The 288,358-nt window shown below is 42.5% G+C and overlaps 1 protein-coding gene and 2 non-coding genes across 3 annotated transcripts; all 3 read right to left on the bottom strand.

Moving 5' to 3' along the window:
* Positions 1 to 3,249: 3,249 nt before the first annotated feature.
* Positions 3,250 to 3,324, bottom strand: Trnas-cga (transfer RNA serine (anticodon CGA)). Its single transcript has one exon. It is a non-coding gene; the product is annotated as a tRNA-Ser (tRNA).
* Positions 3,325 to 121,641: 118,317 nt separating this feature from the next.
* Trnas-cga (transfer RNA serine (anticodon CGA)) lies at positions 121,642 to 121,716 on the bottom strand. The gene has a single exon. It is a non-coding gene; the product is annotated as a tRNA-Ser (tRNA).
* A 27,443-nt stretch (positions 121,717 to 149,159) lies between these two features.
* On the bottom strand, positions 149,160 to 282,378 carry LOC126482138 (synaptic vesicle glycoprotein 2A-like). Its single transcript, XM_050106115.1, has 10 exons — positions 282,363 to 282,378; positions 282,229 to 282,288; positions 277,944 to 278,105; positions 265,488 to 265,650; positions 251,752 to 251,873; positions 230,824 to 231,062; positions 199,546 to 199,727; positions 176,933 to 177,146; positions 163,736 to 163,850; positions 149,160 to 149,356 (listed from the first exon to the last, which is right to left on the bottom strand). The coding sequence occupies exons 1-10, from the start codon at positions 282,376 to 282,378 to the stop codon at positions 149,160 to 149,162; spliced, it is 1,470 nt and encodes a 489-aa protein (XP_049962072.1).
* Positions 282,379 to 288,358: the final 5,980 nt, after the last annotated feature.

Below are 288,358 nucleotides of genomic sequence, written 5' to 3'. Positions count from 1 at the left end.
ACGGCGTGACGTTTGAGATACGCGGTAGGCTATCGCTCGTTATAGTCGCGTGAAGAATTAATTGGTACTCCACATAATTTCTTGATATTAACTTGGTAATAATTATTAAAGAATTATTGGAGGTTATAGTATTCGCTCTTGGTGCTTACAGTAAATAGCAACCAATAAACAGATTGTAATGGAAATACCGGAACGATCATTTCAGTGATTGGTGACCACTACACAGACACACACACACACACACACACACACACACACACACACACCAGAAAACTAATTACTCTCATTGTGAATGACATTTGGAACGGATGAGTTTTGTTTCAGCTCCTTGGGATCAATAAACTTCATCCGAAGTTGGAACTTTATAAACTGTGTAGTGGTCCTTCAATTTAGTAGATCGATAAACATTATAGTATACACTACAATTTTCATCTTTTGAAAAAGAGAGCATTTACCTTTTTAGAGAAATGTTTCAGCTTTAGTCGTCAATCTTCCCAAAACGGAGACAAGGGTGACAATCGCACATAGCACTACGTCATAGTGTTCAACAACATATGCGCCCCCTTCTCTCTCCCTTTTGTCGGCAACCCTGAGATATAGCTACGGTCACAGACAAACTCTGTGCTACGGTACGACGAAGGAAGAAGGAAGAGGGTTTCGACAGCCGAGGAGAAAAGAAGAAAACGACGACGGCGGAGCAAGAGGGAGAAAGAAGGAAAGGGGAGGTGACACTCTCATCACGGACAAAGGAGCGCCCGACGGCCTCCACTTAATGACCGAGAGCAGTGGCGTTAGCGTAGAGTTTCAATGCTAACAGATAAGCAACACTGCGTGAAATAACCGAAGAAATCAATGCGGGACGTACAACGAACGTATCCGTTAGGATAGTGCGGTGAAATTTGACGTTAACAAGCAATGGCAGCAGACGACCGACGTGAGTGCCTTTTCTAACAGCACGACATCGCTTGGAGCGCTGCTTCTGGGCCGGTGATCATAGCGCTTGGACCCTAGACGGCTGGAAAACCGTGGCCTGGTCAGAAAAATCCCTTTTTAAGTCGGTATGAGCTGATGGTAAGGTTCGAGTATGACGCAGGCCCCGCGAAACAATTAACCCAAGTTTTCAACAAGGCTGAAGACACTGTGCAAGCTGGTGGTGCCCCAATAATGGTTTGGGCTCTAGTTACATGGAATGTACTGTGTCCTCTGGTCAAACTGAACCAATCATTGACTGGAAATGGTTATGTTCGGCTGGTCAGGGACAGTTTGCAGCCATTCATGGACTTTTTGTTCCCAGTCTACTATGGAATTTTTATGGGTGACAATGGGTCATGTCACCAGGAAAACAGTTGTTCACGACTGGTTTGAAGAACATTCTGGACAATTCCAGCGAATGATTTTCCCACCCCAGTCGCCCCGACGTGAATCCCATCGAACATTTATGGGACATAATCGAGAGGTCAGTCTGTGCACAAAATCTTGCATCAGCAACACTTTCGCAATTGTGGAAGGCTACAGAGTCAGTATGGCTCAGTGTTTCTGCAGAGGATTTCCAAGGACTTCTGAGTGCACGCCACGTCGAGCTGCTGCATTACGGTGGGCAAAAGTAGGTCCGACGTGATATTAGAAGGTAGACCATGGCTTTTGTCACTTCAGTGTATACTCGAAAGGCCAAATCCAAAGTTCCACTTTATAGCAACAGTGTAGGCACTGCCGATGTACCCAACAGCATTGTGTTTAGACGAGATTACTGGTACGGGTGATGTGCTATGACTATCTCTGAAAATTTTATGTTATCTCATACTGATTAACAGTAATCTTAACAGTAATGCCTGTAGAGCAACCATTGTACGATACTCCTCAGCCGTCATGGAGTCCTCCACGAGTTCCACTGGACCCATAGATGGTGCATCAATGTTCCGCAGAGCATAATGGAGCCACCGCCAACTTGTCTCCTTCCCTCAGTACAGGTGTCAAGGAGCTATTCCCTGGAAGACTACGGATTCGCGTCCTCGCATCGGCATGATGAAGGGAGTATCGGGATTCATCACACCATGCAACGCTCTGCCACTGCGCCAACGTTCAGCGTCGATGGTCACGTGCCCATTTCAATAGCAGTTGCCGATGTCGTGACACACTTGTACTCTGCCTAGCATTAAAGTTTGATGTTGGTTCCGCCACATCCACAGTACGCCGCCTGTCCTGTTTTAGTAGTCTGCCCTGTCTACGACGTCCGACATCTGTAATGAGGAGTGGCCGCTCAACCCCACGACGTCTGAATACGGTTTCACCTTGGTTTCGCCAAGTGTTAAAGACACTTACCACAGCACTCCTCGAACACTCGACAAGTCGTGCATTTTTCGAAATGCTCATGCCGAGCCTCCGGCCCATCGCAATTTACCCTCGGTCAGACTCAGATAGATCGCGCGCCTTCCCCCATTCTACACACGAACAGCACGCTTACTGATGCTACATGCACTGTCCATGTGTCTGACTAGTCAGGTGGCGCCGCTATCACCCGGGCGAGTCTATAGCGATAGTAGGCCTCTGGTCAAATGTTCTGGCTGATGAGTGAACTGTTATATGTTTTGTGTCGTTGGAACAGAAAGGATTCGATACACAGGTGTAAGCAGCACCTATTACCGCTAGGTTTTATTAACATAAGACTATTACGGAAATGTTTCGTGAATCGAAATGGGCATTCTTGGGCGGAAGACGACGTTCTTTTCATGAGGCATTATTGGCAAAATTAAGAGAATTGGGTTTTGCTGTTGTCTGCAGTATGATTTTACTGCTGCCAAAGCGCATTTTGCGAAGACAATGTAAGAGCAATTAGGGCTTATATGGAAACATACAGGCAGTCATTTTTCCCTCAGTCTGTTTGCGAGTGGAACAGGAAAGGCAACGACTAGTAGCTGTACAAGCCACCCTCCACCATGCACTACACGGCAGCTTGTAGAGTATATATGTAGAGGTAGTTGTGTTCTACAATTTAGGAGTCACAACCGGAATCGACGTTATGTTCACGTGGCCAATAAAGGCATAAAGTGGCCTAGTGTGCGGGCTATCATTACATACTTAACCAGTTCCTCTTATAAATTCTTCATATGTGTAAGGGTATTACTTAGGAATCCTTAGCTACTGAAGGGTTTCTCGAAATTAGTGTTCAATATCCCTGATGATTCTAGAATGAAATTTTCACTCTACAGCAGAGTGTGCCCTGATATGAAACTTCCTGGCAGATTAAAACTGTGTTCCGGACCGAGACTCGAACTCGGGACCTTTGCCTTTCGCGGGCAAGTGCTCTACCAACTGAGCTACCCAGGCACGACTCACGCCCCCTCCTCACAGCTTTACTTCTGCCAGTCCTTAATCTGGAAACATCCCCCAGGCAGTGGCTTAGCCACGTCTCCGCAATATCCTTTCTTGCAGGAGTGCTAGTTTTGCAAGGTTCGCAGGAGAGCTTCTGTGAAGTTTGGAAGGTAGGAGACGAGGTACTGGTGGAATTAAAGCTGTGAGGACGGGGCGTGAGTCGCGCTTGGGCAGCTCAGTTGGTAGAGCACTTGCCCGCAAAAAGCAAAGGTCCCGAGTTCGAGTCTCGGTCCGACACACAGTTTTAATCTGCCAGCAAGTTTAATCCCTGATGATTGTGCCTGATACTGACGTGGGAATAATTCTGTGGGCAATTGCGACTATAATGCTTTTCTTTGAACTCTCTGCGTCCATAGATCTCTGTGAGGTGTGAATCCTTTTTAATGAGGTCGCTATGACTGTCGAGAGTGCGCAAAACAACGTTATAGCTGCCCATCTCCAAAGCCCAGCAGCCCAAAACTCCACCAGGCGCGACCTACCGCAAAATAAAGTCCATGATGTGACCATCCTGCCCCCGACTAGTTATCCAAGTCCAGACAATCCCAGAGATCCCGGCCTGCCGCACAGCTCTGTGCCTAGGGGAGTACAGTTAGCGCCACCTCAGACTTCTACGACATCTTGGGGCTCTGTAAGTATTATGGTGACAAACGTTGACATCCAATTGCCATTTACTCCTGTTATTGTTGACTGTACGGGTTTACGGCTCTAATGTGATGACGAACAGCACCATTACTAATACTGCTACTGCTGAAATGTACGCTTAATGACGACTCCCCCAACCACATCTTTCATATTCCGACCGCCAGTCACGTTTTGCAATGGACCACAGAAAGGTGTAGTGCCTTTGAACCTGTCGCTATTAAAATACAGATTGATATTTTCGGTCTCGACACAGATTTTCAAACACTGTTACAAGACTTTAACAAGCTTCTGATTTGAGGGAAAAATGTTTCTCCTGCTAAAATATAGCTAATATATGTAACACCTGTGTCGTCTGTGTTAGCTATCTCCTCCAAGCGAATAGGTATTTGTTTAAAACTATAGATAGATTGAGAATTATCTCAGTACACATTGCAGAGGTGTAACATAGAATTCCATAACACACATATCTTTCTAAGCTTATGACTCCAGTCGTACGGTATTGCTCACCAACTAATATGAGTGTGCTTACTTCCTCGTAACCTGCTAGAATTTATGCGCAACACACCACGAAAACGCACTTTAAATTCTTGTGGCCGACTGCAGAATGAATCTGTTGGTGCCAACGCACGTATGCATAGACAGAACAGAAAGTATGACTATTACGGTAGCATGTAGTTAGCTGTATCTCACTGGGTCCATTTATGAGAGGAATGGGAAAAAGAATTACAAGCGGTAAATATTACGATAAATTATGAGGTAATATACCTTCACAATGCAGTAATGACTGTCAAACTCAAAACGGTAAGTGAAGTAGATGGGATGATTTTTTTTTTTTTTTAGATTTGACAGACAATTTATAACAAAAAAGAAGACGTGCATGTCAAAGACCAGCTGAAAAATTCTCCTGTGGGAGCACAAAAAAGGCGAATATGTTCCTGGTGAATACATTCTGACAGAAAAGTGGGAAACCACCTGCTTCAGACCTAATCCTAAATCCTTTCACCCATCTCCAACCTTCGTAGTATTGTCGTTCTCAGTTGCTTATAATATTACAGTATGCTGACAGTTATTACTTTGGGACCTTCTAATTACAAATGAATAAAATACAAATTTTGTGCCATACGCGTTTGGCCTTTATTCTTTGCAAGGCATCTTTAGAGTCGAGGAATATATACATATTTATGTTTCCACTGCTTAGTTTACATTTAGTGCCTTGTATATAAATGTTGTCACTACTTTATTTTACAAACACATACAGATATCACAATCATTTGTAAACACATTTCCTGTACTGGCGCATGCGTGCCATGAGAGAGTCCAGCCCTTAATTCTTATGTGTGATATTTTCCGGAGCGGGAACAGAAAGGGAGGAGTATGTAATGTAGCAGAATACGTCAATATTTAACGAAAGATACAATTCCGACTATAATGAATAATGCGGTACTACCTTGCTAAGTTACATAAACGCAGGAACTTTATTGTGTGTTGTTATGTCACTGTATTACAGTATCTATGAGAATAAATCAACTTAAAGTGAACTGTGAACAATTAAGATGAAATGCATCTAATTTATAAAGGTACTGAAATACAAACAAAACACGTGAAAAACATAATGTAAACAAAAGTCCAATTTAGCGTTCGTGAAATTTGTATGTCCAAAAGTGATAGTAATTACATCATAGCCAATGTAAAGACAAAGATTTGTATATGGAACTAAAACCGAACTGTATTTGTAAACCAATTAAAGAAAATAATTAAGATACTTTTCTGGATACACATTTCAGATTACTTTGATATGAGAATTGTAATATTTCGACATTCTGCTTCAGAAACATTACGATGAAATGTAAAGTCAAATTCCATAACTAGTTTTGTAAAAGTATTGAAAGCTCAATTGCAAATAAAAAAAATTTCATTAAAACAATGCGTAATGTATCTCCGCAGTTTTTGGAAGCTACATAGGGTGATTCAGGCTGACCATGCCTATGTGTTTTATGCAACTTGTAATGCGTTGAAAAACCATTTGAAGGATTTTCAAATTCACTTGCTAGCTACATGCAAACTATAAGTTTAAAATGAAAAATGAGCAGGAAATTTTGTAGAAAATTTAATGCAGTTAAATTTTGTATTCTATTTGTTTTCGTCAGCAGCCATAGTTTTTGAATTACTCAGGAGAAACCTACAAAAGTGACCTTCAAATGCTTTTTTCTTGAATAATTCGAAAACAGTTGCCTCCAGTGAAAACCTCCCAGTACAAAATTTTGCTACATTAAATTTCATACAAAAAGGTTCTATTTATTGTTTCTGTATGACTAATATTTGGCATGTAATGAATAAGAGAATATGGCAATGTCCTATGTGGTTTTTGAAGGAGATGTGTGTTGCATAAAACCTGTAGGTAGGGGCAACTGAATCACCTTACACAAGGAGCAATGGCAGTAGGCATAGCACACCAGTCTTCCAGTCCCACACCACGTTTTAGGCAGAAAACCAGTGTGAGTTTTGTTTGTATTGTGATGCACTAAAAATGTTTTAAAGGTATTTTGCTGTTTCAGCTACCTTATTTATTTGATTGACTCGACATAAATCGCCTGACACACGGAATTTGGTTATATATGATATTTCGCTTGCAGGAATCACAACAAATATGAGTTGCGCACCTCAGTCAAGATCGACAGTACTAACAAGTGAAATACACTACTGGTCATTAAAATTGCTACACCACGAAGATGACGTGCAACAGACGCGAAATTTATCCGACAGAAAGAAGATGCTGTGATATGCAAATGATTAGATTTTCAGAGCATTCACACAAGGTTGGCGCCGGTGGCGACACCTACAACGTCCTGACATGAGGAAAGTTTCCAACCGATTTCTCATACACAAACAGCAGTTGACCGGCGTTGCCTGGTGAAACGTTGTTATGATACCTCGTGTAAGAAGGAGAAATGCGTATCATCACGTTTCCGACATTGATAAAGGTCGGATTGTAGCCTATCGCGATTGCGGTTTATCGTATCGCCACATTGCTGCTTGCGTTGGTCGAGATCCAATGACTGTTAGCAGAATATGGAATCGGTAGGTTCAGGAGGGTAATACGGAACGCCGTGCTGGACCCCAAAGGCATCGTATCACTGGCGGTCGAGATGACAGGCATCTTATCCGCATGGCTGTAACGGATCGTGCAACCTCGTCTCGATCCCTGAGTCAACAGACGGGCACGTTTGCAAGACAACGGTTATCTGAACGAACAGTTCCACGACGTTTGCAGCAGCATGGACTATCAGCTCGGAGACCATGGCTGCGGTTACCCTTGACGCTGCATCACAGAAAGGAGCGCCTGCGATGGTGTACTCAATGACGAACCTGGGTGCACGAATGGCAAAACGTCATTTTTTCGGATGAAACCAGGTTAGGTTTACAGCATCATGATGGTCGCATCCGTGTTTGGCGACATCGCGGTGAATGCACATTGGAAGCATGTATTCGTCATCGCCATACTGGCGTATCACCCGGCGTGATGGTATGGGGTGCCATTGGTTATACGTCTCGGTCACCTCTTGTTCTCATTGACGGCACTTTGAACAGTGGACGTTACATTTCAGTTGTGTTACGACTTGTGGCTCTACCATTGATTCGATCCTTGCGAAACCCTACATTCCAGCAGGATAATGCACGACCGTATGTAGCAGGTCCAATATGGGCCTTTCTGGATACAGAAAATGTTTGACTGCTGCCCTGGCCAGCACATTCTCCAGATCTTTCACCAACTGAAAACGTCTGGTCAATGGTGGACGAACAACTTGCTCGTCACAATACGCCAGTCACTACTCTTGATGAACTGTGCTATCGTGTTGAAGCTGCATAGGAAGCTGTACCTGTACACGCCATCCAAGCTCTGTTTGACTCATTGCGCAGGCGTATCAAGGCTGATATTACGGCCAGAGGTGGTTGTTCTGGGTACTGATTGCTCAGGATCTATGCACGCAAATTGCGTGAAAATGTAATCACACGACAGTTCTAGTATAATATATTTGTCCAATGAATACCCGTTTATCATCTGCATTTCTTCTTGGTGTAGTAATTTTAATGGCCAGTAGTTGAACTGTAGCCGCGAAAGCTGCTTAGGTTTTAATCATAATAAAGAAGAATATAAGAAAACACACAGGTACAATCAGCACATATTCAGTGTATTAGACATACTGACACTAAATCCACAAGATTTAAAAACCAGTACGTTTTGTCATTATTATTATTAATCACAAATTTCAAGATGACGATCACCTGATAAAACATAGGATTTAAAGAGCTATGACTTGTGACGATTGCGTCGCAGGCAGCAGAAGTGGCCAGGAGCTGCAGTGGACTCAGATTCAGGTGAGTGCGCGACCCTTTGTGTACGGCAACGCGAAGCTCGCCATTCCTGCCGCTGGTAGCAGGAAGAAGCACATCATCATCACACTATGGAACACTTTCATATCTCCTCAAAGTTTAATTACATTGTGTGTCAGTACTTTACCTGTACATAATAGTACCAACTAAATTCCTGTTGCCGGCCGTGGTGGCCAAGCGGTTAAAGGCGCTACAGTCTGGAACCGCGCGGCCGCTACGGTCGCAGGTTCGAATCCTGCCTCGGGCATGGATGTGTGTGATGTCCTTAGGTTAGTTAGGTTTAAGTAGTTCTAAGTTCTAGGGGACTGATGACCTTAGAAGTTAAGTCCCATAGTGCTCAGAGCCATTTTTTTAAATTCCTGTCTGAGTAATAAAAATAAGGAATATCATAAAGTTTTCACATAGAATTGTAAAATATTTTGAATTAATTTGCAGTTACTGCTTTTTAAAACGAACAAAAACCAACGATTTAATTCTATTTCTGTGCGGTTCTGATAGTTTGGTCGTTTGGAGAATAATCATTTCGTAACTGTTAAAGTTTATCCCTTGTAATCGAAAGTATTAATTTTCGTCACTATTTCCCCTATTCGTATCTAAATTTTGTGGGAACTGTGTATATTATCTACTCTTATGGTTTAATAAGTCACAGCTGCAAAATACTAACGCGAATTCTTTACAGACAAATGGAAAAACTGGTAGAAGCGGACCTCGGGGAAGATCAGTTTGGATTCCGTAGAAATGTTGGAACACGTGAGGCAATACTAACCTTACGACTTATCTTAGAAGAAAGATTAAGAAAAGGCAAACCTACCTTTCTAGCATTTGTAGACTTAGAGAAAGCTTTTGACAATGTTGACTGGAATACTCTCTTTCACATTCTGAAGGTGGCAGGGGTAAAATACAGGGAGCGAAAGGCTATTTACAATTTGTACAGAAACCAGATGGCAATTATAAGAGTCGAGGGGCATGAAAGGGAAGCAGTGGTTGGGAAAGGAGTGAGACGGGGTTGTAGCCTCTCCCCGATGTTATTCAATCTGTATATTGAGCAAGCAGTAAAGGAAACAAAAGAAAAATTCGGAGTAGGTATTAAAATTCATGGAGAAGAAATAAAAACTTTGAGGTTCGCCGATGACATTGTAATTCTGTCAGAGACAGCAAAGGACTTGGAAGAGCAGTTGAACGGAATGGACAGTGTCTTGAAAGGAGGATATAAGATGAACATCAACAAAAGTGAAATGAGGATAATGGAATGTAGTCAAATTAAATCGGGTGATGCTGAGGGAATTAGATTAGGAAATGAGACACTTAAAGTAGTAAAGGAGTTTTGCTATTTAGGGAGTAAAATAACTGATGATGGTCGAAGTAGAGAGGATATAAAATGTAGACTGGCAATGGCAAGGAATTCGTTTCTGAAGAAGAGAAATTTGTTAACATCGAGTATAGATTTAAGTGTCAGGAAATCGTTTCTGAAAGTATTTGTATGGAGTGTAGCCATGTATGGAAGTGAAACATGGACGATAACTAGTATGGACAAGAAGAGAATAGAAGCTTTCGAAATGTGGTGCTACAGAAGAATGCTGAAGATAAGGTGGGTAGATCACGTAACTAATGAGGAGGTATTGAATAGGATTGGGGAGAAGAGAAGTTTGTGGCACAACTTGACTAGAAGAAGGGATCGTTTGGTAGGACATGTTTTGAGGCATCAAGGGATCACAAATGTAGCATTGGAGGGCAGCGTGGAGGGTAAAAATCGTAGAGGGAGACCAAGAGATGAATACACTAAGCAGATTCAGAAGGATGTAGGTTGCAGTAGGTACTGGGAGATGAAGAAGCTTGCACAGGATAGAGTAGCATGGAGAGCTGCATCAAACCAGTCTCAGGACTGAAGACCACAACAACAACAACATGGGTATCATGACAAGAATAACCTTAATACTAATACCGGTAACAATAAAATTATTGTTTAGAGGTTTCACTTCTTTTAAATGCGCGAATGTTGTCTTTCTTTCAGTCTCTCACATTTTATCTCAAATGTATCAGTACTAACGTAGCTAAATAGTATATTCTTGTAGTAAGAAATCCAAGATCAGCAGACAAATTATTAGCCACCCCTTCAAATAACACACTGGTTAATTTGCAGTAATGAAGCGTGTGTAGAACTGCTACCATGTCATTATGTGAGACTCCATCGGTGACTTAAGCAACGAAGGTGAAGTGGGTGCGTATATGCTAGTCCACCCAATGGAATCAATGCATGAAGATGGGTCGACATGCAGCCATGAGAGAATGGCAAAGTTTAACTGTTGTATTTGTAGGTGCCAACGACCACACTGTGAATGAAGTCGCCCATTCCTTGGTGTATAGACATGGGTTGTCCAATGTGTTCTACAAGTAATAGTGGAGGAGGAGGAGATTAGTGTTTAACGTCCCGTCGACAACGAGGTCATTAGAGACGGAGCGCAAGCTCGGATTAGGGAAGGATGGGGAAGGAAATCGGCCGTGCCCTTTCAAAGGAACCATCCCGGCATTTGCCTGAAGCGATTTAGGGAAATCACGGAAAACCTAAATCAGGATGGCCGGAGACGGGATTGAACCGTCGTCCTCCCGAATGCGAGTCCAGTGTGCTAACCACTGCGCCACCTCGCTCGGTACAAGTAATAGTGTATAGCTCAATGGCACTAACATGGCGCTAACAGTGGTCTGGAAGAACCTAACCGACAGGGCCGAAGATGAGCTGCAAGCTGTTAGCTGTTTCAAACTCGACAGGAATTTTGGGATGTCATTGAACACCGGTCCAGTTCAAACGGTTTGCAGAGTGCACTGAAGGGAGCTGCATGCGAAGCACATTTGGAGTCTGGTGTACAGCAAAAGTCTATTGCTCACGGCGGAACGTCTTCATCTGGCCAAAGAATACCAAACTTCAAAGTAGCTAAATGGAGGTGTGCAATATGGTGTCGCGTTTATGCCTCTATAATAGGGGAAGACGTCAAGTGAACTGATGGCAAAATGCCCACAGCATGTGAAGAGTATAGTTCTGGCAACAGGTGGCTCTGCATAGTTTTCGGTCTGTTTTTCGTACTATGACTTTGGCCTACTCATTCAGGTTCTGCAAATAGTAATCTTGGGACACACTCCACACCCTGTTCGTCCATGGGCTTCAGAGCGTGTAGGAGAAGATGGACAGTTTTATGCTGCTGTGACGGTGCGGATTGTTGAATATTAAGACAATGAAATGTTTTTGGTTTAAGTTATAGAGTTCCATTAGAGAATTTCCATTTCGCGTATTGTCTTCGTGTAATCAGCTTATGTAATGTGCATACTTTTGTGTGTTCCATGCGTGTCTTTCGTAAAGGAATAAAGTTCATAGTGCTAACACTGCTCGTATTTAATTGTGTGTCGTCGTTTCCACACTGTGTTCCTCGACTTCCAGAATGCCCTCGATACCGTTCCGCATTGTGGCTTAGTGAACAAAATACGAGCTTAATGGCTGATCAAATTTCGCGTCTGGTTCAGGTCGTCCTTGCAAGCTGAACTCAAGTCGTTCTTAACAGAAAAAATCCACAGATGTACGAGTCAACTTAATGTCGACATGACTGTAAGACACTGTAATAGGGCCGCTACAGTTTACAATTTATGTTAACGCTCTAATGGATAACGAGTAGTGCAGGAACTGCCAGTTGACTCTGAACGTAATGGACTAAGCGATCGACAGCTGTTCAATTGCACCATTGCTGACAAATCAATGTAAACTATAATTACCGTAAAAAAAACCTTGGAGTAACCATCTAGAGAAATGGCTCCCAACCTTTCGCAGATCTAATACGAGTAATATTACGTAGGCCCTTCAGCAGGCGAGTAGCCGTTACATAGTTATTGTTCTGCTGCGATGTCAGTTTGTTTGTTTATCAGTAGCGCCGGGAATAATGAAGCGATTCCTGGTCCATTGCAGGAACCACTACAAGTCGGAAAAGCATTTACACTACGTGATCAAAAGTATCTGGACACCTGGATGAAAATGACTTACAAGTTCGTGGCGCCCTTAACCGGTAATGGTGGGATTCAATATGGTGTTGGCCCACCCTTAGTCTTGAAGACAGCTTCCACTCTCGCAGGCATACGTTCTATCAGATGCTGGAAGAATTCCTGGGGAATGGCAGCCCATTCTTCACGGAGCATTGCATTGAAGAGAGATATCGATGTCGGTTGGTGAGGCCTGGCACGAAGTTGGCGTTCCAAAACATCCCAAAGGTGTTCTATAGGAATCAGGTCAGGACCTTGTGCAGGCCAGTCCATTACAGGGATTTTACTGTCGTGTAACCACTCAGAAGCAGGCCATGCACTATGAACAGGTGCTCGATCGTGTTGAAAGATGCAGTCGACATCCGCGAATTGCTCTTCAACAGTGAGAAGCAAGAAGGTGCTTAAAACATCAATGTAGGCTTGTGCTGTGATAGAGCCACGAAAAACAAAGGTTGCAAGCCCCCTCCATGAAAAACACACCATAACACCACCGCCTCCGAATTTTTCTGTTGACACTACACACGCTGACAGATGACGTTCACCGGGCATTCGCCATACCCACACCCTGCCATCGGATCGTCACATTGTGTACCGTGATTCGTCACTCCACACGACGTTTTCACACTGTTCGATCGTCCAGTGTTTACGCCCTTTACACCAAGCGAGGCGTCGTTTGGCATTTACCGGCGTGGTGTGTGGCTTATGAGCATCCGCTTGACCATGAAAGCTAAATTTTCTCACCTCCTGCCTAACTGTCATAGTACTTTCAGTGGATCCTGATGCAGTATGGAATACCTGTGTCATAGAGATGTCTGCCTATTACACATTACGTCCCTTTTCAACTGTCGGCGGTCTCTGTCGGTCAACAGATTGGGTCGGCCTGTAAGCTTTTGTGCTGTATGCGTCCCTTCACGTTTCCACTTCACTATCACATCGGAAACAATGCAGCTAGGGATGTTTAGGAGTGTGAAAATCTCGCGTATAGACGTATGACACAAGTGACCCCCAATCTCCAGACCACGTTCGAAGTCCGTGAGTTCCGCGGAGCGCCCCATTCTGCTCTCTCACGATGTGTAATGACTACTCAGGTCGCTGATATGGCGTACCTGGCAGCAGGTGGCAGCACAATGCACCTAAAATGAAAAACGTATGTTTTGGGGGTGTCCGGATACTTTTGCTCACATAGTGTGTGTCTCATTTTTACTGTCATACAATGTACAATGTACAAAGTACTCATCTAAAAGGTGGACTATGCGAAGAACAAGGCAGATGGTAGTCCTGAATTTCTCCCATCATATAAAATGTTTAAATAACTTACAGGAACGCAGTCAGGTGACGCCTTCAGCAGCCAACGATATTTCGACAGGTGCACACCTTGTCATTTCCAAGGTAACACTTTAGCAAGAAAGCACTGTGCAAGTGAATTTAAAACCTTGGTTTGCCGTCCAATTGCGGAAACGTAACAAACAAACACACACACACACGAAATAACCAACAGGTGGGAGTGATTTATCTCTCTCTCTTGTAAAAAACAGAGGAACATAGTTAATGAGTGCCGATCTGTTGGTTGTTAAATTTCACTCTCGGTAATTTCTAGCGTCGGTCAGCGTTGGTTCTGTGGTGGCGCTAGTGTTTGTAGTGTGTTTTATCTTTCCACAACGGCACTACAAACCGAGATTTTAAAATCACAAGGAACAGAGCTATCTTGCTAAAGTTTTGCCTTGAAAATGAAAAGGTCGAAATGTTGGCAGTTGTCACCCGGCTATATTACCGTAAATTACTTGAAGAAGAAAAATGGTGTCAAAACAATCTTTTCACACACTGTAATCTCGCCAACACTTCTAAAAAATGTAATTATTGGTAACTAATGTAGTAAGTATTACAGTCTCAAAATAATTTAATTTCGTTGCCGAAACACAATCTGACCTTTTCGTTTTTACCCTCCCCCCGCTCTCGCAAGTGGGTAATTCCCGCAGGTCGGTAGCACTGGTGTAGAGCGACCTAGAGTTGGATGATTACATAAAACAACTATTAGGAAAACCCGGCCTCAGATTCATAGAGAGAAGCTTAAGGAAATATACACTGAAGAGCCAAAGACACTGGTACACCTGCATAATATTGTGTACGGCCCACGCGAGCGCGCAGAAGTGCCGCAACATGACGTGCCATGGACTCGACTAATGCCTGAAGTACTGCTGGCGGGAACTGACACCATAAATCCGGCAGGGCCGTCCATAAATCCGTAAGAGTACGGCGGGTGGAAATCTCTACTGAACAGCACGTTGCAAACTATCGCAGATACGCTCAATAATCTTCATAATCTTTATGTCTGGGGAGTCTGGTGGCCAACGGAAGTGTTTAAGCCGGCTGGTGTGGCCAAGCGGTTAAAGGCGCTTCAGTCTGGAACCGCGCAACCGCTACGGTCGCAGGTTCGAATCCTGCCTCGGGCATGGATGTGTGTGATGTCCTTAGGTTAGTTAGGTTTAATTAGTTCTAAGTTCTAGGGGACTGATGACCTCAGATGTTAAGTCCCATAGTGCTCAGAGCCATTTTTTTTAAGTGTTTAATCTTAGAAGAGTACTCCTGGAATCACTCTGTAGAAATTCTGGATGTGTGGGGTGCCGCATTCTCCTGCTGGAATTGCCCAAGTCCGTCGGAATACACAATGGACATGCGTGGATGCAGGTGATCAGATAGGATGCTTATGTACAAGTCACCTGTCAGAGACGTATCTAGACATATCAGGGGTCCCACAGCACTGCAACTGCACACGCCCCACGCCGTTACAGAGCCTCCACCAGCTTGAATAGTCCCCTGCTGACATGCAGGGTCCATGAATTTATTGGATTTATGAGGCTCCCTCCGTACCCGTACACGTCAAGCCGCTCGATACAATTTGAAACGAGACTCGTCCGACCAGGCAACATGTTTCCGGTCATCAACAATCCAATGTCGGTGCAGAAGGGTCCAGCTAAGGCGTAAAGCTTTGTGTCGTGCAGTCCTCAAGGGTACACGAGTGAGCCTTTGGCTCCGAAAGTACATATCGAATAGTTCGCACGCTGACACTTGTTGATGGCCCAGCACTGAAATCTGCTCCAATTTGCGGAGGGGTTGAACTTCTGTTACGTTGAACGATTCTTTTCTATCGTCTTTGGCCCCTTTCCTGCAGGATATTTTTCCGGCCGCAGCGGATGTAAACGGATTCGTGATGTTAGCGAGACACTCGTGAAATATTCGTACTAGAAAATCCCCACTTCATAGCTACCTCGGAGATGCTATGTCCCATCGTTCGTGCGTCGACTGTAACACCACGTTCAAACTCACTTAAATCTTGATAACCTGCCATTGTAGGTTCGAACAACACGTAAGTGTTATGGAGAACCGGCATCTGAAGCTGACTGTCGAACGATTCTACTGCCGCCAACCTACGTTGTACGTAAGAACCACGAAGATAAAACACGAGAAATTACGGCTCATACGGAAGCACAAAGACAGTCGTTTTCCCCTCGCTCTATTTGAGAGTGGAACAGGAAAGGAAATGACAAATAGTGGTACAGGATATCCTCCTCCACGCACTGTGTGGCGGCTTGTGTAGTGTCTATGTAGATTTGGATGTAGATAAAATTACAATAAAAAAGTTTCAGTTGCATAATGTGTGAGACCAGTTTCCTTTCATTTGACGATTTCAGACAACGTTCAGACGTAAGTTCTCTCATCTGTGCTGCGTCAGGTTTTGCTTACAGCAGAGGCCATCTCTAGTGCTTCCGCCGGCCGGGATGGCCGAGCGGTTCTAGGCGCTAAAGTCTGGAACCAAGCGACCGCTACGGTCGCAGGTTAGAATCTTGCCTCGGGCATGAATGTTTGTGATGTCCTTAGGTTAGTTAGGTTTAAGTAGTTCTAAGTTCTAGGGGACTGATGACCTCAGATGTTAAGTCCCAATTGCTCAGAGCCATTTTTTTTTCTAGTGCTTCCTATCACCTGAACTTCGTATGAAGATATCCAAATGAACCAAAATTATGGTGAATTCCACACTATGGTCTTCCCTGACAGTAGCCGTGAGGAGCCTGGTCTTCTTGAGAGCGTATATTCTCGCGACCGCTGATGCCAGGAATCGTGTACAGTGACTACACTCCTGCCAAGTCTTTCTGCAGTGTCGCAGAAGGAACGTTGAGTTCCTCGTAGCCCTATTACACGATCCCATTAAAACGCAGTGAGGCTGTATTGAATCATATTATTTTCCTTCCTTTTCTTTTCTCATATATAAGCTTTTATGTAAACTGAATGAACCCAAAGACATCGCCAAAAGTAAATTCACGAGTTGTTTTGTGGCAAGAATAATATTTTGATACATCGTTAAATATCTGTATGAAACAAAGTAAGAAATACGCTCTTCAGTTTATTAATTCATGTAACTTCACACCTTTTGTTTCTGGAAGCGTAGCGTACAGACGTATGCTTGGATCCGTCTATCAGCATTGTTATGTGTATTTTAACCGTTCATTAAAACTATTATAAAAAGTTATTAAAAAAGGAATATTTATTCGCACAGTTATAAGTTCAACTCTTATCTGTTCATCATTTCACTCGCCGCCGAGATCCTGCGTCAAGAGGTTCGGTGCACACAAGAATAATTAACGCCATATCTGTAGGAACGTTCCTGCATCGACTTGTCACACTCAAGACTAAATACAAAGGAATTAATGTGAAGGTAATGACTCAGACTTGATAGGCACCTGTAGTACTTGGTTTAGTTATACTAAAAATATGTGCTTCGTGTGTTTAAGAACTTATAGACAGATCGACAATTTCAATGGTTGCGGTGATTATTTGGTGCCGCACACTACAGCAAAAAGCAGTACGTAAAGCAAATTATGTTTATTGACCTTGAATGTAATGATATTCAAGGTCTGTTGATACTGGCATTAGTTAAAGTTCACCTAAGATTGTGCACAGATTCATAAATTAACTTCAAAATTTTCTCAATTATTCTTCCCAATCAATTTTTACAATTATTTAAGCAATTATTAATCCGTTTCCATTTCCACATCTCTATTCAAGGTGTCGGTAATGGCGTCTTTATCGCCTTCAAGGCATTTTTGACTACTATCACCTCACCATGTCCAACGTTCACGGCCATTACAGCATCTATTTAAAGCAAATCTGATTTGCATCCTCACACTGGCGCTACTAGCGCCACTTTTAGGCAACTGGCGCGAAAACTGAACAGTCGTCGTCTTTTACACTACTGGCCATTAAAACTGCTACACCACGAAGATGCCATGCTACAGAAACGAAATTTAACCGACAGGAAGAAGATGCTGTGATATGCAAATGATTAGCTTTTCAGAGCATTCACACAAGGTTGGCACCGGTGACGACACCTACAACGTGTTGACATGAGGAAAGTTTCCAATCGATTTCTCATACACAAACAGCAGTTGACCGGCGTTGCCTGGTGGAACGTTGTTGTGATGCCTCTTGTAAGGAGGAGAAATGCGTACCATCACGTTTCCGACTTTGATAAAGGTCGGATTGTGCCCTATCGCGATTGCGGTTTATCGTATCTCGACATTGCTGCTCGCGTTGGTCGACATCCAACGACTGTTAGCAGAATATGGAATCGGTGGGTTTAGGATGGTAATACCGAACACCGTGCTGGATCCCAACGGCCTCGTATCACTAGCAGTCGAGATGACAGCCATGTTATCCACATGGCTGTAACGGATCGTGCAGCCACGTCTCGATCCCTGAGTCAACAGATGGTGACGTTTGCAAGACAACAACCATCTGCACGAACAGTTTGACATCGTTTGCAGCAGCATGGACTATTAGCTCGGAGACCATGGCTGCGGTTACCCTTGACGCTGCATCACACACAGTACGTCTGCGATGGTGTACTCAACGATGAACCTGGGTGCACGAATGGCATTTTTTCGGATGAATTCAGGTTCTGTTTACAGCATCATGATGGTCGCATCCGAGTTTGGCAACATTGCGGTGAACGCACATTGGAAGCATGTATTCGTCATCGCCATAGTAGTGTATCACACGACGTGATGGTATGGGGTGCCATTGGTTACACGTCTCAGTCACCTCTTGTTCGCATTGACGGCACTTTGAACAGTGGACGTTACAGTTCAGACGTGTTACGACTCGTGGCTCTGCCCTTCATTCGATTCCTGCGAAACCCTACATTTCAGCAGGATAATGCACGTCTGCATGTTGTAGGTCCTGTACGGGCCTTTATGGATACAGAAAATGTTCGACTGCTGCCCTGGCCAGCACATTCTCCAGATCTGTCACCAACTGAAAACGTCTGGTTAATGGTGGCCGAGCAACTGGCTCGTCACAATACGCCCGTCACTACTCTTGATGAACTCTTGTATCGTGTTGAAGCTGCATGGGCAGCTGTACCTGTATACGCCATGCAAGCTCTGTTTCACTCAATTCCCAGGCGTATCAAGGCCGTTATTACGGCCAGAGGTGGTTGTTCTGGGTACTGATTTCTCAGGATCTATGCACCCAAATTGCATGAAAATGTAATCACATGTCAGTTATAGTATAATATATTTGTCGAATGAATACCCGTTGATCAACTTCATTTCTTCTTGGTGTAGCAATTTTAATGGGCGGTAGTGTAGATGTATAAACACGTCTGGCAATTTTCGATTATGTCGCACAACTTCTACTTGGTGTTACGATTTTTTCCGTCGGTATATTTACAATGTTTACTAAAGCAGTATGATGCTTGAAACGGAGGCCCTGCTTCCAAAAAATCAAATTTTGTTGTTATTAGCTCAGAATTTTCATGATAAGTACGTGCCTTTTACACTGTGCACAACACAATAAGTCGAATATCTGCATTTTCTGTACTGTCAGTGCCCCTGAGCGAATATCCGTAGCGTTCTATAGCAGATCCGTAGTCCTTGGAAACGGTGTATTTTCGCTGGTATATATTTTATATCCCGTTATGATAATAGCTCTGACCAGTGGACTCGACAAAATAATGGAAAGTACCTTGTTAGGAGACATATAGAAACTGTGCATAGGTCATTTGATCGTCGCAGTAAATTTTGCGCTTCGGACCTTTGGTGAATTTTTGTGGGGATAAGGCACTAGTCTGCAGCCCATAAGACAAAATTCACGAACGATCCAAATACCGGTCGTGGAAGACACCACTGTATGAACAAAGTGCTTGGCGTTAGTTCGTAACAGCATCATCACCTACAGCTGTTCAAAATTATAGTGAGAACGCAAATTAGCTCCGAACATTTTTGATGCTACGCTCGTGTCGTGTGTATGGTGTGTGTGTGTGTGTGTATGTGTGTGTGTGTGTGTGTGTGTATTCTGAACATTGTTCTACATACATCTAAAAATCTCTGTTATTTTAAAAGTAAAAGTGAAGTACTAACCGAACAAGCTACTAGCGATCAAGTAGAAGGGCACCTCGCAACCCAGCTCCATCACAAGAGGAAACATGAGATTTCCTATGAGCGCTGAGATGTAACCACTCATCATCGTGATCGACACAGCTGTAGCTCTGAAAATGAAATGGTAACGAAAAATTTCATTAAAAATGTTTATTTCCTCACAGAAAGAATTTAATTTTAAATTTCAAAAATCGTATCATCATGCTCAGACAATATACTATAAATGAAAAAGCAGTCACTCCGCTTTTGTTATTCCTTTTATTGTTCCAGCATTGATTTCAATCTGTCTGCAGATTGAAATGCTTGTAAGGGGGCTCACATTAAATTTTTGGAACCATCCTCTGTTATACGGGCTACCTGCTGTGAAATGGTAATGTGGAGGAAAAGAGTCCCTCGGATAGTCTTACATGTTTTTCGGAGACAAGGTGAAAATGTTTCCGGTTCGCAGCTGCAGACGAATGCGGCTTGGCAAACACGAGTGCCATCCACGCTCGCGATGAAATCAAGTGTGCAGCGAAATTGGGAGCGGGTGAAGGTATCACACCATTTTTACGCCGAAGAGATATACAGGGTGGTCGCAAACAGTCTGAAAACTTGCAAAGGTATTGCAGGGTGGGTTGTGCTGCGAAACAATTGTTAGGAAAGAAATTCCATTCATTTCCGGCATTTTCCAGTTAATCAGCATTGAAGTTAGCCAACGAGGCCGTTGGCGCGCAAGTTCAAGCGGCCAGTTAGATATAATTAGGGCAACAATACACTGTTCCGCCAACCGCGGTTCTGGGATATCAGCGAGCTACAGCGCACTGACATGCCGGGAAGTCGCGGCCCGTGGAGTGGGTCTGTTCGTTTGTTCTGCGGGCCCCGTTGCAGTTCTTGCTCTCTCAGTCGTTTCGTTCGAAATGCTGTTATTGAATTGTATTACCTTCAAACAATGGGTTACAACTGACAGGGCAGAAATGATAACAGTGGTTAAACCTCATAAAGAATACTTGGAATCTTTAATTGATAACTTACAAAAACCAAGAAGTCAACACTACCTTTCTACAATCCAAAGTAAGTTTTTGAAGGATAAAAAAAGGAAAACTTCATGAAACTGAATGCATAGTGCTAGCTGATTTTCCAGAAAATTTTACGTTTGTGATTCATAGACAGTACAAGGGTACCACTGGGTCAATGACTAGGCAACAGTGCATCCATTAATTCCCTACTTTAAGAATGAGAAAGATGGAGTTGGCAGTTCTTCAACTTGCATTCCAAGCGACTACTTGGAGCACAACGTTTTAGCTGTACATGTGTTTCAAAAGTGTGTAATAAATTACGTAAAAGAAAATTTTCCCAGGATTGAGAAGCTGATATACTTTTCAGATGGAAGTGGTAGTCAGTATAAGAACAAAAACAATTTTTCAAATCTGTGGAACCACAAAGTAGACTTTTGGTTAGAGGCTGAATGGCACTTTTTTTGCATCTTGCCATCGTAAAAATACATGTGATGGAGTAGGAGGTACAACGAAACGTAAAGTAAGCAAAGCCAGCCTACAAAGGCCAACCACAGACCGAATCCTCACAGTACAGGACATGTATGTTTTTTTCCAAGGATATTATTAAAGGCATTACCTATTTTCTGATCAAGAAAGAAGTTGTTCTGCATATAAAAACGACATTTCAAACCAGATTTGAAAACTATATAGCAATAAAAGGAACAAGGAATTTTCACAAATTCCTTGGCATTGCAGAATACTTAGTTCGATGTTATGTAACGTCAGAAACTGAAATTTAAGAGGATCATTGTGTCAGTAAAATTACATCTCTGTCTTTAACGTTGAGAGACATTGTGGCATGTGTGTATGATGGACAGTGGTGGCTTGCAGAGGCTGAAAGTATAAGCTTGGAAAACAATGATGTTTTTGTGAATTTTTACCACCCTGCTGTCCCAAGAGCATCATTAAAGAAATCTCCTAGTGACAAAGTTTGGATACCAATGAAAAATGATTTAAGGAAACTTTCAGTGCTTGAACTTACCACAGCAACTGGGAGGTCTTATTCTATTTCACAGAAGCTGTCTTAAGAAATAAGTGTTCTTAACACTCACCACCAGGTTTAGGAACAGTCACTTCTCGAAGGATGTTAATTGAAAATATTTAGTTTCAGTATGTCAAAATAATATAAATGTTAATTTCAGTGATGTTTCCACTTTTTTTATATAACTCAGTACCTTAGTTCAATAATAATTGATTATATCCCGCTAATATCACACATGAATAGGCAACAGCTATAAGATCAGTTGTAGAATAATGTGAATGATCTCCTAATTTTCAAAAATTCACATCTTTGTTCACAGTCAGATATCAATGTTGAAATTTTTGCAGTACGTTGGTATCACATAGTTGTACAAATTGTGCAAAAATCATAATTTTTATATTCAGTTCCACCTGAGATAACTAATCCCAAACTAAACAAAAAATGAAAATTTTCAAATCTCAAAAATTCATAAAAAATTAAGGAAACGTTTGTAAGTGTTATTACTCTACATGTGGCCATCAGTGTATGATATCTAACTATAGGAAAAAAGTAGACTCTCGTAAACTAATCCTTGTGTCTTATTTTTGGGCCTAAAAAGTGGATTTTTTAAAATTTGGATACCAAACTTCGTTTGGAGGTCATTTTGACTGTTTTTTTTTTAATTTAGGGTATTTTGTGTAATCGACGATCTTGTAGAGGACACATTTCTAAAAACAATCATGTCATCTCCAATGTTGTAATTTAACCCAGTGCAGAGAAATTCACATTTTTCTTAATGTTAATGACAACTTGAACTGGAAGAAGCATATTACTGAGCTTCTCAAACAACTACGTTCAGCTTGTTTCGCTCTTCGTACAATCGCTAGTCTTGGTAATAAACAGATCAGCCTCCTAAGGTACTTTGCATATTTCCACGCAATAATGTCTTATGGAATAGTTTTCTGGGGTAACTCATCACTTAGACATAAAGTATTGATTGCACAAAAGAGAGCAGTGAGAATAATTAGTGGTGTTCACCCAAGGACATTATGTAGGCACCTTTTCAAGGAGTTAGGAATTTTAACTGCATCATCAGAGTACATATATTCGCTAATGAAATTCGTAACAAATAATACATCTCAATTCGCGAAGAACAGTGATGTTCATTCGTACAACACTAGAGGGAAAAATAACCTTTCCTATCCGTTATTGAAGCTGTCAGTTGCTTAAATAGCAGTAAATTATTCAGCAACAATAATCTTTGATCATTTTCCCAACAACAAAGTGTCTGACAGGTAGCAGATCAAGTTTTAAATCTAGCTTAAAATCATTTCTTTTGGTCACCTCCTTCTACTCCATGGACGAGTTTCTGTTTCAGAAATCACATCGATAAAATAATCGGGATAATGATCTACTGAACATGACATAACTAAAACTAAACTGAAACATCGTTGCGCGCTTACAAACGAAAATGGTCGCCATTCAGTAAAGGTGAAAGGCAAAATGTTTTTAAAAACTGTTTTGAACTTCTTAATTTTAATTTTTGTTGACCACTTCATTTGGAGTGACCAATTTAAATATTCTGTTCTATTCTATTCTATTTAAATATTTTAATATCATAAAATTTCATAAAATTAAGTACATAGATCAATAACACAAACAATTTCATTGAAACATTAACTTGTTAAACTGTTCGGGAGGATCACTTGCTTGTGAATGATACGACATGTCTAATAAAGGCATGTCAAAAAAAAAAAAAAAAAGGCGTCACGTCTGTTACGTTTTCATATATACATGTGTAGCTAGTTGATAGCTGGCCATTATTTATGGAATTGTTATTCCGTGGATAGTTCTGGGATGGCGGGTTCTGCAGACAAGAAGCATCTATAACGACATTAATAATACTGATTTTGGTTATTACCTTCAAATGCTGAGGTACTCGTTTAAAATCATTCGTCTTTGACAACAGAAAGTGTCTGTCAGAGTCGTCGTCGTTTCTTGCTATACTTCTCTCCAGTAACGCAAGTTGTACGTCTATGTTTTCAGTTTCCGTGTCATTAGCCTCTCTCGTTCTCGGTCTTGTTGCAGCGTCATGTGGTCCTTCAACAGGCTCAACCTTTGTCTCCTTCTGTCCTACTTCAGTTGAACTCAGACTGTCATCCGTTATTATTTCTTGCAACAACGTGTGCACGAAACAAACTAGTTGAAGTAGATGTACGTAGATTTCCGTGAAGCACCTGACTCACTTTACAAACTACTGACTTTCCGATATCTTTTCTCAAAACCACCTCTGAGCTTATTTCATTTGTTTTGAAGCTAAGGATCTAAAAAAAAAAAAAAAAACTTTGTGCTTTAGATACTTGGCTTCTGGGTGCTCTTTTGCTGACATTCACTACGCCTATCGCAGTGAAATAGTGCAACAAGTTTGTCAAGCGATGTGGATCAAGACGAAAGCAGACTGCCTACCCCAACCGACCACAGAATTTTGGTTGGGCATAGGTGAAAAATTTGAATCCAGAGCAAATTTTCGTCATGTTATAGGAGCTATCGATGTAATAAAACCAGGCAACACAGGATAACTTTATTACAGTTAGAAACATTTTCTTTCAGGAGGAGGGAGGAGGAAGAGATTAGTGTTTAACGTCCCGTCGACAACGAGGTCATCAGCGACGGAGCACAAGCTCGGGTTAGGGAAGGATGGAGAAGGAAATCGCCCGTGCCCTTTGTCAAAGCTGCCATCCCAGCATTTGTCTCGATTGATTTAGGGGTATCACAGAAAACTTAAATCAGGATGGCCGGACGCGGGTTTTGAACCGTAGTTCTCCCGAAAGCGAGTCCAGTGTGCTAGCCACTGTGGCACCTCGCTCGGTTTTTTCTCATTAGTTTTAGTAGCACTTTGTGACAGGAATTATAGATTAATATATGTCAATTTTGGGACATATGAAAAATATAGTGATGTGTCAGTTTTGAAAGATTCGTTCTAGTACAAACAACTGATGGATGGAAATTTAGGAATACCTAACGATGAGGAAATAGAAGGTATTCAAGGAAAAAATCCCTTATCTCATTGTTGGTGACGAGGCATTCAGCCTTTCAGAACATGGTTTATTTTCTTAAGCAAGAAATAATTTAACTAAAAACAAAAGAATATTTAAATTATTTAACTTTTGACATTTTAGCTAACGAATGCGGATATTACTTCAACCTCTTCATGTTAACATGAATGTGACAAAAAAACATTGCTAAGGCTTGTTTATACTTCGCTACTTTACACGTGAAAGACAAGGTGTTAATTTCGAGCAGACTTTACACGTGTGAAAAGAAGGTTTGGACGATACTGAAAAAGGAACAGCTCAGAGAGGATACCGATGAGTTATTCACAACAGAGATGTTTAAAACTCACGTAAAAATTGTAATGATATTATAAAAATAAAGATCGATCAACTTACCGAGCTTTCTCTTTTCATATCGTGACAATTCTTTTCTTCCATACACAGGGTGACAAATATTGAACTATATGAAATAAAATCGTCATAACTTCTGAACGGTTTGCATTAGGATGTTCAAACTGCACGGTTGGCCGCGAGACATGATGGGAATTACTATGCGCTGTATGTTTTGCTTTAGCGACGAAACCCACTTTTATTTGGACGGGTGCGTCAGTAAGCAAAATTGGCACATTTGAGAGACTGAGAATCCGCATTTCGCGATCGAGAAGTCTTTTCACCCTCAATGGGTGACTGTGTGGTGTGAAATGTCCAGTGCCGGCCGGAGTGGCCGAGCGGTTAAAGGCGCTACAGTCTGGAACCGCACAACCGCTGCGGTAGCAGGTTCGAATCCTGCATCGGGCATGAATGTGTGTGATGTCCTTAGGTTAGTTAGGTTTAAGTAGTTCTAAGTTCTAGGGGACTTATGACCACAGCAGTTGAGTCCCATAGTGCTCAGAGCCAATGTCCAGTCGCGGAATAATCGGTGCGATTTTCCTCGATGGGCACAGCAACTACCGAAGGTTTTGGAAAATGATTTCATCCTCATTATCTAAAGCGACTCTGATTTCGAAAAGATGTGGTTCATGCAAGACGGAGCTCGAACCCATCGATGCAGGAGAGTGTCTGATGTCCTGGAGGAGTAATGTGGGGACCGCATTGTGTGTCTGGGATACCCAGAGGCCATTGGTATGGACCTCGATTGCCCGCCATACGCTCCAGATCTGAACACATGCGACTCTTTTTTGTGAGGCAATATTAAAGACAAGGTGTGCAGCAATAATCCCAAAACCATTGCTGAGCTGAAAACAGCCATTCAGGAGGGCATAGACAGCACTGGTGTTCCGATGCTTGAGAGGTCAGTCAGAATTTCGCTATTCGTCTGCCACACATCATCGGACAAAATGGCTCTGAGCAGGGACTTAACTTCTAAGGTCATCGGTCCCCTAGAACTTAGAACTACTTAAACCTAACTAACCTAAGGACAGGACACACATCCATGCCCGAGGCAGGATTCGAACCTGCGACAGTAGCGGTCGTGCGGTTCCAGACCGTAGCGCCTAGAACCGCTCGGCCACCCCGGCCGGCGGTATATCGGACATGTCATAACCTAAATCCGAATGTCTGTAGTGACGTTTACATGAAGAATAAAGTGTGTGCACGCCGTAGTTTGTAACTAATTTACGTTTTTCTTCATATAGTTCAATAATTGTCACCCTGTATGTTTACCATCTCTTCCCATAATTTATACTTTAAAATTCTGTCACTGTCTTCGTTCGTCTTCATATTGCAGATGGCTGCAGGATTTTCCAGTTTGAAAATAAGTTTCTTCGTATCGAGATCCATCACAGCATGATCGTGGCAAAATTCAGGAGTAAAACACAGCAGCGTGTGTTGTCTCCTGAGCAATTTCGCCAAGGTTGACAACTGCGCCACCGCTTGATTGAGCGTTTGTCGAGTTTTCCGTGCGCGACAGAGTCGGCCGCTCGCCCAGCCCTTAAGCCGCAACCAGTGCGTTGGCTGTCATATTGCACTACAGAAACTGGCAGCCGCGTACCCGCCAAACGTCGTGGCGCGCGGCCAGTGCTTTGTTGATCATAGCCCACGAGACTGCTCAGCCTTTACCTCGGGTTCGATTCTTATCACCGTCTTATGTCCAGTTTTTTATCGCTCTCTTGTTCGATTTTGAAAAGCGAAACGCATACATTCTGCGACATCGTCTCTGTTGGGCTGCCCCAGTTTGTGCGCGCAATGGTCTGCCTGGATAACTTCAGTGCTAATTAACTCGGAAACGGCGCAATATATCAAATTTTCTTCATAAAAATTATTTCTCATCACAACCTACCCTTCAACACCCTTATAATCTTTTCAGACTGTTTCTGACCAACCTGTATACAAATGGCTGGGACTGGAATATCATACTGAATATATACGATTACACAGCACTCCCACCTCCCTCCCCGCCCCATTCAATCTACTTACTATATATGCAGCCCACTGTTTATCAATATACTGTTGACATCAGTTCTCACGTTGGCACTTGGTACATCCCAAAGACTTTTCCTGCATAATCGAAGGTATAGAAGGCAAAGTCCGAAGCAAAGAGTGGGTAAAGACAACAATTGCACTTGTGTACAACAAACTGTCACCAAAGGATTTAAGATTACAATAATAGAATTATATATATATATATATATATATATATATATATATATATATTTATCCACCAGCTTTTAAAGATTAAAATGGCATAAGCTATGTGTTTATAATTTCAAAACGTTTCGATACATGCTTCATTACGCTGCGGAAGGATGTGGGTCTGCTGCATTAATAATGTCGTGTTGTACACCAGGTTCTCTCTATTCCACAGCATGAACTACGTATGTTCGTTACATTTTGCAATAATGGAAACGTAGTGCACAGGATGAAGAAAAAATGCCGCACTTGGAGGTCGTCATGGTATTCCACATCCAGATTCAAGACAAAAGTTTATGTAGCAAAATCAGATCGGCCGCATTTTGAAAACATATGTATGAAAACGAGGAGATGGCAACACTGTCACAGTATCGAAATGTACAGAGGAACCTGTGTCACCCTGCACTACCGTACCAGCCGTCGCAGCTCGTTTAGTAGACTCCTGGGACATCAGACCCGCATCCACCATAGAGGTGTGTTTCGACTCATCGTCAGGCTTTTTTTCTATTTTTGGAGTCCGTTCCCTACTTCTCGTCGATCTGTCTGCATGTGTCTACTAACTGTGCAGCGCACAACTGTAACTGGTCCTATCAAGTTCATGTAGGGCGGTTTTTTGATGGAGTACAGGAACGGTGAATATGTCGAACTGCTTTTGGTGCTGGCTGCATCCAATAACTAAGCTGCTGCAGCAGCTGCTGCTGCGCGTGCTATGCTGCTAGGTACCCTCAAAGGTGTCGTCCCAATAAAAATGTTTTCGGTCGCCTAGATCAATGTCTTCGTCCACAGGTAATGGACAGCAGTCTTCCAAAGACTTGACGTAGTGCATAGATGACGTGATTCCTGAAACCAATCACCGTGGCCAACTACAAGTGATATTGCAAGGCAGTTCCAGATATTACAAAGACTTGTTGCTGATATGTTGCACGATGAAGAACTGCTTCTACATCGTTACACAACGAGGTGACAAAAATCATAGAATATTTCCTAATACCGTGTTGGACCTTCTTTTTCCCGTCGCAGTGCAGCAACTCGAAGTGCTATGATCTCAAAGTGTCGGTAGAAGTCCCCTGCAGAAATGTTGAACCTTGATGCCTTTATAGCCATCAGTAATTGCGAAAGTGTTGCCACTGGAGGATTTTGTGCACAAACAGACCTCTGGATTATGCCCCACAAACGTTCTGTGGTCTTGAAGTCAGACGAACTGGATGACCAAAAAATTCGCACGAATTGTCCAAAATGTTCCTCAAACCAGTCGTGAGCAATTGTGACCCTATGACAGGCGCCACAGCATCCGTAAAAATTCCATAGATGTTTGGGAAAACGACGCCCGTGAATGCTTGCCAATGATCTCCAAGTAGTTGAACAAACAGAGGACCCAGTATATTATATGAAAGCCGGCCGGTGTGGCCGAAGGGTTCTAGGCACTTCAATCTGGAACCGCACGAGCGCTACGGTCGCAGGTTCGAATCCTGTCTCGGGCATGGATGTGTGTGATGTCCTTAGGTTAGTTAGGTTTAAGTAGTTCTAAGTTCTAGGGGACTGACGACCTCAGAAGTTAAGTCCCATAGTGCTCAGAGCCATTTGAACCATTTCAACATTATATGAAAACACATCCCACACCGGTTTTGAGCGACTACCAGCTTGCACAGTGCCTTCTTGATAATGTGGGTCCATTGCTTGGTGGGGTCTGCGCCACACTTGACCCCCACCATCGGATTTTACCAACTGAGATTGGGACTCCTCTGACCAGGCCATCGTTTTCCAGTCGTCTAGGATCCAACCGATATGGTCGCGAACCCACGGGAGGCGGTGCAGGCGATGTCATGCTGTTAGCAAAAGCACTGGCATCGGTCGTCTGCTGCCATAGCTCTTTAACGCAAAATTTCGTCACGCTGTCCTAACTAACACGTTCGTCGTACCCCACACTGATTCCTTCGGTTATTTCACGCATTGTTGCTTGTCTGGTAGCATTGACAACTGCACGCAGCTCTTCGTCGTTAAGTGACGGACCTCGACCACTACGTTGTCAGTGGCGAGAGTAAATGCCTGAAATTTGGTATTCTTGACTCTGTGGATCGCAAAATACTGAATTTCCTAAGCATTTTGGAAACGGAATGTCCCATGCGTCTGACTCCAACCACCACTCCGCATTCAAAGTCTGTTAATTTCCATCGTGCGACAAGAATCACGTCGGAAACCTTTTCACATGGATCACCTAAGTACAAATGACAGCTTTGTTAGTGCACTGTCCTTTTATATCTTGAGTACGCAATACTACAGCTATCCCGTACATGTGCATATCGCTGTCCCACGAGTCATGTCGTCTCAGTGTACGTTAACCTAACACCACCCCCATTCGAGGATCACACTTTTGCGTACGGCTTTGCACGAACTGGAAGTTAACGAACATTTTATAAATAACGTGGTACTAACTGGTGAATCTAGCTTCACTCGTGAAGGTATTTTCAACCTCCACAACAGCCATTATTGGTCGGAACAGAACCCACGTATCACGCTTGAATGTGGTGTTCAGGCACCCTTTGATATAAACATGTTGGCTGGCATCACGGGAGAAGTACTGCTGGGACCTTACCTATTCCCGTAGAAGCTGAATGGGTTCCTGAATTGTACATTTCTTTGCAACAATTTGCCTGACGCATTAGAAAACATTGCACTTGCTGTTCGGCTACAGCTTTGATTTCAGCATGATGGTGCTCTGCCGCACTTTGGAGTGCATGTGCGTAACTACTTAAGAGAAGTGTTTCCAGCGAAATGGATTGGTCCTGAGGGTCAAAGTTCTGGCCGCTATGTTTCCCAGACCTTAATCGATTAGATTTTTGTTTGTGAGGAACAAGTTTATACTACTACTCTACCCATGGATGTACTCGACCAAACAGCTCGCGTGCATGCCGCTTCCACGACAGTGGTTGCACGAGTGTTGCGTAGGGTCCAGTAGAGTAATACCCAGCGAGTGGCAAAGCGTTTGTAGACGCAAGGTGGTCGCTTTGGACATCTTCTCTAAACCGAGTGTTGCTCGTACTTACACGTACCAGCTCTGTGAAGATATCCTGGATGTGAAACGTACCGAATGGAATTACTGTGTATTGCATGAAGTGCAGTCTAGTGTAGCCTATCTATCGGGATTTTTGTATCCACTATTATTTACTGTTGACTTTATTTGAGTCATGGACGAAAGAAAGAAGTCATTTACATCTGTTACAAGTTCATATTACGTCTTAATGTTTACATAAAGGTAACAGCAACAGAAACAAATACAAAATATACCACACTGCGGGGGTGTAAATTTGATACAATTCGATGCTTTAACAGAAAAAAATGTTTGGTGGGTACATGAGTTGAACACGGGCGAGTCTGCATACGCTGAGCTAATGGGACAGCTCGAGCTGAGTGTTCTGTTCATGCTACCCGTTCTCGTCCACGTTGTACGCAGTTATAAGGTCTACAACTTTGTTTCCGCCGTTTTGCAATAGACGGCAATGGTGGAAAGTAGTGGTGTAAGTCGTTCGTCGTAAGTGTCATACAGTAAGCTTAGGAATTTGAGAACATAATGCCAACAAAATATCAGTCGATTTTTGATTGCAGCATAAAGTTATTCCCGACTGAATACGGCTACTTATGAGCCCAGTTCTCGTCATCTGCAGGCGGTTTTAATTTTCTACTTTGATATGAAGAAATCTGCGGCTGAGGCTCATAAAAAGCTGGGTAAGGCCTATTATGACACGCCTGTTAGTGACAGAACTTCGCACAAAATGGTTTCCACGCTTCAAGAATGGTAATTTTGACGTTGAAGACCGGCATGGTTGTGAAAGAAAGACAGCTTTCGATGCTACTGTAACCGACGGAAACAATCTCAGGAGATCGTTATCGAAAGAGGTTGATGTGTTTGAGCCGATCACTGAAAGACAAACAGCCACACCACAGCGATAGACATGAAAAAACGATTTTGCAGCGTGACAGTGTACGACCCCATGTCGAAAAACCCGTCAAAACATGCTTGGAAACGTTGAAATGGGACGTTCTACCCCACCCTCTGTATTCTCCAGATATTTCTCCCTCTGACTGTCACTTTTCTCGATCTATGACGCACAAAATAGCTGACTAGCACTTGCGGTCACATGAACAGGAGTAGAAGTGCATCAATTCATGGTTCCCTTCAAAAGATTCCCAGTTTATACACTGCGGGATTCGTATGCTGCCCTAAAGCTAGAAGAAAGCAGTGGCCAACGATGACCAATACTTTGAATCGTAAATTTTTTGTAAGTTTTTCACATTAAAGTCTTGAGCTTCGAGTAAAAACGGCAGAAGCAAAGTTGTAGACCTTGTACAATACAGCTAGAGCCTCGCTTTTTTAAATTGCATTTCTGTTAAACCTATTAACAGGACCACGTTTGGTAGATACACTTTTATCTTGAATCTGGATGAGGAATCGCATGCCGACCGCCAAGTCCGTCATTTTTTCTTCTCCTTGCTGTAGCATTTTAAATTTACAGTCTGCCAGATGACAAAGTGTTCTGAACTAGTAGCAGACTTTTTAACAGTTTCACTGTGCTATAATCGAAAACATTACAACCGAAAAATATTTTATCAAGCATAATTTAAAAAATGTTGCTTTCAGAAATATTTTCAGTGCAAAATAGCTTCCCCTGCTCCTGGATCTACAGCGAAGAGCAGAACAGGCTGTCTGCGAATACTAATTCCTGCTTTCTAAATGGAAGTTAAGAAACTAGCAAGCAGGAACAAAGCCGACAAAGATTACGCAACATAGTTGAAACAAAGTATAGACTAATCTAAATAATCAAGATAAGTAAATGACTAAATTATACAATAGTCATGCATTTCACTTAAAAATAAGTTCTGGTTAATTCCGTATTTAACAATCTGTATTCGAGCAACCGTAAATCCTGTCCAAGATATATGAAGAAAATTACACTCCTGGAAATGGAAAAAAGAACACATTGACACCGGTGTGTCAGACCCACCATACTTGCTCCGGACACTGCGAGAGGGCTGTACAAGCAATGATCACACGCACGGCACAGCGGACACACCAGGAACCGCGGTGTTGGCCGTCGAATGGCGCTAGCTGCGCAGCATTTGTGCACCGCCGCCGTCAGTGTCAGCCAGTTTGCCGTGGCATACGGAGCTCCATCGCAGTCTTTAACACTGGTAGCATGCCGCGACAGCGTGGACGTGAACCGTATGTGCAGTTGACGGACTTTGAGCGAGGGCGTATAGTGGGCATGCGGGAGGCCGGGTGGACGTACCGCCGAATTGCTCAACACGTGGGGCGTGAGGTCTCCACAGTACATCGATGTTATCGCCAGTGGTCGGCGGAAGATGCACGTGCCCGTCGACCTGGGACCGGACCGCAGCGACGCACGGATGCACGCCAAGACCGTAGGATCCTACGCAGTGCCGTAGGGGACCGCACCGCCACTTCCCAGCAAATTAGGGACACTGTTGCTCCTGGGGTATCGGCGAGGACCATTCGCAACCGTCTCCATGAAGCTGGGCTACGGTCCCGCACACCGTTAGGCCGTCTTCCGCTCACACCCCAACATCGTGCAGCCCGCCTCCAGTGGTGTCGCGACAGGCGGGAGGGACGAATGGAGACGTGTCGTCTTCAGCGATGAGAGTCGCTTCTGCCTTGGTGCCAATGATGGTCGTATGCGTGTTTGGCGCCGTGCAGGTGAGCGCCACAATCAGGACTGCATACGACCGAGGCACACAGGGCCAACACCCGGCATCATGGTGTGGGGAGCGATCTCCTACACTGGCCGTACACCACTGGTGATCGTCGAGGGGACACTGAATAGTGCACGGTACATCCAAACCGTCATCGAACCCATCGTTCTACCATTCCTAGACCGGCAAGGGAACTTGCTGTTCCAACAGGACAATGCACGTCCGCATGTATCCCGTGCCACCCAACGTGCTCTAGAAGGTGTAAGTCAACTACCCTGGCCAGCAAGATCTCCGGATCTGTCCCCCATTGAGCATGTTTGGGACTGGATGAAGCGTCGTCTCACGCAGTCTGCACGTCCAGCACGAACGCTGGTCCAACTGAGGCGCCAGGTGGAAATGGCATGGCAAGCCGTTCCACAGGACTACATCCAGCATCTCTACGATCGTCTCCATGGGAGAATAGCAGCCTGCATTGCTGCGAAAGGTGGATATACACTGTACTAGTGCCGACATTGTGCATGCTCTGTTGCCTGTGTCTATGTGCCTGTGGTTCTGTCAGCGTGATCATGTGATGTATCTGACCCCAGGAATGTGTCAATAAAGTTTCCCCTTCCTGGGACAATGAATTCACGGTGTTCTTATTTCAATTTCCAGGAGTGTAAATGCACCAGAATTTTTACTTTTTTCGATGAGCACGAAAAATTGTGTGAAGCATAACATCATTCCCAGAATGAATTTTCATCCTGCAATCTCTTTGAAACTGCATGGAATATTAAAACATAGTGCCAGACCGAGATTCTAACTAGAACCTTGGCCTTTAGAGCACTTGCCAGCAAAAGGCCAAAGTTCCAGGTTCGAGTCTCGGTGCAGCAAATGTGTTTAATTTGCCATGAAGTTGCTTAACAGTCAAAATAGCTACTACTGGGTGATACGAACCTGAGCTTGGTGGGGAAGATGGTGGCGACGGCGCCGAGCACACAGGTGCAGACAATGTTGACGTTGGACAGGTAGGTGGTGAACAGCGCCACCGTCGTCACCCAGCCCGTGGACCACAACACCGACATGCAGAAGACGCTGCTCAGCAGGCAGCACAAGACTGCAACAAGGCAAGCGCCATGAGTCCGTGGCCGTCTGCAGAGGCGAGGCTCACTTAGGTAACTCTCCGATTTCTACACGTTCCTGCACAGTGGTGTCCTACCAATTTTCACAAAAATGCTCCTGCAGCACACAACTCGCTATGTGCAATGCAAGTGTAAAAACACATTCATAAAGGTAAAGAATGAAAACAGGGAATTCAACTTAACGATTGATAAATAAGATGTAGGATTCCAAGTTAAACCATGCTTTATGAGGCCGTAACAACAATGCACGCCTCTATGAAGTTTTGATAACTAGGCAAGTTAGTAAAATATTTCTTAATATTACTCCTTGACACTTGTTTCAAATATAAAACGAAACCATATATTGCATTATAAAATTTCTACACGAAACTTCAGTCATATGCATGTTCTGACAATAAGAAACTACACTATTACAAATATAAAAAACTGGGATAACTTGCATGTTGGCTTACATAATTCCTCCATTAATACAATCCCACTTAGTATTTATCATAAAAACACATTATTGCAAAATCCTTTCTAAATAATGCTGTATCCATTACACGGCAGATCAACTTCCATCTTTTTCAAACCAAGTGCACCACCAGATTGTCTACCACAACACTGACTGCTACTCTGACAAACTAAAACTAACATCTGTGGCCAACATCTGTAGTCTCAGGAATAGACTTAGCAAGAATATGATTACATCGATACTACTGATGTTGAGTACACTTGTCAGATTCGCAACTTCATTCACAATTGTGGGCAAAAATTCTTGAAAATCGATATGGCAAATAGAACAGTCCCCGTTCATCCTATTCTTAACCTTTTCACTCTCCTCCACGTACGATGTTGTAGTTTCCGCCCTTGTGTGATTTCCTCTTTGAGGTGCAGGTTTGGATTTTGGAGAGAGTGCAACCATAAGTATAGGTAGCGGGTTTCAGGTCAGCCGTCTGGTGGTACTGTCCGTTGTATAAAGGTCCTCCCTGACCTAAGACGAGTTAGATTGCTTGGTGGCCATACACCAAGTGTCGTGGGTTGGTTTGCTGCTTTTTCCTCTCTATTTCACTGGTTACTTGCGTCTGATATTTGGTCGTGCTGTGGCCACAAGTGGGTAAATCTTTTCGACAGATGTCGGCATCACATACTGATGCCTCATATTTTCGGCTGCAAAACAGAGTCCCATTGCTGATGATCGAAAGACTTCAGATTGCGCTCCCCATGTTGAACTAAGCACTTTACTTATAATATTGTTTCTTGCACACATTTTTCCTTTTAGATCCGAGAAGTGTTTCTTAAATGATGGTGTACGGTTTGGGCTAATTCCCAAGTATTTTGGTTTCGAGCAATGTTGTAGTCTAAACCCTTTCCATTCCGTTCCCAACTGTGTTGAGGCTTCTCTATTACGGAGCTGGAATGCGCTTACAACAGTTTTTTTCTGGATTAGGTCGAAGGTGATTTTCGTCATAGCATTAACTAATAGCACTGTAACATCTGAAAGCCTGAAACGTGTCATTCCCAGTAGATGCAAGACGTGGACGGATATTTCTGTCATGCCAACTTAAAGGGCTAGTACTATATTTTAAATTGCGAATTACAATAAAAAAACTCATATTTATTTTCTGTTCGAGCAATTTACTCAGATAAAATACCAAAGAGAACCAATCCTATATCTGCTGACATGAACTATCAATGAAATTTAGTACTGAAAATTAGATAGCTCATTAAAACTACAATAAGTTGCAAGAAATTTCGGAGGAGAAATGCGTTCAAAACTGAGTTTTTGTTCTTACAGTGGACTGGATGAAGTGCCACCTGGAAGTTTATGCCTCTCTCAACGTCAAGGGTGTTCAGTCAACTGTGTATTATATTTGGTTTGGTCTGAACGAAGTTTGTGGCATCAAAGTGTACATGGACCAGATTTAGTTTTGTTTTACATCCTCGTACAGAGCTTTACTATGCTGATGACTAGGGGAAGGGGACAGGATCCAACTGGACTCTCTTATGGATCAGCATGTGGTAGCATGTGGTGAATTTTCTTTGCGAAGAACACAATTTTGTCAGGGGACAGCGCGGAAAGAGAACGTTAATCGCCCTGCCTTGCCATCGCTGGATAAGCCCGTGACCGCATACCTCTCAAGCTGGCGGAAATACCTGGAAGAGTCCCAGGGGCTAAGACCAAAATGTTGGACATTGAAAACAGGGGCTGGTTTCGATATGAATGGTACAAGAAACGTGCGAATGACTTCAGCCACTATCTTATCGATTTTCAAACTCTTCTTTCTGTGCTACTTCCGTACAACTGGCTTGTTAATACGCACCACGTCATTGTCCTGAATTAAGTCAGCGGTGGAGGGTGACTGTGTGGCCTCCAGGTTCCAGTTCCACCCCATCCATAGCGCTCCAAAGTGAACAGTGTGATCATTTAAGGGGGTTCGCTACTATTCTGACCGATGAGCTTATAATTTTGAAAAGGATATGGGATTGTTGGTCCGTCTTGATGCAAACAGCTTATTGGTTATTTAATTTCCCAAACTAGTTTCGACTAAATACCGATATCTTCGGTAGGCTTCTTTGTTATAAAACATGGAAAATTATTCATCGATACATTACATTACCGAAAAACTGTTATTGTTACATATACACTACTGGCCATTAAAATTGCTACACCAAGAAGAAATTCAGATGACAAACGGTATTCATTGGACAAATATATTATACTAGAACTGACATGTGATTACATTTTCACGCAATTTCGGTGCATAGATCCTGAGAAATCAGTACCCATAACAACCAACTCTGGCCGTAATAACGGCCTTGATATGCTTGGGCATTGAGTCAAACAGAGCTTGGATGGTGTTTACAGGTACAGCTGCCCATGCAGCTTCAACACGACACTACAGTTCATCAAGAGCAGTGACTGGCATATTGTGACGAGCCAGTTGCTCGCTCACCATTGACCAGACGTTTTCAGTTGGTGAGAGATCTGGAAAATGTGCTGGCCAGGGCAGCAGTCCTACATTTTCTGTATCCAGAAAGGCCCGTACAGGACATGCAACGTGCGGTCGTGCATTATCCTGCTGAAATGTAGGGTTTCGCAGGGATCGAATGAAGGGTAGAGTCAAGGGTCGTAACACATCTGAAATGTAACGTCCACTGTTCAAAGTGCTGTCAGTGCGAACAAGAGGTGACCGAGACGTGTAACCAATGGCACCCCCATACCATCACGCTGGGTGATACGCCAGTATGGCGATGACGAATACACGCTCCCAATGTGAATTCACCGCGATGTCGTCAAACACAGATGCGACCATCATGATGCTGTAAACAGAACTTGGATTCATCCGAAAAAATGACGTTTCGCCATTCGTGCTCTCAGGTTCGTCGTTGAGTACACCATCGCAGGCGCTCCTGTCTGTGATGCAGCGTCAAGGGTAACCGCAGCCATGGTCTCCGAGCGGATAGTCCAAGCTGCTGCAAACGTCGTCGAACTGTTCGTGCAGATGGTTGTTGTCTTGCAAACTTCCCCATCTGTTGACTCAGGGATCGAGACGTGGCTGCACGATACGTTACAGCCATGGGGATAAGATGCCTGTCATCACGACTGCTAGTGATACGAGGCCGTTGGGATCCAGCACAGCGTTCCGTATTACCCTCCTGAGCCCACCGATTCCATATTCTGCTGACAGTCATTGGATCTCGACCAACGCGAGCAGCAATGTAAACCGCAATCGCGATAGGTTACAATCCGACCTTTATCAAAGTCGGAAACGTGATGGTACGCATTTCTCCTCCTTACACAAGGCATCACCAGGTAACGCCGGTCAACTGCTGTTTGTGTACGAGAAATCGGTTGGAAACTTTCCTTATGTCAGCACGTTGTAGGTGTCGCCACCGGCGCCACCTTGTGTGAATGCTCTTAAAAGCTAATCATTTGCATATCACAGCATCTTCTTCCTGTCGGTTAAATTTCGCGTCTGTAGCACGTCATCTTCGTGGTGTAGCAATTTTAATGGCCAGTAGTGTATACTGGTTGGTGACAAATGTGTGTGGTGTGTGTGTGTGTGTGTGTGTATAATTTTATAGCATCATAACGATGTATGATGAAGCAAGGAATTAAAATTGGCGCCATCATCGGGATTGAAACTGAGACCTCCCGCTTTAAGCAGATGGGCTAGCCACTACCCCTCACAGGCACTGCAGCTATCTAAGCTGCACGGACTACGCTGCTACGTCTCCCTGCCAAATACAGATATTCCAACTCACGCTTCAGCCCATTGCTAATCCCTTTCTGAACTTATACTGGAGAGTCAAAGAATCTGGTACACCTGCCTAATATCATGTAGGGCCACCGTGAGCACGCAGAAGTGCAGCAGCACGATCTGGTTTGGACTCGGCTAATGTCTGACGTAAAGCTGGAGGCAACTGACACCATGAATCCTGCAGGGCTATCCATACATCTGTAAGAGTACGAGGGGGTAGAGATTTTTCCTCAACAGCACATTGCAAGGCATCCCACATATGCTCAATAAATGTTCATATCTGGCGAGTTTGTTGGCAAATTCTGAAGAGTGTTCCTGGAGCCACTCTGTAGCAGTTCTTGACTTGTGGGGTGTCGCATTGTCCTGCTGGAATTGCCCAAGTCCTTCGAAATGCACAATGGACATGAATGGATGCAGGTAATCAGACAGGATGCTTACGCACGTGTCACCTGTCAGAGTTGTATCTATACGGATCAGAAGTGCTATATCGCTCCAACAGCACACGCCCCACACCATTACAGAGCCTCCACCAGCTTAAACAGTCCCTGCTGACATACGGGATCCATACCTGTACACGTCCATCCGCTCGATACAATTTGAAACGAGACACGTCCGATCAGGCAACATGTTTCTAGTCATCAACTGTCCAATGTTGGTGTTGACGGTCCCAGGCGAGGCGTAAAGCTTTGTATCGTGCGGTCATCAAGGGTACACGAGTGGGCTTTCGGCTCCGAAAGTCCATATGGATGATGTTTCGTTAAATGGTCCGCACGCTGAAACTTGTTGATGGCCTAGCATTGAAATGTGCAGCAATTCGCGGAAGGATTGCACTTCTGTCACGTTGAACGATTCTCTTCAGTCGTCGTTGATCCTGTTCAAGCACAATATTTTTCCGGCCTCAGCGATGTCTTAGATTTGATGTTTTACCGGATACCTGATATTCGTGGTACACTCGTTAAATGGTCATACGGGAAAATCCCCACTTCATCGCTATTTCGGAGATTCTGTGTCCCATCGCTCGAGCGCCGACTGTAACACCACTATCAAACCCACTTAAATCTTGATAACCTGCCATTGTAGCAACAGTAACCGATATAATAACTGCTCCAGACACTTGTCTAATGTAGGCGTTACCGACGGCAGCGCCGCGTTTTGCCTGTTTACATGTCTATATTTGAATAAGCGTGCCTACACCAGTTTCTTTGGCGCTTCAGTGTAGATCAGTATTGCTGTGGTTCTCCAATAATTGATTCGGCCTACATCACTATCGTAGGTAAAGGTGAGATTCAGTATGGCTCAGGAACATTAGCTGTATATGACATTTACAATGCCCTTTTTATTTCAATGACAATGCGTGAATACTAAGTTTTTTACCTTTTTTGCCAAACAGAGTCTAACTTATACCAGTCAACCCAATAGTATCGAATTCTCATGTGTAAAACAGCTTCATACTTCTGACTACTTTACGAATTTAAATATGTAAGACACGAAGTTTAGGGGTGGTTTGAAATTAAGCTTCAAGTTTGTTGGAAGTTCCTTGATATGTCTGCCTAAGCAGAAGAAACTAACGATGAAGTCCGAAAACAATTTATTGGACTGTTCAGTTAACCAAAACAAATTCTCCAAGTATAACACCAACACAAAACAGTGATCCGTCTTCGAACCACAACTACATACAAGAATAATATAGAAAACAACTGAAATAATTTCCTATTAGTCTCCGCCAGAGACTTCTCCGATATACCAAGCCTAATCCAGAGATCAGCGAGAAGATAAATCCGGGCTGCGGGGGCGGCAGCTCTCCATGTCTGCTGGCGGTCGATGAACTGCCGATATGTGGCCGAGCGCCGGCCTTTATAGCGCTTCGGCGGATGAGTACCTCGGAACTATTTTCCATCACGTGATTTGACGTGTGAAAATAGTTCCTGGATCTGCAGTGACCTCTTCCTTATGTTTATGTGGGTCGGTAGTGACCCCTGGTGGTCGCTGGTGTCTTTGCTGTGGTGTTGTTGTTGTGGTTGTTGTTGTGGCCGTTCATCAATATTGCCTGTCGGTTGTGTGCCTGCGATGCGGGCAACCGCGGCTGCAGGATGTCAGTTTGGTTGCTGATACTCTAGGCGCCGTGATGCCTGGTGGAGAAGGCCACAGCATTCCTAAGTGCTCTCATTATCAAACATTGCATGAATCTGGTCTGGGTAATTTGCTCCCCATCTGAAAAAAGACGGTAGTTTTTCAGGCATCCAAATGTACGCCCTCTGATCTCCTGAACTGTGTGTCGTACAATGATATAATTTTTCAGGTACTGTCAGTAAACTGTGTTGCGCAACCCGATCCCGGTGTTAAACTGCGTTGCGAAAAGAATTCGTAGTAAAGAGGCAATAAATTACAACATCCTGCCCAATGCTGCCGTTTTACTGCATGGTCAGTGAAAATTTAGTACGTGACAAACTTTTTTCCTTCCATCATTTTGTCCGAAGTGCCAGTAAGGAAAAGGTTAGAAAAGGTTTGAAATTATGAATGTAGTTTGTTGTGCCGGAGCAAGACTCAAATTCGGGATCTTTTCCTTTCATGGGCAAGTGCTCCTTTGGATAAGCTACCCAAGCACAACCGACGACCCGTCCTCATAGCTGAACTTCCATCAGTATCTCATCTCCTACTTTTCTAACTTCATACAAGTTCACCTGCGAAACCTGAAGGATTAGCGCTCCTGGAAGAAACGAGATGTCAGAGAAAGGGCTAAGCCACAGTCTGGGGGATGTTTCCAGAACGTTTCTTTCACCGTAAAGTGGAGTGCGTGCTGATATGAGCCTTCTTACCAGATTAAAAGCGTATGGCGGAGCGAGACTAGAGTTCAGAACCTGTGCCGCCCATTCTGAAAATGTTCCGCATGAAAGGTAATATTTTGAAAGAGAACATCAGTCTGAGCTAAAACTGGCCACTCATGAGCCCTCCCTCCATACGGGGGTGAGGTCAACTTTTTCTTTTCGAGTGTGTACGCCCCATTACCTTAGCCGACTCGGATTCTACACTAACAATATGCGGGATTTGCCCACGCTCATAGAGAAGGTATTATCTAAGAAACAACACGTATATTTGCCATTTTGTTCCAAATTCGGATTTGGTGGCTAGGACAGCCGTGTTCATAAAGTTATTGTTTTTGAAGAATTTGAATGGTCAAGATGGCGACAATATGCGTCAATTTTGAAACGTATTGTTGAAGGTCGTCCGGTTACCGTTAATGTGAAGAATAAACCTGGTATGGTTATTACACACCGTGGCCTGGTCATATTTGTGTCCCATGAATTTAGTAAATGCGACGAAGCATTGATTTCCAGATTGGAAGTTATACACGCTGACTGTCGTATTGTTCATTGTCGTTCCAAGAAGGATGAAGTGGACTCGTCGGACGCGTCGGATGTGGAGGCCTCGGAAGAGGCTGTCAATATATCGTCGGATGAGGATGTACCGCAGGTTTCGTGCTGCAGGCCTGCGGCGTTGGATACGCCGTCGGACGAATCTGACTAGGCCCATTTTTGGTTGAATGTGCAGGTGGCGTACTGAGTTCACTCAAACGGATGGTGTACGCTTTGAGTATGGTGAAATGGCCGCTATTGAGAAGCATGATGAGAAAGCAAAGAATTTTGGAACATTGCAAGATTACGTTATTACTGATGAATTTAAGTTTTTGGTAACAAATATGGTTCTGTAATCATTAATAAAATTGTAACATGTGTATAGGGTTAATGTAAGGATTGAAAGACTAACTCTTGATGGTAAAGCTAACAAGAAGATATTTAGAGATCAGGGTGCATTGGAGAAAGTGCGAATAGCGTGTAGTAATAAAATGGGTGCTTTTGATTTGAATCCCCAGAAAGCATCTGGTGTACCTTGGCGTAAATATACTAGAAGGAATAGGTTTAAGTTTGTAACGTATCCTAAGCCAGAACAAAGTGCAGATATAACGAAAGTTAAGTCTTGGACAGATCTTGAAAAAGAGTGTAAAGTTAAAAATAGGTTGTTTCAAGGGACAATTCCATTTTATATTGGTCTGCAGATTGCTGGTGATGAACCTGAAAAAAAAAATGATAATGTACAGAGTGAAGTTAAATATGTGACGTTTTTTGTAAGAAATAGAGTGTATATGAGATTTTGTAAGAGGAAAGGTAATGTAACGTTCTGAATAAAAGTATGTGTTTGCAGCTAATGTCTGCGTTGGAGTTTTTTTATGCCAACTGGGACCATATACGTAATTATCCGGACGACCTACGGCTCACCTTCCTCGTTCCTAATAATCAACAGACGATTGATGAACTTGCTATTACCTTTGATTGCAACAAGATTAATTATTCAGCAGCTGTTTTAGTGTTGGAAGAACTTTGGTATTATAAGCTTAATCTGGACGATTTGGTGCGTCAGTTTAGGGACGCTTATAGAGAATATGTATTTATGCCAAATGGTATAAGGTGTGCAAACAGGTATTTTGATTTTAGGCAAGGCCGTTATAGGCCGTTGTGGTACAATTATTAGAACCTCAATAAATTAACCTCATAAGTCATGCTTCAGACACACAGCCGAAGACCTTCCTAGAAAATGGCCTCACGGGTAGTGAGGTCTGTTGATCAGGGTAGAAAAAAATATAGGCTTCTACACAAGTTATCAAAAGAGAAACCGCATTGGCATTGTAAATGTTGTAATGAATGGATGGCAGGCACAGTAATCGAAAAAATTCAGTTTTTCGCTTTATGCAAATAAGACGGTCTCACTTGATTCTACACTTCATTTACTATGTAAACATTTTTGTTCTAAGCAGTTGACATTTTTGTAAAGAAATTAATTTCAGTTTTGCAATTTTGATTGTACAGTAACACTTTTATGATTCGGAATTTGGAAGTCTATCAAATCAGCTACTTTCAACGTAACGTTGTTCTTGTTCCCTTCGGTGTTAATTAAGGTACGTCGCCACGCCATCGGGATGTTTGATTACGATGAGTTAACTCATTTCTCGCGATCAGAATTACTTATTTGGCTGTGTTCTTCCGTCCAACCGTCGTAACTCTCGCACCAGCCACTACGCAGCTACTGGCAGAATGCAGTCTACAACCGCTGTAAGGAAAAATGTTGATAATAATAGCCGGCCGAAGTGGCCGCGCGGTTCTGGCGCTGCAGTCTAGAACCGCGAGACCGCTACGGTCGCAGGTTCGAATCCTGCCTCGGGCATGGATGTGTGTGATGTCCTTAGGTTAGTTAGGTTTAACTAGTTCTAAGTTCTAGGGGACTAATGACCTCAGCAGTTGAGTCCCATAGTGCTCAGAGCCATTTGATAATAATAGTGAATCAGCACCGGACCGCGTCGTACGACCCACCGACCCACCACAGCGCCTCAGAACACCAAATGACTCGGTACCACTACATTCCAGAGCCTTATTCTGGTATATTTGTAGTAACTGATTTTTACTTGTGGAGGAGAAAATCGAAATAATTCTAATTTATGGCGAGGGTGCAAGAAATTTAGAAGCTGCCGTTGCTCTTTATACCGACCGTTTCGCTGATAGGCCACGATCTTGTAATGCTGTTTATCGTTTTGTAAAAAAAATTACTACCGCAGGAAGCGCGAAACATAGAAAAAGAACTAGTAAAGTAACAGTTACAATGAATAGCAACACTGAATTTGCAGTATAACTGCTGCACAACAAAATTTGCAAAACTGAAATTTATAACAAAAAGGAGGACAAATTAGAACAAAAAAGTTTACATTTTTATCTCAAATGTATTGAAGAATCCAATGAACCGGATCCTCGTTGCAAACACAAGAAAAATCAAACTTTTTCGATTACTGCACCATTTACCTGGAACAGGAAAAAAAATGTTTCATGTAAATCCTTTTTTGGGTATAATGCGAATCTGCAACAATAATGGAGGATTCCCATTTGAAAATAAAATGTCGGCCTTTCCCCTCCATGCGGGAGGGAGAAGGGGGGCAAGGGCTAGGGTGTGGCCAATTTTAGCATAGATTGGTGGTCCCTGAGTAAATATACTACTTTCATCACGAGCATTTATTCGTGCAATTTGTATTTCTCTAGGGATTTAGTTGTTCCATGTGAAACTTTGTTAAAAAACATCTCGAAAAGTACTTGATTGATTTACACGAAAATTTTTGCACAATACTGAAGTTACCGAAGCTTTTAGTAAAAACTATACGTCTACAGAAAAAGTAACGACAAGTAGTGCGGAAGTGGTCTTGGAGCACTGCATTGACAGCCGTGAGCCGGTATCTGCCAATGTGGTAACATGTGGGTCACAATAACAAAAACACAAGTGGACTGCGAAGCCAGGAAAGCCGAGCCCAGGAGTAAACTGCACCGCACAGTGGTAGCTGTGTAGCCAGCGGGGGAATGTGACCGCACCAGGCCAAGTCTCTTATTGTGGGCGATATCAATAGATGCCGGGTTTTGGTAACAAATTGCACCAGAGGCACGTAAGTCAGTTTCGAGACAGGGAATCACTTCCCATCGCCAGAGACCAGTAGAAAATCTTTGAACTACAGAAAAACCTTAAGTGATCACCGGTAATCCGGATTTCTGCATCCATACAGCCACCAACGATAACCGTTTGTCAACGGAAGTGGCCTGTTATTGTATAGCGAACTGTCCAAGTAAATCATGTAAGACTGGTGGTAATGGCGGATGGGAAACACTGAAAGCTGCTTTAATTTCAGAGAGACATAGGAAGGCAATAAATGTGGACAAACACATCCAACTGCAACTGTTCCGCAAGACAAAATAGCCTCCGCAGCAACAGCATCAGTGCTTTATGCTATTTACGTATTGAGAGGTACTCGATGGCGTCACATGGTGAAATTTTTATTTACAGCTGTGTTTTGGGGCCTTGATGATGGCGTACAGCAGAGCCGGCACACTTGCTTCCACAGTATTAACTACACACACAGATTTTTTTGCAATACTGTACCTGCGGCATAGATCATTTTGAGATTTTCAAGTGTGCTTGATGACAAGGAAATAATCAAAATTAATTGTGTTTTATAGCAACTTTTCGGTGATAGATATCGATGTGTGTTCTCAAAGCTGTGGAGCGAAGCTCAAAGAACATTTTGTCATACAGGGCTACAGCTTTTCACATTCTGCAACGGATGCCACTACACGAAGATATCGGGGTACGCAGAACAGTTCATTTCTGTTGGTTTGTGGCCAAATTATTTGTCCCCATTCCCAAACAAGGTGTGGGTAATTAAGCTGCATTCCTTTTCCTCGCACAAACTCAGATTTGTCCTAAAGACAACTTACACAGTGACTGAAATTATTGAGTTTGCTGTAAATGATTTGAAGCAACGAAGAGAATCTCTTTCTGAACAGACGATCTCGTAAAGTCGTCACGATGATAGACAAACCCATTATTTATTTGGAAATAAAGTTTTCCTTTACTTGTGATGAAAACTGAGCAATATCAAACTAATCAAGTTCAAGAAACTGACTGCTATATAGACAACTGGGATCACAGAGAATGAACCTCCAGTTGAGAAATCAATGAATTTCGAAAACATATACGAATATCGAACACTGCGAACCGTTGAAATGCTGCAGCTGCGCTATGCCTGGTTGCAACTTCCTTTTAAAGTATGTTTGGAAACGGTTATTCATTCGTTTGCTATGCCAAGCGAGAGCAGAAAAAAAATGAAAAAAGTAAATCTATTGGTATCCTCTACGAGCCATGCGACTCAAATTTCTACGCAATGTTTGCTCTTTTTGATATGACAGCCGGCCGGAGTGACAGAGCGGTTCTAGGCGCTACAGTCTGGAACCGCGCGACCGCTACCATCACAGGTTCGAATCCTGCCTCAGGCATGGATGTGTGTGATGTTCTTAGGTTAGTTAGGTTTAAGTAGTTCTAAGTTCTAGGGGACTGATGACGTCAGCATTTAAGTCCCATAGTGCTCATAACCATTTGAACCATTTTTTTTTATATATGACAGATGAAATTTTCAGGAATACTAAAGATGAAATGGAAATAAGGCCCGTACATTTTGACAAAGATATTAGCAAAAAGGGGGCAACTGTAACTGGAAAAATTTAGCCTGTGTACAGTTTCACAAGTATTGGTAACACATTACCGTACTAGCATCAGCATGATTAATGGGCCAGAGTTAAGAGGGGTTCGGTTGTTTGAGGGAAGAGACCAAACTACGAGGTCATCGGTCTCATCGGATTAGGGAAGGACTGGGAAGGAAGTCGGCCGTGCCCTTTCAAAGTAACCATCCCGGCATTTGCCTGGAGCGATTTAGGGAAATCACGGAAAACCTAAATCAGGATGGCCGGACGCGGGATTGAACCGTCGTCCTCCCGAATGTGAGTCCAGTGTGCTAACCACTGCGCCACCTCGCTCGGTCAGAGTTAAGACCTGCATTTCGTAACGTGCTATAAAATTATCAGTTATCACTCCATTTCCTTCTTGTGTTTCTGGAATTTGATGTGTTACTTATCTCACTTGGAAAGATATTCGACGAATATACTCCAGTTTAGGACATATTGAGAATTCCAATGGATAACAATAACACACTGAAGAGTCAAAGAAACTCGAACACCTGCCTAATATCGTGTAGGGCGCCCGTGAGCACGCCGAAGTGCCGCAACATGACGTGGCACGGACTCGAGTAATGTCTGAAGTAGTGCTGGAGGGAACTGACACCATGAATCCTGCAGGGCTGTCCATAAATCCGTAAGTGTACGAAGGGGTGGAGATATCTTCTGAACAGCACGTCGCAAGGCATCCCAGATATACTCAATGAATTTCTGGCGAGTTTGGTGGCCAGCGCAAGTGTTTAAACTCAGAAGAGTGTTCCTGGAGCCATTCTGTTGCGTTTCTGGACGTGTGGGGTGTCGTATTGTCCTGCTGGAATTGCCAAAGTCCGTCGGAGTGCATACTGTACGTAAATGGATGCAGGTGATCAGACAGGATGCTTACGTACGTGTCACCTGTCAGAGTTATATCTACATGTATCAGGCGTCCCATATCACTCCAACTGCACACTCCCCACACTATTATAGAGCCTCCACCAGTTTGAACAGTCCTCTGCTGATATGCACGTCCATGGATTCATGGGGTTGTCTCCATACCTGTACACGTTCATCCGCTCGATACAATTTGAACGAGACTCGTCCGATCAGGCAACATGTTTCCAGTCATCAACAGTCCAATGTTTGTGTTGACTGACCCAGGCGAGGCGTAAAGCTTTATGTCGTGAAGTCATCAAGGGTACATGAGTGGGCCTTCGGCTCCGAAAGCTCATATCGATGATGTTTTGTTGAATGGTTCGCACGCTGACACTTGTTGATGGCCCAGCACTGAAATCTGCAGAAATTTGCTTAAGGGTTGCACGTCTGTCACGTTGAACGATTCTCTTCAGTCGTTGTTGATCCCGTTCTTGAAGAATCATTTCCGGCCGCTGCGATGTTGGAGATTTGATGTTTTACCGGATTCGGAATATTCACGGTACACTCGTGAAATGGTCGTAAGGGAAAATCCCCACTTCATTGCTGCCGACTATAACACCACGTTCAATCTCATTTAAATCTTTCTAACCTGCCATTGTAGAAGCAGTAACCGATTTTACAACTGCGCCAGACGCGTGTTGTTTTATATAGGCGTTGCCGACCGCAGCGCCGTGTTCTGCCTGTTAGCATACCTCTGTATGCCTATAATAATAATAAATTGGAAACAAAGCGACATTGGACTTATTTGATAGTTCTGAACGATATCCATCGTCAACGGCCTTTTTTTCATCTCTATTTATTTGTCAGTACATATTTAAAAAAAATATATATATATATATTCACTACCTCAATACAGCCGGCCGGTTTGGCCGAGCGGCTCTAGGCGCTTCAGTCTGGAACCGCGCGACCGCTAATGTCGCAGGTTCGAATCCTGCGTGGGGCATGGATGTGTGTGATGTCCTTAGGTTAGTTAGGTTTAAGTAGTTCTAAGTTCTAGGGGACTGATGACCTCAGATGTTAAGTCCCATAGTGCTCAGAGCAATTTGAGCCATTTGAACTCCCGCAATACAGAATATAACACACACAAATTTAATGTCACTCCTTTACAAGGTGTCATAGTTTCAAATTCCATTGTTCGCTAAAATTACTGTGTTTGTTTGCATTTAAAGGAATTTACTATATTAAGTATTACGTCTCTCAAACCAATACGCTTGCCACAACATAAAAGTAAGGAGTAAATACATGGCACCATCTTTTATACTCACTGACAACCCGCTTGTAGTCCAATAATCGCACCAGGATGCTACTCAAACCGACTACCACCGCCGGAATGCTGCATACGATCATTGAGTTGATGTAGACCCTCTCGTTTGTCAGATACTGCAAGAGAAAGAGGTTTGCGTGTAAGTTTGGCGACTCAGTGTTCGTATTTTTCAAATACCAACAATAAATTTAAACTAGTTAATGTTCTGAGAATCTGACTGTAATGCCTACACTAAGATGAAATACAGCACTTATAGTACAATCTGTACTGCACAGCGAGCCACACAGTTACCAAGATAGCGAGGGATGTACACATACTATCGAGACTTCACTACACCTAAATCCCGTGCGAACTCACTCTATGTTTGTTGTTCAGTTTTAACCAAACAGCCATCGAGAAAGTAACAGCCATAATATATCTGGATGCCATTGACACTTCGGCGTGATTTAGCAACAATAATTCGTCTTCCCAGGTTTGCACAGCATGGTAAATCGATCAAAAACACGAATTTAGTTTACCGTCATCTCGTGTTACTCACATAGCTGCATAACCTTTGTGGCGAGAAAGGGTCGTAGCAAATTGAGCAAAGAAGAAAAACAATGGAATGTTTGCCACTTCCATTTGACAGCCGTTATAGACCAATATTTATCTGTCACATAACAGGAGGCCCATTTTAAAAACAAACGAATGATGTTCTATGAAACACATTCAAGTTCAAAATGGTTCAAATGGCTCTAAGCACTATGGGACTTAACATCTGAGGTCATCAGTCCCCTAGACTTTACTTAAACCTAACTAACCTAAGGACATCACACACATCCATGCCCGACGCAGGATTTGAACCTGCGACAGTAGCAGCATCGCGGTTCCGAACTGAAGCACCTAGAACCGCTCGGCCACAACAGCCGGCGACATTCAAGTCATTACATCTACGTGTTCACTTTATGAGGTGGTGAAACACCTCTATGAATAGGTACAGAATCTGATAATGGACACCATAACTCACATCAGAATTGTAATGTGGATTTAACACTGGACGTAGCACCAAATATGACAGTTCTTTGTTAGCAGAATTTACCAAGAGTGACGTGTCCTTACAGAAAATAGACATGGCGAAGAACAGACAGTACTGAAAAATAAATGGCAATCATTTTATTAAACAAAGAAATGTTACGCGAAATGTCGTCAAAATAACTTCAGAATTTCAAGTGGCCCATCTTATAGGAAAAAGTAAAAAAATAGTAGATAAAAGAAAGGTACAGATACATGAGAGAAGAAGTCAAAAGTAGTTCATGTTGATCTATTTAGGAATATGGAGGCATACCAAATTAAAATAAACAATTTTGCATAGTTGCATGGTAGTGCACATAATTTAAGGAAGATATTAACCATACATAAGACACAAAAATGTTCATTATAAAATGTCTCCGGAAATGCTGGGTTTCAGAGTTGTGGTCTTCAAAGCAGTGATATTCACCAGAACATTTTTCTCCTCGCAGATATTTGCCGTGACAGAAAATATTGCTTGGACAATAAAAATCAAGGCAAATGGTACACTGTATAGCACTTTCGCCGGAGATGTGCCAAAGTCCTCTTTGTATGTGGCCTGAATGCCTAACATTACCCACGGCAATGCATTGGCCCATTTGCCTCCATGGCACATCAGTGAAGCTTTAGGCATTCGGTGCCAGCGTTCAACAAGCCCACTGCTCTGGGGGTGGTATGCTGTTGTCCTAAATCATTTCACCCTGCACAGTTCACAAAGCTGCTGGAATATGGCAGACTCAAACTGGTGACCCTGGTTGGAAGTGATAGAAGCTGGGCAGCTGAAGCGTGAGATCCACATTAATCATTAATAAAAGGGCTCGGGCCACTGTGTCAGCTGTGATAGCAGCAAGGGGAACTACCTCTACCCAGTAAGTAAACCTGTCAATGGCAGACAGTATGTAACAACAGGGGCCAAGGGGGGTAAGGGCCTGATGATATCGATGTGTGTGGGTGCTGAAATCTCCATTTTGCCACGTTGAACGTACCCATGGGTGGGGGGGAGGGGGGCTGTGCATGATATCCTAGTTTCAGGTACTGACAAGCCACACATGCTCGTGCCAAACTGTGACATTGTTTTATCACCCCAGGCCAAACAAAATGTTTGAATACCAGATGTGTGGTGGCACATATGCCAGGGTATGTCAAGTTGTGAATACTATTAAAAGTGTCCCAGCAGAGGAGTACTGGGATCACCGGACATATGCGCCCTGTTGAAATGTGGGTGGCGAGAACCTAGGAAGTGTCTGTAACAGAACTTTGAGTCCTGTTTTAGTATTGGACGGCAATGCGGCAAGTTCAGTATCGTCAGTTTGCAATCTAGGGAGTTCGCTGAGGTCCAGTTGTGAAGATAATACCGACACACAAGATAAAAAATCGGCAGAAACCACGTGTCCCAGAAAAGTGACACTAGCGCAATGGAGTTGTGACTTAGCATTGTTCACTGTGACATAGTTTGCTTATAATAGTTGTAACACTGTATTTAAGTGAAGTTCATGTTCCTCAAGTGAGGAAGAAAAAGTTAACAAATCGTCCATAGGCAAAGTCGTTTTCCAACTAATCTGCCAATGAACCATTGCTACATCTGTGCAGCGTTTTTTAAGGCCAAATGGCATAAACAGATACTTCAAAAATCTGAACAGGGTGATGATGGTGGGTTTTGCAACGTTCTTGGGTGTCGTTGGCAGTTGGTGCTACGCCTTGTGACAGTCAAGCACACTGAAAATTTGTGCCCTGTGCTGCTGGGAAGTAAAATCATGAATATTTGGCATGAGATAATTATCTAAAGTTGTTCTGGTGTTAAGCACCCAATAGTCACCCCAGAGGCAGAAAGTGTCATCTTTCTTAGGGACCAAATGAATGGGTGATGACCAACTACCAGAGGAAGGGCGAATAGTCTTACTGTCAAAAAGTTCATGAATAATCGCTTTAGCATGTTTAATTTTTTCCAGGTTTAAACACCTAGCCTTTGCGTGTACTGGTGGACCTTCTATGGTATTGATCCTACGGACATTACCATTGTTGATCGCAGACACCGACGGGGATGATGCACCTGTACCCTATGAAGTATGACTTAACTGTAATGCACACGCTTGTGTGTCCAAGGCCTGCAGATCAGCACCAGTGGCGGTGATCCACTGGTAGTCCATGTCATGGAGTTCGGTGGGGTACTTGGTGGTGTCACCATCACAGCTTCTGTCTGGCAGTAGAAAAGTCATGCAATGTCAGCAGTAGGTGCAAGGAGGTGGGGCAGGGGCTGGGGGTGTAGCCATGTGTTACAGCTGGGCGCCCTGCTTATGAGCATCCATGAGCTTGACTTGCACGGCAGCAATGAGTAAGCAGAGGGCTTAGTTGTTGGCCTGAAGCTCGTTGTGACAGCACTGTAAAAGTGGCTTCAGCTAGCTCACACAATAGAGTGGCACTCTTGGATGAAAGAGAAGAAATATCAGAACCAGTGGTATGGTCTACCGAGTTAAAGATTAGTGTACCTAATTGTCAGTTAGGTGAAAGAGTATGGGCTAAGGAAAATCTGCCCTAAGCACAGGTTCATCCACATCAGCGATAATGAAAGTCCACTGTAAGGGAGCATTAATGTCCAGCAGTTTAAGGTTTAAATTAGTTATGCCATGAGATTAGATCAAGGAATTATTGGAAACTCGAAGTGGGGGCAAGGCTGATGCTTGAATTTAATACCTGCCGACAAAGGTGTGACACTAACCTAGGCCCCCATGTTGACTAGAAACAAAAGACAAGACACTGCACCTTTCAGATACAAGTGTCCTGGCACATGAGGTGAAGAATTATTAATGGACAGGCATCTGTGCAATGCAACGTGGCCTGTAGCACCTGAGTGGGGTCATGCTATTAGTTTGAGAATGCGCATGAGGAACAACATTTCTTTGACACATCGCCAAAGCAGGAATGGAAATAATACCAAGCAGAAAGGCACATAGTGTCATCTGTTGACCTGGCTGAGGCCAAAACGGCAGTGGAAGGTGTCGTGTTTGAAGATTTCTCTGACTGCGGCACCGCAGTTGAGCTGGTAGGAGAGGAGTTACGACAGATGAGCCAACTCCTGAGGCCAGAGGCCCCCCCAGGGGGTGGGGCAGGAGGTTGATGGGGGGAGGGAATATGCGGGGGTGGAAGGATGTTGTAAACTTGGTCTGAGATCTTCAGTTTAGCTTCCAGTAGGGACAAAGTTGGATGGAGAAAATGAATTTGAATTTCTGGAGGGAGTCTGTGCAATCAGATGGTCCAAAGTGCAGCATCCGGCATATGATGTGTGTCAACCATAGCATTGAGGTGACACCAGAACTGTAATGGGGATCTGGAACCCAGCAACTGGATAGACATTTGAGGATTTTGCATCAGGTGAATGCATATTTGCCCATAGCTGGAGGCGAAGCCACAATATCGCATATCAGGTGGAGGTGACACAGTAAGCAAATGAATTTCGAGTTGTTGTCAGTGACACCGTGTATCTGCAGGATGAGGTCTACCAAAGCAAACCATATGCATTGGTGGTCCTTGTGAAGGGTTGATAGCTTAGGCTAACAAATGGGGGAGTCTTGGCGTAATGTTTTGTCGAAAACCATCACTCCCTGTACATAGCTCTGCAGCATAACTGGCTCAGGTGCAGTAGTGGTGTACCAGTTCGTGACACTGTCAGTGGCACATGGCACGGTAGGAGCAGCTGGCTTGACGTGGTCAAGAAATCAATGAATCGGGCATTCAACAGAGTAATGCCAATAGTTGTAGAGTGGACCAGCATGGAAGAGTCGACTATAGTCGACCTATGTGCGGAAAATGAGTACGATTACTGGACCCCTCTCCACCAGGTGCATTTAAGTTCCTGAAATCACCTAACATTTATGTAACACACGCGGCAGACATGGCATGAATGGCACGTGCCATAAGAAACACTCATAAAGCTGACACTGATAGTGGGTGTGTGTGTGTGTGTGTGGGTGGGTGGGGGGGGGGGGGGGGCTGGTGCAATATTTTGAGCTCCAGGATAAAGATGAAATTTCCTGTCCTGGGCCTCTGGCTCAATTTGTAATGCCACTGACCTGGAAGGAAAGTTCACACTGGCACTTAGGAAACTTGTAAACATAGTCACAGGTGTTTGCGCGCCTTATACAGGCCATTGTTGAGCACTTGGAAAATGTGGAAAGTTGTCATTCAACATAAAACGTTCGCATTTGAAGTTTTGTGCACAAAAAATGTTCTCTTGGTATGGAACACTGCCATATGATGGCTGATTCATGTACGATAATGGAAAGTTATTGTTCATACCTGATGCTGGCACACATGGCTGTGGGAATGTAGAAGCACTGTCCTGTTGAGTACAGCTAGTCAGTGTTTTCAGAAACTGTGTCAAACTATTGTCACCACAAGGTGGATAATTGGAAAACAGTGACAGAGCATCCACTGGAAAACCTAGTTGGCTTGTGTGTGGAGCAGTGGGCAGCAAGTGATCCATTGTGTTCTGTGCAATGGAAGGAGAGTTCATTGTAGCACTCACGAATAAATTCGGGATAACCAATATTGGTTTAGTGTTGTAGGATTGCCAGGTCCAATGATGTATGCTATACCACATGTAAAAGCACTATTTTATTGGTCCAAAGCACAAATATGCACATACACACATCTAGTGATTCTCGGTACACTTGTTTACCATTTCACACGTGTCCACAGACTGCTCACAAAGAGCTTGAAAAACAAAGATGTTGGTATTCAAATTGGTTCATAATCACCACAAGTATGTAATTAGTTGCGGGTTGTTCATTCTACCTCTCCATATTGATTGCTATAAGAGTGTTTTATAGTCATGATTTACACCCTTGTGTGGGAATATGATTCCAGAATTAATGCATGTGCAGTGATTGGACAAGGTTTTATTGTATTTTGAATTGTTGATGAGACATTTTTTGTGGTGCCACAGGCACAATAAAAGCAAGGGGTTTGCCCATCAGCACTTGTACCTGTGAAAGTGTTATATGCCTTATGCACTCTGGTTAAAAACGCCAGGTAGGGTGTTTTCATTTTGTCGCATAAAGTGTGAGCAGAAAACTGATTTTGTAAGTAGTTATAAAGCACAGGGTCCATAGATATTTTACACTGGTGGTCAGTGCTGTATTTAATTAAATTATAAGCACTGTTATAAGAATTTTCTTTGTGTCTCAGTAGGACTGGCCCATAACAATAAGTAGATGTGGTTCACCACAGTCCCTCAGCCTAGTACACTTATTATTTATCTAGCATAGGGATACCCATGAAAACATAAGAGCTACTAAACCAACCTACTGTAGAACGAATCTACTTTAAAGCATGCTAATCTATTTAAATGATGCTGTGTAAGTAATGGTTTGTTGGGGCTGCCAATGTCTTGGAATATAGAGTGTGTAGCATTTATGCTGCACAATTTGAGTGCATTGGGCACTAGTAGTTCTGTGTTTTGTGTCTGGTGGTGACTGAGGCACATGAATCATTAGTTGTTCTATGTGTTCTGTGTGTTATGGACGATGTAGTGAAAGAGTGACACTATGAAAAACTTCGTGTGTGCTCTCACTTCATTAAAGCTCAAACTTTTGAATAATGATAATGTGTAGTCTCTTTTCAATTTTTTTAACCTATGGATTGTAGGGAATCCTATTTTATTTCTTCAAGATTATAAAATTTTGTTAATATTGCATGATTTAGTATAAACTTTCAAGTATAAGTACATTTTAAGGCAGTTTTGAAAAACAGTTTAAATTAAAATCTGTGAAGTTTAGGAAATTTTTACAGCTATACAGATTTATTATTATTGCATTTATGAAACTTCAAACATAATATTTTTTCTGAATGTTCTTGATAAAAAATGGTCCTACCATTCCCTATTCATCTCACATACTGTGTTGCCTGCTGTATAGAAAAAGTTGGTGATTGTGCCATAGTTTTTGCATCAATCTCGGTTACATGTCTGGGGCCATTACTGTGGGACCAATGGTGCTTGCCATCACATTCCAGACTGGTTATCCCGCAGCCATGATAGGTTCTCCACAGTAGCCTGTAAAGTGATTCAATCTGTTACAGATAATTGATCAAATAAATGATACTGAGATGAACCACATCAGTTAATAAATACCCAGCCTTTCACTCCCAACCACTAAAATTTTGGTTTAACTTAACTGGTGATGCTACACAGCCCAGTCATACTGATGTGATCACCATCTATGTTTGATGTCAACATTCAATAACCACACATGGAAAGTAGTTCAATCGTTGTCATGAAGTAAAAGCAGAGTGATTTATTTAACATTCAAAAGGGCAGGCTCAATGCCTTTGGGCCAAGAGTGGAAGCATTTTGAAATTGCAAGTTTGTAAGCTTTTTGCATGTCACCATGGTTGTGTTCATCACAAAATGGCAAATCCATAACTGTCACCAAGGCAACTGTGGTGCACCCTGGGCTGTAGATGATGAAGTTGAATGACAGCTAAGGAGATGTGTATGTGGGGGAAAAAAATGTGCGAGCATTGAGGAACAAACCACCCAGATGAAGCAAGGGGCTGCCAACAGTGTCTTCTCAATGATCATTCAGGAAACATTGCTTTGTATGAGTCTCTACAGCAGGCACCTGGTTTGTGAATCCATTCTGACTGCTATTCATCAGTGATGAATGCTTTAATTTGCATGGCAGTACCACAAATGGACATTCACTGAGCTGACAGGTGGCTTTTCCAGATGAATCATATTTCATGATGCATGATGGCCATTGGTGTATTGTATGAAACATCTGAAAGCAAACATCATGCACCAATCTCAGAAGGGTCCAGGCTGGAGGGTATTCCCTGGGTGATCTCATCTTTATGGAAGACAAAATGGGTCAACACAAGTATGCATCTGTTTATGCCATATCCACCTCTACATGTAGATTATGTTTTCCCTGCACAGTGACATCTACCAGCACAACTTGCATGCAGCTTGCAGTGCAAGTGCATGGTCTGAAAAGCACCAGGATGAGTTTACCATACTCCCCTGGCACCAAATTCCTTGGATTTAAATCCAATTAAGAATCTGTGGAATCACCTGAAGCAGGCTGTTTGCACAGTACATTCTCAGCCAAAAAATGTACTGCCACTGGCCATATCATTGAGTTGGCATGGTTCCAAATCTCTGTCAGTTGCTACCAGAACCTCACTGACTCTCTCCTTGCATGCCTTGTAGTTGTCTACACTGCAACAGGTGGTCATGTTGGATTTTAACAGGTGGTCACATTAATGTGACTGGACAGTGTATATGGATACGTCTTTATATGTAGTCTTTGTTTTAGGTTTGTTTCCTCTTACAGGCAGTATGGTACTGATACAATAAAATTGATTTTAATTAATGTATCATAACAGTAGGTGCTAGATGTTGGGATATGTGGACGGTTCAGCTGGTAATGATGAGGTTAGATGGACCCAAGCACAGGATGCAGAATCTATTGTGATGGCCAGGATCCAGAGGATGAAATTGATCATCAGAACAGTAGGTGGGATGTTGCAGTGTAATTTTGATTGCATGTCAAGGCTGCATCAGTTAGCCCCTCATAAAAAGGTTACATACAACAGCTGCACAAAGAAATCAGTTTTATAAGTTATGCAGAAAAAAACATTGTTAACATATAAATAATATTTCATAAAAGTAAAATTGACAAGGAATAGCTCAAATACATGAAATGGACAGTGTTTAGCTTGATGGGATCTTTCGTATTTCATTTATAAAACATTTCTGTGTCTAGAATGGTGTGATTCAAATTCTCAACTCTTGTTTTGAATTAGCAGATGAGGCCAATACCAGCTCCTTAGTTAATGACCATGACATGCACTGTGATAGTGTCAGGCAGGTTTTCATTTATGTTTCTTGTATAGTTTAAATCAGCAATGACAGCGTGCACAGTGCTACACGATGACAGTCAAGATTTTCCAGAGGCAGTGGGACTGTCAGCCTTGTAATTCCCAAGCCCAGTGTTTGTGGCAGTTCTATCACAATCACTTAGTGAGTGCAAGTGTATATAACACTGTTTCATGACACTTAAAGAAAACCATAACCATTGACACAGCACCACATGTGGATAGCAGTTCACTGATCTTAACTCAAAATACTTCATACGCCTTCTGCCAGCATACATATTTTTATTGTCCATTTCAACTTGCAGTAACACTATACCAGTTTATCAGTGTCTTCTGTTTCACTGCACACCCATGAATGCAAGAATATTCTTAAAACTGAACCCACTAGATCATAGCCTCTCCATACTCATTGCTTACTGACATGTGCATTAACATCACACCCACAGATCTTAACATTTTAGTGAAGTACGGTAGGATATAGATAAGAAATTGACATGATAAGTGTGTAGATATTTCAGTGGGAGTCATATCCATAATTCATAACAGGAAGCCAATTCCAAACAAGGACATAGTTTTTTACAACTCTGCCCAAGCTAGTAAAACCTCAAAATTCTTTTGTGTTTCATCATTTATGTAGGCTAGGACAACATCATCTGTTCATTCACAACACAAGATTAGCCTTTCCATATTTGTATTAAGTCAGAACCATACACAAAATGAAACAAAACAAAAACAAAAGAAAGCAAGTTCCAAATTAGAGCAGAGTATTTACCGAGAGCTAACAAAGTGCCACACCAAATGTAATTATTCAGAGCCTGCCTATATTTAGCAATGTCATAATTTAGAATCACACACTTTAACTTGGCCCCTTCTGACCTTTGAAAGTCAGCTGACCTCATGCCATACCATTATGGGTACATTCACTGCTAACCTTAGCCATATAACAGTATTGTCTGCCTTACACATTAAAAGTCTGATCATTTTATAAGTCATTATCTGTCAGCCCTGGGAGTAGCAGACAGGGCTTGTTCCAACAGCCTGTGCGCTATGAACCAATTGCAAACATTCACTGTCAGAATCCTCATCATAGGAGCCAAGCTAAAGTGTATGATTATTAAATGGCATTTAACTCTATTAACACAGACACAAATCTTGATGTTTACACTATAGCAGCAAATTCCAATGTAACTTACCAAATGAAAGTGCTAGTACATTGATAGACACTCAAACAAACACAAACACACACACAAAATTCAAGCCCTTGCAACCCACGGTTGCTTCATCAAGAAAGAGGGAAGGAGAGGGAAACACGAAAGGATGTGGGATTTAAGGGAGAGGGTAAGGAGTCATTCCAATCCCGGGAGCGGAAAGACTTACCTTGGGGGCAAGAAGGAACAGGTATACACTCGCACACACACACACACACACACACACAAACACACACACACACACACACACGCACACACACACACACACACACACACACACACACACACACACACACACATATCCATCCGCACATAACAGACACAAGCAGACATATATGTCTGCTTGTGTCTGTATATGTGCGGATGGTTGTTTGGCTGGAGGGATGGAGGAAGTCTTCACAGGAGTATTCCTTCTGTCATTTCTGGCCTACCAGTTGTGTAGTTGGTGGCTTCGCCCCTTGAGGCGAGAGTTTGACAGCTTGTTGCACAGCTGGACGCGGGGGATGTTGATGCTACGTGAGCGATTACACAACCTCAGGTTGCATGTCTGCATGGGCATGTCCTTCATTGAGCAGGGCGTAACAAGAACAGAACTATAGGTACCAGATGGGAGAACGCAGGGTTTGCAACTAGCCAGTAACGTGTGAGCGACTGGGTAAGGCACCCTTTCCTTTATCCAGATCTCTTGAACAGCCCTCTCAAGACACACAGGACAATCCAGAGAAGAAGCGGCATGGCCACCATTGCACTCTATTCAGCGCAGGGAGAAGGAGGTGGACAATTGCCATTGTGCACACCCCTCCCAAAGGTGTCACATTTGGCTGGGTGTTGACAAGATTCTCCAGTGTGGTTGAAATGGTGACAATGGTAGCAGCGCATCTAGTTCGGAATGTACGGCTAGACTCTGATAATTTCATAGCCTGCTTTGAGCCTGGATGGAAGCACCACTCTACTGAAGGTGAGAAAGAGAGTGCAGGTGGGCACTAATTATGCCAACATTTTCATTACATTATGGATAGGAATGATACCTTGATCAGAGAGGTAAGATTGGATTTAGGTCTTGGTTAGACCATCGAGCAGCCTGGTGTAAATTACATCATGGTAAGAATTCAAAGTTCTATGGGTCTCGACACAAACGGAGTAACTGTGGAGAACCAAGGCAGCAAGCAACTGTTGTGCTTGATCATCAGAAGTGGTCTCCAAAAGCAAAGTGCCATTCTGTAAATGAGAGCAGGATTTCACAAGGCCAGCAATTGCATCAATACCTTTCTGATTAATAAACAGATTTACTGTGATGAAGGACTGACCATCTTCAGTATGTGAGACCATGAGAAACACATCGACTTGCTGCACTATGCTGGGCAAAAGGAAGCCTGACATGATATTAGGAGGTCTACCTTGATTTGTCACCTTAATGTACATCCCCTGCCCTACTGCATTGCTCTAGTCACTGTTCACACCCTAGGGAGTGCTGGTGTCTGAAGAGGAAATATTGCATCTGTGGCTGATGATGCCTGGTGGGGTGTCCCTGATTCGGTAAATTGGCTGTAGGCACTCCATTCACCACAGGTTGCCAGCTCATTGTGTTTTCTGAGTGTCTTGTCAATTAGATGCAGTACTAGTTCTGAAACCTTACTGAGTCTATAGCCACACTCCCAGTTGATATTGTCCTTGGTGTACATTTTGATGGCCCTGCTAATGTTGCTTTCCCTGAATTTCAGTGTTTGTGCTAAAATCCTGGTGCATTTGTACTTCATGTATGACTGTTGGACAAGGAGTACTCTGTAACTAATGACTTGTTGGGATCCAATAGTTGAGTTTGCCATTGGCATTCTCAGCATCGATCTTCAATGGTGCACAGAGTTTTGTCACATTGATCTGGAAACAGATATATCCCAGCCTTCTGTAAATGGGAGTCATCTTTACTCCTCCCTAACACCTGTACACTTGAAGGCAGCATTAGTTTACTGAAGTGCTGTAAATGAGAGCAAGAAATGGCCAACAGAAATACCTACATTCTGTTCTTGGTTCTTATTCATGGAAAGGGCTAAATGTTGAATAACTTTGTGGAGCAATTCAGAGCTTACGAAATGGAGGAGTCTGGCAGAAGCCCTCATGGGATGTTGAATCCATGTGCTTCCTGGGGCAGAGGTTGGCGTTTTGTTGTATGTTTCAGAACTTGGGGTGAGCTGACCCTTTCACGATCAATTGACTTGCTTCTTGTGGTATGTAAACTTGTGAGATCTAAAAGTGAATTTGTGAAGTGTGAATTTTAGGTAAAGGTAATTTGGTTTTTTAGGTGAGTGTGCCATCTGGGAAGTGTGTAGACGCCCAGTAGGCAGAGACTTCAAATTAGGTTGTTGAGCCAAGTAGCTAGTCAGATGGTGGTGTTTAGTAAATGAGACTGATTTGCTAAGGTTTTTATTGAAACTTATAAACTACATTCTTTTCTGTGGCAATTTTTGAATGATTTCTTTTGGTGACTCTTTCTGTATTCAGTTTAAACTGTATTGCTGTTTTGTTGCTATGGAGTTTATTGGCAGAAGCTGCTAGGAACCAGCTGGAGGCAGTATAAATACTGTCAGCAGTGTCAAGTCAGTGTCAAGTCAAGTGGTCAGATCTTGGTTTCTTTCTGAATAATTAAACAGCTGTGGGGCTTTTAATAATTGACTTCTGAGTCCTATGAAGTATGGCACTGTCTCACGGGTCAAAAACAAGTTGGTGACCCTTATTTACATGTGAAGCAATGTAAAGAATTAATCTGAGTTTACCAATAAATTTTTCCAATTAATTTTCAGAACAGTACACCATGTAATTTGTCTTGTGTGCAACACATCACTAGGAGTGCTTCTGGCCTTGGCCATGAGTGTGAGTTCATATTACACCACAGTAGCTCCCAAGTGCATGCATAAGGTACATTTTAAGTAAAAGAAAAAGTTTGGTATACTCTATCCAAAGAAATATTTCCTTGCCGACAGAGCTGCACATCTTGAATGTCTTTAAAGAAGAATTTTGTATAACCACAAGAAGGTTGTTGTAATTTCCAGATAGCTGGTTTTGGTCAAGTAAGCATCTTCAGGTCACAGATTAACACTGCATTAAGTTTAAAGAAGGTTCCCCTGTGTCAAACAGATAACTGCTTTTTAGTTACAGCATCAGCCATGTACAGGGCCATGATGAAAAGTAGTGCCTTTGAATTATTTATGTGAAAACTCTTAAAGCTTTGTAAGTAAAACAAAGGTTAATAACATTCTAATTCTTTATTCTTCATGTCTGCATATTTGGAGCTCTCTGCCACTAGAGGGCTCTGAATTGTAGCATGTAACATGGCGATGTGAAACACAATTATATTGATGTGTGAGAAACATCACTTTGTAACTGAGTTTCAAATTTGAAGAGACTGCATGCACATGGAGCACCCTGTCCTTCAGCATGATAATGCCAAATTACACATGAGTACTGTGACATCTGCAACAACCTGACACCTTGGGATCACTTGTCATCGATCATCCTCCACAAAGTCCTAATTTGTTCCCAATAAAAAATTTGTGCAAAACCTAAACAACACCATTGAGGACCTGACTTTTATAGTGACAAAGAGACGCAGGCAAGGGTGAAGTTGTGGCTCATTCAACAAAGTCAAACATTCTACAGTGACAGTATCAACAAACCTGTCACTTATTGGGAGAAATGAATTCACTGCCACTAAGTTGAGAAATAAATATGTAGACATGTTGAATAAAGATCTAGAATGTTAATAACATTTGTTTTATTTAAGAAGCTTTAACAACTTGCGAATAAAAAATTTTGAGGCATTACCTTTCTGCATGTCCATATATATGCTTGCATATTATCTCACAGTATTTCAAGCAGTCACCAAATGCAAAAGGTGACAATCTATTGTAGGACTAAGCAAGTAGTCTACCCAAAGCCATACCATAGTATGGCTTATGCCAGACAGTGTGGCTTATTGAGACATCCTGGTAGATGATAAATATGTGCCAGACTGGGACTTGCCATTTCCAGGCAGGAGTTCCACAGACTTTTTATGATATACTGGTAAAGGTGATGCTTGTGGTGCATAATGGAACTGGAATGATGAGAAAGGCTAGGGGGTCTTGTGGAACTGCAGATAGCAACTGCAGGTCAGTGAAGAAGAAGAAGGGGGAGGGAGAAAAGTTGAAGGATAGTGTGAGCTGAACTATCCAACCGTATCTCGTAGCACATCCTCTTCCTTCTGCCGTTACCATACCTCCTACCTTACAAACTTCACAGAAGTACTCTTGCATACCTTGTGGGACTAGACTCCTGGAAGAAAGAGTATAGCAAAGACGTGGCTTTACCACAAGCTAGGGAATTGTTTCCATAATGATTTTTGAATCTTCATCATAGTGTGCACTGATATGAAACTTTATGGTAAATTAAAACTGGGTGTTGAACCAAGACTCTAACCTGGGACAAATACCTGAACAGCAGACTTTGCCTTCAAGTTTAATTGGTTCCCTCAGTGTCACCTAACTTAATATGGCTAAACTCAATTAACTCTACTGATGTTTGACATATACAATAACTTCTTTTGTGACACTATTCTTTACATTCAGATGTTCATCCAAATGATTTGCTGCCTCTGATAGAATTACAGAACCATCAGCATGTCTTAATTGTTTATTTTTTATTTTCATCTCTGAATTTTTTTCATATTTCTTTTGGTTTTCTTTGCTGGTTCATCTATGTAAAGACTAAATAACATGAAGAAAACTACAATGATCTCTTACTCCTTCCTCTACAATCGTCTTCCACATTTCATTTAATTCTTGTAACTATTGCCTAGTTTTTGCCCTAGTTATACATAACCATTCACTCTGTATTTCACTCCATACAGTTGAAAATTTTCAAAGATTGTATTCCATTCAACAGAGCCAAAAGCATTTTCTAAACCTACAAAAACCACAAATTTGGGTCTGTGTTTTTATCAAACTATTGTCTGAGGTATGTCATATAATCAATATTCCTGTCCCAGCATTAATTTTATGAGTTATTCCATTCTCCAGTAAGTGATTTGTGTTAATACATTTCATAAATGACTTATACTAGATAAAGACACAGTAGTGTCACATGTCAAGGAGGAATTCAAAACATTAAGCTGTGCACAGGAGCATGTAGAGCAAATTTGGCACAACTTTAGAAGAACAATTAACCAACCTTTGGAAAATATATACCTAGGAGAGTAGGTCTTGACTAAAAGGACCATCATGGTGTACAAGTAGAAACTTTTGAAGAGACGGTGATTAGTGCACTATACATGTAAAACTAAATATAGGTGTATGGGTAGACAAATACTAAATGAAACACATTCAGCTGCCAAAAGAGCCATGCATCAAGCGTTCAATGACTGCTGAGGCAGAATTTTATTTAAAGATGTCTCACAAAACCCAAAGAAATTTTGGTTCTATGTTGAGGCTGTGGCGTAGAGCGCCATAAAAATTGATATTTGTTCTGTGCGTAAGTGTGCTATCTAGGAGGAGAGGGCTTTGGAGAGCATGTTGGACACTAACGGCAGTTAGCCTCCGGACTTGTATCTGTGTAGACGCTAAGTGTGAATAAATCTGTATATGAGAGAATTCTAGTTGCTTACCTACAACTATACCATATTCCCTCAAGGCTGTTAGTGGCACCATAGTTAGTGTCTAGGCAGTCATGGCTCAAACAGGAACTAAAAGTAAGGTTTCAAAGCAATATCTTAAATAATGAATTCCTTTGTCAAATTTTCCTTTACAAAGGAAGATCAAGAACTACTACCCCAATTTAATACTCACACCACTGCAAATATGAGTGACAGATATTAGTGGTAGTAGCACTGAAAAACAGCTAAAAAACTTAAAAGGAATGTAGCCCTGTTATCCTGTGGAGTGCCTGTCAGAACCTGTACAGAACTGCAGCAGAGTAAGTCCCTCTCTTAATCATAATATGCCATAGGTCCACCAATAAAGAAATTGTGCCCAGCTATTACAATAATGCACAAGCCACATTCATCTACAGCAAGAGTAGGTCTACAATAGCAGAAAGGCCCAACTAAAGTATCATCTTGCATCAGTGACATCTGGCCATGACAACCAGCATGGATTCTCAAAACTTTGATAATGTTATGCCTTAAATGTTTATTTTTATTTCTCTCTCTGATTTTTCCCCCTATATCTCATTGGTTTTCTTTACAGGTTGGTCTTTGTACAGAATTAATAGCAAGGAGATAACTACATCCATCTCCAAATGGCTTATACTTGACATCCCAAATGCCACAGAACAAAACAAACAGATGAGTCTTTCCATAAGGAACATGGATATCTGCCTTGAACACAATTTTTCAGGAGAGCCAATTTATTATTTCAAATATATGCTGTAAATATTTTTCAGAACCTTTTGAACCTAAATTAGCTTTACCCATGCACTATCATTTTTAAAAACCTTCACACTAAATGTTTGAGTTTTATTGTTAAAAATCAACATGTCCATGTTTGTTTAGGAATTTGTTGTTTGTCTGTTTTTGATTGGAAAATAGTAACTGAAGTCCATTATTTGAACAAACACGTATAGAGTGCTTTATTCAAAAATGACCATTATCATACAATTTGATCATTGCTGAAAATATTATGCTTCAAATGGAATGCACACTCTTAAGAATACAAATGAAGTATAGCTAGATTAGTTAATGTAGTTAATAGGCATAATTAATAATTCATAAAATGAAAGTTAGTTTCAACTGCAGAATAAAAATATTCATAAGGTGTCTCTGTGTCTCTATGAAATCAGTCCTGAAGAACATAGGTTTAATTTTTAATAATTAATTAACAATTAACTGCCATGGCCACAGTCTCCACTTGGTCAGCAAAACCTGGATCACTGAGGCACTCAACACTCATCACAATTTTCATCACTACAAGGGGTTTTCTTGTTCCTGTTATGTACTTCCATACACCACTTCAAATTTTCTGTGTCTTGCCAAATGATGTGAATTCACCTAGGAAAATAATGTGCACTTTTCTAGTTTTACCAAGAACAATTTTGCTGCACTGAGAGATCTTGAAGTATAATTGTGCAGCTGACTTGACTGACTATTGAGCTGCAAGTTTCCAGTTCAATGTTTCCAGCCCTACCCTACCACCTTCACTTTCCCATGTTTAGCATAAACAGTGTAGTATTCTCCAACATTTAAAATTGTTATCATCTTTTTCAACCATTTCTCAATTATTCTGAAAACACAGTAAGCAGGCAAGAAGGAATGACTGTGATGGGAAAACTAGATCTGTATGTGTGACACCAGTGGTTGCATGACCACTCAACCACTTGCTGCACATATGTTCTTGTTTTGGCCAGTGCACCCATCAACAACAATTCATACACTCTTACAGTATATCAGATAGAGGCAATTCATTTATTTAAAAACAGCTGGTACTAGTTCATTAGATGATTTCTTGCACTGATCTTCGGTCAAAGTGTATATTGTAACATCATTAAGGTTCAGGGTATCAACTTGACACACCTTTCATGACAGATGGATAGTAGCAATTTAAATGCCTACTTCTAGTACACAGATTGGTCACTAAGTTTCAGAAGTACAAGGTTCTTTTGACAGTCATAAGAAATTAAGAAACAATCGTCATTTTTGATTTTCACATGTTGATAAAAGCTGTTAAATTGTTTAATACGAATTATTATCTCAGTCTCCAGTTGTTTCTCTCTATCACTGTCTGTCTTAGCCTCCTCTATCTTGACATAAAGTTGCAAGCAATTGCTACATTCATCTACAGTGGTGTGAAAAATTTTATGTTGAATTTACTGCTAAAAGTTCTGCAAAAGAAAGACTTCTTAACCTGTAAGTCTGGTTGCCCTTCTGCACCTTTCTCTTCCTGGTAGGCTTTAAAAAGTTTTCTAATACTTAGTTAGATGAAAGGTATATCCTAGCACTCTTTTCCCTACTATAATGACATTTGGAGCCTTTCACACTCCTGATAAATGATTTTACAAGTTCTCACTTTCCTCCATACTTTTTCTCCTTGTCATGTGCTCCATGAATTTCAACAGGCCCTTACATGACCACTTATAATCTTGGAAACACACCTATTATTCTATGCTTGGTAATTTTAGGACTTTTAGGAAAGTATCTCAACAGACAGATGTGTAGTTACCAGCTTGGTTTCGAATGGTATATTCATATGTAAAGCCCTTGATTTCAGCATGTGTCCTGTATTCACCTTCCTAGGAAAGATAGCTGTCACAGACTTCAATGTGAATGCATCCTGCATCCCTTTATCAGGCACTGTATAAAAGGAACTGTAAAACTCTTTAATAAAAGATGGAACATTAGCTGGATGCCTGTAGAGAGAGAGAGAGAGAGAGAGAGAGAGAGAGAGAGAGAGAGAGAGAGAGAGAGAGAGAGAGAGGATAAAAAAGAAGTTTTTATTTATTACTAACACAAGCCTCTTTTACTAAACGATACTATTTAAGGTGATTGTGTGTCACCATGCACTGAAGTTGACAATACATAGCTGTACACTTGGTAAAGGCACTGGAAGCTGACTCCTTAAGAAATTAAACTACATTTATTTGATCTTTAGGAGTACAAACGAATGTTGGGTGGAAATATAATTAATCTTCAACTTCTTTCATCTTTTGTGATGTGATATATATTATAATCATGAAAGACAGATTAATGAATTACCTGAATAAATACAACCTTTTAAGTGAATCACAGTTTGGTTTCCGAAGTGGCAAAAATACAGATTCAGCCGTAGTAGAATTCACAGTATTGTACTTGACACTCTTGATAAAGATGAGTGTGTCACAGGCACATTTTTGGATCTTTCTAAGGCGTTTGATACAGTCGACCACAAGATTCTATTAAATAAATTAGAAGCATTAGAAATAAGAGGGTAGCTAATAGCTGGTTTTGATCATACCTAACAGATAGGGTACAAAGAGTAAAGTTAACACATACTTCAAATAGATCTAAACATTTAGTAAACACTTATCAGAACCAAAATACATTAATATAGGGGTTTCGCAAGGTAGCGTATTAGGACCAATACTGTCCCAGATATACATCAATGGCTTTCCCAGTTGTGTTATTCATGGTGAAAAAATTGTCTTCGCTGTTGACAGCAATATTATAGTCTAATCGAAAGGGCTCAAAGAAGTCCACCGAAAACAAACTGTCTTCTCCTTCGCCAACACGAAGATCCTCTTTGACACTGCCATCACGTGGTACCCTAGCCCAGCTGGCCTTTGTATCGCCGGTGCACACCACCATTCTTTAATCAGTGTTGGGCTCCACAGACCGGCGGCAAAAGCACCCCGAGGCTTCTGTGGACCCCATGGAGAAGGATCCTCCTGCTTCTGTACCCTGTAGTAGCGACTCTACACCACCTCTCACTCAGCAGCATGACTGTCCTCTAATGGAACGTTCGCGGCCCCTAGTCCCACAAAGAGGATTTACGGCTGCATTTGCATCGCAGCACCCCTAGTACTCAGCCTTCAGGAAGCGAAATTGCCCCCTTATGACCGCTTTGAGCTTTCACATTACTTACCGATTCGTTTTGACCTTCCCCCTGAGGTTGGCATTCCATCTCATGGGGGCGGCATACTGCTAATACGGGATGACGTCCATAGTCAACCCGTCTCCCTGACTAGATTAGATTAGTTTAGTACTTGTTCCATAGATCATGAATACGACACTTTATAATGATGTGGAATGTGTCTTCAAGCTGTTGCAGTTTGCTTTTTACTTCCCCGCGTGACTTTTTCCCTCTGTACTATTCGTGTCCCTCTGTCATTCGATGTCACCAGGCCAGACTTCCTTCAGCTTATTGGGCAGCTACCTCCTGCAGTTTTGCTACTCAGTGACTTTAATGCGCATCATCACCATTGGGGTTTTCTCAGGACCTGTCAGAGAGGTGCCCTCTTGGTTGACCTTCTCAACCAATTTAACCTCTTCTGTCTTAACTCTGGAGCACCCACCTTCCTTTACAACTCCTCACACACCTATTCCCATTTGGAGCTATCCTTTTGCACTGCCCAGCTTGCCCATCATCTTGAGTGGGCCGTTCTTTCTGAGACCTACTCAAGTGACCATTTTCTGTGTGCTCTCCGTTTACTGATTCGTACCCCATCCGCGTGCACGCCCAAATGGCAGCTTACTAAGGCTGACTGGCAGCTTTGCTCCTCCTTGGCGACCTTCGTAGAACAAGATTTCCCCAGTTGTAATGACCAGGTGGACTATCTCAACAACGTTATTCATACGGCTGCAGAACATTCCATTCCTCTCACTTGCTCTTTACCACGTCGTGTCCCTGTCGCTTGGTGGACTGAGGCATGGCGCAATGTAATTCGCGCACGGAGACATGTTCTCCCCATTTTTAACCGTCATCCTCCGGTGGCAAACTGCATTCAATATAAACAGATGGGTGCAAAGTGTCATCAATTTCTTCGGGACAGCAAACGAGCTAGCTGGATTTAATTCACTAGTTATTTTAACAGTTTCACCCCTTCCTCTGTCGTGTGGGCCAACCTCCGACGGCTCTGTGGGACCATGATCCATTCCCCCATTTCCGGCCCCACAGTGGCAGACGATGTTATCGTGGACCCTATTGCTATCTCAAACACCTTGGGCTACCATTTTGCGGAAGTTTCGAGCTCTTCCTACTATCACCCTGCCTTCCTCCATCGGAAACGAGCTGAGGAGGCTCGGGCGATGCCCTTCTCTTCTCCAAATAGTGAGTGCTACAATGCCGCCTTTACTATGAAGGAACTCGATCATGCTCTTAGTTCATCCAGATCCTCCGCCCCAGGGCCAGACGCCATCCACATTCAGATGTTGGGGCACCTTTCTCTTGGGGGCAAGCAATTTCTGCCAGACAAAAACCTTCCTTCTAGCTACCACCCCATCTCTCTTACCAGCTGCTTTTGCAAGGTGATGGAACGTATGATTCATCCCTGGCTGGTATGGTGGCTCGAGTCTCGTAATGTACTGACGAATGCGCAGGGTGGATTTCAATCTCGGAGTTCTGGTGTTGACCATCATCGTTACTTTGTCCACTCATGTCATGAATGGTTTTCTGCGGAAATCCCGGACTGTGGCCGTGTTTTTCGATTTGGAGAAGGCCTACGACACCTGCTGGAGAACTGGTATCCTCCATACTATTTACACGTGGGGCTTCTGTGGCCGCCTGCCCTGTTTCCTTCAGGCATTTTTAAAAAATCGAGTTTTCAGGGTGCGTTTGAGTTCTGCCTTGTCAGACACCTCTATCCAGGAAAACGATGTGCCTCAGGGTTCCGACCTGAGTGTCGTCCTCTTTGCTACCTGTCTCCCACCGGGCATCTCCGGATCCCTTTTTACTGATGATTTTGCCATGTATTGCAGTTCTCCACGGACCTCTCTCACTGAGCGGCGTCTTCAGTGATGTCTTGATCGTCTTTACTCCTGGAGCATCGACAATGTCTTTCGCTTTTCCACTGACAAAACCATTTGTATGAATTTCTGGCGACGCAAGTGGTTCCTCCCACCATCTTTACATCTTGGGCCTGTTACACTTCCGTTCGTTGAAACTTCGAAATTCCTGGGGCTCATACTTGATAGGAAACTCTCATGGTTCTCCTATGTCTCTTACTTGGCAGCCCACTGTACGCAGTTCCTTAATCTCCTACATGTCCTCAATAGTACTTCCCGGGGTGCCGATCGAACCACCCTCCTCCGTTTGTGCCAGTCCCTTGTCCGTTCGAAACTCGACTGTGGTTGCCTTGTTTAAGCGTCTGCACGCCCGTCCCAATTATGCTGCCTCAACACCATTCACCATCGTGGCATCCGTTTGCCACAGGCGCCTTTCACTCCAGCCCGGTTGAGAGTCTGTATGCTGAAGCTGCTGAACTACCACTGTCCTAAAGCAGTGACTTTCTCCTCAGCAAGTATCATGCCGTTTGTCTGCCATGCATGGACACCCATCCTATGCCTCCTTCTTTGATGATTCCTTTGATCGTCAGTATGGGACTCGTCCTTCTTCTTTGTTACCTCCTGGAGTCTGCTTTCGGCACTTGCTACAGCGGCTTAACTTCACGCTACCTGCACATTTCCTAGTGGGTGTGAACCTTTCACCACCTTGGTTTCGTCAAGCGGCCAATGTTAACCTTGGCCTTCATTCGCGTCCCAAGGACACTACCCCAGCCTTGGTCTATCGCTTTCAGTTTCACGACCTTCGCATGGAACTTCGTGATAGTACCTTTATATACACTGATGGCTCTCGCACTGACTGTGGGGTCGGGTGTGCCCTCGTCATTGGCACCCATATCTTTCGATATCGACTTCCGGCACACTCCTCAGTATTTACAGCCGAGCTCTTCGCCTTGTATCAGGCCATGGAGTACATCCGGCGACACAGCCTTTTCAATTGTGTCCTCTGCTCAGACTCACTCAGTACCATTCAAAGTCTATGTGCGCTTTACACCGCCCATCCCTTAGTGTAGCGGGTCCAGGAAAACTGTCAACTGCTCACTCTTGGTGGAGACAGTGTGATGTTTCTGCGGGTTCCTGGTCATGTCGGTCTGCCAGGAAACGAGGCTGCTGACGCTGCTGCCAAAGCTGCAGTCCTATAACCTCAGCCCGCGAGTACCTATATTCCCTCCGATGACCTCTGAATTGCCGTCTGTCAGGAGGTGGTGTCCCAACGCCAATGGTCCTTCCTTCACGGAAATAAGCTCGCCTTATGAAGCCTCTCGCAGCTGCTTGGACGACCTCCTCTCGGCCTTCCCGCCGGGAGGAGGTCATTTTAACTCGGCTCAGCCAATGAACAGAAAATGACGTTGCCAGTGCTCGACAGCAGTGCAGAGCATGGACGAGTGTCTTCAGCTTTACAAACATTCTGTCATAAATAAAGTAATTGAACAAGAACAATGTCTTGATAGCAGACTTTCTTTTATAGAATGTCTGGAAAAAGCATTCTTTATACCAACTGCTTCATAATTAAGTAAACCAAACAAGCAATAAGCCTCCTAATTCAGGCGATAGCAAGGAAAGGTGTCTGTATCATTCTCACAAACCGCTTTTCCGCAATAAAGAACAGTGGTAATTGTTTATTTCCTGTTGCACTTCGATGAAACGTGATTAATTCATAGTCATACCAACAGTTTTTGTCGGTATTTATTAGAGTCCTCCAGGAATCCTCTTGAATATTGGGCTGCGTTAGTGTAATGGTTAGGGTGTTGGGCTGCTAAGCGAAAGGTTCCGAGTTCGCCAGCGCGGTAGCTCAGCGTGTTCGGTCAGAGAGCCGATTGGCCTCTGTAATAAAAAAACTGAGTGGAAGGATCAACCACCGAACTTGAACAGGATGTCTTGCGACGTCCGCAACGACCAAACACAACGATCAATAACGAACAAAATGCAAAAGAAAAAGTTCGAACCTTGTTCGGCAGTCAACTTTTTCTTTATTTAAAAACAATATTGAAATGTCTTACTTCATGAATTTTATTCACTTGAAAGTAATTTTTTGAAATTTCTAGTGATTCGTCTCTTCATTATAATCTTAATAAGTTTTCGGTTTTTCTAATTTTGGGGCCAAATAGTTTTTGTGAAATCGAATGATACGTGTGTCAAAACAGTCGGAACACCATGTGTCTGCACAGGTGAGCGGTCCAGTGATGACAAAATTGCGCACAGCGCGGAATGCGGGGAGCACGTCTCTGTTGCAGCGAAAGGCTTAATGCGGCCGTTTTTGCTTTACTTCATAAACTGTGCGCTCCCCCCTAAACGTAAGTTTGCGAACTATACTATACTATGGCGTTGCTTCTCTTGGCGCGTGCGTCGTTTGCAACTGACAACGCAGCAATCTCCCGCGTCTGGACGGGCATGCGCGAGCCGCCAAGATAAAAGAATTGAACTATAGTATCGCGAGTAAGCAGGAGAACATCTGTAAGTTTGGAAAGTACGAGATGAGGACTAGCTGAAGTAAACCTGTGTGGGTGGGTCTTGTGTCGTGCTGGAATATCTCAGTCGATGGAGCAATTGTCCACGAAAAGCAAAGGTTCCGAGATCGAGTCCCAGTCTGGCATACGATTTAGTCAGCGCTGCAGAGTGAAAATCATTCTCACAGCAGCATGTTTTATTTATTTATCGTGTGAGAGTCAAACAACAATATGACGTTTTAATTCACGACTTCACCAAATATCTCTCCCTCTCTCAGTCTGAATAGGCCTCGGAAGGCCCAGTGGTACTGACCGACCGCCGTGTCATCCTCAGACGACAGACGTCACTGGATGCGGATATGGAGGGGCTTGTGGTCAGCACACTGCTCTCCCATCCATTAGCAGTTTTCGTGACCAGAGCCGCTACTTCTCAATCTGATAGCTCCTCAGTTGTCCTCACAATGGCTGAGTGCACCCCCTTTGCCGACAGCCAAGGCCGACACCGCTTAACTTCAGCTATCTGACGGGAACCGGTGTTACCACTGTGGAAAGGCCTTTGAACTAACGAAAAATAGACGTTACAAATACTAGAAGACTGCATATGAGAACTGGGGAACCACAGGTAGATAGATTATAGCTTTTACATTTTCCATGGCATGGGCATCACTGCAAAATTTGGTCAGAGATCTGCTTAGTCTCATATTCACAGAAAACGATTCCAGTCTGAAGATTAGTCTTGACCCTATCACAAAAAACTAGTTACTGTAGTTGCTGAACAACTGCGTCCAAATCTGTAAGATGCCAAATATATGGAGTATAAACTGCCTATTGGCTTCTGTCTCGGGTTCTTCGGCCGAGGTTCGTATAATGATTTTACTGACGTTTCGCCAGCACTAGTGGCTGGCATTGTCAAAGCTTCACCGTCCATTGCCGGTGGTGAACTGGAGCCGAGCAGCACGCACCTTTCTTCTAATGAGGAGGGCTCTTCTGTCTTCCTCGGTGTCGTACAGTGTGAGCTGTGAAGCTATTCCTGTGGACAAAGCTTCAGAAATGAGTTTAGGGTGTACACACATTTAAGAGTGGCTTCTTTGACAAACATTTATTGGTGCCATGGTTAACTCTTCACTGCTGATTAGCGTTTTTTTTTTTTTTTTTTACATAGGTAAATATATACACACATTCACTCGTCCATTCACTCTCACCATTAAAGGTGATCCGGTACGCATTCACTCGTCCATTCATACACAGGCCCACCACTGTTAGTGGTGTCATTCTTCTGGGGTTGTGTTTGTGTACATTTGAATGAGGGAACATTATTTACAATATTTACATTTGTGTTTTGGGTTAGTTGGATTCGGGAAGGGGTGTTGTCTTCTTTCTTCGACGATCTCCACAGTAGGTCCGGCAATCTCGTGTTCTCGTTGAGGTGTTCACGGTGACCAAGGGCGGCGATTAGGGGTTTTTCTGCTACTACTGTCTTCTCGTAAAAGTTCAGTGCTGCTTGTCGCTATCTCTCGCGGAGGCGGGGGACCACTTTTCAGCGCCCTGTTCTGGACTCACTGCAAGCTACCTATGTGTTGTCCTGCTGCATTACCCCACACTACTGCGGCATACTCTAGGAGTGGCCGCACCAGTGCTAGGTATTACTTGATGCCCAACTCCTGCGGGAGTGCGGAGTCGGTGTTGAGAATTGGGTAGAGCATCCTGAGTCTGCCAATTGCCTTGTTTTTAATGTTGATTACGTGGTCCTTCCATGTAAGGCGTCTGTCGAGGGTGACTCCTAGGCAGAGTGCAGTCCTGCTGCAGGACACCCCACACGTCCTGAATTGCTACCAAACTCCCCTGACATGAACATTATTGAGTATATCTGGGATGCCTTGCAACGTGCTGTGCTCCACCCCCTCGTAATCTTACGAATTTATGGACAGCCCTGCAGGATTCATGGTTTTACTTCGCTCCAGCACTACTTCAAACATTAGTCCATGCCAACTCGTATTGCAGCACTTCCGCGTGCTCACGGGGGCCCTACACGATATTAGGCAGGTGTAGCAGTTTCTTTGGTATTTCAGTGTACATTGCATTCATCATGCTTCAGAAGCATAATAGACGAACATTACTGCATGGAAACATAAAATGTAAGTTGTATTCACGTTTTAGTAACTAAATAAAAAATATTTGATTAAATCTTCTGTATCTACATATCTTCTGTATATACATATCTAAACTAAAGTATCCTGTCGTTTCATTTCGTATGTCTGGGCTGGTCTGAGGAACTAATGAAGAGATTTTCACACGGTCTTAGAGTTCCTGGAACCAAATATTGCCAGTACCTGTATCTATAACAGCCTAAATTGTTGCTATTCTCGATTCCCACGATGGATGAACTACATATATACAGTAATAAGTGAAATTATTATGACCACTGCCCTCTGCAACGTTGGGTCCCACCTGGTGGTGTTGCGGGAAGATATGGGCTGCAAATGAGGAAATACATTGAGATAAGCGATTTTGAGGAAGGGCAGATTATTATTGTGCACAGACTGTGAACGAATACCTCGAGAAGGGCATAGATGTTCACGTGCTACTGTCAAGGACATCTACGGAAAGAGGTAGGAAAACAGTGAAACTACCAGTAGGCGCTAAATGGTTGGACTCATCGACTCTTCACAGAACGTGGTTAGAAGGCTTGTCTGCTTTGGAAAGTAGGATAGATGGTGATCTTTGGCATCTCTACTGAAAGAGCACAATGCTGGAGCACGCACAAGTGTTTTGGAGCACATCGTTCATCGTATATTGTCGAACAGGAAGCTCCACAACAGACCACCACTAATTGTTCAAATGTTCACCCAACTACATCGTCAATTACGATTACAGTAAGCACAGGACCATCGGGATTCGACGGTCGATCGATGGAAACGTGTCGGCTCTTCGGATGAATCACTAGGTCGATGGTCGGTTCCACAAACGTCGTCGCCGAGGTGAATGGCGGCTCGAGACATGCAGCGCGCCATCGACGCAGGCTGGTCGGAACAGTGTTAAGCTAAAGAAGACAGTCTCCTTCGCTTGCATGGAACACGTGGTAGTAATCAAACACACGCTGACAGCTGCGAACCACCTACATCCCATCATACTTGATATCTTCCCGTGCAGCGATGTCATCCATCAACAGTAAAATTGTCCGTGTCTCAGAACCAGAACCATGCTACAGTGGTTTGACGATTATTATAGTGAACTCACGTTGATGCCTCGGCGCCAAAATTCGCCTGATGTAAATCCTGTGGAACCAATTTGGGTCGTTATCGGGCGTCATACCCAAATCAGCGGCCCGTTATTTACGCTGTGCATAGACAGCTAATGCCACATACCTCCACAAACATACCAACAAACTGTCCGATCTGTGATAATCAGAATCAGTGACGCATTTTGTTTCAAAAGCGTACAAACAAGCTATTAGGCAAGTGGTCATAATGTTTTGGCTCATCAGTGTATACATGATTAAGTTTGCACAGAACCCTCAGTGTGCGAGTCCCACACGCTATTAGACAATTTTATTTTTGTTTAACATCGACGCAAATTATCAACCTCTTCCTACAGGGACCCAAAGTGTCGATGTAAGCTGATGATCGTGTCCTCACTGCACGAACTAAGAAACTTGAAACAGCAGAGGGTAGCCTGTTGGTAGGGCTAGACACGCTCTGTATGTACCACGAAAGGAAACAACTCAAAACTGAGCCCATTGAGAAACGAGGGGAGACGAAAATGACTCTAAGCCTCTCCTGAGACAATATGCAGCTTCAAAACACGTAGGGGCTACACTGGGCCACACTTTGTTCTTTAAGTAACACTGTCTAAACACCAGGCTTGTAACATAGAAATAATGCTGAGCGCAAAACAACAGGAACAACGTGGGGAGCAGAACCAGAAACTGTGATGACTTCTGCACTGGTTTTGAACTAATCTGCTACCGAATATGAGTACCTCATACGTTACGGATCCCCCTACCAGAGCAGTGGCTGTGAACGAGACATATCGTATCATTACATGCTGTGTACCGCCTACTCCTCTGGAGAAGATATGTTGTCTCGGCCTCGATCGAGTCGATCCTTTTGACGGTCGATGAGAAGTAACAGGCAGGAAAGATATGACCAAAGCAACAGCATTAGCCGTTCATTTTTTTTTGTTTTTACATATCAGCAAGCAAATCCACGACTGAAATCAAGAAAGGGTTTCCCTAAGACAACTGAAGAACGAAATTACAAACGTGGCGTGCTAGGACGCAGAGTTTGATAGGATAGGTATTACATGAAGAAGGAATCCTTGAACGCATATAAGAATTGTCACAACGATATAAGTAAAAAATAGTTCATATGGCTCTAAGCACTATGGAACTTAACATCTGAGGTCATTAGTCCCCGCCGGCCCATTGGTGGCCGAGCGGTTCTAGGCGCTTCAGTCTGGAACCGCGCGACCGCTACGGTCGCAGGTTCGAATCCTGCCTCGGGCATGGATGTGTGTGATGTCCTTAGGTTAGTTAGGTTTAAGTAATTCTAAGTTCTAGGGGACTGATGACCTGTGTGTTGAGTCCCATAGTGCTCAGAGCCATTTGAACCATTAGTCCCCTAGACTTAGAACTACTTAAACCTAAGTAACCTAAAGACATCACACACATCCATGGCCTAGGCAGGATTCGAACCTGCGACCGTAGCAGCAGCCCGGTTTCGGACAGAAGCGACTAGAACCGCTCAGAACGACAGAAGCATTGTACAATAGTGAAAGTTATGTTTCCGATCGGTCGTAAGGCTGGCGCACAAATATACTGGCTGATCCTTCACAAGTGACTTGTACAAGAACTTGGAAGCTGATTATACGAGAACTTACGTCAACGTTAAAGCTCGTATTTCCTTCACTGACCGTTCCACTGGTTTCGCCGGTACCTTCACTACGGTACAGTATCGCGAGATTTGGTAGTCTGCCGTCTGTGTTACCTGTTCAGCGTACAATCGGACCCTGTGTAACAATTTATGCGTGAGGAACAATAGTAACTTTTTAAAAGAAATTAACATTATTTTGTACTTTCACTTCTGTTGGCAGTTTAACAGAACGGACTTTACCTTAAATTAACACCTGGATGCTGCATAATGCACGAATGGAAACCGTTCTGTTTAGAGAGTACTGGTTTTCGCAGTAAAAAGGATAGGCTACACACATTAAGGATGAATTATTACATAACGCTTATTTACTGCGAAAAAGAATTATCCGAACATTCAGCATTGTAAGTTTTTGATCAAAAAGTAAACCACCCAGAACGGGAGGAGAAAGAGAAATGCAACTCCACAAATTGAGAGAGTATGTGATCTCATTTCAGTGATTACAAAATAAAGTCAAATTTACAAAAAACTTGGCATCATGAGCCCACTCATCAGAATGATGTTGCATCCCCTCTGGTCTGGATGCAAGCACTGATTAGGTTGGGAAGGGTGTCGTAAAGCAGTAATATCTTTTCCTGAGGCAAGCTGACTCACCACAGCTGTTGTAACTGATCCTTCGTACACTTGATACTAGCGTTGAGGGTAAAGTTACATTCAGGCCGGTCACACACATGTTCTATTGAGAACAGATCTGTAGATCTCGGTGGCCGCAACAGTACAACATTACGCAGACAGTTCAGAGAGACATCTGCCATGTTTGGACGAATATTGTCCTGATGAAACATGGCACCACGCTACTATCGCATCAGAAGTAATACTCGAGGACCCAGGATGTCTTTGGCATACCGTCAGAGTTCCCACAGTCACTACCAGGCATGGCCCAACGTTATACCCGATGGCTCCCCACCCATGATGCACGGAGTAACACTGCTGCACTTCTCCAAAACATTGGAAGAGTGAAACCTCTCTCTTGATCGCCTCTATACTTGTCAGCAATGATTAGCAGACGCAGTGCACAAGAATAATTCAACGTTGAACACAATGCGATGCCATTCATCAAAGTTTCATGTTTCACGGTCACAGCATCTCTCCAGCTCCATCTCTTGACGAAGAGTATGCCTGCTCTCACTTTCCCATGCAGTCCAACATCGGAACACTGTTACATCTGAGTGCCCTACAAATCAAGATGTCGTATGTTTCGATCAGGCAGCCAAATGGAGACCCACAATGAGGTTCCTTTCACTCTCTTGCTGGTAACACTATTCCACAAGAGTACACAGCACCTACGTGTTTTCCCGTCCAACTCTCTCGCGGATTGTAAAATTGTTGCTCTTTGGTTTATTTATTCTCTTTGTAACAACACATTTACGAAAAGAGTTACGTGAAATACTTTTAGCAATGCTGTGCTTTGCTTTTCTTTATCATCATTACCTTTTAGCGGAATAAAATGTATATATGGAAGTCTTATTGTTCTGTATCTGGCCTACAATTTAAGGAACGATTTTTATAACTGCAACTCATGCTAAGAATCAATATATCTTCCCTACTTCATAGTGATTAAAAGTTGAAATTACTTTGTTATGAACACTGATGTTACAGTTCGTGTGATCGTTCAAAAACACAAGTTCGCAGTGGATTTTATTTCTCGTTAAAATGCTATTTCATACCACGACTAGCCCAAGAACATGAGACTCTCATTAAAAAATACATTGTCACTATAAAGTTTGCCAGATCAGAACGGAGCACAGCAAGATTCCTATCAGATTCTGAAGGTACATTAAATTATTTGCACTGTAAATTATATCCTATCAGCAGCCCGCGTCAATCTGCAACACATCATAAAATCTGCTGATCTTCACTGCCAGTCTGGGAGCTAAAAGAAATAATATTATTTTACTATTATTTTACCGCTTCCTTGCGGTATGCTCGACTATATTGTAAGTCGTTTAAATACGCCGCGGCAGCGGCTCTTCGTTCTCCACGCAGCTCAGCACCACAGATAATATTTATATAACTGAAAAATGTCTCAACAGGATGGGATAATATGCAAGCAAGCTTAACAATAAATAATACAAGTTTTCATTTAAACACCTCTATTAAAACCTTTAAATATCTCAGTGATTACAGACCTTTGTGAATTCACACGTAATGGCGTACATTGCTTAGTCTCGACAAAAGAATGCTACATTGGCGTTCTCTACGACAACAACAGGAGATCTTACTCGCACAACTCCCAAATTAAGACGACAAAGACATTCATATTCAACACGTATTATATACTAGTTCCTTTTTTAATCTCTGTTTAACATTTATCTTCTGTGTCGGTTTTATTACTTGCCGACGCAGACGTTTTCAGAAATAAATAATAAAAAAAAATACATAATTTTATACAATGACACAATATGCTACATCTAATTCTCTAATTACTACATAATATATTGTTTTTGTTTCTCTAGACGTTACAGTGTCCCTCATAGTAATCACTCAACATCTGACGATTTTCACGCCACTTAAATATCCTATCAGGCCTGATAAAAACACTAAACACGAATAACACTAATGCAGTCTGGTTGATATCCTAACTGTCACAGAGAATTGCAAATATAATCATTTACATACTCGTCGAAGGTGAGTAGGTGTACGAAATTACCTTAACTTTCGGCAATGTCTTCCAGGTACTTTACTTTTGTGTCAAGCAGTGTATTTCGTGTTGTGTAGTAGGAAAGACAGTGGGCATCCTAGCGCTAGCGGGATCCTCTCCTGGAAATGCAGAATTTGCAGCAGAAATAAGTTGATAGAGAAGCAGGAGCGTAAGATCTGTGCCCTTCAGGTGCAGTTACAAAAGGCAAAGGAGGAGGTAGATAGATTGAGAACGGTGAAGGGCGTTGGGGAATGGGAACTGGAAGTTGCTAAGAAGGCAGCTAGCAGGAGGAGATATTCAGACAGTTGCACTTAGCGTATAACCAATAGATTTGATCAACTGTCGGAGTTGAGTGGAGACGAGCCTCTGGTAGGTGTAGGTGTAGGAAACATGTACCAGTCCTCAGCAGTTAGGGAGACTAAGTCAGAAGCAAATTCTAACAGAAAGAATAAGACTCTGCTGCTAGGTAGTTCGCATCGCAGAGGTGTGGGCCAGCAGTTGCAGGAAGTGTTGGGGAGTGAGCACGAGGTCACCAGCATTGTGAAGCTCAGGTGACTGACAGCATAGAGGAATTATGTAGAAATTTTACGAAAGAGGATCAGCTAGTGATTGTGGGTGAAGCTGGGAATAGTCTTGATAGGGTCGGGGAGTATGATGTAGGTGGTGACCTGAGAAAGATAGCTACTCAAAGTGGTGGCACTAATGTGCATTTCGTGTAACTGTTTCAGCGAGGCATATTAACATGGGACTGGAGAAGACGCTGATGGCGGAGGGCATGGATCACATTGGAGTGATGCCAGCTGAGTCTATCAATAGATCGGGTTTCACTAGGCGTGGCTTGTACCTCAATTGGTATGGGAAGGGAGGCGGCAAAGCTTATAGGTGACAGTGTAGTGGGCGGTGGTGTGATCTCTTATGGGAAATTTCCTGTAGTAATTGGTGTTAGAGCTGCACCTTTTTATAGATTGAAGTCAGTTTATAGGTATCCATGCTTAAAGGAAGTCCCTCTAGCAAAGGAATCACCTTCATAGGAAGTCAGGTGTCCAAGTGGTGAAGGAATTAGCATATTTCATCAAAATATAAGAGGGATTAGAGTCAATGCTAGTGAACTGCTTATTGATGTTGACCCTGATATTGGTATGTCGGAGCACCACTTAAATAATTTGACAATTCAGAGGCTTCCTTTACCAGGACACAGATTAGCTGGCAGTTCTTTGCGGAGTTGGGGAGTGGGCATGTACGTAAAGAACAGTATTGCATTTAGGCATTGCATTGCACTGAACAGGTATTTGAATGTTGTAAAGGAGCAGTTGAATTTAGTGAAACTAAGCTTGTAATTGTTGTTATCTGTAGGTCCCAAACTTTGACTTCAGAACGTTTCTGCTCATGCTAGAGAGCGCTGTTGGTTCTCTTTATAATAAGTACCAAAAGTTAGCTATATGTGGTGACTTCAATATTAATTTCGTATGTGATTGTGCAAGAAAGATGTTGGAAGATCTCCTAAATTCATATGATCTAGTGCAGACTGTGTTTTGTTCCAACCAGGGTGCAGGGGAACAGTAGCACAGCAATAAACAATATTTTTATTGATTCTTCATTACTAGATGGGCATTCTGTTAGTAAAAGGCTGAACGGTCTTTCAGACTATGATGCACCAATTTTAACACTAAAAGGATTTTATACTCAAACAAATGTTATATATAATTACAAACTATGTAGAAAATCTAATCAGCGGCAACAGAGAGTATTTTAAACCTCGTTAAGTAACAAGAGTCAAGGAGCAGGATGTTTATAATGCCGATAACATGGGTGGCAAATATAACGCTTTCCTTTACACATTTATCATGTTCTTTGAAAGTTACTTTCCATTAGAACGTTCTAAACAGTGTACTAGCAGTAACAGGCATGCCGGGTGACTGATTTGTGGGATGGGGATATCATGTAGAGCAAAGCGGGAATTGTATCAAAATGTCAGAAGTAGTCACAATCAAGCTGCAGTAGCCCATTATAAATAGTATTGTAAGGTGCTTAAGAATGATATTAGAAAGGCAAAGAGTATGTAGTACGCAAATAAAGTAGCTAATTCACAGGATAAAATTAAAAGTATATGGTCAGTCACGAAGGAAGTGTATGGTCAGCAGCACAAGGTCGACGATATAAAGTCAGTTCGTAGTAAAAATATTTCTGTTGCTGATAAGTCAGATAGATACGCAGTATGTAACAATCACTTTCTGAGCAATGCTGGTGAATTAAATAAAAACTTAGTTTCTACAGGGAATCACGTAACTCTCTTGGAAAATGCTTTTCTGAGACTGATGTGTGAAATACTCCTCTGTGATATTGAAAAGGGGGAGACTGAGTCAGTAATTAGATCACTGAAAACTGAGGACTCTCTTGGGTATGATGGAGTACCTAGCGGAATATTGAAGTATTGTGCTGGGCATGTTAGCCCTGTACTTAAACCATATTTGAAATTTTTCCTTTAAGAATGGTCAATTTCCTGAACTAATAAAGTAGTCAGTATTAAAGACCCTTTATGAAATGGGAGAAAGGGATAGTGTAGACAATTTTAGACCTATTTCCATGCCATAAGAGTTTGCTAAATTTATTAAAAATGCCATGAATATAAGGATAATTGATCATTTTATTTCACAGAATTTGGTGTCAATTGTGCAGTTCGGTTTTATAAGTGGTTTAAAAACCGAAAACACTATACTCTCTTTTATCTGCGAGGTACTTCATTTGCTCCAGAAGTTGGACCATTATGGAATACGGGAAGTAGCTCACAACTGTTTCACCTCTTACTTCAACAACAGACAGCAAAAGATCATTGATCAGTGCTGGAATCTATCCTGTTCTTTATTTATACACTCCTGGAAATGGAAAAAAGAACACATTGACACCTGTGTGTCAGACCCACCATACTTGCTCAGGACACTGCGAGAGGGCTGTACAAGCAATGATCACACGCACGGCACAGCGGACACACCAGGAACCGCGGTGTTGGCCGTCGAATGGCGCTAGCTGCGCAGCATTTGTGCACCGCCGCCGTCAGTGTCAGCCAGTTTGCCGTGGCATACGGAGCTCCATCGCAGTCTTTAACACTGGTAGCATGCCGCGACAGCATGGACGTGAACCGTATGTGCAGTTGACGGACTTTGAGCGAGGGCGTATAGTGGGCATGCGGGAGGCCGGGTGGACGTACCGCCGAATTGCTCAACACGTGGGGCGTGAGGTCTCCACAGTACATCGATGTTGTCGTCAGTGGTCGGCGGAAGGTGCACGTGCCCGTCGACCTGGGACCGGACCGCAGCGACGCACGGATGCACGCCAAGACCGTAGGATCCTACGCAGTGCCATAGGGGACCGCACCGCCACTTCCCAGCAAATTAGGGACACTGTTGCTCCTGGGGTATCGGCGAGGACCATTCGCAACCGTCTCCATGAAGCTGGGCTACGGTCCCGCACACCGTTAGGCCGTCTTCCGCTCACGCCCCAACATCGTGCAGCCCGCCTCCAGTGGTGTCGCGACAGGCGTGAATGGAGGGACGAATGGAGACGTGTCGTCTTCAGCGATGAGAGTCGCTTCTGCCTTGGTGCCAATGATGGTCGTATGCGTGTTTGGCGCCGTGCAGGTGAGCGCCACAATCAGGACTGCATACGACCGAGGCACACAGGGCCAACACCCGGCATCATGGTGTGGGGAGCGATCTCCTACACTGGCCGTACACCACTGGTGATCGTCGAGGGGACACTGAATAGTGCACGGTACATCCAAACCGTCATCGAACCCATAGTTCTACCATTCCTAGACCGGCAAGGGAACTTGCTGTTCCAACAGGACAATGCACGTCCGCACGTATCCCGTGCCACCCAACGTGCTCTAGAAGGTGTAAGTCAACTACCCTGGCCAGCAAGATCTCGGGATCTGTCCCCCATTGAGCATGTTTGGGACTGGATGAAGCGTCGTCTCAGGCAGTCTGCACGTCCAGCACGAACGCTGGTCCAACTGAGGCGCCAGGTGGAAATGGCATGGCAAGCCGTTCCACAGGACTACATCCAGCATCTCTACGATCGTCTCCATGGGAGAGTAGCAGCCTGCATTGCTGCGAAAGGTGGATATACACTGTACTAGTGCCGACATTGTGCATGCTCTGTTGCCTGTGTCTATGTGCCTGTGGTTCTGTCAGTGTGATCATGTGATGTATCTGACCCCAGGAATGTATCAATAAAGTTTCCCCTTCCTGGGACAATGAATTCACGGTGTTCTTATTTCAATTTCCAGGAGTGTATAAATGATATGCCCTCTAGTATTACAGATGATTCTAAAGTATTTCTGTTTGCTGATGACACTAGCTTGGTAGTAAAGGACGTTGTGTGAAACGTTGGCTCGGTTTCAAATAATGCAGTTCATGACATAGGTTCATGGCTTGTAGAAAAATAGTAAGACTCAGTGTTTGCAGTTTCTAACACACAATTTAAAAAAAACTGACGTTTTAATTTCACAGAGTGGGGATGTGATTGGTTAAACTGAACACTTCAAATTTCTAGATGTTCAGGTAGATAGTGAACTGTCTTGGAACGCCCACGTACAGGATTTTATCCTAAGACTTAATGCTGACATTTTTACTATTCGAACGGTATCTGAAGTAAGTGACAGTTCGACGCAAAAAATAATCTACTTTGCTTATTTTCATTCGCTTATGACGTAGGGTATTATATTTTGGGGTACCTCTTCTCTTTCTCAACTAACATTTTTGGCTCAGAAACGGGCGTTTCGGGCAGTAAGTGGTGTAAGTTCGGGAACCTCTTGTCGACCCCTGTTCCTAAGTCCTGGTATTCTGACATTGGCCTCTCAATGTCTATATTCTTTACTGTTGTTTCTTGTTTAGAATATCAGCTTATTCCCAAGAATCAGCAGCTTTCACTCAGTTAATACTAGTCAGAAATTGAATCTGCATTTGGAGCACACTTCCTTGACTTGTGCAGAGAGGTGTGCGGTATATTGCCGCATCAATTTTCAGTAAGCTACCACAAGAATTCAAAAATCTTAGCAGTAATCCACGCGCTTTCAATTCTAAACTAAAGAGTATCTGTCGACGAGTTCCTCGGAAAATTAAGCTGATTCCTGTGTTATAGTGTTGATTGCGTCTACGTAAACTTACGGCTTGTCTTTTTCGCGTTCATAAACGTTTTATTTTATCTGTTATTGCTTTTGTGTTGTAATTTCATGTACTAATACATTCCATGACCTTGAAGATTTGACCCTCAATTTGGTCCTACGGAACTAGACGTATGAAATAAAAAAAGAATTTAAGAAAATCTTTCACGAACGGCTGTGTAGTACAGATACACAATGCGATATTGTATTCGACAATGGGTGAAGACATGACGTCGGAAAACATTTCTACGGAAACCAGGCTTAGCATTGTTGTATTTCTATATAAGGAAAGACGCTGGGACGTTTGGGCAGAGTTCCTGAGACAGATCACTGCAAGTAAACGCAATACTGCAGAAGACGAACGCATTTGGACGACGCCGCCGCCACGAAAAGGCTCTGCGAGTACAATAGCTGAGGGGGTGGTGGCGTCGGTGTTTGCGAACCATGTGAGGTAATCCGTGATGTCTGAGCACCTACAAATTCCCAGCGACTCGCAGGACACACTGAAGTACCCTTGTTATGTTTCGTTGCCTTACAGTTGTCTGAGTATGAGACGCCGCCGCACATGTGGAAGTCACCGGAAGCGCAGAAGCTGAGGGAGTGGTGGCGTGGAAGCTGTTTGCAAAACACTGGAAGGTACACCGTGGTGTCTGACATCTTATGCCGTTACAACACTTAAGACATGTGGGGACGGCGGAGGGACAGTCTGACCGAACTGTACATGATGAACCTAGAAGGTGTAATTAGAATATTAACGTACCTGTAATAAAATAAAGAAAAATAAAATAACACTTTGATTTTTTTCTAACTGCTATAGTGGTAGGCACTTTGATGATTTTTTTCTAACTGCTATAGTGGTAGACATAAGGAAGACACTGGTTTAAGGCTCATAATTTTTGCCAGAGAAGCGCAAATAATACCCTCAAGTTCATAAAAACTTACAGCCCGTACAGGAGAATGCATTTTTTATATACATCGATTACATCCTTGTCAATAATTAACATCTGGCAACGTATCACCCTGGAAGTTATCCTTAGTGTGTTTACAGAGCTACATCTTGGTCAGAAGCATGTGTTGGCAATGAACAAGCGCCTCACGTATAAAGCCTGTGTCATTCCCTGCAGCTCCTGAACGTGCTGGCGCCTCATCAACCTATTGTCCAACGAGACACCGAGGTAATGCAAAGCTCTGCTTCATCGCAGTGAACGATCGCTCACGGATTATACACGGAACTTAACATGAATACCGAACTATCGAACTTTTTATGCGAATGGGAACAGGCGTGCCGCCTCTACAGTTGTGGCTTAAGTAATTCGGCTTTGAGCGCAAGCGACGACGAAAAGACACACCACAATGGGCAGTTCCAACTTCACGAAGTCTTTTTTTTTCCTTTTTACATAGAATGGAGCTCCTTGTCTCACTCGTGGCCAGCGATCTGCTCACACAGAATCGTGCAGACAGTAACATCCAGCTAGTAGAACAGATTGCAGATCTACATCGCCATGACAAGAATGTTACCATAGTCTATATGAAATGTATCCGCACTTGCGAATATGTACAAACATCAGGGGTATAATGGATTGACGACAATGGAAATTTGTGCCGGACCGGGGTTAGAGCTCGAATTTCCCGCTTATCGTCGAGCGGTCGCCTTGCCCCTTGCCATGTTGATATCTGTGCAGGACTCGCTGCCAGACGCAAACTTCCATATGTCGTCAAGCATGTGTCTATAACCTGTACTCGTACATCCATTATGTATGTATCCGTACAAGCGAGACTTTACTTGAAAGTCTCCTGCTCGGTGTTTGCGGATAAATGTAATATTTCAGTGCCTGTGTTAACCCTAAAACGATGCAAAGTCCTTTCCAACTTGCATGCATGTCCAAAGGAACTTTGCACCGTACTTCGAAATAACATAGGCACTGAATATCGCAGAGAGCTACCACGTTATTGGTGCTGATGCACTGTGCTATCAGAGAAAATGAAAGCGATGTTGCCCCTAAGAGGACTATTCCCCGAGCGACAAAAACGTTTGACCATGCTCCGTGGACTGAACTTCTTCGGGAGGTGTGACGGTAAATCAGCCTCATGGATTAACATGTGGTGCCTATTATACCATCTTAGAAAAGACACTATGAAGAAATAGTGCAGAATATACATACACAACAATGGCACAACTATAGGATACATCAGACAAAATGCATCACAATTTTTCGTCCCCGCTCTAATCAAGGATCACTTCGTCATCATCTTTCGTGACTGACTGGACTGTGAAAAAAAAAATTGGACTGTGTAAAAATTGGGTATTTGTACGGGCGCTGATGACCGCGCAGTTGAGCGCCCCACAAACCAAAACATCATCATCATTATCGAATCAAGGAGCATTCATGCAGCACCCCTATCGTCTATAGTGGACAGAAAGACTACTATGTGACTGTGCTACTGAGCGGAACACCGAACAATTCATATTTAGCTGTCACTGCAGTAGCGTGCGATATCCATTTTACTGGAACAGTATATATATATATATATATATATATATATATATATATATATATATATACACGTATGTGCCTTGAGAGCACCTCAGAAGATTTAAGCCCAGCTCAGAAGGATTTGTTGCCGACATAAAGGCACTCAGAAGTCTTCACTACATCTGACTGACGTATTAGACTGAGAGTAACAGTGCACTGGCTGGCCATGTAGACCATGAGCCAGAAGAAATACAGGTGAAGGAAGCACTTGAGGGGAAACCAAACACCAGATGCTCCATAGGACGGCCAAGCCAACCCTAGATGGAGGACTTGCTGAAGGGCCTGGCAGCGGTGGGGACTGAAGGCACCTGGAGGAACCGTGAACAAAACAGAAAGGAATGGAGGCAGTTTGTGGAGGCAGCGCATGGTCTGCAGGGCCAGTGACCTCTGGATATGTACGTTTGTATGTCATATAGTGACATGTATCTTCGTATTAAACTGAGAGAGCTAGTATCTGCACACAACAAAATATACTTTTGACCTTCTCCACGCCTTAACAGACGTTTGAATCCGATAGTTACTGAAAACTCCATCTGAAAACCATGCAAATCGATAACCTGCACAAGTGAGCGAGTTGCTTAACCACAGGAAAATATGTCGTCTGCATTCCTCCTTCCCTCCCTTCCTTCTTCCCGCTGTGTGGTCTTAATTTGTGAAAAATCGTGCCTGTAGAACACCTATTTTCGAGAAATCGTGAAGTTTCCAAAATGCGGAAAAACTTGTTTATTTTGAATAGTAGCTTTGATCACAGATTGCTGAGTACGTGACTGTACTGGAGCAGTCGACACACAGAAACAGCAGAAGTATTCTCTAAGTGAAATCTATTATAAATGCATCACACATATTCCTGGACAAAATGGCAGACCAGTGTGAGTGTGAACAATTTTTATGTTCCTTAGTGCTACAGGAACTACTGCTAGACGTTAAGATTTTTCTGAAGTGGCCCTGCTGTTTTTATGTTCTTCATTTCTTCCGACAATGGACTGAATGTTGTTTTATGTTGACACATCGTAATTTCCTGATAGAAGACGTCTGTACGCATAGTATCTGATCAAAAGTATCCGGAAACCTGATGAATGGGGCGTGTCCGTTATGACGGCTTGAATTCCGCTGGGGACACTTCCAGTGGGACTTCTGAATGTCTGTAGACGAATGGCAGCCCATTCCTCGTAATGATCCGAAATCAAAGAAGGCAGTGATGTAGGAAGTTTGGATCTAGAGCGGAGTCCACATTGTAACTTATCCCAGGGGTGATCCATTGGACTCAGGTCGGGACTCTGGGAAGGTCAGTCCATTTGGGGGAATGTTATTGTCCATAAACCAATGCTTCGCACATGCTGCTTTATGATAGCGTGCATCGTCATCCTGATACAGTTATCGTCTGCGAACTGTCCCACTAATATACGCAGTACACAATGCTATAAAATGTGTCCACATCCTTTCACATTAAGCATTTTCTTAAGCTCAATAAGGAGCCTACATTCTAACTACGAAAAACACTCCCATTCCGTAATATCACCTCCTCCGTAATTCACGGTTGGCCTACCCGTAGTGGCAGGTAACGTTCTCGAGGCATTCGCTAAACCCAAAGCTTTACATCGGATTGCTACAGAATATTGCGTGATTCTTCACTTCAAATCATTTGATTCCAGTCATCTAGTACCCAGTTGTGTCGCTCTTTACACCACCTCAAGCGCCGCTTAGAAGCTATTACATACATGTGTACTTGTGAGGCGTTGCTAGACCATTGTACATTATTTTTAACTCTCTATCGCACAGTCATTGCGGTAGCTGGATTGCTGGTAGCACTATGGGACCGCTGATTTCATGTGATTTTTTACAACCACCTTCCGCAATGCTCGAGGGTCTCTTTTGTGAGTACGTGAAGTCGGTCTGGCCCAGGTTTAGCTTTGGTTGTTGCTTCGCATTTCCACTTGACAGTCACATCACTAACAGTCGACTTGGGCAGCTTTAGAGTGTTTGAATTGTGTCTGGCGGACTTGTAACTCAGGGAACATCCAGTGACTAGTCGACGTTAAAAGTCATGAGCTCTCCTGACCGACGACCTCTTCTGCTGTTACTGTTTCTGCACTGATAACACAATACTCCTCGCCTACTTTTACAGTGGCAGATCCGCCTCTCGTGACATCTGCTGATAAATTCCGCATTCAGTAGTGGTGTCCGGATATACTTTTCATCAGATAGTAGGCTAAACTATCAAACTCATTCCTAGTTTAGATTCATGGTCGCGAACTTCGCTTTTTATCTTGGAAGACTCAATTTCATATGTTTAAAAACTTTCCCACGCGATTCCCTATTGATAAATCATTTTTATTACCCTTATTGCTCGTTTCTGAGTTCTAAAAAAGTTGTATGTCTCTAGAAGAGCATGTCGTACAGCAAGAGCCTACGCATATTTGCGTAACAAGCACATAGCAGTGTTCATTCTTAAGAAATAATAGTATTTCTCCCACACTGAATAGTGCTCAGACCATGTTCTTAATTAATTTATCATATGTTTGTTCAGTGCTAAAGCCCCATAATTACGTCATTGTGTTTGTTCTTAATTTCGTTTTTATATTTATAAAGTTAATTCATTCAATATTTTTATCTCATTTACCATCATGCAATTTTTTCTAAATGTTGCTTCTGTTGCCACATGAACAATGTACAGTAACCCAGTTTCACTCCGCATCTCAATGATACGACATTTGTTTGTATACACATCTCTACATTTATTTCTGTACTCTGCAAACCAGTGTGAAATGTATGGCGTGGGGCACATCCCACAGTACGAATTAGTAGGGTTTCTTCGAGTTCCATTTGCTTATGCAACACAGGAAAAATAACTGTTCAAATGTGTGACAAATCTTATGGGACTTAACTGCTAAGGTCATCAGTCCCTAAGCTTACACACTACTTAACCTAAATTATTCTAAGAACAAACACACACACCCATGCCCGAGGGAGGACTCGAACCTCCGCCGGGACCAGCCACACAGTCCTTGACTGCAGCGCCTTAGACCGCTCGGCTAATCCCGCGCGGCCGGAAGAATAACTGTTTAAACGTCTGAGCTCCTGCTATAGTCAATCTAATCGTGTCTTCGCGATCTCTGCGGGAGCGATACGTCGAGAGTTGTAGTATTAGATTGGTGCATAAATAACTTTGTAGCCTTTTTCTTTTGCATGTTGGTATTCCGTTTGCTATGGGTTTATTTATCGATTCTCATTGTTTAATTCTAGCCGATGTTGCTATTTGAGTTTATATGATGTCATTTTGTCTTATGAGGACAGTCAGTGGAGCTATGGACGCTAGAAAATGGAGTCCCAAACGAAGAAATCGGAATATTCCCGACATGTTCTTCTGTTTGAGTTCTTTAGAGGGGTGACAGCAGCGGAGGCGACCAGAAACATTTGTGCCATGCATGAGGATAATCTCACTGGACAGAGAAAGGAAAAAAAAAGATTTTCTCATTTAGTTAGGATCGCTTTGACGTTAGTGAATATCCACGCTCGGGAACACCTTCGGGATTTGATGAAGATCGTTTAAACATACTAGTCTACAATGATCCACGCCAGTATAATCGACAACTGACAAATTTTGTGAACTGTGATCATTGCACTATCGTGCGACATTTGCATGCAATGGGGAAGGTTAAAGAATCGGTTTGTATGGGTACTGCATACTCCAAGCCAAAACCACAGAAATCAACGGTTGTCTATATGTGCATCTCTGTTTGCTTGTGGACAACACCCATCATTTCTATCCTGTATCGTTATTGGTGACGAGAAATGGTGTCTTTAAGCTAGGGTAAGGAAAAGAAAGGAATGGTTGAGACCAAACAAAATAGCTCCTCCCCGTGCAAAGAGCTGCTCACATTCCCAGAAGATAATGTTACGCATCTGATGAAACAGTGAATTTCTTCCCCGAGGTGTAACCATTACTGTTGACATTTATTGTCAACAACTGAAACGTCCTGCAGACGCAGTCCAAGAGCAACTACCAGGAAGACTGCGTGAAGTGATGCTACTCCACGACATCGCCCGCCCACATTCTGTTAGACTGACAAAAAACACTACACAGGAGTTGAGTTGGAAATTCTTTCCGCGTCATCTTATTTACCTGATCTTGCGCCCTCAGATTTTCACCTTTTCCGCTCTCTATCGAACAACCTAGAAGGAACTTCCTTTCCGGATGAAAATGGGCTCCCAAAATGGCTCGATGAGTTCTTCGTCTCAAAACCACGCGATTTCTACAATCGCGGTATCGAAAAGTTACCCCAGTGTTGGCAGACTGTCGTAAATAGCGCAGGAGAATATTTACTATAGATGATAAAATTAACTGTAAAGTGTATCTGTTGTGTTTATTAAACTTAAGGAAAAAAGTTACGAACTTACGCACCAATCCAATATATTCCTGAGTTGCTTACATAGAGCTTCTTCTTGGAAATTTGTAAGGTGTGCTTTCCTGGGAGACAATGCGCCTAGCTTCAAACTTCGAGAGTTCAATTTTTTCAGCATCTCCGTAACACTTTCCCATGGGATAATCAAACCTGTGCCCATTCGTACTGCCCTTCTTTGAATCCGTCCAATACCCCTGCTAGCCCTATTTGGTACAGGTCCCATACACTACAGCAATGTTCTAAGATGAGTTACACAAGTGTTTTGTAAGCAACCTCCTTTGTAGACTGATTGCATATTCCTAGTGTTCTACCAATGCATCGAAGTCTACCTTGCGTTTTACCCACATATGAGCCTAAATGATAATCCCATTTCACTTGACAAAAGATTATTACACCACGATATTTGTATGAGTTCACTAATTCTAGTTGTGAAAGGTTGATGTTGGAGTCAAAGGATAGCACATTTTTTTCGATTTGTGAAGTACACAATTTTACATTTGTAAACATTTAGAGCAATTGCCAACCTTTGCAAAGCCTTAAAATTTTATCGAGATCTAACTGAATATCTGAGCAGATTTTTGAGGCAATACTTCATTACACCCCCTCCCTTCTGAACCACGGATCTTGCCGTTGGTGGGGAGACATGCGTGCCTCAGCTATACAGACAGCCGTACCAAAGGTGCAACCACAACGGAGGAGTATCTGTAGAGAGGACAGACAAACGTGTGATTCCTGAAGAGGGGCCACAGCCTTTTCAGTAGTTGCAGGGACAATAGTCTAGACGGTACACTGGCCTGTAACATCATCTAAAACGGCCTTGCTGTGCTGGTACCGCGACCGGCTGAAAGCAAGGGGAAATTACAGCCATAACTTTTCCCGAGGGCAAGCAGCTCTACTGCAGTCTGGCAATGGCCAGGAAAACATTTCTGAAGAAGAGAAATTTGTTAACATCGAGTATAGATTTATGTGTCAGGAATCGTTTCTGAAAGTATTTGTATGCAGTGTAGCCGTGTCGGGAAGTGTAACATGAACGATTAACAGTTTAGAGAAGAAAACACTAGAGGCCTTTTAATTATGGTGCTACAGAAGAATGCTGAAGATTAAATGGGTAGATAACGCAAGTAATGAGGAGGTACTGAAGAGAATTGAGGAGAAGAGAAATTTGTAGTACGACCTGACTAAAAGAAGGGATAGGTTGGTAGGACACGTCCTGAGGCATCAAGGGATCACCAGTTTAGTACTGGAGGGAAGTGTAGGAGTTAAAAATCGTTGAGGGAGACCAAGAGTTGAATAAAGGAAACAAATTCAAAGGGATGTAGGCACAGTAGTTACTCAGAGATGAAGAGGCTTGCACAAGGTAGAGTAGCATATTGCCCTCAAGTACATCGCCTTTGTATAGACTCTCTATATACTCCTTCCACCTTTCTACTTTCCCTTCTTTGCTTAGAACTGGGTTTCCATCTGAGCTCTTGACATTCATACAAGTGGTTCTCTTTTCTCCAAAGGTCTCTTTAATTTTACTGTAGGCAGAATCTATCTTACCCCTAGTAGATAAGCTTCTACATCTTTACATTTGGTCTCTATCCATTCCTGCTTAGCCATTTTGCACTTCCTGTCGATCTCATTTTTGAGATGTTTGTATTCCGTTTTGCTTACTTCATTTACTGCATTTTTGTATTTTCTCCTTTCATCAATTAAATTGAATATTTCTTCTGTTACCCAATGATTTCTACTAGCCCTCGTCTTTTTACCTACTTGATCCTCTGCTGCCTTCACTACTTCATTCCTCAAAGCTACCCATTCTTCTTCTGCTGTATTTATTTCCCCCATTCCTGTCAATTGTTCCCTTATGCTCTCCCTGAAACTCTATACAACCTCTGGTTTAGTCAGTTTATCCAGGTCCCATCTCCTTAAATTCCCACCTTTTTGCAGTTTCTTCAGTTTTAATAGATTGTGATCAGAGTCCACGTCTGCGCCTGGAAATGTCTTACAATTTAAAATCTGGTTCCCAAATCTCTGTCTTACCACTATATCATATATCTGATACCTTTTAGTATCTCCAGGTATTCTTTCATGTATACAACCATCTTTCATGATTCTTGAGCCAAATTGATTAAATTATGCTCTGTCCAAAATTCTATCAGGCGGCTTCCTCTTTCATTTCTTAGCCCCAATCCATATTCACCTATTACGTTTCCTTCTCTCCCTTTTCCTACTATCGAATTCCAGTCACTCATGACTATTAAATTTTCGTCTCCCTTCGCTATCTGAATAATTTCTTTTATCTTATCATACATTTCATCAATTCCTCGTCATCTGTAGAGCTAGTTGGCATATAAAGTTGTACTACTGTAGTAGGTGTGGGTTTCGTGTTTATCTTGGCCACAATAATGCGTTTACTATGCTGTTTGTGGTAGCTTATCCGCATTCGTATTTTTCTATTCATTATTAAACCTACTCCTGCATTACCCCTATTTGATTTTGTATTTATAACCCTGTATTCACCTGAGCAGATGTCTTGTTCCTCCTGTCACCGAACTTCACTAATTAGCACTATATCTCACTTTAACCTACCCATTTCCCTTTTTAAATTTTCTAACCTACGTGCCCGATTAAGGGATCTGACATTCCACGTTCCGATCCGTAGAACGCCAGTTTTCTTTCACCTGATAACGACGTCCTCCTGAGTAGCCCCCGCCCGGAGATCCGAATGGGGGACTATTTTACCTCCGGAATATTTTACCCAAGAGGACGCCATCATCATTTAACCATACATTAAAGCTGCATGCCTTCGGGAAAAATTACGGCTGTAGTTTCCCCTTGCTTTCAGTCGTTCGCAGTACCAGCACAGCAAGGCAGTTTTGGTTAGTGTTACAAGGCCAGATCAGTCAATCATCCAGAGCCTGCAACTACTGAAAAGGCTGCTACCCCTCTTCAGCAACCACACGTTTGTCTGGCCTCTCAACAGATACCCCTCCGTTGTGGTTGCACCTTCGGTACGAGTATCTGTATCGCTGAGGCACGCAAGCCTCCCCACTTACAGCAAGGCCCACGGTTCATGGGGTGGGAGCGGTCATTATCGTGCTCAAATGTAAATCCAGGATGACTCGCCCGAAAGGAAACGGGGCGTAGAATATCGGCGACGTACCGCTGTGCTGGAAGCGTGCTGCAGATGACAACCAAAGAGGTTCTGCAATGGCATTACAGACCACCACTCCTGGTTATCGGACTGTAAGGCTAGCGCCATTCAGGTTGGTAACCCATCGCTGTTCAGGGCGTCTCTAGACACGTCTTCGGGCTGGAATCTCATTGACTGGAGCAGGACTGTCTTCAGTGGTGAACCCGATGACCAGGATGACATGTCTGGAAACGTCCCAGACAATGGTGGCGTACCAGACTGACTTTCGTCCGCCATTCGGTCCGACAAACAAGGGGTGAATAACCAGGATTCCATAACAAGACCCTTTGGTTCTTATTCGCCACACCCTTACAGCACAGCACAGCACGTCGGCGATATTCTGCGCCCAGTTTTGTTCATGGCAAGCCATCCTGGGCTTATATTTAAGCAGTACAATGCCCGCCCGCACACGACGACAGTTTATATCGTTTTTCTTCTCGCTTGCCAAACCGTACCGTGGCGGCCAAGGTCTCCGGATCTCTCCCCAATTGAGAACGTTTGGAGCATTATGGCCAGGGCCCTCCAACCAACTCGTAATTTTGACGATCTAACTCGTCAAATGGACAGAATTTGGCATTATATCCCTCAGGGGGATATCCAGCAACTCGATCAATGAATGCCAAGCTGAATAACTGCTTGCATATTGGGCAGAGGTGATGCTGACTTGCTCAATTTGTGAAACTCTTTCCCTTTAATAAATCATCCATTTTTTCTGAAAACGTAATCATTTGTTTATTTGCACATGTACATCACGTCTGTCAGTTTTCGTCCCATTTGGACGATTCCTTCGTGGTGCGCCTTTTTTTGTCTTAAAGTGTACTCTGAATTTTTTGCAGTGGGCACTTTTAATAGAGTCATTAATATTAAATGTGTTTTCTATAACGTATATATGTTGTGTTGGTCTGACTTTTTCTGCAACGTTAATTTACTTTTATTCGTTTGTGTCGTTCTGAGAACTAATACACTGTTACTGGCGCTACACCCTGTAGACAGAGTGGCAGAGTGGGAAGCTATATTGCATCTACCGTTAGCTGACCGAGCAGCTACTTATAATAGTAAGTTTCTATGTTCGGGACAGAGTTCTTGTCAAGCTGTGTTTAGGATGGGTACAGGGAAGGCAAAGGAAACGTGAGTGTCTTGATTATATAGTCGGTCAGCGGCTACAGGTCATATAGCCCTGGGGTGAAAGTGAATCCCCAGAGTTGGTCGGTCGTGCAGCGGTTTGTTACTCTGAAAGATAGAATCCGCTTTTCTGTGAGCACATGTACTGTATGGCATGCCCGCTCGGTTAGCCGTTCGGTCTAACGCACGGCTTTCCGGAGTGGGTAGGAGCGTCTGGTCCCCGGCTCGAATCCGCCCGGCGGACTTGTGTCGAGATCCGGTGAACGGGCCAGTCTGTGGATGGTTTTTCGGCGGTTTTCCATCTGCCTCGGCGAATGCAGGCTGGCTCCCCTTATTTCGCCTCAGCTACACTACGTCGGCGAATGCTGCACAAACAAGTTCTCCACATACGCGTACACCACCATTACTCTACCACGCAAACATAGGGGTTACACTCGTCTGGTGTGAGACGTTCCCTGGGGGGGATCCACCGGGGCCCGAACCGCACAGTAACCCTGAAAGAGTGGTTCGGTGTGTGACGGCAGAGGGGTGAAGTGCACTGAGGTAGTCATCGTGGGGATGTGGACCACTGCGCCTGCGGCGGGGACGGAGCCTCCCCTTCGTTTCTAGGCCCCCGGTTAACATACAATACAATACAATACTGTGTGGCGTAACTGAGTCATAGCCGCACCGGCGAACAGAGGCTACGGGAAGAACCAACAACGAAATGTAGAAATGCTTGTTGGATCAATACAGCGTGTGGCGATGCGCTCTTAGATCCCAGATCACGTAAGTGATCTGGGCTTAGATACAAGGAAACCGTAGTAACAGTAAACCGTAAATTCACAAATGTACTATAGGAAGGTAGTTTATTGAGTGAAGCCAGTAAAGCGTCGCATGCTCAAATGAATTACTTCTCAATAACTACAGACAAACCGAACCAATGCAACTGGATTGGCATAACTCCGTTCCTAGCAAGTCTAGCTACACCACTCCACCCAATAATATTTTGATCGTAACATATTTCTCAACTGTGTGTGAGTTCCTTTCATCCTGGAAACGAACACATTTTTACGATATTACAGTGCATGTGTTATGCATGTCCAAAAGAACAGGCACTGCGGCGACTACAGCCGTTATGAAATACATTAAATGTATTCGCAATTGCGAATAATGACAGCCATCAGCAGTGGAAGGGAATGAAGACAATGAAAATTAGTGCCGGACGAGACTCGAACCCAGGTTTCTCGCTACTGGCGAGCGGTCGCCTTACTATTTGGCTATGGGTGCACGACGCAGTACCAGACGCCTACCTTCCACATATCGTCAACCATGCGTCTACGACCTGGACTCGTTCATCCATTATGTATATTCCCGTACGCATCGTAATTAGAATAAACAGGCACTGCAATGTCTTATTTCCCTGCCGATACCGGAAGAGCGAATTTCAGCTACGTCTGACCTATACGGGAATATACATAATGAATGTTCGAGTCCAGGTTGTAGACCCATGGTTGACGGCATATGGAAGTTTGGGTCTAGCGTTGCGTCGGCACGGTAGCTCAGCGTGTTCGGTCAGAGAGCTGGCTGGTCTCTGTAATAAAAAATAAATAAATAAATAAATAAATAACGGTGAAGGGATCAGTAATGAACTTCAACGGATGTCATGTGACGTCCGCTACGACCAAATACAATGAAAAAATGAAAAGGCAAAAGAAAAGCTAAGGCGATCACTAGCGATTAGCGGGAAATCAGGGTTCGAGCTCCGATCTGGCACAAATTTTCACTGTCGTCATTCCATTCTACAAATGGCTCTGAGCACTATGCGACTTAACATCTGAGGTCATCAGTCGACTATTACATTCTAGAGCTGATGGTGGTTGTTATTCGCAATTGCGAATACATTTAATATGCAACTCATTTTTGTCTTAACTGTAAAAATAAAGAAACCAATGTTGTGTGGGCACTCTGAACCACCTCTTCATAAGTACATCTTTATGCATGCGCCGCAAGCCACCGTCCGGTGCTTGGCGGAGGGTAGCGTGTACCGTATTAGTCATTTCCCTTTCTCATCCACTCGGAAACAGAGCGAGGGAAAAACGACTAACTATATGCCTCCGTACTAACCCTAATTTATCTTACTTTCGTGGTCCATAAGCGAAATGTACTTTGGCTGCAGTAGAATAGTTCTGCAGTCAGATTCAACTACTGCTTCTCTAAATTTTCTCAGTGGTGTTCCGCGAAAAGAACGTTGTTTTCCCTTCAGTGATTTCTATTTGAGTTCACGAAGCAATTCTGCAACACTCCGCGTGATGATCGAATCTACCGGTAATGAATCTAGCTGCAGGCTTCTGAGCTGCTTCGGTGTCTTCCTTTAATCCGAACTGGTGGCGATCCTGAATAGTCGAACAGAACTCAAGAACGTTCACAAAATGTTCTATAAGTGCTCTCCTATACAGATGAGCCATACTTTCTTAAAAGTCTCCCAACCGAATTCGACCATTCGCCTTCCCTACTTCAGTTCGTGAGTGTCCCATTTCAAACAGCTTTACAATGTTATGCCCAGATATTTAATCGACGTGACCGTGTCAAGAAGCACACTTCTAGTACTGTATACTAACCCATTTGTATGCAACAAGAACAGTTAATAGCGTACCTATAGCAGTATTGAAACAAGGAGCCCTTTGTGCTAGTATACCAGGTCACCGAAGTTAAGCCCCCTACTACCTACCCCTCATCCTCGCCCGAAACAGTGTTACCGAACGACAGTTGGAGTTCTGGATAAAAATGGGCTATTCTTGCATGCCGAGTGCACTAGACCTTCTGGTCGAATAGGGATCAAGTTCCCTCTGCACTCTTCTTATTATATCAGTTGTGGGAGTTTTGTCTTTCATTCCAGTTCTGTACTCCGTAGAGAAATGCTCAGCGTGTTACTGTTTGTAAATAGTAACAAATATACACCAAAATTCTGGTTTTTAAGAGGATTTTTTTATGATGCAATATTTTTCAAAGTAGAAGTCAAGTTTCCCTCCATTTCCTTGTCTTGATATAAATGCAATTGTCATCTGTGCTCTGTGCACAGCTACGAAAGGAGCATAACTGTTTTGGGAGGTATTTGTCATAAATAATAGCCGGCCGTTGTGGCCGAGCGGTTCTAGGCGCCTCAGTCCGGAAACGCGCTGCTGCTGCGGTGGAAGGTTCGAATCCTGCCTCGATTGTGTGATGTCCTTAGGTTAGTTAGGTTTAAGTAGTTCTAAGTCTAGGGAACTGATGACCTCAAATGTTAAGTCCGATAGTGCTTAGAGCCATTTGAACCATCATAAATAATAATAATAACTATGTAATATCAGGTTTATTATGGACAATAATTTTCTCAGACTTCCCCCTCCCCCCCTGCGACCTCTTTTTATAAATGAAATGTTTTCGCACTTGCGAATACAGACAACCATTAACTGTACAATGGAATGACGACAATGAAAATTTGTACTGGTTTGGGACTCGATCCCGTATTTCCCGCTTTACGTGAGTGTTCGCCTTAACACCTTTGACTATCCCTGCACAACTCACAGGCAGATCCAGTCATCCACATGTCGTCGTTCATGCATCACAACATGTATTCATACACACATATTATGTAATTTCCATATAGGAGGGGAGACGTTTTAATTGAAAGTCGCCGCCTAGTATTGGCGGGTAGATACGGTGTTGTGGTCCTTATGGTGTTAAGAAGTACGATGCAGTGTTACTTCAGACATGCTTGATGTCTAAAGGAACGTTCCATCGTACTTCTTAGCAATACAATCACTGCAAAATCGCATTCTTTTTTTGTTACTAGAGCCTCCCCATTCGAGTTCTACACACTGTAGTGAGGATGGAATATCAGCAGCAGAGTTATTCTACTTTTAAAAGAACGGTAGATATTATTATCGTTACTGAGATAAGACATTTTGGCATGGTGTAGTGTGGTGCAGCTCTCTGGGGACTGACATATGGTGTTGAGAGGCTATTTCATACTGGTAAAGTAATAGACTTTTCCCGATGGTATCTTCTTCAATCACTAAAATCCGATATATCTTCCATAAAATGAAACGTTATTAGCATACTACCACTGACAGCAAAGTCCTTCCGCACAGTAAAGTACTTCAAAATCGAAATCATTTCTCGAAACGTAAATAAACAGGAAGCGCAGTGCGACGTGTCAACAAAACTGAGTTAACAATTACCACAATGCACCAGATACGTACTTGCTACGTTCTCCCCGGATTACTAGTGTGGTATATAATGATAGCGTGTGACAGACACATCAGCCGTCGCAGGAGCGACCAGTTTGTCACTGAATAAAGAACAATGCCACCAGACCGTGACGGGAACACCATGTAATTATTACGCTGATATGACAAAAGTCAAGGGGTTGCGATTTGCATATATACAGATGGCTGTAGTACCGTACACACAAGGGATAAAATACGTGTGCATTGTCGGAGCTGTTATTTGAACTCAGGTGAGTCGTGAAAAAGTTTCGACGTGATTGTGGGCGCACGACGTGAATTAACAGATTTTGAAGGCGGAAATCCTTAGTGACTGCAATATTGCGTGATCCACAGTGTCAAGAGTGTGCTGAAAAGACCAATCTTCACACATTACCACTTGTAGCATTACATGGGTAATCGTCCGAGTAGCCCACGAAGTCTTTAAGCAATAATCTTGTCGGGATGTCCATTAAAGTCAGATATACTTCGTGTCACGTGAGAGTAGGAGAGTCAGAACAGGTAGTAACACGTGACGTCATCTCAAGTCGAGATTTCTTTTTTTGTTGTAAAATCTTTGCTGAGCGATTGACACTGTATAAGGATCAATAGGTAATGAGTTTTTTTTTTTTTTTTTTTTTTTTTTTTTTTTTTTTTTGACATAGCAGATCACAATGCCGCGTTATGCGTGATTTTTTTTCTTTGAAAAAGATAATAACTTCCGAGTTGCTCAAATGCACGGAAAAGTTGTAGTCGGGAGCGGGTCCTCTTTAATTTTAAAGAATTGACCTAAAACTGATAATCCATAATCCGGAGTTGATTTGGAAAACATTCTAGAGAGCCACGGCCAAACTTTGTTATAAATAGATTGCGCGCGGACATTGAAATAACGGCGTGACGTTTGAGATACGCGGTAGGCTATCGCTCGTTATAGCCGCGTGAAGAATTAATTGGTACTCCACATAATTTCTTGACATTAACTTAGTAATAATTATTAAAGAATTATTGGAGGTTATAGTATTCGCTCTTGGTGCTTACAGTAAATAGCAACCAATAAACAGATTGTAATGGAAATACCGGAACGATCATTTCAGTGATTGGTGACCACTACACACACACTCACACTCACACACACACACACACACACACACACACACACACACACCAGAAACTAATTACTCTAATTGTGAATGACATTTGGAACGGATGAGTTTTGTTTCAGCTCCTTGGGATCAATAAACTTCATCCGAAGTTGGAACTTTATAAACTGTGTAGTGGTCCTTCAATTTAGTAGATAGATAAACATTATAGCCTACACTACAATTTTCATCTTTTGAAAAAAAGAGCATTTACCTTTTTAGAGAAATGTTTCAGCTTTAGTCATCAATCTTCCCAAAACGGAGACAAGGGTGACAATCGCACATAGCACTACGTCATAGTGTTCAACAACATATGTGCCCCCTTCTCCCTCCCTTTTGTCGGCAACCCTGAGATATAGCTACGGCACGACGAAGGAAGAAGGAAGAGGGTTTCGACAGCCGAGGAGAAAAGAAGAAAAGGACGACGGCGGAGCAAGAGGGAGAAAGAAGGAAAGGGGAGGTGACACTCTCATCACGGACAAAGGAGCGCCCGACGGCCTCCACTCAATGACCGAGAGCAGTGGCGTTAGCGTAGAGTTTCAATGCTAACAGATAAGCAACACTGCGTGAAATAACCGAAGAAATCAATGCAGGACGTACAACGAACGTATCCGTTATGATAGTGCGGTGAAATTTGACGTTAACAAGCAATAGCAGCAGACGACCGACGTGAGTGCCTTTTCTAACAGCACGACATCGCTTGGAGCGCTGCTTCTGGGCCGGTGATCATAGCGCTTGGACCCTAGACGGCTGGAAAACCGTGGCCTGGTCAGATAAATCCCTTTTTAAGTCGGTATGAGCTGATGGTAAGGTTAGAGTATGACGCAGGCCCCGCGAAACAATTAATCCAAGTTTTCAACAAGGCTGAAGACACTGTGCAAGCTGGTGGTGCCCCAGTAATGGTTTGGGCTCTAATTACATGGAATGTACTGTGTCCTCTGGTCAAACTATACCAATCATTGACTGGAAATGGTTATGTTCGGCTGGTCAGGGACAGTTTGCAGCCATTCATGGACTTCTTGTTCCCAGTCTATAATGGAATTTTTATGGGTGACAATGTGTCATGTCACCAGGAAAACAGTTGTTCACGACTGGTTTGAAGAACATTCCGGACAATTCCAGCGAATGATTTTCCCACCCCGGTCGCCCGACGTGAATCCCATCGAACATTTATGGGACATAATCGAGAGGTCAGTCTGTGCACAAAATCCTGCATCAGCAACACTTTCGCAATTGTGGAAGGCTATAGAGTCAGTATGGCTCAGTGTTTCTGCAGAGGATTTCCAAGGACTTCTGAGTGCACGCCACGTCGAGCTGCTGCACTACGGTGGGCAAAAGTAGGTCCGACGTGATATTAGAAGGTACACCATGGCTTTTGTCACTTCAGTGTATACTCGAAAAGCCAAATCCAAAGTTCCACTTTATAGCAACAGTGTAGGCACTGCCGATGTACCCAACAGCATTGTGTTTAGACGAGATTACTGGTACGGGTGATGTGCTATGACTATCTCTGAAAATTTTATGTTATCTCATGCTGCTTAACAGTAATCTTAACAGTAATGCCTGTAGAGCAACCTTTGTTCGATACTCCTCAGCCGTCATGGAGTCCTCCACGAGTTCCACTGGACCCATATATGGTGCGTCAATGTTCCGCAGAGCATAATGGAGCCACCGCCAACTTGCCTCCTTCCCTCAGTACAGGTGTCAAGGAGCTATTCCCTGGAAGACTACGGATTCGCGTCCTCGCATCGGCATGATGAAGGGAGTATCGGGATTCATCACACCATGCAACGCTCTGCCACTGCGCCAACGTTCAGCGTCGATGGCCACGTGCCCATTTCAATAGCAGTTGCCGATGTCGTGACACACTTGTACTCTGCCCAGCATTAAAGTTTGATTTTGGTTCCGCCACAGCCACAGTACGCCGCCTGTCCTGTTTTAGTAGTCTGCCCTGTCTACGACGTCCGACATCTGTAATGAGGAGTGGCCGCTCAACCCCACGACGTCTGAATATGGTTTCACCTTGGTTTCGCCAAGTGTTAAAGACACTTACCACAGCACTCCTCGAACACTCGACAAGTCGTGCAGTTTTCGAAATGCTCATGCCGAGCCTCCGGCCCATCACAATTTACCCTAGGTCAGACTCAGATAGATCGCGCGCCTTCCCCCATTCTACACACGAACAGCACGCTTACTGATGCTACATGCACTATCCATGTGTCTGACTAGTCAGGTGGCGCCGCTATCACCCGGGCGAGTCTATAGCGATGGCCTTTGGTCAAATGTTCTGGCTGATGAGTGAACTGTTATATGTTTTGTGTCGTTGGAACAGAAAGGATTCGATACACAGGTGTAAGCAGCACCTATTACCGCTAGGTTTTATTAACATAAGACTATTACGGAAATGTTTCGTGAATCGAAATGGGCATTCTTGGGCGGAAGACGACGTTCTTTTCATGAGGCATTATTGGCAAAATTAAGAGAATTGGGTTTTTCTGTTGTCTGCAGTATGATTTTACTGCTGCCAAAGCGCATTTTGCGAAGACAATGTAAGAGCAATTAGGGCTTATATGGAAACATACAGGCAGTCATTTTTCCCTCAGTCTGTTTGCGAGTGGAACAGTGTGACATTACAGCCTTTATCACTGCGATTTTTAACATGTATTTGCGTCAGTATGTGCGAACTTCTAACATATACCAATGAATGTTGTAACCAGATATCTTTGCCGCGCTCCTGAAAAGCGCAGAATATCACGATAGCTATAAACTGTTATACGCTGCTATCGATCAGTAAAAAAAACGATGCACCTATGTTTTTCAAAATAACAATTGCCAGTTTTTACTTCTGCAGGGAGCCGCACCGCTGTCTAGCTGTTCTGTGAATGTGTTGCGAGTCGGACGCAAAAGTATTGTGCTCCATACTGATATAATCATTTTATTGTAAAGTTAAGAGTTTAAGTGATTAAAAATATATGTAGCCACAAACAAGCGAGAATGTATATCGTGAAAAATTCGCTCCACCGTCACAATGGGTGGCCATGTTAATGTAAGTTTCCGTTTCGTATTATAATACTTGAAGCCTTGAAGTTTATTTAATTTCAAAGAAAATCTCTCAACCTTATTTTCATTAATTATACTTATGATAATCCTTCCTGTTTAAAAGATTTATGCAGCTTATGGTCCAGCGTGTGTTCTGTCGGAACAGGAGGCTGTCGTGACGACATCGCTATAGTATTTATTCCAAGTTCTTTCAGTTCCGTTTATATGTTCGTACAAATCCAATCAGTTGGTCCCTTAGGTTTCTTCCATGTAACTTCTGTCTGTTTTCTCCGCGCGATCTTCCTCCGAAAAAAAAAATTTTTCTGTTCATTTTTTAGTAATTTTCGATATCGCGAATGAGAAAAGACAGCCGCCTCCTGCTCCGAACGGAACACCACGACTTTTCTAACGTCGGAGAGCACCGCACGAATTTTCCGCTAAAAGGTAATAGAGTTTCTTAAAGCTGGATCAATTACACATGTTGCTGCTGTTCTCCGACAAATCTGGTGTGATTAATAGTAATTTATTCTGTCACGACAAAAAGAACCAATTTTATTTTTACCAAAGCAACAAAGCTTTCAATTAAATTACTAAGAAAAAAAAATCATACCAGATCTGGCGCCCGAACAGGGACTTGACTAAAATATTGAAAGTGTCACGGTACTCATATATGATTGTCTTATTTCATGTACCGCTCTTTGGAACCCAATGCTGCATAAAATTACGGATGAGCAATAAATATACGCAATCTTGAAGGACGCGGTATTTACACAAATATCTTGGGATTTAATAAGACGCAGATTTGCAGTTTTGAAGACAACGCCGAGTGAGTACCAAATTTTCGTTTGCCATAGTTCTGTCTAAAGAGTAGCTCATTGACCTTCAAATTCGACCTCTCTCTATCCTTTCTGTAGCTTAACGTAAAAAACCATTTTTTTCTACGTAAATATTTGAACATTTTCTGTAACCTTTTGCTTGGCATATTTGTTTTATACTGTAGTTAGTATTCTCGTGTAAGTTCAAGATGGATGCCATTTCAGTCTTTTCTGTGTAACAGCGTTGGCAATCAATTGTTTCAACGGCGTTGACTCCATCTTGTCTTTTTGCTACAGACGTGTGTCAGTTATTACCCACGTAACATTAGACATTTGACGAACGCGCCGCGACTTTAACTTGCGCGGCAAGAATAATTGACAATCAGAATTTCAGTTGGCAGTACCCATTTTAAGTTGGCAATAGTTGAATTTCATTATGGCGGACGGACAATCGAGCGCGAACTCTGCAGACGAAAGCGACGGCACTGTTAACAAACATTACCGACTCACGCGGAACGACGGCCAGGACAGACGACAGACAAGAGGTAGCTAACGTGGACGACACTCAGCAGGAAACACCCACCTCCCCGATAACGGTATCAGTTGACATTGTCAAAATGTTACAGGAATTGATACTAGACAGACAGGAGAGGGAACAGCGCGAACGTGATCGCGAACAACGTGAGAAAGACAGAGACAAGTTTTTATCAGAGCTGAAAACGGATATGACAACAGAGATTGACTCAGTTAGGAATGACGTAAATACCATCATTGATGCGAAAGTAGGTACCCTCACTACGCAAGTAGGCTCTCTCACAGCACAGATAGGTTCGGTTAAGGGTGACATCACGGCACAGATAGATTCGGTTAAGGGTGACGTCACGGCACAGATAGATTCGGTTAAGGGTGACGTCACGGCAAAGATAGATTCGGTTAAGGGTGACGTCACGGCACAGATAGATTCGGTTAAGGGTGACGTCACGGCACAGATAGATTCGGTTAAGGGTGACGTCACGGAGCAAGTAACCACTTTGACAACCCAGATAAGCACTCTGAATAACAAAATTGATAACATTGGTCAGAATCTCACAACTCAAATCGAAGCGTGTCGCAAAGAAACCGATTCGGTAAAACTTGCGTATAAAACAGTTGCACGACAGGTAGACGAGTTAGCGACAGCGGTAGCCACTGTAGAATCAAAAGTAAGTGCAATGGCGAATGACATTTCGGACCGAACTATTAACGAAAGAGTTAACAGTAGTGTTGCTTCGCACACTAAAGCACTTACCGAACATTACAAAGAATGGATTGATGTACAAGAGAAGCTAGTTGAGGAGAAGGTTACACGTGACTTGAAAGATGTTGTTAAATCCGCAACCTTAGACATATTATCTGCACCCGGCAGTTCAGGAGACACTGTTTGTACTGAACTAGGCCAAATTAGACGAGTGTTTACCCGGGATTTGTCGGAATGGCGGAAGCAAGTAACAGATGAGATATCCGACCTGAAACAGCAAATTCAAACACTACAGTATGATAACCAGAGTGACGGGAAACACTCACTACCTTCTGAGCCAGATGAACATCAATACCAGACAACACAACACACCACAGTACATTCCGCGACTGAAAAATGAATTTAACGATTCACACAACAACAACACTGAACAATTGACACTCACAACCCTCATGAAAGAGGAGAGTGTATTGAAACACAGAGTTTTTCAACCATTCCAACCGGAAAAGCGAAATATTCATCCAGTCGTTTTCCTAAAGAACTTTTCAGGAGTCTTTCCAGCTGCCTGGAATGACAAACAGAGAATACAATTCATTACCGGATACATACAAGGAGAAAGTGCTATACGGGGAACCGAGATGGTTGATAAGTGCAAAACATTTAGCGAGTTTGAGAAAAACTTTTTAAGCAAATTTTGGAGCGCAGGTGTTCAGCAACGCCTACGCAAAGAGGCCTATAACGCCGAACCTTTCCATTCGAACAGTGGCGGACTTCGCCGGTACTTTGAGAAGTACTTGAGAAAGATACAATATTGGGACACTCCCATAACAACAAAAGATGTTATTATGATCCTTAAGTCAAACCTACCCATTTCCATACGCGAAAAATTAGTGAACGTGTCAGAGGAAGATCAGGACGCATTTTTATCCGTCCTTGATTCGCTCGATCTTATACACGAAGACGCGCGTGCGAATGCTAACTGTAAGAACAACAACGCAGGCACGTATTCGAATGGAAACGGTAGTAATGGAAATGGTTCACACGAAACACAATACGGAAACAAACAGTACAATAACCGCAATAGAGGCCGAAACAATGGTTACCGTAATGGTAAACACAAAAACAAGCATTACGGCAACCAACGGTACAATCCAATATACAACACGCAACAACAGTATTACGGGAATGCCCCATACCAATCAAACAATAACGGTAGTAACTTCTACCAGAATGGGAACAAATACAAGGGTAAACGTTGCAACAATCAAAATTGCGGAGGTCAGCTACCTCCACCACAACCCTATGGGCAGCCACAACACCAGCAACAACAGCAATACACGCCTCAGCAACAACCATTCATGCAACAACAACAGTACACGGCACCACAACAGGACTTTAGATACAATAACAATAAACCAAGAAAACAATACAATCCACCGGTATATTTTACGCAGGCAAGTAATGTACCGATTTTTCAGCCTGGTAACCAAGTGCAGTACCAACAAGGGTTTGATACAAATCAACACATACAATGGGTAAAAAACCAGCGAGAATGGTCAAGTGATGTGACAGAAGAATCAAATCAGTCGCATCACAAGAAAGCGGAAAACTAAAGGCAGCACCTTTTTGCCTCCTTGGGGATGCTGCGGGACATAATGGGGGCAAACTCGACCTTGAACGACTTAACGTAATATGTTCGTTGGATTGATTTTGTATCTTCATTCGAGCAGATTGTCAACAATCTTCCACACTTCTCAACTGGATTTACACCTGCGGAATTAATGACGAGTCATCGGGAAAGAAATGAATGGTTAGATCCCATACTTAAAATTGTAGAACCAGAATTAGATTTAGATGCAAAACTTAGGCAAGCATTGGTATCCTTAGCTGTACAGGCGAATCTACGCAAGAAGTCTTATGACAAGGAAGTATCTAAGGCTCTTACATATGATATTAATGAAAAGGTGCTTTTACGGACACATTTTAAGCCATCGAAGTTGTTGAAAAGAAATCGGAAATGGAAGCTATTGTACGACGGACCATTTATAGTAATTAGAAAACCACATACAGGATGTTATCTAATAGCGGATCCAGCATTTGGCAGAATTAAAGGATTGTATCACCACCAGGATCTCAAGAAGTATAACGAGGCAAAGTAACAAGCAAAGGAACATTAGCCTAAGGTTTAACCTGCGAAACACTTCGGTATTCAAACACACCAATACGAGTACTCACACTTTGGCGAAAAACTATGGAGGTAATTGAAGATTTGATTTATTATGGCGTACGAAAAAGAAAGCACATTCCATTTGAGAGGACAGATTCTCAGTTAGTTTTAAGTTAGTCATAGGTGTAAGCAGTCCAAGTTGGCTGTTGGCATTGAGGAATGCCGTTATTGGTGAAAGGAGATACGGAAGGAAGTAGCAGATTGCCACCTTCCAACTCCAATGAATATATATGTATGTGAAATATTAGGTTAAGCAATTTCTTTTTCAGCCCTCAAGATGGAATGTTAGTCTTTAAGTGTACAGAGTACAGCCTATTGCGTGTAAACTGTGCGTTATTGTAACACCGCCATGAACTATACCTTTTGTTAGCGCGATCTTTAGAATTAAACAGATTTGTGTAGCCAAGTGTTTGAACTGTCAAAAGCAGTAAATAACAGAGAGAGTATCACGTAGTATTTGATAGTTTTCAGGAGATTCAATCTCAGATTCAAAGTATCATCTACGAACAGTAAGCCTCATAAAGATTTAATAGCTAAGCAACAAAGCATTTCCTTTATTGTGTTTTACAACAGCTGTTAGGTCATGTAGTCGAGAGTGCCACTACATCGAAACATATACGTCGTACTGACAAGCCTGGAGTATTCCTGATGGTAAATGTTTCTTCTTTAAACATGTAAGATGCACTAAAGTAATTAGCTATTTCACAGCCAAGCCCGACAATCACCCAGAAGGAAGCGTGAGAAACTAGAAAGCTGTCACCAGATATGACTCACATTATAATATAATAAAACTAAGATCTGATATTAGATTAAAGAATAGCCACTTGAAGGCACACGTGACGCATGTCATGCATCTAAGGTCACAAAAATATCCTAGTGTAGTTGTGCTAGACTTTGTATATGTATACAGTGTATTTATGTTCATATTTGATCCTCTCCTCTTCCACTTCCCCATCCTATCCCATTAAAAAAAAAATTGAGGATTAGAATTTGACAGGCTCATCTGAGTGCTCTTTAGACGGTTGAAGTGGAAACGAAATTTGTGGGAGAGATCCGTTAGCGAAAATTTTGTTCTAATCGCGTATCGCGAGTAGCAATGTTGAGAGATTACAATACATTCCGCGAGTAGCACTTGCAGCCAGTAACTTTATGAAGCATGAATCTTCCGGAGAGAAATGCATGAGTATGCTCGACCAGTAGAGACAGAATTTGTTCAATCTGTGCTCTACATAAACAGTGACACTAAATTTTGAAGAGAAACGAAATAACAAGCTGCTTAAAAGATTTGTTTTAAGAAAAATTTTACCTTTGTAAAAGGGAGAGAGAATAACCGAAATAATCGTGCCTTGATGCACAAGTAGTGGTATTCAATACGCTAATCCGGCGTGGCGTGACTGAAAAGGTTAACAGAATTTTGTGACTGTAAGCAAACTTAAGAAATGTACGTATGTATGTATGTATGTAATTTATGGACATTGTTTAATCTTGTAATGTATTTACCTGTGAGTAACTTGAACTGTGAAATCACAATGTGAGATGGGAGATGTGAATTTGCACACTCTAAGACGTTCTAAACAAAATGCGAGTGATAAAGTGTACAAAATACGTGTGCAGTGACATGTGTACACGCAAGTGCAGGTAGTGACAGCGATCACAGCAAAGCATTTTGCAAACTATATGTAAAACGTTGGCTTCACTTACCTGTGTGTAAGCAGCATGGCAGGTCGCAGGGACTGTCGTGTGAAATCCTCGAAACAGACGGTGGTATTTTCTACCCAAGTTTTCGATACGCCGATCGACGATGAAGGAAGGACACTAGACGTGTGTTTTCCGCGTGTTCTCATTTTAGCAGAGCGCGAGTGACACACGTTAAACTTCATACGAGCATACACGAGCGCGTGTTGCACTGGACTAGTAACCGGCAACAGCGCGGAGCTGCTTGCAATTGGACTCAACAATTAACATTTGAAACACAACCGACGCGCGCGCTGTGGAGGCGTCATTGACCTTAGAATGTTTTCCGTCTCACAACTACGCAAGAGACATTGCTAAAGCTATCACAGTGAAACTTAATTATGAACTTTATTTATTCTGTAAAAAGAGAAGTCTTAGCTTCAAATTAATTTCCATTTAATCAGTCACGTCGGATATTTTGCGATAGATAGTTAAATAAAGACAAGGCATTACTGAGCACTGAAACGTTAACTGGAGGGGAAGGGTATCAATCCTGTCCAGAATCCTATAAAACCTTTACCTGTAAGTCTACATTATAGCACGAACCTAACACAGGTTTCTTTCTGTTTATTTGCATGTAAACGACATGACGCTTGATGCGAGACACTAGAGAGGCAACACGAGCGAACACAAAAAAATGACGCTACCCAGGGTCGTGACCTCTCGGACGACGCCGCTCACCGAACGAGAATAGACGTTGCAGACTCCGGTTAAGTGAGCGCGTGACAAATAAAAGTGTACAGTGTAGTGTCAAGTGAAACGTCCTGATTAACAACGACATTCTAAAAGAATCTAATGAAACGGATAAGAAAACATTACGAGACCAAACAGGTCACAGACAATTTTAGAGGACTGTTTAAGTAATTATTTCAATGTATCTGTGTATGTTTGTCTACTGACATGTTTTGTTTTCTATATAGAGTATTATTCATTTATCTTTGTGTGTGTTAGACTTAAGATTGTTTTTTTTTTTCATATTTTGTTTCACAGTAACAGCAATTAAGATGACAGTGCAAGGACACCTTACAATGAACTGAGAGAAGTGCCAAAGTGCACAAAAGACACTGAAAGACTTTATTTGTTTTCATAACTGTACTGGAAGCATAAAATAACTAGATGACAAACTCATTCCAATTTTATGTTAGAACGAAAGTAAACAGATGATAAAACACAGTAATGTCTTGAAACTACATGTGAGTCCTGATGATCCTTCCGGAATCATCATGCCTCACATGGGAGGCATTGTGACATTACAGCCTTTATCACTGCGATTTTTAACATGTATTTGCGTCAGTATGTGCGAACTTCTAACATATACCAATGAATGTTGTAACCAGATATCTTTGCCGCGCTCCTGAAAAGCGCAGAATATCACGATAGCTATAAACTGTTTTACGCTGCTATCGATCAGTAAAAAAAACGATGCACCTATGTTTTTCAAAATAACAATTGCCAGTTTTTACTTCTGCAGGGAGCCGCACCGCTGTCTAGCTGTTCTGTGAATGTGTTGCGAGTCGGACGCAAAAGTATTGTGCTCCATACTGATATAATCATTTTATTGTAAAGTTAAGAGTTTAAGTGATTAAAAATATATGTAGCCACAAACAAGCGAGAATGTATATCGTGAAAAATTCGCTCCACCGTCACAATGGGTGGCCATGTTAATGTAAGTTTCCGTTTCGTATTATAATACTTGAAGCCTTGAAGTTTATTTAATTTCAAAGAAAATCTCTCAACCTTATTTTCATTAATTATACTTATGATAATCCTTCCTGTTTAAAAGATTTATGCAGCTTATGGTCCAGCGTGTGTTCTGTCGGAACAGGAGGCTGTCGTGACGACATCGCTATAGTATTTATTCCAAGTTCTTTCAGTTCCGTTTATATGTTCGTACAAATCCAATCAGTTGGTCCCTTAGGTTTCTTCCATGTAACTTCTGTCTGTTTTCTCCGCGCGATCTTCCTCCGAAAAAAAAAAATTTTTCTGTTCATTTTTTAGTAATTTTCGATATCGCGAATGAGAAAAGACAGCCGCCTCCTGCTCCGAACGGAACACCACGACTTTTCTAACGTCGGAGAGCACCGCACGAATTTTCCGCTAAAAGGTAATAGAGTTTCTTAAAGCTGGATCAATTACACATGTTGCTGCTGTTCTCCGACAAATCTGGTGTGATTAATAGTAATTTATTCTGTCACGACAAAAAGAACCAATTTTATTTTTACCAAAGCAACAAAGCTTTCAATTAAATTACTAAGAAAAAAAAAATCATACCAGATCTGGCGCCCGAACAGGGACTTGACTAAAATATTGAAAGTGTCACGGTACTCATATATGATTGTCTTATTTCATGTACCGCTCTTTGGAACCCAATGCTGCATAAAATTACGGATGAGCAATAAATATACGCAATCTTGAAGGACGCGGTATTTACACAAATATCTTGGGATTTAATAAGACGCAGATTTGCAGTTTTGAAGACAACGCCGAGTGAGTACCAAATTTTCGTTTGCCATAGTTCTGTCTAAAGAGTAGCTCATTGACCTTCAAATTCGACCTCTCTCTATCCTTTCTGTAGCTTAACGTAAAAAACCATTTTTTTCTACGTAAATATTTGAACATTTTCTGTAACCTTTTGCTTGGCATATTTGTTTTATACTGTAGTTAGTATTCTCGTGTAAGTTCAAGATGGATGCCATTTCAGTCTTTTCTGTGTAACAGCGTTGGCAATCAATTGTTTCAACGGCGTTGACTCCATCTTGTCTTTTTGCTACAGACGTGTGTCAGTTATTACCCACGTAACATTAGACATTTGACGAACGCGCCGCGACTTTAACTTGCGCGGCAAGAATAATTGACAATCAGAATTTCAGTTGGCAGTACCCATTTTAAGTTGGCAATAGTTGAATTTCATTATGGCGGACGGACAATCGAGCGCGAACTCTGCAGACGAAAGCGACGGCACTGTTAACAAACATTACCGACTCACGCGGAACGACGGCCAGGACAGACGACAGACAAGAGGTAGCTAACGTGGACGACACTCAGCAGGAAACACCCACCTCCCCGATAACGGTATCAGTTGACATTGTCAAAATGTTACAGGAATTGATACTAGACAGACAGGAGAGGGAACAGCGCGAACGTGATCGCGAACAACGTGAGAAAGACAGAGACAAGTTTTTATCAGAGCTGAAAACGGATATGACAACAGAGATTGACTCAGTTAGGAATGACGTAAATACCATCATTGATGCGAAAGTAGGTACCCTCACTACGCAAGTAGGCTCTCTCACAGCACAGATAGGTTCGGTTAAGGGTGACATCACGGCACAGATAGATTCGGTTAAGGGTGACGTCACGGCACAGATAGATTCGGTTAAGGGTGACGTCACGGCAAAGATAGATTCGGTTAAGGGTGACGTCACGGCACAGATAGATTCGGTTAAGGGTGACGTCACGGCACAGATAGATTCGGTTAAGGGTGACGTCACGGAGCAAGTAACCACTTTGACAACCCAGATAAGCACTCTGAATAACAAAATTGATAACATTGGTCAGAATCTCACAACTCAAATCGAAGCGTGTCGCAAAGAAACCGATTCGGTAAAACTTGCGTATAAAACAGTTGCACGACAGGTAGACGAGTTAGCGACAGCGGTAGCCACTGTAGAATCAAAAGTAAGTGCAATGGCGAATGACATTTCGGACCGAACTATTAACGAAAGAGTTAACAGTAGTGTTGCTTCGCACACTAAAGCACTTACCGAACATTACAAAGAATGGATTGATGTACAAGAGAAGCTAGTTGAGGAGAAGGTTACACGTGACTTGAAAGATGTTGTTAAATCCGCAACCTTAGACATATTATCTGCACCCGGCAGTTCAGGAGACACTGTTTGTACTGAACTAGGCCAAATTAGACGAGTGTTTACCCGGGATTTGTCGGAATGGCGGAAGCAAGTAACAGATGAGATATCCGACCTGAAACAGCAAATTCAAACACTACAGTATGATAACCAGAGTGACGGGAAACACTCACTACCTTCTGAGCCAGATGAACATCAATACCAGACAACACAACACACCACAGTACATTCCGCGACTGAAAAATGAATTTAACGATTCACACAACAACAACACTGAACAATTGACACTCACAACCCTCATGAAAGAGGAGAGTGTATTGAAACACAGAGTTTTTCAACCATTCCAACCGGAAAAGCGAAATATTCATCCAGTCGTTTTCCTAAAGAACTTTTCAGGAGTCTTTCCAGCTGCCTGGAATGACAAACAGAGAATACAATTCATTACCGGATACATACAAGGAGAAAGTGCTATACGGGGAACCGAGATGGTTGATAAGTGCAAAACATTTAGCGAGTTTGAGAAAAACTTTTTAAGCAAATTTTGGAGCGCAGGTGTTCAGCAACGCCTACGCAAAGAGGCCTATAACGCCGAACCTTTCCATTCGAACAGTGGCGGACTTCGCCGGTACTTTGAGAAGTACTTGAGAAAGATACAATATTGGGACACTCCCATAACAACAAAAGATGTTATTATGATCCTTAAGTCAAACCTACCCATTTCCATACGCGAAAAATTAGTGAACGTGTCAGAGGAAGATCAGGACGCATTTTTATCCGTCCTTGATTCGCTCGATCTTATACACGAAGACGCGCGTGCGAATGCTAACTGTAAGAACAACAACGCAGGCACGTATTCGAATGGAAACGGTAGTAATGGAAATGGTTCACACGAAACACAATACGGAAACAAACAGTACAATAACCGCAATAGAGGCCGAAACAATGGTTACCGTAATGGTAAACACAAAAACAAGCATTACGGCAACCAACGGTACAATCCAATATACAACACGCAACAACAGTATTACGGGAATGCCCCATACCAATCAAACAATAACGGTAGTAACTTCTACCAGAATGGGAACAAATACAAGGGTAAACGTTGCAACAATCAAAATTGCGGAGGTCAGCTACCTCCACCACAACCCTATGGGCAGCCACAACACCAGCAACAACAGCAATACACGCCTCAGCAACAACCATTCATGCAACAACAACAGTACACGGCACCACAACAGGACTTTAGATACAATAACAATAAACCAAGAAAACAATACAATCCACCGGTATATTTTACGCAGGCAAGTAATGTACCGATTTTTCAGCCTGGTAACCAAGTGCAGTACCAACAAGGGTTTGATACAAATCAACACATACAATGGGTAAAAAACCAGCGAGAATGGTCAAGTGATGTGACAGAAGAATCAAATCAGTCGCATCACAAGAAAGCGGAAAACTAAAGGCAGCACCTTTTTGCCTCCTTGGGGATGCTGCGGGACATAATGGGGGCAAACTCGACCTTGAACGACTTAACGTAATATGTTCGTTGGATTGATTTTGTATCTTCATTCGAGCAGATTGTCAACAATCTTCCACACTTCTCAACTGGATTTACACCTGCGGAATTAATGACGAGTCATCGGGAAAGAAATGAATGGTTAGATCCCATACTTAAAATTGTAGAACCAGAATTAGATTTAGATGCAAAACTTAGGCAAGCATTGGTATCCTTAGCTGTACAGGCGAATCTACGCAAGAAGTCTTATGACAAGGAAGTATCTAAGGCTCTTACATATGATATTAATGAAAAGGTGCTTTTACGGACACATTTTAAGCCATCGAAGTTGTTGAAAAGAAATCGGAAATGGAAGCTATTGTACGACGGACCATTTATAGTAATTAGAAAACCACATACAGGATGTTATCTAATAGCGGATCCAGCATTTGGCAGAATTAAAGGATTGTATCACCACCAGGATCTCAAGAAGTATAACGAGGCAAAGTAACAAGCAAAGGAACATTAGCCTAAGGTTTAACCTGCGAAACACTTCGGTATTCAAACACACCAATACGAGTACTCACACTTTGGCGAAAAACTATGGAGGTAATTGAAGATTTGATTTATTATGGCGTACGAAAAAGAAAGCACATTCCATTTGAGAGGACAGATTCTCAGTTAGTTTTAAGTTAGTCATAGGTGTAAGCAGTCCAAGTTGGCTGTTGGCATTGAGGAATGCCGTTATTGGTGAAAGGAGATACGGAAGGAAGTAGCAGATTGCCACCTTCCAACTCCAATGAATATATATGTATGTGAAATATTAGGTTAAGCAATTTCTTTTTCAGCCCTCAAGATGGAATGTTAGTCTTTAAGTGTACAGAGTACAGCCTATTGCGTGTAAACTGTGCGTTATTGTAACACCGCCATGAACTATACCTTTTGTTAGCGCGATCTTTAGAATTAAACAGATTTGTGTAGCCAAGTGTTTGAACTGTCAAAAGCAGTAAATAACAGAGAGAGTATCACGTAGTATTTGATAGTTTTCAGGAGATTCAATCTCAGATTCAAAGTATCATCTACGAACAGTAAGCCTCATAAAGATTTAATAGCTAAGCAACAAAGCATTTCCTTTATTGTGTTTTACAACAGCTGTTAGGTCATGTAGTCGAGAGTGCCACTACATCGAAACATATACGTCGTACTGACAAGCCTGGAGTATTCCTGATGGTAAATGTTTCTTCTTTAAACATGTAAGATGCACTAAAGTAATTAGCTATTTCACAGCCAAGCCCGACAATCACCCAGAAGGAAGCGTGAGAAACTAGAAAGCTGTCACCAGATATGACTCACATTATAATATAATAAAACTAAGATCTGATATTAGATTAAAGAATAGCCACTTGAAGGCACACGTGACGCATGTCATGCATCTAAGGTCACAAAAATATCCTAGTGTAGTTGTGCTAGACTTTGTATATGTATACAGTGTATTTATGTTCATATTTGATCCTCTCCTCTTCCACTTCCCCATCCTATCCCATTAAAAAAAAAATTGAGGATTAGAATTTGACAGGCTCATCTGAGTGCTCTTTAGACGGTTGAAGTGGAAACGAAATTTGTGGGAGAGATCCGTTAGCGAAAATTTTGTTCTAATCGCGTATCGCGAGTAGCAATGTTGAGAGATTACAATACATTCCGCGAGTAGCACTTGCAGCCAGTAACTTTATGAAGCATGAATCTTCCGGAGAGAAATGCATGAGTATGCTCGACCAGTAGAGACAGAATTTGTTCAATCTGTGCTCTACATAAACAGTGACACTAAATTTTGAAGAGAAACGAAATAACAAGCTGCTTAAAAGATTTGTTTTAAGAAAAATTTTACCTTTGTAAAAGGGAGAGAGAATAACCGAAATAATCGTGCCTTGATGCACAAGTAGTGGTATTCAATACGCTAATCCGGCGTGGCGTGACTGAAAAGGTTAACAGAATTTTGTGACTGTAAGCAAACTTAAGAAATGTACGTATGTATGTATGTATGTAATTTATGGACATTGTTTAATCTTGTAATGTATTTACCTGTGAGTAACTTGAACTGTGAAATCACAATGTGAGATGGGAGATGTGAATTTGCACACTCTAAGACGTTCTAAACAAAATGCGAGTGATAAAGTGTACAAAATACGTGTGCAGTGACATGTGTACACGCAAGTGCAGGTAGTGACAGCGATCACAGCAAAGCATTTTGCAAACTATATGTAAAACGTTGGCTTCACTTACCTGTGTGTAAGCAGCATGGCAGGTCGCAGGGACTGTCGTGTGAAATCCTCGAAACAGACGGTGGTATTTTCTACCCAAGTTTTCGATACGCCGATCGACGATGAAGGAAGGACACTAGACGTGTGTTTTCCGCGTGTTCTCATTTTAGCAGAGCGCGAGTGACACACGTTAAACTTCATACGAGCATACACGAGCGCGTGTTGCACTGGACTAGTAACCGGCAACAGCGCGGAGCTGCTTGCAATTGGACTCAACAATTAACATTTGAAACACAACCGACGCGCGCGCTGTGGAGGCGTCATTGACCTTAGAATGTTTTCCGTCTCACAACTACGCAAGAGACATTGCTAAAGCTATCACAGTGAAACTTAATTATGAACTTTATTTATTCTGTAAAAAGAGAAGTCTTAGCTTCAAATTAATTTCCATTTAATCAGTCACGTCGGATATTTTGCGATAGATAGTTAAATAAAGACAAGGCATTACTGAGCACTGAAACGTTAACTGGAGGGGAAGGGTATCAATCCTGTCCAGAATCCTATAAAACCTTTACCTGTAAGTCTACATTATAGCACGAACCTAACACAGGTTTCTTTCTGTTTATTTGCATGTAAACGACATGACGCTTGATGCGAGACACTAGAGAGGCAACACGAGCGAACACAAAAAAATGACGCTACCCAGGGTCGTGACCTCTCGGACGACGCCGCTCACCGAACGAGAATAGACGTTGCAGACTCCGGTTAAGTGAGCGCGTGACAAATAAAAGTGTACAGTGTAGTGTCAAGTGAAACGTCCTGATTAACAACGACATTCTAAAAGAATCTAATGAAACGGATAAGAAAACATTACGAGACCAAACAGGTCACAGACAATTTTAGAGGACTGTTTAAGTAATTATTTCAATGTATCTGTGTATGTTTGTCTACTGACATGTTTTGTTTTCTATATAGAGTATTATTCATTTATCTTTGTGTGTGTTAGACTTAAGATTGTTTTTTTTTTTTTTCATATTTTGTTTCACAGTAACAGCAATTAAGATGACAGTGCAAGGACACCTTACAATGAACTGAGAGAAGTGCCAAAGTGCACAAAAGACACTGAAAGACTTTATTTGTTTTCATAACTGTACTGGAAGCATAAAATAACTAGATGACAAACTCATTCCAATTTTATGTTAGAACGAAAGTAAACAGATGATAAAACACAGTAATGTCTTGAAACTACATGTGAGTCCTGATGATCCTTCCGGAATCATCATGCCTCACATGGGAGGCATTGTGACATTACAGCCTTTATCACTGCGATTTTTAACATGTATTTGCGTCAGTATGTGCGAACTTCTAACATATACCAATGAATGTTGTAACCAGATATCTTTGCCGCGCTCCTGAAAAGCGCAGAATATCACGATAGCTATAAACTGTTTTACGCTGCTATCGATCAGTAAAAAAAACGATGCACCTATGTTTTTCAAAATAACAATTGCCAGTTTTTACTTCTGCAGGGAGCCGCACCGCTGTCTAGCTGTTCTGTGAATGTGTTGCGAGTCGGACGCAAAAGTATTGTGCTCCATACTGATATAATCATTTTATTGTAAAGTTAAGAGTTTAAGTGATTAAAAATATATGTAGCCACAAACAAGCGAGAATGTATATCGTGAAAAATTCGCTCCACCGTCACAATGGGTGGCCATGTTAATGTAAGTTTCCGTTTCGTATTATAATACTTGAAGCCTTGAAGTTTATTTAATTTCAAAGAAAATCTCTCAACCTTATTTTCATTAATTATACTTATGATAATCCTTCCTGTTTAAAAGATTTATGCAGCTTATGGTCCAGCGTGTGTTCTGTCGGAACAGGAGGCTGTCGTGACGACATCGCTATAGTATTTATTCCAAGTTCTTTCAGTTCCGTTTATATGTTCGTACAAATCCAATCAGTTGGTCCCTTAGGTTTCTTCCATGTAACTTCTGTCTGTTTTCTCCGCGCGATCTTCCTCCGAAAAAAAAAATTTTTCTGTTCATTTTTTAGTAATTTTCGATATCGCGAATGAGAAAAGACAGCCGCCTCCTGCTCCGAACGGAACACCACGACTTTTCTAACGTCGGAGAGTACCGCACGAATTTTCCGCTAAAAGGTAATAGAGTTTCTTAAAGCTGGATCAATTACACATGTTGCTGCTGTTCTCCGATAAATCTGGTGTGATTAATAGTAATTTATTCTGTCACGACAAAAAGAACCAATTTTATTTTTACCAAAGCAACAAAGCTTTCAATTAAATTACTAAGAAAAAAAAAATCATACCAGAACAGGAAAGGCAACGACTAGTTGCTGTACATGCCACCCTCCACCATGCAATACACGGCAGCTTGTAGAGTATATATGTAGAGGTAGTTGTGTTCTACAATTTAGGAGTCACAACCGGAATCGACGTCATGTTCACGTGGCCAATAAAGGCATAAAGTGGCCTAGTGTGCGGGCTATCATTACATACTTAACCAGTTCCTCTTATAAATTCTTCATATGTGTAAGGGTATTACTTAGGAATCCTTAGCTACTGAAGGGTTTCTCGAAATTAGTGTTCAATATCCCTGATGTTTCTAGAATGAAATTTTCACTCTACAGCAGAGTGTGCGCTGATATGAAACTTCCTGGCAGATTAAAACTGTGTTCCGGACCGAGACTCGAACTCGGGACCTTTGCCTTTCGCGGGCAAGTGCTCTACCAACTGAGCTACCCAGGCACGACTCACGCCCCCTCCTCACAGCTTTACTTCTGCCAGTCCTCAATCTGGAAACATCCCCCAGGCAGTGGCTAAGCCATGTCTCCGCAAAATCCTTTCTTGCAGGAGTGCTAGTTTTGCAAGGTTTGCAGGAGAGCTTCTGTAAAGTTTGGAAGGCAGGAGACGAAGTACTCTCAGAAGTAAAGCTGTGAGGACGGGGCGTGAGTCGTGCTTGGGTAGCTCAGTTGGTAGAGCACTTGCCAGCGAAAGGGAAAGGTCCCGTGTTCGAGTCGCGGTCCGGCACACAGTTTTAATCTGCCAGGAAGTTTCATATCAGCGCACACTCCGCTGTAGAGTGAAAATTTCATTCTAGAAACAACTCCCAGGCTGTGGCTAAGCCATGTCTTCACAATATCCTTTCTTCCAGGAGTGCTAGTTCTGCAAGGTTCGCAGGAGATCTTCTGTGAAGTTTGGAAGGTAGGAGATGAGGTACTGGCGGAATTACAGCTGTGAGGACGGGGCGTGAGTCGCGCTTGGGCAGCTCAGTTGGTAGAGCACTTGCCCGCGAAAAGCAAAGGTCCCGAGTTCGAGTCTCGGTCCGACACACAGTTTTAATCTGCCAGCAAGTTTAATCCCTGATGATTCTGCCTGATACTGACGTGGGAATAATTCTGTGGGCAATTGCGACTATAATGCTTTTCTTTGAACTCTCTGCGTCCATAGATCTCTGTGAGGTGTGAATCCTTTTTAATGAGGTCGCTATGACTGTCGAGAGTGCGCAAAACAACGTTATAGTTGCCCATCTCCAAAGCCCTGCAGCCCAAAACTCCACCAGGCGCGACCTACCGCAAAATAAAGTTCATGATGTGACCATCCTGCCTCCGACTAGTTATCCAAGTCCAGACAATCCCAGAGAGCCCGGCCTGCCGCACAGCTCTGTGCTTAGGGGAGTACAGTTAGCGCCACCTCAGACTTCTACGACATCTTGGGGCTCTGTAAGTATTATGGTGACAAACGTTGACAGCCAATTGCCATTTACTCCTGTTATTGTTGACTGTACGGGTTTACGGCTCTAATGTGATGACGAACAGCACCATTACTAATACTGCTACTGCTGAAATGTACGCTTAATGACGACTCCCCCAACCACATCTTTCATATTCCGACCGACAGTCACGTTTTGCAATGGACCACAGAAAGGTGTAGTGCCTTTGAATCTGTCGCTATTAAAATACAGATTGATATTTTCGGTCTCGACACAGATTTTCAAACACTGTTACAAGACTTTAACAAGCTTCTGATTTGAGGGAAAAATGTTTCTCCTGCTAAAATATATCATCTATATGTAACACCTATGTCGTCTGTGTTAGCTATCTCCTCCAAGCGAATAGGTATTTGTTTAAAACTATAGATAGATTGAGAATTATCTCAGTACACATTGCAGAGGTGTAACATAGAATTCCATAACACACGTATCTTTCTAAGCTTATGACTCCAGTCGTACGGTATTACTCACCAACTAATATGAGTGTGCTTACTTCCTCGTAACCTGCTAGAATTTATGCGCAACACACCACGAAAACGCACTTTAAATTCTTGTGGCCGACTGCAGAATGAATCTGTTGGTGCCAACGCACGTTTGCATAGACAGAACAGAATGTATGACTGTTACGGTAGCATGTAGTTAGCTGTATCTCACTGGGTCCATTTATGAGAGGAACGGGAAAAAGAATTACAATCGGTAAATATTACGATAAATTATGAGGTAATATACCTTCACAATGCAGTAATGACTGTCAAAGTCAAAACGGTAAGTGAAGTAGACGGGATGATTTATTTATTTATTTTTTTTTAGATTTGACAGACAAGTTATAACAAAAAAGAAGACGTGCATGTCAAAGACCAGCTGAAAAATTCTCCTGTGGGAGCACAAAAAAGGCGAATATGTTCCTGGTGAATACATTCTGACAGAAAAGTGGGAAACCACCTGCTTCAGACCTAATCCTAAATCCTTTCACCTATCTCCAACCTTCGTAGTATTGGCGTTCTCAGTTGCTTATAATATTACAGTATGCTGACAGTTATTACTTTGGGACCTTCTAATTACAAATGAATAAAATACAAATTTTGTGCCATACGCGTTTGGCCTTTATTCTTTGCAAGGCATCTTTAGAGTCGAGGAATATATACATATTTATGTTTCCACTGCTTAGTTTACATTTAGTGCCTTGTATATAAATGTTGTCACTACTTTATTTTACAAACACATACAGATATCACAATCATTTGTAAACACATCTCCTGTACTGGCGCATGCGTGCCATGAGAGAGTCCAGCCCCTAATTCTTATGTGTGATATTTTCCGGAGCGGGAACAGAAAGGGAGGAGTATGTAATGTAGCAGAATACGTCAATATTTAACGAAAGATACAATTCCGACTATAATGAATAAAGCGGTACTACCTTGCTAAGTTACATAAACGCAGGAACTTTATTGTGTGTTGTTATGTTACTGTATTACAGTATCGATGAGAATAAATCAACTTAAAGTGAACTGCGAACAATTAAGATGAAATGCAACTAATTTATATAGGTACTGAAATACAAACAAAACACGTGAAAAACTTAATGTAAACAAAAGTCCAATTTAGCGTTCGTGAAATTTGTATGTTCAAAAGTGATAGTAATTACATCATAGCCAATGTAAAGACAAAGATTTGTATATGGAACTAAAACCGAACTGTATTTGTAAACCAATTAAAGAAAATAATTAAGATACTTTTCTGGATACACATTTCAAATTACTTTGATATGAGAATTGTAATATTTCGACATTCTGCTTCAGAAACATTATGATGAAATGTAAAGTCAAATTCCATAACTAGTTTTGTAAAAGTATTGAAAGCTCAATTGTAAATAAAAAAAATTCATTAAAACAATGCGTAATGTATCTCCGCAGTTTTTGGAAGCTACATAGGGTGATTCAGGCCGACCATGCCTATGTGTTCTATGCAACTTGTAATGCGTTGAAAAACCATTTGAAGGATTTTCAAATTCACTTGCTTGCTACATGCAAACTATAAGTTTAAAATGAAAAATGAGCAGGAAATTTTGTAGGAAATTTAATGCAGTTAAATTTTGTATTGTATTTGTTTTCGTCAGAAGCCATAGTTTTTGAATTACTCAGGAGAAACCTACAAAAGTGACCTTCAAATGCTTTTTTCTTGAATAATTCGAAAACAGTTGCCTCCAGTGAAAACCTCCCAGTACAAAATTTTGCTACATTAAATTTCATACAAAAAGGTTCTATTTATTGTTTCTGTATGACTAATATTTGGCATGTAACGAATGAGAGAATATGACAATGTCCTATGTGGTTTTTGAAGGAGATGTGTGTTGCATAAATCCTGTAGGTAGGGGCAACTGAATCACCTTACACAAGGAGCAATGGCAGTAGGCATAGCACACCAGTCTTCCAGTCCCACACCACGTTTTAGGCAGAAAACCAGTGTGAGTTTTGTTTGTATTGTGATGCACTAAAAATGTTTTAAAGCTATTTTGCTGTTTCAGCTACCTTATTTATTTGATTAACTCGACATAAATCGCCTGACACACGGAATTTGGATATATATGATATTTCGCTTGCAGGAATCACAACAAATATGAGTTGCGCACCTCAGTCAAGATCGACAGTACTAACAAGTGAAATACACTACTGGTCATTAAAATTGCTACACCACGAAGATGATGTGCAACAGACGCGAAATTTATCCGACAGAAACAAGATGCTGTGATATGCAAATGATTAGATTTTCAGAGCATTCACACAAGGTTGGCGCCGGTGGCGACACCTACAACGTGCTGACATGAGGAAAGTTTCCAACCGATTTCTCATACACAAACAGCAGTTGACCGGCGTTGCCTGGTGAAACGTTGTTATGATACCTCGTGTAAGAAGGAGAAATGCGTATCATCACGTTTCCGACATTGATAAAGGTCGGATTGTAGCCTATCGCGATTGCGGTTTATCGTATCGCCACATTGCTGCTTGCGTTGGTCGAGATCCAATGACTGTTAGCAGAATATGGAATCGGTAGGTTCAGGAGGGTAATACGGAACGCCGTGATGGACCCCAAAGGCATCGTATCACTGGCGGTCGAGATGACAGGCATCTTATCCGCATGGCTGTAACGGATCGTGCAGCCTCGTCTCGATCCCTGAGTCAACAGATGGGCACGTTTGCAAGACAACGACTATCTGAACGAACAGTTCCACGACGTTTGCAGCAGCATGGACTATCAGCTCGGAGACCATGGCTGCGGTTACCCTTGACGCTGCATCACAGAAAGGAGCGCCTGCGATGGTGTACTCAATGACGAACCTGGGTGCACGAATGGCAAAACGTCATTTTTTCGGATGAAACCAGGTTAGGTTTACAGCATCATGATGGTCGCATCCGTGTTTGGCGACATCGCGGTGAATACACGTTGGAAGCATGTATTCGTCATCGCCATACTGGCGTATCACCCGGCGTGATGGTATGGGGTGCCATTGGTTATACGTCTCGGTCACCTCTTGTTCTCATTGACGGCACTTTGAACAGTGGACGTTACATTTCAGTTGTGTTACGACCTGTGGCTCTACCCTTGATTCGATCCTTGCGAAACCCTACATTTCAGCAGGATAATGCACGACCGTATGTAGCAGGTCCAATATAGGCCTTTCTGGATACAGAAAATGTTTGACTGCTGCCCTGGCCAGCACATTCTCCAGATCTCTTACCAACTGAAAACGTCTGGTCAATGGTGGACGAACAACTTGCTCGTCACAATACGCCAGTCACTACTCTTGATGAACTCTTGTATCGTGTTGAAGCTGCATAGGCAGCTGTACCTGTACACGCCATCCAAGCTCTGTTTGACTCATTGCGCAGGCGTATCAAGGCTGATATTACGGCGAGAGGTGGTTGTTCTGGGTACTGATTGCTCAGGATCTATGCACCCAAATTGCGTGAAAATGTAATCACACGACAGTTCTAGCATAATATATTTGTCCAATGAATACCCGTTTATCATCTGCATTTCTTCTTGGTGTAGTAATTTTAATGGCCAGTAGTTGAACTGTAGCCGCGAAATCTGCTTAGGTTTTAATCATAATAAAGAAGAATATAAGAAAACACACAGGTACAATCAGCACATATTCAGTGCATTAGACATACTGACACTAAATCCACAAGATTTAAAAACCAGTACGTTTTGTCATCATTATTATTAACCACAAATTTCAAAATGACGATCACCTGATAAAACATAGGATTTAAAGAGCTATGACTTGTGACGATGGCGTCGCAGGCAGCAGAAGTGGCCAGGAGCTGCAGTGGACTCAGATTCAGGTGAGTGCGCGACCCTTTGTGTACGGCAACGCGAAGCTCGCCATTCCTGCCGCTGGTAGCAGGAGGAAGCACATCATCATCACACTATGGAACACTTTCATATCTTCTCAAAGTTTAATTACATTGTGTGTCAGTACTTTACCTGTACATAATAGTACCAACTAAATTCCTGTTGCCGGCCGCGGTGGCCAAGCGGTTAAAGGCGCTACAGTCTGGAACCGCGCAGCCGCTACGGTCGCAGGTTCGAATCCTGCCTCGGGCATGGATGTGTGTGATGTCCTTAGGTTAGTTAGGTTTAAGTAGTTCTAAGTTCTAGGGGACTGATGACCTTAGAAGTTAAGTCCCATAGTGCTCAGAGCCATTTTTTTAAATTCCTGTCTGAGTAATAAAAATAAGGAATATCATAAAGTTTTCACATAGAATTGTAAAATATTTTGAATTAATTTGCAGTTACTGCTTTTTAAAACGAACAAAAACCAACGATGTAATTCTATTTCTGTGCGGTTCTGATAGTTTGGTCGTTTGGAGAATAATCATTTCGTAACTGTTAAAGTTTATCCCTTGTAATCGAAAGTATTAATTTTCGTCACTATTTCCCCTATTCGTATCTAAATTTTGTGGGAACTGTGTATATTATCTACTCTTATGGTTTAATAAGTCACAGCTGCAAAATACTAACGCGAATTCTTTACAGACGAATGGAAAAACTGGTAGAAGCGGACCTCGGGGAAGATCAGTTTGGATTCCGTAGAAATGTTGGAACACGTGAGGCAATACTAACCTTACGACTTATCTTAGAAGAAAGATTAAGAAAAGGCAAACCTACCTTTCTAGCATTTGTAGACTTAGAGAAAGCTTTTGACAATGTTGACTGGAATACTCTCTTTCACATTCTGAAGGTGGCAGGGGTAAAATACAGGGAGCGAAAGGCTATTTACAATTTGTACAGAAACCAGATGGCAGTTATAAGAGTCGAGGGGCATGAAAGGGAAGCAGTGGTTGGGAAAGGAGTGTGACAGGGTTGTAGCCTCTCCCCGATGTTATTCAATCTGTATATTGAGCAAGCAGTAAAGGAAACAAAAGAAAAATTCGGAGTAGGTATTAAAATTCATGGAGAAGAAATAAAAACGTTGAGATTCGCCGATGACATTGTAATTCTGTCAGAGACAGCAAAGGACTTGGCAGAGCAGTTGAACGGAATGGACAGTGTCTTGAAAGGAGGATATAAGATGAACATCAACAAAAGCAAAACGAGGATGATGGAATGTAGTCAAATTAAATCGGGTGATGCTGAGGGAATTAGATTAGGAAATGAGACACTTAAAGTAGTAAAGGAGTTTTGCTATTTGGGGAGTAAAATAACTGATGATGGTCGATGTAGAGAGGATATAAAATGTAGACTGGCAATGGCAAGGAAATCGTTTCTGAAGAAGAGAAATTTGTTAACATCGAGTATAGATTTAAGTGTCAGGAAGTCGTTTCTGAAAGTATTTGTATGGAGTGTAGCCATGTATGGAAGTGAAACATGGACGATAACTAGTATGGACAAGAAGAGAATAGAAGCTTTCGAAATGTGGTGCTACAGAAGAATGTTGAAGATAAGGTGGGTAGATCTCGTAACTAATGAGGAGGTATTGAATAGGATTGGGGAGAAGAGAAGTTTGTGGCACAACTTGACTAGAAGAAGGGATCGGTTGGTAGGACATGTTTTGAGGCATCAAGGGATCACAAATTTATCATTGGAGGGGAGCGTGGAGGGTAAAAATCGTAGAGGGAGACCAAGAGATGAATACACTAAGCAGATTCAGAAGGATGTAGGTTGCAGTAGGTACTGGGAGATGAAGAAGCTTGCACAGGATAGAGTAGCATGGAGAGCTGCATCAAACCAGTCTCAGGACTGAAGACCACAACAACAACAACATGGGTATCATGACAAGAATAACCTTAATACTAATACCGGTAACAATAAATTTATTGTTTAGAGGTTTCACTTCTTTTAAATGCGCGAATGTTGTCTTTCTTTCAGTCTCTCACATTTTATCTCAAATGTATCACTACTAATGTAGCTAAACAGTATATTCTTGTAGTAAGAAATCTAAGATCAGCAGACAAATTATTAGCCATCCATTCAAATAACACACTGGTTAATTTGCAGTAATGAAGCGTGTGTAGAACTGCTACCATGTCATTATGTGAGACTCCATCGGTGACTTAAGCAACGAAGGTGAAGTGGGTGCGTATATGCTAGTCCACCCTATGGAATCAATGCATTAAGATGGGTCGACATGCAGCCATGAGAGAATGGCAAAGTTTAACTGTTGTATTTGTAGGTGCCAACGACCATACTGTGAATGAAGTCGCCCATTCCTTGGTGTATCGACATGGGTTGTCCAATGTGTTCTACAAGTAATAGTGTATAGCTCAATGGCACTAACATGTCGCTAACAGTGGTCTGGAAGAACCTAACCGACAGGGCCGAAGATGAGCTGCAAGCTGTTTCAAACTCGACAGGAATTTTGGGATGTCATTGAACACCGGTCCAGTTCAAACGGTTTGCAGAGTGCACTGAAGGGAGCTGCATGCGAAGCACATTTGGAGTCTGGTTTACAGCAAAAGTCTATTGCTCACGGCGGAACGTCTTCATCTGGCCAAAGAATACCGAACTTCAGTAGCTAAATGGAGGTGTGCAATATGGTGTCGCGTTTATGCCTCTATAATAGGGGAAGACGTCAAGTGAACTGATGGCAAAATGCCCACAGCATGTGAAGAGTATTGTTCTGGCAACAGGTGGCTCTGCATAGTTTTCGGTCGGTTTTTCGTACTATGACTTTGGCCTACTCATTCAGGTTCTGCAAATAGTAATCTTGGGACACACTCCACACCCTGTTCGTCCATGGGATTCAGAGCGTGTAGGAGAAGATGGACAGTTTTATGCTGCTGTGACGGTGCGGATTGTTGAATATTAAGACAATGAAATGTTTTTGGTTTAAGTTATAGAGTTCCATTAGAGAATTTCCATTTCCCGTATTGTCTTCGTGTAATCAGCTTATGTAATGTGAATACTTTTGTGTGTTCCATGCGTGTCTTTCGTAAAGTAATAAAGTTCATAGTGCTAACACTGCTCGTATTTAATTGTGTGTCGTCGTTTCCACACTGTGTTCCTCGACTTCCAGATTGCCCTCGATACCGTTCCGCATTGTGGTTTAGTGAACATAATACGAGCTTAATGGCTGATCAAATTTCGCGTCTGGTTCAGGTCGTCCTTGCAAGCTGAACTCAAGTCGTTCTTAACAGAAAAAATCCACAGATGTACGAGTAAACTTAATGTCGACATGACTGTAAGACACTGTAATAGGGCCGCTACAGTTTACAATTTATGTTAACGCTCTAATGGATAACGAGTAGTGCAGGAACTGCCAGTTGACTCTGAACGTAATGGACTAAGCGATCGACAGCTGTTCAATTGCACCATTGCTGACAAATCAATGGAAACTATAATTACCGTAAAAAAACCTTGGAGTAACCATCTAGAGAAATGGCTCCCAACCTTTCGCAGATCTAATAAGAGTAATATTACGTAGGCCCTTCAGCAGGCGAGTAGCCGTTACATAGTTATTGTTCTGCTGCGATGTCAGTTTGTTTGTTTATCAGTAGCGCCGGGAATAATGAAGCGATTCCTGGTCCATTGCAGGAACCACTACAAGTCGGAAAAGCATTTACACTACGTGATCAAAGGTATCTGGACACCTGGATGAAAATGACTTACAAGTTCGTGGCGCCCTTAATCGGTAATGGTGGGATTCAATATGGTGTTGGCCCACCCTTAGTCTTGATGACAGCTTCCACTCTCGCAGGCATACGTTCTATCAGATGCTGGAAGAATTCCTGGGGAATGGCAGCCCATTCTTCACGGAGCATTGCATTGAAGAGAGATATCGATGTCGGTTGGTGAGGCCTGGCACGAAGTTGGCGTTCCAAAACATCCCAAAGGTGTTCTATAGGAATCAGGTCAGGACCTTGTGCAGGCCAGTCCATTACAGGGATTTTATTGTCGTGTAACCACTCAGAAGCAGGCCATGCACTATGAACAGGTGCTCGATCGTGTTGAAAGATGCAGTCGCCATCCGCGAATTGCTCTTCAACAATGAGAAGCAAGAAGGTGCTTAAAACATCAATGTAGGCTTGTGCTGTGATAGAGCCACGAAAAACAAAGGTTGCAAGCCCCCTCCATGAAAAACACACCATAACACCACCGCCTCCGAATTTTTCTGTTGACACTACACACGCTGACAGATGACGTTCACCGGGCATTCACCATACCCACTCCCTGCCATCGGATAGTCACATTGTGTACCGTGATTCGTCACTTCACACGACGTTTTCACACTGTTCGATCGTCCAGTGTTTACGCCCTTTACACCAAGCGAGGCGTCGTTTGGCATTTACCGGCGTGGTGTGTGGCTTATGAGCATCCGCTTGACCATGAAAGCTAAGTTTTCTCATCTCCTGCCTAACTGTCATAGTACTTTCAGTGGATCCTGATGCAGTATAGAATACCTGTGTCATAGAGATGTCTGCCTATTACACATTACGTCCCTTTTCAACTGTCGGCGGTCTCTGTCGGTCAACAGATTGGGTCGGCCTGTAAGCTTTTGTGCTGTATGTGTCCCTTCACGTTTCCACTTCACTATCACATCGGAAAGAATGCAGCTAGGGATGTTTAGGAGTGTGAAAATCTCGCGTATAGACGTTATGACACAAGTGACCCCCAATCTCCAGACCACGTTCGAAGTCCGTGAGTTCCGCGGAGCGCCCCATTCTGCTCTCTCACGATGTGTAATGACTACTCAGGTCGCTGATATGGCGTACCTGGCAGCAGGTGGCAGCACAATGCACCTAAAATGAAAAACGTATGTTTTGGGAATGTCCGGATACTTTTGCTCACATAGTGTATGTCTCAATTTTACTGTCATACAATGCACAATGTACAAAGTACTCATGTAAAAGGTGGACTATGCGAAGAACAAGGCAGATGGTAGTCCTGAATTTCTCCCATCATATAAAATGTTTAAATAACTTACAGGAACGCAGTCAGGTGACGCCTTCAGCAGCCAACGATATTTCGACAGGTGCACACCTTGTCATTTCCAAGGTAACACTTTAGCAAGAAAGCACTGTGCAAGTGAATTTAAAACCTTGGTTTGTCGTCCAATTGCGGAAACGTAACAAACACACACACACACACGAAATAACCAACAGGTGGGAGTGCATTATGTCTCTCTCTTGTAAAAAACAGAGGAACAGAGTTAATGAGTGCCGATCTGTTGGTTGTTAAATTTCACTCTCGGTAATTTCTAGCGTCGGTCAGCGTTGGTTCTGTGGTGGCGCTAGTGTTTGTAGTGTTTTTTATCTTTCCACAACGGCACTACAAACCGAGATTTTAAGATCACAAGGAACAGAGCTATCTTGCTAAAGTTTTGCCTTGAAAATGTCGAAATGTTGGCAGTTGTAGACGACGTCACCCCGCTATATTACCGTAAATTACTTGAAGAAGAAAAATGGTGTCAAAACAATCTTTTCACACACTGTAATCTCGCCAACACTTCTAAAAAATGTAATTATTGGTAACTTATGTAGTAAGTATTACAGTCTCAAAATAATTTAATTTCGTTGCCGAAACACAATCTGACCTTTTCGTTTTTACCCTCCCCCCGCACTCGCAAGTGGGTAATTCCCGCAGGTCGGTAGCACTGGTGTAGAGCGACCTAGAGTTGGATGATTACATAAAACAAATATTAGGAAAACCCGGCCTCAGATTCATAGAGAGAAGCTTAAGGAAATATACACTGAAGAGCCAAAGACACTGGTACACCTGCATAATATTGTGTAGGGCCCACGCGAGCGCGCAGAAGTGCCGCAACATGACGTGCCATGGACTCGACTAATGCCTGAAGTACTGCTGGAGGGAATTGACACCATAAATCCGGCAGGGCTGTCCATAAATCCGTAAGAGTACGGCGGGTGGAAATCTCTACTGAACAGCACGTTGCAAACTATCACAGATACACTCAATAATCTTCATAATCTTTATGTCTGGGGAGTTTGGTGGCCAACAGAAGTGTTTAAGCCGATTTCTCATACACAAACAGCAGTTGACCGGCGTTGCCTGGTGAAACGTTGTTATGATACCTCGTGTAAGAAGGAGAAATGCGTATCATCACGTTTCCGACTTTGATAAAGGTCGGATTGTACCCTATCGCGATTGCGGTTTATCGTATCTCTACATTGCTGCTCGCGTTGGTCGAGATCCAATGACTGTCAGCAGAATATGGAATCGGTGGGTTTAGGATGGTAATACCGAACACCGTGCTGGATCCCAACGGCCTCGTATCACTAGCAGTCGAGATGACAGCCATGTTATCCACATGGCTGTAACGGATCGTGCAGCCACGTCTCGATCCCTGAGTCAACAGATGGTGACGTTTGCAAGACAACAACCATCTGCACGAACAGTTTGACATCGTTTGCAGCAGCATGGACTATCAGCTCAGAGACCATGGCTGCGGTTACCCTTGACGCTGCATCACAGACAGTACGTCTGCGATGGTGTACTCAACGACGAACCTGGGTGCCCGAATGGCATTTTTTCGGATGAATCCAGGTTCTGTTTACAGCATCATGATGGTCGCATCCGAGTTTGCCAACATTGCGGTGAACGCACATTGGAAGCATGTATTCGTCATCGCCATAGTAGTGTAGCACACGGCGTGATGGTATGGGGTGCCATTGGTTACACGTCTCAGTCACCTCTTGTTCGCATTGACGGCACTTTGAACAGTGGACGTTACAGTTCAGACGTGTTACGACTCGTGGCTCTACCCTTCATTCGATTCCTGCGAAACCCTACATTTCAGCAGGATAATGCACGTCTGCATGTTGTAGGTCCTGTACGGGCCTTTATGGATACAGAAAATGTTCGACTGCAGCCCTGGCCAGCACATTCTCCAGATCTGTCACCAACTGAAAACGTCTGGTTAATGGTGGACGAGCAACTGGCTCGTCACAATACGCCAGTCACTACTCTTGATGAACTCTTGTATCGTGTTGAAGCTGCATGGGCAGCTGTACCTGTACACGCCATCCAAGCTCTGTTTCACTCAATTCCCAGGCGTATCAAGGCCGTTATTACGGCCAGAGGTGGTTGTTCTGGGTACTGATTTCTCAGGATCTATGCACCCAAATTGCATGAAAATGTAATCACATGTCAGTTATAGTATAATATATTTGTCGAATGAATACCCGTTTATCAACGTCATTTCTTCTTGGTGTAGAAATTTTAATGGGCGGTAGTGTAGATGTATAAACACGTCTGGCAATTTTCGATTATGTCGCACAACTTCTACTTGTTGTTACGATTTTTTCCGTCGGTATATTTACAATGTTTACTAAAGCAGTATGATGCTTGAAACGGAGGCCCTGCTTCCAAAAAATCAAATTTTGTTGTTATTAGCTCAGAATTTTCATGATAAGTACGTGCCTTTTACACTGTGCACAACACAACAAGTCGAATATCTGCATTTTCTGTACTGTCAGTGCCCCTGAGCGAATATCCGTAGCGTTCTATAGTAGATCCGTAGTCCTTGGAAACGGTGTATTTTCGCTGGTATATATTTTATATCCCGTTATGATAATAGCTCTGACCAGTGGACTCGACAAAATAATGGAAAGTACCTTGTTAGGAGACATATAGAAACTGTGCATAGGTCATTTGATCGTCGCAGTAAATTTTGCGCTTCGGACCTTTGGTGAATTTTTGTGGGGATAAGGCACTAGTCTGCAACCCATAAGACAATTCACGAACGATCCAAATACCGGTCGTGGAAGACACCACTGTATGAACAAAGTGCTTGGCGTTAGTTCGTAACAGCATCATCACCTACAGCTGTTCAAAATTATAGTGAGAACGCAAATTAGCTCCGAACATTTTTGATGCTATGCTCGCGTCGTGTGTGTGGTGTGTGTGTGTGTGTGTGTGTGTATGTGTGTATGTGTGTGTGTGTTCTGAACATTGTTCTACATACATCTAAAAATCTCTGTTACTTTGAAAGTAAAAGTGAAGTACTAACCGAACAAGCTACTAGCGATCAAGTAGAAGGGCACCTCGCAACCCAGCTCCATCACAAGAGGAAACATGAGATTTCCTATGAGCGCTGAGATGTAACCACTCATCATCGTGATCGACACAGCTGTAGCTCTGAAAATGAAATGGTAACGAAAAATTTCATTAAAAATGTTTATTTCCTCACAGAAAGAATTTAATTTTAAATTTCAAAAATCGTATCATCATGCTCAGACAATATACTATAAATGAAAAAGCAGTCACTCCACTTTTGTTATTCCTTTTATTGTTCCAGCATTGATTTCAATCTGTCTGCAGATTGAAACGCTTGTAAGGGGGCTCACATTAAATTTTTGGAACCATCCTCTGTTATACGGGCTACCTGCTGTGAAATGGTAATGTGGAGGAAAAGAGTCCTTCGGATAGTCTTACATGTTTTTCGGAGACAAGGTGAAAATGTTTCCGGTTCGCAGCTGCAGACGAATGCGGCTTGGCAAACACGAGTGCCATCCACGCTCGCGATGAAATCAAGTGTGCAGCGAAATTGGGAGCGGGTGAAGGTATCACACCATTTTTACGCCGAAGAGATATACAGGGTGGTCGCAAACAGTCTGAAAACTTGCAAAGGTATTGCAGGGTGGGTTGTGCTGCGAAACAATTGTTAGGAAAGAAATTCCATTCATTTCCGGCATTTTCCAGTTAATCAGCATTGAAGTTAGCCAACGAGGCCGTTGGCGCGCAAGTTCAAGCGGCCAGTTAGATATAATTAGGGCAACAATACACTGTCCCGCCAACCGCGGTTCTGGGATATCAGCGAGCTACAGCGCACTGACATGCCGGGAAGCCGCGGCCCGTGGAGTGGGTCTGTTCGTTTGTTCTGCGGGCCCCGTTGCAGTTCTTGCTCTCTCAGTCGTTTCGTTCGAAATGCTGTTATTGAATTGTATTACCTTCAAACAATGGGTTACAACTGAGAGGGCAGAAATGATAACAGTGGTTAAACCTCATGAAGAATACTTGGAATCTTTAATTGATAACTTACAAAAACCAAGAAGTCAACACTACCTTTCTACAATCCAAAGTAAGTTTTTGAAGGATAAAAAAAGGAAAACTTCATGAAACTGAATGCATAGTGCTAGCTGATTTTCCAGAAAATTTTACATTTGTGATTCATAGACAGTACAAGGGTAACACTGGGTCAATGACTAGGCAACAGTGCATCCATTTATTCTCTACTTTAAGAATGAGAAAGATGGAGTTGGCAGTTCTTCAACTTGCATTCCAAGCGACTACTTGGAGCACAACGCTTTAGCTGTACATGTGTTTCAAAAGTGTGTAATAAATTACGTAAAAGAAAATTTTCCCAAGATTGAGAAGCTGATATACTTTTCAGATGGAAGTGGTAGTCAGTATAAGAACAAAAACAATTTTTCAAATCTGTGGAAGCAGAAAGTAGACTTTTGGTTAGAGGCTGAATGGCACTTTTTTTGCATCTTGCCATGGTAAAAATACATGTGATGGAGTAGGAGGTACAACGAAACGTAAAGTAAGCAAAGCCAGCCTACAAAGGCCAACCGCAGACCAAATCCTCACAGTACAGGACATGTATGTTGTTTTCCAAGGATATTATTAAAGGCATTACCTATTTTCTGGTCAAGAAAGAAGTTGTTCTGCATATAAAAACGACAGTTCAAACCAGATTTGAAAACTATATAGCAATAAAAGGAACAAGGAATTTTCACAAATTCCTTGGCATTGCAGAATACTTAGTTCGATGTTATGTAACGTCAGAAACTGAAATTTAAGAGGATCATTGTGTCAGTAAAATTACATCTCTGTCTTTAACGTTGAGAGACATTGTGGCATGTGTGTATGATGGACAGTGGTGGCTTGCAGAGGCTGAAAGTATAAGCTTGGAAAACAATGATGTTTTTGTGAATTTTTACCATCCTGCTGTCCCAAGAACATCATTAAAGAAATCTCCTAGTGACAAAGTTTGGATACCAATGAAAAATGATTTAAGGAAACTTTCAGTGCTTGAACTTACCACAGCAACTGGGAGGTCTTATTCTATTTCACAGAAGCTGTCTTAAGAAATAAGTGTTCTTAACACTCACCATCAGGTTTAGGAACAGTCACTTCTCGAAGGATGTTAATTGAAAATATTTAGTTTCAGTATGTCAAAATAATATAAATGTTAATTTCAGTGATATTTCCACTTTTTTTATATAACTCAGTACCTTAGTTCAATAATAATTGATTATATCCCGCCAATATCACACATGAATATGCAACAGCCATAAGATCAGTTGTAGAATAATGTGAATGATTTCCTAATTTTCAAAAATTCACATCTTTGTTCACAGTCAGATATCAATGTTGAAATTTTTACAGTACGTTGGTATCACATAGTTGTACAAATTGTGCAAAAATCATAATTTTTATATTCAGTTCCACCTGAGATAACTAATCCCAAACTAAACAAAAAATTCAAAAATTCATAAAAATTTAAGGAAACGTTTGTAAGTGTTATTACTCTATATGAGGCCATCAGTGTATGATATCTAACTATAGGAAAAAAGTAGACTCTCGTAAACTAATCCTTGTGTCTTATTTTTGGGCCTAAAAAGTGGATTTTTTAAAATTTGGATACCAAACTTCGTTTGGAGGTCATTTTGACTGTTTTTTTTTAATTTAGGGTATTTTGTGTAATCGACGATCTTGTAGAGGACACATTTCTAAAAACAATCATGTCATCTGCAATGTTGTAACTTAACCCAGTGCAGAGAAATTCACATTTTTCTTAATGTTAATGACAACTTGAACTGGAAGAAGCATATTACTGAGCTTCTCAAGCAACTACGTTCAGCTTCTTTCGCTCTTCGTACAATCGCTAGTCTTGGTAATAAACAGATCAGCCTCCTAAAGTACTTTGCATATTTCCACGCAATAATGTCTTACGGAATAGTTTTCTGGGGTAACTCATCACTTAGACATAAAGTATTGATTGCACAAAAGAGAGCAGTGAGAATAATTAGTGGTGTTCACCCAAGGACATTATGTAGGCACCTTTTCAAGGAGTTAGGAATTTTAACTGCACCATCAGAGTACATATATTCGCTAATGAAATTCGTAACAAATAATCCATCTCAATTCGCGAAGAACAGTGATGTTCATTCGTACAACACTAGAGGGAAAAATAACCTTTCCTATCCGTTATTGAAGCTGTCAGTTGCTCAAAAAGCAGTAAATTATTCAGCAACAATAATCTATGATAATTTTCCCAACAACAAGGTGTCTGGCAGGTAGGAGATCAAGTTTTAAATCTAGCTTAAAATCATTTCTTTTGGACAACTCCTTCTACTCCATGGACGAGTTTCTGTTTCAGAAATCACATCGATAAAATAATCGGGATAATGATCTACTGAACATGACATAACTAAAACTAAACTAAAACATCGTTGCGCGCTTACAAACGAAAATGGTCGCCATTCAGTAAAGGTGAAAGGCAAAATGTTTTTAAAAACTGTTTTGAACTTCTTAATTTTAATTTTTGTTGACCACTTCATTTGGAGTGACCAGTTTAAATATTCTGTTCTATTCTATTCTATTTAAATATTTTAATATCATAAAGTTTCATAAAATTAAGTACATAGATCAATAACATAAACAATTTCATTGAAACATTAAAATGTTAAACTGTTCGGGAGGATCACTTGCTTGTGAATGATACGACATGTCTAATAAAGGCATGTCAGAAAAAAAAGGCGTCACGTCTGTTACGTTTTCATATATACATGTGTAGCTAGTTGATAGCTGGCCATTATTTATGGAATTGTTATTCCGTGGATAGTTCTGGGATGGCGGGTTCTGCAGACAAGAAGCATCCATAACGACATTAATAATATTGATTTTGGTTATTACCTTCAAATGCTGATGTACTCGTTTAAAATCATTCGTCTTTGACAACAGAAAGTGTCTGTCAGAGTCGTCGTCGTTTCTTGCTATACTTCTCTCCAGTAACGCAAGTTGTACGTCTATGTTTTCAGTTTCCGTGTCATTAGCCTCTCTCGTTCTCGGTCTTGTTGGCCTACACTCTGCAGCGTCATGTGGTCCTTCAACAGGCTCAACCTCTGTCTCCTTCTGTCCTACTTCAGTTGAACTCAGACTGTCATCCGTTATTATTTCTTGCAACAACGTGTGCACGAAACAAACTAGTTGAAGTAGATGTACGTGGATTTCCGTGAAGCACCTGACTCACTTTACAACCTACTGACTTTCCGATATTCTTTCACAAAACCACTTCTGACCTTATTTCGTTTGTTTTGAAGCTAAGGACCTAAAAAAAAACTTTGTGCTTTAGATACACTCCTGGAAATTGAAATAAGAACACCGTGAATTCATTGTCCCAGGAAGGGGAAACTTTATTGACACATTACTGGGGTCAGATACATCACATGATCACACTGACAGAACCACAGGCACATAGACACAGGCAACAGAGCATGCACAATGTCGGCACTAGTACAGTGTATATCCACCTTTCGCAGCAATGCAGGCTGCTATTCTCCCGTGGAGACGATCGTAGAGATGCTGGATGTAGTCCTGTGGAACGGCTTGCCATGCCATTTCCACTTGGCGCCTCAGTTGGACCAGCGTTCGTGCTGGACGTGCAGACCGCGTGAGACGACGCTTCATCCAGTCCCAAACATGCTCAATGGGGGACAGATCCGGAGATCTTGCTGGCCAGGGTAGTTGACTTACACCTTCTAGAGCACGTTGGGTGGCACGGGATACATGCGGACGTGCATTGTCCTGTTGGAACAGCAAGTTCCCTTGCCGGTCTAGGAATGGTAGAACGATGGGTTCGATGACGGTTTGGATGTACCGTGCACTATTCAGTGTCCCCTCGACGATCACCAGTGGTGTACGGCCAGTGTAGGAGATCGCTCCCCACACCATGATGCCGGGTGTTGGCCCTGTGTGCCTCGGTCGTATGCAGTCCTGATTGTGGCGCTCACCTGCACGGCGCCAAACACGCATACGACCATCATTGGCACCAAGGCAGAAGCGACTCTCATCGCTGAAGACGACACGTCTCCATTCGTCCCTCCATTCACGCCTGTCGCGACACCACTGGAGGCGGGCTGCACTATGTTGGGGCGTGAGCGGAAGACGGCCTAACGGTGTGCGGGACCGTAGCCCAGCTTCATGGAGACGGTTGCGAATGGTCCTCGCCGATACCCCAGCAGCAACAGTGTCCCTAATTTGCTGGGAAGTGGCGGTGCGGTTCCCTACGGCACTGCGTAGGGTCCTACGGTCTTGGCGTGCATCCGTGCGTCGCTGCGGTCCGGTCCCAGGTCGACGGGCACGTGCACCTTCCGCCGACCACTGGCCATAACATCGATGTAGTGTGGAGACCTCACGCCCCACGTGTTGAGCAATTCGGCGGTACGTCCACCCGGCCTCCCGCATGCCCACTATACGCCCTCGCTCAAAGTCCGTCAACTGCACATACGGTTCACGTCCACGCTGTCGCGGCATGCTACCAGTGTTAAAGACTGCGATGGAGCTCCGTATGCCACGGCAAACTGGCTGACACTGACGGCGGCGGTGCACAAATGCTGCGCAGCTAGCGCCATTCGACGGCCAACACCGCGGTTCCTGGTGTGTCCGCTGTGCCATGCATGTGATCATTGCTTGTACAGCCCTCTCGCAGTGTCCGGAGCAAGTATGGTGGGTCTGACACACCGGTGTCAATGTATTCTTTTTTCCATTTCCAGGAGTGTATTTGGCTTCTGGGTGCTCTTTTGCTGACATTCACTACGCCTATCGCAGTGAAATAGTGCAACAAGTTTGTCAAGCGATGTGGATCAAGACGAAAGCAGACTGCCTACCCCAACCGACCACAGAATTTTGGTTGGACATAGGTGAAAAATTTGAATCCAGAGCAAATTTTCGTCATGTTATAGGAGCTATCGATGTAATAAAACCAGGCAACACAGGATAACTTTATTACAGTTAGAAACATTTTCTTTCAGGAGGAGGGAGGAGGAAGAGATTAGTGTTTAACGTCCCGTCGACAACGAGGTCATCAGCGACGGAGCACAAGCTCGGGTTAGGGAAGGATGGAGAAGGAAATCACCCGTGCCCTTTGTCAAAGCTGCCATCCCAGCATTTGTCTCGATTCATTTAGGGGTATCACAGAAAACTTAAATCAGGATGGCCGGACGCGGGTTTTGAACCGTCGTTCTTCCGAAAGCGAGTCCAGTGTACTAGCCACTGTGGCACCTCGCTCGGTTTTTTCTCATTAGTTTTAGTAGCACTTTGTGACAGGAATTATAGATTCATATATGTTAATTTTGGGACATATGAAAAATATAGTGATGTGTCAGTTTTCAAAGATTCGTTGTAGTACAAACAACTGATGGATGGAAATTTAGGAATACCTAACGATGAGGAAATAGAAGGTATTCAAGGAAAAATCCCTTATCTCATTGTTGGTGACGAGGCATTCAGTCTTTCAGATCGTGGTTTATTTTCTTAAGCAGGAAATAATTTAACTAAAAACAAGAGAATATTTAAATTATTTAACTTTTGACATTTTAGCTAACGAATGCGGATATTACTTCGACCTCTTAATGTTAAGATAAATGTGACAAAAAACATTGCTAAGGCTTGTTTATACTTCGCTACTTTACACGTGAAAGACAAGGTGTTAATTTCGAGCAGACTTTACACGTGTGAAGAGAAGGTTTGGACGATACTGAAAAAGGAACAGCTCAGAGAGGATACCGATGAGTTATTCACAACAGAGATGTTTAAAACTCACGTAAAAATTGTAATGATATTATAAAAATAAAGGTCGATCACCTTACCGAGCTTTCTCTTTTCATATCGTGACAATTCTTTTCTTCCATACACAGGGTGACAAATATTGAACTATATGAAATAAAATCGTCATAACTTCTGAACGGTTTGCATTAGGATGTTCAAACTGCACGGTTGGCCGCGAGACATGATGGGAATTACTATGCGCTGTATGTTTTGCTTTAGCGACGAAACCCACTTTCATTTGGACGGGTACGTCAGTAAGCAAAATTGGCACATTTGAGAGACTGAGAATCCGCATTTCGCGATCGAGAAGTCTTTCCACCCTCAATGGGTGACTGTGTGGTGTGCAATGTCCAGTCGCGGAATAATCGGTGAGATTTTCCTCGATGGGCACAGCAACTACCGAATGGTACGTGAAGGTTTTGGAAAATGATTTCATCCTCATTATCTAAAGCGACTCTGATTTCGAAAAGATGTGTTTCATGCAAGACGGAGCTCGAACCCATCGATGCAGGAGAGTGTCTGATGTCCTGGAGGAGTAATGTGGGGACCGCATTGTGTGTCTGGGATACCCAGAGGCCATTGGTATGGACCTCGATTGGCCGCCATGCGCTCCAGATCTGAAAACATGCGACTCTTTTTTGTGAGGCAATATTAAAGACAAGTTGTGTAGCAATAACCCCACAACCATTGCTGAGCTGAAAACAGCCGTTCAGGAGGGCATAGACAGCACTGGTGTTCCGATGCTTGAGAGGTCAGTCAGAATTTCGCTATTCGTCTGCCAATGATGGCCAATGATGGCAGGTATATCGGACATGTCATAACCTAAATCCGAATGTCTGTAGTGACGTTTACATGAAGAATAAAGTGTGTGCACGCCGTAGTTTGTAACTAATTTACGTTTTTCTTCATATAGTTCAATAATTGTCACCCTGTATGTTTACCATCTCTTCCCACAATTTATACTTTAAAATTCTGTCACTGTCTTCGTTCGTCTTCATATTCCAGATGGCTGCAGGATTTTCCAGTTCGAAAATAAGTTTCTCCGTATCGAGATCCATCACAGCATGATCGTGGCAAAATTCAGGAGTAAAACACAGCAGCGTGTGTTGTCTCCTGAGCAATTTCGCCAAAGTTGACAACTGTGCCACCGCGTGATTGACCGTTTGTCGAGTTTTCCGTGCGCGACAGAGTCGGCCTCTCACCCAGCCCTTAAACCGCAACCAGTGCGTTGGCTTTCATATTGCACTACACAAACTGGCAGCCGCGTACCCGCCAAACGTCGTGGCGCGCGGCGAGTGCTTTGTTGCCCGTAGTGTTGATCATAGCCCACGAGACAGCTCAGCCTTTACCTTGGGTTCGATTCTTATCACCGTCTTATGTCCAGTTTTTTATCGCTCTCTTGTTCGATTTTGAAAAGCGAAACGCTTACATTCTGCGACACCGTCTCTGTTGGGCTGCCCCAGTTTGTGCGCGCAATGGTCTGCCTGGATAACGTCAGTGCTAATTAACTCGGAAACGGCGCAATATATCAAATTTTCTTCATAAAAATTATTTCTCATCACAACCTACCCTGCAACACCCTTATAATCTTTTCAGACTGTCTCTGACCAACCTGTATACAAATGGCTGGGACTGGAATATCATACTGAATATATACGATTATACAGCACTCCCACCTCCCCCCCCCCCCCCGCCCCATTCAATCTACTTACTGTATATGCAGCCCACTGTATATCAATATACTGTTGACATCAGTTCTCACGTTGGCACTTTGTACATCCCAAAGACATTTCCTGCATAATCGAAGGTATAAAAGGCAAAGTCCGAAGCAAAGAGTGGGTAAAGACAACAATTGCACTTGTGTACAAGAAACTGTCACCAAAGTATGTAAGATTACAATAATAGAATTTTATATATATATATATATATATATATATATATATATATATATATTATCCGCCAGCTTTTAAAGATTAAAATGGCATAAGCTATGTGTTTATAATTTCAAAACGTTTCGATACATGCTTCATTACGCTGCGGAAGGAAGTGGGTCTGTTGCATTGATAATGTCGTGTTGTACACCAGGTTCTCTCTATTCCACAGCATGAACTACGTATGTTCGTTACATTTTGCAATAATGGAAACGTAGTGTACAGGATGAAGAAAAAATACCGCACTTGGAGGTCGTCATGGGATTCCACATCCAGATTCAAGACAAAAGTTTATGTAGCAAAATCAGATCGGCCGCATTTTGAAAACATATGTATGAAAACGAGGAGATGGCAACACTGTCACAGTATCGAAATGTACAGAGGAACCTGTGTCACCCTGCACTACCGTACCAGCCGTCGTAGCTCGTTTAGTAGACTCCTGGGACATCAGACCCGCATCCACCATAGAGGTGTGGTTCGACTCATCGTCGGGCTTTTTTTCTATTTTTGGAGTCCGTTCCCTACTTCTCGTCGTTCTGCCAGCATGTGTCTACTAACTGTGCAGCGCACAACTGTAACTGGTCCTATCAAGTTCATGTAGGGCGGTTTTTTGATGGAGTACAGGAACGGTGAATATGTCGAACTGCTTTTGGTTCTGGGTGCATCCAATAACTAAGCTGCTGCAGCAGCTGCTGCTGCTCGTGCTATGCTGCTAGATACCCTCAAAGGTGTCGTCCCAATAAAAATGTTTTCGGTCGCCTAGATCAATGTCTTCGTCCACAGGTAATGGACAGCAGTCTTCCAAAGACTCGACGTAGTGTACAGATTACGTGATTCCTGAAACCAATCACAGTGGCCAACTACAAGTGATATTGCAAGGCAATTCCAGATATTACAAAGACTTGTTGCTGATATGTTGCACGATGAAGAACTGCTTCTACATCGTTACATAACGAGGTGATAAAAATCATAGAATATTTCCTAATACCGTGTTGGACCTTCTTTTTCCCGGCGCAGTGCAGCAACTCGAAGTGCTATGATCTCAAAGTGTCGGTAGAAGTCCCCTGCAGAAATGTTGAACCTTGATGCCTTTATAGCCGTCAGTAATTGCGAAAGTGTTGCCACTGGAGGATTTTGTGCACAAACAGACCTCTTGATTATGCCCCACAAACGTTCTGTGGTCTTGACGTCAGGCGAACTGGATGACCAAAAAATTCGCACGAATTGTCCAAAATGTTCCTCAAACCAGTCATGAGCAATTGTGGCCCTATGACAGGCGCCACAGCATCCGTAAAAATTCCATAGATGTTTGGCAAAATGACGCCCGTGAATGCTTGCCAATGATCTCCAAGTAGTTGAACAAACAGAGGACCCAGTATATTATATGAAAGCCGGCCGGTGTGGTCGAAGGGTTCTAGGCACTTCAATCTGGAACCGCGCAAGCGCTACGGTCGCAGGTTCGAATCCTGCCTCGGGCATGGATGTGTGTGATGTCCTTAGGTTAGTTAGGTTTAAGTAGTTCTAAGTTCTAGGGGACTGACGACCTCAGAAGTTTAGTCCCATAGTGCTCAGAGCCATTTGAACCATTTGAACATTATATGAAAACACATCCCACACCGGTTTTGAGCGACTACCAGCTTGCACAGTGCCTTCTTGATAACGTGGGTCCATTGCTTGGTGGGGTCTGCGCCACACTTGACCCGCACCATAGGATTTTACCAACTGAGATTGGGACTCCTCTGACCAGGCCGTCGTTTTCCAGTCGTCTAGGATCCAACCGATATGGTCGCGAACCCACGGGAGGCGGTGCAGGCGATGTCATGCTGTTAGCAAAAGCACTGGCATCGGTCGTCTGCTGCCATACCTCTTTAACGCAAAATTTCGTCACGCTGTCCTAACTAACACGTTCGTCGTACCCCACACTGATTCCGTCGGTTATTTCACGCATTGTTGCTTGTCTGGTAGCATTGACAACTGCACGCAGCTCTTCGTTGATAAGTGACGGACTTCGACCACTACGTTGGCAGTGGCGAGAGTAAATGCCTGAAATTTGGTATTCTTGACTCTGTGGATCGCAAAATACTGAATTTCCTAAGCATTTTGGAAACGGAATGTCCCATGCGTCTGACTCCAACCATCACTCCGCATTCAAAGTCTGTTAATTTCCATCGTGCGACAAGAATCACGTCGGAAACCTTTTCACATGGATCACCTAAGTACAAATGACAGCTTTGTTAGTGCACTGTCCTTTTATATCTTGTGTACGCAATACTACAGCTATCCCGTACATGTGCATATTGCTGTCCCACGAGTCATGTCGTCTCAGTGTACGTTAACCTAACACCACCGCATCCGCATTCGAGGAATACACTTTTGCGAATGGCTTTGCACGAACTGGAAGTTAACGAAGATTTTATAAATAACGTGGTACGAACTGGTGAATCTAGCTTCACTCGTGAAGGTATTTTCTACCTCCACAACAGCCATTATTGGTCGGAATAGAACCCACGTATCACGCTTGAATGTGGTGTTCAGGCCCCCTTCGATATAAACATGTTGGCTGGCATCACGGGAGAAGTGCTGCTGGGACCTTACCTATTCCAGTACAAGTTGAATGGGTTCCTGAATTGTACATTTCTTTGCAATAATTTACCTGACGCATTAGAAAACATTTCACTTGATGTTCGGCTACAGCTTTGATTTCAGCATGATGGTGCTCTGCCGCACTTTGGAGTGTATGTGCGTAACTACTTAAGAGAAGCGTTTCCAGCGAAATGGATTGGTCCTGAGGGTCAAAGTTCTGGCCGCTATGTTTCCTAGACCTTAATCGATTAGATTTTTGTTTGTGAGGAACAAGTTTATACTACTACTCTACCCATGGATGTACTCGACCAAACAGCTCGCGTGCATGCCGCTTCCACGACAGTGGTTGCACGAGTGTTGCGTAGGGTCCAGTAGAGTAATACCCAGAGAGTGGCAAAGCGTTTGTAGATGCAAGGTGATCGCTTTGGACATCTTCTCTAAACCGAATGTTGCTCGTACTTACATGTACCAGCTCTATGAAGATAAGCCTGGATGTGAAACATACCGAATGGAATTGCTGTGTATTGCATGAAGTGCAGTCTAGTGTAGCCTATGTATCGGGATTTTTGTATCCACTATTATTTATTGTTGACTTTATTTGAGTCATGGACGAAAGAAAGAGGTCATTTACATCTGTTACAAGTTCATATTACGTCTTAATGTTTACATAAAGGTAACAGCAACAGAAATAAATACAAAATATACCACACTGCGGGGGTGTAAATTTGATACAATTCGATGCTTTAACAGAAAAAAATGTTTGGTGGGTACATGATTTGAACACGGGCGAGTCTGCATACGCTGAGCTAATGGGACAGCTCCAGCTGAGTGTTCTGTTCATGCTACCCTTTCTCGTCCACGTTGTACGCAGTTATAAGGTCTACAACTTTGTTTCCGCCGTTTTGCAATAGACGGCAATGGTGGAAAGTAGTGGTGTAAGTCGTTCGTCGTAAGTGTCATACAGTAAGCTTAGGCATTTTAGAACATAATGCCAACAAAATATCAGTCGATTTTTGATTGCAGCATAAAGTTATTCTCGACTGAATACGGCTACTTATGAGCCCAGTTCTCGTCATCTGCAGGCGGTTTTAATTTTCTACTTTGATACGAAGAAATCTGCGGCTGAGGCTCATAAAAAGCTGGGTAAGGCCTATTATGACACGCCTGTTAGTGACAGAACTTCGCACAAAATGGTTTCCATGCTTCAAGATTGGTAATTTTGACGTTGAAGACCGGCATGGTTGTGAAAGAAAGACAGCTTTCGATGCTATTGTAACCGACGGAAACAATCTCAGGAGATCGTTATCGAAAGAGGTTGATGTGTTTGAGCCGATCACTGAAAGACAAACAGCCACACCACAGCGATAGACATGAAAAAACGATTTTGCAACGTGACAGTGTACGACCCCATGTCGAAAAACCCGTCAAAACATGTTTGGAAACGTTGAAATGGGACGTTCTACGCCACCCTCTGTATTCTCCAGATATTCCTCCCTCTGACTGTAACTTTTCTCGATCTATGACGCACAAAATAGCTGACTAGCACTTGCGGTCACATGAACAGGAGTAGAAGTGCATCAATTCATGGTTCCCTTCAAAAGATTCCCAGTTTATACACTGCGGGATTCGTATGCTGCCCTAAAGTTAGAAGAAAGCAGTGGCCAACGATGACCAATACTTTGAATCGTAAATTTTTTGTAAGTTTTTCACATTAAAGTCTTGAGCTTCGAGTAAAAACGGCAGAAGCAAAGTTGTAGACCTTTTACAATACAGCTAGAGCCGCGCTTTTTTAAAATGCATTTCTGTTAAACCTATTAACAGGACCACGTTTGGTAGATACACTTTTATGTTGAATCTGGATGAGGAATCGCATGCCGACCGCCAAGTCCGTCATTTTTTCTTCTCCTTGCTGTAGCATTTTAAATTTACAGTCTGCCAGATGACAAAGTGTTCTGAACTAGTAGCAGACTTTTTAACAGTTTCACTGTGCTATAATCGAAAACATTACAACCGAAAAATATTTTATCAAGCATAACTTAAAAAATGTTGCTTTCAGAAATATTTTCAGTGCAAAATAGCCTCCCCTGCTCCTGGATCTACAGCGAAGAGTAGAACAGGTTGTCTGTGAATACTAATTCCTGCTTTCTAAATGGAAGTTAAGAAACTAGCAAGCAGGAACAAAGCTGAGAAAGATTACGCAACATAGTTGAACCAAAGTATAGACTAATCTAAATCATCAGGATAAGAAAATGACTAAATTATACAATAGTCATGCATTTCACTTAAAAATAAGTTCTGGTTAATTCCGTATTTAACAATCTGTATTCGAGCAACCGTAAATCCTGTCCAAGATATATGAAGAAAATTAAGTACACCAGAATTTTTACGTTTTTCGCTGAGCACGAAAAATTGTGTGAAGCATAACATCATTCCCAGAATGTATTTTCATCCTGCAATCTCTTTGAAACTGCATGGAATATTAAAACATAGTGCCAGACCGAGATTCTAACTAGAACCTTGGCCTTTAGAGCACTTGCCAGCAAAAGGCCTAAGTTCCAGGTTCGAGTCTCGGTGCAGCAAATGTGTTTAATTTGCCATGAAGTTGCTTAACAGTCAAAACAGCTACTACTGGGTGATGCGAACCTGAGCTTGGTGGGGAAGATGGTGGCGACGGCGCCGAGCACACAGGTGCAGACGATGTTGACGTTGGACAGGTAGGTTGTGAACAGCGCCACCGTCGTCACCCAGCCCGTGGACCACAACACCGACATGCAGAAGACGCTGCTCAGCAGGCAGCACAAGACTGCAACAAGGCAAGCGCCATGAGTCCGTGGCCGTCTGCAGAGGCGAGGCTCGCTTAGGTAACTCTCCGATTTCTACACGTTCCTGCACAGTGGTGTCTTACCAATTTTCACAAAAATGCTCCTACAGCACACAACTCGCTATGTGCAATGCAAGTGTAAAAACACATTCATAAAGGTAAAGAATGAAAACAGGGAATTCAACTTAACGATTGATAAATAAGATGTAGGATTCCAAGTTAAACCATGCTTTATGAGGCCGTAACAACAATGCACGCCTCTATGAAGTTTTGACAACTAGGCAAGTTAGTAAAATATTTCTTAATAATAGTCCTTGACACTTGTTTCAAATATAAAACGAAACCATAATTGCATTATAAAATTTCTACACGAAACTTCAGTCATATGCATGTTCTGACAATAAGAAACTACACTATTACAAATATAAAAAACTGGAATACCTTGCATGTTGGCTTACATAATTCCTCCATTAATACAATCCCACTTAGTATTTATCATAAAAACACATTATTGCAAAATCCTTTCTAAATAATGCTGTATCCATTACACGGCAGATCAGCTTCCATCTTTTTCAAACCAAGTGCACCACCAGATTGTCTACCACGACACTGACTGCTACTCTGACAAACTAAAACTAACATCTGTGGCCAAGATCTGTAGTCTCAGGAATAGACTTAGCAAGAATATGATTACATCGATACTACTGATGTTGAGTACATTTGTCAGATTCGCAACTTCATTCACAATTGTGGCCAAAAATTCTTGAAAATCGATATGGCAAATAGAACAGTCCCCGTTCATCCTATTCTTAACCTTTTCACTATCCTCCACGTACGATGTTGTAGTTTCCGCCCTTGTGTGATTTTCTCTTTGAGGTGCAGGTATGGATTTTGGAGAGAGTGCAACCGTAAGTATAGGTAGCGGGTTTCAGGTCAGCCTTCTGGTGGTACTGTCCGTTGTATAAAGGTCCTCCCTGACCTAAGACGAGTTAGATTGCTTGGTGGCCATACACTAAGTGTCGTGGGTTGGTTTGCTGCTTTTTCCTCTCTATTTCACTGGTTACTTGCGTCTGATATTTAGTCGTGCTGTGGCCACAAGTGGGTAAATCTTTTAGACAGATGTCGGCATCACATACTGATGCCTCATATTTTCGGCTGCAAAACAGAGTCCCATTGCTGATGATCGAAAGACTTCAGATTGCGCTCCCCATGTTGAACTAAGCACTTTACTTATAATATTGTTTCTTGCACACATTTTTCCTTTTAGATCAGAGAAGTGTTTCTTAAATGATGGTGTACGGTTTGGGCTAACTCCCAAGTATTTTGGTTTCGAGCAAAGTTGTAGTCTAAACCCTTTCCATTCCGTTCCCAACTGTGTTGAGGCTTCTCTATTACGGAGCTGGAATGCGCTTACAACAGTTTTTTTCTGGATTAGGTCGAAGGTGATTTTCGTCATAGCATTAACTAATAGCACTGTAACATCTGAAAGCCTGAAACGTGTCATTCCCAGTAGATGCAAGACGGACGGATATTTCTGTCATGCCAACTTAAAGGGCTAGTACTATATTTTAAATTGCGAATTACAATAAAAAACTCATATTTATTTTCTGTTCGAGCAAGTTACTCAGATAAAATACCAAAGAGAACCAATCCTATATCTGCTGACATGAACTATCAATGAAATTTAGTACTGAAAATTAGATAGTTCATTAAAACTACAATAAGTTGCAAGAAATTTCGGAGGAGAAATGCGTTCAAAACTGAGTTTTTGTTCTTACAGTGGACTGGATGAAGTGCCACCTGGAAGTTTATGCCTCTCTCAACGTCAAGGGTGTTCAGTCAACTGTGTATTATATTTAGTTTCGTCTGAACGAAGTTTGTGGCATCAAAGTGTACATGGACCAGATTTAGTTTTGTTTTACATCCTCGTACGGAGCTTTACTACGCTGATGACTAGGGGACAGGATCCAACTAGACTCTCTTATGGATCAGCATGAGGTAGCATGTGGCGCATTTGCTTTGCGAAGAACACAATTTTGTCAGGGGACAGCGCGGAAAGAGAACGTTAATCGCCCTGCCTTGCCATCGCTGGATAAGCCCGTGACCGCATACCTCTCAAGCTGGCGGAAATACCTGGAAGAGTCCCAGGGGCTAAGACCAAAATGTTGGACATTGAAAACAGGGGCTGGTTTCGATATGAATGGCACAAGAAACGTGCGAATGACTTCAGCCACTATCTTATCGATTTTCAAACTCTTCTTTCTGTGCTACTTCCGTACAACTGGCTTGTTAATACGCACCATGTCATTGTCCTGAATTAAGTCAGCGGTGGAGGGTGACTGTGTGGCCTCCAGGTTCCAGTTCCACCCCATCCATAGCGCTCCAAAGTGAACAGTGTGATCATTTAAGGGGGTTCACTACTATTCTGACCGATGAGCTTATAATTTTGAAAAGGATATGGGATTGTTGGTCCGTCTTGATGCAAACACCTTATTGGTTATTTAATTTCCCAAACTAGTTTCGACTAAATACCGATATCTTCGGTAGGCTTCTTTGTTATAAAACATGGAAAATTATTCATCGATACATTACATTACCGAAAAACTGTTATTGTTACATATACACTACTGGCCATTAAAATTGCTACACCGAGAAGAAATTCAGATGACAAACGGTATTCATTGGACAAATATATTATACTAGAACTGACATGTGATTACATTTTCACGCAATTTGGGTGCATAGATCCTGAGAAATCAGTACCCATAACAACGAACTCTGGCCGTAATAACGGCCTTGATATGCCTGGGCATTGAGTCAAACAGAGCTTGGATGGTGTTTACAGGTATAGCTGCCCACGCAGCTTCAACACGACACTACAGTTCATCAAGAGCAGTGACTGGCATATTGTGACGAGCCAGTTGCTCGCTCACCATTGACCAGAAATTTTCAGTTGGTGAGAGATCTGGAAAATGTGCTGGCCAGGGCAGCAGTCGAACATTTTCTGTATCCAGAAAGGCCCGTACAGGACATGCAACATGCGGTCGTGCATTATCCTGCTGAAATGTAGGGTTTCGCAGGGATCGAATGAAGGGTAGAGTCAAGGGTCGTAACACATCTGAAATGTAACGTCCACTGTTCAAAGTGCCGTCAGTGCGAACAAGAGGTGACCGAGACGTGGAACCAATGGCCCCCATACCATCACGCTGGGTGATACGCCAGTATGGCGATGACGAATACACGCTCCCAATGTGAATTCACCGCGATGTCGTCAAACACAGATGCGACCATCATGATGCTGTAAACAGAACCTGGATTCATCCGAAAAAATTACGTTTCGCCATTCGTGCTCTCAGGTTCGTCGTTGAGTACACCATCGCAGGCGCTCCTGTCTGTGATGCAGCGTCAAGGGTAACCGCAGCCATGGTCTCCGAGCGGATAGTCCATACTGCTGCAATCGTCGTCGAACTGTTCGTGCAGATGGTTGTTGTGTTGCAAACTTCCCCATCTGTTGACTCATGAATCGAGACGTGGCTACACGATACGTTACAGCCATGGGGATAAGATGCCTGTCATCACGACTGCTAGTGATACGAGGCCGTTGGGATCCAGCACAGCGTTCCGTATTACCCTCCTGAGCCCACCGATTCCATATTCTGCTGACAGTCATTGGATGTCGACCAACGCGAGCAGCAATGTCGAGATACGATGAACCGCAATCGCGATAGGGCACAATCCGACCTTTATCAAAGTCGGAAACGTGATGGTACGCATTTCTCCTCCTTACACAAGGCATCACAACAACGTTTCACCAGGCAACGCCGGTCAACTGCTGTTTTGTGTATGAGAAATCGGTTGGAAACTTTCCTCATGTCAGCACGTTGTAGGTGTCGCCACCGGCGCCACCTTGTGTGAATGCTCTGAAAAGCTAATCATTTGCATATCACAGCATCTTCTTCCTGTCGGTTAAATTTCGCGTTTGTAGCACGTCATCTTCGTGGTGTAGCAATTTTAATGGCCAGTAGTGTATACTGGTTGGTGGCAAATGTGTGTGTGTGTGTGTGTGTGTGTGTGTGTATAATTTTATAGCATCATAATGATGTAGGACGAAGCAAGGAATTAAAATTGGCGCCATCATCGGGATTGAAACTGAGACCTCCCGCTTTAAGCAGATGGGCTAGCCACTACCCCTCACAGGACTGCAGGTATCTAAGCTGCACGGACTACGCTGCTACGTCTCCCTGCCAAATACAGATATTCCAACTCACGCTTCAGCCCATTGCTAATCCCTTTCTGAACTTATACTGGAGAGTCAAAGAATCTGGTACACCTGCCTAATATCATGTAGAGCCACCGTGCGCACGCAGAAGTGCCGCAGCACGATCTGGTTTGGACTCGGCTAATGTCTGAAGTAAAGCTGGAGGCAACTGACACCATGAATCCTGCAGGGCTATCCATATATCTGTAAGAGTACGAGGGGGTAGAGATTTTTCCTCAGCAGCACATTGCAAGGCATCCCACATATGCTCAATAAATGTTCATATCTGGCGAGTTTGTTGGCAAATTCTGAAGAGTGTTCCTGGAGCCACTCTGTAGCAGTTCTTGACTTGTGGGGTGTCGCATTGTCCTGCTGGAATTGCCCAAGTCCTTCGGAATGCACAATGGACATGAATGGATGCAGGTAATCAGACAGGATGCTTACGCACGTGTCACCTGTCAGAGTTGTATCTATACGTATCAGAAGTGCCATATCGCTCCAACAGCACACGCCCCACACCATTACAGAGCCTCCACCAGCTTAAACAGTCCCTGCTGACATACGGGATCCATACCTGTACACGTTCATCCGCTCGATACAATTTGAAACGAGACACGTCCGATCAGGCAACATGTTACTAGTCATCAACTGTCCAATGTTGGTGTTGACGGTCCCAGGCGAGGCGTAAAGCTTTGTATCGTGCGGTCATCAAGGGTACACGAGTGGGCTTTTGGCTCCGAAAGTCCATATCGATGATGTTTCGTTAAATGGTCCGCACGCTGAAACTTGTTGATGGCCTAGCATTGAAATGTGCAGCAATTCGCGGAAGGATTGCACTTCTGTCACGTTGAACGATTCTCTTCAGTCGTCGTTGATCCTGTTCAAGCACAATATTTTTCCGGCCTCAGCGATGTCTTAGATTTGATGTTTTACCGGATTCCTGATATTCGTGGTACACTCGTTAAATGGTCATACGGGAAAATCCCCACTTCATCGCTATTTCTGAGATTCTGTGTCCCATCGCTCGAGCGCCGACTGTAACACCACTTTCAAACCCACTTAAATCTTGATAACCTCCCATTGTAGAAACAGTAACCGATATAACAACTGCTCCAGACACTTGTCTAATGTAGGCGTTACCGACGGCAGCGCCGCGTTTTGCCTGTTTACATGTCTTTATATTTGAATAAGCATGCCTACACCACTTTCTTTGGCGCTTCAGTGTAGATCAGTATTGCTGTGGTTCTCTAATAATTGATTCGGCCTACATCACTATCGTAGGTAAAGGTGAGATTCAGTATGGCTCAGGAACATTAGCTGTATATGACATTTTACAATGCCTTTTTTATTTCAATGACAATGCGTGAATACTAAGTTTTTTACCTTTTTTGCCAAACAGAGTCTAACATATACCAGTCAACCCAATAGTATCGAATATTCATGTGTAAAACAGCTTCATACTTCTGACTACTTTACGAATTTAAATATGTAAGAGACACGAAGTTTAGGGACGGTTTGAAATTAAGCTTCAAGTTTGTTGGAAGTTCCTTGATATGTCTGCCTAAGCAGAAGAAACTAACGATGAAGTCCGAAAACAATTTATTGGACTGTTCAGTTAACCAAAACAAATTCTCCAAGTATAACACCAACACAAAACAGTGATCCGTCTTCGAATCACAACTACATACAAGAATAATATAGGAAACAACTGAAATAATTTCCTATTAGTCTCCGCCAGAGACTTCTCCGATATACCAAGCCTAATCCAGAGATCAGCGAGAAGATAAATCCGGGCTGCGGGGGCGGCAGCTCTCCATGTCTGCTGGCGGTCGATGAACTGCCGATATGTGGCCGAGCGCCGGCCTTTATAGCGCTTCGGCGGATGAGTACCTCGGAACTATTTTCCATCACATGGTTTGACGTGTGAAAATAGTTCCGGGATCTGCAGTGACCTCTTCCTTATGTTTATGTGGGTCGGTAGTGACCCCTGGTGGTCGCTGGTGTCTTTGCTGTGGTGTTGTTGTTGTGGTTGTTGTTGTGGCCGTTCATCAATATTGCCTGTCGGTTGTGTGCCTGCGAGACGGGCAACCGTGGCTGCAGGATGTCACTTTGGTTGCTGATACTCTAGGCGCCGTGATGTCTGGTGGAGAAGGCCACAACATTCCTAAGTGCTCTCATTATCAAACATTGCATGAATCTAGTCTGGGTAATTAGTCTGGGTAATTTGCTCCCCATCTGAAAAAAAGACGGTAGTTTTTCAGGCATCCAAATGTACGCCCTCTGATCTCCTGAACTGTGTGTCGTACAATGATATAATTTTTCAGGTACTGTCAGTAAACTGCGTTGCGCAACCCGATCCCGGTGTTAAACTGTGTTGCTAATAGAATTCGTAGTAAAGAGGCAATAAATTACAACATCCTGCCCAATGCTGCCGTTTTACTGCATGGTCAGTGAAAATTTTGTACGTGACAAACTTTTTTTCTTCCATCATTTTGTCCGAAGTGCCAGTAAGGAAAAGGTTAGAAAAGGTTTGAAATTATGAATGTAGTTTGTTGTGCCGGAGCAAGATTCAAATTCGGGATCTTTTCCTTTCATGGGCAAGTGCTCCTTTGGATAAGCTACCCAAGCACAACCCACGACCCGTCCTCATAGCTGAACTTCCACCAGTATCTCATCTCCTACTTTTCTAACTTCATACAAGTTCACCTGCGAAACCTGAAGGATTAGCACTCCTGGAAGAAACGAGATGTCAGAGAAAGGGCTAAGCCACAGTCTGGGGGATGTTTCCAGAACGTTTCTTTCACCGTAAAGTGGAGTGCGTGCTGATATGATCCTTCTTACCAGATTAAAAGCGTATGGCGGAGCGTGACTAGAGTTCAGAGCCTGTGCCGCCCATTCTGAAAATGCTCCGCATGAAAGGTAATATTTTGAAAGAGAACATCAGTCTGAGCTAAAACTGGCCACTCATGAGCCCTCCCTCCATACGGGGGTGAGGTCAACTTTTTCTTTTCGAGTGTGTAGCCCCATTACCTTAGCCGACTCGGATTCTACACTAACAATATGCGGGATTTGCTCACGCTCATAGAGAAGGTATTATCTAAGAAACAACACGTATATTTGCCATTTTGTTCCGAATTCGGATTTGGTGGCTAGGACAGCCGTGTTCATAAAGTTATTGTTTTTGAAGAATTTGAATGGTCAAGATGGCGACAATATGCGTCAATTTTGAAACGTATTGTTGAAGGTCGTCCGGTTACCGTTAATGTGAAGAATAAACCTGGTATGGTTATTACACACCGTGGCCTGGTCATATTTGCGTCCCATGAATTTAGTAAAGGTGACGAAGCATTGATTTCCAGATTGGAAGTTATACACGCTGGCTGTCGTATTGTTCATTGTCGTTCCATGAAGGATGAAGTGGACTCGTCGGACGCGTCGGATGTGGAGGCCTCGGAAGAGGCTGTCAGTATATCGTCGGATGAGGATGTACCGCAGGTTTCGTGCTGCACGCCCGCGGCGTTGGATACGCCGTCGGACGAATCTGACTAGGCCCATTTTTGGTTGAATGTGCAGGTGGCGTACTGAGTTCACTCAAACGGATGGTGCACGCTTTGAGTATGGTGAAATGGCCGCTATTGAGAAGCATGACGAGAAAGCAAAGAATTTTGGAACATTGCAAGATTACGTTATTACTGATGAATTTAAGTTTTTGGTAACAAATATGGTATTAACTCTTGATGGTAAAGCTAACAAGAAGATATTTGGAGATCAGTGTGCATTGGAGAAAGTGCGAATAGCGTGTAGTAATAAAATGGGTGCTTTTGATTTGAATCCCCAGAAAGCATCTGGTGTACCTTGGCGTAAATATACTAGAAGGAATAGGTTTAAGTTTGTAACGTATCCTAAGCCAGAACAAAGTGCAGATATAACGAAAGTTAAGTCTTGGACAGATCTTGAAAAAGAGTGTAAAGTTAAAAATAGGTTGTTTCAAGGGACAATTCCATTTTATACCGGTCTGCAGATTGCTGGTGATGAACCTGAAAAAAAAAATGATAATGTACAGAGTGAAGTTAAATATGTGACGTTTATTGTAAGAAATAGAGTGTATATGAGATTTTGTAAGAGGAAAGGTAATGTAAAGTTCTGAATAAAAGTATGTGTTTACAGCTAATGTCTGCGTTGGAGTTTTTTTATGCCAACTGGGACCATATACGTAATTATCCGGACGACCTACGGCTCACCTTCCTTGTTCCTAATAATCAACAGACGATTGATGAACTTGCTATTACCTTTGATTGCAACAAGATTAATTATTCAGCAGCTGTTTTAGTGTTGGAAGAACTTTGGTATTACAAGCTTAATCTGGACGATTTGGTGCGTCAGTTTAGGGACCTTATAGAGAATATGTATTTATGCCAAATGGTATAAGGTATGCAAACAGGTATTTTGATTTTAGGCAAGGCCGTTATAGGCCGTTGTGGTACAATTATTAGAACCTCAATAAATTAACCTCATAAGTCATGCTTCAGACACACAGCCGAAGGCCTTCCTAGAAAATGGCCTCACGGGTAGTGAGGTCTGTTGATCAGGGTAGAAAAAAATACAGGCTTCTACACAAGTTATCAAAAGAGAAACCGCATTGGCATTGTAAATGTTGTAATGAATGGATGGCAGGCACAGTAATCGAAAAAAATCAGTTTTTCGCTTTTTGAAAATAAGACGATCTCACTTGATTCTACACTTCATTTACTATGTAAACATTTTTGTTCTAAGCAGTTGACATTTTCGTAAAGAAATTAATTTCAGTTTTGCAAATTTGATTGTACAGTAACACTTTTATGATTCGGAATTTGGAAGTCTATCAAATCAGCTACTTTCAACGTAACGCTGTTCTTGTTCCCTTCGGGGTTAATTAAGGTACGTCGCCACGCCATCGGGATGTTTGATTACGATGAGTTAACTCATTTATCGCGATCATAATTACTTATTTGGCTGTGTTCTTCCGTCCAACCGTCGTAACTCTCGCACCAGCCACTACGCAGCTACTGGCAGAATGCAGTCTACAACCGCTGTAAGGAGAAATGTTGATAATAATAGTGAAACCTCCCATGGACGCGCACACAGTATATGGAGTGGACTCTCACACGCACACCCTACTGATCAGCACCCCACCGTGTCGTACGACCCACCGACCCACCACAGCGCCTCAGAACACCAAATGACTCGGTACCACTACATTCCAGAGCCTTTTTCTGTTATATTTGTAGTAACTGATTTTTACTTATAGAGGAGAAAATCGAAATAATTCTAATTTATGGCGAGGGTGCAAGAAATTTAGAAGCTGCTCTTTATACCGAACGTTTCGCTGATAGGCCACGATCTTGTAATGCTGTTTATCGTTTTGTAAAAAAATTTACTACCACAGGAAGTGTGAAACATAGAAAAAGAACTAGTAAAGTAACAGTTACGATGAATAGCAACACTGAATTTGCAGTATAACTGCTGCACAAAAAAATTTGCAAAACTGAAATTTATAACAAAAAGGAGAACAAATTAGAACAAAAAAGTTTACATTTTTATCTCAAATGTATTGAAGAATCCAATGAACCGGATCCTCGTTGCAAACACAAGAAAAATCTAACTTTTTCGATTACTGCACCATTTACCTGGAACAGGAAAAAAATGTTTCATGTAAATCCTTTTTTGGGTATAATGCGAATCTGCAACAAAGATGGAGGATTCCCATTTGAAAATAAAATGTCGGCCTTTCCCCTCCATGCGGGAGGGAGAAGGGGGGCAAGGGCTAGGGTGTGGCCAATTTTAGCATAGATTGGTGGTCCCTGAGTAAATATACTACTTTCATCACGAGCATTTATTCGTGCAATGTGTATTTTTCTAGGGATTTAGTTGTTCCATGTGAAACTTTGTTAACAAACATCTCGAAAAGTTCTTGATTGATTTATACGAAAATTTTTGCACAATACTGAAGTTACCGAAGCTTTTAGTAAAAACTATACGTCTACAGAAAAAGTAACGACAAGTAGTGCGGAAGTGGTCTTGGAGCACTGCATTGACAGCCGTGAGCCGGTATCTGCCAGTGTGGTAACATGTGGGTCACAATAACAAAAACACAAGTGGACTGCGAAGCCAGGAAAGCCGAGCCCAGGAGTAAACTGCACCGCACAGTGGTAGCTGTGTAGCCAGCGGGGGAATGTGACCGCACCAGGCCAAGTCTCTTATTGTGGGCGATATCAATAGATGCCGGGTTTTGGTAACAAATTGCACCAGAGGCACATAAATAAGTCAGTTTCGAGACAGGGAATCACTTCTCATCGCCAGAGACCAGTAGAAAATCTTTGAACTACAGAAAAACCTTAAGTGATCACCGGTAATCCGGATTTCTGCATCCATACAGCCACCAACGATAACCGTTTGTCAACGGAGGTGGCCTGTTATTGTATAGCGAACTGTCCAAGTAAATCATGTAAGACTGGTGGTAATGGTGGATGGGAAACACTGAAAGCTGCTTTAATTTCAGAGAGACATAGGAAGGCAATAAATGTGGACAAACACATCCAACTGCAACTGTTCCGCAAGACAAAATAGCCTCCGCAGCAACAGCGTCAGTGCTTTATGCTATTTACGTATTGAGAGGTACTCGATGGCGTCACATGGTGAAATTTTTATTTACAGCTGTGTTTTGGGGCCTTGATGATGGCGTACAGCAGAGCCGGCACACTTGCTTCCACAGTATTGACTACACACACAGATTTTTTGCAATACTGTACCTGCGGCATAGATCATTTTGAGATTTTCAAGTGTGCTTGATGACAAGGAAATAATCGAAATTAATTGTGTTTTATAGCAACTTTTCGGTGATAGATATCGATGTGTGTTCTAAAAGCTGTGGAGCGAAGCTCAAAGAACATTTTGTCATACAGGGCTACAGCTTTTCACATTCTGCAACGGATGCCACTACACGAAGATATCGGGGTACGCAGAACAGTTCATTTCTGTTGGTTTGTGGCCAAATTATTTGTCCCCATTCCCAAACAAGGTGTGGATAATTAAGCTGCATTCCTTTTCCTTGCACAAACTCAGATTTGTCCTAAAGACAACTTACACAGTGACTGAAATTATTGAGTTTGCTGTAAATGATTTGAAGCAACGAAGAGAATCTCTTTCTGAACAGACGATCTCGTAAAGTCGTCACGATGATAGACAAATCCATTATTTATTTGGAAATAAAGTTTTCCTTTACTTGTGATGAAAACTGAGCAATATCAAACTAATCAAGTTCAAGAAACTGACTGCTATATAGACAACTGGGACCACAGAGAATGAACCTCCAGTTGAGAAATCAATGAATTTCGAAAACATATACGAATATCGAACACTGCGAACCGTTGAAATGCTACAGCTGCGCTATGCCTGGTTGCAACTTCCTTTTAAAGTATATTTGGAAACGGTTATTCATTCGTTTGCTAGGCCAAGCGAGAGCAGAAAAAAAATGAAAAAAGTAAATCTATTGGTATCCTCTACGAGCCATGCGACTCAAATTTCTACGCAATGTTTGCTCTTTTTGATATGACAGCCGGCCGGAGTGGCAGAGCGGTTCTAGGCGCTACAGTCTGGAACCGCGCGACCGCTACCATCACAGGTTCGAATCCTGCCTCGGGCATGGATGTGTGTGATGTTCTTAGGTTAGTGAGATTTAAGTAGTTCTAAGTTCTAGGGGACTGATGACGTCAACATTTAAGTCCCATAGTGCTCATAACCATTTGAACCATTTTTTTTATATATGACAGATGAAATTTTAAGGAATACTAAAGATGAAATGGAAATAAGGCCCGTACATTTTGACAAAGATGTTAGCAAAAAGCGGACAACTGTAACTGGAAAAATTTAGCCTGCGAACAGTTTCACAAGTATTGGTAACACATTACCGTACTAGCATCAGCATGATTAATGGGCCAGAGTTAAGAGGGGTTCGGTTGTTTGAGGGAAGAGACCAAACTACGAGGTCATCGGTCTCATCGGATTAGGGAAGGACTGGGAAGGAAGTCGGCCGTGCCCTTTCAAAGGAACCATCCCGGCATTTGCCTGGAGCGATTTAGGGAAATCACGGAAAACCTAAATCAGGATGGCCGGACGCGGGATTGAACCGTCGTCCTCCCGAATGTGAGTCCAGTGTGCTAACCACTGCGCCACCTCGCTCGGTCAGAGTTAAGACCTGCATTTCGTAACGTGCTATAAAATTATCAGTTATCACTCCATTTCCTTCTTGTGTTTCTGGAATTTGATGTGTTACTTATCTCACTTGGAAAGATATTCGACGAATATACTCCAGTTTAGGACATATTGAGAATTCCAATGGATAACAATAACACACTGAAGAGCCAAAGAAACTCGAACACCTGCCTAATATCGTGTACGGCGCCCGTGAGCACGCCGAAGTGCCGCAACATGACGTGGCACGGACTCGAGTAATGTCTGAAGTAGTGCTGGAGGGAACTGACACCATGAATCCTGCAGGGCTGTCCATAAATCCGTAAGTGTACGAAGGGGTGGAGATCTCTTCTGAACAGCACGTCGCAAGGCATCCCAGATATGCTCAATGAATGTCTGGCGAGTTTGGTGGCCATCGCAAGTGTTTAAACTCAGAAGAGTGGGGTGTCGTATTGTCCTGCTGGAATTGCCAAAGTCCGTCGGAATGCATACTGGACGTAAATGGATGCAGGTGATCAGACAGGATGCTTACGTACGTGTCACCTGTCAGAGTTATATCTACATGTATCAGGCGTCCCATATCACTCCAACTGCACACTCCCCACACTATTATAGAGCCTCCACCAGTTTGAACAGTCCTCTGCTGATATGCACGTCCATGGATTCATGGGGTTTTCTCCATACCTGTACACGTTCATCCGCTCGATACAATTTGAACGAGACTCGTCCGATCAGGCAACATGTTTCCAGTCATCAACAGTCCAATGTTTGTGTTGACTGACCCAGGCGAGGCGTAAAGCTTTATGTCGTGAAGTCATCAAGGGTACACGAGTGGGCCTTCCGTTCCGAAAGCCCATATCGATGATGTTTTGTTGAATGGTTCGCACGCTGACACTTGTTGATGGCCCAGCACTGAAATCTGCAGAAATTTGCTTAAGGGTTGCACGTCTGTCACGTTGAACGATTCTCTTCAGTCGTTGTTGATCCCGTTCTTGAAGAATCATTTCCGGCCGCTGCGATGTCGGAGATTTGATGTTTTACCGGATTCGGAATATTCACGGTACACTCGTGAAATGGTCGTAAGGGAAAATCCCCACTTCATTGCTGCCGACTATAATACCACGTTCAATCTCATTTAAATCTTTCTAACCTGCCATTGTAGAAGCAGTAACCGATTTTACAACTGCGCCAGACGCGTGTTGTTTTATATAGGCGTTGCCAACCGCAGCGCCGTGTTCTGCCTGTTAGCATACCTCTGTATGCCTATAATAATAATAAACTGGAAACAAAGCGACATTGGACTTATTTGATAGTTCTGAACGATATCCATCGTCAACGGCCTTTTTTTCATCTCTATTTATTTGTCAGTACATATTTAAAATATATATATATATATATATATATATATATATATATATATATATATATATATATATATATATATATATTCACTCCCTCAATACAGCCGGCAGGTTTGGCCGAGCGGCTCTAGGCGCTTCAGTCTGGAACCGCGCGACCGCTAATGTCGCAGGTTCGAATCCTGCGTGGGGCATGGATGTGTGTGATGTCCTTAGGTTAGTTAGGTTTAAGTAGTTCTAAGTTCTAGGGGACTGATGACCTCAGATGTTAAGTCCCATAGTGCTCAGAGTCATTTGAGCCATTTGAACTCCCGCAATACAGAATATAACAAACACAAATTTAATGTCACTCCTTTACAAGGTGTAATAGTTTCAAATTCCATTGTTCGCTAAAATTATTGTGTTTGTTTGCATTTAAAGGAATTTACTATATTAAGTATTACGTCTCTCAAACCAATACGCTTGCCACAACACAAAAGTAAGGAGTAAATACATGGCACCATCTTTTATACTCACTGACAACCCGCTTGTAGTCCAATAATCGCACCAGGATGCTACTCAAACCGACTACCACCGCCGGAATGCTGCATACGATCATTGAGTTGATGTAGACCCTCTCGTTTGTCAGATACTGCAAGAGAAAGAGGTTTGCGTATAAGTTTGGCGACTCAGTGTTCGCATTTTTCAAATACCAACAATAAATTTAAACTAGTTAATGTTCTGAGAATCTGACTGTAACGCCTACACTAAGATGAAATACAGCACTTATAGTACAAACTGTACTGCACAGCGAGCCACACAGTTACCAAGATAGCGAGGGATGTACACATACTATCGAGACTTCACTACATCTAAATCCCGTGCGAACTCACTGTATGTTTGTTGTTCAGTTTTAACGAAACAGCCATCGAGAAAGTAACAGCCATAATATATGTGGTGTCACCGCCAGACACCACACTTGCTAGGTGGTAGCTTAAATCGTCCGCGGTCCATTTAGTACATGTCGGACCCGCGTGTCGCCACTGTGTGATCGCAGACCTAGCGCCACCACAAGGCAGGTCTCGATATACGATAGAGCACTCGCCCCAGTTGTACGGACGACATTGCTAGCGACAATACGGACAAAGCCTTCCTCTCATTTGCCGAGAGTCAGTCAGAATAGCCTTCTGCTAAGTCCATGGCTACGACCTAGCAAGGCGCCAATTGTAACAGTGCATGTATCGTACGAGTCTCATTTGTATAGTCAAGAGAGATGTATCACAAGGAGTGAATAAAGTTAAGTATATTCCAGCTACGTACTTTTCTTGCTACCATTCTATAGTTATCCTGTTCCAGAATTCACGCCCGTCTGCGTTAGATAGCGTGCCTATCGGCCCCCTCAAAATAACACTGTGTCGGCACTTCTGTCGACACATCAATATATCTGGATGCCATTGACACTTCGGCGTGATTTAGCAATAATAATTCGTCTTCCCAGGTTTGCACAGCATGGTAAATCGATCAAAAACACGAATTTAGTTTACCGTCATCTTGTGTTACTCACATAGCTGCATAACCTTTGTGGCGAGAAAGGGTTGTAGCAAATTGAGCAAAGAAGAAAAACAATGGAATGTTTGCCACTTCCATTTGACAGCCGTTGTAGACCAACATTTATCTGTCACATAACAGGAGGCCCATTTTAAAAACAAACGAATGATGTTCTATGAAACACATTCAAGTTCAAAATGGTTCAAATGGCTCTAAGCACTATGGGACTTAACATCTGAGGTCATGAGTCCCCTAGACTTTACTTAAACCTAACTAACCTAAGGACATCACACACATCCATGCCCGACGCAGGATTTGAACCTGCGACAGTAGCAGCATCGCGGTTCCGAACTGAAGCACCTAGAACCGCTCGGTCACAACAGCCGGCGACATTCAAGTCATTACATCTACCTGTTCACTTTATGAGGTGGTGAAACACCTCTGTGAATAGGTACAGAATCTGATAATGGACACTATAACTCACTTCAGAATTGTAATGTGGATTTAACACTGGACGTAACACCAAATATGACAGTTCTTTGTTAGCAGAATTTACCAAGAGTGACGTGTCCTTATAGAAAATAGACATGGCGAAGAACAGACAGTACTGAAAATTAAATGGCAAACATTTTATTAAACAAAGAAATGTTACGCGAAATGTCGTCAAAATAACTTCAGAATTTCAAGTGGCCCGTCTTATAGGAAAAAGTAAAAAAATAGTAGATAAAAGAAAGGTACAGATACATGAGAGAAGAAGTCAAAAGTAGTTCATGTTGATCTATTTAGGAATATGGAGGCATACCAAATTAAAATAAACAATTTTGCATAGTTGCATGGTAGTGCACATAATTTAAGGAACATATTAACCATACATAAGACACAAAAATGTTCATTATAAAATGTCTCCGGAAATGCTGGGTTTCAGAGTTGTGGTCTTCAAAGCAGTGATATTCAGCAGAACATTTTTCTCCTCGCAGGTATTTGCTGTGACAGAAAATATTGCTTGGACAATAAAAATCAAGGCAAATGGTACACTGAGCACTGTGTTTGGCTGGTAGTAATGAGCTTCTTGCACTGTGTGGCGGACGACGGTGATGCGTTGGCCCGGTTGCCCGCGCGGGATACGGTGGCCGATGTGCAGTGTCCAAAGCGCTGAACGAGTTCATTCATTTATTCGGAAGGTGAGGCCGACAAGTGCGTTCCATATTTCGGCCAGTGAGCGGTGACGGAATCGAGGCGCACGCTCTGAAATCTTTCTCAAACGATTTTCCAGAAACTGTTACGTAAAAACATTTCATTTTTGCGTAACTTGTAGCTTTATGTGTAAGATTCATGATGATGTGCCCATCATTTCGTTAATGATCATAGTTATTGTGATATTTTTGTGGAAGTGAGACACTGCGCAAAATTCGTAGAAGTTTTCAATGAAACATAGAGGTCGCTATGATTTTGCGTTTGGTGCATATTATATAATATGTTGTTGCATATGAAATTTAACTGACATACTGAATTTTTCTTTAGACTTGGAAAGAGGTATTTGTCAGCAATCTCAAGAAAGTTTATTTGAGATAGCACACAGATTTGCGATCGCGCGTGCCAGCGATGAAGCCAGAGTGAAATATTTCCAACATAACTCGTATTTCGCTAACGGTTTCAAATACTGAAATGAAATTTTTGCAAATCATAGACTACAAAGAGGAGAGTATTTTTCCATATCGTTATTATGCAAAACTTCGTTATATATCGTGTTATTGCACTTACCACAGACTTTTTCGAAGAATGTAACTTTTAAGGGCCATCGATGTATCTGGTGAAACGAAGAATGGTATGGGCTTTGCAACAACACAAGTAAAGACCTCACACTTTTTTTTTGCACTGAGGATGTGCTTTTTCACAGGCTACTGACCTTACTTTTTCTCAGTTCCTCACTTAATAAAACACAGTTTCAGAATTCCCTCACAACAGTGTTTGCAAAACACGTTAGTGAGGCGAGACTGTGTAAGCTCCACTGTGTTTTGGCAAAAGAAACAGATTTTAACTTGGCAACCAGAGAAACGTGTAGGATTTACTAAAAATTTGCTCTTCATGATACTTCTCTCGAAATTATAAATGATTAACAAGCCAGGCCAAAATAAATCGCTGCATTTTCAGCGAAATTCTTGTTAAATACTAACCATATCAGAGGTGACAATGGATCTTTTTGAATGGTCACTATGAAAGTTTGGACGTGGAGGTGCTCCACTTAATATTTACAGAAAATGTGAGCATAGGTGTTAGTTTAGAACGGCACTTCCTCTCCAGGTCACCTGCCCATAACCCCCACCCCTACCACTCTCCCCACGCGTATCCTGCAGTCTGTGCATCTATCGGCCACGACATTCTATGCGGACTATAACCGGAAAGTTACACACAACTAAGAATTCCAGATCATAAGACATTTTAACGTCTCCATCGGCGTCTGCGCACTCTTGGGAAATTAACACCTTCTGGTTTGGAGAGGGGACGAACAAGTTCTACAACTTCAAATGCAGAGGAGGACATTCCAGGTTTCTTCTACACACCTCTTATCAGCACACACAGGTTAGCTTCGCAAGTGAATGTTCCTCATACGACTATCTGGAGACAGTTGCAAAAGCAACAGTTATATGCTTATCATTTGTAACGTGTACAGGACTGTCACAGCAGATTACACTGCACGCTTCAGTCATACGGCTCACGGTACTTTGATCAAAAGTTTCCTGGTCAATAGACAGTCGGAGATGGCCCCGCTGCTTGACCTCCATGCTCATCTAATCTGAAACCTATTCATTTCTATTTGTGGGGCCACTTTTATGTTTATTTGTCACTGGTACCTGTAATCCCTTCAGAATCGAACCACAGCTGGTTGTGAGGAACTGCACAATACTTCAGGAATTTAGGATCATTGTTGTAGGCCCATGAGACATCGGTGGAGAACAGCACTGGAAATTTTGAACATTTTCTTTGAAAGCACCTCGGTATGTGTGGAATAAAACTGTTTCAATGACTATCTCTGTTTGGAAAGCCATAACTCGAAAACCAATCATTTCCAGGCAGACGATATAATGAACTTTTTTTTGTACATATGTGGGGTACATACCTGAATTTAGAACCTCTGTTTTTGAAACACTTTATAGATGAAGGGGGTCAAAATTTAACGGTGCAAACAGGTATGAAGTGAGCAAAACAACAAGAAATCTCAAATGGGTAAAGTCGCCTATTTATTAGAAGATGAAAGTATCCAACAATGTTAGCAACATCATATGAGATTCTGTACTAAAAATCTACTCGAAAATATTTTCTAGGACCTCTGAGAAGATTCAGTGTAAACATTATTATAGTAAAGACTGAAAACGAGTATGAAGAGTAGGAAATGAATATATGTTGGCTACACACTACATTTCGACAATTAATATGATGGATGGCACAACAAAAGAGAGAAAACTGCACAAGCATTCGAAGATTTACTGAAATGATTGTATAGTTAGAGAGATTAATCAGAGACAATTATAACACTGCAGAGGTAATACCCGATGAGATGTACAAATCCATTGAAACTGTGGTGAAAGGAAAGGTACCAGGATATTGTGTTTGAGTAGTCTGGAATAAGGTATAGTTCTGTTGATAGTAACGACAGTGTCGGGAGGGCTCTCAACAATGAAGATACACGTTTCTGTCGTAATAGTATGTTTCATGCGTGTCTGTGTTCACCGTGAAAAGAGGGATTTACTTTACATTCCTTACATGGTAGCAGTCTGTGGTTGTAAACTAAAAGAAGACTGTTATTCGAAAAGAGTGCTTTTTAAAATTGGGTATGGCTGACATTAAGATACTAGTGTTGGGAATTTAAAACGGCGACTGGAAATGTATCCGAAAATGAAGAAGTGCTGTACAGTGGCATCAAGAACAGAAATGAACAATTGATACGAAGGGAATATGACCACAGTGAGCTACATATATGGAGAAATTTTGAACAAGTAACTGTAATTTGAGAGTGATAAGGAAACTGCTTTTGAGACAATGGAAACGTTCTATGAATTATACTCCAATTGACAGCTCCGCAGACTGTGCGCCAAAACAAACAGGACAAACTAAGGCTATAGTGACACAGCAACATTCTTCAGTATTCTTGAAAAAAATAGCTCCACGTGTTCCACCGTGGCGCCCTCACATTTACGGGGCCCAGGAGGCGGCCGCCGCCACGGCTTACGGTGCGACGGTGCAGAGACCTCTAGTAGCCTCCGACGTCCGTGCCGTCTTGCGCGCTCTCTAGATCCTAACGAACCCCTCTCCTTTCCTTGCAGCGGTGAGGGAGGGAACGGGACATTTGGGCCAGGCCTCAGAAGACAACCCCTGCCCTCTTTGCCCCCGACCCTTCTCTCAGGCCCTTACGAAAAAAATCCCGCGGCGCGCCGTGCTAGATATTGGATGGTCGACGCGTTCGCATGCTCACTCTCTCATCACTTCTTGCGGCGAGTTGGGGCCTCAGCGATCGTAGAGAGACCACACCTTCCTCTGCAAACAATGACATTATGATCCTTTCATCTGTTTTCATTTTAAAACCTCCAGCTCCTTTCTTATTGAATGTACCTTATATGTACAATAAAGTCTAAGTTATTCGGGCTAAGCCGGCAGTTGTGGCCGAGCGGTTCTTGGCGCTTCGGTCCGGAACCACGCTGCTGCTACGGCCGGAGGTTCGAATCCTGCCTCGGGCGCGGATGTGTGTGATGTCCTTAGAATAGTTAGGTTTAAGTAATTCTAAGTCTAGGGGACTGATCACCTAAAATGTTAAGTCCCATAGTGCTCAGAGCCATTTATTCGGGCTAATATGAACCCAAGGCTGTATGATAGCCGAAATATACGAATAATCCAAAAATATGCAAGTTTTGGAAGACACTGTTATTCATATGGGCAGTCAAACGAAAACCGAACACCTGGTACAACGGGACCATAGAATTGTTCAGTTCAAAAGCAATCTCTACACGCATTAAGACATTTATCCCACTGGGAGACGACACGATCAACTCCTGTTTCGTGGAACGCGGTGGGCATCTGACAGATCCACAACCGTACCCTCTCTCGCATTTCCTCGTCCGACTGAAACCGACGTCCATGCATCTCTTTCTTCAGGTCGCCAAAGATGTGAAAATCATGTTGTGAAACATCTCGGCTGTACTGAGAATGTTGCACTGTTTCCCAATCAAATCGTTGAAGCGTAACCTTCATCCAACTGGCAATGTGGGGGTGGGCGTTATTGTACATCAGAATGACTCCGACCGACGGTATTCCTGGGCATTATGACTTACGGTACATCGCAGTATCTGCAAATTGTCTTCATAATGCTGTGCATTGATTATGACGCCACGAAAGAGGAACTCGATGAGCAGAGTGCCCCTGCATTCGAGGAAGGTCATCATTACCTTACCGAAACTTCTGTGAACAGTTTTGGATTTCCTGGGAGGGGAAAGATGTGGAACGTTTCCATTGTTTACTCTGCAGTTTGCTCTTGTGCTGTCGGAATGCTGTCAGGCGCGGTAACACCCACCCCCACACTGCCAATCTGACGAAAGCTATGCTTCAGCGATTTGGTTGGGAAACACTGTAACAGCCTCCGCACAGCCTGGGGCATAAATGTTATAATGCGTGCGATGATTACTTTTGAATGGAACCATTCCATGGTTCCATTGTGCGGGTGTTCAGGTTTCAATTGACTGCCCCTCATACTTTATTTAGAGACCACACAAAATGCAGTATTTGTAAATCCACTATTACTTACATGTTATTCATTGCAAACTGAAAAATTATGTACCAAATTACCCTTTTTCAACACTCCTTCATTTCACTTTCTGGAAATGATTATCCAATTTGTTTTCCTTTTTTTCCCACTCATTTTTTTGATGACTACGATTCTCGTTTTACATAGAGTTAAACAAAAAGGTACTGTCAAACGAATTTCTGCTCTGCATGATATAATAACAGATCGACGTATTTCAGTGCTTGTGTGTGTGTGTGTGTGTGTGTGTGTGTGTGTGTGTGTGTGTTCAAAAAAATGGCTCTGAGCACTATGGGACTTAACTGCTGTGGTCATCAGTCCCCTAGAACTTAGAACTACTTAAACCTAACTAACCTAAGGACATCACACGTCCATGCCCGAGGTAGGATTCGAACCTGCGACCGTAGCGGTCACGTGGCTCCAGACTGTAGCGCCTAGAACCGCACGTGTGTGTGTTCAAATCACACTTCATAGGCGTCGCTGTTTAATCACTCGCGGGTGTTTTCGACACCTGCGCGGTCATAACTAGAAATTAGCCTCACAAGATGCGGTCATAACTAGAAATTTGCCTCACAAGATCGGTAGCGTCACATTCCCCGCTACTGTGATCTTCAAGGCCACTTCCAGTGGAGAATAAAATAATTTTATTCAGTGAGAAATCTACCATTATCTTCATTTTGTCTATTTTTTATTGTTCCGTAGTTGCTTCTATATTCTTGAAGAAGTGGTTCATTTAAAGCAGCTCAAAGGAAGGCAGCTTGTATTGTTCCATACGTGTTCCACTTCTTCTTATTGTGGCTAATTTCCAGTGGCCTGTAATACACGTTTGTTTTACATACTATACCTAGTAATTGCGTTTTATAATAATTATTGCAGACATGTTGCTGTATTACGGTTTTTGGTATTCACTTGTTTTAGTTGAGGGCGAACTATAGGTAGCACAGGTTTCGTAAGTTTAAATTACTGTTTGTTTCTACATACGCTTTGTTACCTTTATCTACCATATGTCTGCCTTTCTGGAATTGTACTTACTTGATCTGTCTACACGAGTATGTTCGGTTTTCGGCGTTTATCGGACACCTTTAAATTGAACACCGCACTTTTACTTTTCACTGAATGTTAGTTTTGAAGATTAAATTATTATTTAATTTGAAAATAATAAATAGCCATATCAATATAAGGAACCATAAGGAACATGGACTGATCATGTTAGCCATTAAAACGATCGCACACAGATGTAGAACGTTATCAGGCCAGATGACGATCTCGACGGCCACAAAAATTCTGCGTGCGCGCCACGCACGCACACACACACACACACACACACACACACACACACACACAATACAATGAGATACCATAACACAAAAAGTACACATAGTGACAATATGGAACACTACATACATTAAACAATCTAAAACAAAACGCAGAGAATAGCGAAAGTGAAATGTTCACTAAAATGTGTTTGGAAATGCCGAAATTCGGACATCCTGATGTATACCACCCAACAAAGTACAACTTCAATTTGACAAATGGACTAATAAGATCACAAATCGTAAGTAGAAACGAATATCGGTACTAAACTTCTCATTGAATAACAGAGAAACAAAAATGTAATTTAGTAACATATCTGCAGCAATTGTTACGTAACACAGTAATTAGGCTTACATACATTAAGCAAACATGTTTTACAGGTCACTAAAGATGCTTCACAAATAATTAAAAAGTAAAACGCATATGCCACAATACAAATAGCCTTTTATTTGGTTGCATTAGACGAATCACACCTCCAAGAATATTGTTAACTTCTTCACGTTGTTCAAAGCCTTACAAATATCATGGTTTGCATCGAGCACATTCACGGATTTCCAGAAAATGACAACAGCTGAACCTTGTTGCTAATCTGTGGTCAGTATGTTGTATACAATATTTGAAGAGGGATTGGGAAAGAATAGAAAAGTACTTCAGGGATGTCTGACAGTGTGACTGGAGCCCGCAAAGTACTTCGGCTGTATATCAGGAGTAACAAGCGGAGTAGCGTATTCTGATGGAGAACATTCGTTCTTATTAGAACAGGCTTTTTCTTATTTTTCCAAAAGTCGCCGAATTATATGAGGATAATCCGCACCCTGGTGGCTTACTGCATTTGTATTTATGCAAACTACTACCTGTATTTTTTACGATATTTACGTTTGTGTTCAAAGTGGTTATTCGTATTGATGGTAGAAATGTGATGGAAAACTGGCTTTGTACTACTGCTTGCTCTGGAGCAGCCATTCTCAAATTATTTTGGCAATGGAGCCCTTTCGAAACACTAAATATTTTGCGAAACCCTACGAAAAGAAAAACTTTGTTTTATGTCCAGTTTTTAATTATAATTATTGAATGAAAATTATGCAAAATTAGGTACACTGTACACTACTGACTTCTGCAACAATACACAAAACGATACACATTAGTGCAATACAAAAAATAGCGCTGTATAGACTTCTGTGTAAATTGAAAAATTGTTTCCACTGAATGAGAGGTATGAAGTTTTTTTGTTCATTTTTGACCAGCTGTTTAACACCGGTACTGACGGAAGAGAGTTGAAGACAGAATCCCCTTTTACATTTTTTTTTGGGAACGGTAGAACAGTCAGCATGTGTGGCAAGTTGTGAATATTGATCATGAATCCTGTGCAAAAATCATGAAGTGATATTGTTTCGAACAGTGGTTCCATGCTTGAATCTGATATCATTTCTAAAAAAATAGAGATTTATCGGTTGCGTTTGACGTGTTTTCTGGATTCCGAAAATTTGGTAGAAAATGATTCTGAGCCCATGAATTCATTTCATGACGCGCGCATATCATGGAGACACCGGACCAATTCTTCAAATGTTTGATTACGTAATCTGTCTCGCCAACTAACACATTCGGTGTTAAACTTCCTAATTCCCTCTTGCTAACGCAAACAATCAAAAAATCTAGTTTTTTAGGCGATTATTTTGTTATTAGTACTGAAAACTGCTGTCTGTTTTCCTTGTAAAGAATTAGTTAGTTTCATGTTCCATGAATAATTTGCACTATAAATCGTAATGAAGGGAAATTAGTTATTTTATTTTCACGTCACAGATTTAATTCACAATTATTTTCTGAATCTATCTACCAAAAAACTAGTCTGAACAATCATGCCACATCGCATCGCTCAAACTATCTTTTAATGTAAAAAAATATCAATCACAAAATTCTGTAATTCAGCTCCTAGTACGAATAAGCTTGTTGAGGTCTTACACTGAGGTAACCGTATAATCACAACACGGATCAATAGTGCTTTATGTCTGATCCCATAACCTCCATACAATACTAAAAACATTTGGCCCAAAAACTGCGTGGTTTATTTTTACTGCTTTGACCAGAACCAGTTTTAGATTTACTGGCATCTTCTTTATCACGAATGTTTGTCTCTGCAGTATACAATTGCTGGAACTACAGTTTGGCGCTTCACTTTTTATTAGTGGTATCACTCCTGCTGGTTTACCAGTCCTTCTCTTGGGACCCATCAGTACAGATACCGATAGAGTCGTTCGTCGAGATGGTACATTCGAAAAAAATTGTTAATCATGTTTAAAATTTATTTACTGGTAGTCTAGTCGTAGTTAGCAACAATGTACACATTAGCAAGTCTTCTTACAGTGAATGTTTAAATGGTTATCGTACAGTTATCAGCAAGACAGCCAGACCAGCAACATTAATCAACTCATCAATTTGTAAGACGAATTTGTTGTGTTGAAGGCGACTGATTATTTCTAGTCTGATATAGCCTGAGAGACCGTTATTTCGATAGGGAAAAGTGTCGTTCGAAGGCGGCACTGTAGGAAGTTTGGGCGCAGCCCCGAATCCTCCCGAAACCAGGTAGGTAAGCAGGTAACAGGACCGAGTCCTCCCAAACTCACACATTGCATGTTGTACTACAGACAATAATATATTTATCTCTGCCATGTCCCTTATCTCCTTTCCCTACCCCTCCCATGTTTTAAACAAAAAGTATTGATTCACTTATGCACGCTTTGCGCGTCACTTTGAGCGGGATCTAGTCGCTGGCGCTGTGCTTGTGGCCTTGGGAGGATCCGTTACCATTTTTCTGACCGCGGGAGTATTCGGGGCTGCGCCCGAAAGTTCTTTTCAGATGTTTCATCGAGCGTACATTCTGCTATACCTGCTACACATGATTTCATTACATTCTCAGTGATAGTGTACGCTTCGCCTGCTTGTGGAGTGCGATAGCTGACCAAATACGAAGCCTCCGTGGTTTTCTCATTCAAGTCCTAACATTCGCATTTTAACAGGTAACATGGCACTACTCGGAAGTAGCTTGCTAAATAACAGGCAGAGAGGTGAGACGTTGAAATCGACAAATCCGAGACTAATGTAAGATTCTCATTCTATCTTTTTTTTATCTTTAGCGAGTCGTAAGATATCCTATTGTTTGAAAGCATGGAGCTTGAAATCGTTGCATCACCTTCTTGAATCTCGTACTCTGACTGGAATTCTTTGAAACTGATGCCACATCTTTCAGGCAAACTACCTTTGAACTTTGGATGCAAGTTTTCCTTGCAACACCTTTAAGCCAATGCTCGATTCTATCTTTTAAAACCGATATTTATATTTTATTGTTTTACAGACATGAAATAACATCGCCACACCACACTGTATTTTATAACTGTAGTGAATAACGAACACGCATCCAACATATTGCGGTCCCAAAGTGGTGTGCGGGCTTCCTGTGCTGAATTGGACTGCATGTTGCAATCGTAAACTGAAATGGGAACTGCGCTCTGTGTTGCGCGGCACGGGTGATGCATAGAGAGCCAAGCGACGATATCCTTCGAGGCCGTTCAAGGTGGTTGTGGATGAGTCAGCCGGAGACTGGAGAGCGTATAGTGGAATGTTCGAGACTTTTGTAGATGACACGGCTTGCAGAGAGAGAGAGAGAGAGAGAGAGAGAGAGAGAGAGAGGAAGAGAAAGAGAGAGCGAGAGCGTTAGCACAGCCGCTGTACGTATGTGCGTATGTATAGTGACAAGTATCTAGTCGCTACATACGTACTCGAGCAAGCTAAGTTCTTTCCTTCAAAGCATTTAGTGGCATTATTGTAGATTTATTATGCTGTATGTCGCCTCATTTTTGGCTATTTTTGGCTACTAACAAGGGAACCTCCCCATCGCACCCCCCTCAGATTTAGTTATAAGTTGGCACAGTTGATAGGTCTTGAAAAACTGAACACAGATCAATCGAGAAAACAAGAAGAAGTTGTGTGGAACTATGAAAAAAATAAGCAAAATATACAAACTGAGTAGTCCATGCCCAAGATAGGCAACATCTAGGAGCCTCCGTGCTCAGGAGCGCCGTGGTCCCGTGTTTAGCGTGAGCAACTGCGGAACGAGAGGTCCTTGGTTCAAGTCTTCCCTCGAGTGAAAAGTTTAATTGCTTTATTTTTGCAAAGTTACGATCTGTCCGTACGTTCATTGACGTCTCTGTTCACTCTAATAAGCAAAACCGCGCGATTAGTAGCCGAAAGGACGTGCCTCTCCAATGGGAACCGAAAACATTTGATCGGAATTTCATAGGTCAACCGATTACTCCACAGGAAAACATGTCTGATATATTCTATGCGACACTGGTGACGGCATATGCGTCACATCACAGGAATATGTTGTCGACCCACCTAACTTGTACCCTTGGCGAATGGGTAAAAAGATTCTTCTACCTTGCCCGATTTAGGTTTTCTTGTGGATGTGATAATCACTCCCAAAAAGTGATGAAAACATAAGAGTTTGTCACATAATCTGCAACAAATGAATGCAACAGTTTCACAGTCGCACAGTTTTCCCTGTGCTCTGTCAAAACATAAGTTTTTAACTTTTTCAAATTTTTCCGTGTGTAGACCGTCAAATGTCCAAGCAAATCTGAACATGTCCTGGAATTTTGGAGACCGAAGTTGATTATGTGAGAGTGCCTGAACTTTGATAATTGTCTGAAAATAATAAATTAAACTTTTTACTCGAGGGAAGACCTAAGCCAAGGACCTTTCGTTCCGCAGCTGCACACGCTAACCACGGGACCACGGCGCTCTTAGGTTCACACTGACCTTGATGTTGCCTATCTTCCACATGAACTACTCAGTTTGTATATTTTGCTTATTTTTTTCGTAGTTCCACACAACTTCTTCCTGTTTTCTCGATTGATCTGTGTTCAGTTTTTCATGGCCTATCCACTGTGCCAACTTATAACTAAATCTGAGGGGGGTGCGATGGGGAGGTTACCCTGTAAGCACTGAGAGAAGCGCTGCCGATGCCTTGCGGAGCCGCAGGTCTCCGCGGAGCACTTTGTGACCAGCGCTACTTTAGAGCTTACCGGTTTGCAGCGGCCCCCTGTGGCAGCACTGCCGTTGTGACCTTCCGTCTTTAAGGGGACGACAGTTGTGGTGAGGCATTTTTTTTCCAGCCGATGGGCAGTGAGAGCATCGCACATGTAGACTGGCGTCGAGTTGCCACTCAGCCGCTGCGCCTCGTAGAACTCTTCCAGCGTCGTGAACAGCTGCGGTAGCCACAGCCGCACCGTGTTCAGGCTGCAACACGGCCGTCGCCAAGTTGCTACAGAATAAAGTTGTCAGCGAAATGCTGGAAAACTCGCAGAACAGTATGATTTCACTTTGGATTCTTGTAGTACTAGAGTCATTCAAGCATAAATCGGGATGTCTTAACACGTCTTTATTGATGAGATACACCAGTGCAAGTAGGGAGCCTTTTTTTTCCTTCACTGCTGGACAATTGCCAAGGAGAAGAGACATTGTTGGACAGGAATAATCAGAGGATATGTGGACGGCGTGAAAACAGCACACACGTAATACAGGTAGAGTGTGTGATGTAACAAAATAAAAGTGATGTTATTATTCAATGGAAAAGTTGGAATTTCAGATTTCGCTTACTGTTTTATCAATCACAATCGGCGTAAGAATCATGGATTGACCATTGTCATAGAATATTGCATTATGAAATGTGAATAGTCTTTACTTGCAGTGTCGCGTGGCTTGAAGCAGTCACAGCTAGCGTCCTATTGATTAAGAAATTGCATTTTCGTCTTTCTAATTACTTCATTATCGTAGATACGATCATACCCGGTCGTGAAGTTATGACAAAACAATTTCCTAAGGGACCAGAAAGTTCTTAGGGGCGCAAAAACAACTGTAACATCACACAAAAGGGAAATTCAGTATTAAAGCTGATGCAAGGAGACGATAAAACGGTTTTCTTTTTGTCAATGTAACACGCACATTGGACTGCTGATCTTGGATTCTGTAATCTTACCAAATGCATAATTAAAATGAAAATGATACTGAGGATATGATAGGAATGAGCACTGCTAAATGATTCAGTATTTCCAGAACAAATATTTATTTTAACTAAAACATATATCGTACCTTATGCTTAGTACTACAATGACGGTAGATTTTTATGTCCGTTTCATGTCCATTGAGCGATCTTTTATATAGCCATTGTCCTCTTGAGTCGCCCGTGTGTCGTCACAATAAGTTATGACAGTTCTTCTTTTTACACTTGACTCGAACTTAGACGGAACACGTTTTTATACATTTAGTAAAAAATTAGATCAGACCGCCACAAATCTGTGTCCGTCTTACTTAAGGAAAACAGTACAAGTGTCAAGCGCTCAGGGCTTCATTTGTTCTCCAGCGAACAAAATAGTGAAGGATCGCATATCGATCCGTATTCTTCTGTTTATATTGCCGTCCAAAGACAACGAATTACATTATTTAGTATATTCCACCGTCGCTATGCGACATCTTATTACACATTAATCATTCTTTATATACAAGTATTTGTCTTCTGGCTGAAAGTGTTAACTATTTGCTGTTTTAATGAAGCCAAAAATAGCGAATATCAAAAGTGGTATATTTATAATGAAAAATGGTATAGATTTCACCAATGGAAAAGCAGGCTAACAGACAAAAATAACATGTGTGTTTCACATAGGTCATATTTCCGACATAAATGTCGATAACGGAGTCTCAGTGAGGATGTATACCCTCTTCGACCACTGAAGCACATTTTACACCTGTTGTCCATGCTGGTTACCAACCTGTTTAGGAATCCTTGGGAGGGGTAGGGGGGGGGGGAGGGATAGGGATAGGGATATTGTCCCACTCCTCTCTCAAGGACATTTTCCAGTTCCTGTACAGTTCTGGGAGTGGATTTTCGTTGAGAAACTGGCCTGCCCAGAGCATTCCAGGCATGCTCCATAGGGTTTGGGACCACGGAGTATGCAGGCCATTCCATACGTTTGATACCTTCCTTTCTCAGTCTGTCTGACACCTCAGTTGCCCTATGTAGACGGACAATGTCGTCTATAAAGTCGTGACCTGCCGCGTCCCTAAACAGGCGGACATGATCCGGAATATTCTCCCTGCAATATCGTGTGCTGTAACGGTATGCAAAGCTATGCAGCGGTATTCGGACATTGTGCATAATGTGCCTGCCTTCACCATAATGCCTAGGTCATACCTATGGCGTTCGTAAATATTCTGTAGTGTAACGTGTTGTGCTCTCTCTCGACACTAATTGCTTGCCAGAAACACTTTTCACAGAAAAGCGGGATCCGTCGGAGATAACCACTCTGGATCACTGTTGCTGACCCCGACCACCATCCTGCCTACACCGACGAACTCTGTCTTGATGAATGCGAGATTGAACTGTGATGCATTTAAGTTGCTACCGAGCATACAAACTAGCCTAATTTAATTGCCGCGAAATGGTTCTGGCAGAAACACGTGTACCGGTAGCGGCTGTGAGGTCTGCAGTAATCTGTCTAGGAGTGAAATATCTGTTCCTTTTAGGCACTAGGGCTACGTATCGATCATCTTGCATGTGGTGGACCGTCTACGGATCATCGGCACTCTTTCGCATCACGTTTCCACATTCAGCGCTCTTTATTAGTAGCGAGATGACGCTTCTGGACACACCATTACTGTGGCCACAGTAGTGATACTGTGCTGCTCGTCCACTATTGGAACCTTTCAAATGTTGAGTGGTACTTAAGTAAATAAATTAGTGAAATCAAAGTGAACTAGAAATTAGAATATAAATGGAAAACTTGGTTTAGTTTAGAGAGTTACAGACTGGCACACAGCGGGCACAACAGCAGAGCAGAAGAGACAATGACCGTGAAGTCAGCAAGTTCCACACAAGCGGGCGCTGTCGATTCAGCCGTCAGGGCATCGCCCGACCGGCTCACGTGTTTCTCAGTTGTCGCATTTGAGCAAAGGCCCTCGCCTACATTCCAAGAGCCAATGACCGACGTTAAGAAGATTCTTTGAGAAGCTTTTCAACGTGACGGAAGAGGCAATGACCGGCTCACATGTTTCTCAGTCGTCACATGCGATCAGAGGCCCCCGCCTACATTCCAAGAGCCAATGACCGAGGTCAAGAAGATTCTTCGAGAAGCTTTTCAACGTGACAGAAGAGGCAATGGCCGTGAAGTCGTTCACCTCCAGTGAACTGAAGTGAATAAATACGCGAGACGCGGTGGGCCCGACAGATGAAGACGGGGACGAAGACGAAGACGGAGACGGGGACGGAGACGAAGACGAGAGACGAAGGAAGAAAAGAAGAGTAGCAGTAGTTTTCAGTCAGTTTCGGTGCTGAAGACCGTCATGCAAGAAGAGACTGCATCATGCACAGACGCACCAAGTCCGCCGCTGTAATGGAATAGCAAGCAGCAGCCGCGGCGCCAGAAGACAGAAGTTAAAAGGTATTTGAAGTCTGATTTTTACGTACCCGGGTGACTCGTGAGGACGGGAAGGAGACGGCCTCACCTCAGCAGTCACCTGTGAGCTGGGATGAAGACCTGACAGCCGAAGACTGGCAAGCGGGAGTCCGTGGTTCGAGTTCGGGACACGGGCGTTGCCCCGCCACGCCGCTCCGCTGGTCGACGCACAACACACGCGGCCGCTTAGAGAAGAGAAACACTGGGACGCCACATCCAAGGTATCACCATCCGATGCACGACTTCGCTCGCAATAATTAAACGGGCCACCTCGCGCTGCGCGTCTCCAGTCAACTGGGCGAGACGGCGACACGAGATACACACCGCTACGCGTAATCAGACGCCGCCGCCGCCGCCGCCGCCGCCACTGCCGCTACCGCAGCAGAAGACCTCACAAACAACACAGCTGCCGCTCTCCGAACCAGAACATCCCGTAAGATACAGTTGTGCAAATCTTCAATAAAAGTTATCTTATGTAAAAATGATGTTTCATTCGACCTCATACCCGAGCCAAGGAAGAACCCACCCTGCCCACATGTTATTAAGAGAGAAAAGTTAATTTATTTAATATTTTCACCCTGACAGAATGCTTTAGAATGCTCATCCTGACAATTGACAGCATCAAAAGAGAAAACCCAGTTACACTGAGTGACAGAAGTGTCACATTTAGTAACACAACTGTTACACAAATGATGCCATACCACATGGGTGTCGCACTAATCGTTTCCCCAACAACCTCCGTGAAACACTGTACTGCATAAACTATAGAATGCATAAAGAGCGTTCGTACACACGCTTCACTGCATTTAGTATTTCCCGCCCTCTAGGTTTCCTTTTACTGTCACTGGTCGGGTGTTCGCAGCAATCGTCGGCTGTTGCGTAGCAATTGGCAGTTCTTCCGTAACAAGTGTCAGTTGTTTCTTAGCAATCGTCAAGCAGTGTACGTTGTTCATGTTAACAGAAATATGTCTTCTCCATCTGATAGGAAGGTATTTGTCCCTTCACGGAATAAACATTTTGGCTGCCCCCCTGTAGCGTGTACGGTTCGATACCAGCGCTGTCTTCAAAAAGTTTCTCTCCCAATGGAAAACATGCCAGACAGGTAATGATGGCTGACGACGGCTGATCACACCTGCTGCCAACGACAAATCTGACGTAGCTGGCGAGTCCACAGGTCACGGGCAGAACCAGCGAACCACAGGATGTCGAGTAGGGCCAGGGGTAAAGAAATTGAAAAATAACAAAAAAACTATCTTCGCAAAAGGTAGGTGTATGTGAAAGCAGCAGGACTACACCAGTGTATTCGCTGACGTAACCATAGTCTGAGGGCATGTGCGTGCATTCGTAGTGCTAAGAGAAATACAGATAATGGTGATTGCACGCTTGGATTTTATGTCGTGTTGAAATAAGACGTTGTCGAAGTTTTGAGGATTTGTTGTTTTTTAGTTATCCAGTTTTACAGGAATTAGGCCACCTTCACAATTGAAACTAAAATACGGGACACCTGCCACTGGCGTCAGTCCTGGTTTTAAAGATGGCGTAAGAGTAACATAAAACATAATCTCGATGGTTTTACTCATAAAACAGTAACAAAGTAAGACCACTGATATCTCCTGAGATGTAATGTAGCCATTATTATTATTATTATTATTATTACGAGGGCGTGCTGAAAAGCAATGCCTCCAATTTTTTTATTCTGTTTTCAGTATTGGTTGAGACACCACATGTCATGATTTGTTACTCAGTCGACTTTCTTGCTTGGCTGACGCGGGTTGCAGCCTCTGCCGCCAGAGGGCTACGAATTGTAGCGTGTAATGGTGGCGTTTGCAGTAATTATGTCGTCGTGTGAGAAGCAGCTCAGAAAACTGAAAGCACGAATTCGAACAGTTTGTCCATACATGGGACACCACTTCTCCTTCAGTATGACAATTCCAGACCACATAAGAGCGCTACATCTGCAAAAATCCGATACCTTGGGTCCATTGTCATGGATCGTCCTCCATACAGTTGGCCCCATCTGTTTTTAATCTGCTTCCAGAACTTAAGGGACACCTTCGAGGACTTCACTCTGACAGCGATGAAGTGGTGCTAGTAGAGATGAGGTTGTGGCCCTGTCAACAGAGTCAAACGTTCTACAGTGACTGTAACAACAAACTAGTCTCTCTCTGGGAGAAATGTGTTCGCCGCCATGGTGACTATGTTGCGAAGCAAATATCTAGACACGAAGAATAAAGATGTGTCGTGTTAATGAAGTTTGTTTTATTTAAAAAGCTTCAAGAATTTTCACATAAAAGTTCAGATGCATTACTTTTCAGCACGCCGTCGTATCATTAACCTATTTGAATTATTAATTTATTATTTAAATTCATTTTTTAAACTTATTTGTGCTACATGTGGACTACGGTGGTTGTATTTTATCTTTATTGTGGTCTTCTGCCACTTCTGATGTCCTGGGTGAAATTTAGTACCTTTTTCTTGTTGGTACCTTGAACTTTTCTATTCGCCCAGTACACCTTCATTTTTCTGCTGAACTGGTTAGCTTTCATTGCTCAGACCATTTCCTGGTCTCATTGTTGTTACGGTCCGTCCCCGGTAGCTGAATGGTCAGCGCGACAGAATGTCAATCCTAAGGGCCCGGGTTCGATTCCTGGCTGGGTCGGAGATTTTCTCCGCTCAGGAACTGGGTATTGTGTTTCATCCCCATCGACGCGCAAGTCGCCGAAGCGGCGTCAAATCGAAACACTTGCACCCGGCAAGTGTCTACACGACGGGAGGCCCTAGTTACACGACATTTCATTATTGTTACCTTCCGTAACAGATGTTAGGAAGGGTCTAGTTTCAGTTGCTAAATGCTTGTCAATCCTGTTAGTTATTAAGTCTTGCCCCTGCGGTGTGCGGAACAGTTTTATTTGTAAGCAAGAGTACAATATCCGCTTTTCTGCGTTTGTATTTGGCGATGTCTCTGTGAAAGCTGAATTCTATCTGGCATTGGCCATTACAATGACCGACTTCGGAGCAAGGTATGGCAAGAACTATTCAGTGAATAATTTCTTGAAACTGATAGCGTTCATTTCCAGTTGGCAGTCATCGCTCTTTTTCTTACATCTGAATGCAAATTTTGTCTCAGGAACAGAACAAGAAACGCCAGAATGCAAAATAATTATCTGACAACTTTTTCCTGTGAGAACTTCCTGGAACGCTTCTGATTCAGCCATGTTTTATCAAGGTGTTATTGAACTGTTGTTGAACTACCTTCTTACCTTACACCTTGCATCTTTCTCAGAAATGTGCCTCGTGCTGCAGCTATGTCACATTTTTTCGTTAAAAACTCTTGTATAATTACTTCTGAGAGTCCGCCCCCAGTAGCTGAGTGGTTAACCGGCACGGTAGCTTAGCGTAATCGGTCAGAGGGCTGCTTGCCCTCTGTAATAAAAAACTGAGTAAAGGAATCAACGATCAACTTGAACGGATGTCTTGTGATGTCCGCCCAGACCAAACGCAACGACCAATACCGAACAAAATGAAAAAAAAAGTGGTCAGTGTGACAGAATGTCAATCCTAAGGGCCCGGGTTCGATTCCCGGCTGGGTGAGAGAATTTCTCCACTCAGGGACTGGGCGATGTGTTGTCCTAATCATCATCATTTCATCCCCATCGACGCGCAAGTAGCCAAAGTGGCGTCAGATCGAAAGACTTGCACCGGCGAACGGTCTACCCGACGAAAGGGCCTAGTCACACGACCTTTTTTTTTTTTTTTAATTACTTCTGAGATATTTGAAACCAGTGCCTTTTAAATTTCGTTGATTTGAAGCCAATTTTTTTTTGCCTAATTGTAACAAGTTTTTGTGTCATCGTATATTCATCATCTATATACGTTTCAAACACGGAGGTGCTTAAAACATCCGTATCAAAGCCATCCATTTGTGTCACAGGCCATTTTCAAGCACTTTCCATGTTACGTCGTTGACGATTTTTCTGTCAGATATCTTACTTGGCGCGTAACATCGCTGACATAACTCGAAGCTATCAAACTCACAAAATGTTAACAAGATCTTAACGATACTGGCCAACAAAGAAAAATTCCACTGCTCAGACATTACTTAGCGAGTAATTTATAATTTCGCCTGTGCTTTGCTTAAAAACGCACCAAGTAAGACATCTGACAGAAAAATCGTCAACGACGTAATATGGAAAGTGCTTAAAATGGCCTTTGAGCCGAAGTAGGCCTATAGCCAATGAAAATAAAGTCTTAATAACAACTGCTACACAAAGCAGCGATTTGGTTTAATGTACACATAATTTCTAGGGATATGAAACTGAATGATCACATAGCCTCAGTCGTAGGTAAAGCAGGTGGCAGACATCGGTTCCTTTGTAGGAGACTGGGAAAATCACTCTACAGGAGACAGCATTCAAAACATTCCTGTGAACAATTTCAGAATATCTCTTAAGTATGTTGGGCATATACCAGTTAGGACCAACACGGGACGCTGAACCCACACAGAGACAAGCAGCAGGAATGGTCACAGGTTAGTTTGACTCATGGGCGAGCGGTATGGAAATACTGACGCTGCTTTTCAATACATGTGTTTTGAATTACTCAAGTATTGTAAGAATATGAAAAATATAAACCGTCAGTATAAGGGAAATCCTATATATCTACATCTGCAATATTGGCGTAACTATTTAATAATTTCGTGACTTACATACCAAAAATTTTTGTAGTATTTTTATATTACAAACCTGCAGAAAATATTCCTTGACATACGTCCACCTACCAACAACATGAAAGTACTCTTATAGGCAATACCGCATGATTCATCAAAATTTAGAGACACCAACATAAGCATCCGCAAAAAATTTTTCAGGGGAAAGCCAAAACTGCCAAATGAACGTATGTCATTCAGCAATCGCTAAAGTCATAGTAGTGTCTCACTGCGATCTGCCACATAATGCTACAACTGCATAAAAGAGAGGTTTAGTGAAATCACGGGAAATCGCATATACTTGGTCCAGTCACATTAATTTGACGACCTGTCAAAAGCCTGAACAAACATCTTCTTTAACGCAGATCGTGTAAAACATGCAGGGAGAGAGTAAATGAGGTTTTGGAAGGTACTGACAGATATGTGGAGCCAGTGCAACGCCCAGCTGCGCTAGGTTTATTGGTTAAAGACCCATGATGCGAACAGTCCGATCAAGATGGTCCCACAGATTCTCGATTGGGTGTTAATCCGAGAAGATTGCTGTCCAGGGGGTACGGTAGACTCATTATGGTGCCCTTCAATCCTCGCATATAAACTGCGAACTGTGTGACACGTTGCGTTGTCCTGCTGCTAAATGCCATCTTTTGAGGAAAACCAAACTGCATGTAGCTGTGGACATAGTCCCCAAGGATAGCTTCATACTTGTGTTGATCCATTGTACGTTCCAGAATGACAAGATAACCAAGGAACGCCACAGACATTCCCCAGAACATAATGCTCAATTCTCTGGCCTGGTCTCTTCCGACAATTGTTTCCCGTTATTTGCTTTCAGACATATCACACCGACGGTGCATGAAACGCAATTCATCTGAAAATGACACCTGTCGCCATTTAGCGGTACTTAAAGATTCATTTTGTCCAATTTTCAGATTGCAGTCTAATCGCAAAAAGACACAAGAGAGACAGAAAACCACGTACGCAAACATCACTAATCATATTCCTGTAAACAAATGCACTTGAAAATGAGAATAAATTCTCGAAACGCGTTGTGTTAACCATCAAAACACAAGTCACTCGTGTAGTTTTCATTATGTAAATCATGAATGACACAGTTGCGGACTTCCCTGAAACATCTAATACGATGAACGAAATTAAAACTGAGAAGTCTAAACATTTAATGAACATCGGTTGGACCGTCAATAACAAGAAAAAGAGGAGAGAATTAGGTATGGCAACAGATGGGTATCCTCAGGGCTCTGCATACGACGTGAGACGTCCCACTCACAACCGTCCCACCCCTGTTCCAGCATAGTCAAGGCATTAAAGAGCACCCATTAACTGACAGACTGCTACGTCTAAAACGAAAAGTAGGGTGCAGGGGTAAAATTGGAGAAACGCATCTAAATGCAGTTATAAGAGGGATGAAATAAGACGGTCAAGGAGTAGAGTTGGTTGTCCCCCAGATCCAGCATGCAGCAGGAGATGCTACATAACCAAGAGGCCCACGCATGCCCCGAAGATAGCTTAAAACCTTTATATCTCAAAACAAGAACCTATTTTAGTGGAGAAAATCTATGAATCATCTGCCAGTAATTGAGGCAAATATGTTGTTATCAATGGAGAGACGTCTACAGACGTTAAAGTAACCTCTGGCGTGCCACAGGGGAGTGTTATGGGACCATTGCCTTTCACAATATATATAAATGACCTAGTAGATAGTGTCGGAAGTCCCATGCGGCTTTGCGCGGATGATGCTGTAGTATACAGAGAAGTTCCAGCATTAGAAAATTGTAGCGAAATGCAGGAAGATATGCAGCGGATAGGCACTTGGTGCAGGGAGTGGCAACTGACCCTTAACATATGCAAATGTAATGTATTGCGAATACATAGAAAGAAGGATCCTTTATTGTATGATTATATGATAGCGGAACAAACACTGGTAGCAGTTACTTCTGTAAAATATCTGGGAGTATGCGTGCGGAACGATTTGAAGTGGAATGATCATATAAAATTAATTGTTGGTAAGGCGGGTACCAGGTTGAGATTCATTGGGAGAGTCCTTGGAAAATGTAGTCCATCAACAAAGGAGGTGGCTTACAAAACACTCGTTCGACCTATACTTGAGTATTGTTCATCAGTGTGGGATCCGTACCAGATCGGGTTGACGGAGGAGATAGAGAAGATCCAAAGAAGAGCGGCGCGTTTCGTCACAGGGTTATTTGGTAACAGTGATAGCGTTACGGAGATGTTTAACAAACTCAAGTGGCAGACTCTGCAAGAGAGGCGCTCTGCATCGCGGTGTAGCTTGCTCGCCAGGTTTCGAGAGGGTGCATTTCTGGATGAGGTATCGAATATATTGCTTCCCCCTACTTATACCTCCCGAGGAGATCACGAATGTAAAATTAGAGAGATTAGAGCGCGCACGGAGGCTTTCAGACAGTCGTTCCTCCCGCAAACCATACGCGACTAGAACAGGAAAGGGAGGTAATGACAGTGGCACGTAAAGTGCCCTCCGCCACACACCGTTGGGTGGCTTGAGGAATATAAATGTAGATGTAGATGATGTATATTGGAGGGTCATGCTTAGTATAGAGGAATAGAAAGAGGCATTCCACCAGCATATGAGCTACAGTTTGTATGGCTCCACAACTACAATGTGTGGGTTGCTCGTTACATAAAATAAAACTGTGTATTAACCTTATATGATCAGTGTGGGGGCGACATAGGATGATGGATTCCTTCCAGAAAGAACGGAAAGAAGAGCGCCTTGCAACAGTAATCTCCTAGATAGTGCTAAGATTATTAGAGGGCCTGTACCCAACCAGATATCGTTCCAAGTGAGGAGACGTGTCATCTGCACCCACAGATCTGTATCAGCAAAGTGAATGGGCGCGAGTAATCGTTCCTCTAAAGAAACTGTCAGCCAGTTCATTCCGTGGGACACGACAGGACTTGGGACCCAGAGAAAGACAACTGAGCAGTCAATATTACTAAGTTCAGCGAGAAGGCCTTGAATAGCAGAGAGTACAGGGCGAGAAGGGTAACGCTTGTCAACGGCACGAAGACTACTCATTGAGCCACTGCATATTAAAATGCAGTCAAGGGAGGCCCATTTAATAAAGTGGAGGGCTTCGTTAATGGCTATCAGCATCAGCTCTGTTGTAAGAAACATTACATGTTCCTGACAACTTGTGGTGTTCTTGAACTTCAGGGAATGTAAAAGCATATTCCATCTTATCCATGGTTTTAGAGCCATCAGTGTAAAAGTTGGCAGCACTCTGAAACTCCTGAAGAACTGAACGTAACAAACGACAAAAAGTCATGGGGCAACTGCTACTGTGGGATCTCGAAATAAATCGATCATAATTCATGGCTTGGGCATCAACCAGTGGGTGTGGGGGAAGGGGGAGAGGAGTGGACAAGGGTGTATGAGAAAACACAGGTATACATTCTAGGGAGGACAGGTAGAGATCCTGGCAGAGGGCTGTGAGGCACAATCCAGCTGGTAATCCCACATGAAGGTAGATGTCAGGAGGTCGACGACCTGTATATACAAAAGGAAAGGGATATGTTGGATGAAAAGGGAACTGTTGAATGGCGATTCCATAGAAGACCAAGAGTTAGTACCATTGCAACTGAAGAGGTAAGATCACCACTTCAACAAGGGGACTGTCTACGCTACTAGTTCAGATGGCGCCAGTATCCAGACGAACTCCACAATGACAGTCTAGGTCTAACAGTTTCAAAGCTCAAGGTGCCGCTGAGTCATAAACCAAGCAACCATAGTCTAGTTGGGATGAGACCAGGACCCAGTAAAGACTGCGTGGGCAAGGAAGCAGAGATCATTAAGCTTCCAGATGCAGCTAGCCTTTAGCTGACGAATATGAAGCAGCTAAGCCAGGTTTGCATCAAAAAGGAGGCCCAAGAAGCGGGGCTATGCAACAACTTCCAAATGTGTGGATACACAAGTATAATTGAAACTATAGGAAAGAGTCCATGCAGTGGGCCATCGGAAGGAGCACTAGAGCTGGCTTTCAGCTGAGGCTACTGAGTGGGAACTGCACCAAATGCAAAAGTCGTCTCGATATTGTGCTGAGACAACCAGCGGTCCAACAGAAGTCGCTAGCCCATTTATGGTGATGAAGAAGAGTGTGACAGTACAGAGACCTGTCGGATGCCTTTATCTTGGACCCATGGGGAGCTGAGTGAAGTATCAACCCGAAAACGGAACAACTGGTGGGATAAAAACTGACACAGAAAATTGGTAGCGAGAGTAAGTAAAATGCGATGACACCAAGCGATACTGTAAGCCTTATTTAGGTAAAAAAGATCTGCAATGACATGTTCGCGTATATAAAAAGCCTGCCACATTGCTGCTTCCAACTGTACCAGATATTCAGTTGTGGATCGTCTATTCTGGAAACAACATTGATAGGAGGACAAAAGCTCCGGAGACTCTAGAACTCAGCATAATGTGTGGATGATCATCCTTTCAAGAAGTTTACAGAACACGCTTGTGAGGCTAATCTGTTGGTAGTTGGCGAGCGATGGTGGGTTTTTGACAGGCTCAAGGACTGGGACGAGATACTTGAGTTAATGCTTGAAGACCTTGAGCAGATGTAGCCTTTGAGTAACATTCAGGTGTTGTATCATCTGATTATGAATTGAATCAGGGCCTGGGGCCATATTCTGAGATGAGGCAGGAAACTAAAGTATTTTCGGTCAGTGGAAGATTCATTATATGACTTAGACTGGCAGATGGTGAAAAATAGGGGGACATCTTTGACTTGTCTTTTCTGCAGTAGAAAGGTAGCCAGATAAGAAGACGACTCCAATGCTGTTGGAAAGTTGGTTGCAATGTCCTCATCAACAGCCGATTTGTTGATATCAAGTCCACCATGAAGGACAACATCCAGAACAGTTGTTGATCGTTGGCAGCCCAGAAGACTACAGAGCTTGGCATCTCATTGGGGGTTAAGAGGCATACTTTCCCAGGGAGGAGACGAATCGCTCCCGATATTCTTTCTTACTGCATTTAATTAGACACCTAGCCTTAACCTGAAGTCTCTTAAAAGTTGTAAGGCTGGCCTGTGAAGAATGTTGCGTGAATTTTTACAGGGATATTTGGCGATCGTGAACAGCTATTGAAGTGTCTTTGGCCCACAATGACACTGGCCAGCAGTGGAGGGGATCTCTCAAAAGGGGAATAGTAATTCCAGTGGTGATCATGTAGGAGATGTCTTGCACAGCCTCAGTGATGCGATGTGGCAGAGGTAAAAGCAGAGGCATACAATGGCCAATAGCTCTTCAAAGCACCCAGTGTGTTAATCAGTCAGTCCTACATTGGTTGGGAGGCGATAGGATCACCATAAAGTAGTCACTCTCACAATGATCGTCATGGAGTGACTGATGACGTGAAGCCATGAGACTGGAGACAGAAATTGTTAGATCAATAGCTGAAAGGATGCCATGGGTCACACTGAAGTTGTTAGGAGTACCACCACTGAGGAGACACAATCATTGAGGTTAAGAAACTGGTCAAGTAGAAGGCCCCTACCAGAATAATTGGTTGTCCTCACAGAGGTTGGTGTTCACTGAATTTCCCAAGTAGGAGAAAAGGAGGCAAGTTGTTGGGTTAAGGTGGTGAACTCTAGGTAAGTTTAAAGTGGACTGTCTGGGGGTATATAAAGGTTTCAAGTGGTGATTGCTGAGATAATTGCACCACAATTGCTTCCAATGTGTTTCGAACTGGAAACCGCCCCTTGGAAAAAATGTACAGACACCTCCAGATGTCCTCTCAGAACCAGTTCTGTCAGAATGCGCAATAACCATGGAGATTTAGGGAATGGTCATCCGTGAAGTGTGTTTCCTGCTGAGCAACAGGAATTGCAGAAGAGGAGGAAATAAGGTGTTTTAGTTCCTGAAGCTGAACGTAAAGCACCGGCAATTCTAATCAATGATCTCATTATCGGAGTCCAGGTTAGGCATGAAAGGACCAGGAGGACTGGTAACATCTTAGGATCGCTGGCTGTCACTAATGGGGGTTGACCATATCAATGACCATTAGTTCAGAATCTTATGATGTGGGGAGATGTGGCGCCTCTTGGTTCACCAGAGTAGACTTGTCTCAGTTCTCCTACTCCTCGTCCTTCTCCTCTTCCTCTTCCTCCATCCGCAATGAGCTTGGGTATGGAGTGGGCAGCTCTGGTAACCAAAGATCACCATTCCCTTAGCCACTGGCCAGCGGTGGACCCCTGATCTGTGGTTTTCTGGGTTGCAGGTTCCCAAGAGGGAGCCCTATAACCAGTACACGCTGGAGGAGAAAGCTGCTACTCTAGCCAGGTGCGGGAACTGGTTCACAAAGAAGGTACCAGAGGAACCACAAGAGAGGAGGTGGTAGGAGAGCTGGTCTCGAACAAATTGAAGTAATGGGAGTAATAGATGTGACTTTTGCATAATTGGATATCATATCAACAGGATGTAGGACTCTATATTCCTTACATTCCTCAGTATACGACAGGTGGTCAATAGATTTATATTCCTGCATTTTCTTTCCTTCCTTGAGGACTGGGAAAATGATGAATATGGAGGATGGTGTTCTGCACAATTGAAACACAAAGGTGGCTCCTCACAAGGACTACTTTCTTTGAGTGTTCGTCTGCAGTTTCCACGGTTTGGATCCATTGTGCTTTGGGATGACATGGCCAAAATCCAAGCATCATAAACACCTAGTGGATGGTGGGGGATGTAAGGTTCACATCACAACTCTACACCATAACTAACGTTTTACAAGAGGACATTCTCTTCAAAGGCTAAGATAGAGGTACCTGTATTTATTCTATTATTCATAGGACCTTTTTGGACGTGTCACATAAAGTTGCACTTCATTCCTGAAGATTACCCTGTAGCTCCTCGTCTGTTTGGAGCATAAGGACTCGATGGAAGATTATGTTCAACGTTCTGCGTGGGACAATGTTCACTAGTATATCACCCAGACTTCCACATGCCTGAAGAGCTGTAGATTGTGCAGAAGAAGAGGTTTCAATCGGTAACAATTCATTGCACATTTTCCCAATGCCTCAACTTCTCCAAATTCATGTTCAATAAGTTTCACAAAAAGTAATGGGTTTGTCACAATCAGTTCGAGTACATACTAAGTACTAGATAAATTGATTTGCTCTTAGACATCTGACTTGTCCCTCTTCCCATGGGGTAGCCAGGATAAGGAAAGCAGTCGGGTTATAACTATCCACATTGAAATTTCATTGTCTATCTCATCAGATGGCCAGATCAGAAACGCCGTTTTTATGTAATTTTCACGTGCGAAACGTCTGCCCTGATATTGCCCACTCTGATTAAGGGCTCTCCCCATTAGCATCACCAAGCTGCAGCAAGGCCATCTGGGAAGACAGTCATTGCTTGGAATTCTGATGCCCCAGGAAGAGGGACACCTACTCCTTGGCATGCGTGGGAAACTAGCTGCTCAGGCATCAGCAGTGTGATCCAAGCGTTTAAAGGAATCAATGAAACAGGTACATAACGACCCAGCATATCTGATTAGCTGCCACACTAGCTTTGAAGCGCAAATAAGAGCCTGCACAGTTATTGTGTGCAGATGATCTTCAACATTGCATGCAGTACGCGCTATTTAAGGTCTATGCGACAGAAAAATTTGGAAAATGAATGCCAAGCCCTAAAGGAGACCCTAAATTTCTTCAGCCAAAAGGAGGTGAAAGGAAAAATATTCCAAGAAAGGAAGGAAGAACATAGATAGTAGAAAGGTTGACATCAAAAGATGCCTCTATGAGAAAAGTAGTAACGAAAGGAAGGATAGTCATATATGGGAGACCGCAGCACAGGAAAGGAAATACGTGCTGCAATAGCCTGAGACACTGCGCTCGCCACGCATGTTCTCAGGTAAGAGTTGTGATCACGTGTAGAGAGATAAGGCCTATGATTAAATATATATGAGTGATTAGCTTGGATGTGTGTCAGAACAGCCAAATTCGCAAAATGTTTGTACGAGGGGTAGCCGAAGTTTGACCTGTCACCTCGATAAATAAAATTACGTAATTATTTTTTGTTTGTCTGCATGTGCATGTCTGCAATACTGGTACACACTGACTTCCGTTGGCAGCAGCGCCGTAGAACACTACTAGACAACCGAAGCAAAATGGCGCAGTCCATTAATAAAATTGAGTCTCCTCTTCTTTTTCCTGGCCATATTCCGGGGTCGGCATGTTAATCTTTATTTGGCAGTTTTACTGGCAGAGGGTGACCAGATGGCCTTCCCGTCACTACCATTGATAAAATGCAGGTAATTCGTTCTCGGAAGCAGCAAAATGTTGTAGCTGTGACAGTCCAATCTAGTCATCTGGACTGGCACGACAGAGATGCAACATTTCCTCTGCTGATGACAACTAATTGCCATACGATACTGTATCAGAGAACACCGCCACTCGGCTCCTGTAGCGGCATGCTTCGGTACCAGGATGAGGGTGGATTTCTGTGTATTCCAGAACAGTAGTCATGAACCGCAAACAGACAAAAATGTAACTAGCCTCATTTATTTTTTTCTGGGTGATATTGCAGTATTACGAGGGTGAGGAGGTGAGCAGATGGTGGTGGCTGGTGGGTGTGGGTGAGAAGGGGGTGGGGGGTTTGGAGGGAGAAATAGTCTTTATGTGGTGTTGCTGTGCGTGTGAAGTTAAATCAAACCTAGTGAGAGTGATTATACACCCTAATTCACCATGTCTATTGTCCAGACACCTACCTATAGTCCAAGCTACCTGTGTGGAATTATATTGTTGTGTAGAGGTGCACAACTGTGGTGTGCACTTCTTTTGTGTTGCATTTGGAAAGGCGACAGGCGCGGCAGTCTATGAAATACAACAGTATATATGTTTGAGGGAAATCCTTGGGGAAAAAAATATAAGCTAATCAAATATGAGGGAGAAGTCTGGGCAGATAGCTTCACCGAAATTTGGAAAACTGTAGCGGATGGGAAGAAGTGGAAAATTGTGGATTTAGCCGAAGGAAGGGGCTGTTCTTAAGTACAACGAATCTGACATCATTTGCCAGTTTCAACCTCTAGTTAAGGTGGCCAACAAAAGAGACTTACATTCTGTGAAAGAACTCTATGGAGTATCTGACAAATCAACAACTGCGTAATTTTCTTATGTTTTGGTGTTTAAATGTTATAACTTGCAAAATAAATGCTAATTACTTCTCTTTCACTTCCTACTCAAATAAATGGACATAAAAACCATAACTGTAAGCCACCATAATATATGGGAGGTGGACCATTGTTGGGGACTTTAGTACCTAGCTATGGTCCACTTTTAATAAATAATATCTGCTTTAACAATACTTGAATTCAAAACCTGGTACAATAGTTATGTTAATTTCACTTCATCTAATACATGAAAAAAGGATAGTAATTTTAACGTCGTATATATCTGGTTTGCAGACAAAATAAAAAAATTTCTGGAACAGGGCTATCGTTATGAGAAATTACGGTAGTTTATCCTTTGCACAAACAATTCGAACTTCTTTTTGCCTACTTTCAGGGGTGTAATTTTGGTGATAGAGGATTTCCTGTCCACCGTAACGGGCCGTCTTCACTCAATAAAAAGAGGTATTTATGAGAAAAACAAATAAAAAGAGCTGATACCTTTAGCAGCGATAAAATGGTTGCAGTTAGCTTGCCAGAACCCTGATCATTATATTGAAGTTAGCATCAAGATGTGGGCAAAGTGTGCGTTGATATAAAATGTAACAGTACATTGGAGCAGTACCACACACTCAACAAGAAACCCAGAAAAAACAAGTTAGTCTTCTAGCCCAGGTCAGTCCAGAAATTATTTAACAATACCCTAACGAGAGTTTTGAGAACGTCGTATGCAGCGCTGAAAGCAGTGAGGAGACCTCATGTAAAAACTGCTCCGCCTCGTCAACGATCAAGACGTCCTTTGAAACACTGTATCGCTGCTCCTTTAAGAATGCTGCGGCTTTATAACCAGCCTTTTAAATTTGTCCTCTGAGCTGCTCTCCCAGCACCTGGCTCTAGAACACCAGTTCAGGCACCACCGAATGTCGTCTTGCTCAACTTAAAGGCAAGCACCTCCTACAATTGATCAGACACGTCCACAGCCGCAGTATCGAAAGCAAAGGACGCGCCTAAAGAGCCGTACCATTGGCTCCAGGTTGATGGTAAATCCACAGTTCCTATGAATAACGATCATAGTTAGCGCCCATTTTGTCGCAGCAAAACTCTGGCAGCAGCTTTCCTGCACATCTTTCCAACACTGCTATTGGCTTACATCAATGTGCCATCCACTTAATGGGACAAAAGTAAAAGTGAGGTGTCTAGTTGTTCCGGCAATTTATAATTATTGTGTTTAAGTGGCCAGTTAATGTTTGGTACTCCAGCGTTGCACCTTTTTAAGCTGTGACGCAAACAGAGAGGTCTTATAAGTTTAACGTGTGTATCTGTCCATGGCATCGTAGCTCCCAAACGAAAGGTTCGATTTTAATACAGTTTTCTGATAGCTACGTTCTTAGCTATGTTCTATGGCAGTCTGTTCAGCCGTTTAAGTTTCATCAGCTAAATTAAGTAAAAATATTTTCCACCAGCGCTTTCTCCATATACGCTACGTAATACGTGAAACTACATCAAATTACGTAGTACCAGTTTGCAGAGCGCAAAAAGAACTAAATAAAAGCCCGGGAGAACATATGTTTATCTTTTATGCTTGATCAACAATGAAGATTTTTAACCCCCGACGCAAACAGAGAGCTGTTACAAGTCTAACGTCCTTAAATCTGTCTGTGGCATCGTAGCTTTTCAGTTTTATTAATTGTTTCACTTCTTATACGCCACCCATTAATAACTCCAGTTGGATATCTGTGTTTCTAAACGACTATCCCGGAACCCGTGACACGGTATCATTATACATTTGCAGGGTGGTTACCTAATAGCTTTCAGGGGCAACAAAAATTACATTGACAATATTTCGTTGATTATTGACAGAATTTAAGAATTATAATATTACATTAAATGTTTAACACAGTAAGACACATACTACAGTTATAAACTGTGTGTGTGTTTGTGTTTGTGTGTGTGTGTGTGTGTGTGTGTGTGTGTGTGTGTGTGTGTGTGTGTGTCGAGGAAATGTAACAGACGGCGCGCAGAAGTCCAGTATTTGCGAATGACAGCACTTAGCGACTTCCAACAAACTTTACACATAATTTCAAACCTTTTCGAAACTATTTCTCGCTGACACCCCCTAATAAAAAGATGATAAGCAAGAACTTTATCGCTCACTTTATTTCCCCTGTTCAGACAGTAAAACGGCAGCATCAGGCATGATATATTAATTAATTAATTACCTCTTCACTACTAACTCTACTGACAACGTATTCTGCAGACAGTGTCCGCATTTACCACTGAATGTCCATACGAAATTGTATCACTGAGTGACACATAGTTCAGGAGATAAAATGTCACAAACATTGAGATGCTTGATTAACTAGCATTTGCTGAAAATGCGGCGCGGGTGACACAATTTACATTCATCCAGTGTTTCATAATATGAGCACTGATCGACTTCTAACACACGTTAGCATAATTTCAAACCATTGCTAAACTCATTCTCTTTTACATGGTTAAAGCAAATATACTGTCAGAAAAAATCGCAGCACCAAAAAATGATTAATGTGGACTAATGAAATTTTGGGATTATATTTGTTTTGGTAATATATTTAAGTGGTTGATATTGCAAGGTCACAGGTTAATGTAACCACGAGATAATCCATTCCAAACGTGAAATGGTGGCACATCAATAACCAGAGTGTTGAATGCAAGCGTGCAAACGTGCACGTATCGTACTGTACAGGTTCGGGTACCTTGGGATGGAGCTCCCTGCCTATTGCACTTGGTCGGTCAGTACAGGGACGATTAATGCTGTTTGTGAATGACGCAAGAGTTGTCGTCCAATCATGTCCCGTATCTGATCGATTGGAGACAGATCTGGTGATCAAGTAGGCCAAGGTAACAAGTCGACACTCTGTAGAGTATGTTGGGATACAACAGCGGTATTTGGGCGACCGTTATCCTGTTGAAAAACACCCCCTGAAATATAGTTCTTGAATGGCAGTACAATAGGCCGAATCAGCAGATTGGCGTAAAATTTTGCAGACAGGGTGAGTGGGATAGCCACGAGAGAAATCGCAGCCCAAAACATAAATCCAGATGTAGGTCCAGTGTGTCTAGCACACAGACAGATTGGTTGCAGGCCCTCAAGTGACCTGTTCCTAACTGACACACGGCCATCAATGACACCGAGGCAGAGCCAGGTTTCTTCAGAAAACGCAACAGACCTCCACTCTGCCCTCCAGTGAGCTCTTACTTGACACTATTGAAGCCGCAAAAGACGGTGCTTTAGGGGCAGTGCAATGCACGTTACAGGATGTCTGGCTCGGAGCTGTCCTCGAAGTAATCGATTTGTAACAGTTTATTTTGTCACTGTGGAGCCAACTACTGTCATATTGCCGCTGCAGATGCAAAACGATGCGCCAGAGCCCCACGCCGAACACGACGGCCGTCCCTTACGGTAGTGCTACGTGGCCGTCCGGAGCCCATTGTTATTGCTACCGTATGTCCTCGTGACCACCGCTGCCAGCAATCATACTGTCTAGATTGCTGCCAAATCTTTTTTCAATATCGCAGAAGGAACATCCAGCTTCTTGTAGCCCCATTACACGACGTTCAAACTCAACGACATGTTGATAATTACGTCTTTTTTGTCTTAAACGCATTGTTGATCAACATCAACTCAACAAATCCATTCTCAAACGTAACTAATGCTCACGACCGTTACAGCGTGTATTTCAAGCAAATTTGATTTGTATCTCATAGTGGCGCTACTAGCGCCATTCTTATGTGCGAATTCCGAGAAGGCATCATCTTTCAGATGTAGAAGCACGCGTACCAACTTTTCTTTATGTCACAAAGCTCCTTCCTGGTGTTGCGATTTTTTCCGTCAGGGTATTTAAAATATTTGCTCATTTGTATTAAGACGCTTGAAGCTGTTTTATACGTGGGAGCTCTATTCTCTAAAGAGAACGGGTGTTACTGGTATCGTACTAATTTGCTTTGTGAATGCTATGAATCAACGATACTTCCACACCTGAATCGTGAAAAGGAAATGCTTTACGAGACATCAGTAAACAATGCAGGAATAGAACTAAAGTACAGGTTCGGTAGAGGATTATTCAACCAGTCCAGACTCCATTCAAAAAGGTTCACCAGTACCACTCGTGTGACAGAGCTGCAGTATGCTGATGACAATGCTTCTCCAACTCATTCACCTGCAGAGTTGCAGCTGTCAGTTGGTTCCTTCAGCAGGGCGTACGAACGATTTGGTCTCTCCATCAATATTCCAAAGACAAAGGTGATGGCGCAGCCAACTCCTGGCTCCTCCGTTCCTGATTTCAGCATATCCATTTATGATACGCCCTTGGAACAAGTGGACCATTTCCTCTACCTAGGAAGCATACTCTCATCTAACTGCTCATCTGGAAAAGATGTGGAGAATAGATTAGGTGCTGCCCATGTAGCATTTGGACGACTTACAAAGCGTGTCTTCCTGAATAAAGACGTAACACTGTACACCAAACTGATGGTGTACAAAGCTGTAGTCATTTCCACCCTGCTATATGGCTGCGAAACCTGGACGTTATATTGCGGTGATCTGAAGAAACTAGAACGCTTCAACCAAAAGAAGCTAAGATATATCATGAACCTGAAATGGGATGTCTTCATATCCAACACGGCTGTTCTTGAGAAAGCAAAAATGTATAGCATGGAAGCTCTTATCATTGGGCATCAACTCAGATGAGACGGACATGTCCAGCGGATGAAAAATGACAGACTTCCACGCCAAATGCTGTACAGCGAAATGAGCACAGGTAAAAGGCCACGAGGTGCCCCTCTCAAATGCTATAAGGATCAGTACAAGAACAATCTGAAAAACTTGAACATCGATCCGAGTAACTGGTCCACAATAGCAGAAGATCGAAGTCGCTGGCGCTCAGTTACCTCGAATGCTCTTCAAAACTTTGAGCTGGAACGTCGAAGAATGGAGAATGACAAACGCCGGAGACGTAAACTCCTCCAGGCTCAGCCACGTCCTCCACTTTCCATCAGCTGTAATGTCTGTGGCCGCCTGTTCCACGCTAGGATTGGATTGCTAAGCCAACGACACTTCCACGCCTGAACCGTGACAAAGGAAATCTCAGGAGAAATGAAAACTTGGATACGAGTATCAGCCGACGACGACGACGACTGATTTTTATATTTACGTTACGTCTATTTAAAGAGCTGAGAGTACTTGAGTCTCTCGCAACCGTTTTGCAGATGAATTACTACAGTACGTCTGTCCACATCACAGGAGTATGAGAGTAGCAGTGTTTCATTTACCTGAGGAGGGCGCAGCCTTCTATGAAGAGGACAAGGACCGTGTAGCGTACGAGCTCCGTGGTGAAGAGCAGCAGCACCTGCTGGCAGCCAGTCACCACCCTGGTCAGGAGCACCTTGACGGACGCGGTGCCATCCTCCTGCGACTGGAAGCCGCCCGGCGTCTCCTCCACCAGGCTCTCCACCTGCGGGCACCCAGCTGTTGGCTCTCTGCTGCTCGCTAGTCGACGAGGTTTACTTCCTCAGTTACGACGATGGCAGGGTCTCGAATCTTTGACAGTGAGGCGACGAGTGGTACACAAACAATGAACCCGCTCTGCAGTAGTTCTGAAACGGTTCGCGTTATTCTTCTCCAGGCGCCAATGCATATATTAACACTTTGCCGTCCGCACGTCTCGTACAAATTTATTCGCTTCACGCCGGCAGCGCTAATTCGGATTACTCGGCTTGTCGCCGGCCGCTTGTCACCTTTTCGCTGATGACAAGTTTCAAACACATTGACTTTTGCGAGCTTTAATTTTTCCGGAAATCCTCTATTTTGCCGTATCGTTCCACATACTCGAATTTTCTTTTCAAGCAACTTCTTTGCAAGTTCTACACTGTTATAATAATTACCCATGTAGAGGTGATGCCACTTTCCATAAGAAGGTGTCAATAGTTCAAAAAAATGGTTCAAATGGCTCTGAGCACTATGCGACTTAACTTCTGAGGTCATCAGTCGCCTAGAACTTAGAACTAATTAAACCTAACTAACCTAAAGACATCACACACATCCATGCCCGAGGCAGGATTCGAACCTGCGACCGTAGCGGTCACGCGGTTCCAGACTGAAGCGCCTTTAACCGCACGGCCACACCGGCCGGCGTCAATAGTTCCATCACAGCTTTTGCTAAAAGTTGTCCAGCGCCGGAATATATCTTGAATGAGGAAATGTATCCCGTACTCGATTCACACAGCATCCGAATGAGTATGCCATATTACGTAATTTTCGACGGATTGTAAACTTTAAAATTTAACTGTAGACGTCACAGTATCATTCCTTCATCAGTTGACATGTTTAAAGTTAGATTAAACGTTTCTTTAAGCTTTTTGGAAAATTAATCAATTACGATTTGCACTTTGAAAAGCCGGTCGGCATTATCCGGTTTATTGTTGCTGTCGGAAAAATGTAAAGATGATAATACCAGACGATCAAAAAGTCAGTATAAATTTGAAAACTGAATAAATCACGGAATAATGTAGATAGAGAGGTACAAATTGACACACAAGCTTGGAATGACATGGGGTTTTATTAGAACCAAAAAAATACAAAAGTTCAAAAAATGTCCGACAGATGGCGCTTCATCTGATCAGAATAGCAATAATTAGCATAACAAAGTAAGACAAAGCAAAGATGATGTTCTTTACAGGAAATGCTCAATATGTCCACCTTCATTCCTCAACAACAGCTGTAGTCGAGGAATAATGCTGTGAACAGCACTGTAAAGCATGTCCGGAGTTATGGTCAGCGATTGGCGTCGGATGTTGTCTTCCAGCATCCCTAGAGATGTCGGTCGATCACGATACACTTCCGACTTCAGGTAACCCCAAAGTCAATAATCGCACGGACTGAGGTCTGGGGACCTGGGAGGCCAAGCATGACGAAAGTGGCGGCTGAGCACACGATCATCACCAAACGACGCACGCAAGAGATCTTTCACGCGCCATCTGTCGGACATTTTGTGAACTTTGTTTTTTTTTTTTTCATTCTAATAAAACCCCATGTCATTCCAAGCATGTGTGTCAATTTTTGCCTCTCTATCTACATTATTCCGTGGTTATTAAGTTTTCAAATTTATACTGACTTCTTGATCACCCTGTATTTGTCTGAATAGGTTGCGGGACATCGTTTTGCGAAATATCAGTGTGTCTATCAACGGATTCAATGACCAGTAATCATCGATCCTTGCTTTTTTTACAGTTCCCATAAGGATAGGAAGCCCAAACTATTTTCTAAGTTCGGGTCCCGTAACGTCGACAAATTTGTCATTTTTTAAATCCAGTTTCCGTCTATTGCTATTTTGACTGTAATACTTGTTGGTTTCGTTGCTAATATATTCAAATAGATCGTTCCCGATTCATAGTTCTACGATATCCACGACGCTCTGTGTATCTTTGGGAAATATGTGTGGACCCGGAGATCGTTCAAATTTATTATTGGTCCTCAGTAAATCATAGTCTGTCTTCTCCGTCCGATTCACCCGAATCCGTTGGCAACCGTAGCGTTCGCCGAATTCTTCCTGGACGTATTTCACTATCTTCCGACGATTCTGCTTCACTTTCATTTTTTTTATATCCAGTGTCTTCTTCCCAACCGGCCAAGTCGTCCGGAACATCAGACGAGACGTCTGTGCATTCATCGTAAATAATCGTATCGTCTCTTTCGACTACCATGATGAAAGTGCGCACGTACTTATAAAAACAAAAAACTTGTTAATGTAACTTATTGTTACCTAAACAAAACACCAACATAATGAAAAAGGTATTGAAGTGCTGTCGCCGGCCACTGCACGATAGTATGCTCACGACACCACTGTGATTTCACTGGCCACTGAGCTATGCTATGCACACGACACAACTGCGGTGACGCCGGTCGTTGACCGCTATTTCGCGCACGACACCACTGTGGTGTCGCCGGACGACACGGTGTTAATATCAGTTTCTATTTAAGGAGTGCTTCTGACATATCTGAAGCCAGCTTCCAATTCGTTCAAGAGATGTCTGCATTGGGTTCGGTTATTTCATTTTGCTTTTAGGTGGTTTCTTGCATCGGACTAGGTAAATACTGGGCTCGTATCCAAGGCTCATGTCAGTTACACGATTCGCAATCACTTTAACACGGCTCGCAGACATCAAAAACATCATATCTCAAAAGCAACAGTGTGGTGCTACGTGTGGTTTCTCCAAGGTAGGGATTATTGGACTTCTTTCCACATATGGAAAGGCATTGGTTTAGCATGCGACAAATGTGGTTCTAAGAGCTGACACGACGGAACCTCCTTGTTGCCACGCGACTGCTACGGTCGCAGGTTCGAATCCTGCCTCGGGCATGGATTTGTGTGATGTCCTTAGGTTAGTTAGGTTTCAGTGGTTCTAAGTTCTAGGGGACTGATGACCTCAGTTGTTAAGTCCCATAGTGCTCAGAGCCATTTGAACCATTTGAACATCCTTGTTGGAAGTGATTCGACAAACGTTTCCTCGACACCTCATTTCACGATTCGGCGATGATGGCCCGCACAATCTTCCTATCTATCGATTTGTGACTACTTTTTGTGGTGGCACCTAAAATCAAACCCCATATAATCGATGGCGTGGGAACTTCCACTTTGTCAAGAAACTATAAGAAGCTATGTAGTATAAAATGTTGAAGAAAGCCGTCCAGAGCCTTGAGGAGAGGCTCTGGACTTGCTCCCTGCAAGAGAGACGACGCCATAATGACGTTTTCACAACCTAATTAATGTATGCATATTTCAAAAAGGCAATAAAAATGTTATTGTTTAATGTAAAAGTTTTTTCTACAAATATAACTGCATAAGCTGTTCAGTGGTTAGAAACGTGTGTTTACTCTGCTCCACCCTGTACACTCGTATATAGATTTCTATTGCATCACATACTTAGTTCCTTGTTCCATAGTTGATACATTACACGTTATGTTGCGGAGCATGCCAAAAGAAAAAGAAACATTGCGAAAACAAGAACTGTACGACTTTTTTTTACCTGGCTATTATTGGACTTATAAGTTCGTAGCGTTTTTCCATAAGTTTAATATACGCAACAGATACACATAACAGAGAGTTTAGTCATCATTATTGATGACTAAACTCTCTGTTACAACAGTCTGCAACGCTGGGGTAAATTTTCGATTCTGCGACTGTAGAAATCACTTGGTCTTAAAGCGAAGAACTCGTCATTTTCGGAGCGCATTTTCATCCGGAAATGGAATTCCTTGAAGGTTGTTCCACAGAGAGCGGATAAGGCGACAACCCAACTCCTGTATAGTATTTTTTGTCAGGGTAGCAGAATGCGGGGGCGCGTTATCGTGGAGTAGCAACACTTCATGTAGCCTTCCAGATCGTTGTTCTTGGATTGCGGCTGCAAGACGTCTCAGTTGTTGGCAATAAATTTCCACAGTGGTGGTTACACCTCGGGGAAGCAATTCGCAGTGCACCACACCGTCGATGTTCCACTAGATGTCCGCAGCTCGTGGTCGTGCGGTAGCGTTCTCGCTTCCCGCGCCCGGGTTCCCGGGTTCGATTCCCGGCGGGGTCGGGGATTTTCTCTGCTTCGTGATGACTGGGTGTTGTGTGCTGTCCTTAGGTTAGTTAGGTTTAAGTAGTTTTAGGGGACTGATGGCCATAGATGTTAAGTCCCATAGTGCTCAGAGCCATTTTTTTTTTGTTCCACTAGATGCATAACATTATCTTTTGTGGATGTACATACGTCTTTGTACGAGGAGTTCTTGCTTTCTTTGGGGTCAACCACTTCTTTCTTCTCCGAACGTTAGCATAAAGACACCATAACTCGTTGCCGGTAACGATACAGGATAGGAAAGGTCGGTTTTGTTCGAGAGACAATTGATGACGAGCGAGCAGAGATGCACATATGACCGCCCACTGATTTTTTTGTGCTTTTCACTTAGAGCATTCGGTACCCACACACCCGATTTTTGAACCGCCCCATTGCATGCAAATGTCGCATGGTGGTGGAATAATAATAGTTCACCACATTTGTCATCTCTCGAGTACACTGGCGTAAATCATTGTGCGTTAATGCGTTTAAACGATCTTCATCAAACACCAAAGGTCTTCCTGCATGTGTAGAGTAACTAATGTCAAAACGATCCTCCATAACAGGAGAAAATCATTTTCTTGTCCAGTAGCATTGTCCCCATATACGGCACAAGTGTTTCTGGTTGCCTTCACTGCTGTCATCCCTCCATTCCATTCAGACAAAAGAATGTGTCGAAAACGTTTCGATTTCTCCACTTGTTACTCCATCTTCCAGCGTCCACAGCTCCCCTTACTGTCTCCAAATGACAAAATGACAGCACTCAAACTCAAATACCAACAGTGAACTGAAAATAAGAAACGACAATCGGTAAATAAACTCATAGCAACCAGAAAACAATAACGGACGAACTTGTATACCAACACAATAATACCTGGGTCAGACAAAATTTGAAATGATACAGTAGAACTGGCCGATGTGACCGAGCGGTTCTAGGCGCTTCAGTAGGGCATGGATGTATGTGATGTCCTTAGGTTAGTTAGGTTTAAGTAGTTCTAAGTTCTAGGGGATTGATGACCTCAGATGTTAAATCCCATAGTGCTCAGAGCCATTTGAACCATTTGATACAGTAGAATTTTACATCAGAATTTTCCAGAGTGCTTCACGCCTATGTTGTGAAGGACAAGACAGCCATTATGTTCAGCCCACACAAAGAAACAGCCTTTTATAAAGTCACACAAGTTCAGATCACCGATTCTGACAGCTGATCAAATTACGCAGCAGTTGAGTGTAAACACAGATCGATTACGCCTATACCAAGCACATACACAAGCGTAATATGCAAGTGTCTCCCAGCGGTTCAATTACGCGTCGAGTTCAGAAACTATCATTGTATTTGGAAAGAGTGGGCGTATCAGATGTGATATGTGATTACCACAAATCACTTATCAAAAACCTCAGTAAGGCGGTGGCCGTTGGCAAAAGCGCGTTTACGTAAAAATTTTGTGCGTAGTCCAAGCGGTCACAGAGGAAGATGTTTCTCTTTGTCTCTTCCGGTTGTTGTAATTGGAAAGGGGAAAGATAGAGCTAGAAAGCCTTCGACACTATTCTACCTCACTCACTCCGCTCATGCGCGCTGTTTATGAACTTAGATTTTCCTGGAAGATTCTCCAAAAATATGGAATGCTCTTAGCGACCGTTTCGCCCAGAACTTAAAGAAAAGAATACGAATTATCAGTTAATACGAAATCCAATCAAAAATTCATGCAGAATGGGAACTAACGAATCCAACAACCGCGATTACAGCTCGATTGGATGCATATATAAATAGTTGAGAAACTTAATGTCCAAATTTCCCCTGTAACATCACTTTTGTTCGGTATTCTCTATCGCCAATGTGTCGCGTTAGTACAGGACCATCGGATAGAAAGGTCAAAAAAATGATAACCACCAAGTATATTGTTTAAAAAACATTCCAAGATGGGGTGGATGGCTGAAGAAAAAAAGAGCCATTTAGTTTAAATTAACTTCCTGGCAAGGCTGGTCTCGAAGAAGACCTTTTCCCTCGACGTGCTCGAGTAGCGCCACTTCGGAAAGGCCAACCTAAGAGGCTGGAATTCGCTCCCGCCCCAACACACATTAAGCTGTTGGAGTGGTCAGTGCAGTCTCCCCTTTAAGGTTGGCTGCAGGTACTATTTTTTAACGGTGGAAACAACCAACCCCTAGGCAGTAAACCCAACGGAGACATATCCAACAGCTACCTCTGACGCAGGTCCTCGTTTGGTTTTGGATTATTCGTGAAAATTGGTGCCCACGTCTGCCGCTTTATTAGCAGCCTGTTGTGACCTCCATACCGTGTAATCTGACGTCCATTAATTTTTCACTGCAGTAATCGGGTCGCATCGTGAGCTAATTAAATTCTAATGTGGCCAAAATTGTTGGCGCTCATATGGTGAATGCTTCCGTGAGAAAGGTAGCCGAAGTGTTTGGAGTTTCAAAATATGCCGTACGGAAGCGGGACTGTGTGGCGTGGACTGGGCGATTTGTAGGTTAGAGGGTCTCGGGGAAATACAAAAAGGGTGCGGTTCTAACACAGAAAGAACGTAGAACTAGGAAACATCGGTATAACAGTTGTAAATTGTCGTAGCTCTTTGGGAAAGTACCAGCCCTCCAAGCCCAATAGAAAGCATTGATAGTATGAAATCTTCACTCTACAGTGGAGTGTGCACTGATATGAAACTTCCTGGCAGATTGAAACTGCGTGCCGAACCGAGACTCGAACTCGGGACCTTTGCCTTTCGCGGGCAAGTGCTCTACCGTCTGAGCTACCCAAGCACGACTCACGCTCCGCCCTCACAGCTTTGGAAGGTAGGAGACGAGGTACTGGAGGAATTAAAGCTGCGAGGACGGGGCGTGAGTCGTGCTTGGGTACCTCAGTCGGTAGAGTACTTGAACGCGGAAGGCAAAGGTCCCGAGTTCGAGTCTCGGTCCGGCACACAGTTTTAATCTGCCAGGAAGTTTCAGCATTGATAGTGTTATAGGTATTGAAGGCTGGCTGAAGGAGGAGGTAATTCCAGGCAAAATTTTTGCGAAGGACCTAACGGTGTTCTGAAGGCATAGGCAAAACACAGTTGGTGGTGGCATGTTTGTTGCTGTTGGAAGTAGTTTATCTTGTAGGGAAATTGAAGTAGGTAGTTCCTGTGAGTAAGTATGGGTATAAGTCATTCTTGGCAACCGGGATGAAATAATAATTGAATCCTTTTACAGACCTCCAAGTTCAGATTATACGATTGCTGAAAGGTTCAAAGAAAATTTGAGTCTAATTTCAAACATGCCCCGACTCATACAACTGTAGTTGTTGGCGACTTCAATTTATCCTCGATATGTTGACGAAAATACAAGTTTAAATCCGGAAGTACTCATAAAACATCATCCGAAAATGGGTTAAGGGCATTCTCTGAAAATTATGTCGAGTAGTTACATAATGAGCCCTCTCGCATAGTGAGCGGTTGTGAGACTACGTTTGATCCCTTAGCAACAAATAATCCTGAGCTAATAATCGTAGCGACATTCAATCCCTTAACATCAAACTCTTCAAAAAATAAACGATAAATATATCTATTCAACAATGAGAATACAAAATTGCTTGACGCCTTTCTGAGAGACAATCAATACTCCTTCCAAATTAATATGTAACTGTAGGTCAGATGTGGCTTCAATTCAGAGAGATAGTACAGACAGCAGTTGAGAGATTCATACCAAATAAATTAACAAACGACGGAGGTGATCCTCCTTGGTACACAAAACACGTTAGAACATTGCAGTAACAACGAAGAGAGAATGCCAAATTCAAACGAACGCAAAATCCCAAAGACTGGCGATCTTTTACAGAAGCTCGAAATATGTCGCGGATTTCAATGCGAGATGCTTATAATAGTTTCCACAACGAAACTTTGTCTCGAAATCTGACAGAAAATCCAAAGACATTCTGGTCGTATGTAAAATATGCTATCGGCAAGACAAAATGAATGCCTTCTCTGCGCAATAGCGGTGGAAATACTATCAATGACACTGCTGCTGAAGTATAGTCACCAAACACAGACTCCCGATATTTCTTCACCAAAAACGATGTAAATATTTCAGAATTCGAATCCAGGACGGCTGCCAACATGAGTAATTTAGCAGTAGATATCTCCGATGTAGTGGAGAAACTTGAATCACTTAAGAAGAGCAAGTCTTCCGATCCAGATTGTACACCAGTTAGGTTCATTTGAGAGAATGTTCACGCAATAGCTCCATACTTAACAATTATATATTACCATTCGCTCGACGAAAAAGAAGAACCGCGCGACTGCTACTGTCGCAGGTTCGAATCCAGCCTCGGGCATGGATGTGTGTGATGTCCTTAGGTTACTTAGGTTTAAGTAGTTCTAGGTTCTAGGGGATTGATGACCTCAGATGTTAAGTCCCCTAGTGCTCAGAGCAATTTGAGCCGAATGTTCTCTATACGTTTGCCGCTTCCAGTTAACGAAGCGAAAGCAGACTGCCAAAAGAACATTGCTACAAACTCCGAAGAGTCATTTTACATTTCAGGAAAATGCTCTCCCACACAAGAGGTTCACGGGTAAACAGTTACAAAAATTGTCATCAGTGGGGTTTGAACGCAGCACCTCACCCTCCACCAACTCACCCACGCGAGATCTACAAAGCAATTATTCACATATTCACTTTTTCTGTCCTCCGTCCTTCTGGCGTTGCTTTCAGTTACCGTTTACGCATGTTCTACTGGACGACAGCACACAGTACGAACTAAATTGAAGTTTTGGTCGATAATTTATCGACATAAAACGTTTGGTACCGATCTGAATGTCTGGCACCTGGAGGTTTGGGTGTAAGGCACCCACACAGCAGAAAGGCGGGGCCGTCATGCCGCTGATGGCCTGATAAATTCACGCTGGTGCCATGGTTCTGTTAAGACGTGTGTGGAAGTTCTGGACTTAGTCACTGTCCAAGGCGTCGCTGTTCTTCGTGGCGAGTGCGATGTTGTGGATTTACGAATAGGACGAAGCAAGTGCCATAACCCGTTTCCCAGAAACTTTCCACAGTGGAACAGGAGCGAAGATAAGTGAACACATGTCTCGGCTTCTCTATAGATACTCGACCGTTTATGAGAAAATGACCGTCAACATTTTTGATGTAAGCTAGATGCCTTTTAGTTGTCTACGAACTCAGCTGAACTAGTAGCGTAGTGGGTACCATCATCTTTTCTCACTGTTTTAGTCCCGTCATTGAAACCCTACTATTGTTTTTATTTTGTAGTTATACTTCTCATCAAGTTAAGGGATACAAGGGCGTTATGTTAATCGTGAAATTACAGATGGACTTCACAATAAGTGTCATATCTTTATTATATAGTATATGTCAGTATGGTATTTGAGTGTTATAATCTTTTTAAATTTTTGTATTGTTATATTTCATTCTTTTATAAATTCTTAGTTCTTATACTTTCTTCTCATGTTTATTCTTCAGCAAGATTTGGTGCAGTTCTTACATGATGCCGATGATAGAAAGATTCACTCGAAACATAGTAACTCCGAACACCTCGTGGTTTGCACAAAGTCAGATTTCCCACAGCGACACTTCTTCATGAGAATCTCACGTGGGAAAGAAACGTTGCTACAATTGCTGAAGATTTCACGCGTTGGCAAAACGAGTCGGATGGCAAAAATGGACAGCAAAAATAGATACAAAAAATAAATAGCAAAAATGGATAGAAAATTTGACTGCACTCGAATGTGGAACATAAAAAATGAACAGAAAAGAAAGACAGGAAAAACGGACTTCTGGGGCAAACGATGACAAGCGATGGGCAAAGGAAAGGAAAATGAAGTGCGAACGTTAAAAAAGATGGTTCTTTAAAGTTAAAATTTTAAAAAATGTTCACCCATCGTTTGTCTCCGATATGCCAATTTTTTGTGTCCATTTTCTTTTTTTTCGTTTTGCTCTTCATTTTCATGCCCCAAATTCTAGTGCACACAAATGTTATAAAATGCTGTCCATGTTGTAAAATGCTGTCCATTTTTTGTGCCTATTTTTGCTGTCCATTGTTGCTATCTGATTAGCACAGTTACAGAAAATATAGGAAAAATTATGAAGATGTGATGGGAAATGATAGGTATACAATTATCACTTAGTAACACATAAAAATTAAATCCTTCTTTTGTAAATTCTACCACTGTTACAGCCTTGAACAGCTTCCTCTCCATCAAGTTCGTCTTCAAAATATTCATCATTGTCTATTTCGCTTTCCTCACTAGAATTTCAATCATTTTCTTCTAAGTAACATTTGTTTATTGCCTTAAGAAACTTCTTTCGATATTTCTCTCTATTAAATTTATTTAAATCTTTTAATTCTATGAATGCATGTATTGCTTTATCATAAACAGTAGTTTTTGCACAACCATTTGTGGGTAAAATTTCATGTAAGAACTCTACTTGGTATTGTTCGACTAGTAAACTATTTAATTTTTCTCCTGTTTATTCGAAATGCATTTTAATCTTCTAAAATAGATGTAAAATTTGTATATTTTTATCTTCTTCCATAACTAAAAATTTTAGTATAAATAATTTTAATTAGACTCAGTGGAAAAACTAATTATTCCTGAAGATATTGCACCTTGTGAGACAGCTGTATGTACTTATATAACCATGGAAACCACAGAAAGGAACTGGTCTCTGTTTTTATTTAGGGTATAATGTATATCATATTTATTGTGCAGAATATGAAAATTTAATCTGCCCTTGTTATGTTTTTGGAGATTATTATACTCATAAAAATATAGCAAGTTCAGCTGAACTACATGAAAAATGTCCCAAAATAATATTACTTTTTTTAAAGATAGCAATATAGTTACTTCAGAAAAAATCAAAACAATTAAAATAGATACAATTTCAGGCATATGGAAATAACAATTAAACAACAAACACAAGCCTTTCTTTGGGCTTATTTGGTATTGTTTTAGTTCCATCTAGTTTGATCTTAATGTTGTAATTTAATCAATTTTTTTATTCAAATCTCTTCCTGAAGCCAATAATTCGAACAGAAACAATCCTGTATATTTTCGAATTTAAAAATATATTTGTGTTTTCTGCGATAATTTTCAGTGGCAATATGGGAAATAATTAGATCTAACATTTCTTGCAGATCTTCCAGTAATTTACAGTTTTTTATTTTTATGTTTCCTAGTATCTGTCCTATTTGTATATTTTACATCCTTTCTCCATGTTATTCTTTATACAATAAACTCTCTTTGTTTATGAAAATAGTTACTGCTTTTAAGTAAACTATTCTGGGGAAAGAATTTCCATTACAAGTAGAATTCTTGTCGAAGACTACTGTCTGGATTACAAATAAATCCTTCATTTTTAAGAACATTTCTGTTTTTCTTTGTATATACAAATTTAATTTTATTGAGACCTTTAACAATATATACAGATTTTTCCCCATTTTGTTGCCCCAAAACACATATGTATACTTGTTTTTATCATTTACTGCAAAAGCATAAATTTTATATACTCCACTTGCTGTAAAATCTATACACTGCCTCTTAAAATATATTTTTATTTCTTCTTCCATTTCTCTTATTTTTTGTTCCTTCTCCAAATATTTTTGAGTTCTCCTTTTAAACACTGTGTGTTATCAAAACATTATGGTTTTCTTTCTTATATGCTTAAGTTCTCTGATTATCATACTTGTTTTTAGCAGGTACTAATTATGCCATATTAACTGGTGTCATTTCTGTAGTGGGATATGGAAAGCATTTGTTGGTAATGTTTATTCCTTTTTCTAGGCAGAAATGTAGTATAATTGGTTGTTATTATTAATTGCAGTTCTTTGATGTTTATTTGTTTAGGTATTATAGCAAACAAACTATTGGATTTAGGAAAATATGTGTCTCCAGATTTTATATACCTTGTTTGTTTTACAGAAATTACAGTCTCTATCTCTTCAAAGATTTATATGTAATAAATAGGTAAGTGATTAAAACTAAATACAGATAAAACATATTTAATTATTTTTTTCTATTTCATCTTCGTCACCCATTCCAATTTTTAATTATATTCCAGTTGAATTTTTAATATTTTTATTACCTCAATAAAAAGTCTGCAGTAAATATCTGTATGTAAGATAGCAACTATTCTGTAATGATTCTGTTAATTTTTGCAACATTTTAGCTACTGGAACAGATTAAAAAGGAGTTTAGCCAAAATTTTTGCTGTTATTTGTTGTTAATTCTAAACAATCTGTTAATGGTCCGAATTCCTCTTTTTTTGCAATTCTGGATTAATATAATTATAAATTGTTGCTTCAACTCTATTTCCTGTAGCTAATGTAAAAGCAAATGTTTCTTTTAATCTTCTGTTGGAACAATTTAAAAAAATCTGTAATACAGTTGACAAGTTGTTTATTAACTCCTGAACTTCGTAATACACAGATACATTTATTGTAGAGTTTTACTCTAGAATTGAAATTTATTCATGTTAAACAGTCTTTTTCTACAGCATTATTGTTGTTAACAATTGCATTACATTCTCCTTGCATACAGAAATTAAAATTTTCTGTTAACTATTCACACATTCCTTCTTTGTTAAAAATTCCAGTAAAATCTTGTCTTTTGTCTAAATCTAGTAAATAATAATGCTCTTGATGAAGTTGTTGAAATATTTCTGGTAACTGTCTTAAAAGTGTATCGATCTTAGCATCTATGAATTCTACCTTGTAAGGAATAATAATTGGATTAGTATATTACTTTTTATTACATCGGAGCGTGGAATGTCAGATCCCTTAATCGGGCAGGTAGGTTAGAAAATTTAAAAAGGGAAATGGATAGGTTAAAGTTAGATATAGTGGGAATTAGTGAAGTTCGGTGGCAGGAGGAACAAGACTTCTGGTCAGGTGAATACAGGGTTATAAACACAAAATCAAATAGGGGTAATGCACGAGTAGGTTTAATAATGAATAGGAAAATAGGAATGTGGGTAAGCTAATACAAACAGCATAGTGAACGCATTATTGTGGCCGAGATAGATACGAAGCCCACGCCTACCACAGTAGTACAAGTTTATATGCCAACTATCTCTGCAGATGACGAAGAAATTGAAGAAATGAATGATGAAATAAAAGAAAATATTCAAATAGTGAAGGGAGACGAAAATTTAATAGTCATCGGTGACTGGAATTCGTCAGTAGGAGAAGGGAGAGAAGCAAACGTAGTAGGTGAATATGGATTGGGGGTAAGAAACGAAAGAGGAAGCCGTCTGGTAGAATTTTGCACAGAGCACAACTTAATCATAGGTAACACTTGGTTCAAGAATCATAAAAGAAGGCTGTATATATGGAAAAAGCCTGGAGATACTAAAAGGTATCAGATAGACTATATAATGGTAAGACAGAAATTTAGGAACCAGGTTTTAAATTGTAAGACATTTCCAGGGGCAGATGTGGACTCTGACCACAATCTATTGGTTATGAACTGTAGATTGAAACTGAAGAAACTGCAAAATGGTGGGAATCTAAGGAGATGGGACCTGGATAAACTGAAAGAACCAGAGGTTGTAGAGAGTTTCAGGGAGAGCATAAGGGAATAATTGACAGGAATGGGGGAAAGAAATACAGTAGAAGAAGAGTGGGTAGCTTTGAGGGATGAAGTAGTGAAGGCAGCAGAGGATCAAGTAGGTAAAAAGACGAGGGCTAGTAGAAATCCTTGGGTAACAGAAGAAATATTGAATTTAATTGATGAAAGGAGAAAATATAAAAATGCAGTAAATGAAGCAGGCAAAAAGGAATACAAACGTCTCAAAAATGTGATCGACAGGAAGTGCAAAATGGCTAAGCAGGGATGGCTAGAGGACAAATGTAAGTATGTAGAGGCTCATCTCACTAGGGGTAAGATAGATACCGCCTACAGGAAAATTAAAGAGACCTTTGGAGAAAAGAGAACCACTTGTATGAATATCAAGAGCTCAGATGGAAACACAGTTCTAAGCAAAGAAGGGAAAGCAGAAAAGTGGAAGGAGTATATAGAGGGTCTATACAAGGGCGATGTACTTGAGGAAATATTATGGAAATGGAAGAGGATGTAGATGAAGATGAAATGCGAGATACGATACTGCGTGAAGAGTTTGACAGAGCACTGAAAGACCTCAGTCGATACAAAGCTCCAGGAGTAGACTACTGACAGCCTTGGGAGAGCCAGTCCTGACAAAACTCTACCATCTGGTGAGCAAGATGTATGAGACAGGCAAAATACTAACGCGAATTCTTTACAGACGAATGGAAAAACTAGTAGAAGCCGACCTCGGGGAAGATCAGTTTGGATTCCGTAGAAATATCGGAACACGTGAGGCAATACTGACACTACGACTTATCTTAGAAGCTAGATTAAGGAAAGGCAAACCTACTTTTCTAGCATTTGTAGACTTAGAGAAAGCTTTTGACATGGTTGACTGGAATACTCGCTTTCAAATTCTAAAGGTGGCAGGGGTAAAATCCAGGGAGCGAAAAGCTATTTACAATTTGTACAGAAACCAGATGGCAGTTATATGAGTCGAGGGCATGAAAGGGAAGCAGTGGTTGGGAAGGGAGTGAGACAGGGTTGTAGCCTGTCCCCGATGTTATTCAATCTCTATATTGAGCAAGCAGTAAAGGAAACAAAAGAAAAATTCAGAATAGGTATTAAAATCCATGGAGAAGAAATAAAAACTTTGAGGTTCGCTGATGACATTGTAATTCTGTCAGAGACAGCAAAGGACTTGGAAGAGCAGTTGAACGGAATGGATAGTGTCTTGAAAGGAGGATATAAGATGAACATCAACAAAAGCAAAACGAGGATAATGGAATGTAGTCTAATTAAGTCGGGTGATGCTGAGGGAATTAGATTAGGAAATGAGACACTTAAAATAGTAAAGGAGTTTTGCTATTTGTGGAGAAAAATAACTGATGATGGTCGAAGTAGAGAGGATATAAAATGTAGACTGGCAATGGCAAGGAATGCATTTCTGAACAAGAGAAATTTGTTAACATCGAGTGTAGGTTTGTCAGGAAGTCGTTTCTGAAAGTATTTGTACGGAGTGTAGCCATGTATGGAAGTGAAACGTGGACGATAAATAGTTTGGACAAGAAGAGAATAGAAGCTTTCGAAATGTGGTGCTACAGAAGAATGCTGAAGATTAGATGGGTAGATCACATAACTAATGAGGAAGTATTGAATAGGATTTGGGAGAAGAGAAGTTTGTGGCACAACTTGACTGGAAGATGGGATCGGTTGGCAGGACATGTTCTGAGGCATCAAGGGATCACAAGTTTAGTATTGGAGGGCAGCGTGGAGGGTAAAAATCGTAGAGGGAGACCAAGAGATGAATACACTAAGCAGATTCAGATGGATGTAGGTTGCAGTAGGTACTGGGAGATGAAGAAACTTGCATAGGATAGAGTAGCATGGAGAGCTACATCAAACCAGTCTCAGGACTGAAGACCACAACAACAACATTACATGGATACCTACATTAATAGCTTGTTTGCCTCCTTTACTTGTTCATGTATTCGTATCTAAAGGAAGAGGTAACTTAGATATTAATCTTGAGGTTGAAGCTCTTTTGTCTGTTTTTTCTATAACATTAACATACGTTTTTGGGTGCAGTCCACCTTTAGCAACACACAATTTGTTTTTTGTCCCAGACATGTTTCACTGCTTTCTATTTTTAGGTTATTAGATTTTAGATTAGGTTTTAGATTTAATTATTAGATTATTTTTGTGATTACTAGATAATACCAACCTATAGAACTCCCCCCTCCCTACGTGCACACACAACACACACATACACACATACATATAAAACTAAAAATAAATACATAAATATATATAATTATAAAAATAACGATAAATGCTCAAATCTACTCCCCCCTCCCTCTCTCTCTCTCTCTCTCTCTCTCTCTCTCTCTCTCTCTCTCTCTCTCTTCTCTCCCTTCTCTCTCTTTCCACACACACACACACACCTCTGGGAAATTCAAAACAACCGCCAATGACATCTTCTAATGTTACACTGTCCACCATCTTGTTTTCACACCTTCAACTGTTCCACTATCCGCCACCTTGTTATTACAACTGGTAAACAGCGACAGTGAGAGTGACAGTGGCAACTCAATGCAGAGAACTTAACAATGAAGAAGATGACAAAAAAAGAAACTATAAGTGAAACATAATGTAAATAGACACACACACACACAAACGCACAGACACACACACACACACACATAACCTTTCACATAAATTATTAATCTCAGGTATAGCCATAACAGTTTAGAAATCGTAATTTTTGCATAAATATTTTGCCTACATTCAGCCGTATATTGTTGCAGGTGACAAACTGTAAAGAAAAACAGACACTGTAAAAACGTAATACAGCAGGAAAACGACACCTTGTGGTAAGAAGGCATGAATACACAATTTTATGTGCTCTTCAAATATCTGTAATTATGATTTAGAAACTAATTAGCATAGCCTTCAGCTAGGTCATTTGCTACGACCTAGCAAGGCGCCATTACCAGTGTATATTGAAATGTAAATTATGTACAGTCAAGAGAGATGTACACCGATTGTGGATTAAAGTTAAGTATTCTACCAGTGCCTCCTGTTTTGCTAGTCTTATTTCTCTGACCTGTTCCAGACCACACGCCAGACTGTATGAGCTTAACAGCGTGCATTTCGGCCTCCTTTAGCAACACGGTGTTGGCTCTTCTGCCAACACTACAAATGGCGACGAGTATTAAAAGGGTCTTCTTCTTTCTACTTGCTTAATTTACTTGTGTCATGGCTTCGCCACAATCTCCAGATGTACTGTCCGAATTTTATCGCTTGCAGAATCAGCAGACGCAGGCCTTATTGGATGCCCTTGGACAGCTCGTCCAGGGTCAACGTGCAATGCAAAACAATGCGGCAGACGCCGCTCCATCGCTACCGCAGCCACAACATGCTGTTGCACCGCCTTTTCGTCCTTTTGATGCGGCACTGGAAAGCTGGACGGAGTGGTCACGCCAATTTGGATTCCATCTCGCCGCCTACAGAATTCAAGGTAACAAGCGGCAGCCTCACTTATTGTCGTGTGTCGGCGTCCAGATGTACCGTGTGATAGTGAAATTGTTTCCCCAACGCGACGTAGCAACTCTGTCCTACGACGAAATTTTGTCGGCATTAGATGCCTATTTCAAAGAATTAGTCAATGTCGTTGCAAAAAGGTATACGTTCATTCATACCAAACGTACGGCCGGTCACACTAATAGGGAGTGGGTTGCAACTTTGCAAGGCCTTACTAGGGATTGTGCTTTTGAGTGTGAATGTGGACTCCCTTATTCAAATACTATGGTGCGTGATGCAATTGCACAGAACGTTTCTGATATTCATATAAGGGAACAGATTTTGAAACTAGTCAATCCCTCCCTTCAACAAGTGATGGACATATTGGATAGGCAAGACACACTTGACTTTGCTCAGGCATCGTTTGAAACTTCGCCAGCCATGTGTCACCTTAACCGGCCCGCCGGGCGAGCTGCACAGAACAGTAAACAGCCCACGCGCCCATCCGCGCAGCTGCCGCCAAGCCCTCCGCTACGAGTGCCGCCCAAGCACGCAAATGCAGTGCTAAAATCATGCCCGCGGTGTGCTACTAAAGATTTGCGTGACAATTGCCCATCATGGCAGGCTATTTGCTTTTTCTGTAATAAAAAAGGACATGTTCAGAGCGTTTGCCAGAAAAAGCTCAGAACAGACACTAACAACCATTCCAGGCCCTTTGCTTCGGGCCGGAATCGGAATTGAACCAAGACTACTCAGGCTCGCGAACCTTCGCCCATGGAAATTCATGTCGTTAATTCCACTCCGCCCAGTGCCACTCTCTCTAACAGAGACTGTGTTCGTCCCACAAATAGTGTGCGTCGACGTCGCAGGTCCTATCAGTGAGCAAGACTGTGCCTTCAGCCAGTGTTTCTCGTCTATGTGAAGAATTTGCAGACATTTTTGCACCGGGCCTTGGTTGCGCTCAGAACTATGAAGCACATTTGGAACTGAAAGTAAACGCGCAACCGAAATTTTTCAGAGCGCGCAATGTTCCCCACGCATTGCGTGATGAGGTCGCAAGAGCATTACACGATTTGGAATCGCAAGGTGTGATTGAACGTGTGCAGGCTTCTCTCTGGGCATCACCCTTAGTAATTTTGCCAAAACCTTCCGGAAAATTGAGACTTTCTGTGCATTTTCAAAGATACAGTGAATCCACAACTCGTGATTGCAACTTTTCCTTTACCCCGCCCGGGAGATCTTTTTGACAAACTGTGCCCGGGTCAATCTTTTTCGAAGTTGGACCTAGCAGATGCGTCCTTGCAAATACCAGTGGACGAAGAATCCCAGTCCAGAGCACCTCCGTGCCATACAAGACTTGCCTTCGCCGCAGAATTTGAAGCAGCCACAGAGTGTGCTGGGAAAAATCAATTACTCTAAGAAATATGTGCGCCACGCCTCTTCCATTTCAGCTCCGCTTCATCGCTTACGCCGTCTGGACGACGGAATGCGAACGCGCCTTTCGCCAGTTGAAATCGGCGTTGCTGTCAAATACTTGCCTTACGCCATTCGATCCCCAGAATCCCCTTTTGTTGATGGTAGATGCATCGGATTTCGGGATCGGTGCTGTGCTTGCGCACAAAGATGGTTAGCACGATCGCCCTATTGCCTTTGCGTCCAAATTGCTCTCGTCTGCACAAAGAAATTATTCACAGATAGAGAAAGAAGCTTTGGCTCTCGTATTTGGTGTTACTAAGTTTCATGATTTCTTGTATGGTCGTCACTTTACCATCATCACAGACCACAAACCCTTGACGTCGCTTTTTCATCCGAACGAGCCTGTACCTCCACGTACAGCGCAGAAATTCATTCGCTGGTCTATTTTCCTCTCGCAGTACCGCTACGATATCTTGTATCGGTCCACTGCTAAGCATGGAAACGCCGATGCGTTGTCCCGTTTACCTGTTGCTGAGGATAGAGCATTCGATTCTTCCGAACTTGCTTGCATGTTCATTGATGCGGAAACCGATGAAGTGGTCGAATCGTTTCCGATTGATTTTCGTCGTGTAGCTACAGCCACTGCTGCTGACCCTGTCCTTGCTACCGTTTTGCGTTTTGTTGCTACTCAATGGCCCTTGTCAAAAGTCACGGATCGAGGATCCGTTGGTTCGCCGACTTTTTGCTCACAAGGAGAGACTTTTTGTTCGACGTGGTGTTTTGTTATTGCGTTCTGATAATGATCAGTCCAGGGTCGTGGTTCCACGTTCGTTACAGTCCTCAGTCTTACGGCTTCTCCACCAAGGACATTGGGGTATAGTGCGCACGAAACAGCTTGCTCGTCAGCACTGTACTTGGTTCGGAATCGATGCTGCAATTACGAATATGTGCTCTTCTTGCATGGCGTGTGCCGAACAACAATCCGCACCGCCGCGGAAATTCTTTGCATGGCCAAAAGCCACATCCCCTTGGCAACGCTTACACATCGATTTTGCTGGTCCATTCTGGAATGCTCGATGGTTGGTTTTGGTAGATTCTTTCAGTAATTTTCCTTATGTTGTCTGGATGTCTTCCACGACGTCGTCTGCCACCATCCAAGCGTTATCCGCTATCTTTTGCATTGAAGGTCTTCCACAGACTATTGTTTCCGACAATGGCCCACAATTCATGTCCGCAGAATTTCAGTCATTCTGCAAGGCCAATGGTATTCAACATCTGACATCCGCGCCGTTTTAGCCTCAGTCAAACGGTGCCGCTGAACGATTGGTCCGGACTTTCAAGTCACAGATGTTGAAGTTGAAAGAGTCGCATTCTCGGGAGGACGCGTTGTTACTCTTTTTGTCCTCTTATCGCTCTCAGCCCCGAGATGGTCGCTCGCCGGCTGAGTTGCTCCACGGTCATCCTCATCGAACCTTGATGTCTTTACTACATCCGCCGCATCATGTTCCTGTGCAGCGGCAGACACCTGCTTTTGCTCCAGGCGACGTTGTATACTATCGCACCTATCGTGGTTCACGGCGTTGGCTTGCAGGGCGCGTTCTTCGCTGCCTCGGCCGCGCTATGTATTTGGTTTTGGGGGCCTTTGGTGAGGTGCGTCGGCATCTCAATCAGCTGCGCCTCTGTCGTCGCACGGGTTCTGCCGCTCCCAGTCTGCTTTCAGCGACGGTGCCGTCCGGTCAGCGCCCTGGGGACCCATCTACTGGCTCGCCTCATCCCCAGGTGTTACAGACCCTGCCTTCCATTTTGCCCCATGGCGACGCGCCGCCGCCTCCGCCGCCTGTTCTCCCGCCGGCGACGCCCGCGGTGGACGCTTCGCTGCAGCCGACAAGCGCCTCCCTGGGTCACGCTCCGCCGATCGCTTCCCGTGACCAGCTGTCCTCCGACATGGAACTCTTGCCCGCTCCGGACCAGATGTCGTCTACGCCCGTCGGGTATCCCGACGCGATGGAGGTCGACCCTTCGGCCCCTCCTGTCTCTCTACGGGCGCATACACCGCATGCTGGCGTGCACCCTGGACTAGGTTTTCAGGCGTTTCCTAGCTCCCCTCGGACCGAATGGCAGGGTGCGGGTGGCACAGCCTCGCCTGTTGTTAGGCTCCCCACCTCGTCGCATACGTCAACATGGGGTCCTCCCCACGGCGGGCGGAAGCCTTATGCCACAACCGTCCGCCGATTTGCGAGGGAGGAATGTGGTGTCACCGCCAGACACCACACTTGCTAGGTGGTAGCCTTTAAATCGGCCGCGGTCCGTTAGTATACGTCGGACCCGCGTGTCGCCACTGTCAGTGATTGCAGACCGAGCGCCACCACACGGCAGGTCTAGAGAGACTTCCTAGCACTCGCCCCAGTTGTACAGCCGACGTTCATAGCAATGGTTCACTGACAAATACGATCTCATTTGCCGAGACGATAGTTAGCATAGCCTTCAGCTAGGTCATTTGCTACGACCTAGCAAGGCGCCATTACCAGTGTATATTGAAATGTAAATTATGTACGTCAAGAGAGATGTACACCGATTGTGGATTAAAGTTTTCTACCAGTGCCTCCTGTTTTGCTAGTCTTATTTCTCTGACCTGTTCCAGACCTCACGCCAGACTGCGTGAGCTTAACAGCGTGCATTTCGGCCTCCTTTAGCAACACGGTGTTGGCTCTTCTGCCAACACTACACTAATATTTATATATATTTAAACAGTAAAGTAAATTCCTTATGTTTAACAGCTGTTGTTGTTGTTATGGTCTTCAGTCCTGAGATTGGTTTGATGCAGCTCTCCATGCTACTCTATCCTGTGCAAGCTTCTTCATCTCCCAGTACCTACTGCAACCTACTTCCTTCGGAATCTGCTTAGTGTGTTCATCTCTTGGTCTCCCTCTACGATTTTTACCCTCCATGCTGCCCTCCAATGCTAAATTTGTGATCCCTTGATGCCTCAAAACGTGTCCTACCAACCGATCCCTTCTTCTAGTCAAGCTGTGCCACAAACTTCTCCCCAATCCTATTCAATACCTCCTCATTAGTTACGTGATCTACCCACCTTATCTTCAGCATTCTTCTGTAGCACCACATTTCCAAAGCTTCTATTCTCTTCTTGTCCAAACTAGTTATCGTCCATGTTTCACTTCCATACATGGCTACACTCCATACAAATACTTTCAGAAACGACTTCCTGACACTTAAATCTATATTCGATGTTAACAAATTTCTCTTCTTCAGAAACGATTTCCTTGCCATTGCCAGTCTACATTTTATATCCTCTCTACTTCGACCATCATCAGTTATTTTACTCCCTAAATAGCAAAACTCCTTTACTACTTTAAGTGTCTCATTTCCTAATCTAATTCCCTCAGCATCACCCGATTTAATTTCACTACATTCCACTATCCTCGTTTTGCTTTTGTTGATGTTTATCTTATATCCTCCTTTCAAGACACTGTCCAGTCCGTTCAACTGCTCTTCCAAGTCCTTTGCTGTCTCTGACAGAATTACAATGTCATCGGCGAACCTCAACGTTTTTATTTCTTCTCCATGAATTTTAATACCTACTCCGAATTTTTCTTTTGTTTCCTTTACTGCTTGCTCAATATACAGATTGAATAACATCGGGGAGAGGCTACAACCCCGTCTCACTCCTTTCCCAACCACTGCTTCCCTTTCATGCCCCTCCACTCTTATAACTGCCATCTGGTTTCTGTACAAATTGTAAACAGCCTTTCGCTCCCTGTATTTACCCCTGCCACCTTCAGAATTTGAAAGAGAGTATTCCAGTTAACATTGTCAAAAGCTTTCTGTAAGTCTACAAATGCTAGAAACGTAGATTTGCCTTTTCTTAATCTTTCTTCTAAGATAAGTCGTAAGGTTAGTATTGCCTCACGTGTTCCAACATTTCTACGGAATCCAAACTGATCTTCCCCGAGGTCCGTTTCTACCAGTTTTTCCATTCGTCTGTAAAGAATTCGCGTTAGTGTTTTGCAGCTGTGACTTATTAAACTGATAGTTCGGTAATTTTCACATCTGTCAACACCTGCTTTCTTTGGGATTGGAATTATTATATTCTTCTTGAAGTCTGAGGGTATTTCGCCTGTCTCATACATCTTGCTCACCAGATGGTAGAGTTTTGTCAGGACTGGCTCTCCCAAGGCTGTCAGTAGTTCTAATGGAATGTTGTCTACTTCAAAAAAATGGCTCTGAGCACTATGGGACTTAACAGCTATGGTCATCAGTCCCCTAGAACTTAGAACTACTTAAACCTAACTAACCTAAGGACAGCACACAACACCCAGTCATCACGAGGCAGAGAAAATCCCTGACCCCGCCGGGAATCGAACCCGGGAACCCGCGCGTGGGAAGCGAGAACGCTACCGCACGACCACGAGCTGCGGACTGTTGTCTACTCCGGGGGCCTTGTTTCGACTCAGGTCTTTCAGGGCTCTGTCAAACTCTTCACGCAGTATCTTATCTCCCATTTCGTCTTCATTTACTTCCTCTTCCATTTCCATAATATTGTCCTCAAGTACATCGCCCTTGTATAAACCCTCTATATACTCCTTCCACCTTTCTGCTTTCCCTTCTTTGCTTAGAACTGGGTTTCCATCTGAGCTCTTGATATTCATGCAAGTGGTTCTCTTCTCTCCAAAGGTCTCTTTAATTTTCCTGTAGGCAGTATCTATCTTACCCCTAGTGAGACAAGCCTCTACATCCTTACATTTGTCCTCTAGCCACCCCTGCTTAGCCATTTTGCACTTCGTGTCGATCTCATTTTTGAGACGTTTGTATTCCTTTTTGCCTGCTTCATTTACTGCATTTTTATATTTTCTCCTTTCATCAATTAAATTCAATATTTCTTCTGTTACCCAAGGATTTCTACTAGCCCTCGTCTTTTTACCTACTTGATCCTCTGCTGCCTTCACTACTTCATCCCTCAAAGCTACCCATTCTTCTTCTACTGTATTTCTTTCCCCCATTCCTGTCAATTGTTCCCTTATGCTCTCCCTGAAACTCTCTACAACCTCTGGTTCTTTCAGTTTATCCAGGTCCCATCTCCTTAGATTCCCACCTTTTTGCAGTTTCTTCAGTTTCAATCTACAGTTCATAACCAATAGATTGTGGTCAGAGTCCACATCTGCCCCTGGAAATGTCTTACAATTTAAAACCTGGTTCCTAAATTTCTGTCTTACCATTATATAGTCTATCTGATACCTTTTAGTATCTCCAGGCTTTTTCCATGTATACAGCCTTCTTTTATGATTCTTGAACCAAGTGTTAGCTATGATTAAGTTGTGCTCTGTGCAAAATTCTACCAGACGGCTTCCTCTTTCGTTTCTTACCCCCAATCCATATTCACCTACTACGTTTGCTTCTCTCCCTTTTCCTACTGACGAATTCCAGTCACCCATGACTATTAAATTTTCGTCTCCCTTCACTACCTGAATAATTTCTTTTATCTCGTCATACATTTCGTCAATTTCTTTGTCATCTGCAGAGCTAGTTGGCATATAAACTTGTACTACTGTAGTAGGCATGGGCTTCGTGTCTATCTTGGCCACTATAATGCATTCACTATGCTGTTTGTAGTAGCTTACCTGCACTCCTATTTTTTTATTCATTATTAAACCTACTCCTGCATTACCCCTATTTGATTTTGTATTTATAACCCTGTAATCACCTGACCAAAAGTCTTGTTCCTCCTGCCACCGAACTTCACTAATTCCCACTATATCTAACTTTAACCTATCCATTTCCCTTTTTAAATTTTCTAACCTACCTGCCCGATTAAGGGATTTGACATTCCACGCTCCGATCCATAGAACGCCAGTTTTCTTTCTCCTGATAACGACGTCCTCTTGAGTAGTCCCCGCCCGGAGATCCGAATGGGGGACTATTTTACCTCCGGAATATTTTACCCAAGAGGATGCCATCATCATTTAATCATACAGTAAAGCTGCATGTCCTCGGGAAAAATTACGGCTGTAGTTTCCCCTTGCTTTCAGCCGTTCGCAGTACCAGCACAGCAAGGCCGTTTTGGTTAATGTTACAAGGCCAGATCAGTCAATCATCCAGACTGTTGCCCCTGCAACTACTGAAAAGGCTGCTGCCCCTCTTCAGGAACCACATGTTTGTCTGGCCTCTCAACAGATACCCCTCCGTTGTGGTTGCACCTACGGTACGGGCATCTGTATCGCTGAGGCACGCAAGTCTCCACACCAACGGCAAGGTCCATGGTTCATGGGGGGGTTTAACAGCTATAATAATAAAAAAAGACCACTGATGATGCTACAACTGCAGTGAAATATGTCTGCGACAAAAAACAAAATTGTGTTTTGCTAAAGGCGGACCCCACCCAAAACAGTATGTTAATTGAGGTAACTTACCTTCAACAGCATATTTCACTGTACAAAATGTAGAAAGTACTCCTCATAAATTAAATGATCCACATATTTCTTCCTTAACTAAAAATTGTCTTCTGCCTGCATCTTTGTTACAATGCATTAAATGTGTAATTTTAACTAGCATAATACTATTGCAGAATGGTTCTGTAGCTGACTTAAATTCTTCCAATTTTTTTCCTGATTTTGTGTAGATGATGTCTCCTATATTTGTAATAAGAGCATTATTATTTAATTTTTCTGCAATTAGCCATAAGTCAAATCTCTCACTAGTTGGTTTTGTGTTATTGTTAAGTTTTCTGCTATTCAATATTTTTTATTTGTAGTACATATTTTATTTATAGAACAAATTTTATTTTAAGCTTGCATGTATAGAGAAAAATTTTTATTAGATTTGTGTAAAAGTAGGTAGAATTAGAGATGCAAAACTATTACTTAAATACATAGAATAAATTGCTTTCAAAAGCAGCTGAGACAGGGCAGCTGAAAGTAAAGTGAAGTGATTTTCTTATTTATTTGAAATTCAGTATAACTATGGAATGAATTTATCAGACTTTTATTGTATTCTCTGTTTTTTTAACTCTCTACATTTAGATTTTTTTGCTATTCAGTGAGCCATATTTACAACGTATAGCATAGAAGCTTTAATGTATTTTTTAATATTTTTGGTAAATTATTTATTGGTAAATTATAGTCTTCAACATGATAATTAGTACTTTTTTACAGTCATGAGAAAGAGAGGATTTGACATTCCTATTTTTTCCATATTTCTGAATCAGTTTATCATAGCTATTACATCTCCTTTTGTATTCTTCATCTCCATAAATTCCTTTCAATACATTAATACCAAGAATAATATCTATGTTTCTCAAATGTTCTATAATTATAGATGGTTTAAAATAAACTTTGCAACTGTCACATTTAACCTTGTTCTCTCTTGGTTTATCATTTCTTTCAACAAAAATGTCAAATCTAAATTTGATCCACACATTAGGAAACAATTGTATTAGATTTTTAAAAACCTCATATTTTATTGGAATTTTTTTTAAAAAATATACCTATATTCTCAAATCCAATTTTTTCATGCTTGAGATATTTTAATTTTTTAAATATCAGATAAAATACATAGTTCTTTTGATTTTTTAATTATTATAGTTGGTTAAATTTACTGAATAAAGTAGCTTGGAATCGCCAGAAGAGGTGAGGGCGGGGGAAATCGGCAGTAGTAGACGGATGTTGGATGTTGCCTGCAACCTCAGACCTCAGGCCTGGTGCAGGTCTGGGGCAGCATCAGCAATACCCATCTACACATAGTTAGTGTTGTCAGTGAGACTAACTGAGGAATATTGTCTGTTATTTTTTAGAATTTATTTTTGAGTCATCTGATGTAAGAGAGATCATTTATATTATTCTTCTTACCTTACTTATATATCTATCTTCAGTCTTCCGGCCTACAAATTCTTATTTCTTTTAGTCTGATAGCTTCTTCTGTGGATCATTAATGACAAAATGTAATCTGGCCGGGAGAAGTGGCCACACTACTCGTAAAAAGTGCCCAGGATGTTTAACCCAGTAAGAGTTAGTTATTCCCAATAAACTCTCATAATACAACAGATGAAACTGACTTCTATTTAAACAATTTTCTATACTAAGCTATTCCTCTGTTACACTTCTGGATTTAAAAAGTTTTATTATTTAAAGCTGTCTCTGTTCTGCAATATTTGGCCTAATACTAAGCCGCTTGGTATTCTTTCAGATACTAGGGCGCGAAGACGCCAAGAAAATATGCCTGTAAATCAGAATAACCAATCAAGAAACCTGCTGCGGTGGCACTGGTCACATTACCGATTTAGGTACGGAAAATTGGCCACTACGTAAGCGTTCAGAAAAATGCATGTAGTTATTATATATTATCTCTTTTTCATTTAAAAATATTTAGTGTGATACCTTATAACATGTAGATACAAAACGTGTAAGTGGCAAGTTTCTATCAGTAAGCATAGCTTCGTGGTCACTCAGTTCCTCCTCCTCCCTAACCCCACCATTCAATTTCAACAGCAGATCGAGAAACTTAATCCCTAATGCTTTTCCTTCTTACTTCTGAATATTATTTTTAATTTCATATTTCGATTCCAACAGCACTAAGCCATAGACTAGAATTTTCGGAAGAGGACCATCTACATCGATGAGCCAAAACATTATGACCGCCTGTGTGTTAGTCCACCTGTGGAACGCAATACAGAAGTGACTCCTTGTGGCATGGGATAGGAAAGTCGTTGGTACGTTTCTGGAGGTATGTGAAACGAGATGTGCACGCACAAGTCACGCAATTCCCGCAAATTATGAGCCAATAGTTTGTGGGCGTACAGCTGGCGCACGATAGCGTCCCAGATATGTTTCATCGGTATCAGATCAGCAAATCTGGAGGTCAGACATCAACAGAACTCATTATGATGTTTCTTAAACCACTGTTGCCTTGTGACGCGGAGATTTATCCTACTGGCTATGAAGATGGTTCGCAGTACTGCTAACGTAGACCACAGCAGTTATAATGTCTTCAGTTACTACCACAAGTTCCGTGGAACCCCATGTGAACGTCCATCATAGCATAATACTGCTTGCATTGGCCAGTGTCTGTGGTGCAACGCATGTTTAGAGCATCTGTTCGCCTGGATGATGGCTCATCGGACATAACCATGGATTCATGTAACAAGAAACGTGATTCATCCCATCAGGCGATCTTTTCCTTTGTTCCACGATCCAATCACGGTGACAGCGTGCCCACTGCAATCTTAATTGCCGGTTCCTTTGGGTCGTCTTCTGCGGAGCAGCATGTTCAATGATGTGCGCTGTGCCTACACCAGCAATGAACTCTGTCATCACATCTTCCAAGGATCGCCGCCTCTCATATTTTACAGAAAGGGCCAGCCTCCAACCTCCACTTTGTCGCATACACGTGGTTTCGCCATCCGTCAAGCACTTAATGTAAATTCTTACTTACTTGCTTGGTAAATAAAGAATTTTAAAAAATACTTACTATAGCAATATGCCAACAGCCGACCTGCCTCGCCGTTTCCTAGATGCTCGTTCCCACACCTGAGCCGTAATCTGCCCTAAGTCTAAGCTGCTTATCTCAGTGGATTTCCCCATTACTGGCCCATATTGTTGTAGAATGATTCCCTATTCGTCTTTGCTCCGCTTAGAGGTTTTACAAAGGAACCCATGTAGGGAAATGGTTCGTTTGCATGTTACAAGGAAAACAAGATGTAGAGATTTCACTCCTGTTTACTTTGATATTACAACAGCTGTTCGATACGATGACCACCAAGATTTGTGCACACAGTGTTTCTGCGCAGTTAAGGTCGCATAAACTCCGTCCAAAATGCATAGTGTATGGTCAATCACTTCAGCGGCAGCCATGATCCGTGCAATCGGATCTCTCTCCAACTGGACAGGGGTCTCGTAAAGTGGACTCTTCGTGTGACCCCACAATAAAAAGGCCCAAGGGGTTAAATCTGGGGATCTTGGTGGAAAAACATGTGATCCACCTCGACTGATCCACCTGCATCGTTAGACTACATTCGGATTGTTTCGGACGTGAACTGCAAAATGTACTGCTGCGCCATCGTCCTGGAACCACAATTTATGCCGAATGTCCAACGGTACATCTTCCAAAATTGCTCCAGCACTTGTCGCAGGAATATCAAGTACCTGGCACTCGTTATGTGGGGAGGAAAGACGTACGGCCCAATCACATGACAATCTACATCTACATCCGTACGCCACAAGCCACCTGACGGTGTGTGGCGGATACCCGCCCAGACGGTGATACCGAAGGTGTGCTGAAATCTTCGTGTCTACAAGGCTTTGGGGTTTCGTGTGCACGTAACTTGAGGGTTTCTTGACCCCAAATTTGGCTATTTCGAGCGTTCAGAACGCCTTCCCTGCTGAAACGCACTTCGTCAGTGGACAAAATTCGCCTTGGAAACCGAGGAAAACCCACACAACGATGTAAAATCCACGTACAGAAATTGACAGGTGGCACAAAATGCGCCTGGAGCATCGTTTGTACCTTCTGAGGGAGATGTGGTTGGAGTTGCTGTTCATGCAGAACACGCCAGCCAGACGAGTCAGACATATGCAAGTCACGTGCAAAGGCACAAGTACTCGTCGGTGGGTTCTCTTTAACATGATGAAGCGTTTCCTTCTAATATGATATATAGGACAAAAAATTCCGCCTGAGGCACGCGATCATTTTTATTTTAATCATTGGCAACCAATGCTGTACAATCGCAATAAAGTCATGAGATGTTCAATTGACTTTTTTATTAGAACATGTTACGCGTTTAGGGATTACACCCATCTTCAGACATATATTACAAAAAAATACAAAACATAAGGGAACAGCACACTCAACACGTCTCAGCGTTACAGAAAATGAGATCGTGTCATATGAGTTACATACCACAAACTTCAGCTCGTTCCTGACCAACCAGGCGTACAGCCTTGACTACTCAGAGAAAGTGTCCAACAACATATGACTATTAACTGCGACACAAGCAGTCTTGAAGCATGGCGTATACTCACGCTAAACAAGTCAACTAGCAGCGAAGGACCCTCTGTGGGGGGTGCTGCATGGTCATGTGCTCCATGTGTTCACATATAATTTAATAGTAATATACTCAGCATATAACATCTAACAGGATGCAATTATGACTAGCAACCGGAATGGTACTTCCGTTCATGTTAACACTAAAGGATTTTTTAAAAAATATTTTTTTTAAAAAAACTCCAAAATTTTTGACATTGCCATACTATACCTATAGCCAGTAGTGGCATTAAACACAACTCAAACTATATGTCAATATAAAATAAATAATAGGGGGGGGGGAGGGGAGTTCCTTCATGAACAAACCTTTCGACCTCCCAAATCTCTAAAAGAATACCACCGAATTAAATATAACCAAGATTATCCATCATAAACTAAAACCCTGTGATCAGCTCGCGTACGGAAACGTCTTATGCGCTATCTGTTAAAGCCAACAGCAACCACGTCAGCGGCAGCCATCCGCCTATCGAATTACAGCCAGGTGATATCCAAGGGCCATGATTGCCCAAATAGAAGCCTTCAAACAACAACTTACACCCCTCTGCCACATGGGAAAAAGTTTAATAGCGAGAGGAAGAATATGATAGTGCGTCACCATCTTGGAGCATCATAGTTTACTCTATCGCTTGTGAATTTCCCACTCTCCCGCGGCCATTGTTCTACTTGGGCTGGCCGTGCGGTTCTAGGCGCTGCAGTCTGGAACCGCGAGACCGCTACGGTCGCAGGTTCGAATTCTGCCTCGGGCATGGATGTGTGTGATGTCCTTAGGTTAGTTAGGTTTAACTAGTTCTAAGTTCTAGGGACTAATGACCTCAGCGGTTGAGTCCCATAGTGCTCAGAGCCATTTTTTGAACCATCTACTTTGGCAAACATGGAATGTGATGGAGCCACCACACTATTTGGAAAGTACCCGTGGTACAGATGTGGAGCTTCTCTTCTATTACGGCGAGCTTCACCATAAATGAACTACACGTGGGCCTGCTCCCCGAACGTGATCTCAGGCATTCTGTTACAGCAGTACTTGTTACCGTAATGTCAACTGACGCATCATCGTGAAGCATGAAAACAAGACCGATGGAAACAGGGGACATCATATGAAAACGTGTCATCGTACCATTCATGAATTTGGGTAGTCTGCCATAACAGGCGGATGGCATAAGAAACACCAAGCACGCGATTGAGTAGCACTTGTTTTCCTTGTAATATGGGAAACGAACAAATTTCATACACGGGTTGCTATATAAAACTTGAGTCCCCTCTACAACTTCTAAAAGTGTGTAATATGAACTGTGAAACGCCGTGTATACTTTCCTTAACGCATCACGTGCCTGGAACGCCATAAGGCGGCATTCAATCCCGCAGTTGGCAGTGGTCGTAATGCTTCGGCTCATCAGCATGGTTACATGGTTAAGCTTACCGGGTAAGTGTCCGGATGGGTGCGTGTGTTGGTGGCATACATCTTCCGCATTACGGCCAGCGCTTCCTCATTCCGTCCTTGCGCCATGAGGAACTTGGGAGTCTCTGGCAAGAGCGAGAAGACAACAGCCCCGAGGAGAGCGGGAACCGAGCTCACCATGACGAACACGTGCCAGGGATGTAGCTTCATCGTGCCCGTGTCATACTCCCAGATCTTCGTCAGCATGAGCAGGCCAATTCCTGCACAGGAACAGTGATAATACATGTAGCAATACGAGTAGTAAACTTTACTCTTCGTTCAGTCACCGCAGCAGTTACACAACTAATAAAATTATTGTTTGCCGCGTTACAGTAAAGATTCTAACATTCTGCTTGGTGTCTGTTTGTTCTAAGTCGTGTCTCCCTACCACTTTCGCGCAACGACGCTCTGAGCGTGTTTTTTAGGGAATTGACTAATTTGAACCTGGGACCTGTTGCTGGTAAGGAGACGCCAGACCACATATAACATGTACAGTTCAGAAGAGTTCAGTGAGAATAGCAATGATATAATCAAATACTTAATGATTTCAGCGTCAGCTCCACTGCACTCCCTGTAAAAGAATCTTAATACTAACTAAATTTAGTGGAAGGGGTTCAAGGCTTTCCTATTTTTAGTTAGCTGGTAAAATAACGTCGAAAAAGCAGTTAAGTTTACCTTTGGAAATTTTATTCTACTCACAAAACATTGTTTATAAATTGCACTATTGATAAAAGGAAATATTTTAATACAGGATGATAAAAACCAACTGCGTTGAACAAAAATGTGAATGAATATTCCCTGAATGGGTTTCCAAGTTCTACAATGGTTCGAAGGATGACCTATGCCATATCACATCTATAATCTGGGTTTAAATTAAGTTTCATAAAAAGAGAAAACTATCAAAAATGGTCTACAGTGACTCTCAATTATCTTTAATTACTTATTTAACTTGTCGTAAATTACGGTGGCTGATTTGGCTTCTCAGTAATTATATAACAGAAAAATCATCGCGGTGGTTCATGGTGTGGGTTCCTGTAGTCATGTCCTAGTTCATGAACCACGGGCAACGTATGAGTGGCAAAGTAAGTGGTCCCGACAGTCGGGATACCAGTTACTTTGGAATAAGGCTGGGCATCTCGGACATATTCTGAGTCGTGGTCACCTTTGTGCTCACACGGCAAAGACTACCAAATCCACCGGTTAGTCCCTCAGCCGTTAGGGGTAAAACCCAAAAGGGACTCGGGGCAAGTAAGGCTAGCAACCCGCTACCCTGGTACTTTAAATATGATGCTGGCAACAATCAGAGCAAAATGCCTCGGACCTTTGGAGGTGACGGAGTCCCACCTCTAACTGACAAACCAGGGACTTCAAAGATACGACTTTGCAAACTAATGGTAATGAGATGGGGAGCTATTAATATCAATGGGGGCTACTCTGGGAAGAAGGTAGAGCTGGCAGAGGCTGCAAGTAAGATGGGGCTGGACGTTTTAGCTGTTAGTGACATTCGGGTAAGGGGTGAGAAAGAAGAGGAAGTGGGAGAATACAAGGTCTACCTGTCAGGAGTCAAAGCAGGAATAGCACAATGGGGTGTAGGGCTTTACATCAGGAAAGAAATGGAACCCAGCGTAGTTGCAATAAGGTATGTAAACGAACGACTGATGTGGATAGATTTGACAGTGTCTAGCAAGAAAATTAGGATTGTGTCAGTATATTCCCATTGTGAAGGGACAGATCAAGATAAGATGGATAGTTTTTATGAGGCACTCAGTGATGTAGTTGTTAGAGTAAAGGACAAGGACAGTGTTCTGCTCATGGGGGATTTTAACGCCAGGATTGGAAATCGAACAGAAGGGTACGAAAAGGTTATGGGTAAATTTGGAGAGGATATGGAGGCCAACAGGAACGGGAAACAACTCTTGGATTTCTGTGCCAGTATGGACTTAGTAATCACAAACTCCTTTTTTAAACATAAGAACATTCACCGGTATACTTGGGAAGGCAGGGGAACCAGATCTGTCATTGACTATATAATAACAGATCAGGAACTCAGGAAGGCTGTGAGGGACACACGTGTATTCAGGGGATTCTTTGATGACACTGATCATTGTTTAATCTGCAGTGAAATTGGGATTGTGAGGTCGAAAGTGCAGGAGGTCAGGTCCATATGTAGGGGGATAAGAGTGGAGAAACTTCAGGATAAGGAAATCAGGCACAAGTACATAACAGCGATCTCAGATAGGTACCAGTTAGTTGAATGTAGTCAATTACAGTCATTGGAAAAGGAATGGACAAGGTACAGGGACACAGTACTAGAAGTGGCTAAAGAATGTCTTGGAACAGTAGTGTGTAAAATTAGGATGAAGCAAACAGCTTGGTGGAATGATACAGTCAAGGCACCCTGTAAAAGGAAAAAGAAGGCGTATCAAAAATGGCTACAAACCAGAACCCAGGTAGACAGAGAAAGTTATGTTGAAGAAAGAAACAAAGCCAAACAGATAATTGCAGCATCCAAGAAGAAATCGTGGTAAGACTTTGGAAACAGGTTGGAGACTATTGGTCAAGCTGCTGGAAAACCATTTTGGAGTGTAATTAGCAGTCTTCGAAAGGGAGGTAAGAAGGAAATGACAAGTATTTTGGACAGGTCAGGAAAACTGCTGGTGAATCCTGTGGATGCCTTGGGCAGATGGAGGGAATATTTTGAAGAGTTGCTCAATGTGGGTGAAAATGCGATCAGTAATGTTTCAGATTTCGAGGTAGAATGGGATAGGAATGATGATGGAAATAGGATCACATTTGAGGAAGTGGAAAAAATGGTCAATAGATTGCAGTGCAATAAAGCGGCTGGGGTGGATGAAATGAAGTCGGAACGCATCAAATACAGTGGAATGTCAGGTCTGAAATGGCTACACAGGATAATTGAAATGGCCTGGGAGTCGGGACAGGTTCCATCAGACTGTACAAAAGCAGCAATCACACCAATCTTTAAACATGGAAACAGAAAAGATTGTAACAACTGTAGAGGTATATCTTTAATCAGCGTTGTGGGTAAAATCTTCTCAGGTATTGTTGAAAGGAAAGTGCGAGTATTAGTTGAGGACCAATTGGATGAAAATCAGTGTGGGTTTAGGCCTCTTAGTGGTTGTCAGGACCAGATCTTTAGCTTACGGCAAATAATGGAGAAGTGTTATGAGTGGAACAGGGAATTGTATCTATGCTTTGTAGATCTAGAAAAGGCATATGACCGGGTTCCTAGGAGGAAGTTATTGTCTGTTCTACAAGATTATGGAATAGGAGGCAAACTTTTGCAAGCAATTAAAGGTCTTTACATGGATAGTCAGGCAGCAGTTACAGTTGACGGTAAATTGAGTTCATGGTTCAGAGTAGTTTCAGGGGTAAGACAAGGCTGCAACCTGTCTCCACTGTTGTTCATATTATTTATGGATCATATGTTGAAAACAATAGACTGGCTGTGTGAGATTAAGATATGTGAACACAAAATAAGCAGTCTCGCATATGCGGATGACTTATTTGTGATGGCAGATTCGATTGAAAGTTTGCAAAGTAATATTTCAGAGCCAGATCAGAAATGTAAGGACTATGGTATGAAGATTAGCATCTCCAAAACGAAAGTAATGTCAGTGGGAAAGAAATATAAACGGATTGAGTGCCAAATAGGAGGAACAAAGTTAGAACAGGTGGACGGTTTCAAGTACTTAGGATGCATATTCTCACAGGATGGCAACATAGTGAAAGAACTGGAAGCGACGTGTAGCAGAGCTAATGCAGTGAGCGCTCAGCTACGATATACTCTCTTCTACAAGAAGGGAGTCAGTATGAAGACTAAGTTATCTGTGCACCGTTCAATCTTTCGACCAACTTTGTTGTACGGGAGCGAAAGCTGGGTGGATTCAGGTTACCTTATCCACAAGGTTGAGGTTACGGATATGAAAGTAGCTAGGATGATTGAAGGTACTAGTAGATGGGAACGATGGCAGGAGGGTGTCCACAATCAGGAAATCAAAGAAAAACTGGGAATGAACTCTATCGATGTAGCAGTCAGGGCGAACAGGCTTAGATGGTGGGGTCATGTTACATGCATGGGAGAAGCAAGGTTACCCAAGAGACTCATGGATTCAGCAGTAGAGGGTAGGAGGAGTCGGGGCAGACCAAGGAGAAGGTACCTGGATTCGGTTAAGAATGATTTTGAAGTAATAGGTTTAACATCAGAAGAGGCACCAATGTTAGCACTGAATAGGGGATCATGGAGGAACTGTATAAGGGGGGCTATGCTCCAGACTGAGCGCTGAAAGGCATAATCAGTCTTAAATGATGATGACGAAAACTCATCGCGTTTCAGGTTTTTAACTTCTAATAGCAAATGTGAGTACCACGAAGTTTTAATTTACGATCGACACTAGTATTACGTAAAAAGGGGATGTAACAGATGAGACTTCTGCAGTTCTGAGTGAAGCCTTATGGCGGCATTGCGTGCGTTCGTTACCTTGTCGTTGATTAGGCAGCATCAGGGGGCGGTGGGCGGCGCAGCTCCACACACTTCGCCGTCTCGGAAGCAACTCTCCTCTAGCCTCTCCTTACTACAATTTACCAAAGCTGGTTTAAGAAAAAGGTATCTGGCTGCGTTTTCAACTGACCAATCAGGGTCTCAATGTTAACCTTAAGCTCTCCCTACAAAATTTCTGTCCATCCAATGAGAAACGTCATACTTTTCGAGGTGGGACAATGTTTTTAATGTTTGCAACGTAACAGAGACACGTATAGTCTCACGCTAAAACTTGCAGCTGGTATGGCCCTTTTAGTGTTATTGTAAGATCTATACTGTTCTTCTGGAAGGCTCCATATTTTAACATTGGCTGGGGGGTGGTCTTGGCGGTTGGCGGGAGATGTGGGTGTCCGTCCCTTATCGTAGGGCTTTCTAGCTTAACACAGTTCTGCTCTCAGCATCTGTTCTCGTTTCTCCCTTCGGAACTGCGTCTGTTTCACAGTGGGAAGGTATGACATGCATTTAGGCGTTCTTGTGTTAGACTGTGGTATTCCATTTGCTCACTCATTAATCGTATTACTTTGGTTAATTTAATGTCAGGATTTATTCAGAGCTATGTGACATGCTGCCGGATTTGCTATCATGTCAGGGTTTTCATGGAAGGTGTTGGATTTGCCTGCCGCCTTACAAGATTACTTAGTATTTTATCCAACATCATCAACAACTGCGTTTTTATTTGTTGAAATAATCAGCAATCAGATACACAGACGAAATTTTATTTCTTTAACGGTTTCAGTTACCTAATTCTCTTCTTCAGAAGGCTGTACAGAAAAATATACGGTACTCAAAATAACAATGCAGTAGGCAACCCAAATGCAACACTCTAAAGGTAGTATCCAAATCAGGTGTAATTTGCAGCATGAGTTTGCGGCGACGGGAGATGCACATGATCAGCACTTAAGCGCATGCGCAGATCAAGGACGCTCGTAGCTCCACCTGCAAGCGCTATGTAAAGGGGAAACAAGCGGCCGTGTGGACGTACTGGAATTGTTCTCTCGTGCGGTTGTTTTGCGTAAGCAGCTTCAGTATGCCTCGTAGAAATCAGCGAGCGTCTTTCGAGCACATTTCTGCTTTCGACCGAGGAAGAGTAGCTGCCTAAAGGGATTTCAGAACATCCTTCATAGAAATCGGTGATCTTGTCGGACGGAACCAAGTAACTGTGATGCAGACCTGTAGTCGCTGGATACAGGACCCACAGAATCCACGGCACACCCGTCATGCACCACTGCTCGTGATGACAGTCATAATGTGCGCATGGCAGCGATTAATCGTTATGCGCCGGCCGGTGTGACCGAGCGGTTCTAGGCGCTTCAGTCTGGAACCGCGCGACCGCTACGGTCGCAGGTTCGAAACCTGCCTCGGGCATGGATGTGTGTGATGTCCTTAGGTTAGTTAGGTTTAAGTAGTTCTAAGTTCTAGGGGACTGATTACCTCAGAAGTCAAGTCCCATAGTGCTCAGAGCCATTTGAACCATTTTTGATCGTTATGCCACATCACGAAATTCAGTTTGTTACGCTACCAGCAGTGTCCGCGCGTACCATTCGACGTCGTTTGCAGCAGAGTGGACTATCCGCAAGGCGTCCAATCCCATGTTTACCACTGAGTCAGCGCCAAGGGCGTTTTCACGACATTGGTGAGATGGGTTGGGTTGCTGTGGGGGAGGAGACCAGACAGCGAGGTCATCGGTCTCATCGGATTAGGGAAGGACGGGGAAGGAAGTCGGCCGTGCCCTTTCAAAGGGACCATCCCGGCATTTGCCTGGAGCGATTTAGGGAAATCACGGAAAAGCAATATCAGGATGGCCGGACGCGGGACTGCACCGTCGTCCTCCCGAAGGAGAGTCCAGTGAGCTAACCACTGCGCCACCTCGCTCGGTTTGGTGAGATTAATGACGGACATGGACAACAGAATGGAACGACATTGTTTTCACCGACGAATCCCGATTTTGCGGGCATCTGGGGACACCGTGGTGAGAGACTGTTGAACTGTTGCTTTATGGGCCGGCCACGGTGGTCGAGCGGATCTAGGCGTTTCAGTCCGGAACCGCGGGACTGCTACGGTCGCAGGTTCGAATCCTGCCTCGGGCATGGATGTGTGTGATGTCCTTAGGTTAGTTAGGTTTAAGTAGTTCTAAGTTCCAGGGGACTGATGACCTCAGAAGTTAAGTCCCATAGTGCTCAGAGACATATTTTTATTGTTGTTTTATGCACTGCCATAATGGTACTGCACCCGGTATTATGGTTTTGGGTGATACCTGATTCCATATCCAAACCCCCCTCCACCCTCCTAGTATGCGTTGCCGGTACACAAACCAGCCAACATTGCATCTCTGAAGTGTTGGAGTCTGTTGTCACCCATACTTTCGGAGCTTGCCTATGGCCACATTGCAGCATGATAGTGCGCGACCACACGTGTCACGCGATGTTCAGGACTTCTTCGTCGCCAGTCGGATTCCACTGCCGCCTTGGCCTCCGTGTTCTGCCGGTCTCTTGCCTATTGAAAACGTCTAATCGATGATTGCGGAACGACTGCCTTGGGATACACCATCCGCTACTAAGATGTGAGGACAGAGTTCAGTGCTGGTGTAGGCACAGCGCATGTTACTGAACATGCTGCTAAGAAGATCAACTTCGGCAACCTGTGGAAGCAGCGTGGAGTGCTATACCCGAACAACATATCCAGGGGCTCTTCGATCCAGTGCCTAGGCGTGTAGCAGTGGTTATAGTCGGCAACGGCAGCAACAGTCAATACTCACCTCACGTGAGGCTGTATTTTCAACCATGTGATCTTTATACAACGTGTTATCTCCCAAATCAATTTGGCTGTGGTATCTCTGGTCCTTGGTGTTTCATTTTGGATGGTCGGCAGTGTAGAAGTTAGCAGCATATTGTTTACTTTCTATACGGCTTCAACGGAAATGCAAGTGCGCATAAGCAACGTAACAAGTAAAACACAAACACTGGAAACTGGAAGTGCAATTAAAAGTAGATTCCGAGAATACCGACCAATAAAAAAGAAGAAAGTCCACAGAAATCAACTTTTGCTCTGCACCTCATAGGTGAAAAACATAGATCTCCGACTATTGATGCCTTACATACTTCACACTTTGTTAATAAAGGAACGAAAATGAATCTCCTACAAAAAATAGAAATATGCAAACAATCCAAGCTACAAGAACGTCATTTATTGATTGAACAAACGTTTTTAAGAAATAATTTTTTCAACGTTCGGCAACAATACACCTAGGAGACTCGCAATTTATTATTTCAAATTTGTAATACTTACTAAACAGTAACAATGTTTTAAACTTAAGTGCGGACACAACTTGTGTTAATATTACTATTTTCCACAGTTCTTTACGTAATTTCACTTCCCCTCCATTGAGATGCCCCCACTCTATACACCTGTCACCTCCTCCCCGCCCCTCTCGCCCCCCCCCCCCCCCCATGCCCCCGACCACCCATGGTATGGTCTCCTCATTAACTTTTGCTTATGTAGTAAGCTGTCCTCTTTCTTCTTCCTTCCCACCCCCTTCTGTTTATCTAACGCTTTCCCGGATTTTCCCCTCTCAACTACCCCTCCCCCCACAGTGTCTGACAATCAGTTCACTACGATTACAGGTCTCTATAATCTGTCTCTGATACATAATTAACTTTCTCCCTAAGATACAGATAATAATTTATAAGCATCTTTTACCTTTCATGGGTCCACAATCGTTAAGCAGGGCACAAACATATTCAGTCTGTTGCAGTTAGTATGTCACTTTCGATAGATTATTGGAAGTTGGTATAATCGGGTAACAAATAATTACTTTGATAGGTACACCGTATCAGTCGTAAGAATCTAGCTGTTATTGAACAATTTGCTTCACTTGTTCCCATTAACGACTTTTCTCCTATCTCTACCTCTCACCCCCAACCATCCCACCAACTTCCTCCCCCTCCCTCCTTCCCTCTGGTTTATCACCTTATCATACCCCCCCCCCCCCCACCACCACCACCACCACCACCAAATCCAGCTTCCAGCCATCAACACATGGCGCCCCACGTGTCATATTTGCTCAAACAGTTTTACCTAATACACTACTGGCCATTAAAATTGCTACACCAAGAAGAAATGCAGATGATAAACGGATATTCAATGGACAAATATATTATACTACAACTCACATGTGATTACATTTTCACGCAATTTGGGTGCATAGATCCTGAGAAATCAGTACCCAGAACAACCTCCGCTGGTCGTAATAACGGCCTTGATACGCCTGGGCATTGACTCAAACAGAGCTTGGATGGCGTGTACAGGTACAGCTGCCCATGCAGCTTCAACACGATACCACAGTTTATCAAGAGTAGTGACTGGCGTATTGTGACGAGCTCGGTTCAAATGGTTCAAATGGCTCTAAGCACTATGGGACTTAACATCTATGGTCATCAGTCGACGAACTCGGCCACCATTCACCAGACGTTTTCAATTCGTGAGAGATCTGGAGAATGTGCTGGACAGGGCAGCAGTCGAACATTTTCTGTATACAGAAAGGCCCATACAGGACCTGCAACATGCGGTCGTGCATTATCCTGCTAAAATGTAGGGTTTCGCAGGGATCGAATGAAGGGTAGAGCCACGGGTCGTAACACATCTGAAATGTAACGTCCACTGTTCAAAGTGCCGTCAATGCGAACAAGAGGTGACCGAGACGTGTAACCAATGGCACCGCATACAATCACTCTGGGTGATACGCCAGTATGGCGATGACAAATACACGCTTCCAATGTGCGTTCACCGTGATGTCGCCAAACTCGGATGCGACCATCATGATGCTGTAAACAGACCTGCATTCATCCGAAAAAATGACGTTTTGCCATTCTTGCACCCAAGTTCGTCGTTGAGTACACCATCGCAGGCGCTCGTGTCTGTGATGCAGCGTCAAGGGCAACCGCAGCCATGGTCTCCTAGCTGATAGTCCATGCTGCTGCAAAAGTCGTCGAACTGTACGTGCAGATGGCTGTCGTCTTGCAAACATCCCCATCTGTCGACTCAGGGATCGTAAGATGCCTGTCATCTCGACTGCTAGTTGGGATCCAGCACGGCGTTCCGCATTACCCTCCTGAACCCACCGATTCCATATTCTGCTAACAGTCATTGGATCTCGACCAACGCGAGCAGCAATGTCACGATACGATAAACCGCAATCGCGATAGGCTACAATCCGAGCTTTATCAAGGTCGGAAACGTGATGGTACGCATTTCTCCTCCTTACACGAGGCATCATAACAACTTTTCATCAGGTAACGCCGGTCAACTGCTGTTTGTGTATGAAAAATCGGTTGGAAGCTTTCCTCATGCCAGCAAGTTGTAGGTGTCGCCACGGGCGCCAACCTTGTGTGAATGCTCTGAAAAGCTAATCATTTGCATATCACAGCATCTTCTTCCTGTCGGTTAAATTTCGCGTCCGTATCACGTCGTCTTCGTGGTGTAGCAATTTTAATGGCCAGTAGTGTAGTTTAGCGTATTTTTCCTTCACTTTTACTGTTTGCTTAAAACTTTTCCACATCCTCACCATTGTTTTCCCCAAATCACACTTTTTTTCTCATAACTGGTCTGCTATGATAGTAGTGCTACATTATCAGTTCCGGATATACAATTAATTCCTCCGTTCCAGATAGTGAGTTATAGGAAACTATCAACCTTCGTAGGTGGAATGTAATTACCTAGTAAACCACAATTAGTGCCACTGGATTCGATTACAGTTATAATCAGTAGGATACCTAGTGTGTTACAATTAGTATGTTATTTTCAGTAGTTTGCAGAAAGTTGCTTTAATCACGCAACAAATAATTATTACGATTGCTACACCTCATTATTTGTTAGAATTTAGCTGTTATAAGCTAGTTTTATCCTATTTCTAATCTCTACCCCATCTCTTCCTCCCAGCCCCACTATACCACCTCAACAAGCCCTTCCCACCCGGTTTAATACTTTATCACACTTCCCACTCCTCCTCCCCGTCCCGAAACTCCCAGTCTCCAATCCCCTTCCTCCCCCCCCCCCCTCCCCATATGTTACGCTTTGGTCACACTGTTTTTCATATACAATTTACCTTCTTTGTTTCTTCCCCATTTTTATGTACTTAAAACCAAACACTCCCTACTTCTCTCAACTCGCCCTCCCATCCCCCCCCCCCCCCCCCCGGCCGCTGTATTTCTTATTATCGGTCTATTACCACTACAGTGCTTTACAGCCAATGTCTGATTTGTAATTGGATTCGCTGGGTGCATTGAGTTAATATATGAACCTGTTAATTCTCATTGGTTGAACATCGTCGTTTCTTAGGTTACAGTCGCTATTTCAATGTTTACAGTTATGTTCAGTGAGTTGCATTCAGTAGGTTGCAATCAGTATGCTGGTTTCAATAATTTGTAGTAAATGGCTATAGTCGGATGGTCACTAATTTGCTATTTGCTGCCAGTAAATCGTTAATTGTATCTTAAACACAATAGCTCGGCCGTATTGTGTTGCGTTTAGTTGCTGTTAGTTTATACAGCCACAATTAAGCAGCTGTTTACAGCTGCAGTTAGTCAACCGTTTACTATTTGTTAAATTTGTTAATAATTAGCTTTTTCACTATCGTTTTTTACACAGCTTGATCATCTGTAGTTAAGGGTTGCGAGGCATCTACAGTTGTAAGTAGAGCAGCATTTTCAGTTTTATGCGATTAGCCACTTGCATTGCCAGCTAGTTAAACATTTCTTAATGCAGATACTAAGCCAACTACAATCTGAAGATGGTGATTCATTTTTGGTACAGGTGGTTAACTAATTACTACCAATGGCCTATAGACATTGTATTCTTAAAGTTACAGATGCTCTGCTTTATAGACAAGTAGTGTTTACGGTTAATAAGCAGTTTTAGTCATTCAGTATCAGGTAGTCAAACTTCTTGTACTTATTTCATATAACTAATATTAATGTCGATAGTTATATTTACTTCACAAAGCTATTCCTCTGTAATTGAAGTTTACAACTGTGCACACGTTTCCTTTCTCCTATAGTTATTTTTGATCCTTTGTTTTACTAAAAATAAATATGGATGTCGTGTGACTAGGGCCTCCCGTCGGGTAGACCGTTCGCCGGGTGGAAGTCTTTCGATTTGACGCCACTTCGGCGACCTGCGCGTCGATGGGGATGAAATGATGATGATTAGGACAACACAGCACCCAGTCACTGAGCGGAGAAAATCTCCGACCCAGCCAGGAATCGAACCCGGGCCCGTAGGATTGACATTCTGTCGTGCGGACCTCTCATCTACCGGGGGCGGACTTTTCTTTTAGTTAATCACAAGGAATTGTCTCACCAATTGCTCCAGTTATTACTTCTCACCACTTAGTGCACCTCGCACGCCGTTTTCGCTGCCGTATTTCCTGCTAGCACGCTGCCCACCTCTCTACATCAGTTCAGCGATGCGTTCTAAAACTTACGGTACCATACAATTGGTATGAATTCCGCAAGCTACAGTTCTTTCACGAATTGTAATTGCGACCACCATATATTCCACTGCTGGTTTGTTTTACTATAATAGAGTTGTGCCCATGCTTTCTTCCTTCTATAGTTACTTTCTGACACTTAATACATTGTCCAGTCACATTAATGTGATCACTTGTCAAAAGCCTGAACAACCACACATTGCACCATGCTTTCTTCCTTCTATACTTGCTTTCTGACACTTAATACATTGTCCGGATCGTTGTGAGACGAGCAGGAGGAAAGTCATGGCGGTTCTTGAAGGTAGCGACAGGGATGTGCAGCCATGCCGACTTCAGTTCAACTGGGTGACATGGCTCTAGGCACTGTGGGACATTGAAGTCATCAGTCCCCAAGACTTAGAACTATCTAAACCTAACTAATCTAAGGACATCACACAAATGCATGCCCGAGGCAGGATTCGAACATGCGACCGTAACAGCAGCATGGTTCCGGACTGAAGCGCCTGAACCGCTCGGTCACAGCGGCCGGCGCATGCCGACTACAGTGCTGTGACCAACTGCGTTAGGTTTCTCGGCAGAGGAGCCATGACGGTAACAGCTTGAACGAGGTGGTCCCTTAGATTCTCGATTGGGTTTAAATCCGGAGAGTTTGGTGGTCAGGGGAGTACAGTAGACTCATCGTGGTGGTCTTCGAACCGCGCACGTACACTGCGATCTGTGTGAAACTTTGCATTGTGCTGCTGGTAGATGCCATCATGCCGAGGAAAACAAACTGCATGTAGAGAGGTGGAAATGGTCCCCAAGGATGGATGCATATTTTTGTTGATCCATAGTGCCTTCCAGAATGATGAGGTCACCCAGGGAATCCCACAGAAACATACCCCAGACCGTAACACTCGCTCTGGACCCTTTACTTTCAGACGTTTCACGCTGTACACGCTAGCGGCCATGTGTCTGTAGAGCATAAAACGTGGTTCAGCTGAAAAGGCCACATGTCGTCACTTAGAGGATGTTCAGTTGCGGTAGTGGTGTGCAATTTCCAGTCTCCATCCCCGATGAACAGCAATCATTATGGGTGCATGAAGCAGCGGCCTGCCGCGGACACCCATATCAGAAACGTTCGCTGAACGGCCGTTTAGCAGTCACTGCTGGTAGCACCTTCATTCATCTGGACAGTCAGTTGCTCAACAGTTGCACGTCTGTTCACCCGTAAACATCTCCGCAAACGTCGTTCATTCCTATCATGCACCACAGTGGCCCCGGCGCCAGTTCTGGATAGCGCCATTTTGGCATGCGCGATATACTTTCACCAAAGCGGCACGCGAACACTGTACAAACTTAGCCGTTTCGGAAATACTTCCACCCGTAGCCCGAAAGCCCCCTCCCCCCTCCCACCCCTTCCAAGATTCTCAACTGCTTGTGGTGCCACCAGCCGCGCTTGAGAAGTTATTGCACGTTGACGGCGGTGGTCATATTAATGTAACTGGTCTATGTATTAGCCAATGATTGAGAACTCTCTCTCCAATTACCCTGGTTACAGCTACCAGACCCATGATGCTCTTCGCGCTTTGTTTTCGGCGCTAGCCGCTCCTTATCTCACTACAGCTGTTTCGGAGATTAGGTCCCAAGTTTTCCATCCGTAGCGCCACATGTCGTTTGTATTAACTTATTTATCATCAGGTTTTTATATATCACTTATTACGCTGCTGATGAGCGCTTACATTTTGGTTGATACCTCACGGCAATCACAGTTACGTAAGTTTATATAAAAACCTGATGATAAATAAGTTAATCAACGAAAGGTTAACGTTCTACGAGTCGGGGCGTGGAATGTCAGAAGCTTGAACGTGGTAGGGAAACTAGAAAATGTGAAAAGGGAAATGCAAAGGTTCAATCTAGATATAGTAGGGGTCAGTGAAGTGAAGTGGAAGGAAGACAAGGATCTCTGGTCAGATGAATATCGGGTAATATCAACAGCAGCAGAAAATGGTATAACAGGTGTAGGATTCGTTATGAATAGGAAGGTAGGGCAGAGGGTGTGTTACTGTGAACAGTTCAGTGACCGGGTTGTTCTAATCAGAATCGACGGCAGACCAACACCGACAACGATAGTTCCGGTATACATGCCGACGTCGCAAGCTGAAGATGAACAGATAGAGAAAGTGTATGAGGATATTGAAAGGGTAATGCAGTATGTAAAGGGGGACGAAAATCTAATAGTCATGGGCGACTGGAATGCAGTTGTAGGGGAAGGAGTAGAAGAAAAGGTTACAGGAGAATATGGGCTTGGGACAAGGAATGAAAGAGCAGAAAGACTAATTGAGTTCTGTAACAAGTTTCAGCTAGTAATAGCGAATACCCTGTTCGAGAATCACAAGAGGAGGAGGTATACTTGGAAAAGGCCGGGAGATACGGGAAGATTTCAATTAGATTACATCATGGTCAGACAGAGATTCCGAAATCAGATACTGGATTGTAAGGCGTACCCAGGAGCAGATATAGACTGAGATCACAATATAGTAGTGATGAAGAGTAGGCTGAAGTTCAAGACATTAGTCAGGAAGAATCAAAACGCAAAGAAGTGGGATACGGAAGTACTAAGGCATGACGAGATACGTTTGAAGTTCTCTAACGCTATAGATACAGCAATAAGGAATAGCGCAGTAGGCAGTACAGTTGAAGAGGAATGGACATCTCTAAAAAGGGCCATCACAGAAGTTGGGATGGAAAACATAGTTACAAATAAGGTAGCTGCGAAGAAACCATGGGTAACAGAAGAAATACTTCAGTTGGTTGATGAAAGGAGGAAGTACAAACATGTTCCGGGAAAATCAGGAATACAGAAATACAAATTGCTGAGAAATGAAATAAATAGGAAGTGCAGGGAAGCTAAGGCGAAATGGCCGCGGGAAAAATGTGAAGACATCGAAAAAGATATGATTGTCGGAAGGACAGACTCAGCATACAGGAAAGTCAAAACAACCTTTGGTGACATTAAGAGTGCAACGGGAATTCCACTGTTAAATGCAGAGGAGAGAGCAGATAGGTGGAAAAATGGCTCTGAGCACTATGGGACTTAACATCTATGGTCATCAGTCCCCTAGAACTTAGAACTACTTAAACCTAACTAACCTAAGGACAGCACACAACACCCAGCCATCACGAGGCAGAGAAAATCCCTGACCCCGCCGGGAATCGAACCCGGGAACCCGGGCGTGGGAAGCGAGAACGCTACCGCACGACCACGAGATGCGGGCTGAGATAGGTGGAAAGAATACATTGAAAGCCTCTATCAGGGTGAACATTTGTCTGATGTGATAGAAGAAGAAATAGGAGTCGATTTAGAAGAGTTGTGGATCCAGTATTAGAATCTGAATTTAAAAGAGCTTTGGAGGACTTACGGTCAAATAAGGCATAAGGGATAGATAACATTTCATCAGAATTTCTAATATCATTGGGGGAAGTGGCAACAAAACGACTATTCACGTTGGTGTGTAGAATATATGAGTCTGGCGATATACCATCTGACTTTTGGAAAAGCATCATCCACACAATTCCGAAGACGGCAAGAGCTGACAAGTGCGAGAATTATCGCACAATCAGATTAACAGCTCATGCATCGAAGCTGCTTACAAGAATAATATATAGAAGAATGGAAAAGAAAATTGAGAATGCGCTAGGTGACGATTAGTTTGGCTTCAGGAAAAGTAAAGGGACGAGAGAGGCAATTCTGCGTTACGGCTAATAATGGAAGCAATGCTAAAGAAAAATCAAGACACTTTCATAGCATTTGTCGACCTGGAAAAAGCGTTCGACAATATAAAATGGTGCAAGCTGTTCGAGATTCTGAAAAAAGTACGGGTAAGCTATAGGGAGAGACGGGTCATATACAATGTGTACAACAACCAAGAGGGAATAATAAGAGTGGACGATCAAGAACGAAGTGCTTGTATTAAGAAGGGTGTAAGACAAGGCTGTAGCCTTTCGCTCCTACTCTTCAATCTGTACATCGAGGAAGCAATGATGGAAATAAAAGAAAGGTTCAGGAGTGGAATTAAAATACAAGGTGAAAGGATATCAATGATACGATTCGCTGATGACATTGCTATCCTGAGTGAAAGTGAAGAAGAATTAAAAGATCTGCTGAACGGAATGAACAGTCTAGTGAGTGCACAGTATGGTTTGAGAGTAAATCGGTGAAAGACGAAGGTAATGAGAAGTAGTAGAAATGAGAACAGCGAGAAACTTAACATCAGGATTGATGGTCACGAAGTCAATGAAGTTAAGGAATTCTGCTACCTAGGCAGTAAAATAACCAATCACGGACGGAGCAAGGAGGACATGAAAAGCAGACTCGCTATGGCAAAAAAGGCATTTCTGGCCAAGAGAAGTATACTAATATCAAATACCGGCCTTAATTTGAGGAAGAAATTTCTGAGGATGTACGTCTGGAATACAGCATTGTATGGTAGTGAAACATGGACTGTGGGAAAACCGGAACAGAAGAGAATCGAAGCATTTGAGATGTGGTGCTATAGACGAATGTTGAAAATTAGGTGGACTGATAAGGTAAGGAATGAGGAGGTTCTACGCAGAATCGGAGAGGAAAGGAATATGTGGAAAACACTGAAAAGGAGAAGGGACAGGATGATAGGACATCTGCTAAGACATGAGGGAATGACTTCCATGGTACTAGAGGGAGCTGTAGAGAGCAAAAACTGTAGAGGAAGACAGAGATTGGAATACGTCAAGCAAATAATTGAGGGCTTAGGTTGCAAGTGCTACTCTGAGATGAAGAGGTTAGCACAGGAAAGGAATTCGTGGCGGGCCGCATCAAACGAGTCAGTAGACTGATGACCAAAAAAAAAAAAGAAGTTTTTGTCTATTATTTCATCGTACTTTTACCTGCACTCTGAGACCAAACTCAAGATATGCATGTCTTTGACTAACTGCAGTTCTACCATTACTGCGCACATGTTGTTTGGTTGCCTTATACCGTTTTTAATGAACCGCATGTAAGCGAGCTCTTTTGCATTAATGGATTCACTATTGTATTATATATTGTTCATGTATATTCTAAGACCACAGAAATATGCTGCATACATCTTACTTTCGACACTCGCAAATTACGCAATGATTATAAGTATTTACCCTCTTTATTATTAAATTTTTAAGCCTCTGTTCCCCTTTCTTAAATTTTAATATTCTTTGTCTGACGTCTACTTATTTGTGGTCAATTCTTCTGTCCAGCCTTCTCCAGAAGGATTGTATTGGCCTGAAAGCGATAAACGAACAATATTTCTTTTATGGAGCTGGTTGGTGATTTTTTCAACAAATGAATTTCTCTCTTCCTTAAAAAAAAAAACCTTTTGTACACATGCTCCCGTGTCAGAGAAATTTCTGACTTTTCAAAGTATTTGTACAAGGCGAGCTTTTTACTTTGAGACAAGGAAATGCCTCAAAAACTACACAGCGGATTAGAAGAGGAATAATACGTGTTCATTATTTCCTAAATTCCTAAAATCCTGTGTTGCCCCGTGCCCCACGTCCAGGAGGAGGAGGCAGTGGGAAACTTTGAATTATTTGATAGGAACAACCCATTTTTATTGTACAATCGGATTCTACAGGAAAAATCCGTAAATTTGGTAGGCAACACTTTTGTCGTGGATTGATAGATGGTGCTGTAATTGGCAAATAATAATTAAGCTCCAAAATGGCATTATCTCGAGAAATATGTTATGGATCAAAACCATAGACATAACCGTGTGAGGAAAACGACTCAGCGTTTTGAAACTTTTATTCATTTATTATTTGGCTTGATCTCACTGCTTGCACGTCGTCCCTCATGGTTCAAATGGCTCTGAGCACTGTGGGACTCAACATCTGTGGTCATCAGTCCCCTAGAACTTAGAACTACTTAAACCTAACTAAACTAAGGACATCACACACATCCATGCCCGAGGCAGCGACCGTAGTGGTCACGCGGCTCCAGACTGTAGTGCCCAGAACCGCACGGCCACACCGGCCGGCCTCGTCCCTCATGTCTTACGTACGTTCCTTCATAAAAATGTTTTGTTTGTTAGAATGCAGGCTACTACGATAGAAGAGAAAACTGAAATGGTTTACATTTACGGAGAAAGTGGCAGGAATGCCACCCTTTATGCTCAACGTTTTCCGAATAGGTTGCGATGATGCGCTTCTTTTTCTCGCGTTATTCCACAGTGCTCCACCGAGGGTACTGCATAACCATGAAAAAGCAACGGTCAAAGAAGAGTTGCTGGAAGAAATAATGAAACTGCGATGTTATCTCATTGATCCATAATCCCCACATTAGCACTCATCAATTAAGTCGTGAATCGAGAATTAGTCAGATTAAGATTTGCTGAATTTTTAAACGCAGAAAATACCATTCGTTCCATATTTCCGTCTATCAGAAATATCAAGGCGATGATTTGCACAACTGAGTAACACTCTGCCAGTGGTAGTTCCAGCAGATATAGAGAGACTCAGTTTCTTTGCTCGGGTATTGTTCTCTGACGTGCGGACCTTCACAAATCATGATACAATTAATCGACGTAACATTCATTATTGGAATGTGGCTAACCCATTCTGATTACGCCAAGATGAACATCTGCGTCCGTCGAATGTCCAGCAAATTATTCTGTAACAGAATGGAAAGTATTAGATCGCTTATGTAATCGTCCGTGGATCGGAAGAGGCAGTCCATTATCTTGGCCTGCACTTCGTGTGACTTCTGTTTATGGGATTACTTGAAGAGTGAAGTATATAATGAAGTGCCAACAATGCTCAATAACATGATTCAGCATAACGCAAATACATGTCGTCAGATCACATCAGACACACTTCTCAGTTTTGTTGAATCATTCCACGTGCGGATAAATAAGTGCATCAAAGCTGGTGACGAAGTTTTTGAGCACTTTCTGTGAAATCATCCTTGCAAACAAGTACCCGTTGATGCGATGTCAGAGAATACACCGCAAACAGTCTTTCTTCGCAATTAATCAACACGTCCAGTTTTCTTTTTATTGATATGATGTATTTTTCTCTAAATAATACACTTTTCGAACTTAGTTTTTTTGTCGAGTAGGGCGCCATTTATCACGCAATGAAAACCGTATTACATACAAAGACGACGTATTTTCTCCCCTGGAATCCGAATCTACATGAAAGATGGGATGTTCCTATTTAAGATTTAGAAGTTGCCCCACCCCTTAAATGAAGAACAGTGATCAACACTGATATCACCTGAAAGCATTTTTAAAAAAACATCGATCATGTTTCCTACCTTCCAAACTTTACAGAAGCTCTCCTGCGAACCTTGCAGAACTGTTGTTGTCGTTGTGGTCTTCAGTCCTGAGACTGGTTTGATGCAGCTCTCCATGCTAATCTATCCTGTGCAAGCTTTTTCATCTCCCAGTACCTACTGCAACCTACATCCTTCTGAATCTGCTTAGTGTATTCATCTCTTGGTCTCCCTCTACGATTTTTACCCTCCACGCTGCCCTCCAATACTAAATTGGTGATCCCTTGATGCCTCAGAACATGTCCTACCAACCGATCCCTTCTTCTGGTCAAGTTGTGCCACAAACTTCTCTTCTCCCCAGTCCTGTTCAATACTTCCTCATTAGTTATGTGATCTACCCATCTAATCTTCAGCATTCTTCTGTAGCACCACATTTCGAAAGCTTCTATTCTCTTCTTATCCAAACTATTTATCGTCCATGTTTCACTTCCATACATAGCTACACTCCATACGAATACTTTCAGAAATGACTTCCTGGCACTTAAATCAATACTGGATGTTAACAAATTTCTCTTCTTCAGAAACGCTTTCCTTGCCATTGCCAGCCTACATTTTATATCCTCTCTACTTCGACCATCATCAGTTATTTTGCTCCCCAAATAGCAAAACTCCTTTACTACTTTAAGTGCCTCATTTCCTAATCTAATTCCCTCAGCATCACCCGACTTAATTAGACTACAATCCATTATCCTTGTTTTGTTTTTGTTGATGTTCATCTTATATCCTCCTTTCAAGACACTGTCCATTCCATTCAACTGCTCTTCCAAGTCCTTTGCTGTCTCTGACAGAATTACAATGTCATCGGCGAACCTCAAAGTTTTTATTTCTTCTCCATGAATTTTAATACCTACTCCGAATTTTTCTTTTGTTTCCTTTACTGCTTGCTCAATATACAGATTGAACAACATCGGGGAGAGGCTACAACCCTGTCTTACTCCCTTCCCAACCACTGCTTCCCTTTCATGTCCCTCGACTCTTATAACTGCCATCTGGTTTCTGTACAAATTGTAAATAGCCTTTCTCTCCCTGTATTTTACCCCTGCCACCTTTAGAATTTGAAAGAGAGTATTCCAGTCAACATTGTCAAAAGCTTTCTCTAAGTCTACAAATGCTAGAAACGTAGGTTTGCCTTTCCTTAATCTTTCTTCTAAAGAAAGAAAGGAGTGCTAGTTCTGCAAGGTTCGCAGGAGAGCTTCTGTAAAGTTTGGAAGGTAGGAGGCGAGGTACTGGCAGAAGTAAAGCTGTGAGGACGGGGCGTGAGTCGTACTTGGGTAGCTCAGTTGGTAGAGCACTTGCCCGCGAAAGGCAAAGGTCCCGAGTTCGAGTCTCGGTCCGGCACACAGCTTTAATCTGCCAGGAAGTTTCATATCAGCGCACACTCCGCTGCAGAGTGAAAATTTCATTCTGCTACCAACAGTTATTGGCGCTTACCATCCGCGACTGGAATACGAAAGGGGGTTAGTGACAGTGGTTCGCAAAGTACTCCCCACACACTACATGAAGTGGACCGCGGGGTACAGATGTAGAAGTAGAAGTGCGTACCAGGCAGGAGGGCCTGTGAAGCCCCGAGATAGAAGCCGACCGCCATGATGCAGCGGCTGCGGTACTTCATGCCGTGGAACTCCGCGACGAACGTCATCGTGAGAGGCAGGGCGGTGCAGCTCCTGCAACAAGACGCCGGGGCACCTGCAGTGGTCATCACGCTACTAGGTGGCTCAGCGTCATTTCACCTACCGTTGCGTGGCAATTTCTGCCAATCTCACACTTAACCTAATTATCAATCATTTATTTAAAGCAGGAGACCCCATAAAGTCGAAATATGAGTAGTGAACTTCAGTATTATGCAGGTACGAGTCATTACAGTGATCGTGAATCTGTTCTGTCTTTTTACACTCTGGAGTGCTTTCCCTCTGCCAGCAAGTCAGGTGGGCTGCTGCGGACAATCCCACGCAAGGCGCGATACTGGACCATATATGTGTTTTTTTCTGGAAGCCCTGAGTGCAGAAACGGTAGCTGAAGCTGGGGGCTGAAAGACGCTGAAACCGTCCATAGGCCTTATCAGCTGGGAGCATCCTGGCGAAATTAAGAAACTGTAAAACTCAGGGTCACCCGGAAGCAGAGGAATACATTTTAGACACATATGGATCTACGGAGTGAGAAAACACGACAAGCTGTGAATGCGGAAAACGTTGCCTTAGCGGGAAAGGAAGAAGCCATATATTCTTATCCAAACTTGTAATACGAACCCGAATAGGCTCACGCGAATTGTTTGGTAGCTGGGGAAGTGCTCGCATGTGAGATGAGCCTTCCCTCTCATTTTCCGGGACGGAAAGTAACGCTCTTGGCAGGAAAGAACTCTAGACTTGTGTCCCCAACCTACAGATAGTTAACATCATAAGTTAATCAGGTAACAAATACGTGACTGAGGCGATTTTGGTAACACATTTCTAAACTTCTGGTTTTTCGGAGCTTACAGCCTTTACGGTAACTGGCTAGAGAATTTCGAATGCTGGGAGAGCCGTCAAATTTCTATAATAGCGATCAGAGATAAGCTTCATCTTGGGCACTCAGAGAGAACAATTCATGTTAGGCAGGCACCAATAACTCTTCGACTTTGTGAGCCCAGCGTCTTTCAGAATTTGAACTATGTCGCAAAATGGGCACATGTGCATTGGTCAGATTCAGAGTCTTCAGTTAGCACTTCAGTCGTCTGCTACATCCGAAACATATGAGTACGCTGAAAATGTGCAGAAATTGTGCGTGTTGTGATGACGGGACAACGAATTTGCTTATTTCGAGATTGGGTTGGCTTCACTGAAACCATACTGGCAGTTCACTTGACTTACTACACTAGTGGCAACTAAAATTGTTACACCACGAAGATGACGTGCTACAGACGCGAAATTTAACCGACAGGAAGAAGATGCTGTGATATGCAAATGATTAGCTTTTCAGAGCATTCACACAAGGTTGGCGCCGGTGGTGACACCTATAACGTGCTGACTTCAGGAAAGTTTCCAACCGATTTCTCACACACAAACAGCAGTTGACCGGCGTTGCCTGGTGAAACGTTGTTGTGATGCCTCGTGTAAGGAGGAGAAATGCGTACTATCACGTTTCCGACTTTAATAAAGCTCGGATTGTAGCCTATCGCGATTGCGGTTTATCGTATCGCGACATTGCTGCTCGCGTTGGTCGAGATCCAATGACTGTTAGCAGAATATGGAATCGGTGGGTTCAGGAGGATAATACGGAACGCCGTGCTGGATCCCAACGGCCTCGTATCACTAGCAGTCGAGATCTCCATGGCTGTAACGGATCGTGCAGCCACGTCTCGATCCCTGAGTCAACAGATGGGGACGTTTGCAAGACAACAACCATCTGCACGAACAGTTCGACGACGTTCGCAGCAGCAAGGACTATCAGCTCGGAGACCATGGCTGCGGTTACCCTTGACGCTCCATCACAGACAGGAGCGCCTGCGATGGTGTACTCAATGACGAACCTGGGTGCACGAATGGCATAACGTCATTTTTTCGGATGAAACCAGGTTCTGTTTTCAGCACCATGATGGCCGCATCCGTGTGTGGCGACATCACTGTGAACGCACATTGGAAGCGTATATTCGTCATCACCATATTGGCGTATCACCCGGTGTGATGGTATGGGGTGCCATTGGTTACACGTCTCGGTCATCTCTTGTTCGCATTGACGGCACTTTGAACAGTGGACGTTACATTTCAGATGTGTTACGACCCGTGGCTCAACCCTTCATTCGATCCCTGCGAAACCCTACATTTCAGCAGGATAATGCACGACCGCATGTTGCAGTTTCTGTACGGGCCTTTTTGGATATAGAAAATGGACGTTCGACCCCTGCCCTGACCAGCGCATTCTCCAGATCTCTCACCAACTGAAATCGTCTGGTCAATGGTGGCCGGTTAACTGGTTCGTCACAATACGCCTGTCACTACTCTTGATGAACTGTGGTATCGTGTTGAAGCTGCATGGGCAGCTGTACCTGTACACGTCATCCAAACTCTGTTTGACTCAATGCCCAGGCGTATCAAGGCCGTTATTACGGCCAGAGGTACTGATTTCTCAGGATCTATGCACCCACATTGCGTGAAAATGTAATCACATGTCAGCTCTAGTATAATATATTTGTCCAATGAATACCCGTTTATCATCTGCATTTCTTCTTAGTGCAGCAAATGTAATGGCCAGTAGTGTAATTGTATCCAATGTGGCGAAACAGAAACGTCACCTATAAAACAAAAGCTCGTATTTTTATCACAACTGAGGAGACTGTCTTCCAATACTGTAGTGAAAGGTGGAAAATCACAGTTGGATCTGTCAATACTCGTCCACTCGAGCTCGAGTGGAACATCAGTAGTAGATCCAGACGTTTTGTACCGGGTACACGGGGACCAGGGAGGTCTCAAAGTGCCATGCTGATCCCCCTTACCAACAAATTCAAGGTGCTGTCTTTCACTGAAACTGAAACTCCAACTGCCGGGTAACTTGTTTTGTCCTGTGTCAAGATACGCTAAAGGGGAGAGACCTACTAGTCATCGGTAGTTCAAACGTACAAATAATGGCACTCCCCCAGGGAAATGGCAACAAGGGACAGGAAAGAAGACCAGGCGCACATGGAGTGTGTGCTGGGGGTCTCATTCAACATGTTGTAGAGGCTGTTCCGGCGGCCATTGAGGGGACAGGGTGCAACCAGCTGCATATTTTGGTGCACGTTGGAACAAACGATGCCTGTTATCTGGCTTATGAGGTCATATTTGGATCATTATAGTGTCTGGCAGATGAGACTGAGAAGACCAGCCCTGCGCATGGGATTTCAAGAAAACTCACAATTAGCACGATTGTCTCCAGAGCTTGCCGTGTCTCCCTGGTTCTGAATCGAGTCGAAGGACTAAAGCGGAGACCTCAAAGGTTCTGTGACAAGGTAGGATGCGACTTCCTAGACTTGTACCATAGGCCGGCCGTAGTGGCCGAGCGGTTCTAGGCGCTACAGTCTGGAACCGCGCGACCGCTACGGTCGCAGGTTCGAATCGTGCCTCGGGCATGGATGTGTGTGATGTCCTTAGGTTAGTTAGGTTTAAGTAGTTCTAAGTTCTAGGGGACTGATGACCTTAGAAGTTTAGTCCCATAGTGCTCAGAACCAACTTGCACCATAGGGTTGAGAGGTGTAGGGTCCCCCTAAATGGGTCAGTTGTACAATAACCAGGTAGCTGACTGCGTGCGGTGTGCACGCAAGTGTTCGTTAGACTAAGTAACTCACCATCCAGTGTAGCATCCAAAAGAATACTCTCCGGAAGAGAGAGACTAGTAGGTAATTGTCCAAGCATTCGCAGGAAAGTGCTAATGTGTGAAGTACTCTTGAAAAGCACTGAAGCTACCAAAATACTAGGCAGAGAAAGCTGACTGAAACCTTAAATTGATAGTAGTGAGATTTTTTTGGAGAAAATTTAACTCCATGTCGTAGGGATATGCTGATGTGAAATGGGGGTTGTATATTTGTCACAGTAGACAAAAAACTCAAATCCACCGAGATAGGAACTGTACCTGAAAGCGAGATTCTTTGGTCAAGACTCAGTGTCAGAGGTCGGGTTAAAATGGTAACAGAACTCGTCTATCGCCCACCCATTTCCTCATCTAACCGAAAACTTTAGAGAAAATCTCAGTTAACCTGTAAGCAAGTTGCCCCGTCATACTGCTGTCATTGGAGCAGACTTTAATCATCTAACTATCAACTGGTAAAATTAGTTTTGTTAGCGGTGGACATGACTAAACATTACTAAATGCCTTCGCTCAAAACTACCTAGAACAGATAGTTCGGAACCCAACTCGTGATTAAAATATGTTATATCTAATGTGAGCAAATACACCTGCCCTCTTTGAGGATGTCCACATAGAAACGGAACTAGTGATCATGACGCGGATGTGGCAACAATGATGACAAAAGTGGCAATGACAACTAAAACAAGTAGAAAGGTGTATATAGTCAGCAAACTAGATAAAGGAGAGGCAGTGTCATATCTGAATAAGTAACTTGAAACTTTTAACGCAGGGCAGGAACATGTAGACCACCTATGGCCCGAGTTTAAAACAATAGTTGAGTATGGTCTCCAGAGATACGTACTCAGTAGAATAGTTCATAACGGGAAGCACCCTCCATGGTATACAGTGACTGTAAAGTAACTTCTAAAGAAACAGCGACTAATGCATGATAGGTGTGAAACAAAACATAGGACCGTAAATAAAAAATGCTGAATGAAATGAGTTTGGCTGTCAAGAGACCAATGTGTGAAGCCTTCAGTGTTTACCGTGAAAGAATACTGTCAAATGGTCTTCCACAAAACCCAAAGAAATTCTGGTCATATGTAAACGCTCATGGTGGTACCAAAGTTAGTGTACAGTCACACGCGAATGAGACGGGGACTAATAGTGAGCGTAGCAAAGCAAAATCCGAAATGCTTAGCTCCGTTTTCAAATGTTCGTTTACAAAGAAAAACTCAAGAGAATCGCCCCCAATTTAATCCTCGTATCACTGAACGGATGAGTGAAATGGGCGCTAGTGCAGTGGTCTAGAGAAACAATTGAAATCGTTAAAATTGAACGATTCTCCAGCGCCCGATAGAATCCCTTTCAGGTTCTATAATGAATTTGCGGCTAAATTAGCCCCTTTTCTATCTGCAATTTACCGTAGATACATCCAACGAAAATCCGTGCCGGATGGCTGGAAGGAAGCACGGATCACGCATGTTTACAAGAAGTGATCCACAAAACTACAGTCCAATATCCTTGACATCTATTTGTTGCAGAATCTTAGAACGTATTCTGAGCTGAAACATAAAGAGCTATCCCATCCGGCATGGATTCCGAAAACATCGATCATGCAAAACCAACTTACACTTTTCTCACGTGACAAAACTAAAAGCTTGGAAGGAAGGCAATTAGATAGATGCAATATTTAAGAGCGTTTGACTCAGTACCATTTTATGCTTATTGTCAAAAGTATGACCACATGGTGTTTACAGTGAAATTTGTTACTGTATTAGGATTTTTTTGGTAGGGAGGACGCAGCATGTTTTCTCGGATTGAGTCATTGTTGCTGTTCTTGTTGTTTATTAATGACCTTTCAGACAGTATTAATAGTGACCTCAGACCTCTTGCAGATGATGCAATTGTCTGTCAAGAAGCAGTGTCTGAAAGAAGCTACATAAATGCTCAGTTAGATCTCGATTAGATTTCAAAGTGGTTCAAAGATTGGAAACTAGCTTGGAATGTTCAGAAATGTAAAACTGTGCACTTAACAAAACGAAAAAACATATTATCCCCTGACTAATATCAGTGACTCACAGCTGGAATCGGCCTACCCATACAATTACATGGATGTAACAGTTTGTAGTGATATGAAGTGGAAAGATAAAACAGGCTCAATCGTAAAGTACGCGGTATACTTCGGTCTATTCGAAGAATACTGGGAAAATACTATCAGTCTACAAATAGCTCACAAATCGCGCGTGCGATCCATACTGGTGTATGGAACCCGTACCAAATGGGACTAACAGGTGATGTTATACAGAGAAAGGCAGGGCAAATGGTCGCAGGTCTGTCTCACGCGTGGGAGAGTGTCACAGAGATATAGAAAGATCTGAACTGGCAGACTTTTAAAGATAGACGCAAACTATTCCGAGAAGGTCTACTTACAAAGTTTCGAAAACCGGCTTTAAATGATAGTTCCAGAAATATACTACAAACCCCTACGTATCACTCACATAGGAATCGTGAGGACAAGATTAGGTTAATTACAACACGCACAGAGGTATTTCAATTGCTATTCTTGGCACCCTGTACACGTGAATGGAACGGGAAGAACCTCTAATAACTGGTGTAATGGTACGCGCCCCCTCCATGCACCTCACAGTGGTTTGCACAGTATATATGTAGAGGTATGTCTAGTTACAGAGCTTGATAAATATATATCTCAGACCCTTTATAGATGTTTAGCGACAAGAAGAAATAAGTGCTGAGGAGTACTTGAGGGACAAGAAAAAATAAGCATTGATGAGCTGTGAGTGAAACCAAATCAGATACTAATAGGAGGCCAGATACGTGAGAGAAAGTGGAGTGGTTGGGGCATACATTGAGACAGACAGATGGAGAAATCGAGAAGAAGGCACCGGAATGGAGTCCCCAGGAAACAAGGAAGAGAGTCAAGTCCAAAGGTACATGGAGGGGGACAGCGGAAGGGGAAGCAAGGAGAGTTGCAAAGACATGGTCGTAAATGGCCAAAGTCTGAGAGGGGATGACCCATGCTTCAAAATGGGGCAAAAGAACTAAGCAAGACAGCATTGACAGTAAGTGATGCTTTTAAATGTTAGCAAATATTCCGAAAAAACTTAGATGTCTCTATTTTTAGTATATAATATGTTCAAACACTTTCAAAACCAAAATTCTTGATAGTCGTGAAGGAAAAAGGAAGAAATTTTCAAGAAAAATACTGTTTTTAAATTCAGCCTGTGGAAATACCAGAAGCAGTAACATGTTTGATCTAAAAGCATATGAACATTCTCAAAGATGACAGATGCATGCGACACGATATTTCGAGATAAAAAATAAAATACGGTAAGAGGTACGAAATAGTTTCGCCTGCATAAGGAAAGATGTCGTCGCTGATGAGTCTGTGTTCTGTTGGGTATCGTAGATATTTCCAGCGAGCTAGTTCTCTGACAACTGTCACGCAGCTACTATCTCATTCTTGCAGCATTGCGAGTGACACATAAGGCTGGCGACCTACTTTAGTTTGTACATAACAACAGTAGGGATTCAGCTGAAGATATTACGACGACTTGTAATACCAAGTGGCTGGTATACACGGAATCAAATAATAAAATTTTTATTGATCTGAAGATGGCTCGTCGTTGAGCTGAAATTAGCTATCAAGTAAAGGAGTTTCACCAATCTTGACCTACGATATTTAGCCAATTATTTTTTCCAGCGAGAAAGTTGTTACGAATATTATAAAATTTATTTTGATAAATCCTGAGACATCATTATTGTATGATGTCACCTACGGCATCCGATACTATGTGAACAGCAGCGTGCGAGAACTTGCAAGTCAGTGCCAGGGATCTTTTTTCTAAGGTTCGCCGTAATAGGACCGAGAATATTCCCTTCCTCCCGAAAAAGTACATTTTCACCTATTACTGATCCTTCATCACTATACCAGTCATCCAAACCACTGACATAAACTATATAAAAGTGCCTTTTCAGGGGCCATTACCTTCTTTAGAGTCATACTGTACGGTTTTGCAAAAAGTCCAACTTTCGTACAGATAAGCCGCAGTCCCATTATCCTCCGTATGCAATAAACGTGTAGTCCTCAAGAATGTAGCTCTTGAGGCTGCAGTATCCCTTTGTTCCATTTCTGAAAGTATAAGGGTATGAAGGAATCCACAAATGTTTATACGAATAATACCAGAAATAATTAAGCCCTCGAATCTGTCAGACTATACACTGAAAAAAGGGATATATTTAACAAGAAAGCAGTACTCTTAAACGAGAGGTTCACAAAATTTCTCCCGCACACCTAGCGAGACAAGATTAGCACTCCTAACAAAGGGCTTTGCCGTCTCTGCTTTATTCCTTCTGCCAGAAGTAACGCAGCAAAGTGTGCACGGTAGCTTCTATTAAGTTTGAAAACCGGGAGAGAGATATTGGCGGAAGTAAGGCAGTGTGTGTGTGGTACGGGTTGGTGTCTTGGTCGTGCTGCAAAACTGAGACAGCTCATGACAGCTATTGGGTATTTTCCCGCGGAAGGCAAAGTTTCCAGGTTAGGGTCCCGTTATGACATACAGTTTCATTTTGCCAGGAAGTATCACCAACTTTGGTGTTCAAAGTCAAAGACGTCAGTTGGTTGGCCGCAACTGAAAATTGTATCCGGGGTGACTGTAAATTGATAAACGCAAACAACTAGCAATGGATGACTTTCGTACATGACCACAGGCCTAGCTATAGTCGCTCTGACGAATCCATGCTGTTCAAAACTGCGCGCATTCGCCCTTAAAGTTTCAGCCATGGCACTGCTATGTCTGTGAGATACCGCCTGGCGAGACATAACAATTCTCTACTTCCGTATGGTTGGATCCTCTCTGCTCCGTGCTTTAGAGGTACTCACCAGTCGTACTGAAGAGCAACGTTCTGTTCCTACCATAGTTGCTAGCCCAAGTCTTCCTGGTATATGCCGCGTTCAAATTGATATGAGGAAAAAAAGGCTAAATACGTGGTCTCTAATGTCTTAGAGTTTTACAAAAAACTTGCCCTTGGCGAAGAAGCTAAATGGAACATGAACTCTGCCCAAGCGCAAGGATTTTGCGGCAGAAACACGTGGAGCCGCAGAAAGAACAGTGCAACGTGTTAGCGTCATCGTATCTTCTTCAGAGAATGTAGATGTGAGTGCTGTCTTCCATCCGTCACAAAAGGAATGTAAACGGGGATCAGATTTACACAAACTGACGATTTTAATAACGAAGTGGCTTGCAGAACTTTACAGTACTGCAGTAGAGGACAGAGTCCTAGGGTGAGTCAACTCCGTGCCCGACTATATCACGAATGTCAGAGACAGGTAACATACATACTTCGCAGTCTGAAGGAAATCGGTTTCAAATCCACAGAATGTAATGATTGATGCAAGTTACATCCGTCAATATCTCTTCCACTTTTCAGACTGGATAGCGTTAAATGGGATGAAGCTGATGGATGGGGTGACGTTGACCGAAAAGTTCAAAAAAGGTTCTGCGTTAAATAACTACAAACTGGTGATGAAAATTCTCTTATTTTAGTTATTATATTTATAGTACAAAATTTCTTAATGTGTGGCAGTGGTTAAATGTAAAGTATTTCGAACGTATATCTGAATACTAATCGTTTTCAGAAGGACTGATGTTTTCAGCTTTTTTTAATGAGCTAAAACTTTTATTTGTGTAACTAGCATAATACGAGTCATGTGTCTGGGTTGTAAGTGTGTAGTGGATTGACCCTTCAAATAATAACTGGAGCAACAGCAAAAGTAAGACACCGCGAAGAATCGCGGTTTGTCGGGGATGGCTTGATGCTCCCTTCCTGTTTGAGATAGGAACATGGAGTAGAAAGTTTTGGTTTAACTCGGACCAGCAACCATTTGTATAGCCACTCGAACTTCTGTCTTAATGTAGCTATGTTACAGTGTGTTAAGCAAGGTTTGAACGACGAGTCAGACCTGGCGACCAGGCAAATTGTGTGAATCGATTAATTTCTTTTGACAAAGATATTAGTTGGGCTGACATTAATGTTCAGCTAATGGTACCATTTGTATGTGCACCGTTCAGATTTTACAAAACAGTCACCCCTTTCGGATTTCAAGTGCAAATACATTCACCCTCAAATTACTCCGAGCTAGAGAGAGACAGATGGTCCAAATTTTATCCACTGGTGTACCGGACCTTGTTTTAAGATAATTTTTAACCGTTGGAAAAAATTTACTTCGTCTGGATTTTACTTGTAAAAACACATTGTTCTGGGAGGTTTTTGATAGGCACCACTTCTATACTTTAAACTTGTTCGAATCGGTTTAAACTTTTCACGAAATTAGCTAGGTGGATAAAGCCAAAACGAAATTTTGTATCCAATAATCTTTATCCGTTGTCGGAATAAGATGATTTAAAGCCGAGCTGGATGTAGTACGTAAAATTCGTTCTTACGTGAACTTAGTGCGCGGAAACCATTTAAAGTGAATGAAATAAACGAAAAAAATACATTCTTGTGAGCTTCTTTGCGCTCGCCACTTCTGTGTTTGAAGCATGCGTTAATCGGTTCAAATTTTGTAAGAAGGTAGACAAATACGTGTAATTAATAGCCGTCCTATTGTTTTGTCATACGTTTATCCATCGCCACGATATACGAAATATGGTTCGAAAGGCAATAAAAAATCTTTACCGGATCAGTCGTCGCCCAAGTCAACAAAATTCTACATCGGTTGCACAATTTATGCCAGTCTAATGTCTAAAATACGCTATAGTTAAAACCTGGGAACCCGAATGAAAAATGCTCCTATCGCAGCACAAAAAAGACGAAAAAGTCCTGGACTGAGTCAGTGAGGTAAAAGGAGGGAACAAGCTTTTAGAATTATCTGGCAGCTTCAAACATATTTAAAACAAAACATCTCGACATATTCGTGCTGTTTTACGAGTTAATCTTACTTCCCCAGGGCAGCGAGCTACTTTACACCCACCCTTTTTTACAAGTATGGCGAGGGGTGTAAGAACAAATAGACACAAATTTATGTGCTTCTAGAGAGTAGGCTGCATCTACCACAGGAAGTATCAAGAGTGGAAGTGCATGTATGCATGTATAACAGGAAGTACCTCAGTGTCTGTCATATTACAGGACATCACAAATTCCATGTGCCATGTTAAACGACATGACATCACCCATCATGTTATTTTACTTGACAAGATGCACTACATTACGTGACATGTGTACCAACAGTAACAACTAAAATAGCACAAATATGTCAAAATGTTTCGGTTTAAACGTCTCTGAAGCAGTAAGAGAAGTCGAAAAACTAGTTCCTTTCTTTTCCATCCCTAATTGTGCCCTGGACATATTCTCTTTTTTTGTGTGCTACGATAGCAGCACTTTTCATTTTGGTCTGTTACACTTTACCTGTTTATAGGCACATAAATAAAACATTGCAAATTTGCGTGGAATTGGGGTGAAGTTGACCGTTTTTTCCCACGTCCTGCAGTCCGAACAAAATTAATAGAGATATGAGCGAGTGTAGGAAGTTCGAGTTTGTTACGTGAAACATTTAATAGTGTGTTTTAGGCGAATGTTGGGTAATATTGCCTCTTCTTTTTCGGAACTATGTGCGATGAGCGAATTTTGCCTCAGTTCGAAATTTAATTTTTTGCTAATTATTTACCATCCTTTCACCTCTGCTCCAGGTAAGCCCATTACAAGTTATGGTGGAGATGTTTTCATGGTTGACATTACTTCTGGAGAGATACAAACATCAATAAGTGATGTTGAAGGACACCGTGACAGTCCATAATGGAGCTCAAGTTGACTTCTAAACTTACCTTATTTTTAAATTTACAGTTTATCGGTTGCAAAGCTGTGTTAGTGTCCATATTACAGAATACAACATACACTCCTGGAAATGGAAAAAAGAACACATTGACACCGGTGTGTCAGACCCACCATACTTGCTCCGGACACTGCGAGAGGGCTGTACAAGCAATGATCACACGCACGGCACAGCGGACACACCAGGAACCGCGGTGTTGGCCGTCGAATGGCGCTAGCTGCGCAGCATTTGTGCACCACCGCCGTCAGTGTCAGCCAGTTTGCCGTGGCATACGGAGCTCCATCGCAGTCTTTAACACTGGTAGCATGCCGCGACAGCGTGGACGTGAACCGTATGTGCAGTTGACGGACTTTGAGCGAGGGCGTATAGTGGGCATGCGGGAGGCCGGATGGACGTACCGCCGAATTGCTCAACACGTGGGGCGTGAGGTCTCCACAGTACATCGATGTTGTCGCCAGTGGTCGGCGGAAGGTGCACGTGCCCGTCGACCTGGGACCGGACCGCAGCGACGCACGGATGCATGCCAAGACCGTAGGATCCTACGCAGTGCCGTAGGGGACCGCACCGCCACTTCCCAGCAAATTAGGGACACTGTTGCTCCTGGGGTATCGGCGAGGACCATTCGCAACCGTCTCCATGAAGCTGGGCTACGGTCCCGCACACCGTTAGGCCGTCTTCCGCTCACACCCCAACATCGTACAGCCCGCCTCCAGTGGTGTCGCGACAGGCGTGAATGGAGGGACGAATGGAGACGTGTCGTCTTCACCAATGAGAGTCGCTTCTGCCTTGGTGCCAATGATGGTCGTATGCGTGTTTGGCGCCGTGCAGGTGAGCGCCACAATCAGGACTGCATACGATCGAGGCACACAGGGCCAACACCCGGCATCATGGTGTGGGGAGCGATCTCCTACACTGGCCGTACACCACTTGTGATCGTCGAGGGGACACTGAATAGTGCACGGTACATCCAAACCGTCATCGAACCCATCGTTCTACCATTCCTAGACCGGCAAGGGAACTTGCTGTTCCAACAGGACAATGCACGTCCGCATGTATCCCGTGCCACCCAACGTGCTCTAGAAGGTGTAAGTCAACTACCCTGGCCAGCAAGATCTCCGGATCTGTCCCCCATTGAGCATGTTTGGGACTGGATGAAGCGTCGTCTCACGCGGTCTGCACGTCCAGCACGAACGCTGGTCCAACTGAGGCGCCAGGTGGAAATGGCATGGCAAGCCGCTCCACAGGACTACATCCAGCATCTCTACGATCGTCTCCATGGGAGAATAGCAGCCTGCATTGCTGCGAAAGGTGGATATACACTGTACTAGTGCCGACATTGTGCATGCTCTGTTGCCTGTGTCTATGTGCCTGTGGTTCTGTCAGTGTGATCATGTGATGTATCTGACCCCAGGAATGTGTCAATAAAGTTTCCCCTTCCTGGGACAATGAATTCACGGTGTTCTTATTTCAATTTCCTGGAGTGTAATTCCCGGAAACAATTGTAAAACGTGGAAATATAAAATACTAAACCGAAGACAGCAGTGAGGACAATAACAAGAACAACACTAAATGCATAATATAAGTATTTACTTCGCGTTACAAATTTTATTAATATTTAAGGAATGGAGAAAGAGTTAACTATATCAGAAACAGGAAAGATATAAAAACTCACATTTAATAAAAACTGTCTTGCTCGCGGTAAATATTATGACAAAAGCTGGCCAGATTCAACATTTAAGCTGCCATTATCAAAAGTAAAAAGAAAAACAGAAGAACTCTATAAAAAATGTTAAAAATAAAATTGAAAGTCATACAAAAACTGTTAAAAATAAAATTGAAAGTAGTATAAAAATGGAAATTATAGCCATCCTTCTTTTTAGAAGATCAAATTTGTCATATTATATCAAATCAAGACCAATTTAATAAAAATATCTATTTCATAAATTACATAGCAGGTTGTAAGTGAGAGTCAAATTTCATGAAAAATATAAGCATCTAAAAAAATGATACATTACCTTTTTCTTGTGCTTGAAAACTAGCTTTCTCTATGGCAAATTAATTAGAAAAGTATTGATCTTATCGACCAACATGATTTGGTCAGTATACTGTAGATATAGTTTTGACTACTCACATGAATCCGACTATGAATCTGAGAGATAGCAACATCCAGAGCGAGGTTGAGAAAGCCGAGCAGAAGGCCAGGATGCCGTCAATGAGCAAGGCGACTCTGAGCAGCTTGATTCGACCGACCATGTCTGAAACGGAGCCCCACAGTAGCGAGCTGCTGATCAGTCCTACGGACAGACATGAGAAATCACCGCACTTGGCACGTTCGTAATAACATCGGAAGCTGACAAATTAAAATTAATTCTTTAAATTCAGTGCCATACTACCGACTTGCCCAAGAAATCCAGTAATACAGTTTTATTTTTACGGGGTCATTTTACTAAACTGATCTTTACATGTATGTGATCGGACACGGGTTATCAAATGACGAGCTAAACTAAAGGTGCAGACAACGTTAAGATCGTGTATAGTCATCGTCACTAAGCGGTTGAACCATGAAGTGTCCCACGAAATTAACAGAAACTTGTTCATTAAGATGTGATTTTCCCAGAAGTCACTCGCGTCGCTTCTAGGCCCGCCCATGGAACCATTACGGGAGAAGAGCAGCAGGACGTGCGATAAAAGTCCAGCATTGACGCCGTAGAACAGCAGTGGAGATTCAGATGCGCAGAACGGGATTTTTATCGCCGAAATACATCGACTGAAAGGTCGTGTGAGTACGGCGCGGCCTAAAGTTTGTCTTCAAGCGCGATGGAAATTTTGAATAGCGTTACATCGTCAGGGCACAGACATATCTAGCTGATAAGTACAGTGGTTTTTGTACACCTATTTCACGAATGTCACAATAATTCACATCCGATATTTGAATGAACTTTACTTAAAGCTTTTAAGAGATAAATGCAAGAACATTTCACTTGTTTGAGAACAGTGTCACGGCACGTCGATAATTGTTTTGCGGTAGGAAAAGAAGATATAGACACTAATGTTTTATAAATTTTTCAGTGCAGTATATCGTACTGCTGAGTCCCTGTTTTAATAAATTTTGTTGCCGTGGCACTGGGAAACGGCCTCCTGGTACAATACAGTGAATCTGCCCCGAAAAACACCGTATTTGAAGTTAGGACATTCAGAAAATTTGCGATTTATCACAAAGTGGAATATTATAGGGACGAAATTCTTCAGTTTAAACTTTCTGGTGTCGTATGTTCAGTCTCTATCTTCAGAGGAACTAAAATATTAATTGCACATAGCACATGTATGATGACACATGTCACATGGACTAATGCTTCAAGTCCTTACTGTGACACATTTGAAATAAGCGCAGTGGTCTGTAGATCTTTATAATGACTCAGTTTCTTATACAGGGTGGTCCATTGATCGTGACCGGGCCAAATATCTCACGAAATAAGCGTCAAACGAAAAAACTACAAAGAACGAAACTTGTCTAGCTTGAAGGGGGAAACCGGTATCACTCTATGCGTTTGGTCGTTTATTAGTTGATAGTTACGAATATTATTTTATTTGTGATAATAAAAATTAGTAGACTGCCAAATAACATTGTAAATTTAATAAAAGTTCATCCGATTACACGTATTTTCCCCATTATATCAATTGTAATACAAATAATAAAGAAAACGACTGTGTTGAAAAAAAAACTGACGAACGGAACTCGATCCAGTGGTCCAGCGGCTTGAACGTCAAACACTTTTTTTTTAAATTGTTCTATATTGTTTGATCGATGATCCGTTCGCTCAGTTTTTTTACTATAAAGGGTAGCTAACCCTCTGACCGAACACGCTGAGCTACCGTGCCGGCACCACTCGGCTGCAGCCGTTTCATGGTTTAAATGGCCACGCACAGATATATTTTCGACGACTGAAATTATCTTGCGATTTTCTCAGTAACGCTTGAGAAGTACGCGTTACTGCTTACACATTTTGTTGTCCTCATGTAATACTACGAGTGTACGAAGTTTACAGTAAATCCGCGTTCCAAACGTCGTGGCCTCTCGTTGTGAGTTTGAACAAGGAATCGTTGTCCCTCCGGTGCTGCCACATCGCAGTTATTCGACTGGCTTTAGATGTATGGGACATCACATCAGGGCTCGTAATGTTGTAGTACAAAAGAGGGCATTGGAATGTGCTGGTTCGTTACTGAAAATGCTAATTATCTGACTTTCAACATCAACGTAGTCACAGAAACCTAGAGAAGTGTATTAATTATTATGCTTTTGGTGGTTTAAAAAGTAAAAGGGGGACTCAGTCGTGACCATCCAGGTCGAGTGTGAACCACAAGCGTACGCTCTTCTTTGAGGTGTCAAAAATCATGGTATACCTACTAATATCGTGTCATACTTCCTTTTGCCCGGCGTAGAGCATTAACTCGACGTGGTATGGACTTCACAAGTCGTTGGAAGTCCTCTGCAGAAATATGGAGCCATGCTGCCTCTATCGATATTCATAATTGCGAAACTGTTGCCGGTGCAGGATTTTGTACATAATCTGACATCTTGATATGCCCCATATATGTTCGATGGACTCATGTCGGATGATCTGGGTGGCCAAATTATACGCTCGAATTGTTCTGAATATTCTTCAAACCAGTCGCGAACAACTTTGGATTGGTGTTATGGTGCATTGTCTTCGATAAAAACTCCATCGTTGTTTGGGAACCTGACGGCCATGAATGACTGCAAATGTCCTCCAAGCAGTCGAACATCCAGATGACGCAGTCTGTTCCATGTAAACAAAGCCTACACCATTATGGAATCAGCACCAGCTTGCATAGTGCCTTGTTGATAGCTTGGATCCATGGATTCATAGTGTCTTCGCCTCACTCGAACCCTATCCTCAGCTCTTACCATGGTCACGAGTCCAGGAGAGGCACTGAAGGGGGTGTCGTGGTGTCGTGCTGTCGTCTGCTGCCATAGCCCATTAATGCCAGACTTAGCCGCACTGTCCTAATGGATACATCCCACATCGACTTCTGCGGTTATTTCACACAGTGTTGCTTGCCTGATAGCACTGACAACTCTACGCAAACGCCGCTGCTCTCTGTCGTTAAGTGAAAGCAGTTCGCCTCTGTCTTGTCCCGTGAGAAGCAATGCCTGAAATTAGATATTTTCGGCACATTCGGGACACTGTGGATCTCGGAATACTGAATTCCCTAACTGTTTCCGTAATGGAATGTCTGATGCGTGTTGCTCCAGCTACCATTCCGCGTTCAAAGACTGTTAAAATCCGTCGTGCGGGCACCTTTTTACACAACTCTCTTAAGCAGAAATGACAGCTCCTCCAATGCACTGCCCATGTATACCTTGTGTGCGCTATACTACCGTCATCCGTATATGTGAATATCGATATGCCATGACTTCTGTCACGTCAGTGTAATTACGTTTTCAGAGCGCTTACGTAGTGTTGGAAAAGGTATAAAATCACGTATTTTTTCGTTTGGTACCGTTTTGATTTACTTTGGTCAAAATCAAGGGTATATCTTTGTATGTGGAATTTGGCCACATGTTGCTTCACCGATTTTTCTGTAATTTGATTTAAGTAGTGTCCACCAATATGCACCCACCATTTGCCGTGTGGTAGGTTTGTGCAGCCAAAATCAATTGCTTCAGTTTTGCAGTTAGAGTTCACTTCAATACTATTGAAACTGTCTCCGTTTCGATTAAGAATTTTGTCAGTTTTAGCATCCTTTCTTTGTAAGTGATGTACGACCATATGTTCCCACCATTTGCGTTCAGTTATCTGTTTAGTATTAATCATGTGGTTACCGCTGAACCTTTTGCATGAAGCAGCTATTGGTAAGGATCTGAAGTTTAGTCAATGCAACTCCACGTTATAATTTTACCCAGTTTTGACATCATTCAGTCCACCCCCCCCCCCCCCTCCCTCCATCCCAACATGGCGGTATTACACATGCTTCCGTCGGGCTAATAATCAGCTGTGTACCTCTCTGTTGTTTGTTTCTAGTTAATCGCGAGAACATTTTGTATAATTTAATGTCAACTGAAAACTTAAATTCATTTGTTTCCATGTTGATCCTGTATGTGGAAGACTGTGATCAGCGAAACAGTTAGTGTATGTTTGTTCTGTCAGTTTCCTACAGATACTGAGAGGTAATAATTTTGCTTAACTTGCTCATGGTATCACGTAATTATAGATGCACGCTCAGTGTCTCTCTAATCGCATGCAAATGTTTGTGAGACGGCATGCTTGTGGTATTGATGAACGAAGTAACATCGTCCCGTTGCTAAAACTCGTGTGAGAATATCCTTTATTTGGTAAGCGATCAAAATTAAACTCCACAGAATTCATTATCTCTGATGCTGTGAAATCAAAGATTGTAGGAAGATGAAAGAATTAATTCACGATTTTAAAAGGAAAAGTCTTTTTTTTTTCAATAGGGCCTGCAGCATGAACTACTCCGAATACGACATTTTACAAGAAATCAGTTCCAGTAGCTGCAATGTAACCTTTATTCGTTTGCATCTAAACATTTCTGCGTAATAAGCTTGCCTGTTTCGGTTTACAATGCTTACGTTCATCTTGCTTGAATATCATAAACGTATTTTTACATATAACATTTCTACTTACGTCTAGTTGGAGACGACGGTCATCTGGCATCCAGGGACCAACTGTGAGCTTTGTATTGTGAAATATTGTTATTGTAATCACGTATCCATAAAAATATAAATTTTTTGGTGATAATACGTGTTTTTTGACAGCTATGTGACGCCTGGGATCCTTAGATGCCATATGCTACATTTTTTTTTTATCTTGGGAGTCAGGGCAGGTGGATTTGTTGCATAGATATTATACGGTTAATTTTTTTATGTGTTATCTGCTATTTCATATATTTTTCCTTTCTCGTGGTCGAAAATTTTAATAACATTTTCTAAGTTGGGCTTGCATTTCAGGTCTGTTTGTTTATTGAGTAAGTCATTCGGAGAGTTTTTCACATGAATGGACACTGAGTTGACAAAATTCATGCGATTGCGACAGGCACATATACAGATGGTGACAATGTCGCTTACATAAGGTATAAAAGGCATTTCGTTGGTGGATCTTTCATTTGTACTCAAATGATTCATTTGAAAAGGTTTCCGACGTGATTATGGTCGCATGTCTAGAATAACAGGTTCTGAACGCGGAATAGAAGTTGGAGATAGACGCTTGGTGCATACCAGTTCGGAAATCGTTAGAGAATTCGGTATTCCGAGATCCGCAGTGTCAAGACTGTGTCGAGATATCAAATTTCAGGCGTTAGCTCTCACCACGGACAACGCAGGGGCCGACGGCCTCCACTTAACGACCGAGGGCAGCGGCTTTTCCGCAGAATTGTCAGTGCTAACTGACAAACAACATTGCGTGAAACAATCACAGAAATCAATGTAGGACGTACGAAGAACATATCAGTTAGGACACTGCGGCGAAATTTGACGCTAATGGGCTATGTCAGCAGACGGCTGACGTAAGTATCTTTGCTAACAGCACGACATCGTCTGCAGCGTCTCTCCAAACACACAGATTGGACCTGAGATGACTGGAAAACCGTGGCCTGATGGGATGAATCTCTTTCAGTTCGTGAGTGGCGCAGACGACATGAAGCCATGGGTCCAACTTTTCAATAGGCCTCTCTGAAAACTGGTGGTGGCTCCACAATGATTTAGGCTGTTTGTACTTGGAATGGACTTCGTACTCTGGTCTGTTTGCCCACTTCTAGACCATTTGCAGTCATTCACGGACGTCATGTTCCCAAGTAACGACGGAATTTTTATGCATGACGATGGACCATGTCGCTGGACCACGACTGCTCGTGATTGATTTGAAGAACATTTTGGACAATTTAAGCGGATGATTTGGGCACACAGATCGCCCATCATGAATCCCATCTAACATTTATGGGACATAATCGAGAGGTCAGTTCGTACACAAAATCCTGCACCGGTAACACTTTAGCTGTTATAAACAGATATATAGGCAGTATGGCTCAATGTTTCTGCAGTTGACTTCCAACGATCTGTTGAGTCCATGCCCGTCGAGCTACTGCACTACGCCAGGAGAAAGAAGGTCCGACACAATATCAGGAGGTATTCCATGACTTTTGTTACCTCAGTGTATATCTCTAATTCTTCCAAAATATTCATAGGAGGGTTGTCCAGAAAGTAATGCACCGCATTTTCTTTCCTTCAACAATTCTTTATTGAACATAATGAGAAATTCGCACGAAAGAAGGGTGTTTTGTCTACACACCCTATTTCTCCATGTAATCTCCATCCCATTCTATGGCCTTCCCCCAGCGCGAAACATGGGCGTGTATGCGTTGTTGGTACGAATCCTTGTCCTGGAGGTGGGGCTAGTGCTTCACTGTCGAACTTCCTTTGCTGACCGACAGAGGCAGCGCCAACTGCCGAGTCGTAATGTGTCTGTCCTCTTGAATGACAAGATCAGCTCGCTGCATCATGTCAGTTGTGACAGCCGTGGATGGTCTCCCCGACCGCTGCAAATCGTGGAGCTCCGCCGAACCGCACTCTGATGACCTCACCCTCCGTGACCAGCGACTTCCTGTACTTCTGTCGACAGCAGACGCTCCATAGAATTTGCACAAGCTTTTGTGAGTATTTCCCACAGTTTCTTTCTCTGCAGTGAGAAATTCAATGACGGCACGGTGCTTGTAACGTACATCACCTACAGATGCCATTTTGAAACTGACCTACACCCACGCTATCTGTCGGAAGTGACGGAAACTTGTCGCGCTCACTCAGGAGACTTCAAATAATACATAAGTAACATTTCGCATTCGTAGCATTGTTTTTGGCTGAGAAAAAAAGGGTGCTGTATTACTTTCTGAGCAACCCACATAGTGTGTCCCTTAGGTATTTTTTGTAAAATTTGTGCACTGTTTCCAGTGTGTTCTGCCTTGTGTTCTTCATTTTTAAAATGTAGCTATAACGTTGAGTTTTTACTTTCACGTGTCCTCGTATATTCTTTGAATCTAATGTTTATATTTCTTCCCGTTTGTCCGCTGTAGAATTTCGTGCAGGAAGGAAGAAATTAACTTAATCAAATAAGGCCTCAAATAAAAGCTGATATTACAGTTACACAGAGCATCGATTGAACAACTGATCGCAACAACAAAAGTTGGCATCGATAAGAGAAAAAATTGAATCAACAGTAAAAGTGGCGAAAACTATTGAAATAGAACTTCAACACAGAAATACCCGTAACAGACAGTCAGAACGCCACACCCTCAACAGCATAAATGAAAAATTTACCACTCAAGATGAGATAGAAGCTCTATCTAATAAAGAAAATAGTACAGTTTTATCAATCAAACTGTGTAATTACGGTAATTATTCTTTTCTAATATAATAAAGTTACACAAATACAACTTAACCCCAACAACATGTCTGTCGCCTACACTAAAAGACCCATAAAAACTGTAATGTAATTTTCACTGACCAAGAAAAGAATAGAGACGATGTCATGAATCCACACACCACCACATTACATGTCCATCCAAAGATACATAAACCACAAATCCCTATCTGTCCACTTGTAGACTGCATAGATAGCCCACCTATCTATGAAGTAAAAAATTAAATAAACCGTTAACTACCCAATACACATACAATAAAATATACACTGTGAGAAACACATGAACCATATCCTGTACCATCATAGAAATACAAATCTCACAAACTGCGAAATTAATCTAATTTGATATTACAAATCTATACACCAATTCCCCAGTTGCAGAAACATTAGATATTATAAAAAACATTCTTCAAAATAGAAGCATTTCTATCACAGAAATCCACAAATTCACAGATCTGCTCTGCCACAGCTCTCACTCTCTACAAATTGTTTCGAATGTAACAAGAAATTCTACGCACAAGAGGTCGGGGTTGCAGTGGGCAACTGCATAGCAGTTGTGATTGTAGACATTTTTAAATAAATTAGAAGAAACATTTCTAAGTTTGAACAGACAATTAACTGGAAAATTGTGTATTACTACAGATATGTAGACGATACCCTATTGCTAATAAATCGTGACAACGCTGAAATCCGAGAAATACTCCCAAAAATTGACAACTTATCACCAAAAACAAACTTTACCAAAGAAGCTGAGACCAACATCTCTGCAAACCACGTGCAATATACAACTTTCTTATTTTTTAACTATATAGAAAAGCAACCACTACAGGCAGCATCATTAATAACAATTCTTCAATCAGTAGTCAACGGAATTGTTAATTTGTACCTAGAGCAACATGTAATACAAAAAGAAATCACAATACCACAATACACAGAAAAATATTTTCCACCCAAATATAGCGTGCAGAATGTATAATTAACAAACAAAACCTAAAAAACAACCCAAACATAAGGATATAACACAGAAAAGAGAACCTACAACCAAAACGAAGATAACATATGTACCAACAAGTTATCTTAGGCCAGATAACGAATAAAATGAACGAAATTTTACGTAAGACAAATATAAAATTATTCTTTTGCATGACCAATAATCAGAAAACACGAATTCGATCAGGAAACGCGAAATTCCCAGAATTTCCGAACACAGGGTTCTACAAAATTTCTTGTGAAAACTGTAAGATATTTTACATCGGACAAACAAGAAGAAACACCAGCATTAAATTCAAAGAACATACGACAGCATGTGAAAACAGTCAGTCAACGTTCAACATACATCTTCAAAATGAAGAACACAAGGTAGAACACACTAGAAACACTATACAAATTTTACACAAAATATCTAAAGAATGTACTATGAATATTTTGGAAGAATCGGAGGTATATACTCATATGAAGAATTTCCCGTACGACTTACTCATTGAACAAACTGACTTAAAACACAAGCCCTACTTAGCAAATTTTATTAAAATTTTCCACCACGAGAAAAGATAAATATATGAAATTACAGATAACACATCAAAAGAAATTAACTACATAATATCTATGCAACAAAAGCACCATTTCTGACTCCCAAGAAAAAATAAATAAATAAATAAAATCTGTAAGCATTTGGCATCTAAGGATCCCAAGTGTCAAATAGCTGTCAAACACGTGTTACCACCAAAAATGTTGTATTTTCGCGGCTACGTGATTATAATAAAAATATTTCACAATAGAAAGCTCCCAGTTGGCCCCTGGATGCCAGATGACCGTCATCTCCAAGTAGAAGGAAGTATAAATGTAATCCAAAAAAACATGTTCATAATCATAAGTAAGATGTACATAAGATCTGTTATTGGCAACACCCACAGGTGTACTTGAAAATGGCATTGTAAGCCGAAACAGGCAAGCTTATTTTGCAGAAATATCTAGATACAAACAAATAAGTATTACATTGCAGCTGCTGGAATTGCTCAATTTACTGCACGTTATGTTCATTGTTGGCTTGCCATTCTTGCGTTATTCATTTCGTTCTTATTTAATTTCAATATTAGTTTCTTTCAGAGGTATATTTACTCGTGTATCAGGTAATTTAATGGACTTTTCCGTAAGAGTAAAGTCAAGCCAAGCTTAACGACGGCACGTAATAAAAAATATGTCACGGAGCACATCTGACATTGAATAACAGTGAAGCATAAGTATATAAGAAACAGACTGTACGCATTTAATACTTTTGGTACTTATTTTCCGCATTAACCAGCTTTCAAGCCATTGAAGATTTGTCAGAGAATAATTATTAGCTGGTACTATGTTTTGTACTAAGTGTATCAACACGATGGATAGTGGCTTTGTGTAGATTCTACTGAACTATGAACAAGAGGAAAATACATCGATGTAATTTTGTCTCTTACAAGCGCTATAAACCCAGAAGATGTAAGCATAGTATGTAAGTTCAATACATTTTTAAACATCATTGCTGGCCATTGAAAGTACTCCAAAAATATTAAGTTTGGAGACACAAAATGCAGGAAATTATAAATCTATACCATATGCCTCTGTTATTCTATCTCGCGTTTCGTTTATTCATTTCTCTCTTTCTTATAGACGAGCACACTATAATAGTCAAAATTTTGACGCATTTATTTGGCGCATTACTCAACTATGTATACACTACTTTACAGAGTAAACATACCTGAACTTTTCAACTGTACGATGAAACCCACTAACACAATAGACAACACATTTCAGTCTCCTGTGCAGAGACTCATATAGAACTGAAGCTTGTACTAGCTTACTACAGTAATTTAGCGTTTTGTGAAAAATATTTTTACAATTTAAGTGGAGGTCAATCTAAAAGCAATAAAAATAGTGAACAGAACACACACGTATATCCATTAATCAAATGGTGGAAATCGAAAGGAAAAATCCATCGAAGCTTCTCAAATGATTATTCAGAATGTGGTTTGTTGGTGCTAGTAGTAGAGCTTCATATTGTGACTACTTTATTTTAAACATAATGGTTTCTAAATCTGCATAGAACGAAAGAAATGGGTAAGACTGTCGTTATACATCTGAATGCACGCTAACACTCCTCAAAGTGTGTTGGGTTGACTTTCAGTAAACTATAACACTACTAAATGTGGATTATGCAGAAATTAGGCTACTACTGGCGGCTCTGCCCTCTAACGTAGTGAACACCCGTCAGGCGAAGTGAACAGCAGTGGCGATTAACAGAGTCACAGTCTTGACCACTTTTGAAACATAAACACAACAGTCTTCTTGGGTTATAGCTCAATCACGGACTAGAAAGAGGAACTTAGAGGGAAGAAAATGAATCGCCAGCATAAAAACAGCTCTTCAACTGTTGCTGAGGTCACGATACACACAACGAAATTTAAAATTCATGATGGATCATCATAATATTAAAAAGCCTTACGGGAACACTGAAAATTGAAGTGCCGAATTTTAATATTATTCATATAAGGAGAAAAATTACATTTATGTAATTTGTAAGGTATTTTGCCATTGTTGTTGTTGTGGTCTTCAGTCCTGAGACTGGTTTGATGCAGCTCTCCATGCTACTCTATCCTGTGCAAGCGTCTTCATCTCCCAGTACCTACTGCAATCTACATCCTTCTGAATCTGCTTAGTGTATTCATCTCTTGGTATCCCTCTACGATTTTTACCCTCCACGCTGCCCTCCAATACTAAATTGGTGATCCCTTGATGCCTCAGAACATGTCCTACCAACCGATCCCGTCTTCTGGTCAAGTTGTGCCACAAACTTCTCTTCTCCCCAATCCTGTTCAATACTTAGGTGTACACAAAAAAAATTGTGTGTGTACCTAGCAGGTAAGAGAGGTAAAAGGAAGTAAACATACACACATGATAAATGTTTTCGTATGTCTCTCATACTGCTACCAACTTCTACCCCGCATACCGATCAGTTGCTGTGGTAGAAATGTTGTTGCAGTTAATTTGCAGTAACACACGCATACCGGACAGCTACACTGCCACAACTGTTAGGTCATTGATGTTGTTGGCAGCGAGAAACAAAATATTTGAGCAACAAAGCCTTCGGGGGCAATACAGACTGTAGATAACTTTGTTTAGGCCTACTGCCGTCGTTTTTTCGCTTACTTTTGTCTGAGAATTTCTTGTTCATTTACTATCGTTACCACATAATTTGAAGTAAGTTCCTAATCTTCAATTTCTGTATTTTCAATAACTACGACTTCTCGTATTCATACGGAAACTATACTTATTTTAGGCTATGCCTCGAAGAAGAACACTAACGAGACGAATGCATCCTACTAGTATGATAACGACAATAAGACCTTCTGGTACTTTGGAATGGAAACTAAGATTTACTCCTTCTATGGCTTTCTCTTTGCATCCGTTGCGGAACCGTAATTCTAAATTGAAGTTACATATAAACAAAATGGTAAAAACAGAGTGATTCTTCTAATACTTAGGTTCAGTTTTTGCGTAAAACATAACCAGCGCTGTACCGGAGTCACCTGACGACCTTAAGCTTGATATTGAGTACATGTAGAGCAGACTATGCTCCTCCAAAAAGTAGAACACCTATAGAGTGAGGATCTCGTATTCGCATTTCGTAGACACCTTAATAATTTTCATTTGATATTTGAATAGACGTGGCTTACAGATTTTAAGACGGAAACGGACAGACACTTTGATTATTTGCGTGAAATGCACCGCTCGAACGGCGCTATTTTATTTTTTTTACACCAAATGAAGGGACAGTCACCACTATTATCTACATTTTGTACTGTACTTTATCGTGTATAGTGATAGTGTTACGAAAAACGAGCATGCAGCCAATCAACTATTTACCAAACATTGAAATATTTTTAAGGTCAAAATTCCTCCATTTTTACTTTCTGGTACCATATCTTTTACTTCTGTTCATTCTTAGTAACAGTAACACACACACACGCACAACCATACGGAAATACGTTTTTCTACGTGAATCTGAGAACTAGTAACTTGCTGGATAATTACTGTAGAGATCAGCTGAGTGTGTTATTCTTAAATGAGAAGTAAGATAATATTCACGCTTGTGCAGTTACCAGCATAACCGATGGCGTTGAGGGCTCCTTTGTCAATGCTGGAAAGCTTGAGGTCGCACTGCGACAGCGGGATGACGTATGCCATAGCAGTTGTGTCAAACACGCACACCATGGCCGATAGGAAAGCCGCCGCCATTAACATAATGTTGAACCAACCAAAACCTAAAATAGAATAATGCGAATCAGCTTTTCTTTGTTGTGTCTTACACAGAAGCTGAGGGTCGGTATGTACTGCAGCAGTCTACGCGCAGGCAATGCACTGAAGTAAGAACATAACCTGCTGATCCAACACTAGCCCGAGAAATCAAGCATGTAACAGAGAAAGTTGTTCTTGAGCAGTTCCCAGCAGTAGTATACTGTTTATTTTCTTATTTTCTATCTACTTATGTGAATAACTCGCGTAGGCCCTATGACTGTTACCCATGTTGACTGTTCCCTTATTCAAACAGAATATTATAAACTCTGGTTGTTCAACATGTATTTTTATGTAATTTACTGGGGTTAATAATGTAACTGATCTATCTAAAAATAATGTTTTGATAAAATATTCTTGATCTGAGGGTAGGAAAGTTATTCACAATCAAAATTTTAGTCTTCTAGTATGTTACGTTTTTAATTGATTATTTCCAAAATTCAGCTACATAGTTTTGTGCCCCTAATTTTTTCGATTAGAAAAATGCCCAATTTGTAAAAAAGCAAATTGGTCTTCTCCATTCTAGAATTTTTGTTATTTTCAGATTCCATGATATCTTCAATAATTTTATTATTTTTGTAGGGCATGTGCACAATAGATTCTCAAATACCAAATGAATAGGGTGTTCCAGGAAGAATGGTTAATATTCAGTGACACGACAGGAAGGCTCATTTGAAGCAAAAAATTTCCCTTCGTCAGGGAATGTGATAGTTCTGGTGCAATAAAATCTACTTCCTACATGCTGTCTACACTGATACCCAATAATTTCTTAAAAAGGAGCGTGATGGAGTGAAAGGGAGCTGATATTTGCTGACAGTAATTTTTATTTTTTACTTTGTTTATTTTTTAAAGACAGGCGTGTTGACAATGTATAAGATTTAGTCTGTGTTGCTCATTTGTGTTATATCAGTAGACCCCACCTGCAGCTTTTTAAAAATCAAACTCCAATGTATGAACGTCGTATCACCAGAACTATGAGTCATACAATGATATAATTCTGTAGGTACATTCAGATGAATGTGTGGATAACGTCTGCAATGTCTTGGGAATAGAGTTACTTGTAAACAAGTAATAAACTGAAACGCCGTGCTTGATGCTTAAGTTTTACTGCGTGAACAGTGAAAATGTAGGAAACGCTAAACATTTTTCCTTTCGTCATTTTAGCGAGAAAAATTTCGTAAGGGTTTGAAGCCATATGTAAAGTGTCTTGGAAGTGGCTAAGTGCTCTCACTCTCAAATACCAAGTGAATAGGGTGTTCCAGGAAGAATGACTAATATTCAGTGATACAACAGGAACGCCATCTCTTTCTCCCCTATCTCTGTCCATCTCCTTTCCCTCTCTACATCCATTTTCTTCCTTTCTCTGTCCGTCTTTTCTTCCCACCTCTCTCTGACCTTGAGCCTTGTTTACTGTTATTGGAAACTGAAATCGTTTAAAATGAGCGAGTAAATTGATTGCGATCACTGGTTATGGGTATATGAGAGAGACCTCTCCAGCTCTGAGGGTAGCAGCTTCAGTGACAGGTATTTTATTTAGATTTGATCTGCAAACGGACATGAGTACAAAGTTTTGAGCAACTGAAATTCTGTAGTCGCGTTCTAAGCATCATCAGGCGCCCAAAAACGGTTTTTGTTGGGGAGTCAAGGTGTGTGGGACAGACTTTTCACTTACTTTTTTCTTCTTCAAAACACTGATACAATGACTTCAACACTTTATTTAGGGATTCATTTGTGACAAGACGACGTTGACACACTACTTTATGTCCAGCCTAAAAAAAATAAAACAAAACAAAATTCGTTATTGACTTACATTTACACTGTTGACTCACTGACACTACTGCCGCACATCCACTGCGTAACACTGCCTGCTCGCAGCTGATTGGTGGAATGCACATCTGTTGCTTACAGTTGTTAGTTCCAGCTGCCACCGTAGTTACTGCGCTGACATCGCTTAGACGCCAGGAATAAAATCGGTCTCTGAAATTTTTGGACAGGCAGGTACGGGGAAATGGCAGTCTATGACATATCGTAATGTTTCGAAGCACGAATCAGTTAGGTTTGACATCTTCGTCGAACGAACTAATCTTGCCACTTAACGATGTCATAGCCAAAGGTGAGGTCAGTAACGGAATGAGAAAGTAACAGCCTACGATTTCGGCGAAGAATCAGAAAATCCTTAACTGTATGCTGTCGCTTCTACTTGCTTTCTCGGGCAAATACCAATGGAAAACTTAACCCTAATTTGTAGAAACTGAGTCTAACATTACACTGTAACCACTGTTTTTGCGTGCGGGGCTACAGAGTCAGGTTGAAGTGACTATAGCGTCAATTACTGTTTATGAATAGCCAGTCCATAGTACCTCAAAATTATTACGAAGTTAGCTGTTAATAAGCTTGCGAAGGTAGACCAGTGGAAGACGAAGTTGTAGTGTTCAAAAGTTTTGAACTGAAAGACTTAAGTTAGGAGACAGCTGCGACTATATAAAAGGATAAAAAGGTCTGATATTTAAATTAAAGATATGTGAAATGCCTGACATTGACAACATGAAATGACACGAACGTTTACTGCTGGCCTAAGACAGCGGAACCTGCATATTAGAAGCCCCGATGAAATCTGATTAATGTTCCTTTTTATCACTTAATTTGTTTATCCTGGCGATTTATCTTTGACTTTGTGGTTTACAGGCCGAAAACCCTGAAATCAGATCGCCAACAATTTTCAGTATAACTAAGAACAGAATAATCTAAAATATTGCTACGTCAAGATATATTTCACTTGAAAAACTCGTTCCGCGTTTCTGGTTTAGCGGAAGGCTTTTGATACTGTAACACACAAGTAGCTTGTAGTGAAATTACGTGCTTATGGAATATCGTCTCTGTTATGTGACTGGATTCGCGATTTACTGTGGACGTCACAGTTCGTAGTAATTGACGGAAAGTCATCCAGTAAAACAGAAGTGATTTCTGGCGTTCCCCAAGGTAGTGTTATAGGCCCTTTGCTGCTCCTTGCCTATATAAACGATCTGGGAGACAATCTGAGCAGCCGTCTTAGGTAGTTTTCAGATAATGCTGTCGTTTATCGACTAGTAAAGTGATCAGAAGAGCAAAACAAATAGCATACCGATTTAGAAAAGATATCTGAATGGTGCGAAAATTGGCAGTTGACCCTAAATACGGAAAAGTGTGAGGTCATCCACATGAGTGCTAAAAAGAATCCGTTAAGCTTCGGTTGCATGATAAATCAGTCAAATCTAAAGGCCGTAAATTCAACTAAATAGCTAGGAAGTACAATTACGAACAACTTGAATTGGGAGGAACACACAGAAAATGTTGTGGAGAAGGCTAACCAAAGACTGCTTTTATTGGCAGGACACTTAGAAAATGTAACAGATCTACTAAGGAGACAGCCCAACTAAGCTTGTCCGTCCTCGTTTAGAATACTGCTGCGCGGTGTGGGATCCTTATCAGATAGGACTGACGGAGTACATCGAAAAAGTTCAAAGAAGGGCAGCACGTTTTGTATTTTCGCGAAATAGGGAAGAGAGTGTCACTTAAATGATACAGGATTAGGGGTGGACATCACCAAAACAAAGACTTTTTCGTTGCGGCGGAATCTTCTCACGAAATTCCAAACACCAACTTTCTACTCCGAATGCGAAAATATTTTGTTAACCCCGATCTACATAGGGAGACACTATCATCATGATAAAGTAAGGGAAATCAGACCTTGTACGGAAAGATATTGGTGTTCGTTTTCTCCTCGCGCTGTACGAGATTGGAATAACAGAGAATTGTGAGGGTGGTTCGATGAGCCCTCTGCCAGGCACATAAATGTTATTTGCAGAGTATCCATGTAGATGTAGAATAATTTTAAACTATTACTTGTTACTTTCAGTTCTTACCTTTGGCAAGTACAGTAAGAGACACAATAATTCACAGAAAGTGTATTCGTTACGAGAATTGCTGCACGCTCGACGCATTTAGGTCACAGGTAGCTACTTTACCTACCATTCGCTTCATTCACTAACGATACAGTCTTTTTCAGTAAAAATAACTATTCACGTTAGAAATAATATTTTCCACAGCACTAACCTGTTTGAGCGATTGCTGTCTCGAAATCACATGGCTCTGCCATCTTCCCCAGCGAGAGATCTGCAAACACAAGTTAAAAATACGCAGTCTACTTGAATAACCCTTGTGAGAGCGGTGGTGGGTTCGGTACTTACCATATGCACCTTGCATTTGTCTCACTTGTCACACTCGAAAGAATTGAATTTGAGGTCACTTTTAGTGAACGCACTACATTCGTACGGAACATTTTGTTAGCAAAATGATGAGCTGAGTATTTGAAACCATTCTTGGTTGTCGTATCGCATTAAACACAACATTTGTGTTTAGCATCCAGTTGGATCACGCGAAACCGGAGCTGTGTCAGAGCCTTGCATTCATCTGTTGCCGGTACACGTAACACATATCGAAAGACTAGTGAACAGTGAGGCGTAACCATGGAAACACGCTTGTTTTTAACCGTGAACTAAAAGTCACTCGCAGCAGTACTGCGGGCTATCTGAGACGCATATTAAGTGTTGTCATTGTAATCGCTAATTTACCAGAGTCCTTTCGTTCCAAAATGTTACAGTTTCAGTGACACTATATCAGCAGTGCATGACGTAGCCTCATCTAGAGAATTAGTTTGTTGTTATAAACTAGGTTTACTTACAGGGCGTTAATCATATTCAGATATACTTCTATTTCTCACAGTCATGTGTGGAAATGGATAACGCAGAAGTTTTATAATACTGCTCGCAGATGATGATGTTGTATACGGACAAGTTGCGACGGTAGAAGGTTGTAGTAAATTGGAGAAAAACTGTGAGAGCATCGACGCGTGGAGCAGAATTTGGCATTTGACCGTCAAAATAAAAAAAATTCACATTTTGCTCATAAATAGCCGAAATACATTAGTTGCACGACTGCCGATCGTTGGAAGCAGACACACATGTTAAATGTATGACAGCGTACATAGTGATTTAAAGTGGAAAGATGATATAGGCTAATGGTAATAAAGGCTGATGCCCGACAAATTTCTTGTATCCACGACTGAGGTAACTCGCAAAACCCTCGTTCGTAATTAAGTACTCTGACCGTTGTCAGGTGGCATTAACAGAGGATGCGAACTAACATCCCATGTTCGGGCTCACATGCGGTCCGTCTTCACCCAAATGTCTCGGCTCAGACTCGTATAGGGTTTGAACCGCACGTGTCGCATTACACGCCGTAAATTAGACACTTGTGACCCTTTGGTTAAATTGTCTGTCTGATGGCAAGTTTGCGAAATGCAAATTTAATGTAACATATAATAACAGCAATAATAATGTCGGGAACTAAATTCACGACCCACAAATGATGTAGACCATACAGTTGCGATTTGGTTAGAATAATGGTTATTCAGGTAGCAAACTAATAGCGAAAGTGGTCGTAGTTAGAGTTACTGTTACACTCGAGTGCATATCCATTTGATACAGTTCGATCATTCACAATCCCATCGCGAATTACAAGTCCAGTACTCCACCTCGTTGACTACGCGAAAAGTTTGAGTTCACACCAGGCTCGCGGCTGCTCACCGCTCAGAGACTAAGTCCCGCGACACCACACAACGCGAAATTTTCTAAGTCGTTTCGTTTCCTAGCTACCTACAGACCGACTGTCTACTTTCGTGTCACAATCCGAACTGTCCCCTTTGGCGTCTCCAGCCGAACTGTCCGCTTTCACGTCTGCACCAGCATTTCCTCTGCAACAAATACTTGTTGTTTTACTTAATGATTCAATAAGGTGCCATGTTGTCATCTTTCAATGTGTTTTGTGTGGAGGAAATGATGATCTTATGCTTAACTGAAAATACTGATAATTTAAATTTATTACATCTTTTAAACAAATAAAGTTACAGAATTGAAATTTACAATGTTTGTCATTTTAATTATGAGCTTCTATATGAAATGTCGATCGTTAAGATCTACCAAAGCCTTCAGATTTTAGTATTCAGGTCTTTGTTACAAAACTTGTTAACTTCATTTTAACAGAAAATCCTAAACTATTATATATATGATCAATATTCAAGTTTTATTGGGATCACCATGAAACTTTATGGAGGATCGCAGATTAAAATTACTGTGGCTTCATTCTCTGCATTATTACAGATTTAAATAGTTTTCATAAATGTTTCCCTTTATGGCCGATCTTAGGTCCGCCATGTTTAACACTGTTACTTCTGCTTGTCACAAACGGCTTCTACTGGGTTTCCCTATAACATAGGTTCTCATCTGTCTCACTCGCACACTACAGAGCTTAGGCCTCAATAGACAATAGACGCCTGTGAGCTTCCCCATCTCGTGGTGAATCTACGGCCTTTGTGGCACGCGGTTGTGGACGACAGGGTTCGTTTCACAATTCCTGAAGGCTGACTCTTTCGGCCATATACTTAAATGAGAGCGAAATGCTCATTAACTCACAAGGAAGTAGAGAAATATTAGGTTGGTGCGTAAGGTCATAGCGTCTTTGTTTTCCATGTTGGCATTCCGGTTACTAGGGGTTTGTTTATCGATTGTCATTTTTTTTATTTTTAGTTTAGTATTGCTGTTTGAGATGAAACACAGCCATAGAGAGTGAAGCTTTGAACGCTAGAAAATGGAGTGCCAAGTTGAGAAATCGGAACATTTTCGACATACACTACTGGCCATTAAAATTGCTACACCACGAAGTTGAAGTGTTACAGACGCGAAATTTAACCGCCAGCAAGAAGATGCTGTGATGTGGAAGTGATTAGCTTTTCAGAGCATTCACACAAGGTTGGCGCCGGCGGCGACACCTACAGCGTCCTGACATGAGGAAAGTTTCCAACCGATTTCTCATACACAAACAGCAGTTGACCGGCGTTGCCTGGTGAAACGTTGTTGTGATGCCTCGTGTAAGGAGGAGAAATGCGTACCATAGCGTTTCCGACTTTGATAAAGGTCGAATTGTAGCCTATCGCGATTGCGGTTTATCGTATAGTGGCATTGCTGCTCGCTTTGGTCGAGATCCTATGGCTGTTAGCAGAATATGGAATCGGCGGGTTCAGGAGGGTAATACAGAACCCCGTGCTGGATCCCAACGGCCTCGTATCACTAGCAGTAGAGATGACAGGCTTCTTATCCGCATGGCTGTAACGGATCGTGCAGCCACGTCTCGATCCTTGAGTCAACAGATGGGGACGTTTGCAAGACAATAACCATCTCCAAGAACAGTTCGACGACGTTTGCACCAGCATGGGCTATCAGCTTGGAGACCATGGCTGCGGTTACCCTTGACGCGGCGTCACAGACAGGAGCGCCTGCGATGGTGTACTCAACGACGAACCTGAGAGCACGAATGGCGAAACGTCATTTTTTCGGATGAATACAGGTTCTGTTTACAGCATCATGATGGCCGCATCCGTGTTTGGCGACATCGCGGTGAACGCACATTGGAAGCGTGTATTCGTTATCGCCATACTCGCGTAGCACCCGGCGTGATGGTATAGGGTGCCATTGGTTACACGACTCGGTCACCTCTTGTTCTCATTGACGGCCTTTGAACAGTAGACGTTACATTTCAGATGTGATACGACCCGTAGCTCCACCCCTCATTCGATCCCTGCGAAACCCTACATTTCAGCAGGATAATGCACGACCGCATGTTGTAGTTCCTGTACGGGCCTTTCTGGATACAGAAAATGTTCGACTGCTGCCCTGGCCAGCACATTCTCCAGATCTCTCACCAATTGAAAACGTCTGGTCAATGGTGGCCGAGCAACTGGCTCGTCACAATAAGCCAGTGACTACTCTTGATGAACTGTGGAATCGTGTTGAAGCCGCATGGACATCTGTACCTGTACGCTCCTTCCAAGCTCTGTTTGACTCAATGCCCAGACGTATCAAAGCCGTTATTACGGCCAGAGGTGGTTGTTCTGGGTACTTATTTCTCAGGATCTATGCACCCAAATTGCTTGAAAATGTAATCACGTGTCAGTTCTAGTATAATATATTTGTCCAATGAATACCCGTTTATCATTTGCATTTCTTCCGGGGTTAGCAATCTTAATGGCCAGTAGTGTATTTCTTTATTTGAGTTCTTTAGAGGGGTGACCGCACCGGAGGCAGCCAGAAAGAGTCGTGCCGTGTATGAGATAATGTCACTGGCCAGAGCACGGCAAGAAAATGATTTTCTCCTTTTATGGAGGCTCGTTTTGTCATTAAGTGACTTTCCACGTTCAGGAAGACCTTTGGCGTTTGAAGGAGATCGTTTAAATGCATTAACCCTCAATGATCCACGCCAGTGGACTCGAGAACTGAGAAATGTGATGAACTGTAATCATTCCACATCACGTGAGATTTGTATGCAAGGCTGAAGGTTCAAAAATCTGGTGTATTGTTCACGCATGCTCTAACCAAAATCACAAAAGCCAGCGGGTGGCCATATGTTCAGCTCTGCTAGCTTGTCGTCGTCGACTATTCTTATCCGTACCCTTTATGCTAACATAAGGAAAAGAAACGAATGGTTGAGCCCAAACAAAAGCAGCAACTCCCGTATAAAGACGTGCGCGCATCTGGTGGAACTGCGACGGTGTGATGTATGCGAATGCTTCCCCGCGATGTAACCATCACTGCTGAGATTTATTGTCAACGACTGAGACATTCTGCAGAGAGAACAACTGTTTGAAGTGATACCACTCCACGGTAACGCCCACCAGCTTTCTGTTAGAACGACAAAAAACTTTGTACAGGTGTTGGGTTGGGGATCATTCTGCACTCGCTTTATTCACCTGATCTTGCGCCTCAAATTTCCATTTTTTCCGTTCTATATCTAACAATCTTCAAGCAGCTTCCTTTCCGTATGAAAATACGCTCCCTCGACGAGTTCTTCGCCTCGAAAGCACGTGATTCTACCAGTCGCGGAATCAAGAAGTTACCCCTGCTTTGGCAGGCTGTTGTAAATAGTGAAGGAGAATATGTTAACGACTAAAGTCTGTGAAACGAACATTTCTTCCGAAATGTTTAAAAGTTGTTACGTTCATCGCAAGATGGTTCTTTGAATACGACTCAATTGAATCTGCGCTTTTCCTCCAGCTATTGTAATATTATAACCTAATTCGCGGCAAGTCGTTTTCAGTGTTTTAAGAGTTTCTACAGCCATGTCAGTTTCTTGTTTTGCATGAAGGAATGAAGAATTTTTGTTTTGCATAAAGAATGATTATAGTTTCAGAGCATCTAGGGCTTCAATGTGCAACTAATTCTATTATAAGCAACCATTATAAGTGACAATTTTTGAGGCTTCAAATTCAGATCTATCACGAACTGATCGGGAACCATCATGACTCAGATTTTCAAAAAGCTGGGCAAGGGAACTGTGCCTTTCAAGAAGAAATCGGATAACATTAAAAGACAAATCAACCCAACGTACATGAAAAACGCGGCCTAGTTTTAATGTCTGAGAGGATAATTCTTGTGAAATACCCTGTAGTCGTCTCTGATGTTTGGGACTTTGAGGAAACACAGAGTAGAAGTAACCTAAAAGAGACTGTACATGGTAAGCACCTGTCACAGCATCCTTAACCTCATGGACAGCTTGTTCCATTTTATGATTCATAACTGCGCGACAATAATTCATTACGTAAATGATTACGATGAAGAGCTGCTACGCCTTTGTAATGTGCAGGAATTGTTGATGCACCATCTGTTGCGATACCTTCTTTAGAACATCGCATTTAATGTTGTACTTTTCACGATATTCTGACAGTGTACTGAAAATATGTTCTTCCGTCCCATTAATTAGACAATATCGAAAAAATAATTGCAGACGACCCCCTCAAAGGAGCAACGTACATGTATTATTAAACAGGTTTTATTGGAAATCGTTCCACTTTCGTCCATCATGATACTAAACTTTGTACCCGATTCTATAAGGACGCGATCAAGATTCTTTTTCATTTCGTCTCCTATCAACATAATGATATTTTGGCATGCATTGTCAGAATTAAGAATACAACCGACTGATAAACCATTAATCTTTAGTAGTTCAATTAGTGCGGGATAAGGTTTGAATGATAACTTCTGTTTAGTTATTATATATGCAAATCTGAACAACAAACCAGTTGTAATTACTTTTTCCGTGATGCTGCTTTCCCCACAACTTTTCACTTTCAAAA

The sequence above is a fragment of the Schistocerca serialis genome, chromosome 5, assembly GCF_023864345.2.
Source record: "Schistocerca serialis cubense isolate TAMUIC-IGC-003099 chromosome 5, iqSchSeri2.2, whole genome shotgun sequence".
Taxonomy (NCBI): Eukaryota; Metazoa; Arthropoda; class Insecta; order Orthoptera; family Acrididae; genus Schistocerca; species Schistocerca serialis.
This window is presented reverse-complemented; position numbering and strand designations above follow the sequence as displayed.

Excerpts from the sequence above, each read along its gene's own strand:
- LOC126482138 (XM_050106115.1), bottom strand. Across the intron at positions 231,063-251,751 it reads TTCACAGGCCCTCCTGCCTG|GAATTGGCCTGCTCATGCTG; the intron begins GTACGCACTTCT and ends GTTCCTGTGCAG. Across the intron at positions 163,851-176,932 it reads CAGGGGGCCGCTGCAAACCG|TATCTGACAAACGAGAGGGT; the intron begins GTAAGCTCTAAA and ends TTTCTCTTGCAG.